The sequence below is a fragment of the Equus quagga genome, chromosome 6 (genome assembly GCF_021613505.1).
Source record: "Equus quagga isolate Etosha38 chromosome 6, UCLA_HA_Equagga_1.0, whole genome shotgun sequence".
Lineage (NCBI taxonomy): Eukaryota > Metazoa > Chordata > Mammalia > Perissodactyla > Equidae > Equus > Equus quagga.
In genome coordinates, this window is record NC_060272.1 from 73,838,137 (window position 1) to 74,126,494 (window position 288,358).

The following is a 288,358-nucleotide window of genomic DNA, read 5'->3' on the forward strand; positions in this document are numbered from 1 at the left end:
ATAATTCAGATGACATTATAGGTTGATTTACCTGTTGAACTACATCATAAAAGTACAGAGAAACACCTCAAGTTTTCTCCAAGATGGAGCTTCTAGGGCATAACCCATTCAATTGAAAGTGTTTCCAATTAAATAAAATGCACCCAAGAGGTGAGTCTCCAGGGATGCTTGGGGCATTCCCCATGGCAGTAAAGCAGGTGTCCGACTGACAGCAGCTGGAGAAAGGGTGCAGAGCCTGACTGCAGGGATCTATATAGTTATAAGATTTAGTCAAGTCCTGCTCAGCCCTGGCACTTAGTCCCTGAGCCAGCACAAGGCAAGCCAGGGAAGCAGGAGCCAAAGGCCTGGAACTGGCTTGGGGCTGGGGCTCCCAGTGCTGGGGTTGAGAGTTAAGTCCCTGGCAAAATGGTGTCAAGTTTATAATTTTACAGAAGGTCCAGGTTCTGCTCTGGTCCAGCCTGAGCTTAACCTCCACTTGGTGACAACAGAGGAGGTAACGAACAAAACAGACAAAGAAAGGAAAAGTGAGATCAGGCCTCGCCCTCACGGCCTCTTCCCAAGGGTTATTAAGATGAGGGTCACACAACAGTTCCTGTGCCGGAGCACAGAAAATGAGCAGGACAGTTCACAGAATAAATCACAGGTCTCCTATCCTCATAACTGACTCAGTAAGCACCTAAAATACTCAACAAGTCAACCGCCAAGAGAGGGCACCCCACTTAAGGTTGCTGGGGGGATCAGGCCAGGAAACCAGAATTGGGGGAGCTCCCAGGGGTGGAGCCTTTGACACTTTAAAGATTCCTTTGTTTCTCAGTTGCAAAGCTCAAAAGGAGCCCCAAATGGCCACTGTAACTTCAAGAGAGATGAAAGAAAAGGGTCCATTACCTTGAAGTCCCCCATGAACCTAGGGCAGTGTCCTCCTGTGGGATTCCTATAGCAAGGGGTGATGGGGTCATCCCCCTGCATTGCATCCCTTGTATACCTTCCCTATTATGCATGGCAATATATGCCTGGCAGAATGGTCCCAGAGATAAAAGAATAAAGAAGAACAGTGAAGAATTTTCTGCCAGTCTTGGGGACATTCTAGCCAATTGCGTCTTGGAGCCATTCTCCAAAGAAGGGGTTCCCATACTCAACCAAAGGTTAGAGTTTGGTACTTTCCTTGAACAGAGTCCCAGATGGGGCTTTCCCATGGTTCAGAGTATGGGCAGGAGCCATAGGGAGAGATCCCAATCCAGCCTTCGGAAAAGAAACCTGCCACGGGAGTCTTGGAGACTGGCGACCATCCTAATGACTTAAGTAGTTGACCCGCACCCATGTAAAATTTATATATTAGAGATAGAGTTAAGAAGGAATGGATTAATTCATTCTTCATCACCCTCAGCTTAAGGTACTGATTCTCTTCAGGCTGAATGCCACAGTTTGCCCCATAGAGTAGCCATGGGCAGCAAATGTGGACTCATACAGCTGTCCGAGAAGGTTCCTGATGGAGAAGTGAACTTAGATCCATCCTTGAAAAAGAGGAAGGCACAAGGAAGAAGAGTGCACTTACCAGAACTTCAGCTCACAAGCTGGTGAAGCAAGATCCCCGAACGGGCCACCAGAAGAAATGATGTGGGCTCGGTGAGTCGAGGAGTTGAAAGAAAGATTTCTAAGACTCTCAAGGTCTGGTAGCAGCGCTCCTTTATTCAGAGAATAGCGTGGAGTAGCATGGGGACAGGACCCATGGGCAGTGAAGAGCTGCAATGGGGTGAGGGCAGGGCTAAACTTATAAGGCATAGGTATGTGAGTTATTTCTTTACAAGACAAAGGAAAGATTATGTAAAAAAAGTCATTAAAATGGTATCAGTGCAGGTGGGGTCTGGTTATTGGGTGGTCTTATAACTTTAGATAAGAATGAGATCAGATCAGGTCAGGATGTCCTACGCTTCCCGGAGGGAGGATGATGTAGATATGTAGATCCGTATGTAGGCCAGGACGCCTTGGGCTTCTCTCCCTGGGGCAGCCTTGATCCTCATCACCAGTACATAGTTATATATTCCAGCTGTGGGTTCTTCTAGTTGTGGCATGTGGGCTGCCGCCTCAGCATGGCCTGACGAGCTGTGCCATGTCTGCACCCAGGATCCAAACCCGTGAAACCCTGGGCCACTGAAGCAGAGTGCGCAAACCCAACCACTTGGGCACAGGGCCGGCCCTCACCTGCCTTTTCTACAAGGCCCTGCACGGTCTGGCTTTACCTTTCTCTCGACTTTACCCCATCCTCTTTTTCTTCTAATTCCACAATCATCAAGTACACTGGCTTCCTCTCAGTCCCTGGGACACTCTCTACTTTTCTGGTTAGCAGTGGTGGTGAGTTTTTTGTTTTTGGCTCAGGGCCTTTGCATAAACTCTTTCTTCTGTCCAGGGATAATTTCCCTTCCACTTTCTGCTGACTTCATCTCATCTTTCGAGTCTTATCTCAAATACCACCTTCCCAGAAAAGCCCAGCAGACAGATGGTCTGGTAGAGCAACGTGGGCAGATTAGGCCAAGAGTCAGCAGATTGCCTTCTCTAAAGGAAGCCAGTCAGTATCTTAAATTTACTGTCTGCTTGGTAAAGTAGTACTTCCTTGTATTTGTTTCTATTCATCAATTCACTGAGCACCCTGGGGGCCAGCAGTAATTGGCAGAGAAGCTTTATGGGGTCAGCCCAGGTCCTTTCAACTGCCAGGGCCGGGCAGTGCTTGGTTGGTCCTTCCATGCTCTGCCTTCTCTCATTGACAATGTCAGTCCTGCCCCATGTCTTAAGTCAGGTTTCCTAGAAGCAGAGCTGAGATGGGGATTCTCGTACAAGTGGTAAATTGGGAGCGGGTTCTCAGGAGGAATCTGTCGGGAGGTGAGGGAAGTAGGAAAGGAAAGAGGAACAAAGAAAAGATGCTATTTCAGCTGAATAACCTCCGCCTGAACATCACACTTGGGAAAATGAATGGCACCACATTTGTCCCTATTTGAAGCAGGGGCTCTGGACTTTCGTATCCCTGTATCAGTCAGTCATTGTGCTGAGGACACCTTGACCACGGTGGGGTACAGGTAATCTCGCAGACATTGAGGGGGCTCCCATCTGCACTGTTGTGAGCCGTTAGCAGCCAACACTCAGCAGTCTGGTGCATCCTCTGGGTGGGGAAGCAAAAGCTCAAGATCACCTTAGGGCGGAGTCTCTTGGCCTTGGCCCTATTCACATTTTGGGCTGGATAATTCTTTCTTGTGGGAGGCTGTGCTGTGCATTGTGGAGTGCTTATCAGCACCCCTGGCCTCTTCCCACCAGTAGTAGCAGTAGTAGCACCCCCCCCCCCCCACCCCTAGTCTCTAGACATTGCCAGATGTCCCCGGGCAGGCAAAATTGCCCTCCCATCCCCAACCATCCCAGTCTTCTGTGGTATAGTGGGGAGCCTAAGCTTCTCCGAATATGACTTGCTAAACTAAGACTGGGTTAAGCCAGGATGAAAAAAAAGGATCAATGAACCTGATGGCTATTTAAGAAACAGCGTTAACAGAGTTAAATGACTGAGTGGACACGGGGGTTGAGGAAGAGGCTGACAGCCAGCTTTCTGGCTTCAGCAAATGCAAAGACAGGGCAAGAAGAGCAAGTTTGGAGGAGGAAAGGACGAGGGAAAATTTGAACACATTGAGTCGGACGCACTGCGTGCGGCTCCCCCATGGACACGTGGGGAAGGCACTCATATATCCAGGTCTAGGCTGGGCTGGTTGCTCAATGCGGGAGTCATCCCCAGCGAAGTCAAGGGCACAACGAAGGCTGCCTGGGGAGAAGATGCTTGGTGAGAAAAGAAGCGGGCTGAGGGCAGAGCCGTAGGAAGCTTCACATTTCCGGGTAGACGGAGTATGAGATGGTCTCAAAGGAGACTAAGAAGGTACAGCCAGAGGGGTAGGAGGAGAATGAAGCCGTAAACCATGGAGAGAAGTAGGAGAAACTATTCTAAAACGGAAGATACAGTCCCGTGGCCTGTCCCTAGGCGCCACTCCCCAAGGATGCTAGGGCTTTGTGAGTTAACGCCAGAGCACAGTTGAGTAAAGTGGCGCAGGCAAAATGTCAGCCCGTGTGTGCTCCATCCACCTAAACGAACCCCCACTTAAGACAAAACACCCCACTTGAATGAACAGATTTCATAAGGTGAGTGGTGTACGTACCACACAGACGGCCCATATAGCAAACAAATCTCCTGTCACGAGATTCCAGGGCCCGCCAGCACGGTGGAAGCAACAGTGATCTGGGAGTTGCACCTTTGTGTCTAAGCTCTTGCTATATGTCCCCCTGGTGAGTCATTTTCATTTCCAGGATTTGGTTTGTTCATCTTAAAAATATGGGCTTGGATGGAGTAACCTCCTAGTGTCCTTTTCTACCCTAACGTTCCAAGGTTCTCTTCAAATCTACTAACATTTATTACATAAATCTGTTCATGAAAGTTCCATTGTATTGTACGTGCATCAGAACAGCGATGTGTAAGTCCTATAGTGCACCAGAATAACCCAGGGAGCTCGTGACAGTACACACGACTGCACAGAAGATACTGTTGTTTTCTAGAAGCTCCACCAGCCCTTGTGGTCTAGTGGTTAAGATTTGGCGCTCTCACCGCCACAGCCCAGGTTCGTTTCCCAGTCAGGGAACCACACCACCCATCTGTCAGTTGTCATTCTGTGGCGACTGTGTGTTGCTGTGATGCTGAAAGCTATGCCACCAGGATTTCAAATACCACCATGGGGGACAGGTTTCAGCAGAGCTTCCAGACGAAGACAGACTAGGAAGAAGGACCTGGCCACCCACTTCTGGAAAATGGGCCATGAAAACCCTGGGAACAGCAGTGGAGCATTGTCTGATACAGAACCTGGAAGGTGAGAGGGTGGTGCAAAAATACTGGGCAGGGTGGGGCCAGCCCGGTGGCGCAGCAGTTAAGTTCACACGTTCTGCTTCTCGGCGGCCCGGGGTTCGCCAGTTCGGATCCCAGGTGTGGACATGGCACCGCTTGGCAAAAGCCATGCTGTGGCAGGCATCCCACGTATAAAGTAGAGGAAGATGGGCATGGATGTTAGCTCAGGGCCAGTCTTCCTCAGCAAAAAGAGGACATTACGCTCGGTAAAATAAGCCAGTTACAAAAGGACAAATTTTGTCTGATCCCACTTACATGAGATATCTAGAATAGTTAAATTCACAGAGACAGAAAGGAAAATGGAGAGGCTGGGGGAAGCTGGGAGTGGGCTGCTGCTTAATGTGGACAGAGTTTCGTTTTGCAAGATGAATAGCATTCCAGAGATTGGTTGTCTAACAATGTGAATGTACTTAACACTACTGAACTGTACACTTAAACTGGTTTAAATGATTTTAAAAAGAACCCTATGATATTCATAGAGAAAAAAAGTTATTTGACAAAATAAAAGTATAGTAACTGGTCTATAAATACAAATTGGCAGATTTTCATATTTCCTAAAGTCAGCTACACTCTTAGAGTAATTAGTGGTAGTATAATATTTAAATTTGGGGGCTTCCTATGATACGTTTTTTCTATAATCTTTTTTTTTTTTTGGTGAGGAAGATTGGCCCTGAGCTCACATCTGTGCCAATCTTCCTCCATTTTGTATATAGGATGCTGCCAAAGTGTGGCTTGATGCGTGGTGTGGGCCCACGCCTGCAATCCAAACCTGGGAACCCCAGGCCACTGAATCAGAGTACACTGAACCCAACCACTATGCCACTGGGCAGGCCACTGTTCTATAACCAATTTTAAAAGACAATTGCTAGATTAGAAATTTAGAAGGAAATATTGATCCTTGGGAGAGGCACTTTCATTCTTAGAATCCTCTGCTGCCCTAAGATGAGGATTTCTCCTGCAGGCAGTGTTCCCAGCCAGGCCTTGCCCACACAGACCCTCCAGACAACTTTGCACTTTTCAATACTGGGTTGGCTACTGGGTATTTCCAAATGGAGTTCCCAATTCCAGGATGAATAACACTTTTTCAGAAAGCCAACTTGGTAGTGGAGGCACCTCCCTGTCAGGAGGGGTTAAGGAGGGACGGGTTCCTCAGACAGAGAAGAACACTTACTCTTTCTAGTTTCTTTAATGCACAATTTGACTTCATTGAAAAGCAAAACTTCCATACATATTCATTCATTCGTTCAACAAATATTTATTGAATACCATCTTTACACAAGTCACCAGAAGATAACTATGAAAAATGAGGACAGTGGGGCTAGCCTGGCGGTGCAGCAGTTAAATTGGCACACTTCGTTTCACCAGCCCAGATCCTGGGTGTAGACCTATGCACTGCTCATCAAGCCATGCTGCGGCAGGCGTCCTACATATAAAATAGAGGAAGATGGGCACAGATGTTAGCTCAGGGCCAGTCTTCCTCAGCAAAAAGAGGAGGATTGGCGGCAGATGTTAGCTCAGGGCTAATCTTCCTCAGGAAAAAAAAATGAGGACAGAGGTTTTTCTAAGACTGTTTTATGGAGGTTTAATTTACATACAGTAAAATTCACCCTTTTAGGTTTTCAGTTCTATGAGTTTGACAAATGTGTATAACCACCACTACAATTAGGATACAGAATATTTCCATCACCCCAAAAAGTTCTCTTGTGCCCCTTTGGAGTCAACCCCTCCTTCGCCCTCAGCCCCGGGCAGGCACTAGTCTGATTTTTGTCCCTACAGTTCTGCCTTTTCCAAATGTCAAATAAATGAAACCATATGAATATAGCTTTTGTGTCCGACTTCTTTCCCTGAGCATAATGCTTTTCAGATTCAGCCATGTTGTTGCACGGATCAGTAATTCATTCCTTTTTATTATTCCGTTGTGTGGATGTACCACAATTTATGTATCCATTCACTAGTTGATGAATATTCTGGTTGTTTACAGTTTGCAGCATTATGAATAAAGCTGCTACAAACATTTGCATGTGGTCTTTGTGTGGACATAAGCTTTTGTTTCTCTTGGATTAATACTGGGAGTGGGATTGCTGCGTCATTTGGAGAGTATATGTTTAAATTAGTAAGAAACTGCCCAACTGTTTTGTAAAATGGCTGTACCCTTTTGCATTCCTACCAACAATATAGATAAGTTCCAGTTGTTCTGCATTCTTGCCAGCCAGCCAAAGCTTTTTGCAAATATCAGCATCTTAATTATTTCAAACCCGCACTCATCACGACCATTATATCATCAGCAACGACTGGTTATATCTTTAAACTTCCCACTCTATAAGCTGAGGCTCAGAAACATGCACTGCTTGGTTGTTTCCACAATGCATATTTTTCTTTATAAAACAGTAATATAAAAATACTTTAATGATCTCATTAGGTTTAAGAAATTACAGCAAGGCAGAGTTAGCCCATTGCAAAATAGACATCGACAACGGAATAGCCCACGCTTCGTGTTAGAAGAGAACTTGAAGGCCCTGCCTCCACCCCATCTCCCACTGGATCCTTGAATCTTGCCGTGTTCCTGGCAAGGGGTCACCCAGGTTCTGCCATAATCACTTCTCTTTCGGAGATCTCACTTCCTCTTGAGGTAGCGTATTAATCAGGAGTTTGTTACCAAAAGATACAGTCACCAGGAATTGTGTCAGCTGCGGACAGTCACTCTCACTTCAGCGTTCTTCAGCTCGTTGGTCTTTGTTTGGGTTTAGGAGCCGACATAATTCCAACCCCAGCTCTCAGGTCTCCTGAAGGATCTCCTCTCTCCCAGACTAAACACCACTAGTTCTTTGGAGGCTCCTCACACAGCAGGATTTTGAGTGCCTTCTGCCCCCCCCCCCCCCCCCCTCTAATAGGCACAGCTATACCTAATCTTGTTCCGAACGGAGAGCTGCGAACTGAGCCCAGAGCTCGATGGGTCTAGCAAACATGGAGTAGATTCTGATGCAGTCTGAGGTCCCACCAGCTTTTCTGACAGAGGTCTCTGCCACCTCACACGGAATCCACTGCCTGTCATCATCTGTGCAGCAGCGGAATCACGTTTTGGGAGACTCAAGAGAAAGACCTTACACATTCTCATTTTGGATTTTCCTGCTGTTCCAATTTGCTAGGACTCTAGGTGACCCTGATATTATAATCAATTATGTTCTCAACTTTGTGTCGCCTCCAGCTTTGGTAAGCAGCTCTACAGTATCTCTGTTGAGCAAGGAGTGTTTATGGAGCACCTTCTGCATTCTATTCACTGGGCCAGGCACTGGGAATACAAAGATGGATCAAAGGGGGCCTCTCTCCAGAGGGGCTCACAGACCACAGGAGATGCGGCTTGTTTACTACAGCGAAAGCTTCTCCTAGGAGTCCATGGGTGCAGCCATCAGGACACCGTGGTTTCTATCTTCTAGCCAGTTACTGACCCATCCGCTTGTACCAGCATCCAGCCCAGATGTCTCCACTTTGCCCACGTGGCTGGCCTGAGGAAGCTCCAAGAACATCTAGAAATCTAGACACGCTGTGTCTGTGCATCACCATCGAGCCAGGGCTCCGGGGGGTCAGAGGGATGAGATCAGTGCGCTATGAATTGTATTTAGGAAGTGCCCAGCCCACATTCTCACCACATCCCCACTGTCCTTGTCCCAGTTTCCCTAATCTCAAAATGTTGCATCAACTGATTCACGTGGACATAAAGGTTACTGAAAAGATAAAATAGTATGAAGTAGATAATGAGCTCGTGGAGTGGCCCAGCTTACACAAACAGGTAAACAGTAAGAGTGTAAGCAATGAAGGAATACCCCACACAGGGAAACTGTGTTTTAGGGTCTAAGCCTTATTCTCATGTGGTGCAATTTGGGCAGTGTCTGAGGGGCAGCCGGAAATATGGAGCTGGAACTGGACCTCTTAATAGGTTGTGCTTGGGCCCCGGAGACTGACGGTAGAGCTGAGTTTTTGCAGGAGGAGGAGAGGAGAGAAGAGGCCCAGAAAGCACGTCAGCACTGGCGCCCGCACAGAAGGCAAAGACTGCTTTGGGCACTCAAACTCCGGGTGGGAGAAAGGCGAACCGCTGAGGTGTGCGTTTTTAGAGCCATTTCATCGTACCCATGGAGCATTTGCAGTTCTCCGGTCTGGATTTTGCTCCCGCCTGCCCCGCCCCCAATGCGGCAAAGGCGTTGGAGACTTCTTTTACATCAAGAAATCAAGATGGCACCAAGACGGGAGAGTTTCACTGCTGACAGCTGTGGTCCCAGGGAGCAAACCTTTGGAAAAGAGTTGTTTCCTCAGGAAACTCCTCAGCAGCCTCCTCTTCCAGAAAACCCAGCTCCTCTCTACCCCCCGCTCCAGAAAGGTTTCCTATAGTGCCCAGGAAACACACTTTTTACCCAGAACGTGACAACCAATCGGTTTCAAGGACAAAGTTTGAACCGTGGGTGCGGGGCGGAGGGGGTCACGCTGTTTTGTTTTTTCCTCATTTCCACTGGAAGAGCCCCGCCCCGGCCCCATCAGTGAGAGCAGAGGGAAGGGCGCAGCCTCTGATTTTCCCTGCGGCCAAGGCTCCGTGAACTCTTCTCGCTTCTGTTGTTTACTCGCTTCTCCCAGCGTTTTTGTTCAGCCCGGGGAGGCTGCGCCGCGGCTCCTCAGATGTTATTTATCTTTTCCTGCGAGGGACTTGTGACAGTCCAGGGTGTTGTGTATCCTGTGAGATTGTTTATCACCCAGCCCATGCCGTGGCCGGAGCAGCCTCCTCGCCAGCACTTCACGTCCCGAAGCCCGGGACTACGTGAGCGAGGGAAGGGCGGGGAGGTGACACTCGGGCGCTGGGGTGAACCCGCGTCCTCTGGAGCCTGCGGCCACGTGTCCTCGGGCGGAGGCTCTGACCCCGGGGCGCCCAGGTGAAATGCACCAGACGGCCGCGCACTGCTCCCGCGCCCCCGCCTGCTCCGAAGTCTCCTCCGAGGCCACCAGCTCCGACTGTCGTCCCGGCGGCGGCGGGGAGGGGGCGAGTCGGAGGTGCAGCGCCCCCCAGCCGGTCCCCACCCTGGCCTTGGCGCCACCGTGGCGGGGCGCGGATCGGGGCGCACGGTGCGCCCGCTGTCCCGAGTCCCCGGCGCGCGCGTCAGCCCTGCGGGGCGCGGAGCTCTCCAGGGACCTCCTACGTGCCAGGCCGCCCGCGAGTCAGCGAGTCCCGGGCGCTCGCACCGCGTGGGACCTCGCTCGGCCCGGGTTCCCGGGAGGAGCGGGCTTGGCACCGGGGTGGCGATGAGGGGTGGGAGACTTTGGGTTCTGAACGTGACCCAGGCCGGTGGAGGATTTGAAATTAGCCCGTAGGGTGGCTTTGGGGTGAGGCTTGTCTTTAACCTTCTTTCCTTTTTTTTCTTTGCATTTCTATCTTTTTTCCTTTCCTTTCCTTTTCCTTTTTGTCTTTGGGACGTCTTAGAGGGCTAGGTCTCTCTTGTCCCCTGCAGGAGTGCGCCCGGGAGCGACGGCAGGACGGAAGGGGCAGTGCCCCGCCTCCAGCAGCCCGACTGTCCCGACGCCACACACGCACGCACACGCACGCACACTCACACACTTACGGGGAAAGATCAAACGCGCACGGCGGCCCGAGGTCTGTTTTCTCAGGCGTCCTTCCCCATCACCACATTGTTAGCGGGACAATGGGCTCCTGTGTCAGTCTTGTTGGCACCAGTTTTGTACGATGCAGGAAACAGCATTTCCTCTCGGCGCTGGAAAATTAACTTGGATCGTGCTTTTCCCTTTTTATTGAGAATCCGCACACACCCCGGGAAACCCGAGCTCCCGGAGAGGCGAAGGAGCGGCAGCAATAGACATCCCGACGTCCTGCCCCGGTCCGCCCCTTCCCGCTCGGCTCGCGGCCGGTCTCTGCCCAAGGAGGAAACTCCGAGGAACAATGAGATGGCGCTGCTGTCTCCGCGGCGACCCTCCCGCTGGGGCCGTCGGGACCCGCGCTGCCCAGCCTCACAGTTCTCGCGGAAGGCGACTTGGCAGAGGGGTTCCCAGCTGCCCAGAGACCTCCACCTCTGGAGGTGCTAGGATCTGCACCCAGCGGTCCACGCCTGGGCCGTGGGAGGAGTTGCCTAGGTGGCCCCCAAATGTACACATCTGAACACTTGTTAGGCCCACAAAACTACTAGCCAATGTTGTTAGCACTTCTATTTTGGTCTGCATCTCACTCTGCCCTGGATTATAGTGTTCCTTGTCTCTTGGAACAGCACTAGACTGCAAAATCACGAAGGCCGGGAGGAGTCCTCTTGGTCTGCGTTCATCACTGTAAATTTTCCCTAAATATATAGACATTTGTGCCTCTCCTAGCTACCCCTACCACCATCTCCTATTGTTCACATTTGTAGGCTGGGAATACTAACAGCTTGACTGCTGAACGTACGCATAGAATTTATATGTATATGGAATTCACCCGGTATTTTCTATACATCACACATGTGTACACATGTACACACACTCATACAACACATGTATGCAATACGTGTTTAGTAACTGCAGTACCACTACCACCCGGCTCTCCTCTACCCTGCCCTCGAGGAGGGTCTGGAGAGAACGAAATGGAAACTCCACTTCAAGTCTATTATGGGTACACCTCTCCTTTTCACTGATCTTCTTTTACAACAAATTCTTCAAACGGTATATGTAAATTTAATTTTTGAAAATATTTCCCGTCAAATGTTATACTCAATTTTTTAATAGACTTTATATTTTAGAGCAGTTTTAAGTTCACAACAAAATTGAGCAGAAAGCACAGAGCTTTCTCATGTGTCCCCTGTCCCCAACATGCACAGCCTCCCGTATTAGCAACATTCCTACTAGAGTGGCACATTTGTTAAGATCAGTGAACCTACATTGACACGTCATAATCATAGTTTACATTAGGGTTCACTCTTGGTGTTGTAAATTCTGTGCGTTTGGATAAATGTATAACGACAAGTATCCACCACTATAGTATTATATAGAGTAGTTTCACCACCCTAAATATCCTGTTCCATGTATTCATCCCTTTAAACCCTCAATTTTTGAATTTATCATCATGCTCAATCATGTTAAGATCAAAATAGAGGATGTTGAGAAAGCGCTTTGAGGACTTTCTATCCTATAGGAGTAGGATATAAATCGGAGTTACTGGAATCATCGATCTGTTGTTGGCACTGGTTCCTAACACTCAGATTTAGATCTGCTTTTTTCCTGACCACCCACGTCCATCCCTTCCTCCCCCTCCAGCTGCAGGAGTTAATGGTCTGTAAAACAATACTTAAATATTTAAATCCTCTAGGGAAGCACTAAAAGGAACCCTTTGGGACTCTTTGTAATGTGAAAATCATCCCCTAATTGCTTCGCTCCCAGGTGCTCTGTCCTTAATCTGGTTGCCCAACTGAGCTGAGGCCAGCAGGGCTAAAAGCCAAGGCTGCTGAATGCTGCTTCGGTGAATGGTTGATCATGTTCTATTTTTGGTTTACGTGTTATTTTATTTATAAACTTAGAAAATAGGTTCTAGTTTGTGGTCTGTAGGAATAAATTTGGGGAGAAATTGGTGGAGCAATCTTGAAGAAGGTATAAATTGGGTGCATCCTAATTGCTCAACAAATACATTTTAATAATGGAAAAGTTGGCTGGCTCCTACGCTGAGCCAAGATGAGGTACGACTTATGAGAGCAGAGTGTGCAAAACCCTGTGGTACTGGGAGTTTACTTCTTAGCAGGGTCTTTGTGGTTTTGCAGAAAACTTACTGCCCCAAGAGCCTTGTTGTCTGGGCTTTTTTCGATAGAGTGTGCAACTCTGATTTGAACCTATTGTAGCTGTTATTTATCTTTTTATATACGTGTTCCAACCAGAGTGTGAGCCCTGTAGAGGATTGCCTTGAAGCCGCAAACCCATCACTGTTTCCGGCACCTAGAAACAGATCAATAAATGTCTGATGATGATAATGGGAATAAGCTAATGACCCATGTGAAATGAATGCAGAGGTCAAAAGTCATGAGGTAGCAAATTAAATGATGTCTAATGCCCTCCAGTGGCAGTTTTCCAATGGCATTCCATGGATGTGCTTCAAGGGAGCAGTGGAGAAGGATCTTCTACTAGAGTGATTTTCTATTTGAGGTCCTGCTGCTCAGGACGATTTTGTGAACATCTGTCGCAGAAAAATGATAGCAACAGGCCAAGGCAGATTGCTATCCCAAATCTGTTCATGGAGGGAGATATTCAAGATTGAACTTTTCCTGTTACCAACCCTTAAAAAAAGTAATTTCTGAACTTGCTCTATGAACTAGAATGAAAACTTTTCAGAAAAGAAGTGCTCAGACCTAGGAGAAAATGATGGAAGGTTTTAATCCTCTGTTCTCTTCAGTAGAAATCGTTGCCTGTACCCACAGCTCCAGATTCCTAAGGCTCCATCTGTCCACACACCCTTTTGGCTTTTCCATCTCACTTTGTTCCTGATAGTGGAGAGGCAGGTTATCCCCCACAGTCTTCCCACAAAAGGATTAGCCCTAATTTAAGCTAAACAAGTCAGAGGCTTATTGAGTCATGTAGCTTCTCTGATGACCTAGAAGGAGTTCAGGGCTCCTGAGCAGCTGACAAATGCAGAATGGTTGCACTTCAACTTGCCGTCTCAAGGACTATTCACGTTGGCTTAACTTGTGTAGGTTGCTGCAGATGAATCTTTTATTTTCTTCATGGATTGCTGAAACATCAGTAAAGCTGGTCCTTGTCTCCATCAAATAAAAGTTTGTATGAAAGAAATTCATTCAGGGAGTTAACAGTCTGCCCTCTCTTACCGCTTGAGGTGTGCCACCTCTGCCCTCCAGCCCCACTTTGTTCTGGGGCTTCTGATCTGGTCGTTCCCCGCCCTCTTCCCCCAAGTTCCTGCCCTGGTTTCCTGCCTGTAATATTCTCCTTCTAGGACTGTTGCCTAGAGATGTTCTCAGAAGAAAAGGTCCCTTTTCTGGAACTCTGGTCCTGAGGCTAGGCCCTCATTGAGGGCCCTATCAGGACAGCCGTTGTCTACTGCCTTCCTGGGAAGTATGTCTACCCAGATTTCTGCAGTGCTCTGCCCACATTTTCAGGCGTCTTTTTACTTCATTTCAGGCTCCTTTCCCCATTGCTGATTAATTTCCTGGATTTGGACTAAAGAGTATGGTAGTCTGTAGACGCCCCTCTGACACCAACATCCTCAGCAGGGTCAACTCTCCCAGCATCTGTTCCCCTCCTTTCTAGGGCTTTGCTCTTCAGCTTATTGTAAGTATCTGACCATTTCCCCGCTGGACCCAAAGACAGCTCAAAACCTGTCTGAAAGGAGGCAGGTTCAAATTTTTAAAAAATCAGCAGAGGGTGCTAGTTATGGTGCCTGAAAGCACAGAAACAGGTGAATCACAAGACTTGAAATATCCAGTGCCGTTTGCAATGACCTTGCAGGTTTTAGTCTGCGAGTCCAGATTCCAAGTCTGCTTATGCCTCCCGGGTATTCTGCTCACGTTTTAAACCAGCTGCCACAGGGCAAGTGGTGGTCCCTGAGATTTTCAAACGGCTAGATTCTCCAAGAGGTACGATTTACTGTGTCCAAGAGTTCCTCAGCCTTTAATAGCCCCGGGACTTTAATGAATTGTGCATCTAAAATAAAGAAGCCTATAATATAAGAACTCTTAGTGTAGTAAACATTCTTTTAAAATCTTAAACATGAATATTAAAGATCAATATGTCAACCTCCTATTGGCAATGGCTTGTAATATTTTAACCTTTAATTTCTAAATGGGTCCATCCTGTCCTGAGTAGTTTAGGATCTGTAAGTTAATTTAAACTTATTTCATTACTTAAAAAAAAGGAATTTCATTCATTAATTAAATAAAATATCTGGATGAAAGATGGCAATAAATAAAATTCAGTGACTTTGTCACCAATCTTTAGCTGTGTTCAGTCCCTGGTCCTATGTATATTTGAGTTGAAAACTCTTTTTTAACCCACCTCAAACCTTTCTGCCTTGAATTCACTCTCCCACCAGGCTCTTTCCTCTGTTAACTCTGGGTTCAGCATAATGGCAAGGGTGTCCTTCACCACTGCAGATGGAGACTTTTTTTATCAGTCACCTCCTCTGCCTCTCTCTTGCCCTCTTTGCTTCCCTCCCAAGGGCCCCGAATGAAGAAGGAGAGAAGGTGAAATGGCTGCGCAGCCCGGCAACGTGGGCACCAGGGCTGTCTTCTTTCTAATCAGAGGAGTTTACGTTTTGGCCACCTTTCTTAACTAGGTTCTGACATTTGAAGCTAGAGTTCTTGTTCGGTATCAGATACGCTGGCACAACCCTCTGCTCGTGCGCACACACTCACACATGCACACACGTATCACCCCACAAAGGGCACACCAATCCACAGGCTTGACTCAGCCAACAAGACTTAGTCTCCTGAAAATTTGAATCATGACGAGATACAGGCAGAGGAGATTGACCAATGACTCACTTTAGTGGAAGCCTTACTGAGCAGCTACACAGGCGGAGCGTGGCGTTCTGCACCTGTATGCCTTTTCCTTCCTGCACCCTGAGGAGGTGTGTGCTGTCTTTATCCCTGTTTTACAAATGGGGAACCTGAGTCTTGGAGCAGTTAGGTCACTTGCCAGGATCACACAGCTGGTCAGTTCAGAGGTGGGATCCAAAGCTTCCTCACTTCCCAGAGGGCAAGAGAGGGAAGATCTAGGCTCCCCTTTCTGAAGCCACTGATCCACTTTTCTTGGATCCCACCAGATCCACTTCCTCTGCCACTTTCTTCACCGGACCAAGTGGCTTTGGTCTCCAGTTGGGTTGTGGAGCGCTATCCCTTCAGAGTGCGGTGGAGGATCTGAGGCATGCTCAGTGTCTCCGGAACTCAAAATTCTTTTACATTCTCCAAACTTTACAGATGAAAACGTTAAGACAAATTTAGGAAAGGAGTTTATGAAATGAAGGAGGCTCAGTAAAGAAAATTCTCGAGATGAATGAGGTGAGCAACTGTTGCTAACACAATTGGAATTGGTACGAAAAAGATTATGAATCAAGATCACTCACTTTTACAGTAGGTGTAGTCTAAAAATAGTGAAGAGTTAACTTTTTAATACCCACAAATTAATGAATCAAAAAGCTAGAGGTTCACTTTGTTTTAATAAATTAAAAACCCCTTTTTTAATTGACTTTATTTTTTAGAGCAGTTTTAGGTTCGCAGCAAAATTGAGTGGAAATTATAGAGAGTTCTCATATACTCCCAAAACTCCCCCACGCACACACACAGCCTCCCCCACTATCAACATCCCCCACCAGAGTGGTACTCTCGTTACAATTGATGAACCTACATTGACACGTCGGAATCACCCAAATTCCGTAGTTCACAATAGGGTCCACTCTTAGTGTTGCACAGTCTATGGGTTTGGACAAATGGATAATGATATGTAGCCACCATTATGGTACCAGACAGAGTAGTTTCACTGCCCCCAACATCTTCTGTGCTCCACTATTCATCCCTCCCTCCCCCTAACCCTTGGTAACCACTGATCTTTTTACTGTCTCCATAGTTTTGCCTTTTCCAGATTGTCATAGAGTTTGGACCATACAGTGTGTAGCCTCTTCAGATTGGTCTCTCTGACTTGGTAAAGTTTGACTCTTTAAACCATCAAAGGAGTCTCTTCATATCAAGTTCTTTGTATTTTGTCTCTAATGCTTGCTCTGATTGCTTTCTTCTGCCCTCTGATGGCTGGCACACATACCCACGTCACTCTTAGTGTTGCTGGGACATTACCTCAAGAGCACTGAGATGGTGCAGCTTTCTATCTTTAATTATATAAAGTACAGTGGGACATTCATAATCAATCAAAACACACTCTTGCCTCCACTTACCAACCAAGGGTGACATGGACCCACTAGGAGGCATGTGGAATGTATGTCAGGGGGCCAGGTACAGCAAACACACTACTGCCATTTAAGAATGATAAATATCTTGTAAAAATAGTTAGTTCTACCTAAGATGCAAATCGAACCTGTACTGAAAAACACTGTCTACACTCTCTAGACTCATTCAGTTTGAAAGCATTTTATTAATGCTATTATACCCAAAGGAAAACTACTATAAAATTTTTATTTTCTGGGGCTGGCCCCGTGGCCAAGTTGTTAAGTTCGTGCACTCCGCTTTGGCGGCCCAGGGTTTCACTGGTTCGGATCCCGGGCACGGACCTGGCACCACTCATCAGGCCATACTGAGGCGGTGTCCCACATTTCACAACCAGAAGGACCTACAACTAGAATATACAATTATGTACCGGGTGGCTTCGGGGAGAAGAAGAAGAAAAGGAAAAAAAAAAATAAAAACAAACAAAAAAAGAACTTTAAAAAATTTTTATTTTATTTTATTAGATCTCGGCCTCAAAGATTCAAAGTAATTCTCCACCACAAAACTAATGGACATTACCTTAAGGTATCTTAAGACTTCATGATTCAGTAGAATTTAAAGGTGTCCAGGGGGTCCAGAGCCTCTCTCTCCATGGAGCTGGGGAAACAGGGGTTGTTCGGCTTATATAGACAGTGGTGCCCCAGGCCATCCTGGAGTTCTTGGGGGAGGACCATGAATAACACGTTAAAATTAAAACACTAAGTTCAACCATGATGATGGTGATCATAATAGCAGTTACCATTGATTGAGTGCTTACTATGTGCTAATCACTGTGCCATTCATTTGCAGATTATCTCATATAATTCTCACAATGAGGTAAGACTCTTATACTAGGATTATCCCCATTTTACAGAGGAGTAAACTGGAGATTGGAGAGGTTAAGTAATTTGCACCACGCAGAGACGGATGTGGTTTTGTGAGGCCAGTTGTGTATGCAATTTTAAAGGCCCCCTTTAAGAAAAGGGATACAAATGCACAAAAAAACAATCTAGTGTAGGCCTTAGGAGAGGGGTCCAGAGGCTGAAGTTTCCCACGTAATTCGCCTCTGACCCAAGACCACTGCGCTAGGAAAGGAGCGAGCCTGAGCTGAGTCCAGGCAGGCTGGCACAAACATCATGATTTTAACCTCTGTTCTGTGCTTCTAGTCAGATGAACACATAATTTTATGCTAAAATTTTATGCCATCTCAGACTAACTTATTGTGTAGATAGGTGGAGAAAGGTATCCAAGTTATGAGAAACATTTGATACAAAATTTTTAAATAGAGAGAAAGGTTCCATTAATATGGTATTTTCTGCAAATTTCTACTCAAAACTTCAGTCCAATTCCTGAGCAGCAGAGTTCCACAAAAACATGGTTTATAAACTTTTGACCTAAACTATTTAAGAGAAAAGACCTCCTACTTGGTTTGTAAAGATTTTGGAGGACGAAAGACTCACAGCAGGCACACATTCGTTTGTCGAATGAATTGTCTGCCCAATTTAGAAGTCATTTTTATGCCCTAATTTAATGCTGTGTCCACCTCCTGGTAGCATCTCTTTGGGATGGAGGACGCATCAGTGTCCTCCTGATAATAATTTTCTGACATGCTACTGCTTAAAACACATGAAGATAAAAATGCCATATTGTGTTTGACCCATGATCTGCCCAGCTCAACATCTGATGAATGTCAGGGCAAAGGGCTAGTTTGTGAGAGCTCATGCCAGTTACTCTTTATGGTGTTGACTTCAGGAGATGGGGAATGTGCCCAGGGCGATGGGCCCCACAGCAGGTCAGCACAGGACAAAGAATTTGGGCTTGAGTTCTTGCTCTACCACTTACTTGTGTGTGATCTTGTGCAAATCACTTAACTGCTCTTAGACTCTTATTTTCTTTATCTGTAAATTGTGCCTGTAGAGTTCCTCTTTTGGGGTCAAATACATAAATGATTGTTCTCATTGTTATCCCTAACATCCTTTGATATCAAAATACCTTTGAAAATATGCCCGTACAACCTTTCAGGGTAAGGCGTCCCATGTATTTACCCTCAATACAGAGTCTTGATGTTTTCTCTGACAGACAGAGCTATCCCTGCGGTGGCCTGGACTGAGCTGGGCTCCCTCAGCTGCTTTTCTCATCGCTGAGGGTCAGACTCTGAAGAGTTTGGGGTGGGAGAGTTGGTGTCACAGGACACACACTGTTGGTTGGAGCATGCCTTGTGCCCTCCTCCCTCAATCATGCAATCCATTTTTATAACTTTTTATGTTCCTGTTCAAGATAATGCTCATAGTTTTTATAGCTTGATTTGGGATTAAGATATTGAGAGCGGGAAAAGTCTGAGTTGCTCAGCAGCATGAACTCTGAGAGAAATAGTCCGCCAGCCTTTATCCTGCCAGATTAACCTTGGTCATAAAATTTCCACCTTCAAGTTTCATGGTGGAGACATGATGGGAAAAGTCCGTGTTCAGACCAACTACACTCTTCACAGCGTTAAGAATTTGAATCATGTCCCTATCATCTTCTTTCTAGCCTGAGGAATCTGCATTGTCTCAGCACATCTTCACGGGCCAATAGTGCTAGCTAGTTGACTAGCTACCCTTCTGTACAGCGCTGGCTACATAATTCGTGGGGCCGAGTGCAAAACGAAAATGCAGAGCCCCTTTTCCAAAAGTCATGAAGAATATTTCAAGACTGCTATGGCAGAGCACTAAACCAAGAATGGGCCCTTCCGGGCATGGGGCCCTGTGCAGTGGCTGGATGCGCCCCGGGAGCCGGTCCCACTTTTAGGGACTGTCTTTGGATGCCTATGCCTTTTTAGGGGCTTATCAACAGAATTACTCATGATTATATTTCAAGTAAAAAAATCATGTTTTTTTTTTAACAACAATAAATCCATATTTTCTGTGCTGCGTTGTTTTTTTAAAAAATTCAAATATATTTTCTGGTATTTTGTCTTTCTGAGCCAATTGATTGCAACTTTTTAAAAAATCAGAATACGTATTTTTCTATCCTCTTAGTCAATTTACAATGGAATACTCTCTAAATTATTTCTAATAATCCATATCCTTTAACATATGGATACCGAAATTAGACACAACATTCAGATGTACCATGACGACTGACAAGGGTTCAAGACAGTAGAGTCGATCAATCAAGGTGGTTGCAACATCAACATGTCTGATTTTTCTTTCTTCAATTTGCTGATATTTCATTTAGAATTTCTGGATCTACTGCTCATGAGTAGAATCAGTTATAGCCGTAATTCTTACATTGTTCTTGTTTGGTTTTGGAATCGAGGTTATGGTGACCTCATCAAACAAACAGGACGGATTTCACTCCTCTTCTCCAGATCAGCTTTACGAGATAGAGATGGTCTGTTCTTGAAGATTTATTAAAATGTACCTGGAAGACTATGTGATAGCACATATTTTGAGGAGGGGGTGGGAGGGAGATGCTCTTCTAGACAGCCTTCAGTCTCCTGAACGATTATTGATCTATTTGAGTTTTTCCTAATTTTTCTTGAGTCAAACAGCTTTAGTTTTTTACAATTTTTTTATTAAAAATAAAGCAGAAAGAGGGGCCAGCCTGGTGGCAAAGTGGTTAAGTCTGCAGTCTCCACTTTGGTGGCCCCAGGTTTGTGGGCTTGGGTCCCAAGTGCAGACCTACACCACTCGACAGGCATGCTGTGGTGGTGACCCATGTATAACGTGGAGGAAGACTGGCACAGATGTTAGCTTGGGGACAATCTTCCTCAGAAAAAAATAATAAAAAATAAAGTAGGAAGAAATAACAATAATTCAAATTTCTATCACAGTTTTTAATATTTTGATATATATGCTCAATGTTTTTTGAGGAGAAAAAAATCCCTGTGTTAATTTCATCAGGATAATATATGTATAACAATGAAAGTTTTTTTTAAAGTTACTCCAGGGGCTGGCCCTGAGGCCGAGTGGTTAAGTTTGCACACCCTGCTTCGGCGGCCCAGGGTTTCGCTGGTTCGGATCCTGGGCATGGACACAGCACTGCTCATCAGGCCATGCTGAGGTGGTGTCCCACATGCCACAACTGGAAGGACCCACAACTAAAATACACAACTATGTACTGGAGGGGGTTGGGGAGAAAAAGGAAAAATAAAATCTTTAAAAAAAAAATAATAAAGTTACTCCAAACCTCATTACTAAGAAATAACCATCATTAACCAGATCAATATTTATTCCAGATAATTTTCAATGCATTCATACAGATAAAATACAGATAGAAAGATGGATGGATGATGGATGGATGAATGGATATTTATAAATGCTATTTTTAGATAGATAAATAGACAGGAATATTTATTAATACTGTTTGTTTTACTTGAATTTATTCAAAGAAAAAACAAATTAAAGTAAAACTGAATTATAGATGAATGGGAGAGATTAATTTCTTTGAGTTTTCTCAAAGGTTAACAAGAGAAGTTTTTAAAAATTAAGGTATTAGATCCACAGGTTTTTAAAAAAATTACATTGTTAAAAATTTTAGATAGCACCAACTGACCCCCTGCCATGAAAGCAGAGGACAACAGTATTTACTTCAGCCCCTTCTCTTCCCCTCCTGATCTCTGCTCCAGTTCACGGCATCTACATTATAGGAAGTACCATGGCTCCGGAGTTGTTCAGGGTACGTATATATAAAGATAGACAGATAGATAGATAGATAGATAGATATGTCTCCAAGTAGATTTAGTGTTTATCTTAAATCCCTCGTCTATGGTTTCCTCATTCCTGAGTCCTTATATTTGATTAATTTTTTTTTAATTGACTGGATTTTGTGGTCAAGTCATGTTGCTTTTCCATGCAGAGCCATGGCATTATATCTTTCATGTTGGAGAAGTGTCTGCCTCTGCCTTTCTACTTGAGTGACATCCTGCTTGGTCTGATGTCTTTTTCCCTAGAACCCTGAAGGCGGTGCCCTGTTGTCTTCTACCCCTGCAGGCTGTGAGGGAGAAGTCTGTGGCCACTTTAATTTTTCCCCTTTATAAGTAATTTGCTTTTCTTCCTGAATACCTACTAAGTTCTTTCTTAATCCTTAAAGTTCAATACTTTAATTACAATATGTCTCCTTGCTATTGTCCTGTATTAAATTTTCCTGGAATACTATTTATTCTTTTGATCTGCAAAGTCAGTTCTTTATTTTACGGACTTTTTCTTACATAGTTTAAATAAATATTCTCTTTAATTTGTAGAGTCTTTACTTTAAGGACATCAGTTATCTTAAGTTGGAATAATTGAATCTTTTTTCCATTTCTATTAGTCTCATTAGTTGCTTTAATATCTTTGTCTTCTTCGTATATGTTATTTCAAATCTCTCAAGACTTTCCATTATGTTAGTAATTAGCTTTTCAGTGGCATCAGTCTGTTCCTTCTGTTCCTAATTTATACATATCTATTATGTGATGATGTTGTTTGGATATCCAATTGGTTTCCTTATGTCTGCAAATTCTTTTTAAATTTCATTTTGTTGTTGCAAGATATTAGGATGAGCTAGATTATGCTACGGTAATTAATTAACTCAACTTCTCAGTGACTTATCACATTTCGGTTTATTTCTTTCTCATGCAAAGTCAGCTGATGGCTGAAAGCTTTTCAGGGTGGTCCCTTTCCAAGACAGAAGCCAGAGCCCAGGATATTTGCATCTTGAAGCTGTGCCACGGGCTTCTAAGTTATCATGGCAGGAGAAATGACAGTATAGAACTCACACCTGCTGACCTGGAGTTGTCTGGAATTGACTTGGAATTATTACATGCCACTTACATTTATTGCTAGGATGTACACTTTTTCCCCCAGAACTAGTCTGGGAAGTATGAACTGCAAGAAAGGCAAAGAAATGCAAAACTCCGGTGTGCCCAAGAAGAAGAAAATGACGTAAGATTTGGTGAGCCCACAGCATCATCTCTGCCACATTTACCATATCATCCTTGAGTTCTTGTTTTACTGAATTCATGGGTTTAAAAAAAACTCTAGTCTCATAAAGGCAGTTAATGTGCAAAAAAATTATTCTTCTTTAGTGTAAAGAGTGGGAAGAGTTTTCTTCTTTTATCCGAGTTTTCTTTGGTTAAGTTCTTGCCCGTCTTGTGCTCTTCCCCCAGTCTGCTGGTCTGTTTCCTTCCTCCTTCCCTCCTTCCTCTTTCCTTCCCTCTCTTACAGAGTATTTGCATAGTTGTCATGCTGGGCTTTTTTCATCTTAAGCGATTCCGTCCAGACCCTCTCTTTTCTCGGCTGCGTTGTGGGGAACTTTCTTACTCTTTTTCCACTGCACCTAAAAACCATTTTTCTCCTTCAAGTTACCGTTTGTGGCTTGAGCGTTTCATATTATTTTTTTCTAACGGGAATGAGGGGATAGTGGGAAGGGAAGAGTTTGAGTTTATCTGTAGTGCTAAGAAGTATTTGCTAGGCTATGTGAGCCTTTTCTCTCTTCTGAGATTGGTTAAAATGCTCCCACCAGGATTCACAATGCCTGGGAGAGGATATTCTGGGAATTGGGACTGTTTCTTGCAATATGCTCACTTGTTTCTCTATGGCTGCTATTTGTCAGACAGAAGAGGAAAAAGACAAAGACACCCACGTAGCTGCTCCTCTCCACTGGGTATTCATAGTTGCTATTAGTAAGAATTCTTAGAATTTCTCTGCTCACTAATATGGTTTTGGGTGGAGAAGTGAGATTAGATGTCTAGCCTTGCTGTGCTTCTCCGCTCTGCTCCAGAAGGTCCTGTCTCTCCTTGGCTACTAACACTTGAAGTGTATTTCATTAAGCTGTAATTCCATCCTTTCCTGTTGGCTGCTAATGCATATTTTGGGGATGGTTCTCATGAATTTTCTCTTTAGATATTAAGGGAAGGAAATTCTTTGATATAAGTCCCATCTGTCATTTTAACCTAGACATCTCTTCAGCTCAATTTTGTAATTTTTTTCTATAAGTAATTGTCACATTCGTCTGTTTTCAAAATGATTTTCATACTTCGGTTCAGAGTTTTCTTAGGATTTTTGAAAACTCTGGACTGTATCTGTAGACTGAGCCCCTTTGTATGGCTCTTTTGTCATTACTAATATTGTTTATTTTTGTCTCCTCTCTCCTTTTTTTCCTTATCAGTCCTGCTAAAGGATTGTTTAAGTTTTGGTTTCAAAGTCACAACAACAGTAGAAATTCTATAAAAGTTTAGAACGTGTTGCCCATCCATAGTGAACTTTCAACAAAGGTGTGAACATTAGAAAATTAATATTTAAATTGTATGTTATTGACTAGAAGATAAAATTGTAGTTTTTAGAATTAAGAAAGCAATCGGGGGGCTGGCCCCGTGGCCGAGTGGTTGGGTTTGCGATCCACTGCGGTGGTCCAGGGTTTCACCGGTTCAGATCCTGGGCGCTGACACGGCACTGCTCGTCAGGCCATGCTGAGGCGGCAGCCCCTATGCCACAACTAGAAGGACCCACAACTAAGAATATACAACTGTGTACCCAGGGGGCTTTGGGGAGAAAAAGGAAAAAAATAAAATCTTAAAAAAAAAAAAGGAAAGAAAGCAATCAGGTAGGAGTAGGTTATTAGTCAGCTCAGGCTGCCATAACAAAGTACGACAGACTGGGTGGCTTACACACCAGAAATTTACTTTCTCACAATTCTGGAGGCTGTAAGCTCAGGATCGAGGTTGCGGCAGGGTTGGTTTCTTCCTCTCTCCTTGGCTTGCTGATGATCGTCTTCTCTCCCAGGGTCTTCACACGGTTTCCTTCTGTAGCTGTGTCCAAATTTCCTCCTCTTAAGGACACCGGTCATATTGAATTAGGGCCCACTCTAAGGACCTCATTTATCTTTAATTACTTCTTTAAAGACCCTATCTCTAAATATAGTCACATTCTAAGACAGGTTAAGAAATTCAAAAATATAGGGGCTCAAAAAAAAAAGATATGTCATTTTTTCTCTTGAAACAATCTAGAAGAAGTAGGTGGCAAAGGCATTCTTCCATGTCATCCAGAGACCCAAGTCCCTCTTGGTTATTGCTCCACCATTTTCTAGAGAATTGCTCTCATTTAATGCCTTGGGACGCATTCAATGAATGCTTGTGGAATAAATGAATGAATGACATGGTGTGTCTTGGGACAATGATGGGGCTAGCAGAAAGGAAGTACGAATCTTGATAGGAATAAATAAGCAGAAAATATGATTAAATATTTATGTCTGACCAGATTTGAGGAGGCCTTGAAAGCCAAAAGGGACTCACAGGGTACTGGAACCAAAAGGGATGAAACAAATCCAACTCATTCATCTTATACAAATGAGGAAACTGAGGCTCAAGGAAGGGAATTAATTTACGCACACAGCTAATAAGTCATGCCATCCAGGACTCTAATTTAGTTCTGATTCCAAGTTAAATTCACTGCTCTTCCTACCATAACAGGCAGAATATGGATAGTCTGCAATTTTTTACATGGAAAGTGACCTGATGTATGCCATGTTGTAGGAAGGTCAATTTTTATGGCTCTTATGTGTCATTAATCAATGACCATCCATACACTCGCTGTGGCTGACATTGATTTTGCTCACACTAAGATAATTTGTCTCCCTCTTAGTTGCTAACAGACCCCCCATCATGGTCAGGTTGGTGGGAGGGGAAGGGAGATCCTTTGTTCTAGGAGACAGAGTGCCCAGTCCAGTGTGTGTGTATGTGTGCCCATGTGTGTGTGTGTGTGCACATGTGTGCATGGGTGGGGGGAGTATGTGTTAATTAATCCTGGCTGGCCTAAGCCAGTCACGTTAACTTCATTCCCCTTTGCCAGAGATTGGTCTGAGGGTTGTCATGTGACCCAGTTGACATGTGTCTAGTTCTGGCCAATGAGATGTAAAGGGGATTCTGCTGGGTACCTCTTGGGAGTTTTCTTCCAGTCTGCCCCACTCCGTGCCTTGGCTGTAGTTGTACAAGTCACCTGGTGACCATGAGGTGACATCAGAGATGGCAGAGCGGAAAGACTGAGATAGCCTCCCTGGGTGCTTTGTAACATTGTGGATTGCCGCATAAACCTGGAAGTGCCCTGCCCAGACTCCTTACTATGTGAGAGAATTCAGTTTTATCTCTATTGCTTGTCCCTTTTAGTCAATTATTATTTTATTTGCAACCAAAAGCATGCCTAACTGGTATATTCATCAAATTTGCCTTTTAAACAAGCATTTAAATGCCTAAAAACATCCTCTTGCAGTTCTCTACAGTTTCGCAACAAGAAAGTACAAGATAGAAATTCAGAACCGTATATTTGAGAGGCGTGTGAGGGAGAGAGGGGTCTGGGTGACCGGAGTGCTCAGGAAGGCCTTCATGGTGCATAAGGCACCGGGCCAGGACTTGTGCAGTGTGCGGGAGCTGAACAGGCAGACGGAAATTGTCAGGGCACATCACGCACAGGTGGACGGTCCCACCATAAGCAAATGGTGACAACTCCTGCCGGTACGTTAGAGGGCCTGGGTCCCAGGCCACATTTAAACTCCTGCCTGAGTGTTACAGTCTCTCGGATGCCACAGGAAGTCTGCTCTTCCAGTCTCCCAGCACGCCCTGAGGGTGATCGATGACCAGCCAGGCACGTATTGAGGTAGGAAGCTCTGCAGCAGAACGGCACATTAACAGTCCTCTTTCACCCCAGCGCTAGGCTGTGGGGGTGCCCTTTACTCCTCACTCGGTGAGTTTCCTGTCTTCCTAATACACCTCCCTCCTGAGGCTGAGAAATCTTCATCTCCTTCTTTTGCGGTCAGTCATAATTTTGGTGTCAGGGGACTAGCCCAACAATCTGGGCTTCACGGCCCTAGAGGGTTCTCTTAAATTAATGGCCCTCCTGGTGGCCTGTTGCAAACTTTCCAATTTCTAGGTGTGGCCAGGCTCCTCAAATCACCTAACACTTTTAATGATGACAAATACCATATATGACCAAACAGTAAAACCATCTTTTGAAGTGACACTCCATCTACAAGGCCTGACACTGTGGCTATAGAAGAAAACCCGGTCTTGCAGGAACGTACCACTGTCTCAGTTATGTTGCCTCAGTTGGATACGTCACGTAACATTTTGGGGGCTTCATTTTCCTCATTGAAGGGATGAGTCATTGGGGCTTTCCCAAACTGAATTCATATTTTAAGTGGTTGTCAATTATACTTGCTGTTCTTCTAGATACTGAAATTACAGGAGTCCTGCTTTTTCCTTCTCCACCACCATTTTTAAAGTGGGAGAGCATTCTAAGTCCAGAGAACAAAATCCGCAAAGGTAAAATCAAGCGGCCCTTGCCCAGCTATGCAGGAGGAACAACCCTATGATTATGTCATCAGCCTGCTGTGGAGAGTAAGAGACTAGGGCCCAGATGGGTTAAGTGGCTTGCTCAAGGTCATATATCCAACAAGAGGCAGAGAACCTCTGGCAGGCCAGCCCTAGAAGCTGTGCACACACGCGCTTTCCTGGTGGAGGCTCTTTGCTCTCTGCTTTGTTTTATGTTGCCTTCTGGGTGCAGGTGACCCTCTGCCCAAAGGTGGTGATCTTGACCTGAATGAGACTTGAGCTGACCCACAGGCAAATCCTTTCTTCCTTCTACTGATTTATCAGATCATCCCACACTGATCCAGTGGATGAAGCAATGGGTCTTTGGGGACCAGCTCTCTCCTTGTCTAATAAGCTTTGTATTAAGAGACTGGAAGGGCTGTGGGGACTGCCAGGGGGAGTCCAACCTAAAGCCAGAGGAGGTCATTCAGACTCAGTGGGCAAAGCATGTCGCCGCTCTGCCTGTTTCCTTATGGTAAGATCAGGTGGTTGGACCAGATCATCTATGAGGTTCATTTATACCCTAATATTTCAAGATGTTATGTTTTATCTTCACCAGTTTTCTGGAATCTTTCTTTTTCCAACCATTGGAACTTCTTAAGTTTTAGCAAAAATGGCCAATTGTCTCACAATATTGTCTTCCTGTTCCTAAAATCGCCTAGGATGGTTGCCATCACAATTTTGTTTTGTTTTGTTTTAAAAAAAATAGTTTTTAAGGTCCTTTTTAATAATATCATTAGCTGATTAAGCATGGATTTCTATCCTTTCACCCTAAGTTTCATTTTCTTTACTTAATGATCACCATCCACAATTTGTAAATAAATATGATGGACAAGAAAAAGGATTTTCAAAGCTTGTGCATTTCCCTCCTCTCTATCATATAGACAGTATTTTCCTTGATTCTACTTTTAAAGAATTTTCCTATTTTCTTTCTTCTTTTTCATTCTTGATCTGGTTTCTACTTGTCTGTGCTACTTCTTAACAGAGCAGTACTTTTGAAATCAAGTAGATTTTTCGAACCGTAAGCTGTTCCCCTTATGACTGCTTTACACCTAGTCATACCTCTTCACCAGTGGACGCTGGATTTACTGAAAACTCAGGGAAAGGACACATGTCCTCACGTCCATCAGTGAAACCAAAGCTCTGGTCCCCAGGGAAGATTCACTGTCCCCTTTCTCTCAGGCTTCACTTTTTTCCTCGGCTCAAATCCTAAAATTTACTTTGGTCTGATAGTTTGCATTTTCAATTTCAGAGTAGGAAAGAAAAATGTGTTTTATTAAGAAAACATTTTAAACATATATATAAGAAGAAAGAAATATATATAAATTATATATCCATGACCCAGTTTCAACATTATCAACATGTGGTCTATCTTGTTTCATTTTTACTCCTCTTAGATAATTTTGAAGCAAATCTCAGATATTGTTTCACTTCATCTGTGGTTACCTCAGTATGTGAAGAAAGGGAATTTTATTTAAATAATAAACTATTATTTGTCTCAGTTTTAAATTTCAGCAAGAAAAAACATGCTAATATTTTACCTGATGTTTTGGACACTGTTATGTCTGAAAAACAAGATTTGTTTGTCGTATCTTGACATTCACATCTTTCTCTTATTCTGATAAACGGAAGTTGTACTCCAAAATACAGAAACAGTGATTCTGATATTTTATACAGGTGTTCTGAGGACATTTTTATCATAAAATTATAGAAACAAAGTTATTTAGCAGTCTAAAACTTATTGGACAGCAGCTTATGATATTGTGCCTCTCAGGTAATAATTAGAAGCAATGTTCTCAGTTTAGCAAGAACTTGATTTCATCGAATGTTATTTTCTCTAGAGAAAAAACCTAAAGCCACTTATACTCAATTCTTCCCTGCACGGTAGGGTTAGGTGAGCTTGGGGATCTAATTTTCTTACAAATGGCAGATTTGCCAGATTTTGCATCTGATGATAGCTTAGAAAGCTACAGGGCCACATTTCTGCCTCCTGGCTGACTCTGGTTTGGATGGGCATGTGGTCTAGGGCAGAAAGCGGCTGGGCTCCTCCGTGACTTCTGCTACTGCTGCTGCTGCTGATACGCACGAAAAGTCGGTCTGGGAGGAGTCTGGAAGAGGCGCAGGAAGGAAAGGGATGGTCTTCCACTGAAGCCGCCAGCAGACCTGCCCTGAGGCTATGTCTGGAGTTAGGGGGACTTTTGAAGAAGTAAGGCTGAAGGTGGAGAACTCTGCTGGTGACCCCTATATACTGAGAGGTAGAAATTAAATTCACGGCTTTTAATAAACTTCCTAGTGTCATAGCCCAGCCATTACACAAAACTAAGACTTGAGATATATATATATTGATATATATTTTTTTCTGTCCAGCATTAGAGTACAGCAATCTGATGAATTTCTACTTCCTTAAAATGTTGGACCTGAGCCAGACTGTCACTTCATACCCTGCCTTGGCTCAAGCAGGAAAATAAAGTAGATTGCTTTCAGTTGCCCACTCCCCTCAACCTGGCTGAAACCAAGCCTTCCCCTCCCCTCCCAGCAGCCTCCCCAGCCTGGCAATGCTCAGCTATCCTAGAGTCCTCAGAACCTTGGAGTTCTCTTGGTGTCTTCCCTCTCCCTCACTTCTACCCCAAAGTTAATTTCTCTCTCCATCCCTTCTCTGAACTACTAACCAGAGCCAGCCTGCGCCCTTGCTCTCTCTGTCCCATCATTGTTCCAGTCCTATATTCTCGCCTCTTAATAGTTTCTTTCTTCATAAATTTATTTCTTAATAGTTTATTCCTGTCCTTGCAGTCTCACTCCCCTTTCATGCCTGATACGCTAGTCTAACTCTCCTAAAACCCTCCCTTCCAGTACTGGCAGGATTAGACACATTCAAATTTATCTACCAACTAGTGAAGTTCCCTCAACCTCACCTCCTTGAACTTAATCTCCCTCTTCCTGAGCACCTTCCATCCTCTCCCAGCCCCTCCTCCACACACTTTTCCCCCATAGCTGCTGGTTTTACAAGCTTTTCCTTGTCAGATTGCTGTCTTCTCTCTGCTGACACAAATCTCTTACTACCTTCAAAACCATTTCCCAATTTAGTAATTAATAGTTCCTTTTAATACGCATAACTGTATCTTGTTCGTGCTTTTAATTACAGTAGAATTGTGTCCTAATGTTTCATGTAAGTCTGGCCTTCTCAAATAAACTGTAAGGTTTTCTAGGGCGATAATTCTATCTTTTATGCTACTATTTCCAACAAGACTGGCACAGGATTGTGTATGGGGTATGTGCACAAAAAAATATTTACTGAATGAAAGAATACACTTTCTGGATTATGCACCCTGATGTGAATCTTTTCCTTCTGATGGCTCAGCCAGGTCACTGTTGGACCAAGCTGGTTCAAGTTTCAAGTGAAGCAAGAATATTGGGGGAGGGTGGGGGGTGGGGGCGGGGAGGAGGTGTCTGCATGTGCACGTGTGTGTGTGTGTGTGTGCGTGTGTGGTGTGTGTGTATGCATGAAAGGGCCTTGGAGGGAGGAGAGAAATGGGTACTGAGTGCGTGTGTGTGTGCCTAACTGACTAAAAAATATTCCAGTGTCAAAGTAAACATTTTGGAATTATTTATAATGATGAAATTGAAATTTCCAGCAGTAAGACAATATTTTGTAGCTATGATATATGTATAGTAATTATAAAGAAACATGGAAAATAAAAGCACTCTTTATGAAAAAGACTAACATGAAATATAACAAAGTGATCACGGTGGCAATGTTGAGATGATAGAATTAGGCTTCATCCTCCAGGCCTCTCCCCATCTTTTCATCTGTCTAAAATGTTCTATAACTAAAAGCATGTATTAAAAAAGGTATAATTTGTTTTTTAAATAAGAGAAAAAGTCAATAGTTGACAGTTATATGCTGAGATAAAATTAACCTTTGGCAAAGTTGTTAGTTATAATGATTAGATGACCATTATCCTGATTTCCTCAGCCAACTACTTTTATTCTGTTTTGTCTTTTCTTCTGCTCCAATCTTCTCTAATTATCTCAGTCTGGACTTTTTTTTTTTTTTAAACTTTCCTAGAATACCTTGAATAAAACCTACCTATCGTCTTACCTCTTACTGGGGCCATCAATTATTCCTGAATATTGACGTGGTAGATGTTAACTAGTTCATATGCAACCTCCCTTGGTGAACATACATCTAGAGATAACGACACAAAGGAATACTTCAGTTTACTGAACCTCCACAGATCTCTTCATTCATTCATTCAGCTCTGTCCTAGTCAATGATTTTGATGATGATCCGGAACACACATTTATCGTATTTGTGGATAATCCGAAGCAGGAGATATATAGTAAATGCACTGAATGGCAGAATTGGAGATCAGAAAGATTTCCAAAGGCCAGAAAGATGGATTAAATCCAATAAGAGTTTTGATAAGAGTGTGTATAAGGGTCTGCAATTTGAGATGTCAAAAGCTGCGGCTGTACAAGCACAGCCAGGTCACAGCTCCTGTGAAAGAGCCGCAGGGGTTTCAACCAAGAGTGAGCTCTGTAAGAGTCCAGGGTGTGAAGTAGCCAACAGAAAAGGCTCCTTTGATCTTCCCATTGCAGTAGTTGCTTTAACAGAAGTATAGTATCTATGTCATGGCCCCTGGGGAGTAGAGGAGGTGCAGGGCTAACTAGGAGCTAGAGCTGGGACATGCAGCCTCACAAAGAAGCTGAAACCTTGAATAAATCAAAATGAGATAAGCAGCAGCAGTGCCAACCTATGTGAAGAACAGGTACTCAGGAACAGAGTGAAGCATGTGGAGCAGAAAGGAGAGCAGCGAGGACATTCACCGCCAGAAGCCCCTAAGGAACTCCATCAGAACCTATCAGCATGTGACAAATCAAACCGTAAGTGTGCCTGCCTGGTGAACTCAGCAGAGCCCGCTACATGAGCTTTGTGAGTACCTGCCTCTTAGACCAAGGAGCCTGCACTTTCAAGTGGATATGTATTGGGAGGTGTTTTTTTCATACAACACAGAAGGGTTTTATAAGACCCACTTGTTCATTGTAGCCAGCCATACATATTTATGCTATGCAGTGTGTAGCCAAGGAGTCTATTTTTTCTTTGCTCTGAGGCTCCCTGACCCATGTGGGGCTGAAATTCCCAATTGAGCCCCAGTAACTGCAAGGTGAGCGGCTCCACATTTGGTCCCCCATGGGAAGATGAGGCCCTGGGTTCCCTTCTGTCTCTAACACTGATGTTCCCACACTATTATCCCATCGAATATTAAAGCTGTTGGTTTTACTAACAGTGTGCCTCTGAATAGGGACTAGAAAGAATCCTCAAGAGAGTGTTTGCAGCTGATAACAGGAGAGAGTGTCTGGTTTTGAGGGAGATGAAATGTGCTTTTGTATGTGAGCAGGAAGCAACAGATAGTCTACTTCAATAGCTTTTTATACCCACCAGGCATGTTGAAATTGATCTTTTCCATCACTATTATCTATAAAACCTCTTTCGTTAGTGATTTAGTTAGAAGAATGCTGTAGCCCATTCTCATTCAAAGGGATTATCTCTTTTCGGAGGGAGGGTTGAGAGCCATACCTTTACGCCCCTAGCATTTTAGCTTAGATATTCATGTATCTAATGCTAAAATTTATCTAAGCTAAAATGAAATCACGAACAAAACCTTGTGACAACTTGCAGCATCTTGAGTTCTTTGTGAGGAGGCTAGTGCAGCTAACAAAAGAAGCAGAAAAGACACTGCTGACTACAATTAAAAGCCTGCAACTTCTTAAAAGCATACTTGGGGAATTTGTGGAGGACCACTCGATACAGAATGATTTTGGTGTAAATTAAGTTCGATTTGACCACGATTCTTTTAACCTTAACTAACTGAGTAATCTATTAGCATCGTGGACTGGCGTCTTAGACTATGAAGATTGTTTCAGCTGTCCAATAATACCTGTTCTGGCTTCACAAATAAACTCCGAATCAATTAATTTCTTGCAGCAGGTAAGTGGAATGCTGTCTGTGTGTTTTAAAAAATCAAATAGCATTTGAAAAGTTGCATTAAACTTTTGTGGGTTTTACTATGGACCACTTTCTCCCAGAACCAGCTAAGTGTCTCTCCTGAGAAGCCCCCCTGAGTTGTCCGGACTGACCAACTCTTCTCTGGGCCAACGGGGTCTCAAGCCCCCTCCAGCACTGTGATCCTTGCACTGTATCGTCATGGCCTCTTTACTCCCGTCAAGTTCCTCCCCAGTTTCTGAGCCCCTTAGAAGGCGGAGATCTCGTCCCATCACAGTGTTTTTGGCTCTAACACGTCTGTCTGTCTCCTGTGAGGCGCTACAGACGCGCAACGCTGAGAGCTGCTCCTTGGGAGAAACCGTGGGAGAGACAGGTAGTCTGAAGTGAGGCAAAGGGACACCGTGGCTCTCGGGTGTATCCCAGACTGTGACGGGCTGCCGGACCAGTTTCGAGAAGGATCTGCTGTCAGCCTCCAGCCCTGCGATCCCTATGTGCTAACTGTTCACGGAATGATCCTGTGGTTTTGGAGGAATCAGGCTTGAGGGAGGCAGAGAAAAGGAGCCAGGCGGAATGGTAAGGAGCACTGGAAAAATAGAAAGGGCTGACGAAGCTGACGGGCGAGCAAGGGCTGCGCGGTCTTCCTTTCTTCCGAACCACAAGGGACTGTGGTTCAGGCGCCCCGGCGCCAGGTGCGCGGACGCGCGCTTCCAGCGTGGGGCGGCCGGTGGCGGGGACCTGTCCTTGCTCTGCCACCCAAAGGTGTGGCAACTTCGGGTTGCCCAACTTTCCTAGGCGGGGAAGTAGTCCTTCAGGAAGTCTCTCGCCCCGTTTAGGAACCATCACAGTTCCTTTTATCTTGCCCATCTGGCAGGTTCCAATAGAACTATTTTTCAAGCCAGCGATATTTACAGAGACAAGACGAGGCTGCTCCGTGGAGCCTAGGACGATTTCAGCTGTTAAGGTAATGAAGACAATTGAAGAACAAAGTGGAATTAGTGTCATCGCAAATGCTCCAGCGCCTCAAGTTAATTTCACCGGGTTTTGTTTGAAGAGCCGCAGAAGTACTCCTCTTGCGTAGCAAGCTGCCACCAGAAAGATTTTTTTCGAGCATTTAGGAAATAGAGTTCAAGTGCTCGGTCCTTACAAGCTGCAGGAGCAATTTCATACTTCAGGTTTTAAAAAGGTATCGTGATGTTATTGCCTGTTTTGCTTCTAGGAAGCGAAGAGTTTAGGAAATGACTTGGGCGGGTGCATCTATGCTGCCGAAAAAGACTCATACGCACTCCCCAGGGACCTGAGCGGGTTCACTGTCTTCCCGAAGGTGCCAAGCAAGCGTCCGGTCCCCTCGGGCACTCCCGGTCCAGTCCACTGTGCCGAGGGTCTCCGGCGCCATCCTAGACGTCTGGGGACAGTCAGAGGGGTCGGGGGCGATTGGACAGCGCGGGAAGAGCAAGGAAGGGGAGGGAGCCTGACTGCGCCTCACTCCTCCGTGCCAAGGACACCGTCGCGGAGGCGCGGCTAGCATCCCGTGGATCGGACTTTCCGCCCCGGGCAGTGGAGCTCCAGCCTCGTCCCCTTCCCAGCTTCGGGCGGCCCCCAGGGCTGAGTAAACCGGGCGGAGGGAGCCTGCAAGGATTTCCTGCGCGCTAAGGGAAGGAGGAGGGGACCGGGGCAGGAGAGCCGGGAGCAAGGACCCTGAACCTGCCGGGGCCGCGCTCCCGGGCCGCGTCGCCAGTCTTCCGACGCGCGCTCTGCCCCCAGCCACCCGCCCTCGGCGGCCCCCGCCCCTCTCCGGAGCTGTAGGGAATCTGGTCCCGGAGGAAGAGGGTAGGTGGGGAGGCGGATGAGGGGTGGGGGACCCCTTGACGTCACTGGAAGGAGGTGCCAGGGTAGGAAGTGGGCCGGGGAAAGGTTATAAATCGCCCCCGCCCTCGGCTCCTCTTAATCGAGGTCCGCTGGAGGCTCGGAGCGCGCCGGGCAGACAGTCCTCGCGGCTCCTCCCCGGCGGCGGCGGCGGCGGCGGCTCGGAGCGGGCTCCGGGACTGGGGCACGGCAGCCAGAGGACTCCAGGCTGTGAGGATTACCCGGGGAAGTGGTTGTCTCCCTGGCTGGAGCCGCGGAGAGGGGCGCTCGGGGCATAAGGCCGGAGCGTGGAGCCGGTGGCGGAACGCGAGAAGACAGGCTCGGGCGGCTGGGTCGTTGGCCCGCGAGGAGCGCGGGCACCGGGTGAGCAGGCCGCGTCGTGCTCACCATGATCAGGGGCTGGGACGCCGGGGTCCTGCTGTGCGCGCTGCTCGGCGGTCTGCTTCTCACAGGTGAGGCGCTGCCGGGGCCCGGGGCTGGGATGGGGCGACCGAGGGACACAATCTGTGGGGCTGGGACCGGGTGCAAGCGGGGAGGTGAGGCTGCAGCCGCGAGAAGCAAGCCTCGGCGGGAACCTGGGACACTAGTTGCAGTGGGCACGCCTGGGACGATGGCGCCCCTTCTCCTCTGGGCAGTGTGGGCGCCTCGGAGAGAGCTGGCGGGGGCCCGCGGGCGTCGCTGCCCTGAACGGCTGCTGGAGCAGCGCTCGGGTCCCCGCTGGGGCTGCCCCTTTGCGGCTGAAGTCGCTGATCCTCTGCCTGGCTCCCGGGTCCGGTTTCCCAGCCGAGGCTCCGGGCTCGGGGAGCGCCGCGCACCTGGACCTGCCTGACATCAAGAGCCTGCTCCCAGGCGGCGTGGCGCGGGTTCGTGGGGCCCTCCGGAGCCGGGCTCAGCGGCTCCTAGACCGCCGGCGAGGCTGCCTGGGGGCTGGGCTGAGGCCCGGGCGTTGGTGATGTTGGGCACTGGCCACGACGTCGCGCCTCGAGGGGGAAAGAGGAGAGCCACCTTGGAGGGGGTCGCGTGCCTGCTAGGAGCAGAGAGATCCCAGGAGGTGGCAAACGCTGGTATCCTTCGACGCACTTCGGGGCCCCCGAGCCCGACTGTCCCCAGGAACATTCCACGAGCGTCCACGCCTCCCGGTCGCTCGTCGACTGCGGGGCCCGAGCGCGCTCCGCGCAGCCTCCCGGGTGGGGCCTCTGCCGCCGGTCCAGCCCAGGTCGCCGACCTTAGTGAACCTGAGCGACGAGGGCAGCCGAGGGCCCAAATACTGTTAAGTTTCGGAATCACGAGCCTAGCCTTTAAATTCTAAGAGAAGAACGGGTGGACGACTTAGATGAAAGATGCAGCTTGAGGAATCGGTGAGGTCCGCCCCTTTGCCGGGCATAAGAGAAACAGGCTGCGGGAACCCTCTGCAGCCAGGAGGTTACACCCACCCTGAGGGTGAAGGCCGCCCGATCCAGGCGTCAAAGCCCAAGGGGATTTAGGAGAGCGTCCTCGCCGTCTCTGCCCAGCGGGGCTGAGTGGCCAAGGCCTCTGGTTCAGGCCCCCTGGGCACAGAGAGTCAGATTTCCGAGCGCCTTTATTTTAAGCATTGTGGAGAAAGGGTAAAATATGAAATAAAACTCAGTAAAGTAAGTTATCGCACTGATTCCCGGGAAGGAAAGTCAGTAGGGTTGAGTCTATTAGAGGGGGAAAAAAAAGCTTGTTAAACCCAAAAAGCAGTAACAGTGAAATATTCTTTCTCAGTGTCAATTTTTGAATAACTAGTAATAGTTCCAGTTAGATTGGTAAAACTGTTAGACGACGAGGCAAGGCAAAATTGTAATGTCCGAGAACTCGATATATGTTGGGAAAGTTGCTAAAATATGTTAAACGGAGTATTGTATTTTCTATTTCAAAAATACATATTTTTTTGTTTTGAAATGTCGCTTATATTGAAATATGATTGCTTAGACCATTTAAATAATTTGCTGAAGTCCATCCATTATGTAAAGGTAAATCGAAGTAAAATTACTGTGAATCCAAAAAATGGAGGGAAAGTTTGTTTGATTGGATTTTCTTCTTCACATATATGTCTTCATCTTTGTTTCACAAACAGGGTTGACTAGTTTAGGATAATTCTGTTTGTGATTAGGAGCTCCGCGAAGTCTTCAGACACGTGAGTGAGAGCCGCTTGTGATTGCTCTTAGATTTCATTTTACTTAAATGAGGCAGAAATCTTGGAGCTCTTTTGTGACCTTTAAAAACTTACATATGCGTTATAGAAAGAAAGCAAGACACAACACTGGCAGGGTGAGAAGCCTTTTACCTCCGGCTTTAGGGGATGTTCTGTCAGCGGTTGGGTTTTGTAATTGCCTTTGCAAGCCACAGGCTTCTCCAGCCGATTAGCAGACGTCTCACAGTAAAACAATCAGCCACCGACCTTCTAAACTGCCTCAGGGCTTTCAAACTGAACCGAGCAGCTGCATCTCTGGGGAGTGGTGTCCAGACAGAGGCTGAGTTTCTGTCGCGTGGATTTGTCAGGAGTCCACTCCTCGTGGGCGCTCATCATGGGCAGGGTGTGCTCACCTTCAGGTGCTATATATAGCCTTTGAATATTTATCAGTTATTAATATTGTGTCTCTGTGTGCGCACTGAAGTATAAATAACCAAAGGTTCAGTAAAACAAAAAGATAATGCATTTCTCCCTAAAGAGTATATTTACCTTCTTCCAAATATCCTGGGGAAATAAAAAGATGCCAGTAATTCAGATCCTTTCAAGTGCAGTCTCTTCCTCTAGAAAGGATACCAGTCCTCTTTTCTCCAGCTCAAAGTCCCATTTTCTTACTTTTAAGGCACCATGCCCTTGATTAAAGCCACAGAAACTTTTTTTCTGCCCCCATTTTTCTTGTGTTTTTGAGCAGCCAACATTTACAACTTGCTATAACTGGAAATACTTCACTTATGAATTCTGTGAAGGAAGTCTACATTCATAAAATAAAGTTAAATCAAGATGTACATGAAAATAATACCCATTTCCAAATTGAATGTAAGAAATCTTTCATAATAAAGCTAATTTTACATAATAATTTTTGATTTTGTTGTTTTCTCCAAGGTTTACGAAGTCATACTTTTTGGGGTTTGTTTTTCCAAATTGCATATTTGAAATGTTGGTTCTTTAACACTTTTGGCAGCCCATGTAGTTTTCCTACTGATGGATCGTGTTGCAGATGAACTGTATGTAGCTACCTACTCGAGTTCCTCAATATTTTCACCTTGTTTATTTAGTATTATTTTAAATTTTTTCCTTCCCTGTTGAAAATTCTATAACAGGCTATCGTTTCTTTTCTCGATATCACTAAGTGGATGTTTTGTTTTCATATGTAAAATTCAGAAGTTAAGAGATGTTTATTTCTAAGGTCCTTTCCGACTCTAAAATTCAATGAATGATTCCCAGAAGTAGACTGAGTACAGTGTCTGTCTCTTTTCTCTCCCTCCCCTATCTACATTTGCATATAGAATGGATGATAAACCCTGTGATGCTGGAGCTGAGGCTGTAAGGATGAACTGAGTTTCTCTGCTATCAGTGATCACACTGTATTTTCTTTTTCACTGGTAGAATGCACCTGACAAACCAATTAACTTGGTCTTTAGTGGGTTGCAGGAGCTAGGCTGTTAGTAGATGCCCAAAGGGCCGGCCCTGTGGCCGAGTGGTTAAGTTCCCACGCCCCGCTTGGGTTTTGCTGGTTCAGATCCTGGGCGCAGACGTGGCACCACTCGTCAGGCCATGTTGAGGCGGTGTCCCACATGCCACAACTAGAAGGACTCACAACTAGGATATACAACTATGTACCAGGGCACTTTGGGGGGAAGAAGAAGAAAAGAAGATCAGCAACAGACGGTAGCTCAGGTGCCAATCTTTAAGGAAAAAAAAGATGCCCAAGCCAGTAGTCATCATTATCCAGGGCGGCTGTTGTTGTTTTTTGAAGAAGATTAGCCCTGAGCTAACATCAGCTGCCAATCCTCCTCTTTTTGCTGAGGAAGACTGGCCCTGAGCTAACATCCGTGCCCGTCTTCCTCTACTTTATATGTGGGACGCCTGCCACAGCATGGCTTGACAAGCAGTGCATAGGTCCGCACCCGGGATCCAAAATCGGCAAACCCCGGGCCGCCAAAGCAGAGCTTCCGAACTTAACGGATGCACCACCAGGGTGGCCTCGCAGGGCTTTTTTTTAACTAGCAGAATACGTAACTCTATGAAGTAGACTCTACTTCATAACTCTCATTCTATTAACTCTGTTAAGGAAATCAGTCATTCTAAACCCAATTGTGTTTCTTGATTTATTAATGCTCAGTTATTTGATCAAAAAATAACTTCATTCTAAAAGAGTTTCAGATTTCAACAAGGATACTAAACCTCTTATTTAAAATGGAACCTATTTTATGTCTTTTTAGAACAAACCAAATAATCACTTTGTTCTCCTTACCAAAAACTATTGAGACATTCTAAATCTGCTTTGAATGTATACAATATAGAAGTTGAAAATGGTATTTTGCATAAAATGGTTTTATATTGACAAAAAAATGCAATGTCCTTGAGGAAGGTTATCCAACCCATTGCAAAGTTTTGGCTGATGTTTACTCTGGTTTGGGAAGTTCTACAAAGCAAGAACTAATAACAGAGTCAGTAGCTTCTGTAGTGTTTTAGATAGATGTGAGTGGGCATAAGAATGGAGAGAAAGTGGGAGAGAAGCTCTGTCAGCACAAGGGTGTTAAATGCAAAGCTTGCTGGTGTTAGTCAGGTTCTTGGTTCAGTTGCACGGTCAAGAGTTTGTTGGATATCAAGTAAATATAATTTTTTCAGAATATTTGTTATTGGGGATAGGGGAGGAAGGACATTTGAAATAATAACAGAACTTGCTTTTTTTAAGTAAAAATATATTATTAGGAATGGCTAAAAGCATTAACAGCACCTGTTGCATTTGGTTTAAACAATTTAATTGAACAGTCCATTCTCTTCCATTGGCCTTAGTATACTGGTGGGGCTCATAAGAAATGACAAGATTTGCCAGATGCTTTCCAGGATCATTGTTGATTCCTCACACACTTGGGTGCCTTGGAAATTGCATGCTGCTGATTAAATTACTGGATTCTATACCAGACTGAGGGAGGGGAAGGAAATGGGAGGAATGGGGTAATTGAGGGAGAGCTTGAAAGGAACGTCTCGGGCTTAGCATCTGGGCCTGCAGGGGGGTTTCATTAAGGAAGTGGTTCCATTGAGTCTGCTGAAGATAGCGGACTAGGTTTCCTGCATTGCTGCTGGGGCGGACGTGGGGGGATGTCAAGAATTCCTGGGGATTTCCCATCAGTCTTGGTGAAGCTGGATGCCTCAGAGTCATTGCTGGTTATTGCTCCTCCCCTTGATTTTGAGCTCCTTGAGAGATTTGATCTTGTCTCACAGACACATACATTGTGAGCGCTAGATGGAACCTCATAGATCCATTCTGCTCATTTCAGAGATGAGAAAATCTGCCCAGAGCAGTTTAGTGATTTTTTCCAAGGTCAACAGCTGGCTAGTGGCAGACCCAGGAACAGAACCTGATGTTCATACTACAGATAACATTTCTTCTTCATTTTTATATTTCCTCTACCACAGAGTAGAGATGTTTAAATATTTGTTGAATGACATTATTATAGTGCTAACATTTCTTTTTAAACTCTGGCATCTTTTTTTAATATGAAATTTTCTTCCATTTTCTTGAAGCCCATAAGGGGTTTAAATTAAGAATATAAAAATTATGGCTGCTCAGTATTGCCCTGAGAGATTCGGTGAAAAGATTCATTTTTCCTGTGAGCAGTCAGAATCCTTCTTTGGAACTACCGTGGCTTACATAGCTGTGGCTTACGTACCAGCTTCATCTTTCACCATTTCCCTCCAAACACCCTGTGTCCCAACCACACAAACTACCCCGGTCAAAGAAATTACTCACCACTCTCTCGTACTTCATCATTCCATGTTCATGCTGTTTGTCTGCCTGCAAGATCCTTTTCCTCCCTCAGCATCTCCGCCCCACTGCCTTTAAAATCCAGCTCAGAAACCACCATCTCCACGAGCTCTCCTGATAGCCCCAGACAGAATTAGCAGTTTCTTCCACTCCTGTGCATACCCTCCTATATATAGCCTCTCTGTGTGCCCCTCCTCCAGTTCCTTTCATCTTGCATTGCTAGTATTCTGTTTACGAGTCTGTGCCTTCGCTCTCTGAGGAGGAGAGACCATGGCTTAGCTGTCCTGAGGTCCTGGCACCAGCTGTAGTACCTGGCATGGAGGCACTCAGTAAGTGTTAGAACAAATGAATGATGCTGCCACACTATCATTTCAAGGAAGAAAGTCCTCAGGGCCAGACATGAATTTATTCCAGTGTATTAATGTACTCCTACCTGTCCATTTGGCCTCGGTTACAGAGTCTTCCTTAGAGGGACGATAGGTCATGTTTGTCCTCCACAGTGAGTGACTAAGAGGCAGGAAATCCACTGTGATCCTCAGCTCTCTGAGACACCCATCTCCTCTCATCTCCTCCTGTTTTGTCCTGATGCTTCACTGGGGCCTCTCAGGCAGCAAAGCCAGGCTTCGGTCTGTGCAGAAGTCCTGTCTTGGCCTCTGTTGGTGAGGTGGCAAGTACTTCAGTTTTACTCTGCAGTGTCTTATACAGTTTTTAGAGACAACAGCGCTCTCGGATTTTATGGTTTGACTTACTTGTCCTTTCATAGACTCAACCTGAGTCCTTGGGTTATGGCACCTCATGCAAACCTGAATGACAGAGACCTGGCCACACTCAGAATCAAGGCTTTGTTTCTTTTTTTTTTTTAAGGATTGGCACCTGGGCTAACAACTGTTGCCAATCTTTTTTTTTTTTTTTCTGCTTTGTCTCCCCAAACCCCTCCCGTACACAGTTGTATATCTTAGTCGCCGGTCCTTCTAGTTGTGGGATGTGGAACGCCGCCTCAACGTGGCCCGACAAGCAGTGCCATGTCGGCGCCCAGGATCCAAACCCTGGCCCGCCGCATCGGAGTGCACCAACTTAACCACTTGGCCACGGAGCCGGCCCCAAGGCTTTGTTTCAATAGGAGCCTTTGTATGCCAGGCTAGTCTGCCTGATAGCCTCTTTTGTAGGATGGGTTCTTCCTGACAGGACCACCCTACTAGGCAGGAGACGTGTTCTGAAAAATCTGAATCCCACGGTTTGGGCTTAAGTTGGTGCCTCCCTTCCCCTCCTCCCACCCCCACCCCCACACTTTGCACATGCCCAGAACATAGTCAAAACCTGCTTCTCAAAGTGTGGCCCATGGTCCAGCATCCCCTGGAAACCTAATGAATCAGACCCTATGTTTTAATAAAGTCCCCACATATTTTGTTAATTAAAAATTAAGAAACACTGATTTTAGTAAAGGATTCTTAGCTCTGGCGACAGGGTCTAAATCCTCTTCACCAACATCCTGTGATGACCTTTGACCTGTGTGACTAAGGGACTAGACCTGGGCCAGCCAGGAGCCTCTTCTGGCTCCCACATTGTTCTCATGCCCTGTCTTCTGCAGGGACACCTGTGTCCTACTTCCAGGATCTTTTCACAAAATCTTAGACTTTGTAAACGGAGGTTGTGGTCTTGAAGAACACCATGGTTAACCAAATCAGAGGTGGGAAGATCAAGGTATTAGAAAACAGGGAGTTGGTAAAAAGTGGTTAAAGTGCCATTAAATAGATATGCATTAACCGTAAATAAAGTTTTATAAGGCATTTGCTTCCAAAACAAAATTACTTGGTGGTAAAGACCAGCGGAGGTAAGCGCCCTCTCCAGAAGGAACCTTTGTTCTCAAGGAGGCATCACCGTCTCCTTGTGTTGTGCTACGGCTGATAAATTCTTTGTGCTTCTTACTGGCTTGAAATTTAATGTTTTGCACTAACATTCTTCCTTGTCTCATTATTGCAAATGTTGGCAAAGGCTTTTGTCTTTTCACAGATTATCACAGTGCTGACCGGCACTTTTTCTCAGCCTGTTCTTCTCTCCTTCTATTTAAGGGGTGGAGTGTGAATGGATTTCCTTTCACAGACCCACCCATGTGGTCCACACAAGCAAAGCTGTAACAATGATCAGATCCTTTTGTTAAAAGAGGCCTGAAGTGAACCTTGTATAAATGAAAGCCCTGGCTTTTATTATATACAAATATGAAACCGCTTAAACTCAAGGCCACCTTTAGCAAAACCCTGATTAGTAATTAGTCTGCCAACTGAGTTCTGTGAAATTCTTTACTTCTCTCTAGGGCCATGGTCCCTAGCCTTGGCTCTACATTAGAATCACCTGGGGAGCTTTTAAAACTCCTCTTGCCCTGGCTGCTGCCCTGACCAATTTAGTCACACTCTTTTGAGTGGGACTCAGGCATGAGTAATTTTAAAGCTCCTGGGTGATTCCAATGTGTAGCCAAGGTTAAGACGTCATATTTTATCCCACATCCAAATCACCTGACGACCTTGCTATGCTACAGAGTCTGGGCCCCACCCCAGAGGTTCTGATTCCCTGGGTCTGGCGTGGGGCCAAGAATTTGCATTTCTAATGAGCTCCCAGGTGATGCTGATGCACCTGATCCAGAGACCACAGTTAGAGAGCTTCTGCCTTGGGGCTGGTTTGAGAGGCCTGGCCACCTGGGAGGCCCCTGCCCAGATTCCAGTCTGTAAAAGGCACTAAATCATCACTAGACATATAACAAGGTAGAGGAAACTGTATTTATGAGAATTCCTGCCAGGAAGAGGACTTGGTCCTAGAGTGCGGCAGAACAAATACTAGGATAAAGTGCTTGGGGTGTGTGACCTCAATAGATGTGGCAAAATTACCTTCTGAGGAAAGTAAGTCTGTTTTGCCATGTGAGGTATGTGAGTTAGGAACCAGAACTGAATTGCTGGTCAAGACAATAGAGCTAAGAGCAGTCCTCCTTCTCTGCCTTACACCACAGAGTGCTCTGCCTTTCCTCTATATAAACATTGGCAAATGTCTACAGAATCCTTTTGAAAGGTCCCCAACTATTGACTTGTCCTGGGCACCCACATGCCTTGGTTCCTGCTCCCCTCCAATGTGCCCCACACAATGCTCTCTGAAGCCTCACCATGATTTGCCCCTAACTGAGCCTCTGCATCTGCATTTCCTTTGCTGAGATCAGCATCCCCAACCTGGGTGGCCAAATTCTACCTGTTGGAGCAGTATGGTTCTGCTGACTTTTGTGATATGCCAGGGGTCTGTCCTCCTTGGTGGGAAAAGTTGCTGCTTGCTGGAGACAGAGCTGGCCTCTCGTTGTGTAGAACCACGATGTTGGGACCCTTCTTGTGAAACACCAAGAATTCAAGCTTTTTCTCCTTCCCTGAGAGCCTCTAGGGGTACCTATAGGGCACTGAAGGCCTAATATTACGTGAGCTCCACTTGGACGCTTTTATTTTCAGATACAGAAAGAACGTATCCTTTGCCCACTACTGAATCACTGCTTGTGCAGGGCTGAGTCAGCATAGCATTTGTATCTGTCATCTATTGCTACATAACAGGCTGCCCCCAAACTCAGTGGCCTCCAACACTAATTCATTATGTCTCATGAGTCCTGGGTTAGAAATCTGGGCTGGGTCCAGCTAGGTGGTTTTTCTTCCGGTCTCACCTGGGTCGCTCATGCAGCTGTAGTCACCTGGCATTTCAACAGAAACCTTGGTGCTGGCTGTCACTGGGCCTCGCCCCACACACTGTCTTTTGCCATTCAGTTGTCTAGCCCTGGTTTCCTTACGTGGAGGCAGGGGTGGTCCAAGAGGGCGACGGTGAAAGCCTCAAGGCCTTCTGAAGCCTGGGCTTTGGAACTCCTACAAAACCACTTCTGCCACATTCGATTGGTCAAAGCGGATCTTAACGCAGAGTCGAGGCATGGGGAAACAGGCTCCTCTCCTGATAAGAGGAGCTGCACAAAATCGTGGCCATATTTTTCAATCTGCCACGCCATATTTAGCACTTAGCCTTTTCTTTTCAGTCAAGATGTTAGGCTGGAGTTTGGCCAAGAAAATAGTAGTGACTAATGCCTTCGCCCTTCTAAACAGTACCTGGGAATGAGCAAGTGGTCCAATGGAAGAGCTTTCTATTTGTAAATCTTTTGATTAGGGCACTCAGGCCATGACTAATGCGGGATGCCATGTCGGGGGTGGGGGTAGGGGGCTAGCCTCCTCCGACAGCAGCAAGGGAGGACCGCTCACCCGCACATTCCAAATGCAAGCTGCCCTGCAGGTCTTGGGGCTTGTATCATAGGCTCTCTGAGCACCTTCTTCTGGAGGATGTGTCCTTTGGGGGAGGGAGAAAGGAGGAAACTGACCCCTGTGGATTGTTGGGCACTTTGATTTACATATATCATTTTACTCAGTCGCAGGAGGTAGGTAGAGTACTCTTAAACATGAGGGAACTGAGGCTTAGGTAAATTAAATACTTTTCCCGAGATCACAGAAATAGTAAGTAAAGCTGGAATTATTTCAATGTGATTGTCAGACTCCAAACCTCGCTCCTCTTACCACAACTTACAGCCTAGATGAAAAGGGGAGAAAGAAAAGAGCATCGATGAGAGGGTGTTGGTCTTTCCCTTCTTTCTAAACCATTCTATCCTTGGGGTTTTGCCATTTCCAAAGAATGTGAGAAGCCCCTGCTATTCCAGCTTAAAGTGGCCTTGGCAGATTCCACTGCTGCGTGTGATAGACACCATTAAAGTCTCCATTAAGACAGAATTTTAATCATGTGGGTTTTCTTATCATGGGTATTCAAGGACCTTCCAAAAAGTTCAAGTCAGAAAAAGCCATTAAAAACATGATTTTATATGGGCTTCCAAACTGCTCTCCTATATGTGGCTTTACAGATTACATAGGAGGATGTATGAGGCCAGTGCTTTTGATTCTGGAAAAGCTCTCATCAGGCAGGTCCTCTGAAAAAGCCAGGAATACCCTCTGCCAAGATTGTTTCCAGGAATCAAATATCTACTTCTCTGTGCACCTTTTAGATCCCAGAAACCTCAAAGACTCGGAGCTTTTTCTTAACGGAACTGGAGTACAGGGAAGGATGTGGATGTATGTTTCAGCCGGAAGGCAGATGCTATGTGAATTGAGGGAGGGGGAGCACTGAATATGTCCCCAGGGGACGTGGAGGATGTTCGTTCTGAGCGCCTCCTAAGCACAGGTGCTGTATATGTCAGCTCAGGTGAACCTCTTCATAACCATCCAACATGCACGCTCAACTGTTTTACCAACTGATACCCTGAGGCTCAGGGAAACTTGGTGATTTGCTGAGGGTCGTAAACTTACAGAGTATCCAGGCCAGGATTCAAACCGAGGTCTTTCTGACTTTGAAATCAGTGCTGTTTGTACTAACATTTACCCAACATATCTTGAATGATAAACTCTAGGAATTAAGAAAAACCAAAAAGTTTCATTTTCAGGGTTTAGAATAAAAAGCTATTATATCTGTGCAGAAAAAGACAACCGTCCAAGAACATTTTCCTAGAGGGAGTTCCTTTTCAGTCTGGGATGGCCACAGCTATAGGCTTTGGTTTCCCTTTTTCTAAAGCAACTTTCCAAACTACCATATAGCAGTGTTAACTACACTGTCATGTACGTTATATCCCCAGATGATTTCCCTTTTTGATTGGAGGTCCTTGTACCACGATCACAAATGGAAGCGTTTCTTTAAGCCCTGTTGCTCCTTCTGTCTCTTCCTCCTCCTTAGATCATTCCTTTCAGATATTCAAACCTACCAGAAGTCAGGAAAGAGAAAAAAGCAGTTGACTTCTTCTTCCTTCATCCATTACTTGGAGAGGGGCAGTTTTCAACACCAGCATATGACCATGTTGATCCGAATCGGAGAAAAATCCTATCCTCCTACCTATTGAGGAGTTTTACCTTTGTTCCAAGGAAATAGTGGAAAGTGTGGTCAAATGGAAATATGCTTTGAAGACAGTTACAAGGAGTGGTGATATATATTCTGCTTGAGTTTTATGATTGTTTTCTTTTTCTAAATTGGCATTAGAGAAACCAAAAAAATACATGTAAACAGATGGAAAGGCAGGATATATTAGAGGGGATTGCAAACAAAAATTCTAAAAAGCAATATAAACTCTTGTTACATCATTTTATTTATGATTAAAGGGATTGTTTTCTTTAAGGAAAACACTGTTTAACTCTCTTTTCCACTAAACGTCTCCTGACGGATCAGATTTTTGTTCTCTGTTGTTGTTTGGAAATTTATATAGCTTCAGAATCTTCTCCCTAGGGAATTCTGCTAGAAGTAGAGAAAAAAGAAAGGAAAAAAGCATGGGAATTGAGTAATTGTATTGCCCTTGAATGGACTTTGTGTACTATAGCTTCTTGAGGGTTAGGAAATATTTGACACACATTGTTGATATGCAGATTAAAAGTGTTCCTGCCACTCACTCCCCATCCCATTTCCTGTCCTCAAAACTGGTAAATGAAAAATACCCTATGCAAAGTATTTGCCACACAAACTCACTTAGAAATTCAGGACACTAACATGAATGCTAATTTTCAGGAATTTCTATTTCACTTTAGCTTTTTTAGACTGACTTGAACCTTAGTGATTCTATATCTAAGTATATCTTTTTAGAAATAGTAAAATCCTAAAATGTAGACATAGAGTTGTTTTTTATTTTAACTGTGCTTTACAGGCCAAGCAGATGGGCATGGGATTGCCTTGCTAGAGTAATTCACTCATCTTTTTGGGAGAATGTTAAGTATAAACGTGGGAGTAGAAATTTCTTTTGAGAAATATGTTTTCTTACAGTGTTTTGGAATGTATATTTCCTGCCATAATTTCATGAGGAAAAACATGGATCATATTGAATTTAATTCTCCCGATGCCAATTTCATAACTGGTCATCATTCTAGGTTTATGTCCAACTTCCACTGTGAGTTCAGGCACGCATAGAAGACTTTTATTTTAGAACATTTTAATATATTCCCTTAAAAAAGTGCTCAAGCAGTTATCATCAGTTAACCCATTATATTAATGCCCGCTCTCTCTTTTTTTTAAAGATGCAGGAAAGCTTGGTCAAATGATAAAGGTGTTTTATCTCAGGAACTTGGGGCTTTTTTTGTTTTTTTAGGTATGTGATTTTTTGGTGAGGAAGATTGGCCCTGAGCTAACATGAGTTGCCAATCTTCCTCTTTTTTTTTTCCTCCCCAAAGCTCCAGTACATAGCTGTATATCCTAGTTGTAAGTCCTTCCAGCTCCTCTTTGTGGGATGCTGCCACAGCATGGCTTGATGAGGGGGTGTTAGGTCCATGCCCACGAACCAAACCCACAAACCCTGGGCAGTCAAAGCGAAGCACACCAACTTAACCGTACGTCACCAGCAGGCCCCCGTAACCCATGATATTTTATCTCAAGATATAAAGATGGTTGTATTCATTGTACTAGGCATTGACCATTGAGAAAGTGTCTTATTTTGTGAAGTTCACTGTGAATTTACTGAATTGAGTCATACTGAAGTGAATCAGAATGTGACTCCCTATACTCAAAAATGTGCTATTCAAAAACAAGATCTACAGTCTTGAGGTGATCTCTATTTGTTGTCTGTAGATAATCTTCTATGCTTCTTGGTATTCACCTAATCTACTTCTAGATGACTCATGTCCTAAGAGGCTGCTCAGGGCTGAAAGCTCTTTAAGAGGAGGAACTTGGTTTTGATCCATCTTCGCAGCTGTGATTCTGGTTCAGTGCCTGCCACATAGTAGTCAGTCAATAAATGCTGGCTGAACTGACTGAGACTGTATCCTAGCCATTCCGCTGGGTCTCACAGGCTTTTGTAGGAGTTGTGGTTCCACACTGGTTCATTTCTAAGAATCTGTGTGTGAGCATGGGTGGAGAAGGCTGGCTAAAATGTGTCTAAGTGCTGGCAATAATTCTCCCTACACATCTGTAATGTTCTGTTCCTTCCATTTGGGCCATCCTCTGGTTCCAGTGACCCTTTTCTTGTCCTTAGCTGAGCTGGCCATATTTTCCTGAGGTGATTCTAGACTCAGAATTCAGAATGAAGATCTAAGCTGCCCAGCCACTAGAGAAATGGTTCCCAAGAGATTTTCCCTTTAGATGAGCCCTTCTGCTGGAGTACTCTTAGCTGGTCAAGGTTCAGCACAAACAGCACAGAAGAGACAGTTGATTGAGATCCTTAATTTCTAGGTACACCAACACAGCCTAAAGATACTAGGGAAGCTTACTGTTGCTGCCATTGTTTTTACCATCTGGGATAAGGACATTTGAGTGGGAAAACTATTTCCTATTGGCTATGGACCATCCACAGTGTTGGCTAGGAAGAAGAGAGAAAAGGAAGGCCAAGTTAAGTCCTGGCTGATGTATCACATCTGATCACTTTCTTTTCTTTTATTCCCCTCATTGCTGCATCCCCATCCCAGAACTCTTCCATGATTTCAAAATATGACTTCAAAAAGCACAATGTGACCTGGGTGGCATATCTTCTAGAGAATGTTCTGTTGTGGCTTTTTTTCCATGGCTAGTGAAGTCACATAAATCCCACACTAAAAAAAAAAAAACCTCAAACCAGAGCACTGGAAGAAGATAATAGGGCTTTCTCCTCTCAGCAGAGAGGTCAAAGGAAGCAGAGTTGTAGAAGCAAGAGAATTAAGGGCAGTTGGTAAAATAAAACAAAGTTTAAAAAGTAAAGATGACCTTTAGAGGGTTTGAAGCTTTGGAAGCCTTTGAAGGAGAGAAAAAGAGAGCCTGGTGTTTCCTTGAGCAAACACGCACTCATTCTTCAGGTTTTACCTTCAACGTTATTCTTCTGAGAAAACGTCCCTCACTCTGGGCTGGGTTAGCTTCCCCCGCATCTGGTCCTTCCCCATGATAACACACAAATATAATGTAATTTTATATTTATATGAAAAGTCATTTATAAGTATAAAACTGCATGTATCTATATATACTTTGTTGTTCAGCTTAAGTTATAAACACTTTAAAGAAAGCAGTCTTGTTTATTATTGTATCCTTCTCTTAGTATATGTTTAAAATACTAAAGAGAAGAATAAATGGTGAGGTTAAAGACTGGAGAAATCAGCAAGGTGAAGGGGGTGAGAGGAAGGGGTCATATCGGGAATGCAGTAGGGAAAAACCCAGGGTTGGCTGGCAGTGAAAGGGAGATAAGAAACGTAGATAACTGAGGGAAAAGAGTTCCCAGACTCCTGGAATCATGGATGGGTGTCCAAGCCTTCACCCAGGGCATCAACCTCATCCAGGGAGGTGGTGGTTGAACTTTGTGGGGACAGCTCTGGTATTGGGGACCTTACTACCTCTCTACAGAGTTCTTCCTTCTGGTTTCATGTTACTTCTACTTAGTGGTTTTAGTCTTGTCCTCCAGAATGAGCTGATTCATGATCTATTTTAAAGCCTCTTAGGCTGATAGCCAACTGGTAACAGAAGTTGGTGTTTTGTTTTTTCTCCCATCAGAGATGTGATATTTTGGATGATATCAAAAAGCCTAATTCTGGAAACAAATTTCTAGATAGATTAATGAAAGTATATAAGTAAAAAGCTCTGAGAATTAAAACCAGCATTCTCCAGGTTTGGGGTACAAATGACTTTAAAAAACATTCAGTAAATTATTTCTTTAAAAATTGGGATACTCGGGTGGAAGCATACTGCTTTTAATGGGTTACTTTCCCTTCCAGACCCTTGACTCTCAGCAAAATTTATAGAACATTAATTTAATCTGAGATAAGATTTTTTTAAAGTTTGTAAAATCTTAGGAAGGCACAGCTTCCTAATTTCCTTAATTTACTATGTAAATTAAGCGAGTCTGAAGAAAACATGAAAATTAAAGGAACCCAGAATTAAAAAGAACAGTTCAGTCAACATGCCCATCCCATTGTTTAAGCAGGATTAGTCTCCAAAACATGTGTAATGAAAAGCAATTGTATGTCAAATTGTTTAATTTAGAAGGAAACTGACTTTGACAACAGAGACACAATGGTCAAGAATAGTGTTTAATGAGTCTTAGAAAATATGCTAACATAGCTTTCAAAAACTCAATTCCCTTATGATGGATAACTTTATTGCACACTCTTGGCCATTTAAATCTCAAAGGTCAGAGGGTTTGTATATATTATTGGTTACAAAGACAGAGATCTCTCAAGTTTCCTCTTAGTGAGTGAATTTATAAAGCACCTTCTTTATAGACAGTCTAAAGTACTCCAGAAAAATGTTTTCCGTGGAGTTTAGACTTCATAAACTGTAAGAGAGTAAGCTTAAAATTAATGTAAGCACTTCATCATACTCAGCCTTCCAGTCTCATTTTATTTCTCCTCTATTTTTATATGCAAATGATACTTTGTCTTTATTTGTAATGGATTATAAGGTTGAAGAATATATGAAAAGAACAGACCAAATATTGGGTTAGCTATAATAATGTTTTCTGCTTTTTCTTGTATGAATAGCTAGCATGTTAAGGTGCATGTCTGCTATCTGTCTGCTATCTGCTTGCTAGCCTTTCTTCTTCTTCTTTTTTTTTTTTTTTTGCAGAGGAAGATTCACCCTGAGCTAACATCTTTGCCAGTCTTCCTCTATTTTGTATGTGAGCTGCCGCCACAGCATGGCCAGTGATGAGTGGTGTAGGTCTGCGTCCGGGAACCAAACCTGGGCCACTGAAGCAGAGTGTGCCAAACTTAACCACTAGGCCATGGGGCTGCCCTCTTCTTTTTCATTTTTTTTATACAAAAATTTTAAGAAATTATTTTGGATTCAAAATTAAAACTTCAGCATGATACATTTTTTTATGATTACTTAGTAGCATCACAACATACAGCTCCATGATGTATTCATTTTTTTCCAGAAAGAACTGTGTGTGAATCTGAAGATTATCTATGTTACATGACAGGTTATAGGCAGTGGCTAAACTAAAATGTAAAAGTTCTCATTCTCATGCTTTAACATATGGCAAGCTCCTACCTTGAACTGATAAATATCTCCCAGATCTTTTCTGTGGTGCTTTTCTTCCTAAGGGAACCCACAGGGATCCACGCAAATAGCATGAAGATGAGATCTGGAGAGCTGCTGTCATTGTCTCCAGAGATGCCTGGAACTTTGGTATTGAAGAGTAATGGACACAGAGTATTTGGTAAAGGATTTGGTGGTAGACCAAATTGTAAACCAAATGCCACGTTAAATAGGGAAAACTTTAGATTTTAAATTGTGGCTCACATACATACTGAACTATGCTTCCAGACTAATAATTTTTTATTTTAAAAGAATATGGAGGGTACCTTTGGCAGAACTGAAACTTGTAATCCTAAACAATTTAGAGCAGTTTGAGCGTTTTATTAGTATTACTACTATTCCTAATAATGCAATTCTATCCAAATGCTCTTTCAGCTGTACGCATTCTCACACTGACTTGATACTTGATTCTTATATAGCAAATGATTCTAAAGAGGGTGCATCAATTGATGAAAGATTAACAACCACCACCAAAAATCAATTACTTCCATTAAGCCAAGTGTCGTATATTTAATCCTGCATGTATTGCATGTGTTTTTATTGAAATTGTACCTCTACTGAGCAATCTTTTTTCCAGGTGTTGCTAACCTGAAAATTAATATATTCTGGCCTGAAATAACTTGTGAATTGACATAAACTAACACTACTGGTGATTATGATCCATTGTATGTAAGAGGACATCAGGTTCAGTTTCCCCACAGTCCTCTGAACAGTAACATTGGATAACAACATAGGCCAGTGGGGAGTATAGTCCCCACTGTAAATACATACAAAAATGGAATGTATTGCCTGCTATTGAGAGAGAAACCAACATGTGTCCAGGCCCTGCCTACCGGACAAAACCTTCCTCTGTGCATTTTTAGGGTGTGAAGACCATTTGTTCTGTTCATCTCCCTTTGTATAACTGACCAGATGAAGGTCTGCCAGGCTTTTCTGCGAAATACTTTATGAGCTGTGTCTCGTGCCCTGTCAACCAGAGCTTGACCCTTGCTCCAGGCAGCTCAGATAACTTCCATGACATTGTACGGTAAATTGAAGTGACGGGTTGTTAGACAGCTCTGTGGAGGTGGTTTCTGAACCTATTCAATAAAGAACAGCGGTATGGGAGTAAAGCATTTTTTGGGACAAGGTAACTTGTTGGTTGGCAGGAGATTTCTCACTGACCAACCTTAATTAACTCTGATGTCACATGAAAAGGAGCTGTGCATGGGTACAGGTCATTGGGAGGGTAGGCTCCTGATGGTAGCCTAGTGACAGGCCTAATGATAAATGAATGTGCCCTGTTAAACCATGACCCTCTGAGAAGGCAGTGTCGAGTAAAAAGCTCAGAGAGGTACACTGAAGACATGCCCCCTCGTAAACATTGACAGTAGGAATGTCGATGGTATTAGAGTACTTTTCTCTTGGTAAACATCTTAAACCATACAGATTTTTTCTTTTAAATGGCTTTTATAAAGTTTAAGGGACAATGAGTCAAATCAAAAGCCCATGCATGGGTGGAACAAAGACTGTCCAAGTTCTGAATATTTTAGACATCAGCCACTTCAGTGGCTAATAGTGTGGTGTCCTCTGTGCCACGTGCTGCTAAAGCTATTTATGGGTTTTGTTGAGCAACAATTAAAATGTGAATTGTAAGACAGCTTTAAAACAAGCAAATCATAGTAGAGATATAATCAAATGAATATATCTATAGGGTAGTGCCAATGCTAAATGCTGAAATTAAACATTTAAATCATTTTTTCACTGTTTTTTACACCTGAATTCAAAACATAAAACTTATATAGATGAGTATTTTAAATTTTCTATGAAGGCACGGAGATCAGAGCCTTCACATTTCAAATCTAATGATTTGGAAATTACTTAGAACAGCAAAAACTCTAAAGCAAGAAGCCGGTGAATTCCTTTTGTGGGTCTGTGTGGTGAAACAGTGCGTTCAATAGAATGTAAAGACGTAAAGGGAAATAGCAGGTTCCTGGGACAGCAGCTTTCCACAAATTAAATGTATTGTTACCAGACAGCAGCTACCTAAACATTCAGCCTTTTGTGGACCCTGAGATCACGAGCACAATCACCCTAATCTAAAATATCCTGTGTGTCCATCTAAAGTCGCAAATAATCTTATCTCTATAAGGGATTAGTCAGCAGTGAGGCAGAGCTTCATGCTATTGCCGAATACAAGTCAATTTCTAAATCCCAGCCTGGAAAGAGCTTTCCGTATGTCTAAGAGAATGAACAGTGCAATTAAAACATACACATCAAAAACCTCCTTCATTTCTATAGCTACCTCCCCACCACACGTAAGACAAACTTGACGTTTTCACGGAGAGAAAAGTGTATGCACACGTGTAGGTAGGTATGTATAGGTGCATGTATTTATGGAAACATCTTTCATTTCTTTAGGTTCTTCCTTGACTTAAGGCCAACTGTTTTGGAGAAAAAAATAACATCTTAAAAACTAAGATCATGGCTAATTGTGGGGCTCAAGTTATGCTGCTGCCATACAAATTCCCACACCTTTCCCATCTTCAGTTTAGTCTGTTGGTAGATGGAATGTGAACCCTCTGATCTTTCTCCATCATGCTAGAAGTGAGAGAAAAATGCACATTATCACGCCCTCCATCAGAGCATGGTGCCTGTAAGTTTAGCTAGTGGTGTAGTCTTCACTTAAGGCAGTTCTAATCAGTGCATTCAGTTATAATGCACACTACATAGTATCTGATAAATTCTGTAACACAGGCATGACACAGAGGTTGAGACCAAGATTTAACTTTTTATTAAGTATGAGAGCCCTGTAGGAATTAGCATGTCAAACAAAAATCTTGGTGGTTTCTAGAAATTTGGTTCATCTGCAATTGCATTCTTAACCTTTCTCCCACCCTTGCCACCAACAAAAAAGATTCTACGAGATTTAGTCTATGAGACGTAAGCTTTTAATAACCTACATCTTAAGGAAAGAATATCTTCTTTTATTATGAATTATGTTCAATTAACCTCACACAACCTTGGCAAAAGCTCACAGTCTTAAAATCAAATTTTAGAAATATGATACTTGGGGATTTATATTTAGATAAAGAGGTCATTTATCATGTAGGATTATGTACTATTGAAAACATGGTATGCAAAATCAAAGACAGATGCATATCATTTGACATAAATCTAGTATACAAAGCTATGTGTTAAAACAAATAAATTAGAAATCAATGATTTTAATATAAAAGGAAACACCAATAGATTTCTTCAGAGAGCTCTAGTGACATAATTTTCAATGTGACTCAGTTTGCTAAAATTCTAATTTAAATAGTTAAAATTTGAAACATGCAATTAGAAGTGATTTTAAATGAGCATTAAATTAAATTTGAAATATTGTAATTTGGGGGAACAGTGATGTGTTTTGCAATGTTTATAAAACTTTTAATATATAAATAGTGATGTTATTGAACATTAAGGAAAAATTATTTCTCTAAAATCATCCTATCCTAAACCTTTTAGCTGGAAAAACAACTAGTATAAAATCTAACACTGATGGGTCATATGTGGCAACAATGTTCAAAATAGCTCAATATTCTAGGGCTTCAACTTAACTCTGTGATTACTTTAGTCACGTTGGTTTTTTTCATAGCAGCTTTATTGAGATAAAATTCACATACCATAAAACTCACCACTTTAAATGATATAATTCAGTGGTTTTTTAATATACTCTCAGAGTTGTGCAACCATTACCACGATCTAATTTTATAACGTTTTTCATCACCCCAGAAAGAAACCCCATGCCCATCATCAGCCCCTCTCCATTCCCCTCTCCCCCAGCCCCCAGCAACCACTAATCTACTTTCTGTCTCTCTGGATTTGCCTGTTCCGGATATTTCATGTAAATGGAATCATAAAATATGTGGCCTTTTGTGACTGGCTCCTTTTACTTAGTGTAATGTTTTTGTTTTTTGAACAACAGATGTTTATTTCTCATAGTTCTAGAAGCTAGAAGTCCCAGCGCAAGGTGTCAGCAGGTTTGGTTTCTTCTGAGGCCTCTCTCTGTGGCTTGTAGACAGCTGCCTTCTTGCTGTGCCCTCATATGGCTTTGTTCTGTGCCAGCATGTTTTCAATGCTACAGGTTCATGCCATGTTGTAGCATGGATCAGTACTTCATTCCTGTTTATTGCCAAATATTCCATTGTATGAATATACTACATTTTGTTTAGCTATTCACCATTGATGGACATTTGGGTTGTTTCTACTTTTTTGGCTATTCTAAGTGATGCTGCTATAGACATTTGTGTACAAGTTTTTATGTGGACATGTGTTTTCAGTTCACCTGGGAAGATACTTAGGAGTGGAATTGCTAGGTCGTATGTTTAACCATTTGAGGAAGTGCCATACTATTTTCCAAAGTGATTGCACCATTTTACAATCCTACCAGCAATATGTGAGGGCTCCAATTTCTCCACATCCTCACCAACACTTGTTATTGTCTGTCTTTTTGATCTGAGCTATCCTAGTAGATGTAAATTGGTATCTCACTGTGGTTTCAATTTGCATTTTCCTGATGACTAATTAATGTCTAGCATCTTTTCATGTGCTTATTGGTCATTTATAAATCTTTGGGAAAATATCTATTCAGATCCTTCATCCATTTTGAAATTAGGTTGTCTTTTTATTAGCCATAAATATTTTTTAAATGTGATTTCTAACTTGTACATTGGTATCAATTATTGTGATCTCAGGATCATAGAACTTTTAGGCTGGAAGAGATTGTAAAAGTCCAAGTCCAGCCCCCTCTGTTGGCAGATGAAGAATCTGAAGCTTAAAGTGACAAGCCAATGGCCATAACAGAGCTAGCTAGTAGCAGAGCTAGGGAGATTAATGATTCTAAATAAAAAGTGAAAAAACATAGGCGTTTCATGATTTATATTTGAATAAGGCCCATTTCTTACAGAGAATAACCCTTTGATTTCAATAAAGTAGAGGCAAAGCAGTAGCATCTGAAAGGAAGAGGAGCTAATGAGGGACTTGACTTGAAGTTGTATACAGGTAGTAAGGACACTGTTTTTACTTAGATCAATACAAATACCAGTTTTCTACAGATACTTTTAGTCAGACTTTACATAAGAGTCTTCCTTCAGTCTTCAAAGTGATGGGCAGGGCTGTCTTGTTCATGATGACCTATAGTGGGAGCTCACTCTTTTAGTGTCATGCACGGTAGCTTTGAAAAAAGAGCCTCAATCATTTGGGCTTTGGATTTTGTTGCAAAATAAAGTCACACTTTACTTGGAATTTTACTCACTTTCCCATTGAAGTCAAAGAAAGCATTCCACTTTGCCTCATGAAATGAAGGTGGGGAATGGAGAGTGGCATTTTAGAACAGTCTGCGCATGGGCTTTCTACCAGAGGTTTGGCATGTGGAGAGAAGGGATTTTTGTCAAAGAATCCTAAAGTTCTATTCTCTTTATAGCTACCAGATAATACAGAACAGACAAACAATGAGTAAAATATTCAGACAAGAAGAATACAAAGTGTCAGTGTTCACATAAGTCCGTGTACACATACTGGTTTTTTGATGCTATTAGCCCACACTGCTTGATCGTACAGTTTTTCTAATAAAGAAGCATGTGATAAAGCCCATTTCCATGGTCTGCCACAAGTTTTTTGTTTTGTTTTATTTAAATAATAATTTTCCTGATATAAGGAGATCTCTTTGCCCCTCATGATTATATTTGCAGTTGACTTTGATGAAAACAGTAGTTCACAGACCACCTAGTTCACTGAGAGGACAATAATTCTTTTAAACCAGACTTCTGGGCTACTATGACAAACAGTGGAAAGTTTTGATCCCCATCTGAGCTTCACAATGGGGGAATCATTGTTAAATTATAGCACTCCACCCTTGGCAATGAAGTATCCTGTGGATTGTTTCTAAATGGGCATTGTGACTCTGAGTTACTTAGTGAGAAGAGCAAGCTGAGTTGCACATGGTGTGAAGATGTGCATGTATATGGATATGTACATATTTATATCTTTATGTATATTACTATTGAGATGGACAAAGTGTGTGACATGCAATAGATACTCAAAAAATGTTAGTTAAATCTTCATTACTCAAGTAGGTGTATGGCCATTAAACTGCTTCAAAGAAGTGTTTTAAGGCCTGATGTAATTTCAAAGCATTTGAGGAATAAATATTTCACTTTCCTTTTTCCTTACTAGTTTTCCTGTTAAACTGTAGTCTTGGTACCTCCATTAATTTTTATGAGATTCTAGTTTCTTATGAAGAGAAGAATGGTGATGTACTCAAAGTGGCCAGTTACTTGGAAATACAATTTCCTTATAACTTCTCCTCTCTTTTTGTTTTAATCAACCACTTTTATCTAACTTCCTCATTCCAAGTGCAACATTCATTGATGTCAGCGGAGACAAATTATATAGCAAAATGTTCTCTCAGCATTTTCCCCCTAAACTTTCCAATAACCCCATTTTTTTCTCAGGGTCTTATTTAACCACTCCTTTTTGTTGTCATCTTTTAGTTGGAGGATGGAATGTCCAATGCAGAGAGGAACGTGCAGATGGCACATCCTTTGAGGAATCTTCTCTATGTAACATTTCTCTCAGCTGTGATTTGGGTAGTTCTTTGAAGTCAAAGGTTCTCTCTGATGAGGGTCAGGAGTACTGGTATTCTAGGGTGCTGATAAAGAAAGATTCATACAATTTGGTAACCAAAATAGCAGGCAGTGGGATTCACCTCATATGAAAAGGGAGGCTTCTTCCCCATGGCCTCTCCTGGATGAGAAAGCTCATCACCTCCACACAAACCACAGAGATACCTACAAGGAATGCCAGAATTTTCCACAGGAAGCTTTGCTGGATCTTTTCCAGCACATGAACAATTGCTCAATTAAATCCCTAGAGTTCCATGCCATAGAAAAGGGCAGAAACTATTCTGGCCTGGAAATTTTTCAGGGCAGGTGTTATCAATTGCTAGCTGTGGCTGTAGAAAAACCTCGTGCTCCCATGGATCACTGATTTTGAGCTACATGTTGCCTCAGGAAACTCATAAAGGTGAGCTAAGTACAAAATTCTTCCCTAGGTACCTGAATGGGTTGACTTGTTCTATGGGGTTATTTGATAGACCAATTCATCTATATGAAACAGTAATTTTCATTTAAATTAGTCAATATTGAGCCATTTTTTCTAGTAATAATTTGATACTAGGACCTTCTGTATATAGAAGTTACTTTATGGGGCCAGCCTGGTGGCCCAGTGGTTAAGTGCACACGTTTGGCTTTGGCAGCCCGCGATTCATTGGTTTGAATTCTGGGTGTGGACCTAGCTACTGCTTGTCAAGCCATGCTGTGGCAGGCGTCCCACATGAAAAAGAGGAAGATGGGCACAGATGTTAGCTCAGGGCTGGTCTTCCTTAGCAAAAAGAGGAGGATTAGCAGCAGATGTTAGCTCAGGGCTAATCTTCCTCAAAAAAAAAAAAGTGACCTTAAAAGTACTAATTTATATCTCCAGCAATACTAGAAAAGCAGATAATGTTAATTTAATATCTTTGCAACTACACACCCAGCAAAAACTCTCTGAGAGAAGTGGGAGGAAGTGATTCTGCTGTCAGTGACAGTGGGCATCTGTCACATATCAGACATCATGCCCACACCTAGAGGACACAGCATTAAATCCTCACACCACATCTGTGAGGCAGATCGTGCGTTTTCCAGTTCTACACATGAGGATACCAAGAAGCAGCAATTAATGCCGAGGCCATACAGTTAGTAAATGGAGAAATTAAGCTTTCAAGGCAGATTTTTAAGTGAGTCTAGTTTTCTCTGAGATCTTAGGACCCGAGAGAAACACTAGAGAGCACTGCTAGACTTAACTGGAATTGACACATAGATCTCATCTCACAGATCTGTGAGCTGACGTTAAAACCTAGAGCACCATTCAGCTCAATCTTCTACCTTGAATTCCACTGCATAAACCTGTTTCTTTCAGAAAAAATATTCTCTAAGATTGGCTCCAAATACTTAACTCTTCTCCTTCCAAGAATATCTTCCCTCCCTCCCTTAACCCTTATCCCTGCTAATCCTGGGCCCCTGATCTCCTGCTTTGGCCTGACATTGCAGCTGCCTCAACAGGAAGTGGCGGGGGGGGGGGGGGGGGGGGGGAGGGAAGGGATTCTTGGAGGGGGAGGAGTAGGGGATGGGGGGAAGAAGGAGGCAGGAGAGATCTTTATTGCTATTTATTCTGATTAGTCAGTGAAGGCTTCAGGACAGGATCAACCTCTCCTGAACCAAAGGCTCAAAGAATCATGGGACTGGGAATGTCAGAAATGGAAAGTCAGAGATCCAAAGTCATCTAGTCTAATCTCTCATTTTCCAGATGAGAGAACTGAGATCTGGAGAGAGAGGTGACTTGGCCAGGGTCACGTCACTAGTCACTAGGATATATAATATTATTGTGCTGCATGGAGATATATAGACTTTAAAGCACCGCTGAACAGCTTATTTCATTGTCTCACAACAATCCCCATGACATATGCTTGTCAAGTGTCACGTAGGAGTGGATGGTTCCCTTTTTTCTGTTCCATTATAGAGGGAACTTGGAGATGATGTGAAACAAACCAAATGGCTTCTAAAACTGATTTTGATTCTATAATTAGTTTTCCAAATGAGGAAACTAGTTCAGAAAGAGAAATGACTGGCCCAAAATATAGCTTACCTAATGACTGAGTTATGTCTAGAACCCAAGAAAATTTCTATCCTTTGTATTCAGAAAACAGATCAGACAGGCCTGAATGACGAGATGACTTACAATGGTAGAAAGTTCAGTATTAGAAATATATTTTGTATGAGATTTAATACTGAGAGTTATCAATGTTGCTATATATTCTTAACATGGTTGCATTTTGAACCATGTATGAATCTATTAATGTTCTAAAATGATGGGCTTTTGGATATTATTTAGACCACTTGATATAATAGGATATATAATATTTGTAAGCAAGGCTTGGGCTGGAAAAAAATTGTGAATTAAGAGAAATGTGTATTAGATGTACCTTTTTGTATATGCAAGTAAGTTAAAGATGAAAGTTACCTTTATGGAAAGATACACCTTTTTTGAAAAAAAAAGATGAGAGAGCAATTTGCAAATAATGCATTTCAAAAATTTGTTTTCCAGGATCTAGTTCAGGTTCAAAATTAAAAGGTCCTGAACTGAGTTTAAAAGGCACGCAGCACGTCATGCAAGCAGGCCAGACGCTGTATCTGAAATGCAGGTCAGTGACTGTTGGTTTGGGGATAATCTGGTTGCCTTTCCTAAGGGAAAGCATTCCCTGGCCAAGTGGGAAAGTCTCCTCTTGGAGGAGAAAGGCAGTGACCTCAGCTGTCTCTCGTGATCTGCTGGGGGAAATCACAAAGGGGGAACAGAACAGATGCCCCAAACATTTTGCATCTTTATTCTGAGTTGTTTAAAAGCTTTTCTAAATGTGTTGCTTTTCTGTAAAGAAGAAGATGACTACACTTAAGAAAGGACCTCAGATTAGAGCTTCCTAATGAAATGAATACTTAGGAACTGGCCCCAGCCCTAATTCTGTTTTCTTTTCTTATCTGTGATTGCAGGGGGGAAGCAGCCCATTCCTGGTCTTTGCCTGAAACGGTGACTAAGGAAAGCAAAAGGCTGAGCATAAGTAAGTCTGCCTGTGGAAGGAACGGCAAACAGTTCTGCAGCACTTTGACCTTGACGACGGCTCAGGCAAATCACACTGGCTTCTACAGCTGCAAATATCTGTCTATGCCTGCTTCAAAGAAGAAGAAAACAGAGTCTAGAATCTATATATTTATTAATGGTAAGACTCATTTTCTAAATTCTGTTTGCTATAGCTTTGCGGTGGGTCATAAATCCACCCTGATCCACTGGAAAGGGGGCTTTCCTAGTGAGTATGAAAGAAATGGGCCAGGGAAGAGATTCTACCCTAGTTGCGGAATCTTTTAGAATGCATTTTCAATGTGTTTCTTGAGTGTCAATTTCAACTAGAATTTTCAAGGAGCAGTCAGTCAATTGTATGCTCTCTGAAGGGAGAGATTCTGGTCTATTTTGTTCAGCACTGTATCCATAGTTCCTATAATAGTATCTGGCACATAGTTGGATGAATAAATGAAAGACAAGATTTTAGTTCTATTTCTTAATTATTGAGAAGCCCAAAATAGAATACAAGATTTTTTGGCCTTTAACACAACTGTATTCTCTTATATGTTGGAATTGTAAAATATTGTTTTTTCTACTAAATTCATAAATGTAATGTTTCTAATGTCTCTTGAATGTTACAAAATTGGTTCTAGTTGATGATGTATTATTTCATGTTCATTAAGCAAGTATTAGAATGATATAAGAGCTGGCATGTGCCATTATATAGTGGAAAGGGCAATAGGTAAAAATGAGTCATTTTTTGGTAATAATTTTTATGGTCCTATTTTTCCCACCTTAGAGAATGAACGAGTGAAGTAATATTGAGAGGGAAGAAATGCAAAATCCTTAAAGAAATATAAACTGACAATAGAAGGGATCCCTGAGGAAGAATAAGGAAGATGGCCTGTCATTTTTTTCTGCCTTGATTACTTGTAGCCCATTTTCAAAACCTGTTGAGAGGGATTAAAAAGAAAAAGAGGCTCTAGAGAACAGAAAATGAAATTAGTAGGCACCTCAGGTACAAAGTCAAGTTAAAAAACAAAACAAGACAACCAACCATCAGTATCAGTAGCCTAAATACACATTGTGGGTCTCCCTCCTGGGGAGTTAAAGAAGTGGGTCTTTGTATTGGAGGCAGTACCATAGAATTACGTTTTGGGGGGATTCTTGTTGAATTTTTGAAATAAGGCAACTAGACAATGTTTTTCCCAAGCATAATATGTGTAATCATCCGGATTCAGGATTAGTCTTAGGAGACAGCAGAACAGTTGTATGATGCTGGCAGTGACATCTTCCTATCAGCCTGATTTTGACTGAGCCACTCTTCTGTCCCTCTTCCTCCAAACTCTTTTTACATTTTGCACTTTCCCAGGGGGGTAGATAACTGAAGGAGGAAACAACTTTCCAGCTGGTTGCCATCATAGGAATGCAATCAGCCCACTTAAAAATGAGAGGAGGAAGTAGGCCAAGGATCTTTGCTTGGCGAAGTCAGCCCACTTCTACAGAAGGGAAGAAAGGGTGGCAGCAGGAAATGAGGCAGGGTGCAAAAGGTGCAGAATGAAGAAGGGGAACTTTCAGAGGGGTACTTTTGCAGCTTAGGGAGAAAGCAGGCGCAAACTTGATAGTGGTGGAAAAAATTATGTACTCAGTCATCTGTTCTCTTTTTCGAGTTCCACATAGTAGGTTATGTTCTTTCTGACACTTGTAGAGGAAAGAAAACTTTTTATTCCTGTCTCTCTGAGGGGTGGGGGAAAATTCATTCATACTAAAATTCTCATAAAACTTTCTCCTATGGGTTTATCAGAGTCTAATTTGCTAATCCAATACTTTAATGAGTAAAAGAAGACCATCTCTTTTTTTTCTCTAGAAAATAACTTTCAGTTATTTTCACCTTTAACTCCTACACTATTCAAGAGATCTCATGGGTTTATAGAGCCAGCAGGTAGGGAGCGCGGAACTCATCTTTTTCAATCCTCTTTTATAACAGAAGGGAAACTTAGCTATTTAGAATGATTTCCATTTTGACTATACAACAGAGTAGATCTGGCAAATAACCATTACTTGGGGTGTCAAATCACTTGTTAATCTAAGCCCCATGAGGGCAAGGTCCATGTCTGTTTAAATTACTTTTGTCTGCAGTGTCCCTCCCTAGTACAGTGCCTGGCACATAGTGAGAATTCAGTAATATTTGTTGAGTGAATATATGAAGCAATTAACACAGGCTGTGTGGAATACTATATTGAAATTGGCATTGAGGATAAATTCCAGGCTAAGTGGGAAAGAATGCCATGTTTGATTATTGATGTCTGTTATGAGATTGGGAGGGGGAGTAGTGGCCATTATGTCGTGTATTTATCATGTCTGCTCTTCTGTAGTAGTCCAAAGACATTAGCATAAAGTTACAAGTCCCATGTCTCAAAACTTACCAACACACAATTTGGTTGGACATTAGGAAACTGTCAATTTCAAAGACCGTGTTTTTGGAGAGGGGAAGATTGTGAAGTGCATTAGTTGTGTTTCATAGGACATTACTATGGAATATATATAAGTACTGTAAATATTATATGAGTTCATTGGGAAAAAATATTATAATGATACTGCTATTTTTAATTAGCCCTAATACTAGAAGCTACGTGAGGCAATAATAGTAGCCATAGAAGAGCACCTGAAGCCTCTTTGTTAATTAATTTAATTAGCAAAGATTTAGGGGACACTTGCTCTGTGCCTGTAACTCTACTACTCTGTATAGTAACACCGATTTTGTCTCTTTCCTGGCAAAGTGATTTTGGTCTCATAAACACACTGTACTGAAGTCCAAGGTAGCTGTGATGTCTAATTCTTTAAAAAATGTAACTTTTCCAAATATCCTTACATTTTACGCATTTCCTATCTTCTTATTTTGTTCTCTTTCTGAGAAAATTTGTCTTATGCTTCCATTTTTATTGAATACCTACTACATTACAGGTTTAATTTCATTCAGGGCACAAAACTCATCCCTGACTCAAGATTGTCTTTGGGATTAACAAAGCTCCGACCAGTTCCTAATACACAGCTGTGATTACTCACTAGATATTAACTGGTTATTGCTTGTTTATTATTGTTAAATATTTACTTTAGAGCACATTATTCTATTTGGAGTACTTTTGCCCCTGATAAGCACCTACAGCTGTGTTGGCATTTCATTTTGGTTTTCTATAAAGATGAGAAACACTGTTAGACACATCTTTTGAAAAGGCATAGATTTGTAGCTGATAGGGTTCCGAGAAAAAGACACAGGGCTACAACTTTATCTACATAACACCAAATCCAGCATGTAGATTATAAATAAATATGACTTAGACATTATCGATTGCCTGCTGTGTAATAGGCACAGTTCCCACCTGAGCACTAGTTTGGACATAACATCTGATATGCAGTGTACAGAAAAATCAATATCACCACTTTATCATTACAGCTTGTATAAATCCACCAAACCTCTGACATAATGTACTATATTAATTTAATTACTCAAGTAATTATACTTTACTTGACTTAAATACTGAATTGTCTGGTAAATTAAAATTTCCTTTAATATAACTTCTAACATTTGTAGTTTCTTTTCATTTAAACAAATGGTTTTGTTTACATTATGCCATTTAATTCTCACAACGGTCCTGTGAAGTATTCTTCTCTTCATTCTACAGTGAAGGATCTAAGATCCGCTTCACATGGAGCCTACGTGGGGAGCAAGGGAAAAGTGTTAGCACCACAGTAAGGTGGCCAGATTTTTCCCTTCAGAGTCCCAGTGGCAGGGGGGGATCAGGGCGGGCAAGACTGAGGCAGGAAGACCAGGTAGGGGCTGCTGTGTGCACTGAGGCAGGAGAGCTGGCGGCCCAGGTCACTGTGGTACCCGCGGGGAAGGAAAGAAATGGACGGGCTGGAGGGATTCAGGCAGCTTTGGAGAGTGTGTGGATCAGGTGGGTGAGGGAAAGGGAGGAGTCAAAGCGACACTCGGAATTCTGGAGGGGCAGCTGGGCAATGTTCTCCAGGTCTCCCGGAGCCAAGTAGAGCTTTGTCTCACTAAACTACACTGATGTGAAGACCATCAGCATCTTCTCCTGATGCACCCTTGGCTTGGTCTCAACAAACGGCTGTTGAATGAGAGTAGCTGAAAAATACTCATATACATTTTTAAGAATTGCTCTTGTGAAAGTGAATGGAAAGCCTAGTAATTATAGCTACAAAATTCTGGGTCATAAAGAAAAACAAATTGTAAAGCACTCCTTAATGCTTTGCTAATTACAAAACAAAAAGATTTCTAGATGAATAGTAACATTATGGCTGCTGAGGTGGTATTCGTCTCCTTTGCAGAGAAAAAGGAATGCCTCTGCACTTCTTTTCTGACCCTCTGGTATACACAAGAAATTGGCTCCAGCTCAGCCTTTTCTAAAAGTTAGAAGGGTTCATTGAAATTACGATTGTAATATATGAGTTGTGACTGTAAAGGAAGAAAACTGAGCAGAAGAGTTTTTAATGGCATCTCCAGAGTATTTAATACTTTGTCAGTGACTCCAATTTAGTTAGGAAGACCATGAATTTAGCATGTTGAGTTCCTCACACTGTGAAGTCAGCCTATACCCCTCCCCTCTCTAGGCCCAAGCCTTTCAGGGGTATTTAAGTATAATATCTTCTCTTGAAAAATTATAATTGAAAAGGGGGAAGAAATGGAGGGGTGTGTGCGTTATGGTTGGGTGGATATCTTCTACTTCTTCCCTGTTAAAGAAATTTATCTCTTTTCTTCTGCTTCTCTTTACTTGATTTTTCTCTCTGAGTCTATTAAAGCAAATAGGTTGGAGCATTTTCATAACAGATTTTTCCTCCATTGCTTCTCCTATATATATAAAATGTATGAGATTTGCATAACAGTTTAATTCCAGGTAGAAAAATTTTCAGACACACTGGGTATATATTTGAAAAGTAGTAGAAATTCTAACAACCCAGATATTCCGGGAGAGAATAATCATTAAGGCTTCACATGAACTAGAGAAAACTCTACCTGGCTATGGGACCTGGAACAAGTAAAACTACCAACGGCCCAGGTATTCGGAGAAGGATTCAATATACTCATTTGTACAGCACTTCAGATTTTCCTGAAGAGCTTTGACATAATTATCTCTGCGATAAACCAAGTTGGTATTATTTCTTCCATTTTGTATATGAGAAAATATCCTCAGTGACCTGCATCAAATAGACAGAGCTAATAAAATGATAAGCCAGGATGAGGATCCAGGTCAGATCCTTAGGTTAGGGCTATCTCCACTTCATTAGAGTTTCAGCTATTGCTTCAACCTATGAATTAGTTGTTATTTTGATCTTTGAGAATATAGATTATATGGTTATTAAATTTTTCTAAATTCAATCTATTTCTTTTGAGGAATGATAGATTAAGCAAGTTGCAGAGTGTCTTTCTGAGCAATAGACCTTAGAGAAACAAATCCTGATCCCAAAGAGCTTTGTGTTGTCGCCTCTTGGGGACAGAGCTTGTCTGGGCATCATCCGCATAAACACTGTTTCACTGCTGCATTCTGGCTCACACAGTAGGAGAAAGAGACACAATCCTATTGACTCAGTTGAGCAGGGCTTTTAAAAATGTGCATTCCAATCCATTAATGGACTGTGGAATCAAATTAGTGGGTTGTAATCAGCATTAGGGAAAAAAAAAGCAGAACAGAATGGAAAATATCCCAGCACATTCCAAAGTGTAGGGGTAAAGTGTTTAGTGAAACTTTTTTTTTTTACTTCAAATGACCTTCTGTAATAAACTTTAACTCCAAATAATAAATTTAATAAATAATAAAATTAACTCCAAATAAACTTTGGTTTCCATCTTATACACATACGCCCACATTCATACATTACACCCACATATATGTAAAATACATATGAATGTATGTGTGTTTAATGGGCTGATGCGAAATGTATTTCTCATTGTAGAACTCAGTACAATAAATTTAGAAGTTTTAAACTCGTGAAAGTTTAAACAGGTAAACTTATTAAAGTTCTAACAGGTTTCGACAGGGCAGGACATATCTATACTTTTTATTTGGGAAAACACCACCATTCGTAAGCACCACGGTGTTTTTTGCACACCACTACTAAAACAGGCATGGAGAGAACCTGCTAGGGGGATAACTGCTCTCCTCTACTTGAGGTGGCTGCACCGCTGCCATGTGGTTTTGTGCAATACACATGTCACATTCCTGAAATGGGGTTTCCCACAAATAGGTCTGACCCAGGAGGTGCCGTCAGCAAATGGAGTCTGTCTGCAGATGTAGACTACACACCTGTCACGTACAAGGCCTTATTGTTTGTTCTGTGGAGGCACAAAGAGCAAAGCTATGGGATCTTATGATTTTTGGACTCCCCTGGTCACTTTCTAGCACCATGACTTACAATAGATTTGTGAGGTTTTAAAAATGCACAGGTTTAACTTTTTTAAAGAATAACTATTAGTTCAAAAGCGGGTCTTTCCAGGAAGTGAAGAGGACTCCTCCAATAGTTCTTACTGAGGCCTCCCATCAGTGTTCCACAGAGCCCAGACATTCTGTTCCAACGCTGCCCTCCACTGGATTTCCACCCAGGTCTGATGCACTGTGGGGCACACACAAGATGCCTGGTTGACACTGCTTAGCTGGGTGATGGCTGAGCAGTTGGCGTCTGCTGCCCAATTTGCCATACTAGAATGTTAAGTCCAATCAGCACAGCCATTATAACAAGCAGAGACATTGATGAAAAGAGTAGCAATCTGAAGATTTACTCACAGAACCTTGCAGCTCCCACTTTTTCCCTCACGGTGATAACAACATATGTAAGGTGGGAATGCACAAAAGATGTCAGCCCTCCAACCTAAACTGAAAGGGGGTCTTGATGCTTTCAATTGCATCAGTTGGCTGCCTTGTCAGATACGCCACATCCATGCAGGTCAGAACTACAATGGGCAGAGAGAGCATCACAAGGCTGAACAGACTTTCAAAGCTTCTAAAAACATTTCAGTGGAATCACTATCATATTTTTGTGAGAGAAATTTTAAAGAAAAATATTTACTCAATTCATCAAAATTCTCCTCTGAGGGAAAACAGGCTAAAACAATTTACATTTTGTAGGAAGAAAAAAATTAAGAAACCAACTAAAAAAACCCTCTTAGCCACATTAGATGGCTGAATTCTTTAGGTCTGGATTTCTTAGCAAACTTAGGACATTATCTGCTATTGCTCTGTTAATGTCTAGAGTCTTCTCCAGTTTTCAACATGTACTCATTCACCCTTTCCCCTGCCCATCCAAAGAGCTTTTTTCACACCTCCCTTCTTCACCTCTATCCCTGATGCGTGGCTCCTTCTACTTATTTTCTGAAACTTGTCCTTATTGGTAAGAATTGGTTTCCAAAGTTTTGGTCTCAAGATTGTCTAAGATTCCTACCCTAGTAGCCACCTGAGCCCACAGTCGATGAGAAGAACACTTACTAGTCACCTTGCATCACCAGGAAGCTGCGAATGCAGACAGGTTGGGTGATGGATCATGTTTGCTATTCTTCTCACATCATTGCCTGATGTATTTGCTTAGGAGACAGATGAACACGTTGAGGTGAACAAAGTTTGGACTCTCAGCCTCTGGACTACACGTCTGGAAACCCAGGTGGGTTTCCTAAAATGGAAGCAGTCTGAGGCTGACGTGCATTTGCAGAGCTCTACTTCAAATGACCTTCTGTAAAGAATTCCTAGGAATTTCCTGGCCTGTTTCTGCATACGGCTTCATCAAAAATCTAGTACAAGGTCAAGTTTTGCTGGATTTTTTTTTTCAATTTTGCTGAAGTTGTGAAAAAGAGGAAACAAATATATCCAGGATTTAAAATACACAGTGACGACATTGTTGATTGGACTCACAGATTCTTCCTTGGGAAACAGACCCCTCTACAGCCTGGCTCTGTGCTTCCTCTAGGGCTGAAGCATGAAGCAGATTATCCATTCTATCCATCACTGGGGGACAGCTGATTAGGACCACATGGCGAGAATTTAGAGAAGAGTAACTTAACTCTTATCCATTCTTCTTTCCAGCTACATGAAAATTTGATGGAAGACATTCTTGATATCTTTAAGCCCCGCCATTTCATATTTCCCTTCTAGAAGCATTTTTGTCATTAGACACCAAGAGACTTTGACTATAGGAAACACTTACATGTGATTGGGACAGAAGCCACTTGTGTTGGTGAATTTGTTGGCAGTCAGGAACACTGCATCTTCTTTCCTTAGCCCCTGCCTCAAACCTTCACCTAGGTGAACCAAATGTTCACCTAGCATGTTTGTATGAATTTCATTCTCAGCACTTGACGGTACCTGCCAAATAAATGTTCAGGCCATTCCTTCAGGAACAGCATTTCGTGTCACTCCCAGAAAATTTTGGCATGCCAGCTCTCTAGAGCCACATTACTAAGCTTTGTGAGCAACAACACAATTGTATATCACCAGGCATTGAGTACAACTATATAAATAATCAGAATGAACATAGTCTTGAATGAGCCATTTGGACACAACATAAGACTTTGAAAACTTAATGATTAAGGTAGAATTATGAAATTTCAAGATGGCAGTGAAGTCTAAAGGCAATAAAATTGGCCATATCCTCTCATTCTCCCCCTACAATAAAGAACTGTGAAAAATAGTACATAAAAACTTTATGGTTTTAAGGATTTAAAAAAATCTCCTTCAAGTAATCTTTTAAGAAAAATGAACAAGGGACTTTTTCAGGAGAAATCCCCTTAAGCTGCAAAGGCTTTAAGTTTCTGACATTTCATAACTCTCTTTTTAACAATGACAATGAAATGCCTGCCCTGCCTGGAGATGAAGAGGTGATCTGTTTTGATCTTTATGGTCCTTGCAGTTCTGATACCCTTAAGTTTTCCTTTACTGTTTAAAATATTCATTGTTCTGTCATCCGATGCATCTTTGCTGGGTTAAGTTGGCAGTCATTTGACTAACTGTGCTATTCAAAATCGGTGACTTAACTAAAGCAACAAGCACCCCTCCCTTCCTTCCTTCTTTAAGTATGAATTACTAGGGGCCAGCCCTGTGGCTGAGTGGTTAAGTTCATGTACTGGTTTGGATCCTGGGTGCAGGCCTAGCACCGCTCATCAAGCCATGCTGAGGTGGTGTCCCATGTAGCAGAGCCAGAAGGACCTACATCTGGAATATACAACTGTCTACTGGGGGGCTTTGGGGAGAAGAAGAAGGAGGAAAAAAAGATTGGCAACAGATGTTAGCTCAGGGCCAATCTTTAAAAAAAAAATCAATTAATAAGCTATAGTTGGAAAAACACAATCTGGGGTTCACAGTGGGTTCAAATCCTTGTTCTGATACATGCTAGGTCTTTGACAAATTCTTTAATAAGAATAACTAACGTTTAACATTTAGGTCTCACTCTGTGCTGGACGCAATTCTAAGCACTTTGTGTATGTTGACGATTTCATTCTCACAACAACCCTAGGAAGTAGCGCTATCATTGTCATCTCCATTTCACAGAAAGGTTAAGTAATTTGCCCTATAACTATATGTAAGGGTATGTATAGGTCATGTAACTAGTACACAGTAAAGAAAGCAACAAAGTTCTTGTCCTTAACCACCTCTCATAGTCAGGAGTTCATACACATAAAACACTCAGTTTCAGTGTGTAGCGTGTAGCATGCACTGTCTTTACTATTACTGCTACTACTGTTGTTAGGACATCATCTTCTGAGCCTCGGTTTCCTCATCTGTAAAGTAAGAAGAGTATTACTTCCTGGGGTTGTTAGGAGATTAAGTGAGATAATATACACAGTACTGTGCCTACACTTAGGAGGATGAATCAGTAGTAATTACTATGTGTGAAAGGCACTGTGATGAGCAAAGCAGGAAGTACAAAGATGATATCCTCAACTTTTAAGGGGCCCACACTTTGGTAGGGTAAATAAAGTAGGTTACAACTAACCATATGGCAAAGCACTATGGGAAAAGAGCAGTAAGAGGAACACAGATGGGATGCTTTACCTGGGACATTCGAATCTCTTCCTTCTCCTCCCCCTAGCTCTTTTAACCAGCTTACTCTTACTCATTTGTCAGGTATCAGGTTAAACATCACCCCTCCTGGGAACCTCTCCAGGCTGCCCTAAACTGGGTTTGGTGCTTCTACTGACCTACTCCTTTCACACAGGACTCACCTCGCACAAACTCTGTGACGACCAGGGCTCACTCTACCTTGCTTACCATGATAGCTCGAGCACCCAGCACAGGATCTGGTGCCCAGGAGGTGCTCAGGAAATGTTTGCTAAATGAAAGACAGAAACACGGGATTTTTAATTTCTATTAGTCTTTCCTGACCTCCTGGACTTTGCTGAGGAAATTGAGGGCACACTGGGTAAATGAACCAAATCTGGGGGTAAAAACTCACATGTCATGCGGCAGAATCATGATCCAAAAAATTTCCAACAGACTAGAACAGTGAACTGGGATTAATAAAATACGACTTGACAGGAATAAGTGTAAAGGACTGTATTTGGCCTACAAACCCCAGCAACTACCCTAGGACTGTACGGGGGAGGCCATGGCTGAGACAGCACATGTGAGAAAGATGTCAGGCTTTTCGTTGACTCCACATATGCCAAGAAACTGAATCCAATCTTGGACTGCATTAATAAATATATAGTGTTCAGAATAAAGTTGGTGCCAGTCTTACTTGTTTAGTTTACACTTCAGGAGAGACAATGAAAACAGGAATTCCAAGCAAATTACTTAACCCCTCTAAACTTCATTTTCATCATCTGTAAAATGGGTACCTGACTCATAGGGTTTTGAGTATTAAATAATTTGATGATTTCATTATTTTCATTGGCAAGGAACAACTGAAGGAACTGAAATGTTTAATCTAAAAAAGTAAAGAATTGGGTGGGAAAATAGGAGACACAAGTGTGAGAGTGTCCTTCAAAGTTTTCTTCTGTGAGAAGAGATTAAGCTTCATCTTTATAATCCCAGATGGCAGAACTACTATCTACGAAAGAAAGAAGTCAAGACAAGCAGATTAACATCTGCTGCCAACCCTCCTCTTTTTGCTGAGGAAGACTGGCCCTGAGCTAACATCCGTGCCTGTCTTCATCTACTTTCTATGTGGGACGCCTGCCACAGCACGGCTTGCCAAGCAGTGCCATGTCCGCACCTGGGATCAGAACTGGTGAACCCAGGGCCGCAGAAGCAGAACGTGCGAACTTAACCACTGCGCCACTGGGCCAGCCCCAGGAAATACTTTCTAACATTTGGCTCAGGTTCATTACATATATCACCTCATTTCATCCTAACAACCCAATGGGATAAATTCTGTTACCGGTTTTCTTTTACAAAAAAGCTGGAGAAATTCAATACCATGTTCAAGGTTGCATACTTTGTAAGTTACGAAGGCAAGCTTTGGATTCAGCTCTGGTTGACTCCAAAGCCTCTGCTCTTTCCCACATGGCCTTGGTTGGGCTTCCACCCCAACTTCCCTGGAGCTTTGTGTGCAGTACAAAATGGAGTAGGAGGGAGGGGGGATGCAGTGCAGGGTCGTAAACTGGAAGTTTTAATGCCAGATTCAGTCAACATACCTTTTGATTGGCAGGCATAGTGTTTTTGGCTGCCAACATTTAATAGTTGGAGTAGTTCACATAAAAATCTGATTTCCTACTTATCTTAAATAACTGGTAACTCTAGCCACACTGGCCCATATTCCCACTTGGCAACAACTGACTGCATCAAGCAGTGAATGCCCCTTTCAGACATAGCCCCCACATTCTCAACTGCCACCACTCTTACTGTCTTGCATCCTGCTACTCTGTTCACTTGCCTTCCTTGCTCAGCCCCCAGAGGGATGTCGGTGTGCTATGCCCAGTGTGAACATTTCAAGTGAATGCATAACAAATCATAAGTTTGGGAATAGGAAAGTGCCTGTTGCATTTTCCGCATGAAGAAGCTGAGCCCCAGAGAGTCCCATAGTGCACAGGTTGTCAGTACAGGACCTTAGCAGAACCCTGGCTCCTGATTCCCCACTGCAAATGACTGTGGAGGGAATGTTCTCCTAAGGGGAAGTACTGAGGCTGCTCTCCAGGAGAACCTGTGTCCTGGCTGGAGAGGAGGGTGACCAAGCACCCCCTGCACTTGAGGATGACTGTGCCCTGAGAAGGAATTTCATCCCTAGTCTCCACAAAACAAGACTTTCTCTGTTTTGGCTGCTTGTGGTTCTGAGGTGGTCATCACAGAGACCTCCAAAGAGTCCCCAGCACCTCACAGCAGAGAGAGAGAAGCAGAGGGTCCAGTGACTTAAGCTTGATTTTAATAGTGAGAATTACTTGTTGGTCTGTTGTTTCATAATTGTAAGCTCTGTCAGAAGATCCCATGTTACCTCTGTCTCTTTGCCACTATTTCTCTCATTGGTGTGTTTAAAGGTATACTTGTCACTCCTGAGTCATTCAGGAGAGTCAGGCCCCAATTTTGGCATGGTGGAGAGAGAATAGTCTAGGACTGGGAAACCTGAATTCAGTTTTGGCTCAGCTATTAATATTATTTCTGTGCTTGGGGGAAGGTCTCTCCTTCTCTCTGGGCCTCAGTTTCCTCTTCTGTAACATGAGAGGCAGTGTTAGGGTATCTTAAGTTCCTTAACAGTTTTACAATTTTATGATTCAGAGGCAGAGCTGAGAATAATGGGACTTGGAACATGGCCAAAAATCTTGGCAGTAGAAGAAAGAGTTATACTAGTCCATCAGAGTTCCTTGATTTTTCCTTTCCTTTCTCCTTCATTTCTGTTTTCCTTCCTTCCATCCATCCTTCTATCCTTCTTTCCTTTCTTTCTTCCATCCATCCATCCTTCCATCCTTCTATCCTTCTTCCCTTCCCTCCCTCTCTTCCTTCTTCCCTTCCTTCCTATCTTTCTCTTTCTTTTTCTTTCCCTTCTTTTCTTTTGAGATGATTCAATTGATCAAGATGAAGATCTGACTGAAGTCATTCATTTGGTGAACACAGAAATCAACCAAACAGCATTGTGTGAATACCCAGTGAGCAAGGTTCTAGGGAGCAGGGAAAGCCCGAGACCTTCTTTGCCTTCCTTGATCTTATAGTCTAGTTAAGCTTACCATCTACCCAGCACCCCACTCTTATTTAGATCTTCAACTAACTTTAGATCTTAGCTGTAAATTTTTAAAAATGATGTCCCTACTCTCCTTTAAGGCAGAATTTAGTATTTACTTTTTCCTCTAATCAATATGAAAGTCTCTGTGTGGGAGGATGTGTGTGTTGTCCATGCAGCTACACTATTAGGGACCTTGAGTTCACGGACTGTGCTTTATGCACAGTGCTGGGTAAATAATACATCCAAATTTCACTTTTTTTTCTTGTTTCATCTGATATCTTGTCCATAAACATTAGTTGACTGTGTGCCATGTGCCCAGCCTGTGCTGGACACTGGGTTGAGATGACTGATTACCCTGATCGCCTGCTGCTAGCCACTCACATTTCAAGGAACAAATTCATAGAAGATGGAAAAGGAAGGAGAGAGGGTAGACCATCATCTCTGTTCGCTTCTCTCCTTTCTAACTCTTGTCCTTTTCTCTTCTCTTGCTATCCGATCTGCTGTTATAAGTGGGCCAATGGGGCTTCAAAGTGAGATAAGGCAAAAGTACATGTCTCTCTTCTGAAGAAAGGTAAGTAGTTGGGAAATAGCTTTTTTAGAAAGAGGCATTTCTTATTTTGTACCACACAAATAATATATTTTTAATTTTTTACTGTAGCATGACATCTTGAGTCTGAAACACAATGAACTTTATTCATCTTCTTTTAATAGAAATATTTGTGTAAGGTATCTGTCTAGATGGCAGAAACTGGCAACTGATATTCCTAGGTCAGCCATAGTGGGATTTTTCTCACTTTTGAATCTGGAGACTAGTCCACTAATTGCTAATGGCAACAGTGGGTATATTTTTAGGGTCAGTGGTAAGTTAGCTGAGGTTTTATGATATTCGTATGGATAATCAGGATAACTCATGAGAAAATGCTTGACTGTATACTTTGTGTGGACTATAGTACTCAGATACGTCAGTCAAGTAACTTCCCATCTAAATGAAGGCAGAGATGTTTCACTATGCTCCCTGCTGACCTGGGGCTGCCAAGGGGAACTGAAGGACATATTTACAATCAGGGTGACTTTGTCACAGGGAAAATTCCATTTTCTGTGGGTGGCCCACCAAGATGCAAAGGGGAGTGGTTGGAAAAAGTTTGCAAGGACCCATAAAGCGAGCAGCTTGCACTGGATGATCTCCAGGAACTATTCTAGCTCTGAAAACAGTGGGTCACCATTTCTAAGAAAGAGCCCAAAAAAGGTTTTTGAGATAGAATTCACGTATCATACAATTCACCCATTTAAAGTATACAAATTAATAGCTTTTAGCATATTTACAAATATATGCAACCATTACCACAGTCAGTTTTAGAAAATTTCATGATCTCAAAAAAATCCCCATACCCTTTAGCTATCACACTTTAACTATTACCCTTTATCCTTTCTTATGTCCCAGCCCTAAGCTAATCTACTTTCTGCCCCTATAGACTTGCCTATTCTGGATATTTCATATAGTATGGTTATAATTATTATATCTTTCTGATGGATTGACCCTATTAGTATTATAAAATGTCCCTCTTTATCTCTAGTAACATTTCTTGTTTTCCAAGTCTATTTTATCTAATATTAGTATAGCCACCTCGGCTTTCTTTTTGCTGCTTCAAAGCTCTGTTTTGAATTTTCAAAGGCTTTGATGGGCAGTGTAGGTCAGTGAAGAAATTGCCCCTTTTCCTTTTTTTCTTTTGCTTATATTTCAAGCGAAATATTTCACCAATCAACTCTTCTTGAGCTCTCGGTATTGTCCACAGCACAAAGACCTGTGAGATGTGCAAACTCTTGCGTCTACACAGAGTGCTCTTCATGGGATTGGTTAATTAGTTTCTCATCCTCTTCACTCTATCCTCAATAAGTTACAATCACATCCTTGTTTAAAATAGGAATCCTCATGACCAGGGCTTAGAGGTAAGGGAAAGGATGTCAGGAAAAAGTTTATAAAAGTCATACAAATAAACAAGTTCTTGGAAACAAGATGTTTACTCTTGAACCTCTCTTCAAGTCAGAAAAGCTCCCTGAATTCTTTGGGTCATTTGCGTGCTCTGAACCCAGTAGCACAACTCCCAAGTTATGCCAGTGAGGAAGGGAGTGGAATGAGGATGGCATGCTGAGGCCTCTCTGTATGTGCGCCTTAATGTGCCAGGGCCATTATAGATTTCAAAAGGAACAAACACGTTTAAAAAATAGATGTACTACCATTCTGAGCAAGGGTCCCTGTTTGATCTTTCCCTGTGTCCGAGCCCACTTGTTGTCCTGAAGGATGACTGCCCAGATACTCCCAGTGGATGAGAAAACCTCATATTCTGTGCCAGTTTCCTGTCACTGCTTTGTGCTCTAAGAGTTCAGAGAGGGGAGGGTGGTGTGACCTCTACCTAGCTATGTGTTGGCATGAGTCCCTGGTGACAGTGTGTCTCCACCGCCAGAACACCAGCAATCTTTGGAGCAGCTTTTCCTCACTCTTTCAATGACCAGCCAATTTGATCTCAGGAAACCACTCTGCAGTGCTGGCTGGGTTTGGAAGTCATTTTTAATTTTGTGACAAAGACAAATGTGTCCTATGGGAGTAGTAAGTGGTTTTACGGGTGATATTAATGGAACCGTGACCTCTTCTGTATCTATGGTCCTACAAAACAAAAAATGTTTGTATTATAATGTGTCAGGCAAGTTCATTCTTAGCCCTTCCTTGAAGCAAATTGCAGAGGAAATATACTATTAATAAGCTCAGAGAATATAGTTGGTGTGTGTGTGTGTGTATCTACAATCATAAGGTCATTTGCAAACAGTGGCTTTATAATGCCACTATTAACTGTGATACAAATGATGGGTCTTGAATTATGTTGGGATGGACACAAATCATGGAAGTTCTGACATGTTTGAACAGAACTGCAGTGGGCCCAGTGCTGAAATTGGTGTTGGCTTTGAAAGGACAGTAGCTGTATTAAAGTTCAAGTGTTGGGGGATTCAAAGTGACAGGGAAAGAAGAAATTCAAGGCACATTGAGTTAACCTTTTCTATTTTCATTTGGGATTGCCGGTCATTAGCCTAGAAATGGCTACACTGATGTTTACAATTTCCTGCAGGAACTTTTATGCCAGTGTCCTTTGTTGAAAATGGTTGCTTAAGGAGACAGTAAATTAAGTTTGAAGGATTTACAGTTTAGTTACATGAATTAAACCATTTCCTGGTGTTTGTGTTTACCTTGGGACTCACAAAGGAGACAAAAATATAGACTCACAGGAGGAAGGAAAGGAATGATCAAATCCCAATAGTCCCTGCCTGAATGTTTAGCTCAGCAACTTTATTTAGGGAGGAATTTTGTGCTGATAAGTGAATCTTTGACTGTGTGTAATTAACTTTACCTCTCTGCTTATGCTACTGCACCCATGGGCTTTCCTAATAGACACTGTTAACTGTGATAGTTAAATGTCTCATTCTATCATATCGGACAAAATTAAAGTAAATCAAATGCAAAATTAATAGTTTTCCTCAAGTAAAAATGGCTGGTGCTTTATAATTTGATACTTAAATTCAATAGTTAAAAATGTTATTACAAAATAATACATGATTATTCTAGAAAATCTGACAAATACAGAGGAAGATAAATAAGAAAATAACAACAACCCATAAAGCTACTACCCAAAGATAATCATGAACATTTCAGTGTATTCATTTCATCTTTTTTCTATGCCATTAAATGAATATATATTTATACTTTTTATAGTTAAGATCATGAGTATAATTTATGATTTTCATATATTATAACCCCCTTTCTCCGTAAGTTCAAATCTCTCAGAAGAGTAAGAAAAGTAACAGCTAACGCATATGTAGTACTAACCATCTGCCAGGCACCATTCTAAGCACTTTTCATATATTAATTCATTTAACCCTTTGAAGTAGATTTTACAAATGAGGCACAGGGGGTAAAATGATTTGCCCAAGGTCTCACAACCAGTAAGGGGCAGAGCCAGAACTCAGACCGAGGTTGTGAAATGTGCACTCTTAACCTCCATGATCCATCACCTCCATCTGACTCGAAGCCATGCAGTGGCCCTGCCCCAAAGCCTCCCCTCACAGCCCTGCCCCTTGGTTATCATCTTCTCAGAATTCCTCTAAAACTAGACAGTGAGACATGGCACATAGTTTCCCCCACGAATGTGTGAAAATCAGCCTCGGTCTCTGAAAAACAATTGCCACCTACAGCCCTGCCAATGGAGGGGCTCTACTTCACTAGGAGGAGGCTGGAGATCCAGCCCTATGGGTGGTACAGGGAGAGGAGCCCTGAATTGGACATCAGGAAAAACTGGCCTCCAGGCCTGGCTCTGCTCACATCTAGACAACTCACTTCACCTATTTATACTTCTGTTTTCTCATCTATGAAACAACCATGTCAGATAGCCCTTCATTCATTCGTTCGTTCATTCATTCATTCAATACATGTTAGACAGAGATGAATATGATCAGTTTTCTCTCCTCTCGGAATTCATCATCCAATGTGTAGCCAGAGAAGTAAGCTGCTAGTTCAGTCTACGGTGTTATAAGGGTTGCAACAAGAGAATGCTAGAGATGTTGGAAAAGCCCCTAAGGCAGGCGGGGCAGAGAAGGGTATAAGCAAGGGGCTGGCCTAGCAAGGATTCCGAGGACAAGTCAGAATTATTTAGGTTTCTAGGGTCATAACACATGGGCTGTGGTGATAGGGTCTTTCTAGGGCCCTCTCTAATATCTGTCAAACTATCCCATCTTCAGCAGGCTAGAACAGTGTCACTTTTTGGGGGATTAAAACTACAGAAATTTATTATTTCACATTCTAGAAACTAGAAGTCTGAAATCAGGTGTTGGCAGGGCCATGTTACCTCTGAAACCTGTAGGGGAATCCTCCCCCGCCTCTTCCTCCCTCGGGGTGGTTGCTGGGGATCTCTGGCTTCCCTTAACTTGTAACTGCATCACTCCAATCTCTACCTTTGTCTTCACATGGCTTTTCCCCTGTGTGTGTCTTCATATAGCTGTCTCCTTTTAGGGACACCAGTCATATCAGATTAGGGCCCACCATACTTAACTGAAGTAATTACATTGGCAAGGGCCCTATTTGACCGAAATGGGGTCCCATTCTGAAGTACTGGGGGTTAGGACTTCAACATATAAACTTGAGGGGGGGACACATTTCAACCCATAACAATTTCCACAGCCCCCATTTAGTCTAGGCAACCACTGCCTACTTCCTGCTCTTGTTTCCTTCCAATTCATTCTCCACTCAGCATCTAGAATGAAATTCCTAAACTACAGCAAGCAGGTAGAGTCTTAATTAGTTCTTTCAGGTCCAGATGAAGAGCGTTAACACGAGACTTCTTTCTCTCGAGGCATATAAGGCTGGAGCCAAGGGGGGACGATGAGAACACAATAACTCCTGAAGAGATTGTTGCCTGAGGATGTCAGTAGATTCCTGAGGACAAGGGAATGGTAGACTGAGATGTTTCTAAAAGGATCTCATGCTCATTCTGGTCCACAGAGGAATTACAGGGACACGGAACAGGTGGCTTGAATCCTTCTGGCCTCTGAGACTGGCCAAATGCCATACTTTTAAAGGGTGGTATCTTGGTGATTATTTAATGCCTTTTCCAGACCTCTCTGCATACACTTGCACATCCTTTGCTTTTAGTAGATATGCAGTGCGTACTAAAGAAACAGACCAAATATGCATATGAAATAAATGCAGTATTCTCCACTGTTTCTCCAGCCTTTCCCCTCCTCCTAAGGAGCTCAGACCTTCTTATTCATTATTAGTCTGCCTGGAAAGGTCTAGAAAACCTTCAGAAGTCAGGCTTCTGTCATTCAAATGCTACTGTTCTCTCCAACTTGACACCTCTGCATCACCTCTGTCTGCTGTCATCTGTGCTCCAAAGGCAGTTGATCAATGCACCTACCCTCTTTGACTTCTTACAAAGGCTCTGGAGGGTGCTTCCTGAGGCTACTTAGCATAGCTGTGGTAAGCAGTTTATGCAGAATATTCTCCTTTCTCTCTAACTGCACTTTTATGACTTCCCCCCCTCCCACCACAGTGATCTAAACACTGCCCCCCTCCCCATATCACAATTGCATATTAGGGCATCAGGGCAATCTGATCAAAGGCCAGGACCTGAATAAGGAAGTAGGTTTTATTAAAGAAGCATTCTTTTTCTGGGCAGAAACACAGAGGGCCAATTCAGAGACAAGAATGTGAATTTATGGATTACCTAAGGGGAGAATGATGTGACTGTGGCCGTGTCCATATTGCCTCCCCAGCTACAGTGTCTAGATTTTGGTAATAAAATCACTTATATATGTATTTTTTCATTTTTTTCTCATTCAGATACAGGTAGACCTTTCTTAGAGATGCACAGTGAAATACCTGAAATTATATATATGACTGAAGGAAGGGAGATCGTCATTCCCTGCCGGGTCACATCACCTAACATCACTGTTACTTTAAAAAAGGTAAAACTGAGCAATGCTACTCTCAGAATACTTTTACTCCAAATGAGTATAATGAACTTTTAGTCATTTTTATTCTCTAGAATAATTTTCTTACAGACATTTAGGCTTCTCAGCAGACTTTTCTGTAACTTCCTTTTACCATAAAGTGTAAGTGCTAAAAGTTATACACATGCATGTATTTAAATGGAATAAAATGATAATGTCTTAAGCATAATCTATGTGAATAACAAAAGAAGTAAAACCATGAAAAGTTTTATATATTGCCATAAATCCAAATGTCTGCAAATATAAGAAAAACCAATTCTATTGCTTATACTAATTAATAACTTGTTAGAGAGTGGTTAATCCAGATTTTTGCTAAAGACAGAACTGTCAGGCAGGGTGCCTGATTCACCAGGCATTTAAGAGCTCTTGCTTAATGCATATGGAACTACCACATTTGGTTTGAGTTGGGAAGTTCCAGGTAACAGAAAGCTTATCTCCTGCTGGGCATCCAAACTTAGCCTCTTAGGAAAAGAAAAGGAGGAAAGAAAGCTATAAATGAGATTTTTCTTTATATTATATTGCAAATTGTGCATGTGGAAAGGGAAAAATTTAAGGTAGAATCTAATAAAGACAAAAACTAAAATGTGATGTTCCAGCTAATTCATCAGCAATAAGAGTTTAGGAGGATGCTAAGACTAAGAATTGGATAAAAACTCCCAAAATGGAAAACTGTGGTGAATCCTAAGAGCTTACAGCTTTAAGAGGGAAAGTTAGGGATGTCTCAAGGCAGCACCCAGCAGTGCCCAGCACATAGTAGGTCCTCAGGAAGTGTTCACTGTTGGTGGTAGTCAAGTTGGAAAAGTTTAGAGTGATTTTCAGTATCACCTATTGGCCCTGAATCCTAAAATGTGATGGAGGTGTCTCCTGTCTTCTTCCCTTGCATTCCTTTTCCTACATTGTTGATTTGATTTAAGCCCTCAATATAGTCCATCAGTGACAGGTTTGGGCTTCCATTATATCTGTGTATCATGGCCAGGAAACATAAAATTCATTGTATGTCAGAGGTGGAAACATCATAGATGTCTAACTCAATTGGAAGAAGGAAAAAACCGAGGTTCCCAGGGAGTTAGGGACTTCCCAGGCCATACTGGGCATTGGCACTGATCTCTTGACTTCTCCTTTGGTGCTCTTGCCACCCTTTGCTAATGGTGTAGTTTGCGGAGGAGGAAGACCAGGGTGGTTAAGAGCAGAGCCCAGTGCCACACTGCCTGGACTACCACCCTACCACTTACCTGCTGGACAAACTGGCGAGCTATCAAACCCCTCTCTGCCTCAGCTTCCTCATTTGGGAGAGGGGAGTGGTTACAGTAGCTCCCACCTCACCTGGTTGTTAGGAAGGCTAAATGAGGTGAAATATGGAAAGCACTTAGAACGGCGCCTGGCATAAGGTAAGCCCTATTCAAGTGTTAGCTATTACTATATTTATCTAACAGCTTACTATCCAATACTTGATTTATTACCAAATGATGTTTTATATAATAAATGTTTTATATAATAGCATGGCATTACTCCGAGATGATAATTGCTATATAATTCCTATGAAACAACTTCTCTGTTTCACGCAAGCCCCTTGCCTTTTTGCCCTAATGCAGATGGCTTGTCTGTTGTAAGGGAACATTTCCAAATTCCCACATGTAAAAAAATTGGGGGGAATACTTATTTTCTCTGTTTTCTACCTAAGATCCATAATACAACAACAACAACAAAAGACAGAGAAGCATAAAGAGCTAACAGGGATTTTGGTTTGCCATGTATATACTGAAAATATTCTAACCTATTACTTATGTATGCCAACATGAATATAAAATCTTTCCCTTCCATTTCTCTTTGTGTCCCTTTTCTTCTGATTTGCTGTCCCCTCTCTCTCCTTTTCCCATGCCTAACTTGGTGGAGCCATTGTTAGCTGGAGATAGGCCCTCCGTAGAGTACTGCCCGTCTGTGTGCCTCTGTGTGACATGTGCAGCACCACCACAGCTGAGCACCTCTATAGACTTTTGCTCCTGTACTGTCAGCTAGAAATAGAGTTACCTTATCAATGGAATACTGCTAGTGGCGGCAATGTATAGATTAGAGAAACATTTTAGAGGAAATTTTAATATATTTTTAAGTTGTGCTGAGCAAGTCTATCACAAACCTTTCTTTTAGATTAAGCACATGCTTGTTTTCACATATTTTTAAAGCAACATAGATTTCAATTCCTGACTTAAATTTTTCTTAATTTTTCCCTTAATAGTTTGCATCAAATTAAAAGGTTCTTTTTCCCCCACCGAATGCAGAGTTTATAGATAGAATCCTGATTTATTAAAACATGAAATGCATCCTTCAATTGCTTTCGGTTCTTCATAAACAGGAGGCAATTCATTTCAAACCCAAGTAACACTCTGGTAGCATATGTCAGGACAGACCTATTCACTGGGAGAGGGCACTGGTGACTTTTGCAATGGAAATTTCTACCATAGGATCACAAATTCCCACCAGATTAGCTCCTTCAACAAGCAATATAAATAAATGCTAAACGGATAGATAGAGTGATGTAAGGTACGCTTTTTAAAAGAAGATAGAAAAGATATGACACCTCTTTATGGCAGTTTGGCCTTTGCTTTATAATCTGTTGTGGGAAGGTAATCTGAGTTTTTTTCCTTCTCCAATTAGGGATAAGTAATAGTGGTAGTCAGAGTGTACTGCCTCTGAAATTGGGCTGGCAATCTGGCATCAGGGGAGTTTGGCTAGGCTGTTCTATGAAAGCAATGACCCTTTATAAAGTCTAATCCCGAGGTAGACTGTTTATATTGCAGTCTTTAAAAATTAAGTCCTTGGTGTCCAGAAGAAGGCATAAGGAGCAAATCAAATCATGGATTCTTTTCTTCTGTTTGGACTCTCTGCGTTTGGGAATACTTCTAAGAATCTGAGAGCACTTTATTCATAACAGTATCTTTGGCCTCCACATCTGTTTGTGGCTGTCTTCACTGTCAGTGGCCTCAGCTTCTGGGAATTTCCCTTCCAGAGACAGAGTTGATACCCTCAGCCTTCTCAGAATGATAACCCCAGTGAGTGCCAAGTTAATGCTACGCATCTGGGAGGACCTGGAGTTATTTATAGTCCTTTTAAGACATCCACCTCTTTAGTAAATCACAGGAGGACGAGTTATGGCTTGTTAAAAGCTCCAGATGGTGAGACTCAAGAGGATAACTTGGCAGCCCCAGTAGAACAAATACTAATTGGTTTCTCTATCGAGTATCAGGCCAGTTTATGACCAAGATTCCCAGAGGCCAAAGAAATACGGGGTCCCACTACAAGTCTGACATGACAACTAGGTCTAGCCTAGGCAGGCAGAGCTTATTGCTAAGACTGATAATAAATTACCATAATTACTATAATTTATTATAATAAATGTATATCTTCCTACATGCAAAGAAAACTGAAGAACCAATTATAACAAACTTGAGTTTTTACCTGTACTATTTTCATTTTAGATGAAAATTATGTTTTCACAAACTATTAGTGAAACAGTATCGCCACAGTGCTAATAGGATTTTGTTAAAGCATGTTTCTTCCTTTTCAGTTTCCACTTGATACTCTGATCCCTGATGGAAAAAGAATAATCTGGGACAGTAGGAAGGGTTTTATAATATCAAATGCAACATACAAAGAAATAGGGCTTCTGACCTGTGAAACAACAGTCAACGGACATTTGTTCAAGACAAACTATCTCACATATCGAGAAAGTAAGTGATGTTCCAAAGGCATGAACATAAGCTGGAATGCTCAAGGGTTTATCTGCTTAATGAAACCCTGACTTTTAAAAAATGTTATTTCTTATGCTTGCAGCCAATACAATCACAGATGTCCAAATCCGCACACCAAGCCCCGTCAAGTTACTCAGAGGCCATACTCTCACCCTCAACTGCACTGCTACCACGCCCTTAAACACGAGAGTTCAAATGACCTGGAGTTACCCTGGTGAAGTGAGTGACCAATTTTTCTATTTCTTCTGTAGGACAGTATTTATTTTTAACAAGTGAAATGCCACTGAGTTTTTGAGGTGAGAAAAATCAGAATATTCTCACTCCCGTGGCAGTTTGAATCAACAAAGAAGCTTTGGGTTTGGTCTGGGTGCTTTCCTTGCCTGACATCTCACAAGTATGATATGCGTTGATACATTCTTTTGATGTCTGGAGGTTTTGTTTTGAAGTGTATAGGCTGGTATTTCTATTGCATGATTCTGGGTGGAAACAGGGATTGTTTCATCCTTGGAAACTATTCTCTAGGATTTAGAGATGAGAAAGAAATTTATCACTAAATGCCAGGCAGGGACTATCTTTTGTAACAACAACAACAAAAAGTTGTTGTCAGCACATTAATTTAAGATACTGGGAGACAGTCAGGCACCTGATTGGAGCATGTTTGGAAAAGATATTACGACTCAGCCATCCAATGTTCCATTTGTTTAGCGACAAAGGAGTAATTCTGTCCTTCAGAAAAATGAGAAGAATGAAGACTAAGTTGAGTTCCCTTCTTCAAATTAAATATCTTTGCAAACAATAATTATTTTAAAAGTGCATAGATGGGGAATCTATGATAAACTGTTAGGAAACTTTTGACAGTCGTTCCAGCCCCCATTTCTTGTGTGTCAGTATGATTTATGTGGCATATCCCAAAGTACAATCATTTGTTATGTCATTCAGATTGCCCAGTCACAAAGTTAACTTATGATTGAATTGTGTTTGAAGGACTGATGCATCAGCTCCAAGCTATTGTTTTTCATCAACATTTCTTGCCATGGAAATAGAATAACTTAGCAACAAAAAGGTGTAACAAGTGCCCTGTAGGGACACATTAAGGACTCATCAGTCGTAAAGTATTTTCTAGAAAGTGGCATTGTTTCATTTAAATAGAAATGTTATGGCATAGCAATATATTCTGAGTTTTGATAGAAATCAAATATTCTCAATAAACGCCAAGAGGGAAAAAACTTTTATCCTGTTAGTGTTGCTACTATGAGTAAGAGTATGATAATATATCTGTTGAATGCCAGTAGCCTTCTAAAATGGTACTGTCCAAAAGAACTTTCTGTGATGGAAATATTCTTTATCTCTGCTGTCCAATATAGTAACCACTAGCCACATATGGCTAATGAGCACTTGGAATGTGGCTAGTGTGACTAAGGAACTGAATTTTTCATTTTGTTTAATTTTAATTTAAATAGCCACACGTGGCTGATGGCTACAGTAGTAAACAAAGCAGTTCTAAATTCAGGATCAGTTGTTTTCCAAGGCAGAAGAAATACCAATTGTTACTCAAACTTGGGAAGCAAAGAATTCTCAAAGGGAGAAGAGAGACGTAATACCTACATAAACAGAGTTGCTGGAAATTCCTCAGTCTGTTATTTAGGGGACTGATTCTCTGATTTTTTATGGTGATGATTGACATTTTCTCTCTGGTTACTGCTGAGAATGAAGAAAATGGCCTAAACGTGTGTCTGTTCCAACAGAGCAATAAAAGGATAGGTGAGTGGAAGTTTATTAAATATGGCACAGAGGAGAGCTAAGTTCAAGACCCGAGGATCAGTTCTGGACCGCTTCCAAAGTCTTTTTTTCATGCCTCCTCATGGGGAAGGACTGAGAGAAGGAAATAACATATTATGTGTTATAAAATGTAATGCTAAAAAAAAGGAGGAAGGAACAATTAAAGGAAAAGGCAATGTGATCTCATCTTCTCAAAACCAGGGGCAGGTCATTGTGGCCAGTTTCCATTGCTAGGCCTTGAGGCCTGCTCTCGCAGCTCTTCGCCTCCCCTGAGGCAAACATGAGACAACACCCCAACCCCTACTCAAGTGTTAGCTAAACCTGTCTATGGCTCTGCATGTCCCCAGATCCATTTAAGTGCTATTTAGGAGAAATTGGCAAGCATTGCTCAAATAGTGAAATAATGAAACTAAGATTATTACCCTTAGTAGGTATAGCCAGGACTCATTATTTTTTCCTTCATTTCTAACAAGGAAGCAAAAGAAAACTCACATGGTGATTTTTTAAGAGAAACACTGTCATTGAGCCAGATACTAAAGATAATTATTGTCTGAGTTTGTGTGAGATATCTATGCCTAGAGAACAGGTTACTGTTTAGAGACGTATGTGCTAGAGGAAAGGCGCCAGATTTATACTCGAAAGACCTGAGTTCCCAGCCTGCTTTGGCCAGTGTTTCTGATGCTTCAGTTTCTTCATCTGTAAAAGGGCAATAATCCTGCCGATCTCACTGGTTGTTGTGAGAAACAATTGAGAGAATGTATGTCAAAGTCTGCTCGAAGAAAATGAAGTGCTAAACAAATGCTCCTATGGCTCGTATTTGAAACACATCTAGACAGAGATGTAGTTTCCAAACAGATGGTTGCTCTAGGTGGGTTTGCTTCTAAATAATTGAGAATAAAATATTGATCTCAGTATTAATCTGAGAAATGCTGTAACTTTAACCACAAACAATTACTACTTCTACATTTGTTATACACTTTCTTTCTAGACAAATAAGAGAGCCTCTATAAGGCAACGAATTGACCAACGCAATTCCCATAACAACGTATTCTACAGTGTTCTAATTATTGACAAAGTGCAGAACAAAGACAAAGGACTTTATACTTGTCATGTAAAGAGTGGCCCATCATTCAAATCTGTTAACACCTCAGTGCATATATATGGTAAGCAACTCGTGCTCTGCTTTCTAATCATTATGGATTTGGGGAGTTGTATAAGAAAAGTAAATTTTCTTTTGGCCAAGAGGTACACTGTCATGAATGAATACAATTTTGTCACCCTCCTGCCCCTGCCACAAAGCAAATCACATTAAGTGCTCTTTAAATTTAATAGTTTTGAATTGGACAGAGACTCTTTTCCTTACAAGTGTATTGTGGTTAATAATTCAATCATATTATAATCTATATGAAATTCCTTATTTAGTGTCCCATGTAAACAAAACAGAAAAATATGATCAGTTTTACCTTTATTTCCTGGAGGAAATTTCTCAGGTACTATTATGATTTAGAGAAATAAAAATATGGTATGGTAAATTATTTAGAATTGATGCTATTTTATACCTGGTTTTACTCTTATTTTACAAATCCTAATATTGTTGCTTACTTCCCATAGGCAAATTCTGTAAGGAAAATACTTAAACCTCTTTAGAATCCTTAAAAACCTCACTTATTTCTACTGTTAAAAAAAAAACAGTGTGAGGAGCAGAATCTATGGAACAATTCTATCAATGGCCTTTGATATTCTTTTGACTTTCTCCAGTTCATTTTTTCTCCCAAATTAGTTGTTTCAGGGTGCCTGGAGCTACCGTCTCCCATCATACTCATATTGGCCAGGTAGATTTTTAGAAGGATCTTTTTACTTTTTTGTTGTTGTGATATGGATATTTACGGTGTTTCACTTTCTGTTGCTCTGCCACTGTTTTTATGTCCCTGGGACCTGAAACCATTTAATTTGAAAGTATTTCACTAGTTAGAGTACTTTTAAATTATTTTATTCATCATTCAATATTTGGGCTCATTGAGAGGTTTGATTATAATTCAGCTGTTTATTTTTTATTTTTTAAAGATTGGTACCTGAGCTGACATCTGTTGCCAATCTTCTTTTTTTTCTCTTTCCCTTCTTCTCCCCAGAGCCCCTCAGTACATAGTTGTATATTCTAGTTGTAGGTCCTTCTGGTTGTGCTATGTGGGACACCACCTCAGCATACCTTGATGAGTAGTGCTAGGTCTGCACCCAGGATCCAAACTGGCAAACCCTGGGCTGCTAAAGCAGAGCGCACCAACTTAACCACTTGGCCATGGGGCGGACTCCATAATTCAGCTGTTTATTTATTCATTGGTTGCACCCTCCTTTAGTGAGGCAGTAATTGGGCTTTTTGTTTTTGTGTTTATTTTGTTTACATAAATATAGTCTTTTCTAATTTATTTATCACTTCTCCTTTCAAAGATAAAGCATTCATCACTGTGAAACACCGAAAACAGCAGGTGCTGGAAACTGTAGCTGGCAAGCGGTCTTACCGGCTATCTATGAAAGTGAAGGCATTTCCCTCACCAGAAGTTGTATGGTAAGACCATAATTATTTTCATATCAGTTTAAGATATGCTTTCTAAGTAGGAAGATGCAGGAGCTCAATGACTTGAATTCCTGAAAAAATATTGAGATAAGTTCCCCAGACAGCAGTAGAGAGCTAAGAACTATGTTGACTTCTGGGCTGGGAGTGGAGTAGGTAGAAAGGGCTGGAGGGGAAGGGAACTAATGTAACAGGATGGAGCAAGGGCTTAGGGTTTTTTGAGTGCTCATTTACTCACTGTGACTGAATTTCTGCATCTCTAAACCTTCCTATGATGTCAACATCCTTTGAATGGGATATTTTGGGCAATGACTAGGAAGCATCTTGAATATGTAACATGCTCTATTAACTCTGAAGAAGTGGGCCCTTGTAATGAGGATAATAATTCTTTTATTATCTGAAAATAATTCTTTTATATACAGCTGGGTTGAAAGTTCCAATCTTGTTTTAAAATTAAACAAACATTAACAGAGACAAGACTTATTTAGTGGCAGCAGTAGATGAATGGACCTACTTGAACTAATTAAATTTTTTTTGGCTCAAAGTTTGCATAATCAGAAATTCCTTAAGCAGGTTTTTTTTTTAATGCTAGTACAACACCTGATGTAAAACAATGTAATCTGTTTATAATCTGCAGTTATTTTGTTAAATCACTTTTAAATGCCAGCATCTCTGGCTCAAGCCATTGCATTTTAAACAAAGAGTACAGTACAAAACTGATTAGGAAAACAACCCACACAATATAGAAGTGGTGCCATTTTAGGATCTCTTGAACCAGAGCTTATTTTGCTTTCAATATCATATGAGTGTAGTGTTTGTTTTCAGGTTCCTCAAATAGTTCATAGGGAATTAAACAGAAGATTTAACTCTGTGCTATGCCCCTTCACACCATCGCAGTAGAAAAGAGATTTTGTGTTTCATAATATCTAAAAAGTTTAATAGTAAACTTCCTATGAGTGTACATTATTCCTTAACAGAAATTTCATCACTCTAGGAGGTACATTCCATCTTTCAGTGTCTGAAAGTATCCCCATCTATTAAACTGGGCTAATTTCTTCAATAACTAAAGTAGCAAGGACCTAAAACAAACAAACAAATCCATTTTTGAAAATACTGATTTGTTAATAGGAAATAATTTAAATACTAAGGTGATATTTGTAATCACAAAAGAGAGCATACTTATTTTCACTGCTGTGGAACTGAGACCCACTAATAATGAGAATTTGTTTGCAGAACTATGTAACATATGCATGAATATGAACTAATACCATCCCCAATAGTACACCCTTATGCAGAAAACAATCAACTCCTAACAGATTAAAAAACGCTCATTTAAAGAACTGTGCAATTTAATGAAATCATAAAATTTTAGAATTAAAAGAGATCTGTGAGAAACTCTAGAAAATTTGGGGAAACTGAGGTTCAAATGGATAAGTCAGGTGCATAGCACATAGTGGCAGAACCAGGTCAAGCGTTCAGGCCTCCTGACTCTCAGTTCTGTATGCAATTGCATGATATCTAGGCATTGATTCTATTTTAAAGTTAAAATTTTTCTTTTAAGTTTATACCTTTTGTTTGTGAGTTTTCTGCCTTAACTATTCTTCTTCAGGGAAAAAATCTTGATAATCTTGATTTCACTATAGCTTATGAAAGGGACAACTGGTGTGACCATTTATACAACTAATAAGAACTCCACATGAGACCACAATAGGAAAGTCTATTTTTATTTTTATCTGGAGAAGTGATCTAGTTGATCTGACCTACAATGGCTCTTGTATTGCTGATGAAGCCTCATGGAAAACTCTGAAAAACATCTCAGATGGAATCAGCCAGTGCTTCTGAGTTAAAACTTAAGTCACAATGGCCACCAGTATCCCTGTGGGTACATTAGAGCATCACTTTTCTTTCTTCCTTCAGCTTACTTCTTCCTCTTAGCTGATAAATATGAAGTGTTTCCCAATCTAAAAATCACACCTGGCTTTACTAAAAAATTAGTGTCTAAATTTTTTACATGAATGTTGAGGACCAAAGGCTTGAAATGTATAAACTTGACCTCACAAATTTTAATGACAGTTTTAAAGTGACATCTGAGAGAAGGTGTGAAATGACTTACTCATCATACTCTTAACCACAGGTTAAAAGATGGGTTACTTGCGACTGAGAAATCTGCTCGCTATTTGGTTCATGGCTATTCATTAATTATCAAAGACGTAACTGCAGAAGACGCAGGGGATTATACAATCTTGCTGGGCATAAAGCAGTCAAATATGTTTAAAAACCTCACCGCAACTCTAATTGTAAATGGTAAGTTTACTCTACATACTTCCTTCTGGTTCTGGTAGGGGTAAAATTAGTGAAAATTTGTAAATCAAAAGTCAGGATAACAACATCAAAGAAAACAAAATTTTAAATATTTTAAAAACCACTTACACCTCCATCATAACTATTCATGTCTGCTTATCTTTCATAAGTAACATGATTTTTTATAATTGTAATCATAATGTACATACCATGGAATCAATGTAATGTTCTTAAAACACTTCTTTTTTAAAAAAAATTGGCATTATAATGACAAATATGAGGGTTTATTTGTTTTTTTTTTCATATTTTTACTTCCCTTATATCAAAATCAGTGAGAACGTGGTCCTTCATGTTGTGGTCCAGGAGAAAGTCATTAGAACAGCTCTTGACCTCTGTCGTGTTCTTCCTCTCCTTTCCAGTGAAACCCCAGATTTACGAAAAGGCTGTGTCATCGCTTCCAGACCCAACTCTCTACCCACTGGGCAGCAGACAAATCCTGACCTGTACCATTTATGGTATCCCTCAACCTGCAGTCAAGTGGTTCTGGCATCCCTGTAACCACAATCATTCCAAAGCAAGGTAGGGACAGTTAGTTTCTTGAATAACTTTTAAATACTTTTTGACACGTGGACTCAAGATTCTTTAATGGACACAGATGGGAGTTTGCGCATGGGATGTGCAGTATATTTAGGGCAGAGGCTTTCCCTGCCTTGAGAACAGGTCGGCAATATCTTTTCTTTTTTCTTACCCATTTCTAGCCATTTCATAATTTTTCTCTCCAGTTTATAAGTTGTAGGAGCACAGGGACAGAATTAAGATTACCCTGTGAGCCATTATTTGGACCTCAGGTTGGAACTCGTCACTCGTTTTCCAATTGAGGATCCCCAGACTGTGGCTACACCACTCCATCAGTTACACTGGTCTTCCCATCTCTCACTTTATACACGCTAGATATGATATGAGGTCTTCCCAACACTGACGATCACTACCTTTCATAGGCTTTGCTCCTGCTTTTCCATCTGTCTGAAATGTACTTCCACCCATTTTCTGCCTCCTAAGAAGTCCTTCTTTATCCTCCAAGGCTCAGCTCTTAGGTCACCTTCTCTGCAGACCCTCCCCACTGCCTCATTCAGACTCCTTTCTCCCTCCTCAGTACGAACAGCACTTTGTTTACACCATTGTTACATCACTAGGTGTGCACACATTTTTCTTTTCTCTAGGCTGTGAGCTGATTGAGAGCCTGACACAGTGGTTGGCATACAGTAGATGCTCACTGTGTATCTGCTGAATGAATACGTCCCTACCCTCTGTTAACTGTGCAGTGTTTCCTTGCATCCTGTTGATGACTGGGCCCTGTTTGCCTTTTTCCCATTTTTGTTTAGTCTAGAGGAATGATACTAATGATAGTTCATGGGAGCTAATTTGAAGAACAGGAATAGAATTGATAGGTGTCACAATAAGATATTGAGACTGCCCAAGAATTATCATTACGCCAAATATTTTCTGTATTGGTTTTAACTCCACTTGCAGAGAGTTTGGGAGAATTGCTATTTAAAAAAACAAAAACCAAAACAAATTAGCTTGATAAAAAGTAACCAAGACATAATTCTAGCATAAACAGAAGTGGCTATTTGGTTTTTTAGATTCTTCCTGCAATTTCAACTCTTCTTCATCTTGTGTTTTAACCTTTGTTTAAAGCATATTATTCTGATAGTGCAAGTTACTGGGGAGTTATGGAATTCCTGAGAAGTAGCTGTTTCCAAAGATATCTAATTTCTCACCTAAGTGTCATTTTCTAAGAATAGAAAAATGGAAAACTTACAAATCTTGAATACCTTCTTTACTATTGTGGATATTTAACCCAAAAGAAAGTGAGATCTACTGAGATTTTATATTATTTAGCTATTTTGGGGGTAGGCATCCATATTAATGGACCCATCCCTTTAAAGCCTTGATATTTGTGCTACCCTAACATGTAAATATATTAAAAATAACTAAATAACTTAAGCTATTAGATTTGGATAAAAGTGTAGAGTTGAATTTTTACAGAGTAACATGGCCTTTGATAGATATTTTTAATTTTTGTTTTGACAATAGCAAATCTAAAATTTCAATTCCATCTAGGATCAGAGCTAGTAACTATCTTAGAAAATAACAATTATGAGTGATAGAACATAATATAAAGTTATATTTGAATAATGCTAACCAAATATTATTAGGGGAATGAAGTCAGCTGAAGTGAAACTTTGTAAACATTAGCCTTCTTTTTCCGAGTTCTTTGTGGTATATAGAGTCCTTCTGTCATGTTATGAAGTAACCTTCCAAGGCCTGTTAAGATGTCTTATCCACTCTTGGAATTCTCTCAAGACTCAGAGCACTGCCTTAAATCTTCAATAAATGCTTACTAACCATCTGACTTATTCTTTGCTAAAGGTGTTCATTTTCTTTTTTTTTTCACCAATCACAAGACAGATCAGAAATGAAAGATTTCTTTTCTTTTTTAATGAATGCTTCATTAAAAAATATATGTTGTTGCTTGAAATTATCTGCTTAAACTGTGCATATCCATAAGAAGTTCTCATTTTTTTAGTCAGCAGACTGATTGAGTAGCTTACCTCTGTCGGGCCCAGATTTGGTGCTTGGTGGTTTATCAGAACATTTAACATGGAAGTATTTCAGAAAGATATATGGGACATTTGTGCACTAGGAAACAAATGGAATAACTCTATTTCACCCTGTCGGAGAGATAATAGTTAAAACTGACAGATAAATGAAGCCCTCTTTAATAAATTTTTCAAATATGTCTTTATGTAAATGTTCTATGTACTTAGATTATCACTTGGATTCAGTGGTAGACAGGAATTTTAGTTAGTGACATTTGAATAAAGGATGTTCTATTGTAAGAATTTTTAAAATCTTATTTTGAGTTACATAGTAATATATTTGCATAGTGCTATCTGTGCATGATTGTCAAAACAGATTAGGTGATTAATATATAGACATTATTCCTGAATAATTCTTGCTATTTGAAATTTAGGCTCTAGTTAAAGGACATATCTATATATGGATACAACCAAAGTATTAGTTTAGTTCTGAGGTTAGAATGTGTTTAAGTAGCTCAGAATTATTAATTGGTTTGATTTGGCCAGCTGGTTAATGTACCTAAATTAAAGAGGTTCAGAAAACTCTAATTGTATGGCTTTCTGGAGTCCAGTAAATATATAAATATGTTTTAAAACAATCAAAACTGCTGCTAAACTACTTTATCTTTATGGATATTAAGAGCGACAAATGAATTTAACAAAAATTTCCTCCTTTTAAAAAAAAATTGTGGTAAACTGCTGAGCTACGTTTTAACTGAATAACATTGTGGTTTTTGATTCACCTAGAATTTGTTCTTCTAAAACATAAGGAAGAACAGAGACGGGGAAAAAGCGTGGTTACTTTTAACCTCATATACCTAATGAGCTGAGAAGAAATATAGCAGAATCTTTACCCCTTTTACTTTTCTGCATATTTGGTTGGTAGAGTGGTAGGAGAGCTAGAATATTTCTTTTGAATTCTTAATAACATTAAAATAAATTATTAGCACTGAATGAGGTAGAATTTTGGATTTTTCTCATCCTCAGCAACTGGCAGAGACTTCTAAATAGATACTCCTAAACTGCTCCACGTTAGCGTGGGCATACACCTAGGGGAGCATGCATAAGGCTGTTAAGCTTATAGTACCTTCCACATGTGTGCAGTTTACAGTTTCTGTTCGTATAAAATAAGGATCATTATACACACTTCATAGAGAGAATATGAGGATCAAATGAAGTAAGGTATTTGGGAAAGATACAGAGTGCCATAGAAATGTAAGGTTGTAATTATTGCTTGCATTGGGGTAAACTTCTCTAAATAAGGCTCCAAAACTTTTAAGGAACTTGAAAAGAATTTTCTGCCTACTATAGAGCTAGTTTCACAACAGTGAGAATTTTTACCTAACATTTCTGAGAAATGAACACAAATTGTGGAAAGTAAAATGTGATTTTGCTGTGCTTTAGAAATAGGAATTTAGTAGGTCTGGGCTGTAGAACTCAGGAAAAGATAATTTATGACTTTTCAGAAGAATAAAATAAAGGAAATATAGACGAGTTAGGCAAAAATAGAAGTAAGAATAAACAAAAGTGTGTAATGGGGGAATAAAGCAAGTCTCCCAGTTTGTGTAGCCTGTCCCATTCATTTGTTTCCCATCATAGGAGGAAGTGATTCTGATCTGTGGGTTTGCTAAGGCTGGGGTGGGGCAGATTGGGACCTAGGAAGGCTGACTCTTGCTTGGTGAGTCCACATTAGACTTCTAGAACTTCACCTCCCCTCTGGATTTTGAAGAACTAAGTGGTCTCCTAACAGCCCAGGTCGCAAGGTAGTCTTGATCTCCTAGTCCTTGATGGGCTTTGCCACAGTGCTGGCACAGTCTCATAGGAAATATTGTCTGCATAAGGCTGCCCACTTTAAGGCAGCTGGTCTCTAAAGGAACAAGTAACACTATTGGACTGGAGGGAAGAGGCCCCTCTTTGGGGAGTGGAAAGGATGGATTTGAGGAGCCCAGGAGGGAATGGGGAAAGGACAGTGCTGGCATAATCTGTTTGTACTTCAGATCACCAGTCACATTTTCTCAGGAAGACTCTAAGATGTTGGAAGACTGCTTTTACTCATGCATACTTGAATATCAAAGAGCCCCTCAGGTAACTGCCTGGAGAATTTTATGCCTGAACAGGTCATCTACTCCCCACAAACAGGAGGGTAGTGAGTGGGCTTGTTCTGGGTCATCCTTCTTGAGAGTCTCCATTAACTCAGATCACCTTTCCCATTAGCGTCCAGAGTCTACCTGGTTGTTTCTGAGGTTGTCTTTTCTTCTTTTTAAAACTAAGACCTGTTTTTACAAGGTTGATTGTGTTTGGGTCTTTCCTATAGGGAGGTTTAAGGCCTGCAGCCTTTGATTACTGTAGTTTTGTTTTTAGAGCATACATTTTTTAAATCATAGGCTGCTTTAATTCTCTCTCCCCATCTAACTATCACAAATTATAATTTCAAGGTAATAAATAACGCTGCTTGATTATAATAGATAAAGTTGCAACACATACTATGTTATTGTCCTTTAATGGAAAAGAAGTTAGGTATATTGGGTTCTTTGTGAAACTCTCATTTTCTTCATTGGTTATCTGTGAAGACCAAGACAAAGACGTAGAGAGAAACGTCTACTTACATTACGTTAACATTGCTCACATCTTACAAATGCATTTTGTGTATCATCAATATTCAATCTAATTATACTGTCAACCATCTTCTTATCACATAAATGTTTATTGGGCACCAACCATGTGCAAAACATAAAGGCACACCATTTGTCTTTAGCATTTATGTTTTAATTCTATAAGATTGAACATAGTTGGTTATTACTTATTCTATCTATATATGTATCAGTAGAAGGTCTATTCCACAATCTCACGGATAGATACCTGGGAATCAAGGAAATGGGTTCTATTCTTGGCACAGTCCCTGCCTTCTCTGTGACCTTGGCCAGTTATGTAATCTGTGCTTCAATTTCCCCTCCTGGAAATGGTAAGAGCCGTGCTTCCCCTTTCCTATAACACACAGCTATTGAGTGAAATGAGAAAATCTCTTAAAATTATGGTTTCTTCTTTCAAAAAAGCTTTAAATAATTTCCTCATTGTTGCACATGGCTTCTTATAAATTATAAAGCAATTTGACCTGAGGATTAACTCTGAGGATCAGTGCCAAATTAACAGAAAAAATCAACTATAGAAAAGTAGACTGGTTCTAAGAAAAGTCTTACATGTAGTTATGTATTCTGTGGTACAGAACTGACTCAGTAATTATAACATTAATAAATTACTCATTAAGAAAAAATGCAGCAGCTCCTCCACCATTCATGTCAAACCATATTTTCTTCAGTGCCAACCTGGACTACCTTTGCCAGTCTTACTTCAGCCTATACAAATGAATTATCATTCTTTGCCCCGTTAGCCCTGAAAGCATGCTTGCTTTGTTTAGTCCTTTGCCAGTGAGCCCCTTCAGAATGTGAAAAATGTAGCTGGATTCTCAACTCATGTAAGGTGGAGGGGGTAGCATATTCTTTATTACTTTTTAGCTAAAATGATAGGTTTTCTAAGAAAGACCGAGTAGACATACATGGAATCTTAAAGAACTGCTTCCAAACTCTAAAGTAAGGCAGATCTGGAGCCTCAAATAATTACACGCTTTAGAAGTTTAATAGAAAATAATATTCCCTGCCACACAATTTGATGTTCCATTTCTGCAACACTCTGCATCTGCCCCAGCAGCAGAGGACTGTGGGGAGTCTAGAGAAAGCTGAGCACTCCAGGACTAAGTGTGGTTTGCTGGGTTTGTGTGCGTGTGTGTGTTGGCGGAGGGGTGGGGGTGGGGGGGTGGCCTACAAAATAAGGGAAAGCAGAGGCATCTATGAAGTCTGAGAAGAGCTTGCCTAATTGCATCTCTCTATTGTTTACGTCAGCAAATTGGCAAAGAAAGGAAGGCCTGAATCATTAGGGATGTGTTAGGCATAGATCATTTGGGAGAAACATAGTTTTGTGCATCAGTGGGGTATGTAAAATTAACAAGACAAAAACAAAACAATTGTTAATGGTAGTTAATTAGAAATGTACTCAAGGACCCAAATTTAATTGACTGCCAGCATGAATGTCTATTATTTTTATGCTGAAACAGTTTTATGTCCCATATTCTATTTTCTATCTACAAAATGAAAGTTTGAACAATTTAAACATTAAAAAAGTCAACGTTTCCTGGGGGCTAAATGTAGGTCAGAAGTCAGAGGGAAGCTGTAATTTAAGACCTCATCTTTTGGAAATATTATCACATACTACATGTTTTAATGTTTACCACACTCCTCTTAAGTATACATACAATTTGTATCCATGTGTCTCTTGACATATATTCTGTGCAGTGTGTGTACAGATATGCAGACTCAAACCAGGCATGCTACAGAGAATTTTAATTTGCCACCCAAAACCTTGAATAAAAATGGAGACTTTAAAGAAGACCACTTCACCAAAGACCACTTTAGCAGGACTTTGAGCTTCAACAAATAACCGAATAAATCTGGTCATCTTACATAGCATACTTTCATCACAAGCCAAAAGCGAATGTGCACTTACTAATGAGAAACTTGCTCTCTGTTATACAATTACTGGATGAGGAAGTGCATGCTGCCCAGTGTGAATGTTCAGACAACAGCCCTTATTAATATTTCATACCAAGTCCTGAGAACAGAGCACAAGTTCATTTGCCAAATGCCTCTTTGCCACTTTTCTATGCCTTATGAGATTTTCCTCTTTTTCCCACTCTTCATAAAGTAAGTCTGATGAATAATCGTTTCTAATGAATTAACTGTCTCCTGTAATTGCTATCAAACATTTCATTACGTGTTTAAATTAAACCAAAAGGCTGAGTCATAGGAAGTCTATGCTGGATGGTTTTTATAGGGATCTTTTGAGCAAAATTCAGTGTAGCTTCCCAGGAATAGGAATAACAGAAGAAGGTAGTGACACACGATTTGGGAAGATTCCTTAAGAAGACTGGCAGAACCTCCCAAATTTTATTTGGCCATAGTCACAGATTTTTAAAAATTAAATGAGCATTTTCATTACTGAATCTAGAAATTAATGTCCTGACGCAAGATCCTTAGGTTATACGTAAATACGACAAATCACTCAAACATGCACCTATTCTTGGAAATCTCCATTTCAGTTATATCTCCATTGACTTGGTAGACTGTTTCTTGAAATATGGACTCTAGTCTGTGGTTTTAATATAACTTCACTGCTCTTTTAGGTGAAAAAGTAGAACTTGGGAATTGAGAAGATGGAAAGGGTGTGATGGATTTACACTATGGCCCAGGTAGTGCCTTATAGTGAGCTCCAAGTCACTAGACCTTGTTTCTTCCTACTTTCTCTAGAAGCCTCATAGGAGGTTTTATCACTTTGAATGCAATTGTCTACTTAATGATAACAGCTGTAATAGATTTAATCAATGAGCCCTTTCCAGTGCCAAAGTTGTGTCCATCCCTTTACGTACATTATGCCTAATCTGGACAACAGTTCTACATAATGCACATAATTTCCCCATAAGGAAACTGAAGCTCAGAAAGTTATTTCTCAGGTGTTTTTGGATCATGGAATAAAAGAGGTTGGCATTTCAGAAGGTTACTTTTCATTGGTGTCCACAAGACTCCTCAAAGTGGATCCCTGTGGGTTCCCAGAGGAAGGAGCATAAATCCTTGAGGGGATAGGTTTGGCCTACCCTATTGGGTTTATTCTTGTCACCAGTGATCCCACAAAGTCCACCTGTTGAGTTAGAGTTCTTGAGTTAGAATTGAACTGAGATTGGGAGAGGAAAGGAGGAGGTTAGCACAATCGGGAGAATTTGACTCAAATTTCACAATTTCTTTAGAAACAAGTGATGACCTGCACATGGTTCGGGCCCAAACCTGCAGGTGGGAGTAGACCCTTTGAGGTGGTATAAACCCCAATGGGATGAGCAGGTCTAAATAAGACCAAGCTCAGGAGGATGTCAAGTCAAACAGCTAATTGGCACTTTCCCCTAAGAGTACGGTCCCTCTCTGTGACTTTCTCATCATGCAGGGGTATTTGATTCTCTTGCAGGAAGTCTCATTCTCTCATTTATTGTTTGGGATTAATTTTCTGGATCAGCATTCAGTAAGCACTCAGTCCTCAGTGGGCCTCACAGAGCCCGTAGATGTTTAGGCAAGAGACACACGAGATTAATCAAAGTAGATGAAGGAGAGGTCAAAAGAAAATAAAGGAGAAAGCATAAGTGCTTACAGTTGATGAGCAGATGAAATGGGGACATGCAGCCTGCAAATTTTAGCCTCAGCATGCCTTGATTTAGTCACTTTGAATGATTAATTCACTTAGAATTTAGAAACTTGAGAGATAAAAAAGAGCTTGTTTTACAGATGAGAAACTGAGGCTCAAAGATAAATAATTATCCTTTACCTCACAGCTAGTTAATGGCAAGCCCAGGAGTAGGCCCAAGTCTCTGGTTTCCTGTTTATTCTTATTTCCACCATAACATTATATTGAGTCTCCATGGGAGGTGCTCATAATCTGGTTGAATAAATGAACCAACATGGTTTCAATGGATGCTGGATGAGTACTGCAGTTTAGGGGAAGCATCATGGAGGAAGTAAGATCTGAGTCCCGTAGATGATGGTAGGTATTGCACTGCTAAATGGAAAGGGAGAGGGACACAGAGGTAATAGAGTGACATGGGGATAGGAATGGATTAAGGAGTTGGAGAGAACATGCTCGAAGAGTAATTTGGCTGGCTTATTGGATTTGGGTTGAAAAAAAAAAAGAAAACCAAAATTTGGAAAGATAGTTTTGGACCTGACATGGAATTTCTTGAATGGGGGCTAAATAGTTGAGCCAGTCAGTCATTCTGCTTCAGCTCACCTTCCCTGGCTAATGCCTAGGTATTCTGCTATCTATTGACCACAGGCACATGCTGTCACTGTTATAGATGGACAGACTTTCACAAACTCATTGTTGGTGGTCTTCTTCCTGTGGCATGTCTTCAGCATGTGTTATGTGCATTGTATCCATGAAACTCTGCCTTCTGTGTCTGAAGATCAAGGCCTTAGAATCCAAGAACTTGGATTTCTACTCAGGCTTTTTAAAAAGTTATATGGGTACATATTATCCCATTTTATTAGGCCTGTAATGTTCCACATGCCTTGTCCTCATTATTGAAAATTATGTGATATGATAACTGATTACTACCTTATCGAGAAATCCTCTCTTGTGAGTGTGAAAAAGTCTTTGGATAAGTAAGGTAAGAAAAACAAAACTGGGTATTTAGAGACTACTTAGAGCCAAATAGAAGATTATGGTTAGAAGACTGTATGGCTTAGCATTTCTATTTTTATTTTCTTTATAGATGAAATTTATTAAGAACTTATCAATAGGATGTTAATTGCCTCATATGTGCTTTATATGTATTATCTCATTTAATTATTATAGAACTTCTATGAGGTAGATACTATGATTATTACCATTTTCTAGATGAGGCACAGAGAGTTCAAGTACCTTGCAAGGAAACCAGTTCTGGTTGACATGTCGGAGATTCTAAATGAGTGGCCTTCTAGCACATCACCAACCAGGCACTTCACTTGTCACTACTAGGATTGGTTCTTTAAGAACTACTTAGACATTAAAAGGAGTCATTTCAAAAGCTCATGATCCATAAAGCAAATATGTCTTGAGAAGCCTGGGTTATGACACCAAGGGCCAATTTTTTTTAAACGATAGTTTTCCTGTTACTGATTTTTTTTTAAGATTTGCCCTGAGCTAACATCTGTTGCCAATCTCCACCTCTTTTTTTTTCTCCCCCCCAAAGCCCCAGTACATAGTTGTATATTCTAGTTGTAAGCCCTTCTAGTTCTTCTATGTGAGTCGCTGCCACAACATGGCTACTGACAGACGAGTGGTATGGTTCCGTGCCTGAGAACTGAACCTGGGCTGCTGAGTTGGGGCATCCTGAATTTTAACCACTAGGCCATCAGGGTTGGGTTCTTGAGCCAATTTGAAAAGGGGTTAGGATTCAAAAAGGCAATACAGTTTAGAGTTTAAGGACATGGGCTCTGGAGCCTGAATCCTGGCTCTGCCACCTATTACCATCTACCAGCTGTGTGATTCTGGGCAAAAGAAACCACCTCTCAGGATCTGAGTTCCCTGATCTGTACCATAAAGATAACAGCACCAACATCACAAGGTTGTTTGGGGGAATTAAATGAGATAATATACATGAAGTACTTAGCCCAGTGGCTAGTGCCTTGCAAGTGCTAAGTTTGTTGCTGAAAGTATTTTTCAGTATTTTTAGGTTGCTCTGGGACTGCCCACGGCAAAGCAACTTCCTTCTGAAGTGGTATCATATACATACTGATATCCTGTGGAAGCTAATGATGATCTGACAAAATAATCCATGCTCTTAGGAAAATCTTCTCCCAGGAAACATAGTTACATCTTTGGACAGGTTTTCTGACTATGGTGATTTACTCCAAAGAAATTAAGATGGGACTGGAATTGGTAGAATTTTCAGATTATTTGGGAAATTAGAGGAGTTATCCTGGATCTACTCGAGTTGTGAATTCTACCTCAGCTATTCGAATGCTCATTGACCTAAATCTTGTCCAGCCTATAGTAGCATATGGGCTCTTGACATTTTACTGGTTTGTGCTCAATTGTATTCTGATATTTTTCCATGTATTTGACTTGTCTCTTCAATAAACGTATATATTCCTTAATAACAGAAGGAACTAAATGTGGTACTTCTTTCAGAGGACATGATTTTACTTCTTAAATGGAATATATGTGAACAAATTATTTTTTATTTGAATAAAATGAGGCTAGTAATTATGGCCAATATTTCTGCCTACACTTGAAGAAAGAAGAAGACCATTGCTGGTTAGTTTTCTATTTTCTATTAGACCAGAAGATGCTCCTTCACCTGTCAGCATCATTGCCTAAGCTGAAATTGTCCATGACTGTCATTCTGTCAGATACCGATAATGCGGTGATGAGTTTATCCAGGTCCCAGGCAGATCCTCTGTCTTCATCAATACTCCTCATGGTGAACAGATAGGCACAGATGGTGGTGACATAGTGCTTAGTTGAGGGGGTATGTGTGAGGTCATTTGAGGGTCAGAAGTGCCCCTTTTTTCAGCACGTTTGAGGTAAGTGATAGATGGCAGGGTTGACACCTGACATGAGGTTGAGTCCACATCTAGTCAGGCCATTATCAGGATTCATTCTTCTCACCAGGCAGTCAACTAAGCAAGACACACATGTGCTCTTCTACTGTTACCAGGTGCTTGGGCCAGGCACTGAGGTTATAATGATGAATAAGACATAGTCTCTGCTCTTAAGTAGCTCTCAATCTAGTCAGATAATAAAATGACAATAACATTAATGATCTATCTACTGTGTGCCACGCACTGTGCTAAGCATGCTACACAAATTAACTCATTTATTATCACCGTAACGTTTGCTGATGCAAAAGGATCTTCTTTAAATTATTTTCCTTCTGTTTGTTTTTCAACCCCTATAATAAAACTAGTAAGATACTGCAATATGGGATAACTCCTTTTGAGCTGGCAATTTTAAGAACACATCCATTCCCAAAGAATTCAAGGTGGTTCACAAAAAGCACAATAAATAATTGAGCAAATCTGGATGAAAGGAGAAAGTGAGGTAAGACTAGTGTGGAGGTATGGCTCATGTGCTTTACTTGCTAGTTGTCAAGAGAGAGAAAGAGAAATGAAATAGATATTTGCAAGATCAAGGGCCCATATGATAAAAACAAACTGAGATCTGAGAAAAGTGATTTCTTCTCTCATGTTCTGAGATGTAGTAGACAAACTCCTCATCCCCGTTCTATAAAGTGAGTGTCACAAGACTGGTAATTATAATATTCCCTCACTGTTGACCAGTGGCACAATACCAAACCAGAATTTATTAAAAGTGATTTTGTGGGCTAATATGACCCAACAATTTCATAACTATTCAAGGGATTGAAAAGACTGCAAGTCTTCTGAGCAATTTTCTATGACTATCATTCTCATAATTGGGCTTTTGCTACCCAGGGTTATATAACTAGAAAGTTATAAAATCATGATTTGAACTCAGGTCTGACTACCTCTAGAATCTACATTCCTTATGCTAAACTGAGATTCCCTACCCCACCCCCGAAAGCTTTCTGGGTGTTTCAATATTGACCACTATATAATATGTAATCTGCTTGCTTCCTTTTCATGAGAACAAAATGTAACAATAGCTTGAAATATTCTTCATTGAGTGATTTGGAGTTAATACCTTAAGATTCTTTGAATATATTAGAGTAAAGGATATTATTTGCAGCCACTCTTAACATTTCCCTAAAGATTTCTTAGTTACCAAATCACCTTTCCTCAGCTGACCAGTCTTTCATTAAGAAGAAAAATGAGTGTACAAAAGAGGTCTTCTCTTTGAGGCCCATACCTGGGTGTAACCAAGTAAGTATCCACCCTTTTAGCCTCCCAGTCACCCTGGTGTGGGGTTATAAGGATTCCCTGGTCTTGGCTCAGATTCCGTAAAAGAGCGAGAGAGTCCGAGTCAAGGGTAGGGGGAGTATTGGAGCTCCTAGTGGAAGCAAGCAGGAAAGAGAGGAGGAAGGAAAGCAGAGGCTGGGAAGGCAGGCCTTGTTCTGAGTGTGAATGGACCACCGGGCCCTCAAGAGCAGGAAGCAGTGCAGGCCAAGACGCTCACGGAAAAGCTCTTATCTAAACAGAGGTGGCCAGGACGCTGGATCACCTCCACCATTGTCCACGGAGCTGACCCAAAGCCTTCAATCTCTGAAAACTCTTCTCCACTCCTCCCTCTCCATTCAGACAAGAAGTAATTTTCAGTATGGCCTCCAAGGCGTCACAAGGTCTCTTACTGCGCAAGAAACTCACTCCTCCAGCATCCCTTCAGCCTGACCCTGTGACCACCCCAAAGGCCGAGGCCCTTTTCCTGGAGCAAAAGGAGCAGGAACCATTCTGTCTAAACATTCCTTCCAACTCTGCTTGCATCCTCTCTCATTTGTTTTAAGAAAATGTGAGAGGAGGGGAAAAGATAGTGTTTGCAGATTCTATTAATCTGATGGTTCAGACACGCTATCACTAATGTTTTGACACAACACCCACAGTAGCAGAAGAAAGTTTACATCAGGCCCATCTACAGGATGGCGCACCACAGTGGGGAACCAGCCCTGGTCATGCCCTCTGGCAAGGTTCCAGGTGGTCTTTGTTTTCTTTTCTATTTTTTTAAAAGACATTTTACAGCCTTGACTTCTTCTTTATTACTGCTCTACCTCTTTGTTTCCTAACTTGAAATGATTCCATATTCTTTACAAACAGATTCTAATCACAGTTAGCACGTGCAGTCAAATCCCATTAAACAGATAAGCAGAGTCCACACAAGAAGTCTTCAAATTTCATCATCCAAAAAAGAAAAAGGAGTGAGAGGGAGATTATTCTCTGTCTTGCAATGTGGTAGAACTTTCTAGAGTATCTATCCCAATCAAATGTGCTTTAATTATAAATTAATATATGCATACATTCCTAGGCAATGGCTCAGGCTCAAATAGACAGCCACTGGGTGTTGGGGTACTCAGCTCGTCACTGCGCAGCCCCCCTGCCCCAGAGGCCCTCTTTAAAATTGGCGGCCTGCTATAAAGGTGTTGAAGTTTGTAATAAAACAGGCCAGCTTCATCCCAGAACAGGTCCAGGAATCACACAGACCAAAGTAAGTTAGCAGGGAAAGAAAAGGATTGTGATAAAAGTTGGATTTTTATTTTGTGGCAATATTTTTAAAAATGATAAAATTTATCAGCCAGTAGAAAGCCCATGGTTCCCATAATTTTAACATCAAAACATTTTTATGACCAAAACTAACCAGAATTTATGTCAAAAAAGTAATTATAAGGGGCTGGCCCAGTGGCATAGTGGTTAAGTTCACACGCTCTGCTTTGGCAGCTTGGGGTTCATGGGTTCAGATCCCAGGCAGGGACCTAAACACTGCTTGTCAAGCCAGGGCTGTGATGGCATCCCACACACAAAATAGAGGAAGATTGGCACAGATGTTAGCTCAGGGCCAATCTTCCTCACCAAAATAATAATAATAATAATAATAATTATACAGTATTCCTCTGCCTCTTCCTCTTTACCAAAGGAACACGTGCTTCTTCTCTCTCTTAAAAGCTAATGTTTCATTTCTCTTGGTGTCTGACTTTGTAGCAGTTTTATTCCAAGGACTCCCAGAGTTTTCCTCTCTTAATGTGTCTCTGAGCCAGGTGTACCCTGTGAAGCATAGTGGTAGAAGTTTGGGGAGGTTCCTTGGGAACAGAATTCATCCCATGTGATGGATTGAGCTTTGGTGTGGTAGAAACATTTTGGAATATCTGGATTCTAATCCCAGGTCTGCTACTTTCTGTGATCTGAGCAAGGCATTTGATTTTCCTGGGTCTCAGTTTCCTTATTGAAAAGGGGAATCAGAACACTTGTTTCATTGGGTGACTGTGAGAGTTAGTTGAGCTTAAAAGTGTATGACTCCTGGCCCGGCCTGGCACCTTAGCAGCAACTCAGTAACAACTCCTTTCCCTTCAGTCAGCCAAGAGTCAGAATTTAGTAGAACAGAGCTTTTGAAAGAAAGATCAGCTTAATATCATTTATTTTAAGGTGACAGGGTGTCCTAAAAATGATTCATCTTAAGACTCAGGCTGTAGAGTAGACTTTCTAGAATTGGGGTGGTTATTAAACTTGCTGGAAATAATTTATGAAATGAAAATTTTATGCTAGATTACTACAGGAGTCTTGGGTACCATAATAGGCACCAAACAGATGGGCAGTTTCTAGAAAGGCTAAATGAAGGGTTGAACCATCTCACCCAGTTCTTCAGAGCCTACTGTTTTCTCACACGAAAAAGCCATTTCAAAGAAAACATACTAACCATCAGTGCCTAAAGCTCACCCAGCTGGATTCTCCCTACTAATTCCACCAGATGCAAAAATCCATCCTCTAAGGAAAGGAAATGGCCAGTTTGCATTTTAGATAGGGGGAGCGGAAAGGCAGGAGGAATGAAGAAAGTCAGAAAATCAGAGTTGTTCAAAGCCAGCACTTAAGAAAAAGCAAAGGTGAACACAAAAGGGTGCCTTTGGCTGCACACCGTGCATTGTATTTCCTGTGCTGAATTTGCCAAGGTGAATGGGAACTGGGTTCAGAAACTGTGGATGATAAAGTGAGTTCTAATATAAACCGTAATTGCAGACCAGGCACACACTGAGCACTCAATACACTTTGGTTATGTACGATGAGAGTTGTTTGCCAAATTCTGGAGAGAAGCTGTTATGTAAAAAGGGCTAAAAAAGACATTAAATCCCCAACACAGTGATGGTATTTGTGTAGTGAATACTTGAGAAGCCTTTTCTTACTAAGCATAATAATTTTGTGTTTTATGATGGTAGTACATAGATATTATGTTACGTATGGTATGAGGGTTGAATGCATAGATTCTGGAATGAGCCAGAACTGAGTACAAATTCTGCCTCTGCTACTCACTAGCTGTTCAGCCTTGGGTAATTTACTTAACCCATCTAATCCCCAATTTCATTATCCATTAAATGGGGGATAATAGTACCTACTTTGTAGGATGTTGTACAGATTAATGAGATAGTGTAAATGAATCACTTAGCGCAGTGCCTAGTGCATAGAAGATAGAATCTTTATTATAGCAGAATACAATATTGCATAGTGTGTATTATAATTATTATAGCCTTTGTCTAGTTAGTTTGCCTGTTGGGACCAGCAGTCAATATTGTCAAGATGATAGGTTTGACTCCAGTGTTGGCTTTGCCTTTTTCTGTGTCCCAGACTGCCTTCATCTGTCTTTGGTCACAGAGGAGCTAAATATTTATGAGTGTGAAGGGAACAGGGCAAATCCATCACCACTACAGGAAAATCTACCCAAAGCATGTAGGTCAGTAATGGCATCTCCATCTATGGAGGGTGGTGTTCTCCCATTAGGTGAGAGAAGAAACCTGGTAACTTAGACCAGATGGGAGAGTCTCACAGATGGTTCCTACTTGGAATTAAACAGACTGATGTGTCACATGTAGGGTCTCAGCTCCATGTGTTGGAGGCATAACTGCCTGATTTCTTTTAATTTATTTATATCAATCTCTAGTCCAAAACTAATTTGTTTCAACTCCAGGGCAATAGACAGCAATGACATGGAGTACACTCTTACCCCGGAAATTTTTTTTTCCTCTCAATGGTTATAAATACCTCCATGCTATTGTACTTGGCATGTTGTATGCAAATAGAGGTAGGAGTCCTAAAGCTCATTAGGAAAGGGACAGAGGCTTGGAGCATAGAGAGGACAGCATGGAGCTGAAGCTGATAACAGTGGCCTTGTCCAGAATAGTGCATGGGAGCTTTCTTATCTGCCTTTGGCAGGAGGTGCTGTGGACTTCCTGTGCGAAATCAGGAGTGAACGCTGCTTTCCTCTTGTTGTTCAGCTTCCTCCCCCCTCAAGACGGTTCCCAGCACAGTGATTATCTCTGCATCTTCAAACATGGCACAATCTACTTCCTTAAGAGCTTGATGTATTCTTAAGGCTTAGGCAAATTCCCCTCCCCCTAAATCTCTTTTCAAGTGCTGTTATATAGTCAGGCTCCTAAATGACATTCTATTTTTACGGTTCCAATTACAAAGAAGGAAAAATAACAGTCCCCAAATTAGAAAAGAGCCACAGTATCTGTCGTTTTCATTTGGAGGGCCTTGCAGTAAGTCTAGCCTATAGTTTCCATACTAGGGCTTGTGCCATCAGTAAGCGCCCTTAGAGTTATGGGGGTGGGGGTTAGAGGTTGCCAGCCCCGTGTGAACTCGGATGGCAGACTGCATTTCCCTTGGGAAATGCCTAGACTTGTTTTACTCTAACGTATTTCTTTGCACTTCCTGAAGACCAAGCATATGAAATTAAGATCTTTGTCTAAGACCTCCCTTATCTTTTTCACTTCTCTGGGGAAAAAAAGAATGAAATTAAAGGTTTCTCTTCCAGATACAAGAGAACTTCAGCTGTTTGATGTCACAATACCAAGTATACGTGCACATGTCTAATATAGGTGTACACGTGTACATGGTGTAAACATATGGAATAAATCCCCACATACATGTGAGGTATATATATATATTATATATAGTCATATATTTCTGAGTGTGTATGGAAGATGTATGGTCAAATAGTAGTTCAAGGTATAGATGTTATAGTCTAGAAAATGGAGAATACTAATAATGAAAAATAGGGCAAAGTGACTTTTATATGATTTTCACACTTCATCAATAAAATATTTTACATAAAGGAGAAAGTGATTTTTCTTTGGTTCGATTTCCTCTACTAATCAATAAGAGTTAAAATGTTCACTTATTTTACCTGATGATTACAGGAATAGCTAGGAGAAATAGCAGAAATTCCTAAGGAATGATCAGTCCTTATTAGTTCTTTTTTATTTTAAATTTTATAATCTAACTATAAACACCAACACTTTAATCTGATATATGGACCAGGTACTAACACCACCATGGAATTATACTAATTCTCTTAGGTGTAATAATGGCGTTGCTGTTATATTAGAAAATGTGTGTATTTTTTAAGAGAGACACACTGAAATACGTAGGGGTAAAATGACATGATGTCCGAGATTTGCTTTAAAAAACATCACAAAAGGAAAAAATAAGAAGAAATAAGGGATGGATGAAATAAATGTAGCAAAATCTTGACAGTTGTTAAATCTGGGTAATGAGTACATGGGGATTTATCACACTATGTCTCTGCTTATCAGTGTGTTTAAAAATGATACTTAAAACAAATGAAAACTCTTACTAGAAACAACATGTCAGTACCTCATGCTTGTGTGTATGTTTACAAATGTTTAAGGAGTGCCAATTACATAATAGGCCCTTGCTTAACCGTGAGGACAGAATGAATAAGTCGATGGGCCCTGTCCCCCTGTAGCTGCCAGCCCAGTGAGGCCTCAGAAGATTTACATGGAAACTCAGAAGGTGGTGAGTGCTCCGGGGGAGGACGTTATGGGGCAGTGCACCCCCGGAGGGGAGCCTGACCCAGCCGACGTTATAGTTTACGTCTAGAGACCTTTCTCAGCTCAAGGACCAGAGAGGAATGATCACAGAACTTTCTTCTGATCATCACAATCCTTTCCACCTTACCTTTTTCCTCACTTCTTTTATCCTCTCATTTTCATCTCACATAAGTCACTGCTGCCCTTGGCTACTTAAGTTAAGATCAACCTCTCATTCTTTGTGGAAACTGGGCTTTAAAGTTCCTCCCAGGTTGAAAATCTCCAGAATTTGACCAAGACATGTACAAATTAGAGCCCAGCAAGTTTTCTGCTCACCACAAATTCTAGTCCGGAAGGTAAGAATACAAAATGATTCCATGAAATGCTCCCAGAGCAAGCAATCATAAAAATAACCACTTTCCTGCACTTAAGGACTCACTCTTCGGGCTGGGAGGTAGGAGGAAAGCTGCATCTACAAGGGGGATATAGAAATAAACATCATCAGCACTTAAGGTAATCACGAAGCAGAAGAGACGGCCAAGGGTGGCTGCAGGCACTCAAGCCCGGCTCCCATGGGCATCCATCTCTCCTCACCTTCCCAGGCTGGCAGAGAAATGCGAACCTTGGAGCCCACAGATATCTTTTTGAGGTACCTAAAATATCTCTTTGTATATTTGCATTGTGTACCAAATATAGCCATATTTAAATCTCAAAAGGCTGCTTTAAAGGAATCAGTATTCATTTTGTCACAAATAGTAGAAAGCAAATCACCTGCATTGTAATACATGTGGTATAGTGCTCAGCTCTGGGCAGGTCACTACCTATTGGGGCAGGGCGTGAAAATATAAATTACAGTACAAATTAAGGTGCACTTGCTATAGGCTTATGGAGTGGTTCAGACCATCAGAGCTGTGAGGTTCACAGTGATCAGATAAGCCACTTAGAGAAGATCAGGTCACAGGGTGGTGAGGGGGTGTCTAGTCAGTGGTGACTGTGTGAGTGAAGGTGAAGGGATCAGGGTGCACATGGCATACACTCTGTGATACGCTCAGAAGAATTCCTTACTTTTCTCTGGCGTCTTTAATTTACATAACTTCTCCAAGTAAAACTTTAAGTCATTTAATGCTTGTACAATGCTGTGAGATTAATAAGGCAGGTATATTTTATTCTGGTTTTTCAGAAAAGAAAACTTCTCATACAGCTAGGTGAAGTCAGGGTGAGACTAGGACTCAGGTCGGCTGGCCCCTGTTTCAGTGCTCTTTAAACCAACCAAACCAAAGCACGGTGTGACTAGGACAAAAGGTTTCTGTAGGGGTAAGGTTGGAAAAGCAGGAAGGGAATGGACTGTGGATAGCCTTGATGTCAGACAAGGAAGCCTGGCTTTCTTCACTGCAGTTGAAGCTTTTGGAGCAAAAAGGATTCCATTAAAAATACAACATTCAGGGGCTGGCCTGGCGGCAGCTTTGTAAGCTGTTGGAGCGGGAAGCCAGCTGGCAGCCAGGTCAGTTAGATACCACTGCACTGCCCAGGTCACAGTGGTCTCAAGTGTCCTTTTTGTTGTTTGGGTTTTTTATTCATATAGAATCTAGGAAACATAAAACATAATAAATGATCAATAAATATTTACACCAATGATTTGAGTACCAAACCATATGAAAACAGAAGCCTACTTATAGAGAACATGCTAACTTCCAAATGTAGGTCAAAAACTCTCTTTAAAATGCTATTCTACTAGCTAGTTAAAAATAATAAGAGAGACTTCGTGGACTTTTAGAAACAAAAAAGATCTTAAAAGATAAACAACTTCAACACCCTTATTTTATAATTAAACACTTGAGGCTTGAGAAGTTAAAGAGCTTGCCACAATACCCCAAAACTTGAAAAGAAATACACTGAATTTAGTAACTGCTCCATGATGTGTGTTTCCATACACACTTAATTAACCCTGGAAAAAATTAGCTGTATAATGGAACATTCTGATCAAAAGTCAGCCTTTTATAGATGTGAAATGCTAGTATTTCCTTGAGGTTTCTATTCATTAACATAACTTTATATTTTTTTCTGTGTTTGCATGTTTCCTCCACTAGGAACTAATTAAAATCTAGGTATCAAATTTTCTTATTTATGCATTTTTATTTAATATTTAACATTTAGAACAGGAAGAACATATGGAGATACACTGGTGTGTTTTTTTCAGATCAAGCAAAATATATTTGCTATTTTTAAGTTTTGAGTATGGATGTTGGGAAAAAAAATCTAAGGAAAAGAAGAAAATGTGTGACTTTGTTATCTGAGGTCTTATCCAATGACTTTGATTTCACCTGTCACCATGGGCTGTACCATGCTGCAAAGCAACATAGTGATGACTTACTTTTTTTTAAAATAGGTATGACTTTTGCTCCAAAAATGAAGAGTCCTTTATCCTGGATCCTGACAGCAACATAGGAAACAGAATTGAGAGCATCACTCAGCGCACAGCAATAATAGAAGGAAAGAATAAGGTATTGTTTATAAAAATAAGCACTGGGATATTTATTCTAAAAACACACACTCAGCTCTCATTCTGGGTTTATTAGAACCAGAAGTAATTCAAATGCTCAAACAGAAATTTAGAGAAAAGAAAGACAATATCTGAGATACGTCTTCATGGAGAGATGTACTGAGAGTACTCAAACTGCTATATTCTCCAACTGACTACCAGTTCCAAAGTAATGAGTACTTGGTCCTAAAGGAAGAGGTGGAGCTGCCTCTTGAACATCAAACTGGTCCACATCAGTGGTTCTCAACCCTAGCGGCACGTTAGAACACTCTACCAATTATTATCACATTTGAATCTCTAGGGCAGAGCCCAGGGTTCATAAAAGGTCCCTGGGAGATTCTAGCATGTAACTAGGACTGAGAATCATTGACATACATAGAGTGGGATGTCAATAAGCAAAAGCTAGTATAAGACTTCAGCTTAAAACTGAATATTTCCATTTCACAAAAGATCTTGTTTTTCCCTCTGTCCCTCTGTCTTTGCAAGAGCAAAGCCTAAGTTGGGGTATACAGACACACACAGTATATCAAGATTCCCTGACCTAAGAAAGACAAATCAAAACCAGAATGAGATATCACCTCACTCCTGTTAGAATGAATATTATCAAAAAGATAAGACTTGTGTCTTGGCAAGGATGTGGAGAAAAGGGAACTGTTGTCCGCTGTCAGTGGGAATGCAAATTGGTGTGCCACTATGGAAAACAGTATGGAAGTTCCTCAAAAAGTTACAAGTAGAATGATGGATGAATGGATAAAGAATGTGGTACATATACACACAATGGAATATTATTCAGCCATAAAAAAGAATGAAACCTGCCATTTGTGGCAACATTGATGGACCTTGAGGGCATTATGCTAAGTGAAATAAGTCAGAGAAAGACAAATATCATATGATCTCACTTACATGTGGAATCCAAAACAAACAAACAAATAAAAACCAAGCTCATAGACAACAGAGAACAGACTGGTGGTTGCCAGAGGTGGGAAGATAGGGGATGGGTGAAGGCAGTCAAAAGGTACAAGCTTTCAGTTAGAAAATAAATAAGTCATGGGGATGTAATGCACAGCATCGTGACTATAGTTAGCAATACTGTACTGAATATTTGAAAGTTGCTAAGAGAAGAGATCTTAAGATCACACAAGAAAAAACATTTTCACAAGAAAAAACATTTTTTTAACTATGTATGGTGATGATTTTGCAATATATACAAATATTTAACCATTATGTTGTACACATGAACCTAATATAATCTTATATGTCAATTATATCTGAATTAAAAAAGAGAGAGAGAGAGAGAGAGTCTTTTAACCAAAAGGAACATTCCCTGCCCTAATCAAGGTCTGGCAGGCATCTTTTCTGCCATTCTTGCACCATTCATTCTCTATTCCCCTAACCGCCACTGAACCTCAGCAATAGCTGGCATCTTGTGATCCAGGTAAATCCCAGTGGATCTCAGACCTGGTGGCTTTTTTTTCTGTCGAATTAGTGAAAAATACACTTTAAAAATCTGGTATTATCAGGCACAGAAGTAGTGATGCTTTAAAAAGGAAAAAAAAATCAAATAACCCCTTGCTGAAATGTCTATTTATACATGCATATCTTGATTTGGAGTAGTCTGTTTATATGGATGCCATCTGCTTGAGTGTGGTTATGTTTGTGTTATCTATTTATTCAGCTGTACTCTTTCCATTTGAAGGTGACAAAGTAGATGGCATCACTCCCTATGTAGGGGTGGGGGAAGGGTAAAAGGGGTAAAGGGAGGGGCACATTTTTACGGTGACAGATGGCAACTAGACTTTTGGTGGTGAACATGATGTAGTCTATACACAAGCTGAAATATAATGATGTACATCTGAAATTTATATAATGTTATAAACCAATGTTACCTCAATAAAAAAAATAATAGCAACAAATAATGTCTGAATTCATTATATAAAACTTTTTGACATACGCTAATGTCAACATCATTCTTTGTCAGGCCAGAGTGGTTATCTCTATTTTAAAGATAAGAAAAACTGGGGTAATAAGATGATTAGCTCAAAACCACACAGCTTAAAAGTGGCAAATGAGAAACTGAAACCAAAGTCTTCCTATTCCAAAACCCAGTGACCTGCCAACTAACCCAAGGCAGAAATTAGTTACAATGGCAATGGCTCGCATGGTAACATCAACAAGCACTTGTCACGGACTGAGGAGAAGTGTTCTAACCACAGCACTAGCTGTGGGTGGTTTATAAGTCTGTTTCTCTAATACAAATGAACAGTAGTTAAAACATTCCATGATGTGTAGCTCTCGATGAGAAAGCAGTTTAAACGAAATACTTAGAAAAGAGGAAATTCTATAACCTTGAAAGTGTAATTTGGGTCACACTCTATTTTTTAAAAAGGAAATTGCCTCAGAGTAGAAAGCAAGCTAGTTGTCACAAAGTACTAGAAAATCTCAAGATGCCATTGATTGTGTCAATTCACCTTTGCCTTTTCCTGACCATAGCAAGTGGATACACTGATAACTGCTAGATATTAAAACAAGAATTTATGAGCCTAATTTCAGTGGTATCCTCCAGTCTTATTTTAGTATTCTAGCCACAAAAATATACAATAGAAAAAACAAAAGGAAAATGGAAAAGCTAGGTGAGGTTGCTGATGCGCCTGAACCAGGAAGTAGCAACCTGACTCCACATTAGAAGCCCTGTGAAAACAGTGGGAGTGCAGTGACGAAACCTGGGTGAGATAAAGGAACTTGCCTGATTTTTTCCATGTGGCCTTGAAAATTTATTGTCTTGCAGTTCTGTAGTTCTGCAGAGCTTTTAAGTATAGATCTCCAGACACAGTTGGCAGTTGTGCCGTCCAACCTGCGGTCAGGAGCGAGGGGGTGAAGCTCCGCCACTTTCTATGGGGCATAACCATATGCAAATCAGTCTACCTCTCTGAACTTGATTTCTTGCCTCCTAAAAATGGAGATAATAATATTTGTCCTACTTGGTTTGCCTGTTGTTATAAAGATGATTGTCATATATAACCTAATGCAATTCCCCAAATTGATTGTGATCATATACAATGAAGACTATTTGTTAAACAATTTGTTTGCATTAAAAAATTTTTACTACTTTTCCTAAACAAAGTTGACATATATATAGCATATTCGATTAGCAGCTGTAATGTAACACATTAGACTTATTATTAATTTTATGTTAATAATTGACATGAATTAATTACATGTTCTAAATTTAGAAGAATTTACTACTTTTACTTTTAGCTTCTATTGATGTATCTTTTTATATATGTGAAAAAAATTATCTTTCATATGATGATGACAAATAGAAGTTTTGCTATTTCAGAATTATTTACACTGGTCTTTCCTTTACAATTAAAACTGCTTTTATTTTCTGTACGTTTTTAAAAAGTAAAGTCCCAACTTAGATAATAATGATCCTTGACCTGCAGTCATTCAGTTAGCATGCCCAACAATACTACTCCACGGATCAGCAGAATGGAGGGCCTGCTGGAGCACTTGCTGGATTTCAGAGACTTGCTTTTTTTTTCTGTTTGTTTTGGTTTGTTTTTTGTTTAACTCAAGGAAGGGTGCAGAGGAATATAAAATTCAGTTTCCTTATTGCAAGTTTTGGCCTAGATTTGTGAAAAGTGAGTCATCAACTGGAGTTGCTAATAGCAAATGTGGTGTCTTAGTATTGTTTAAATGGGGTTGCCAGACTATTAGGTTTGTAGATACGGAATAGGAAGTAGAAGGAACCCTGTGTTGGAAAAAACACACAGGAAATACGTATTACAACATTAATTCTGCAAGGCTGGAGAATTGTGGCAATTTTAATGTTGTAGGAACATTTCCCTTGAAATTGTTTTGAGGTTACATTGAGAAATGTGTATATTGTATGAGGCAAATCCATGAAAGAAACATTAATATCACAAAATTACAGAATGTGTTTCATTGCCCACACACTTCCCAATTTTTTCTCTCACAATCTATTTTCCCATCACTTGGCTCAAATGTGCCACCCAAGCCTAATTTTATATTCTTCTATGACCTTTACATATCTACTTTTATTTCTCTCTGAAACACTTAAAAGGAAACTATATTAGAAATATCCCAAGATTAAAATGACTGTTCTATATATAGATTTTTTAAAAACTAGTGCTGGAAATTAGGCTGAATTACACATCATCCCATCTATTCTATTCCATGAGGTTCAAACCACATTGTAGTACTGAATTACAAATACTTAGTGAAAGGGAAGGAAGGAAGGAGCATGAATAACTTCCAAACTTACTGTATCTGATGACAGTTTTCATCAGTGTTCCTGGGTCATACAAAAGAATCCAGAGACTGGGCTTTAAGGGTCTATTTCTAGTATCTAAATCCTGAGGTCCTGGCAGGGCAAGCAGAGGCACCCCCAAAATGTGAGTTCAGAGGTTAAAAAAAAATTGTGGCAAATGAAAACTAATTATATAACTAGTATAAGCAGATATCCTTGAGAATTTCTTTTGGGGTACCTTATAAAACAAATGATTATAATTTCAAACACGTTACAACTCAAATTATTGATACTCTCCCTATTAAAGTATTAAGTTGATATTTGGTGTTCCAACTGTTATGCTATTTTCATTTTTTTCCCCTTTGAAATAGTAGTATCTGGTTATGAGCACTCCGGAATGGATTTGTCCCTTTAACTTAGAAGACTCCCACGTTGAGACTTACTGTCCTGTGAGAAGTTGTCTTCTGTCCAAACTATACTCACCTACAACTCACACTTGAGCTCCTTTTTTCCTGAATTGAAGTTTATACTTCAGTTGTCAAATATCTTTTGTTTGTCATGGAAATATGTTTTAATTTATAATTTAAAAATATATTCTCTGGAAAAAGAGAAGCACTCTAGAACTCAGATAATTTTTAATAACGTTGATCATAGGATATGTTTCATCTTATTTTTAAAATTTTTTCTTTAATCACAACTTTTTCATTCATCAATCATATTTTCAAACCATATAACACTGTATCAGGTGAAAAGAAGCTTGCAGCTTTGGAAAACACTAAAAAAGAAACTAGTATTTCTGTTCATAGTAGCATTTGGCTTATGTGACCTCTGCTGATTAAAGGAGATAATCTCAAGGAAAAACCCCAATTCAAAGAGTAGACAGAACTCTACCAATAGATCTGTGTCAATAAATTTAAAGAGTTTTAAGAAAGAAGCAGTTGCCTGTAGAGATTAAGAGCAGAGGCACTGGAGTGAGACAAACCTGGGCACAAGTTCTGTCCAAGTCTGTCTGTGATACTGTGTGTCTTTGAGGGAGTCATTTAACCTCTGTAACCTCAGTTGCCTCTTCTGTAGAACAGGGTAATACACCCACTTCATAGGGCTATAGGGAGGATTAAATGAGATAAGGCCTTGCACACTGGCACGGAGCAAGGGCTACATAAATGTGCCGAGAAACAAAGGAACAATGTAAACTCCCATCAATGTCATTTTCTAGTTCAATTTTAATTGAAGCTTTGGAGAAGTGAGTTCTGGGGCAGGCTTGACTATGAGTAAGGTGTCAGCTTTGGAAGGGGTCATTCAGGCAAAATAGGAGAGGCTCAAATGCATTCGTATCTCCATGGTTCATCATGTGACCTGGATTCATTTCTCTCATAGGTACCTCAATTTTATTCTCTGATTATATGAAAATTCTGAGCGATTTGACTGTTGGAGTTGTGTAAAATGGCTACGGCCATTCCCAGATTACCTGCACAGGTCTTAAATATGGCAAATGTGTACATCTGAATTGACTTTCCCTTGCCATGAAACCCAGTTTTTGTTCTCAGTTGCTTTGAGTTCAGTGAAATCAAAATAATTGTAATAGAAACCCAAACACAACTTCCAGATTTAGGTAATTGCTGTCCATAATTTCAGACATTCTCAAGCCAAACAGAAATGGGTTTTTCACTTATTTATTGCACAACAATAACTCCAAGAATCTAAATAGGATCCTGCTGAGGCCCATAAGGGTAAACATTTGAGAGCTAACTTTATAAGACAAGCAGTGCTTTATAAGGCAAGCGGTGAGAGAGGGGCTGTGAAGCCTCTGTGTGCATCCCCTGCATCTGAACCTGCTGTGCGCCGCTGCAACGCATGGAGCCCGAGTTTCCCAAGACAAAATAAAGGAGTTCAGAGTCTTACTTGATGATCTCTATTGTCCTTCCAGCTGCCACCAACTAACACTTCCTTCCACAGTGCCATCTCCAAACTTCTCTTCTCACTACCTCCATTTTCTTCCATGACTGTTAAGTGGTGGTCACAGTAATTAAAAGGAAACAGTTATCTAGAATTTTTTTATTTCCCACCTCTTAGAAAGATTAATAATCAAAATAGGGAAAGGGACACCTGAGCTCTCTTTCATAGTCTTCTCCACTGGTTATTTGCCAGCAAGTTCATGTGAATGTTTCTCTGCAAAAGAGAGAATAGTATATATTTGATCTTCAAGTAGGGAAATTCTTCTCTATCACTTTAAAGGAATCCTTCAAGGTTAAGAATAGAGATTGTGTTATATTCATATCTTTCTTCCTTACAACATCTGGGCAATGCCTTGATAAACACTGAATAAATGTCTGTTGAATTGAATAAAAATTGCTATATACTGCAGACGCTTTCATTTCCAATAGTTTTAATAAGACATAGAGGATATATGGGTAGATGTAATTAAACGGATTCAACAAACAGAAAAGGAAACATCATATAATAGTCACTATACCATAGTGAAAATTACAGAGAATTTGGAGCAATGAACTTGCTGGCTAAAAAAGCTAGGAGTATATTTTTTAGTCTTCCTGATCTGTAGATTAAAGACAGAAATACCTTAATTTATTGAAGGAAATATGAGAACCAGGTAAAGGGGCTAGCACACTACTTAGAAACTCAGAAAAATGTTAGGACCCTTTGTAGAATTTATGTTCACCATCTTAGAAAGTGCACTGTCACATTTCAGCCTATATATTACTTTAGCGTGTAAGTCATGTGGTCTAATTCTGCCTCAGCTAGGACACCCCGTTAGTCTGGAAGCATCAGCAGAGCCTCTACAATTTCAAAGCCTGTGACCAGTTATTTGTGTCCTAGGAGATAGGCTGCAACAATTTACAAGTAACTGGATGAAATTTTTTTTTTAATTTTAAATATGAAAACTTACTAGCATTCTCATTTTTTTCATATATAGTATGCATGACTTTTTTTCAAGGTTGGATTAAATTTTAAAACTCTCAATAGTTTGTTTCATATTACTAATTTTTATGTTTAAAAGAAGACAGCAATGCAAGTCTGTAAACTGTATACATTTGTGTTTCATTCCTTTTTGAGACATCACAGTTTGGAAAGTGCTTTCAAGGTCACACAAATTTAACTACTGGTGTTTCTTTTGGGGCAAATTTGTCAAATAGCACTAAAATCTAGGAAACAATATCGTTGTATTAATTCATAACTTATATCTTCATTTTCTAGATTAGGAATTGACAAACTGAGAAATGAAGTAGTTTACAAACACACACGACATTCTTAGTGAGCTTTCCAGCCTCTAGTCTCCTTCAGCACCATCAGGGCTACAATGCCATATTCTTTGAGCACATAAAAGAAATAGTTCAGCCAACCTTTCTCTTCCGTTCTTGCTCACTTAACATGCCCATTACAGAATCAAAGAGCAAAGAAGGCTTCTGTTACCAAATGGGCTCCATGATCTTAGGTCATCCAAACAGAAGGGTGGCTTTGGCCTCACCTGTTCCTCTCATTGACGTGAAACTGACCACCTCATGGAGTAGAACGTGCAGTCCCGCATTCGTATTCAGGTCTGTAATTGTTACGCCAGCAGCACGAGATAAATAAGCCTGAAACCCTCATACGAGTCGGATGTAATAGCCCCCGGTCTCCTGAGGACCTGCTTTCCTGTTATTTTTCCATTCTTGCTGCGGCTCGGCAAGGGGAGAGCCTTCTGGTAACCACCACTCATGCAACACTATGTTGAATGAACGGAATAGATGAATCATTTCAACCCTCAGAAGTATCTTAGGGATATTCAAATAATTTTTTGTCCTATTTCTAGCTAAAGTGTCCTTTTCTTTTGCAGACGGCTAGCACCCTGGTTGTGGCTGACTCTAGGATTTCTGGAATCTACAGTTGCATGGCTTCCAATAAAGTAGGGACTGTGGAAAGAAACATGAACTTTTATGTCACAGGTAAGCCACACATCCTCAACTCACAAAGACAGCCCAGTGACCTCAGTCTCTTTTCAAATCTTGTATGCTTTTAGCGCACTTATAGCTTAAGTGATTTTTATTTAAAAAAAAACAAAACAAAAACATTCCATAGAATTGTTAAACTTTAAGTGCCTTCACCTTTCTCTTAGTAGTATTCTACAACATCATTGGTTCTCCTAAAGAGCTATTTCCTGGAATTCTCTTTTAGAGCTATTTGTGTATGTCTCCTTCCCAGGCTGGACTGTGAATCTGGGATCTTGTCATGTTCATCTTTGAACTCCCTTCAGTATCTTGCACAGGGTCTGGCACATAGCAGTTGTTCAATAATAATCAAAGAAACCAATTATAATACATGTGATGACATTTTGTTTTTAAACTAAGAAGCTAATTGTTTCATAACTTGAGTTTTTGAGAATGAGGCTCTCCTATAGAAATCTGAAACTGAGCTTTGCTGACAATAATTAATATGCTATATTTTTGGTAGCATTTAAGCATTTTTAGCCTTAAATATGACGGCCTCCGCAGATCTTAAAACTTCCAAGGCACACAAGTGGCACTCCCTATGTCCCTCCATGGGTACAGGAAGGAAGTAAGTAGCTCAAAGTATAAAAACAATTGCCTGGCTCCATACACCCCCCCCCCCCCCCCAATTTTCTGAGGAAACCTGGGCAGTTTTCCAGCTCTCTGGAAACACTGCACTGCATGGGGCAGGCCGCAGCAGTTGCCTAGAGTTCTCCAGAAGGAAATAGGTAGGTCTGATTTCATGAGATGTATGGGTCGTCACATCACAGGGAGCCTTCCGGCAAGTGAACCAACCCTCAGAGAAGCTGTGCAAGGGGGGATATCCTTGAGTAGGTTCCCACAGAATGTCAGAGCTGGAAGAGATGTTAGAGGCTATTCAACATTGCAGCCCCTGATTTTTCCAGATGAGGAAATGGCATTTAGAGAGTAAAGAGGAACACAGAAGAGCCGCTCTAGACCAAGTCAGTCCCTGTCTTCTCACATTCGAAACATGGAAGGGAAATCATTTTTGCATCCATTCTAAGTAGGAAAAGTCCTTTATTTAGAATATTCAGATACAATTTCACACATATCAGTTCTCTAATTAATCTCAGAAGATTTGGAGTAATTAAGAACAAAGGTTTGTATTGTACTTTATAGTTGGTTGGAAACAAGTTACCATGCAAATCCACAGACACTGTATAAATGATTTAGAGTACAAAAGATTGAGCAATTCCTGTTCAGTTCTGAACATCACTCAAGTTTGTCCAAGTTTAATGAGCACTAACTATGAAACAGTACAGTTCAACTCTGTGCTGAGCACTTGAAGGGATATCAGTGGACTCTTGTCTTTCTAAGAAGACAGTTTTAACAGCAAGTAAACAAAGAAAAAGTGTTAAGTTATATATATCCTCGTATCAAAAGGTATGTGCAGAAGTAAAGTGACAGACAAATTCACCATTAACCCAACGCTGTCCAATAGAAATACAATGTAATCCACATATGTAAGTTAAAATTTTTTGTAACCTCATTTTTAAAAAGTAAAAAGAAAAAAGTGAAATTAATTTTATTTAACCCAATTTATCTGAAATGTTATCATTTCAACATGTAATCCATATTATTAAAAATATTACACTGCTTCAGTTTTTAAAATTTAAATTAACTGAAGTAAAATAAAATTAATTGAATAAAATTCAGTTCTTCACTAGCCATGTTTTAAATGCTCAATAGTCACATATGGCTAGTGGGTACTGTATTGGACAGTGTAGCTCTGAGCCTGACAGAACATAGCAGGATTTGAGGTGATCCTGGACTTGAGCTGGTCCTGAGGGAGGGTAGAATTTGAATAGGTAGAAAGAAGAGGACAGTCTTGCCCTGACATTTTCAGAGCCAAGACAAAAGTACCAGTGGAGGCTCACAAACTATACACCTAACCACTCATAAGTTCTAAATTAAGCGAACAAGCTATTAAATATGTTTTAGCCTCCTGTGGACAAATATACCTTCATGAAAGGTCAAGTACAAATTTAGAATTCTGGGACTACTCAGAGTTCTACAGCAGAATATAGCAGTGCCTGGAGGTGCAGAAGGAACTGACCCCTGGCTCACCCATCTTCTCTTTGCACTTCTGGCTCTGTCCCACACAGGAAGGGGCCACACACCCAGTGTATGGTCTCCCCAGTCCACACTTCCAAACTCTGTCCACACTCCTCACAGTCTCCCCTGGGACAGGGACAGAGCATATAGCCAGAACAAAGCCATCTAAAGGCACAGGACAAGGACCCCTCTTGCCTGGGTTGAAAGGCAGGACTGGAAGAGGATGTACTAAGAGTAGAGGGGAACTTCATGCTCATTTCTCATTGTTCAGGGTCTCCAAGAAAGGTTAATTGATGCCCAGCATTAATTGCAGCATCAGCATCCAGCCTATCTATCTCACCACGTTCTTCATTGCTGCATCATATACCTATGCATGGTAATGTTGCTGAAAGGGCTCCAGCTGATAAAGCTGATCACCTATTAAATTCAGACAGAAATTCCCTCCCATCTCCCACATTATACAATTTATAACCATGGAATGCTTGAAACCTTTTCTAGATCCCAAGGCTTGTCCAAAGAAAGAGGTGATGAGATTTCAATTTGAACATACCTACTTGAAGCTCACAACATTTTTCCTCTAGAAATTCAAGAGCTTTAATCTCACAACTGAGCACAAATTCAGCCAATCAAGACCTCATTGCCTGGAATATAATTTCTCTTAATGCTTTTCTACCAGTCCTGAAAAATTCTAGTTTGGATTGGTGATAATAGATTAATTTGCTTATATTCATTATTTTAAAATGAATTATTGTCTTTTCTTTCTCAACTCTTTGTCACGAGATTTATTCTCACTAGAGATGAGACTAAATACTTTTAGGATGTTGCACCTTACATATCTATTTTCCAAAACATGAATGTATATTTGTTCAATGTTTATACTTGACCTAGTGCAGACAATGCTTTAAAAGATCTGTCTAAAATTTAACTGCTCTGCATCAAAAGATCTAGATTTGGTTCGTTATTGATTCTCATTTTAATCATGTTGCCCCTTCCTTAAAATACAATAATAACTTAGAGTTCCCTTCCAAACTGATGAACACCAGTTAGCTGTGGCCATTAGAATCCTCTATTGCTTCCACTCTAAACTTTGCCATTTACTTGTACATAGAATCTACTTGAAACAAGCAAAACTTCCTACTAATCACTCACTCTCTTTTTAGAGAATGTTATTTCTATTCTTCAGGAGAAGTACAGCCTTCGTTATTTCTACCTGTCAAATGAGATGCCATTCATCCTTTTAATTTCTATGCTTGTCTCTTTCATGAACTCAATTCATGTTTGATCCAATCAAGTCAAACGTCTACCCCCAAATATGCACCTTTATAAATAGGTTACTCTTTCATCTAACTCTAGCAAGGGTTGACTCTTCTTCATGACACCTCATAAGATGCCCTGGAGGTGATATGTGTTTGATGGATGAGTGTTGATTGGTGCTGATGATGATTGCGCTGAATCTGCAACACATACTTAAGTGTGGGAAGATTTCTTGTTTTCACTTTGAGAGTTAGAAGGCAATTCTTTCTTGGGTCTGTTTTTGTACTCAGGCTAAAAAAAAAAAAACAACATGAATTAAGGGGAAAAATCCCTCTGGATTCATTAACTAGTTCAGGACATTTTATTTATCAGTTCCATGCATCAAAAGAGAATACCAAAGAGGTTATCCTGAGAAATAGATAATCATTTCTAAAAGGCTATCTGATAACATAACCAAATTAGCTTCAGTAACAGTGTCCCCCATATGAGAAACCGACCTCAAAACCTATTTGGTTCTTTTCTTTTCCTATGTGTGTGTTTTTGCTGTTTTGCTGGCACTCAGCATGACTATGGGTGTGTTAGCAATTACTGAGGGTGAAACAGGAACAGCACTGCCTTATCTCCCTGGTTTCCCAATGTCACTAAATGCATTTTATTTTGAGATTCCTGGTGGTGCTTGGCAAAGATAAACAAAATCTTCCATCAGGAAACCTGTGAGCTATTTCCACAGGAAGTTTCAAATCACTAAAGTAAATAGAAACTCTCTACATGATCTCAGTGGTGTTACTTGGGCTTGCTTGGGTTCTAACTACCAGGATGAGACCTTATAAATGGAAAGTCTGTGGTCTTTTAAGAAATGATTTGATTGCAACCAGTGCACAATACTTCTGTTCTAGTATCTGTGTAAAAGTTGATGGCTAGTGTTTTACTCCCCATACTTGGAAAATGTCCCACTTATAAAAAGATGCTGAATTAGAGGGGCTATTTCTGACACCTTATTGTTATGTTAAAAATGACTGTCAGCTGCTTCTGCATCTTCTGGCACATTCTTAGATTTTGATTTTAAAAGCAGGAAAACCTGGTCTCCTCTCTTTCCAACCACTGACAGCTTCATAAGCCACTGTTACCCCCGGCTCCCAGGTTTCAAATGAATACTTTGGCATTTCTTCAGACGTGACACTTTATAATAAAGCCAAAGCCCAGAAAAATCAGAAAAACAAGCAAAGTGAGATTTAGGAAAGAGTTGATATGATATCTAAATTTGGACTATTGTCCCCTTAAGGTTTAAAGGTTTCTTTATAGCTTTGTGTGTAAAGGATAATAATAATAATAGCATAACATAGTGCTTTTCATCTTCAAAGTACTTTGTAAAATGTTGGCCCAAATTCTTTGCTCAAATACAGATATGCCACTAGTAACAAGCAATGGGAGGGTTTTGACAGCAGGTCGGTTCAGGGCCAGTAACCAATGATTTTTTAAAATCCTTTGGTGAAATGGTCCAAAATGAGACTGAGGAACTCTCAGCACAAAAGCTAAATGATGTTCCAGGGTAAGAAAGCTGAGGAGGAGAGCTCATGAGGAGAGGCACTCAGAAAATGGAGATGAAGCTTAGCTGGGAATTGACATTGGAGAAAATGGCTTCTAATGACACAGTCACTTTCAGAAAATGTTTAATATGTTTTTGAGAGTAAATTTGATTTTTAAAATTACTCTCTGCCACATTGCCACCACTTTGGAATCTGGCAACTCTTCCAGATTAGTTGTCTGCATTTTCAGAAGAAATATTTGCTCTTTTATGTCTGACAACAACCACCACAATGGGGACCTGAACAAGTAACCTGGCTCTTCTCTGCCCTACTGTGCCAGCAGAGAGCAGGGAAAGTCATGGAGCAGCAGCAGGAGGAGGACAGAGCAATCCAATTGTAGGAAACTGGGGAAGTCGGTTGTTTTTTTACCTGAAAAGTTTAGGATTAAAGTGGTGTTGACAGGCATGACTGAAGTCTCCTAGCATGTACCTGGGACTTCCTATTATCACCTGTTTACAATGTATTTTGGATAAGTTAACTATAAAGGTATCTTTGGGTTTTGGTACAAATTGCTCTTATATCACTTCACTAGTTTGCCCAGTTACCAGTAGGGGTTCTGTACGTGATAAAGAAATGGAAACGTGGTTATGATCCCAAGTTGTAAAAAAATATTCCATTGTGAAAGCAACTTTGGGCAAAGAAGGAAAATGTACCATCTTAATAACGGTCTTGTTTTGCATTTCCTGCCTCCCTTCTGATAGAATGAACTTAGTTGGTTCCTACCTGCTATGTTTGATCAGTTCTCTTAAAATAAAAAAGATAATACTCCTTTTAATGCTGATGCTGGGAGAATTTGTGTAGGAACATCTCTTAAGATGTTTGAATATCTCTTGAGGAGATGTTGTCTCCATATGAGACACTGATTTTTCTACGAACTGAAGTTCTTTACTCTTATTTTATAGATGTGCCCAATGGATTTCATGTTAACTTGGAAAAAATGCCTACGGAAGGAGAGGACCTGAAACTGTCTTGCACGGTTAACAAGTTCTTATACAGAGACATTACTTGGATTTTGCTGCGGACAGTTAATAACCGAACAATGCACCACAGTATTAGCAAGCAAAAAATGGCCATCACCAAAGAGTACTCCATTACTCTTCATCTAATCATCAAGAATGTTTCCCTGGAAGATTCAGGCACCTATGCCTGCAGAGCCAGGAACATATATACAGGGGAAGAAATCCTTCAGAAGAAAGAAGTTACAATTAGAGGTGAGCACTGCAACAAAAAGGCTGTTTTCTCTCGGATCTCCAAATTTAAAAGCACAAGGAATGATTGTACCACACAAAGTAATGTAAAACATTAAAGGACTCATTAAAAAGTAACAGTTGTCTCATATCATCTTGATTTATTGTCACTGTTGCTAACTTTCCGGCTCAGAGGAGATGCTCCTCCCAAAATGAGTTTGGAGATGATAGGAGTAATAATGAGACCCCAAAGTCCCAGCTCTGGGCTCCCCATTCAGGCTGAGGGGTCTGCCCTCTGGGGCCGACTTGGTGCACGTTTGGATTTGGAGGATCCCTGCAGTGCATTCTCTGTGTGTTTTGCTCTTTGCTGTCTTCTCCTGCCTGATAAACAACAACTTGGGACTGATTCTTTCCTTCCACTTTGATGCCAACCTCTTTTTATTTTTAAGTTTTGAAGCTGCACAAACTGACTAATTTAAACAGATGCTGGTTTCTGCCAAAGATGGACATGAATAAATTAATTTTCCAGCTCAGAATGAGTACAGTTGAATTTGAGACTCTGTCGGACCTCTGCCTGGTTTTATTTTGTATTATTTCATCTGTTCTTGATTTGTAAATAGCACCTGGATAGCAAGTTATAATGCTTATTTATTTGAAAATGCTTTTTTTTTTTTTTAGCTTAAGCACATTAATCTTAAATTGGAGCTTCTAAAATGAGCCCAGGGGTGCAAGATACAGGTGTAATATTGAGGTATTAAAGCTGTATCACAGTATGAATTATGAAAGTCCACCCAAGTCAAGCCCACTTCCCTCCTCTCATGCAATTCAGGTAGCCAGTACACTAGTTCAGAGAAGGGTTTCATCCTCACTGCCTCTGAGTGGACTAGACAGCTATGACAGTGCCTGAAAGAAAGTGGATCATGCCATCATTTTAAATATTTTTGTCCCCTGGCTATTCTTTTAAAGAACTTTATCCTGTTTAATTGATGGCATTCAAAGGTGTACCACAATCAGTTTATCAAGGAAATAAAGGCTATTGTGACCAGAGGTTTAATGCATTCTTCTAAATGTAATTCTAAAATTTGTCCATTACAAAAATTCCACTTTTGGGGCTGGCCCCATGGTGTAGTGGTTAAGTTCAGCATGCTCCACTTTGGTGACCTGGGTTCACAGGTTTGGATCCCAGGTACCGACCTACACCACTGGTCAGCCATGGTGCAGTGGCAACCCACATACAAAGTAGAGGAAGACTGGCACCAATGTTAGCTCAGGGAAAATCTTCCTCAAGCAAAAAAAGAGGAATATTGGCAACAGATGTTAGTTCAGGAGGCAACTTCCTTGGCAAAAATATAAACAAACAAAAAGTCCACTTTCTCCATATGCAAATGTTAATAGGATATTTTACGGGGATTAAGAAATGGCAAAACTACAGAAGCAAAATTTAGGATCATTTAAAAATATACATCATTTTTAAATCAAGAGAGATTGTAATCTCTTGTTTTAACCTTGCATTTGAGGGGAAAGTGACTTTTTCACCAGTTTAATTATTTTGTTGTTTTCATTTATGATTGATCATTATATGTGACTTGCATGAACTATTGGAAAACAAACTATAATGACCAAAATAGCCATGGCTGAGAACACAGTGGCTGGGCAGTTCAATAGGGGGTGAAAATATGACAACTTTTCAGGCTTGGGAACTCACCAGACTGTTTCCTCCTTTAGGTCAGACTCTGTCCCACGGCTAAACTTGTCTTTCACGTGGGAATTGCTTTTGTCAAGTGTGAAAGAGTAAACAATAGCATTTCCCCAGAATGCCAGTTTTATGGAGCCCCAAATGCTCTGAAAACAATTAGTAACCTGGAAGTTGTCAGCGCAAAGGAAAGAATAATCAATTGTATCTTGAAATTTTACCTATGGCTCTTTTGCCTGGGTCTTTGTTCATTATAAGTCAGTGTGTTCCTTCAGGAAACAATGTCTTAGTACCACAGAACTTAGGGGCCTCAATTTTCACTAAAGCTGAAAAAGCAAATGGAATGATTTAGGAGTTGCTTTTGAAAAAATGGTGAAGTGGACATGCAGAATCTGTCATTTCCTTCTCCTTAAAATTGCAATGTAATTTTTGTGGGGAGGGGAGGGGTGTTATTATTTACAGGAGATGATTTTCAGTATTTCCAAGAGAAAAATTTAAGAATTACATAGAGTAATGAATTATTCACTGTGTAATTAATCCTTCCAGAGAGTTTAAAAAGAAAAAACAGTTGAGTGGCTTTTGTTTTTTATTAGTTACTCTTTTGAGTGTGGAGTAAGGGGAGGATAATGGGAAAAATAGAAAAAAGAGCATTAATATGGAGAATGATTGCGATGGAGTAGAGGGCATGAGGCTGGTTCCTCAGTCCTCATTCCAAATGGAGAAGAGACACTGTGTATTTATGGGACCTAGCAAGTCTCTGGGCCATAACACTGAAAAGTAAAAGAACCTGGTGGTGAGCTATCTTTGGCTACTGACAACCAGCAGAAATATTCTGTTAATTCTGATTTTCTCAGTTTGAAGGGATCAGCTCCACTTTGCTAAATTTTGGAAAGTAGCTACCTATTTCCATCAAATAACTTAGGTTTAAAAAATATGGGTTCAATGTACCTTTCTTATTTAAAATGTCAAAATAGATTACTATAAAGTATAAAGTGGGAATTGATAAAATGATTCCTTGATCAATTGGTCATTTTGAAACTAGCCAAAAATGAGACTCTTCACGTAGGAGAACATTTTTTCAGAAATGGGTACAAAGAAAGAAATCATAATACTGTATGTTTCAGACATGTTTATATGAACTTTGTATTTAATTGAGTGTCTTATGTTTATTCTGCAGCCTTTTTGCTGCTTCTCTTGTCTGAAGTTTTGTGTAGTACAGATAGGGGCTTTGGGCTTCATGATATTTATGTTAAAATAAAATGTTCTCTTTTATATAAGTATTGTTTTCCAATACACCTGTGAGGGAAGCCAAATCTTGTATTGATGATGTTACAGTTTGTAGCTATGAAAATAATTTGGGTGTTGCAGGCCCTATATTCAGACTTCCTTTTTATAATAAGGCCTATGGGCAATGACAGATTATTTTATCATATTTAGTGCATAGAATAGTAAATGTGCTATGGGAAGCTACTAAAAGTATAACTCAGTGAACTGGGTCTGAGTTTTAAATGAGGAAGTTGGCTTGCCACTGTAAAAGATACTAAATAGTAATATGATACTGTTCTTTATTATCTCGTCATGTTTCACTGGTATGTTTGGGGTCTTTACCATGTAAAAATGTCAAAATTGTAATGATCAAGCATGTAAAAGTTATCAAAATTGAAGATTTTGATACATGGCTGCATTTTCTATTAGTTAGAGCTATTTGACAGATTGTACAACATGCAAACACAGAAATATTAAAATGGTTCTGCCTGGGGGTAAAGATAGACAAGGAAAGATACACTGAAACAGGCAAAAGGATCATTGCTATCATCTATCCACACTGTTTGAAGAGTTTATAAATCAGAGTACTTCCTTCAACACTCTTTTTTGCCTTCAGATTTTACTTTGTATGAAATGAGAAAAGACTAATGATAAGCTATAGAAATCCAAGTTTAATGAGAAATCTGTTTCTCCTAACAGATAGTAACTGCCATGTTATACTAAGTCAACATGTTATAAAAAGTTATGTGATAATATACTCTTTAACCTGAGATTTCTAAATTGCTTTAATGAATGCTAATCCTGAGAGTTTCCCTGAAGGAATAAAAAGAGAAAGGTTTTGGGACTGTGTCATCTCTTAGAGCATGGTAATCACTCCTAAGCTGCTTTCACAGTTTTAGTACAATAAGATGAGGACATCAAAAACGGTCAGAGAAAGCTCATACTGTATAATTGAAACCAGTGATGCAGAATGTGTAAGTTATGCCAAAACTCTTTTGATTCTGTTCCAGGATTTGCAACAAGGGGGGAAAAGGATGATTTGGGAGGGTGGGAAAGACATTAGGAGTTGTCTTTATTCCTTTACCTTGGAAGCTTGAGCTACCAATCCAGCACCGGCCTAACTAGAATGTATACACATCAGCAGGACTGACTACTTCAATTAAATAGAGACACTGTACTCACTGGGGGCCTGGGGTACTGCTGTTCCTATGTGGGATTTTAATGTTGTAATGTATTGCATCCTAATGTATTAAATTCATTTTGTTGTACTATATTGGTTGGCATTTTATTAAAATAAATTGTATTGTATCATATTTGTATGTTTTAAGAGAAAATAATATAAAATACAATATTTGTACTATTATATAGTGCAAAAACTATAAATCTGTGCCTCTGCCTCTTGAATTAATCTTTTGGTCACTTGCATTTGGGAAGGGAATGGAGGAAGGAAATAATCAATAAAGCATTCAAAGTTCAAGAAATTCTCCTGTTTGGTCTGCTGCCTTACAATTTAGATTACTGACAGCTGAGTAACACAAATATGCTCACCCTCACAAACACATCAATAAAAATACATACAAAATTATATTAGCTCATCACTATAATACTATATAATTATGTAAAAATTCATTACAAGCCTATACCCAAAATCATGTTTTCACTTAGAGTTCTTAAAATATTGTGCAAAATCATTAGGTTCTTTTGAGAGAAGTAAAGGTTCTCTCAAAAAAAGGAAGGAAACTAGTTGGCCAGGCAAAAACCTTGATATTGAAACTTAAAAATATAGGATTTAGTTCTTGATTTTACTCCGTGTCCTAACAAATTTCAATTTCTTGTAGCAACTTAATAAAGAAGAAGCAGTAGGTTAGCCATAGAGGAGAGACTTAGGGAACAAGATACAAATAAGACCTTATAACTGAGCCTTGCTGTTTCTATATATATTTAAAACGTTGATATGCATATACAATAAAAGAAGAAAATTGATGAGTAATAACAATTCCCTTTCTTTATTCACTAGATCAGGAAGCACCTTACCTCCTGCGAAACCTCAGTGATCACACAGTGCCTATCAGCAGCTCTACCACTTTAGACTGTCACGCTAACGGCGTCCCAGAGCCTCAGATAACCTGGTTTAAAAACAACCACAAAATACAACAAGAACCTGGTAAGAGATCTTTTTCCCTTGTGTTTACTGTTTCTCATTATCCCCTTCTTCCCTTAACACTCCTATCACCTCCTTCCGGTACATCTAGAACCACTTGCCGATAGAGCTGCGAAAAATTGGGCTCTGGTTCATGCTTATATCAACTTCACATGAGGAATATTTGAGCCAGTTCTTATGCAGACCATATTCCTGACCCTATAGAAAGATCCTTATGGAATCTGCCTTACAGAGTGCATTCAGAAAGAAATGGTAAGAGCCACTTAGAAAATGTTTCGGTTCACCTTGACAGCAGGGAAAGTGAAGAGTTAGTTCCTTAGCTTGAGGGTATAGCAGAGCTTTGAATATCTGGCATACATGAAGTTCAGAGTAGATTTATAGTCTTTTTAATTCACCTACACCAATTTTATCAATTTGGTAGAAAGAAGAATATTTTAAAAGATATTTTATAATACTTGTAAAAAATTCTAAACTAATGGTTATGTGTTCATTTCCTTTCCACAGAAAATATATTTAAAAACAGATAGGCTTAAATCAGCCAGCCCCAATGGTCTAGTGGTTAAGATCCAGCACTCTCACCACGGCGACCCCAGTGCATTTCCTGCTCAGGGAACCACACCACCATCTGTTGGTTGTCATACTGTCATGGCTGTGTGTTGCTGTGATGCTGAAAGCTGTATCACTGGTAGTTCGAATACCAGCAGGGTCACCCATGGTGGACAGGTTTCAGCTTCCAGACTAAGACAGACTAGGAAGAAGGACCTGGCCACCCCTTTCTGAAAAAATTGCCCATGAAAACCCTGTGAATAGCAGTAGAGCATTGTCTGATGTAGCGCTGGAGAGTGAAAGGATGGCGCAAAAAAACTGGGCAGGGTTCCGCTCTGCCATACACAGGGTTGCTACGAGTCAGAGTTGACTCAATAGCATCAACAACAAAAACTGAAATCATTAAGTATAAGCACTATCTATTGCCTGCCTCATAATTCCATGGTTAAATAAGATTAAAATGAACTTATTTATAATTTTGATTAATAATTACATTTATATTAAAAATAAAATTGCCATTTATTTGTAATATCCCAACAACCTAAATGAAATAACTGGCAGTATGGAGTGGTCTTTAAATGTAAGTCCTGTACTCAAAATCAAAATGAAATCTCCATTTGAGTTTGATGCACAGAAAGGGGTTGTGGTATAACATCTCCAATTTCAAGATATTTACAAATGTCTTAGGACTTACACTCAGCAGGTCCAAAACTGATCACATCACATCATTTTTCTCCGTAAAGCAGTACCTCCTCTTGTACTGACATCATATACTTCATCATCCAAACTAGAAGGTAATGACCTCTCCTTCACCCTATTCCTCTAATCAATCCCCAGGCTAAGCAGGTTATACCGACTACACACTAAATATTTCTCAAAACCTTCTTTTCCTCTGCTTTCCTATTGTCATTCTCTTGGTTCAGATGTTCACTATGCAGCCCCTGAACATCTGCAGCAGTCTCCTAACTGGTCTCCCTACCTCTCTTTTCTCTCTTTGCATCTGTTTCCCACACAGCTATATAAAATGCAGCTGGGAACATGTCACTTCCCTGTTTCAAGTCTTCCATTGGCTCTCCATCACACAGGACCGAGTTCAAGCACAGAGAAGGCGTTCAACGACTGGCTCTGCCTACTCCTACAACTCTATGCTCACCTCCCCTGCTTTGAACTTTATATTCTAGCAATTTCCAAACTCTTATAGATCATCACACACGTTATGCTGTTTCAACCTCCTATGCTTTTTTTTATTCTTGTGTCCCCTCTGCCTGGAGTACTTTCCCTTCATCTAATGCCTACCCATCCCTTAAGACCAAGATCAAGAGTGTTCTCCCTCCAGAAAACCTTACTCAACTTCTGCGAAGAGGAGGCAGGTCCTCTATGAGTCTTTATTATTTATGAATGTTTCTATTCTCTCTCACGGAGTTGTTTTCTGATCATCAGTTTATATGTGTCTGTATTATCTATGCATATTGCTTCCACTCTTACTATATAGTATCATCAGTTTATGTGTATGCTGTCTTACCACGTGTGTATCAACATACGCCATCATCCTGAAGGCAAACAGTGTATCCTTGTCTTATTTGTATCCTTCTTACTTGTCTTTTTATCCTCAGACCTGGAATAGTGCTTGGCAATCAATAAATGTTTCATGAATGAATGAATGAATGAATGAATGAATGAATGTTTTTCAGAAAATCTTATTCTACCCTTAGCAAGTTCACTTGGTAGCACAAATGCCTAGACTTGGGGGTACGGGCTCTATCACAGACTTTTTAAAGGTAAAGGGACCTTTGGAATATCTTCAGGCCCATTTGTGGAACATAAAATTTAGACCCAAAGAGGTAAAATGATTTGCCCAAGATGACACACTATTAAGATGGGTAGTTTCATAGAAAACTAATTCTTTGAGATATTCTACCAAAATAAAAGGATAAATGAATACACGAATAAATAAATAGCTTGTGAAACAACACCTGTAATATCCTCCCATTAGAGATTCAGAGTTCACATTAGTATATCAAAGGCCCAAGGAAGTGCTGTACTACATAAATCAGGTAAACTATGCTTTTAAGCTCTGTATTACCCAAACTTACTTATATTTTAAGCAAATACAAAATACATTTTAAGAAGTGTTAATGTAAGATGTTGGGTGGTTCTTTGAAAGAAGTAAATTTGACAAGTTCAGTTTTCATACTTTGAATGTGAGTTAAAGTATTAGAGTTGACCCAATTTTGAAAGCTCATGACCATTCTGGAACTAGAGCATAGACAAAGCAAGAGAATGTGCCAAGGCAGTTACTACACACAGAAAAAGGTTATGAGGTGTTAGGGAGAGTTTGAGTCCTAACATTGCCCTCATGGGTCAGAGAATTTGGGCAACTCACTTATCCTTATTCTCTGAGCCTCTATTTCCTTATTTATAAAACTGGGATAATACTGACCACAGGGATGTAGTGAGGTTTAACTGAGTTAACATAACTAAAGTGACCCATAGTGATGGCTTAGTCAGTGCCACCTTCTCATCAATCTCGTTTATACAAAAATTGGCCAATGAGTTGTCAGAATTCGTTGGAAGGTGTCAGAGGGTTAATTAATGTCAGCTCAAATGTCAAACAACTCTACATCTAATAAATCTTCCTCCCAGCTTTCTTTGATGTTCTGAGGGCCAAAAGAAGAATATCTAAAAAGAATCTTATGTAAATTCTTTATAAATCTTTATCATTCTAATATGCTATTAGCATTTATTGAGTTCAACTGCACTGAGTTGTCAATTTTATCTCTTTTCCCTTTATTCATTCTTTAAAACTACTATAGCCTTTTGGAAAGGAATTTCTTAATTTTTTTGAGATACTCTTTTACATGTATACAGTATTTATAAAATTTCATAAGTAAGATTGCCATTTGATGCAGCAAATTCAGCAGCCAATGCAATATGCTCTTTGACTAGGACCCTTATGTCCATGCATATAGACATCTTCAAAAATACCAATTCTTTTATGGTATATCTTTTTATAAACCTATGAGTACAGATTACAGGTACCCAAAGCAATAAACCTTGACTCACTGGTTGTTCCAAAGCCTAAATGGAAAAACATCAAGATGACAGCCTGAAAAAGACTGAAAACTAGTTCATCATATACTAAGCCTTTGGAAAGCTAGACAGTTTTAAAACCCTGAGAATAAACTGTACATCCTTTAGAGACTTGAGATGCATCTCTTATATGAAGCCTGGCAACTCAAAAAGAATTTATATTCTGAGAGTATTTTAGTGACCTTGGATCATTGATAGGATCCAGCCCATTATCACTGTTATTTGTTAAATGACAACTTACTCTATTCCAAAGAAAATGTGAGAGAGGAAGCAGGGCACACACAAGAGTTCACGATCTAGACAAGTGGCCGTAAAACACCTGCTGAAAGAACATAGTGGAGTAGAATTTTTTTCCTTCCTTTTCATTTCCTTTCAGGAAAACCTTTCAGTAGGGCACAGTCATTCCATAGAAGAAATGCAATTTCAAGAAAGTGTTATGAAAGCTGAGTAGTAAATTCTTGGGCCAAAGGGCATCAAGCAGGAACAAAAGGGATCCTAAGCACGCAGGCACAGGAAAGCATGAGCACAGGGGGCATGAGGCAATCTCCACTACAGCAACTCAAATGAGAAGAAAATGGGCATCCTGGAAACCACGCTGCCTGACAACCCCCAGAACAGGCTCCCTGCTGCCAGCCACACAACCCCTAGCTTTTCAGGGCCTCAACTGCCCGGCCCCACCCTACTAACTGATTCGCTCCCACTACCCCTGACCTCTGTACTCTCCTCTTCTCCCCTCAGCCTCTGGGCCATAGAGGCGCCTTCACTAGGGATCCTCCTTTCACATTCCAGTGCACAGTGACTCTTCCCTTTCTCCGATGTCCAGGTTTATTTACAATTCATGTCACAGAGTGCATCACCTCGTTGTTCTCGTTTTATCTGTGCTTATTTTTAAAACCTTTGAAGATAGATATAATGTCTTAATGTCTTCTCTATTAAAAACAGTAATAGATTTACTGAGCCTTCACAGGTACTAAGGCACTGTGTTAGGAATTTTACAAATATGTCATTTACTTTTCACAACTATCACCTGAGGTAGGTACTGTTATTAAATGCTTTCCATAGATGTATTTTAACTTAACAAGCACACATTACGTGCCCAGTACTGTTCTAAATACTTTACTAATATTAATTTGTTTAGTGCCCTAAGAATTCTATGAAGTTTGCTAAATTATGATGCCTGTTTTACAGACCAAAAGATGAGGAAGCAGAGACATAGACAGGAGAAATAACTGGCTCCAGGTCAGAGTTAGAAGGTAGCAGACCAAAGTTCAAACCAGAAGACGACTCCTGAGCCTGTGCTCCCACACTCAACATGTGGAGCCGAACATCAGTCCTCACCAGAGTACAAATAGGCAGTGGTTGTAAATGACCTCATGGGCATTAACAAGCACGTATTTAAAACAATGAATAGTTTCTCATTTCCAACCCTTGAAGATTAAGCTTCCTAAAGACTATAGTTTATTTTAAAAATTTACTTATTAAAAATACTTAAAGCATATTAAAAATATTTAAAGCATTTTTTAAAAAGTAGACAATCCATGTATAAAGTTAAAAGTTATTCTGAACACAAATCCAGTTACTTACACGTTTTGAAAGATCCAGAATTCATTGCATATTAGCCCAACACTCTTTTACTCATTCAACAAACATTTATAAGGCACTACTTTGTGTTTGGTGCTGTGCTAGGCTCTGCGAATAGAGCAGTGAACAAGAAAACTAAAATCTGAATAACAAAATATCTAAAGTAATTAATTTGTATACGTGTTTAAATGAATACAGCTTCTTCAAGCAGCACCATGTGTGTCCTAACTTATTCACTATCATCACATCAACTGGGCACCAGAGTTAATGAGTCTAAAAATGGAATGACGCAAATTAATAAACATGACAAGTAGAAAATATTATGGCTCAATCAGGACTAAAATATCTTTAATGCAGTAGATAATTGAAAAAATACTTTTCCTTTGTGCTTAAATGCTGCACATACAACAGGTTCTAAATCATTAATGTTAGCTGAATACACAGAATGGAAGAGCAATAAAGAGGAAATAAGAGAAAATATGTGAGAAGTAATAAAGGTGGCAGAACATCCAAATCAGAACCGAGTAACGAAGCTACGAGCAACTATTAGAAGGGACTGAGAGGTGCAAAGTGTTGAAAGGAGAAGGTAATTTGACGCATATTTACTTTGAAGAGACAAGTGAAAATGGACTAGCTGAAGTAAGTATAATATAAAGGGCCAGACATTAACAAAAAACGTAATGTGAAAGGACCAATACCAAAAAAGCACCAGACAAGAGCTCTCCGCTGGAGACGAAGTCTATTTGACAGTGGCTACTTTGAGTACAGTTTGATTCTTAGGGGTACGCAGACAGCAAAGCTCCTTTAAGAAACAGTCATTTCTGTTGGGCTAAAAATTTAAAGGGTTTGCACCCAGACTTGAAACAATGGTATGAAGTCACCTTGGAGAATGTATGACTCCCCCGAGCATCTTCATTACTTCTCCAGTCACCCACCCAAAGGACTAGCAGCTCCTCCAAAATGATCAAAAAGTCACCTTTCTACCTGACCCTCTTCCCAGATTCTCCAATGAGGTCCTAAAAATGTTTCAAGCTGTGACAGGTGGCAACTTACTTCATGGTGGCACTGTGAGGCATCAAGATAAGTTTGCAAAGCAGATATGGCAGAAGGTTCATCTAGCTTAGTTTTACTCTGATGTAAGCTCAAACCATCTCACAAATGATTGTGCAGAGAAAAACGGGGGTTCTGAAAAAGTCATTGAAATGCTGAAAAAAGTAACAAGCTCTCCTCTGAAAATATTTAAGAGAACAGAAGGCAATGTTAATCTGAGATGTATTTAGTAAAGCCTGCTTGAACCGAGAAACTATCATCAAACTATTACTTAAACTAAATTTCTATGACAGAAAAACATTTTCAGAATATTTTCAGATTAAGGCAGTAGGATTAGAACAAGGAGTTTAGAAAGAATAAATTCTGTCTTAAATAGAGTGAGGATGGAACAGGAGAGAACCACCCTAACCCACTGATTAATATTCCTTCCTAAATGGGATCTTGGTCACTGGGACCACTTATATAATGACCTGAAAGGGACATCTTTCCTGTCACCACTATATCACCGACACCAAATATCTGCACCCATAAGTGCATATTCAGATCAAGGTGACCTACTGTCCTAGTACCTGGAGGGACAGAATTAAATGTGAAGTGTAAAGTGGTTTTCATAGATCTGGGAAAGATCTTAAGGAAAAGTAGAAGAGAGATATAAATGAGGATGTTAATGCCTAGTGATGATAAACTATCTGTCACCCTCAGGCTATAAGAATCAGCAGCTTTGCTTGATTTCTTAGTAATAATAAAATTTAGAAATGTCAATAACTTTTTGCAAAACTTGAGTAGTAATTACCTTTTCTTTCTCATGAAACTTACTCTATGGTGCATAAAGAATTAAGAAGTATTGCAGTGGGGCCAGCCCAGTGGCAGAGCGGTTAAGTGCGCATGTTCTGCTTCGGTGGCCCAGGGTTCACCGGTTCGGATCCCAGGTGTGGACATGGCACCGCTTGGCACGCCATGCTGTGGTAGGCATCCCACATATAAAGTAGAGGAAGATGGGCATGGATGTTAGCTCAGGGCCAGTCTTGCTCAGCAAAAAGAGGATTGGCAGCAGTTTGCTCAGGGATAATCTTCCTCAAAAAAAAAAAAAATAAAAAGAAGTATTGCAGAAAAGAAATATGTCCAAGGGGCTGGCCTGGTGGCATAGTTGTGGGTTCATGCACTCTGCTTCGGTGGCCCGGGGTTCTCGGGTTTGGATCCTGGGCATGGACCTACACACCGCTTGTCAAGCACGCTGCACACTGTGGTGGCATCCTGTATACAAAATAGAGGAAGGTTGGCACAGATGTTAGCTCAGGGACAATCTCCCTCAAGCAAAAAGAGGAAGATTGGTAACAGATGTTAGCTCAGGGCCAATCTTCCTCACCAAAATAAATAAATAAGTAAATAAATAAATAAAAAAAAAGAACTGTGTCCAAGATTCCCAGGTGCACAAAGGGCAGTGCGTGGGAAGGCAAGTTGGCTGTTCCATTTATCACCTGCACTGAGCCAGTCAATCTGCTGATGTGATTGGCTAAGCAGCTATTCTCATCGTTCCTTTCTCTTCAATATGTGCCTTTAAGGTAAGGGTGTCCATGTACCCAGACCCAGAAGGGCCAAGCTTCACTGGTAGATATACCAGTAGCGCTTCTCCTCTGCCAGAATCTTCAAACAAGTTCTCAAGGTTTAGTTGTACCTCTGACAAGAATATAAGCATGAGGGACATCCTGAACATGTTATAGAATCAAGGCTCAGTTCTTTTTTAAGGATAAATTTCCATTTAGAAGTTGAAGAGAAAGGAATGGAATTAAGGAAGGAGTGTAGTCAGATTTACAGCAGGGAAAACATTTAATTGGTTGGAGCTGCCAGAGTTCAGAGCTACAAGCCCAACCCCAGACAAAAGAAGGGGCCTGACTTTAACCACAGCCCCTAAGGTGTGAAAAAATGAAGAATGTTACTTTATGCACTTTCTACTGCTCTGCAATTACTTGTTAATGATTGGCTAGTTCAAGGAGACTGAAAAGTACAGCTGTAGACTTCTACGGTTTACATCCAGAAAAGTAAAGTAACCCATGAGGAGAGTCCCATTTTGTATTGGAAATCAATAGAAATTATTTATGGAGAGTCAATCTTGACCCCTAAAATATCTCTATTGTCAAGTTCCAGCTTATTTAGGTCTTGCACATACATACATACACACATACATACATAGCATCATATTATCTCCTAATGCTTTGCCCAAAGAAAATTTCTTGGATGTATTTTCCAGTATAGCATCTTCATCCCCATTCAGCCCAGAGAAGCCTCCTGAAAGCTAGAGCCAACTGAGGATCACACATTAGGCAGCACAAATCCATTCATATAAATAGCAGGGCCCTCTGCTAGTTGTTTAAGTTTGGTCGTGTGCCTTTTTAAAAGTCCCCTTGAATTTTCATATGAAAAATTCAGAATGTAAGAAATGGGAAAGAACTTGCAAATGTGGGCATCGCTTTAGAAAGCGCCTCTCCCTCTTTTTTTTATTGTGGCAAAAAACACATAACACAAATTTTACCATTTTAACCATTTTAAAGTGCACAATTTAGTGATGCTAAGTATATTCACAATGTTGTGAAACCATCACCACTGGCTAGTTTCAGAACCTTTTCATCACCTCAAACGGAAACCTCATACCCATTAAAGCTTCTCCTTTTTGACTGTGAATTAACCTCCTCTTCTGATTCTTTTTGTGACCCCTGCAACACACGGAACTGTAGTTTGAGCACGGCCAAGATGAGCAGCTTGTTTTGCCTGAAGAGCAGTTGATGCTTGAGGGACCAGTGGCAGAGAAAAGAAATGAGGGGAAAAAAAAAAACAAAGACGAGAGAAATAAAGAAATATGGGACTATGATGGAGAAGGAGGGAGGGCAGACTCTCTCAGCAGTCATCCCAGAGATCTCAGGACTATATCCTGTCCAAAGTCACTAACCCCCCAACTAAGAGCAACTGTCCAGGCTCTTAGAGTGGGAGGGGTTCTCAATCCCCAATCTACAATTTGCTGCTTACAATGAAGACTGGGTGACTAAAGAAGGAAAACTTACACACTACCTTAGCTAAGTTTGCTCCTCTATCCCTTAGCAAAATAATCAGATGAGGTTTTTCTATTTTTTTTTAGAATTTGTAAGTCCAGAATTTGTATGGAAACCTCTCCTCCCCCCAAGTACAAACTTGACAGAGTTTAATCAGGACCTAAAATGACACACAGCGATGCAGCTGGGGTCACTGCTATGCCCAACTCAATTAAGGAAAATATGCAAACAAATATATTCTCAGCTAACCTATTCAGTGAACTCAGCCCATCACTTACATGACTGTAAATCACTGCTGAAAAAGTCAAATCAAGAAAGGTCATTCCTCCTCGCTCCCATATTCAAGTGGTAAACTTGATTTTTGCATAATCTCCTGCTACTAAGGACCATTAAACAGCTCAAGTAGCCATCTCATTCACTCCATCATAATTAAGCTGACCATCACTGAAAAATAAAATAGAACACAGAGAACATACTATATATGAAGCCCCCCCCCCCAACACACACACTGTAGGGGCCCAGGCTTTTGATGGGATGGGTTTTGGTTTGTCCTTTTATTGTTTTAATCCAAAATTGTAAATTTGTTAAGTATAAATCTACTTTTCTTGCTTCAAAAATATTTTATCATTCTATACATAGTCAACATTATTGTAAAGTTTTGCAAATGTTTAAGTATTTGGATCTATACAGTTTTTAAATGTTCATTTGGTGGCTCTTTGCTGATGTTAAAGAGGCCTACAATTTCATTTTTAAAACTACCGTTATTTATTTTAATTAAATAAGTAGTACATGATTATATTTTCATTGTAAAAGATCACATAGTATGGAAATAGAATAAGCTATAAAAATTTCCGTTATGGAGAATTAACATGTGCTAACAGTTTGATGTATATTTTGTCAACAACATTTCCAATTTTTACCTATATACGTGCATATATACAAATGTGGAGCATGTGTATATATATGTGGGGCAAATGTGAGGTGAATGATAAATGGGATTCAGTCATTCAGTCATTCAACAGCTATTCACTGAGAGCCAACTCTGTGCCAGGAATATATTAGATGCTGGGAATGAGCCAGGGACCTTGAATTTACTTTCTAATGGAAAAGTACAGGTAATAAATTTAACAAACAAAACTATAAGCATGTAGCATACAGTCAGATAGCGATAACTGCTACGATGAACAAAACAAGATAATGGATTACAGAGAGTGACAGTAGTGTGGTTATATGGGAAAGCTAGCATCTCTAAGATAAATTTGAGTTGAGATCATACTATGTGTTTTATGACTTGCTTTTATCACAATATATCTGGGAGGTCTTTCTATGTCAGTACCTATTATTCTGCCTCATTCTTTTTAGCAGCCATACACTATATTATGGTATGTATTCTTGTAATTTATTTAGCTATTCTGCTGCTGATGGAAAAACACTTTCTTGACTTTAACATCTTATGCAGTGCAATACTATTTCTCTGTCTTAAAACGGTCATAGAAATCCTACTTCACTACACGCAGGAAGGCCACTTTAAGGGAATGGCTATATCCCGCACTACAAATGCATCCAACCTCATGGTGGGGCTATGGAAAATCTGAACACACCACAAGAATTTATTGGGGGAGGGATCAATGCACGTATGTGTATGTGTGTGTGCATGCACGTGTGTGTGTTTACAATTTATAGATATACATAGTTGATGGCTAACGTCTTACAGCCAATAACCAGAGAGTTAGCACCACTTGACATACTTTTTGAGTGCTTGAATCATCTTGAAATACTTCATTAGAACAACAACAAAGTACACAATGAAAGGGCACAAAAATGCTTTTCATTTTTATAAGTTTAGAAATACATGTGCTTTTGGCACAGTTTCAAGGTGCTCACTTCAACCATGACCCCTTCAAGTGAATCAGTTTACAATTTCTTGAAAGCTTTTGGAAACTATTCTGTTATCATAATCCAATTTTGTAAGTTAAACTAGGGAAGCAATAGACATTATCCCAAATGAAAGGACCTTTGTTTTTGGCTTTTCCCTTACTCAGTGGTTATATAGAGAGGAATATTATACAGCTTTTTTCACCACTGTCCTCAATCTTATTCTTTTCTAAGAGCTCCTCTTCTTTCTCTGTCTTTTTCATGGCTAAAGAGCAAATAGACTCATCAGGGATCACATTACCCATCAGATCTCCTTTAGATCATATGTTTTAAACATCTCATAATTCACTTCCAACTTAACACATTACTATAAGGCTGCTTTTCATTATGCCTCAGATTATTCCACACTTCATCAACTTCTTTGTTCTCACATCCACAAGGCTTTGCCATGAGGCTTCACCTTAGGGTAAAATTCTCAATAGAGAAGGAAGAAGCCACATGGTAACCATTTGAAAATACTGGAATCATTCATCTTTTTAGTGACATTTAATGAGTCCATTACCCTTCACTTCCCAATTTTGTCAGACTTTGCAGTTTACTAAACTTGGATTTCTCGCACCCAGACATAGTTTTCCAAACCTCCAAAGTCTGACTGGATATATAAAATCTCCCTTGTGTTCTTTGTGGGAAGTCAATCAGACATCCTGTCTCTAGTTTCCTTGGGTTGCCTTAGCCATCTTGAATCTATATTTTGGTTCTTCTGGTCCTTAGTTCAGATTCAGCTCTTAGCTAATCAATTCCTTTAAGAGCTACCAATATAAAAGTATGATTATTTACTATGTACCTAGCTACCATTTATTGAAAACATATCATGCTAATTTCAAAGAATTTATCATTTAGCTGGAGAGCCAAGACTATCATGACAATAGCAAACAAAATTTACTTTTTATTTTACTAAATCTGACAAACATATATTAATTACCTACCATGAGCCAGATATTTTACTATATTCTAGAGAAAGTAAAAATTAGCTAAACTTAGTCCTTACCTTTGAAAAAGTTACACATAATAGGTACAAAGTCAATTCATAAGCATGCAACATGAATGGTATAAAATTCCACCGGATACAAATTAGCACATCCAATTTGTGTGATCAGGGGAGGCTTTATAGAGAAGATGTCATTTGAATTGGACTTTGATGGGTGAAGACGAGAGTTTTGATGATGCCGATTAATTTGGCCAAATTGGATGGACATAATGTTCTCTAAGTCAGGAGTACAGATGCTCAACTATGCAAAAAAAACAAGCCACTGGTCAGACTACTAGGCCAATTTAGGAAAGCAACAAGTCAGATTTTTGTGTAAGGATCAGGAGGCAAACACACGGTGTGCATTTATTTAATCAAATAGGTGAAACCAAAAGCTGTACAGATTTATTTACTCAGTGGTGAATTGGATTAAAGTTCTATTCTATGCTCTTTCATGGGCAATACGGTATTTATATATAAAATGCCAAGATTGGGGCTGGCCTGGTGGCACAGTAGTTAAGTTCCCACGTTCTGCTTCAGCGGCCCAGGATTCACCAGTTTGGATCCTGGGTGCGGATGTGTGCACTGCTTGTCAAGCCATGCTGTGGTAGGCGTCCCACATATAAAGTAGAGGAAGATGGGCATGGATGTTAGCTCAGGGCCAGTCTTCCTCAGCAAAAAAGAGGAGGATTGGCAGCAGATGTTAGCTCAGGGCTAATCTTCCTCAAAAAAATAAGTAAATCAAATAAATCAATTAAAATGCCAAGATTGTCCTTCACCTTCTGGTATCATGGGAAGAAATAAAATTATTTACAAAGTCTCTTGAAAATACTAAAAACTGAAGGGGTCGGACATACTGTATGCCTAAAATTTAGACTGCATCTCATGGATAAATATATAGACCAATATTATCACAAACTCTGATCCACAACCCTCATCAGCAACCAACACAATAGGCAATTCGAGTCCTTATACTGAGACTCATCATCAGATTCCTTGGAGTACATTACAAGTTCCTGCAAAAACAACTCAGTGTAAAGTTTTACTTGACCCTTTGGGACTAATGTTTTAGCAGATCTATGAAACTACCTGAGTTTACATTTCTAAGCTCTAGGAACTGGAGCTCTTTGAATCTTGAGATAATAACATTAAATGACAAACAATTTTACAGACTCTGAGGAGAGAGGTCTTAAGTCCATACTACCACATAGGGAGTTAGCATTAACTTCATAATATTCAGCAAACATTGCAAAGCCTCCTCCCTTCCTCACCCTCTAAATTCCATTTTCCATTGTCTTGGTTTATGTGGACATTTCCTCAGTTACTGAGTGTCTGCTGTCTGTTGGCATAGCATTAGACACTGAGGACTCAGTAATGAATAAGGCAGAGTAACCGCTCTCCAAGAGCCCACAGTGAAGTGGGCAAGTGAGAAAGTAAGCAAATTTACTACAAACTGGTATGTGCCAGAGTAGAAGCATGCACAAGGTGATATGAAAGTAACAGAGAAGGGGCTGAAGAGCATCAGAAGATGCTTTCCAGAGCAGCTAATCCCTGAGCTGAATATTAATAACAAGTTAATCAAGTGGCCAGATCAAGAAAGTAACATGTGCAAAGTCACTGAGGCTTATCATGAACTGCCAATAGATGAGTATGGCTCATACCAAGGATATATTTAGGGATATAGCAGGGACAGAAACTGGAAAGAGAGGCAGGAGTCAGATCATGAAGGTCTTTACTTAATAAAAACATAATAGTGTATCCCCATGTACATCCTCTAGGTCAGACTTATGTCTAATCTACCGAACATACACCTTTTTATTGGCCCTTACAGCAAATTTATATAAGTTGATTTGGTTGCCAACATTTAAAATCATGAAAAATCCAAATTTCTGTCTTCTCTTTAAAACCCAGAAGACAGGGTACAGCCCCATGGCGTAGTGGTTAAGTTCGGTGTGCTTCGCTTTGCAGTCCAGGTTCATGGGTTCAGATCCCGGGTGCAGACCTACACCACTCATTAGCCATGCTTTGGCAGCGACTCACATAAAAAGTGAAGGAAGACTGGCACAGATGTTAGCTCAGGGACAATCTTCCTCAAGCAAAAGATGAGGAAGATTGGCAACAGATGTTAGCTCAGGGCTAATCTTCCTCAAACATAAAAAGCGGAAGGTGGGCAACAGACCTTAGCTTAGGCCTAATCTGCCTCAGCAAAAAAAACCCCCAAAACTCAGAAAACAGCACTGGACTCAAATTCCCAAATTCCAATTAGTTACAGCTAAATTAATGCTTCCACCTTCACATGAGAGACAGGCCTTCTATGCTCTATAGATGGTCTCCCTCCCATGATCTCATCCCCAACTCATTTATGTTATGTGCCTGGCCCCTGAAGACATCTACATTTGCAAATCCTGCTCTGTGCCATGTTGGTCCAATCTGATACAGCTTCTTATAGTAAAGGGAAGTAAATCATAAGTTTCCATGGAAATCGTTATCTTCTTAGTGGTTGGAAATTACTTAGGTGGTCCCTCTAGAAGTAAGCTGGCCTACAATTAAATTATCTCAGCAACACAAAGAAGAGCATCATGTTTCTAAGTGAGTTCTATCTGTTAGTTCTAATGACTAACACCCAAAGGGGAAAGAAAAAATTCATATAGAATGACTCTTCAAAGAACTCAATTCCATTTTTCATAACAACAAAACTTACACATATCTAGGAATAAATATAACTAAAAAAAGCAAAATGTTTAAAGAGAAAAATCATAAAACTATTAAATGACATAAAAGAAGACCTAAATAACTCAACGATGTTTGATATTCTTGGATGAGAATATATATTACTAAGTTGAACCATTTTTGAGCCATTTTTGTAGGTCAAAATATTGGCAATTTCATTTGTTTTGATCTAAAAATAAATATGACAATTTCCCTCACAATATTATATAAATTCAGTGGAATTTTCATCAACATCCAAACAGTGCTTTTTACAAAATTTGACAAACTAAACCTGAAATTCATATTAAAGTATAAAGAGCCAAGACAATTTTGAAGAAGAAGGGATCACACCCTACCACATATCAGGATGTATTATCAAGCAATCACAACTTGTGTGAGATAGATAAATAGGTCATTGTAAATGGGTTGAGAGCCTAAAAACAAAACCACAAATACACGGAAACTTCGTATCCAATAGAGCCGGGGCCACAACTCAGTAGGAAAAAGACAGAGTTTTCGGTAAATGATGCTGGTTAATTGGTTAATTATATGGTAAAGATTAGATTCTTACCTCACACCATGCACAATCCTTCCCCAAAAGAAAATCCAGATGGATTAAAGACCTAAATGAGAAAAGGCAAAACTCTAAATATATCTTTGAAACAGATTTTTTTACTTTTAGAAGAAAGTATATATAAGGGGAATGACATCGGAGTAGGAAAAGATTTTTTTTAAACAAGTAAAGAAAAGCACAAAGGATAATGAAAAAATTGATAAATTTGACTACATTAGAATTTTAAAAGCTTTTGTCTTAAAAATTCAGCATAAACAAAATTTAAACTTTTAAAAGACTGTTCATAGAATGAGAGAAGACTTGCAATATATTTAACCATGAAAGGATCAGTATCCACAACATATAAAGAACTCTAAAATCATTGAGAAAAAGACAAATAGGCTAATAGAAAAATGGGCAAAGCACATGAATGAGCAATTCACAGGAAAAAAGGCCTGAGTGGCCAAAAAAATAGAAAAAAGATGTTCTGCCTAACTAGCAATCAGAGAGAGACAGATTAAAACCACTGTGAATATCATTTCATACCCATCATTTTGCCATCAATTAAAACACCTGATAACCCCAGGTATTGGTAAGTACATGGGGGAAAGAGAATTCTTACTCATTGATAATTAAAGTGTAAATTGGCATAGTTTCAAATACAATTTTGTAATAGTAGAATTGAAAATAGGTATCCTATAACCCAGCACAAGGAGATGTGTGCATAACAGTGTACACATAGCTGTGTTAGATGTGCATTGTAGCCTTTTTTGTAATCGCAAAAATGTGAAAACTACCTAACTATCCTGTAGTAGAGAAGTGGATTTTTTTCATCTGTGGCTTTTTTATGCAATGGAATATTATACATCAGTTAAGAATGAACTCCATACATGTGTATCAACAAGGATAAATATTAAAATATTGTTGAATAGGAAAAAAACAAGTTGTAAAAGGATACATACTGTATGACACCATTTATTTAGAATTTTTCAACCCATAAAACAATATTATATATTCTACAGATATATACCTATGTAGAAAAAGGACAAAAACATGCACAAGAAGGATGCGTGCCAACTTCAGGATAGCGGTACCTCTGGAGAGAGAGGCAGAAGGAAGGGAAAAAGTATAAATTTTATTCATATTAAAAGAGAGAGAGGTTTAAAGCAAATATGGCAAAATGTTGACATCTGATTATCTTAATGGTGGGTACATGGGTTATATTTTATTTAGCACTTTTTAAATGTTTGAAATTAATTGCAATGAAAAAATTAAACTAAAAAGAAAGCCCTTTTTAAGAGGTGAGATCCTCAGGAGAACAGAACCTATACTATAGGAATCAGGTCAGATAAGTGAGTACGACCAGGTTAAGGCATTAAAGAAACTAGAGAAGATGACTACGAGTAAATATGGACGGAAGATTTGAGGAATGGGAAAAATTTATAAGGGTAGTAACTGGCCAATTTTTGTGAGAAGGGAAATAAATAGCAAGAGCAAAGAATGAGAAAGGGCCTGATGAGGTTTGTGAGTGGTTTGTATGATGGTGACGCATCAGTGTCTTTGTGCCATTTGTTACAGTGCAATAGGAGGACAAGTCAGAAAGAAGAGCTTTGTCTGTTGTTTTTGGACAGCCTCTCACGTCATCTCCTCTCCTCCATGTGATGGAAAAAGGAAACCGTGCCAGATGATGCTAGCTCATCAGCATCCTTGGCGCTATCCTCTCACCTCCACAATTGTACATCTGCCTCCTTGGATGAAATCCAAGTTCTTTGACTTTTTCTGTTCACAGTGTTAGCCTTAAATTGGGATTTGAGTGATAGACCATAGGTTGAGGTTCAGGTCGGCTGCAATGGAGATGATTGTGAGTTGCAAGATAGCTGTTATTATAAATGTTCTTTGTCCCTGACCACTCACTATCTAGCTATACTACTGTCTGTGATTGAAAACTGTAAGATATAGTATAAATGGCAAAGCTTCAAAGCTTTCATTAAATTATCTCAATTGATCCTCACAGTTATACCACTAAATAGGCAGAGTAGGTATTATTCTCATTTTACAGGTGGGGAAACAGCCCTAAAGAGATTAAATGATTTAGTCAAGGTTATGGGGGAGAGCTCTCATTTTTTTCCTATTATCTGGGCCTAGATTATTGGAACCATCCTGGACTCATCTCTGTCTATTCCTGTATCTAATAAAGCACTAGTTCCTGAGGCTGTTTCTACAAAGTGTCTGTTTCCATTTCTTCCTCTCTACTTCCTTTCCCACCATCCAGATTTGGATCCTCATCATTCCTTACCTGCATTACAACTCGTGAGCTGGACTTCCAGATGCCACTTTTTCCTCATTCCAGGCCATCCTGCATTCTCCTTCTAGACTAAACTTCCTTAAACATTGCTTTCATTATGTCATTTCCCTGCTCAAAAATCGTTGTGACCCTTTCCTTCTACACTGAATGGAAACTCTTTAGCCAGATTTCAAAGCTCTCCTTAATCTGAACTCACCTTTTCCAGTCAACTACTCAAAACAGGTGCTTTGAAAATGGAAATGGCTAACAAACACATGAAAGGATGTTCAAAGAAACACAAATTAAAACAACAATCATTTCCATCTATCAAATCAGCAAAGTTTGGTGTTTTGTATTTTTCAGATGATACTGCTCAGAACTGGCAGGACAATGATAAAACCTCTTATCCTTTGCTAGCAAAAGTGTTAAAGGGTAGAATCTTTTTGGAAGGCAATTTGGTTATATGAATCAAGAGCTTTTGACCTAAAAACTGTTTCTGGAAATCTACCTAAAGGAAATAGTCTGAAATACAGAAAAATCTTTACGCCTAAAGATGTTAACTGGACTGCTATTTATAGTTACAAGCAATTAGATATAATCTAATGCCAATCAATAGGGTACAGGTACATAATGAATGGTTCTATTAAAAGTATCTAAGAACATGGGGGAATACTTATACTATGACATCAAAGAGTGGGGGGAAGTGAGTACATAAAGTTGTATAATCATTAGGAGAAATCTCATGTCATTTCACTACTGAATTTTTTTTCTTTCTCTCCCAGCACGCTATTTCACACCTTTTTCTCTCTTTTCAAACCCCCCCCAATTCCCTTCTCTTCCTCAATTTAAACAGATGAGCACCTCTTATTTACTTACTCCATCACCAAATTGTCCAATTTACCTGTCCCTTTATACTCTACCATCCTTCCTGTTGAAATGAATTAACTACCCCTACTTCTATATAAGGCCAACTTGGCCAATGAATTCCATCCCTCCTCACTTGTGGCATTATTCCTTCCATCCCTTGCATAATCAGTTTCTCTCTCTCTCTCCTGGGTTATTCCTATCAGTACATAAACATGATGTAAAATTTCACATTTCAAAAAAGAATTCATTCCTTGACTTCATGTTGTTCTACCTCTAAAGTAACCTCCTCACCATCTCTACTTCACCACCTCCTGTTTTCTCTTTAAGTGACAGTTATCATGCGTTTACTCCCACATATCACTGAAATGGCTCACTGTCAAATTCAGTAGTCAGTTATCTCCCTTCATCTTAGTCTCTCAGCAGTATTGAACATAGCTGACCATTCTGTCCTTTGTGAACTCTTTCCTTGGACCCTAGGAACCATGGTCTCCTGGTTTACTTGTCACCTCTTGGGCTATTCCCTCCTAATCTCTAGGTTGCTGCCTCCTCTTCCTCTTCCTCAAAGTTCCCAGTGCTTAGCCTTCAGACTTGCTGTCTTCCCTATCCTGAATCACTTCCTATGAGGTTAGTTTCCATTCTTATGGCTTTACATGCCTTCTATATGTTGATTCCACATAGCTGTCTCTAATCCTGATCTCCTCCCTGAGCTCCCAGTGAAACTTCCTCTTGGATGTGCAGTGGGCACCTCAAACTTAATGTGTGTGAAACAGATCTCCTGACTTTTTCCCCTCAAACCTGCTCCCCAACAGGAAAGGTATCATTACTTTCCTAGTTATTCAAACCATTAACTTTGAAGTCAAACTGCTATGACTTTTTCACATACCACATGCTAATCCATAAGCAAGCTGATTGGTTTTGTCTTCAAAAATATCCCCCAAGCCACCAATGTTTACCATTTCCAACATAGTCACTCTAGGATAAAGCCACCATATCTCCTACTGGACAACTTCAAGAGCTAGCTAACTGCTCTCCCTGTTTCCACCCTTGTCCCCATACAGTCTTGTAATCTCCAACGGCTTTCTTCTGTGCTTAGAATAAAATCCTAAATCCTTACCCACCCCCGTGGGGTCATACGGGATGTGGGCCCTGCCTAGCTCTCCTCTCTCCTGCTTGCTTACTACACTCTAGGCATAATGGTCTTTCCACTGTTCCTTAAACAAGCTCATTCCTGCTACACAGATTTTATATTTGCTACTCTCTATGCCTAAAAAGCCCTTTTCCAGATCTTCAGATGGCTCATTCTTTCCCAGCTTTCAGGTCTCTGCTCAGACATCACCTCCTCAGAGAATCTTCTCTAAACACCCTACTAAAACAGCTTCTTCACCCTCCTTAACCCAGGATCCTCTTAACTTAGTTAATTTTCTTCATAGATTTTATTGCTACTTGAAATTACATAATTTATTTGTAATTCTCCAAAACTATAATTTAAGCCCTTTGTTACAAGGATTTACTTGCCTTGCTTATTATTGTATCACTAACCTCTAGAATAGTGTCTAGTGCATGATAGGAGCTACAAAATATTTATTATATGAATGAGCAAACTGTGTAAAAAAGTCCACTTTAAAAAGACTAGAAGAAAAATATCTGGGAGGTAAGATTGTAGGTTGGTTGGTTGGTTTACATTTTCTTCATGTTTTCCAATATTTCTCGAATTTTCTATATTGAATATATCTTTTATAATCGGGGGAATAAAAACCATTTAAACTAACAAAATATAGCCTATTGTCTTGTCAGGCCCATTTTATCATGATTCCAGAACAAGTGCTCAATGAACATTCATTTCAGCATCCTGCCTTTCCTCGGGCCTTCCTTTCTCCCCTCACCTCTGATACTCCTTTAAACCTCAACTCAAGGCCCACCTCCTCAATGCTGCCTTCCCTGAGTATTCCTATCCTTACTGATCTCCCTCCTTGCCCCAGACTTTGCATTTAATTGGTTATGCTGTGCCACATTTATTCATTCTCATTCATTAAACATTTTCTGTTTGCTGGTGTATGAGTGTATATGTGTGAGAGAGAATATATGTATATGTGTGTCTGGTATTAGTTAATTTTCCCCCCAGCAGATACCATGTCTCAGCCTGCAACCCCCAAAGTCTCTAACAGAGACTAACGGCAGAGTAAGTACTCAATAAATACTTGAAGTACTTGGTGTTAAAGTGTCTGGGTCTTGAAGCCAGGGTCCCAAAAATTCATGGAGCTCCTTCCATGTCACCATGCCCCGTAGTAATACCTCAGCTTGTATTTACTGAGTATCACTATGTGCTGTGCACTTGCCATTCATTTTCACACTTATTGAGTAGGAACTCAATAAATTTCTATCTTAAGATTGAGGAACCTGAAACTTGGAAAGATTAAGTAACTTGCCTAAAGTGACTAAACCTGAAGTGATAAGGCCTAGATTAAAACAGCCCAGGTTCTTTGCCATTATGACAAATGAAACACGATTTTCTTTGACCCATCTGCCACAAATATAATGTGCTCTCAAACTGCATGCTCTTGGTCAAGTTACTTAACCTCACCAAATCTCAGTTTCCACATGCATAAAATGGAGACAATGATACCTTACAGGGTAGTTGTAAATGTCAAGATATGAATAGTGAGTGTCTCGTGTCGTGCCTAGCGCATAGCAGGCATTGAGTAAATGATAGTTATTATTATTAGATTTGCTACCTCCTTGATATTTGCTCTTTAAAGTTGGGTATGGCAGCCCCATCTCATTTCTTTCCACACAGTGAACGGCCTTGGTCAGATCCACATCTCCAAAGCTGGGGATCAGAGCTCTGCTGTGGTGGGAAGGTGCTATTAAAAAGCCTGGACCAGAGAAAACAAATAAGCAGCCCTGCCCCAGGTTAACGAGAGCTCGGATTTCCTTGTCTGAATGCATAATGATAGGAAGAGGGTTGTGTTACAGAAGTAGCTGTTTTTGTTTGTCGTCCAGGCCCACTAATCTAAACATCTCTCACTCTCAGGAATTATTTTAGGACCAGGAAGCAGCACGCTGTTTATTGAAAGAGTCACAGAAGAGGATGAAGGCATCTATCACTGCAAAGCCACCAACCAGAAGGGGTCTGTGGAAAGTTCAGCATACCTCACTGTTCAAGGTAAACAGCTGCTTCAGAAAGCAACAAGAAACTCTTCAGACATCTATTTCCCTGTTTGTTTAACTTTCCACCTCCCCGTCTCCTGCTGCTGCTCCAGTCTGTTCCTTTCCCTGACCTCCTTTTCCCCCCCCTCCCCGCCCCGTCCCTCTGAGAAGGGACTGTCTGGTCCCACCTGGCAAGGCAGAAGGTGAAGACACTGGCTGGCCACCCTTGAGAGCCCGCCATCTGAACAGAGTCTCTGTAAGGGAAGTAGCTCCTGGAAGAGAGGAAAGCCAGCTGCTGCCAGAGGTATGACATTGACCCACAGAGAATGGCTGGAGTGCCCACACCTGTGAGAAAGAAATCCAAAAAGGAAGAAGACGGGTTGTAGATGGGTGAAAGAAACCCATGCACTGGAAATTGTTCATTCTTTTTCCTTTTCCAGTTCCCATGAGTTAGACATATGCTGCTCTTCCATCTGTTTTCATAAGCTGAGTTTTAACACAAAGTAGGCTGCAAAATACTATCAGAGAGAAGCAACGCATAACAAACAGATCACATTTAAGAAAAATATTCCAAGTGCTTCCTCTTCATAGGCCTCAGATACTTCACTGAGCAGCAAAATCCAAAGAAGTCTAATCCTACCCTGGACTATGGCCATGTAGTTTCCATCTAGAAAAGGGTTTAGATCTCATTTCAATTCCCCAAGGCCAAGAATCATCTAAAACATAACATTTACAGCATCATAAAATATCAAATTGGCACCTCTTAGATGTAAATATCTATGGCACATTGAAGTTTTACATGAAAAGATGGAATCTGTTCAGTAGCCTATTTCCAAATGCTCCCCAATAGACTTAGAATATGTAAGTACCTCTTGGGGAGGAAACAGGGAGAAGGCAATATACATCAGCTCTTCTGCCCTAGAAACTTACATTGCTAAAGACTGTAACTGAGAATTCAGACTCCTTTAAAAGAGAAAATCATCTCCATTTCTTTTACAAGGAGATGATTTTAGAGAGTCTCCTGAAAAATTTGAAACTATCCTACCACCAATTTATACTTTCAGAAAAAGTCAGAAGTAGCATTCCCCAAACATTTTAGGTAATGATGCTATTTGTCTCCCAAATAATCCCTGTTTTAAAGTATTCTTTCAATTCTTCTGCTTACACACGAAGAAAATTTATTAAGTGTGCACCCCTCTTTAACACCTCCTTCTTCAAAGGATTGTTAATTTATCTTTGAACAAGGCTTACAAATCAGGCCAGGAAGAGACCTAGATCTGAGAGAGGAGCAGCAGCAGAGAGCAAGGAGGACCCCCTAATCCTCAGTCCAGAGGTATTTTCCCCCCATATGCTCACAACAACCCTGTAAGACACATAGAGCAGTTATTATGAAACTCCAAAGAGGACAGAAATGACTAACCTAAATCCTATAGCCAGGGAATGGCAGCCCTGCAGTGAACTGGCTCTCTTCTTAGATTCACTCCAGCCCAGCACATGGCTGTCTTCCCTGGCCATGTGTCTATTCCCACGCTTCTGTACTAAGGAATGTGAGTCAGCATTGACTGGGCACCTGATGGCTTGGGAGAAGCCATTGACTGAAGCAGAGATATTTATGCAAGTATGTAGGTCTTCCCAAAGACTCCACTTCCTTTCCCTTCTCCTTTTCTGCCAGGGTGACCTGGGTTTCCTAGAAGCCACACTGCTTTACGGTACCTGTGAGTTTCTTCTGCCCATAGCCATGACCACCATCCTTCTATTTGCCATAAGTCTGCTCTCCAGGAGGCCTGCTGTTATCCTTTTGTTGTCCAGGGCCAGAGCAGTGGCACTGTGGAGCCTCCCAAGCTGGAATGGAGCCAGGACTCTGACCATCAGTGAGCCTGACTCACGACATAATGCCAAGTGTGGCCTTTGTTCATGATGTTCAAAGACAGCCCGGAATGTCTTTTGTCCAGGCTCCCTCTCTGCTTCAGCCAAATCCTCCTTATCCTCTGAGGCCAGTTTAGATGCTTTCTACCCTGCAGTGTCTTCCAGAATGAACAGCTGAGTCAGATACTCATTCTCTTCTCTGCTCTTTTCCACCATGGTTCTTGTATCTTTAGTCAGTACTTATTTTATTCTGCCTTTTATTATTACTTAGGCATTGATATTCTTCTCTTTCCTACTGAACTGTAAGCTTTTTTATGAACTGTGTCTGACATATCTTTGTATCACATCCCCAGGCCCAGCACTTAGCAGGAGACTAATATTTACTTAGTACATTTATGTGCAGGCACTGTACTAGACTTTTGACATACTTAATCCCATTAACTTCATAAGAATCCAAAGAAATAAGTAATATTATCTTCAGTCTACAGACGGGAAGATGGAGACTCAAAGAGGTTAAATAACTTGCCCAAAGACACACAACGAGTACGTGGTGAGGCTGAGACTTGAGTCCATGTCTTTGTAAACTGCCAAAGGTTTCCACTCTTCCTCCATTCTTCTCATTCCTGAAGTGCCTTAGGAACTTGTCTGCAAAGCCTTAGCATAAAATTGAGGTTTTAGACTCTTTCAGTTATCCTGTTATTTGGTCTTCTCTCTACCTCCTTCTAGAGTCCTTTTCCCACTAACATTATGCTCTTTTCTGAAAAGTCAGACAAAGTTAAGAATACTGCTGTCACTGATAATTTCTAGAAGTTTCCATCAGCCTATATTATTTGCTCTTGAGGAAAGGGGAGATAATTTTCACTTAAATTGCCCAATCAGCTGCCATTGCATAATTTCTGACCTCTATCATCTTTTGACCTCATCTCTTAGCCTCCCAGCCTACCTACTTCTCCTCTCACCTTCTTCCAATCCATTCCCCAATCTAGAGTGATCTTTGTAAACAACTAATCTTATGATGTTACTTCCCTGCTTCAAATCTGGCAGTGGTTCCTGATTGCCTATTATCCTCATCCTGGCATACAAGGTCCTCCACAGGCTCTTTCTCCAGCCTCATCTCTTATCCTTCCCCACTCACTCCAGCCCTCCAGCCATACTAAATCTATTTGTGATTCCCTGAAGACACTGTGCTCCTCCTAACCTTCTGCCTTTACACATTGTTTTCCTTTTATTATGAAAAACCTTCCTTACCAACTTGTTCTTCTCCCAGACAACCCTACTCATCCTTTAAAATTCATTTTTTCTCTTGGGTCACTTTCTCTACACCTTACCTCCTGTCTCACCATCATTTTTCTCTCTGTGCTCCCATAGTACTTGACATGTACCTTTAATGCAATGCTTACCATTATTTATTATTCATTTTTCTATCCCAGAGCACTCAATAAATGTTTGTTGGATTAATCATCTTAGAAAACTACCATTGACTGTCTGAAATAAGAAATATATTGATATATTATTTAGGGCAATAGAGATATGCCAAATTCAATTAGTTGTTAGGTCAATAACTTATTTATTTGCCCAGGAGTATGCAGGATATGAAAGTGTAAGCCATGATCCCTAACCTCAGTGTGCTTTGAAAACCTAGTTGGAAGAAGATTAAGGTGCACATGAAACAATTCGAAAGATCAATAAACATTTTGAGCTCCTCCTAAGGGTAAAGTAGAAACACCAGTTTGTATAAAACAGACTACACAATGCTGCTAATAAGTGCTAAAGGAGCTCATAGAGACAAAAAAGGATATGGAGAGTGACTTGATCTCTAAAAGAGGATTTGTAGGATGTTGGATTGGCAAGGTGAACAAGGTAGGAAAGGACAGCAAGTTATAAGGCAACTTTGGACCTTATCTACATGGACATCTCCCTTGCAACAACAAAATCTAAGTTATTCTAACTATTTCCTATTGGCTGGTCCCTTGACTTTTCTGAGAAATTGGTCCTTCTGACTCATGACCTCTTTTCCCTCATGTAGCATTAATTTTCAATATCACTTAGAGAAATGGTATAATTTGCAAGGTGGCTGCAGACATCTTTTATATATATGGCTCCTTCTCTTTACCCATTATTGCTCCCAACAGCCATGCTTTTTAAGTTCTTGTGTCTGCTTTTTATAGTTTTTCTGCCTTCTTCTCCCTTGCTCTCTTGTAATTTTTTTTTCTGCTCTCAGAATGACAGCCGTATCCAACCTCTCTGCTTAAAAATTGTGTTGAGCTGAGAAAACAGATTACCTGATCTGCAATCATCAGATCATACCTGAAATACTGTACCCATTTATAAGCCAAGCATAAATAAATGGAGCCATATCCTAATAGGGTAATGATAAAATAGTGCGGGGAAATGAAGATGTTTAGTCTAAAAAAGAGACAACTTGGGTTGACATGATTGGTTTCTTCAAATATTTAAGGAGCTTTCAGACTGAGGAGACATTTAACTTTTATTCTTTGACAGACCAGAAAATATAACTAGACCCAAGGAAGGGAGGTGGTGGTAAAGTTTCAAGGAGGCAGGTTTCGGATCCACATAAGGATATAATTTTGAATAGGAAGAAGTTTTGAAAGTTGATATTATGTGGATCTTATGAGTTAGATGCAGTATCTTGAAGGGACGTACTTTGGGTTCATTGAATAAAAATCTGATTCTTGGATGCTGTTCAGAATAGTTGAATGCAGTACCTGCTCAGTAATTTTATCAGTGAAATTGGATTCTTGCTCTAGAGTCTAAATCATTATTCTTCTCATTCTGGTGGCTGTGAAACATTCCCAATTTAGACTTAATTTTCTAATATATGCATATAGACCCTTCACACCAACCTATCTTGTCAAGTTGAGTTTAGGAAATGAAATCAGGCAAATGAGTTGTGTCTATGGCTATGTTTAACAGATTTAAAGAGGTTCATGAATTAGCCAGGAAGGAAACTGTCTGCTCTTTTTATTTCCTTTGAAAAAGGATTCTTATAGTCACAGATAAAACAATGTGTTATTTTTGTATCTGAAAGGATGAGTGGCCTGGGGAGTCCAAGTGTAGCTTCTTTAAATAAGCACAGGTCTTGTTTGGTTTGGACTGCGTGCGCAAGCACGGGAGCACAGGGGAGCTCTCAGAGGGGAAGTTCTAATATTAAAACAACAGCAACAAAACTGTTACTAACCAAATTATTTCTGAAGTTAACATAGCACTCAATAGCCCATGGAACTCAATTGGGACTGTTACAATGAAAGTGCGGCACATTTTCATCTAAGGACTTAAGGTAAACTATACTTTATAATTATTATTGCAAGTAATAACCACATATATAAAAATACATTCTTAGAACAGATTTAGGCCTTGCTATTGAAATGCTATTTTAATAGCATTTCTAATTTCACAGGAGGAAACAACTTGAAGAATAATTACCATTTGAAACATTTTTTTGAGGATGACTGATGGATACAAAAAATCATGGGAAGCACAGAAGGACTGCCTCAGGGTCCTGCAGTCTAAAGACTTGAATTGGCATTATAGATGTCGTCTATAAATTCTGTGCCACAATAATTGCAAATTAACACATTTCAGGAAAGGACTCATACAGCAGGAAGTATAGACTATGTTCTTTGATAAAATTCCAAGAGTAAAACCTGGAAAGCTCGAAACGGAATTGTCTTGAGTATCCAGCCACTCTTTTTTATCGCCCTTAGCCAGCTTGCAGTTTTCATTTCTCCTTTCTGACTCTCCTCTGATCCATGACTGTCCTCTACTCTAGCTCCTCTCTTCCTGAATCCTGCCCCCAAACTCACTCCCATGGCTATTCTGGTACTAAGAAGGATGTGATAAACTAATTCACATGAAGATGTTGGAGCCTGATGCTACTCCTCTCATGGGTGTTGGCAATTCAGAAAAGTTTCCCAAGGAGAGAAGAGTTCTCAAAACAGACAGATGAACTTGCTGTTCACTAGTTTCACACAGGAGGGCTGGGGACAGGATAGACATGCCTTTGTACTTCAAATCTAAACAATGACATCTGGCCTTGATCAAGAATTCAAAAAATGGTGATAGAATTCAGTTAGGGTGATATGACATTTTTGAAGATAATTCTTGGGGTAAAATAATTTAAACTCAAAAAAGATTCATCTTAATTCCTCCTGTGGAAACTAGGCTGGTAAAAAATTGCAGGGGGTCAAAAAAGTGGGTTTTAGGCTTAGTGAACTTGCTGTTAGGCTCTGTGAAGGCCTGGGACTATGTAATTATAATATCATATGCTTATTGAACACACAGTGCACTGTTTTAACATAACATGCATTAGCCTACTTAACTTTCCCAATAATTCAGTGAGGATTTTTTCTACTTACAAGTGAGAATCTGAGGCACAGAGAGCTTTAGGACTTTGTCCAGGGTTACAAAGCTAGGAAGTGGCAGAGCTGAGAACTGGATCCATGTTTAACCCTTCTGCTCTCCTGCCTCTCAACCCTAAGGCAGAAAGCCCAGTGGTCAAGAGGACCCACTCTGAAGTGAGGAGCATCAGTGCTCATGAGCTGTGTAACCTTGGGCAAATTACTTACCTACCTGGTGCTTCAGTTTGCTCACTCGCAAAATGGATGTTAATAATGGTATACAACTTTACAGGGTTGTTGTAAGGATTAACACATTTAAAACAGTATCTGGCATATAATAGCAACTTTAAATGTTAGCTAACATTATTGTTTGTTAACATAAACCAAATTCCATTTCAACAAAACTTTTTGTATTATAGTTTTCCTAGACTTAATCAGTGTCACCCAAATTGTGTTCCAAACCACAAAATTCCTGTTTGACCTAAGGGTTTAACTTGCTATAATAAAAATATGTTACAGGACTGATGTCACATAATAGCAATTTTAAATACCTTTACCAAAAATTACTCTTTCAAATGTACTTCAAATTTAATCTGAATACAGTATTTCTATACATCACTGTCCTTAACAGGGGTTCCAAGTGGTAAACATAGATTCCTAAAAGGCTTCATAAACAGTATGAAGGCCAATTTTAATATTCCAATAAGTCTTAGAGAAATCATATAATAAGGTTAACTGGTGACTGGATTTTAGACAGAATAAGGTAGTGCTACTTGACTGGTCCATGAGGAGAGTCAGCTCTAGGTGTCTCTGATTAATTTAATTTTCATCCACATACAAACATTTATTAAGACATCCTCGGGGCCAGTGCTAGAGATGCAAAATTAACAAGAAACATACCCCTCTCTTGAAGTCCTAACAGTTTAGTGGGCAATAAACCCACATAAACAGTTACCTCAAATTAATGACAGGACCAGAGAATAACATCTAAGCCACCCTGCAGAGTGTCAGGTAAATTTCTCAGGGAAAGTGATGACTCAGTTGTCTGCAGAGAATGATCGGTATTTGGGTCGAAGTCTGATTGGTTTTAGAAAGAAAAGACAAATTGTGATGTATGCAATATGTTTGAATGAAAAAAAATTCTCTTGTACTTGAAGTCCAAAAAGTGATAAGGAAAAAAAGGAAAGGGGAGAGAGAGTAGGGAGGGAAGGCTTCAAAATAATTGCTCACACTAGGTTTACGTATTTCGCCTGTGAGGTCGAGTGCTGTTGTCATCTCCACATTGTAACGATGAGGAAGCTGGGGCACTGAGTCCTTGGTCTAAGACAATGTTGGTTGTAGGGTCACATGAAGGCTTCCTGCGCTTTCCTCATGAAACTTGTGCTCACTCTCTGAAGTCAAGGCAGGCCCTGGGGCCAGGAGCCCTGGTCTTTTCCTTGGTGATCTTCCCCAACATCTTAGGAAGCACCACCCAGGTATACTGCATGAACTGAGTTGTCTGGCTCTGCTGCTTGTTGATTCAAGCAGTCTGGTGCCACACAATGCCACATGTCAGGGTGCGATGCTGCCATACCACAAAGCCCAGGCCCTGTACACCCTGCCATCCCCATCAGAAAGGCTCAAGGCAGGGCAGCAGGACACTGCACAGCTGCACAGTCTCCAGACAAGGCACACCACCCATCGGAACTCAGTCCATCCCCTGGGTGGCACCTTCCTTCCTGTCCCAAGAAGAATGGTATGAAGCCTGGGAGGGTAATTGACATGGAACACTCTGTGCAACAGGGGCAACAATCTGTAATAAAAGGTACAATTACCTGAACTCTTCAAATTGGCCACATTCTTGTCAGGATCCCATATAAAAATAACCTTGTACCATGTCCTAATGCTGGCCTTTCACACACATCATATAAGAGTGAGTCTCTGAGGCCCAGTGCTAACTCCTCATTATTGTCAAATCCTACCCACGTTTCCGCTGGCCTCCTTTCCCCTGCAATGTGCAGCTGGACTATTTCAGGCACTGAGCTCATCAGCTGTCACCAGCCAGTCGAAGCTGGGTCTAGTCAGGCCAGTGTGTAGATGTTTGACCTCTGAGAAAACATCCAAGAGCTGTATAGAATGAGATGCTGCTGACTTAAATCAGTCTACCCAGCATAAGAATATCCTAACAGTTACTTTTAAAATAAAGATAGAGATCAAGCTATCAAATAAGATAGAGATAGAGCATAGCTACTACATTGTATCTTGTAAAATTCTTGTTTTAGTTTTCAGTAAGCAGTGATAGAATATTAAATAGATCTTTCCCTTCTAATAAATGTTTATCTTGAAGATGTTTTTTAATGAGTTGATTCTTTAAATGTGTAAGTGCACACAAACACATTTGATCCCACTGAAAGGAATTTTGCCTGAGTAAGGACTGTGGAATGACTTTGGGGGTCAACTTCCTGCCCCATGGAATGCAGTGAGAAAGTTCTCACAATGGGAGGGAGTCTCTCCCGAGCATTCCATGCAGGAGGCATCTGCAGAGGTTTTATACAGACAGCGCCATGTCTCAAAATGCGATCAACGTCTCCAACAGCCAGAGGCCACTGTGCCCTTTGCAGGTCCCAACCAGATTCCACAAAACTTATTTGCAGCATAAGCAAAGAAGCGTGTGTGTGAATATAGCAAGGCAACATTAGAATTCTCACTATAGTGGAAGAAATCCAAACTCATATTTACTCAAGTTTACAATATTCCCATCGAGAGGATGTGTACTAAGAGAAAGGTTATCATACTTTGAAACTTCTTCGAGGAAGTTGTTTTCAATCAATCTCATGAGGTTCAGGGAAACTTAACCACAAGCTGACACAGCAGCAAATGAAGCTAAATTCATTCATTCACTTGACCAATATTTTCAGCATGCCAGGTACTCTTCCAAACACCAGAGATATAGCAATGAACATGAGAAACACAATTCTACATTCTGCTGCTTCACTCAGAACTTTGAACATACCCATCAGTCCAGACTGAAGGCCAGACTGAGCTCTAGACCATGTCCTTTCACTTACCACTATATAGCAGCACCCAGAACAGAGCCTGGGACACAGGCGGTATCCCGTATGTTTACTGGATTAATACACACAACCAGGAATTTGACTCTGAACCCTTTGAAAGTTTCATGAAATTCTTCGGAGACAAATAAAGCAAAACATAATTTATCCTTTAATTCACTGAATGGGGATATAAAGATGAATAAGATGTGGCCTCAGCCCTCAGGAAGCTTACATTCTGGTGGAGAAACTGCAAAGGCCAAAGCATAAAGGTTCAGAAGGGCTGGTATACTTAAGAAACTACAAGTATTTTGATGTGACTGGAGCAAGCGGGAGGACAGCAGGAGATGAAGCTGAAGAGATAGGCAACGCTGGGCATAAGGGACCTCAGGATATGGATTTTTATCTCTACAGTGACTAGGGGTGGGGGCAATGATAGAATTTAGGGAGAGGTGTAACAGGATTAAATATATGACTTGGCAAGATCACTCTAGCTACAGAGTGGAGGAGAGACTGAAGGGAGCCCAGCCTGGTTAGGAAGGTAATGCAGTAGTCCAGGTAAGATCTGATGACCTTGATTAAGGCAGTGATAGTGGGGTAGGTCAGGAGGTGAAAATTTCATGAGCCATGGAAGCAGAACAGGCAGGACTTTGTGATAGACTGGATAGAGAGAAATCATCAGTTTCCCCTCTAGATTAAAAGGGATACACTGTGGCAGGGACTATGGCCTACAGGAAGTGTATGTACTTGGTGGCTAATGGTTAAGAGAGAAGAAAGAAGAGGTTCAGGTTTCTAGCATGTGTGTTTGCAATTATTCAGGGCAGAGAGCCTACACTGGCTCCACTGCCTGCAGCATTTAGTTTAAACTCTCCACACAGACGCTCAGCATTCTCTATGGTCTGGTCCTGTCCTCTATCTTGCATTATACTGCCATCAGTGCCCTAGCCTTCCCAAGTCTGGGTCTTTACTCATACTGTTCCCTCTGCCTATAATGCCCTCCCCTGCCTTCATCTCTGTAGGTCAAAATCCATTTCAAATGTTACTTCTTCCAAAAAGCATTAGATTCCCTCAACCTCCGAAACTCTTTTTATCTAATTTCTTTGCATTTGCCTTCCATCTCTTGGTTAGGCTGTGACTGAGCTCCTTGAGAGTGACAACTTTCCCTTCCTGCTCATCTTCCTATCTCTTCCAGCCTCCAGCTTTGCCTATAGCAGGACTCAATATGTCTTTATTGAATTGAAACAAAGAACCCCACAACATGAAGTACTCATCTATGAAATGGGGATATTATTGCCACCGACTTCACAGGGTGGGAGTGAGGGCTTGGCACATAATAAGTGCTTGATAAATGATATCATTCACATCATCATTTCTAAAAAGAGTAAGTTTCGATTGTTCTCTGCCTAATGTAATACTAAGCCTCTGTCTCCTTTTAATGAAGTTAAAGGATAAGGGCCTTACTTTAGAATTTCTGGGAAACTGTCCACTGGAATCAATAAGCAGGGAACTACTGTTCTGGCCCACTGGGGCATTCCTTTCCAAATCCCAAAGAGTTTCGTCTCTGGAGGCTTCTCTCGAATACTTTGGGTCTTTTCTTTTTGGTCATGGAGGAACAGAGCTCAGCTTTTGATCTCTGTGATTCTGGGAAATGAAGTGATTGGGAAGAATCCCACTCCAGCAGTCATCTCTTCTCATCTCAGCCCCTGCAGGCTGACTGCTGCAAAGGTCAGAAATAGAGCCCCAGGTGTGGAGAGCGGGATGTGGGTGGTTTGGCCTGGCTGTTCCAAAAGGAGTGAGCAGGCAATTGTGACAGTCCTTGAGTTTTATTTTTATTTTTTAAATCTACTTTGAAGAATTTTGTGAGTCCCAAAGGAGCCCTTTTATGTCATTTCTTTCTTTTTTCTTTAGAATTTCCTCTAAAATCCATTAGGGAGATTTAACATATTCCAGATTTAGGACTTTAATGGGCTTTTGTTCCCGCCTTAATTTTTTCCCATTTTTAAATTTCTCTTCTGATTTTTAATTAGCTATTTCTGGGATTACAAAGTTTGCAAACTTAAGAGCAAAATTTCTGTTGACAGTCTTTTAATTTACGTGTGATTTACTGTGATAATATTGTGGACCCTGCCTGACTCAGAAGGTAAGAAAGGATCTGTCCCAGAGACGAATTCTTGTGCCAGCAACCGCGGTCACCATGATGAGCCATGTAGGGGCACTGGACCGCTTTTATAAAACCACAAAGACCTTAAGTTTGAGAATTGCTTTTTAGCACCATCTTGGTGTTTTTCTCTCTCCAGGAACCTCGGACAAGTCTAATCTGGAGCTAATCACTCTGACGTGTACGTGTGTGGCTGCAACCCTCTTCTGGCTCCTATTAACTCTCTTTATCCGAAAACTAAAAAGGGTAAGATCATTTCAGATGAAGTTCTATGCTCCAATTTACATAATATTCTCAAAGCCCTGTCTGATGTCTAGAGCGGGCACTAAGCAAATGTTACACCCTCTTCTTCCCCTTTTCTCTTGTTCCTGTCTCTGACCTGGTGAACACTGAAAATGAATCATTCGAATGTCTCTCAACCACAAAGTGGGATATTCAAAAGAAAAGCTAGAGCAATGGACAGATTAATATTTCCAAGGGACAGAACGGATAATTTTGATATAAAATATGTAATAGGGGGCCAACCCCGTGGCTGAGTGATTAAGTTCGTGACCTCCACTTTGGCGGTCCGGGGTTTCACTGGTTCGGATCTTGGGCGCGTACATGGCACCACTTGTCAGGCCATGCTGAGGCGGCGTCCCACATAGCACAACCAGAGGCACTCACAACTAGAATATACAACTAGGTACTAGGGGGCTTTGGGGAGAATAAGAAGGAAGAAAAAAAATGTAATAAAGTCTTTAAGTTAAATTCAGCATGGGACCTGTGAAGCCTTCATTTTCTTAACCTCACTCTCCACTAAGAAACAAAAAGGAAAAAGCAAAATAAAGACCCACCTCTGACTTATCGCTCATAACATTATGGAAGCACAAAGAAGTGCACTGCTGTTCCATACTCTTTGAGCCCCACAATACAGTTAAATTCTTTGGAGTGTGAGGTTCAGGTTGGAAGTCAAGACATCAGATTTCTATAATTACGCCTGCAGCACAACCTGCTTCTTTGAAGTTCAGTGGGGAGTCAACACTCACTCACTCACTCATTCATGCCTCAAATATCTCCTGTGTGCCTGCTCCATGCAGAGTGCAAGGCCTTGTGTAAGGCTCTCTGATGACAGTGGAGCAAACACTGACGTGCAGTCTGTGGAGGAGACTGTCTTTAATCAACGACATAGACAAACGTAAAACTGCAACTAGAGTCAGCTGACCAAAAGATGTGTAAGGGAGTTGGTCAGGCAAAGAAGGGAGGGAAAAGTGTTGCAGGGAGAGAGAAGAGCAGGTAGGAGGCTGGGGCAGGGCAGAGGGAACACCATGAGAACGAGAGACTGACAGAAGCCCGTGTGGCTGCAGTGGTGGGAAGAAGGTGTGAGGTGAGGCAGGAGAGTAGAGGAGAGGAAAGGCTGCACCACTTGACCAGGCAGGGCCTTGTAGGCTATGATAAGGAATTGAGTTTGTATTCTAGAAGCAACAGGAGGCCTTGGGTGGAGGGGGTTGTTAAGCAAAGGTAGGCGATTCTAATTGTGAAAGATTTGTGTCTGGAAAGCTTATTTTGGCTGCTGTGAGGACAACGGACCAGAGGGGGCAAGAATGAATAGAGAAGACCCTAGCAGAAGACTTTATAGCAGTCCAAGTAAGAAATGATGGTAGCTTAGTCTAAATGATTAGAGTCAAGAGATATTTAGGAGGTAAAATCAACAGGACTTGAAAAGTGCCAAGAAGGCCTCCTCAACTTCTAGAGCTTTATTGGCCCTTAGCAATGTGTCAGATCTCGTGGGAAGCTCTTTATGTAATATCTCAGTTAATCCTTCCAAAAGCACAAGGAGGTGGATATATTATTATTCCCATTTTATAGAGAGGGAAACTGAAGCTCAAAGAGGTAAAGTAAGTTGCCCAAAGTCACAAAAATAGAGCTGGAGCTGAGTTTTGAACCCAGGTTGTTTGATCTTAGACTTGATATTCAAAACCAATTATAGTGTTGGTATGAGAGGCAAGGCTAGCAGCCATCCTCTATGGCAAATACGTAACATCAGGCTTTTGCTATAATGAGTGACTGGTTTTTAGACACGACAATTAAGGCCACTGCTTTAGAAGGAAACGAAAGTCAAACAATAGCATTTTGAAAGGGGAGATACATCATATATGGAAACAGATCTAACAAAAGCAAAACTTGCCAAATCTGTACGGGAGGTACAAAGGCTATAGGAGTTCAAAGGAGGAGAGGGGGAGAAAAAACTTCAGAGAAGGCAAACTTTAGAGACAGACTTTGAAGGTTGTGGCTGGAAGGAAAGAAGCAGAAAAACACAGCGCACCCTACTCCTTCCCACTCCTCAGAATAGGGCAGGAGTCTGGTTATTTTGCATATACGAACATAGTGGAAATAAAACTGGAAAGGTAAATTGAGAATAAAATGAAGAGGTTCCTTGTATTTCAAAAAATCTATGAAATTTTGATGTCAATAATAAAGGATGAGAGCAAGAGATTATCATCTTAATAACAGAGTGCCTATGAAATTTAAAAAGTGGTTGTGGAGGAAAAGAGGAACAAAGCATCAAAAAATATTACCAGGGGGCCGGCCCAGTGGCGCAGCGGTTAAGTTCGCACGTTCCGCTTCTTGGCGGTCCAGGGTTCGCCAGTTCGGATCCCGGACGCGGACATGGCACCGCTCGGCAAAAAGTCATGCTGTGGGAGTTGTCCCATATAGAGGAAGATGGGCATGGATGTTAGCTCAGGGCCAATCTTCCTCAGCAAAAAGAGGAGGATTGGCAGTAGTTAGCTCAGGGCTAATCTTCCTCATAAAAAAAAATATTACCATGTGCTTTCTCTAACCACAATGTAAATTCCTCATTGATAAAGACTGTATTTTATCTTTTTATCCCCTGCTGCATGGCCCAGTGTGATAATTATAACTAACATTTATTGATGTTTACTATATACAAGGCCCTGTTCTAATAGCTTACATGGATTATTTCATTTAATATTCACAACAACTCTATGAGATAAGTACCATTATTAGCACTATTTTATGGATAAGGAAACTAGGCTTAGAAAGATTAAGCAACTTGCCCAAAGTTATGTGCTGGTCAGAAGCTGAGCTTCAAATCCAGGCAGTGAGCCTCAACACCCGGGCTCTGAAGCACTGAGCTGTGCAAGTTCATGCCAAGCACCTAGTAGCTGCTCAGTGTTGTCAACTGAAAGAATAAATATTTGTCCACTAAGATTCTACTATCGTATTCTCCTCAAAGCTCTTAAGGTTTGTTTAGTGTTTCCTCTCATCTTCCTTATTGAGATAAACCACAAAATTGTGTAGATGTCACATGGGGAGATTGTCTTCCATTGCCTGCTCCCTTGCCTCCACTAACACCTCTGCCAACCTCCCCTCACATCCTGCAGAACCTAGGATGTCCCTTGCTAGGCTTCAGCTCTCCTATGCTCTTTGAGGATTTCAGATTATTTCTCATGGACTTGGCTATATTGGACACTGAAAAGTTTAGTCATAAAGCCTACTCCAGCAGTGTCTCTAATGAACACCCAGCACCCTGGTATAGGAATCTATAGACGCACATGAGTGTCTGACAGGCCAGGTCCTTAGAGTCTAATACCACTGGCAAATGCAGTTTGTGACAAACGTGCTCCATATCTGTTTTCTACTCTTTGTGGAGGCCAGGCAAATCCTTCTGCTTTGAGTTCTTTGTCACACATTTTAGTGATAATTTCTGTGAGAAGGAGACTGATTGTAAGTGATGGATGAGGTGAGCTGTGACAGCCCAGAACAGGGTGAGTAAGAGCTGAAGAATGTGGATGGGTGTGAAATGGTGTTTTTGGAGAGGTTGTCTTCTCTACTGAACTCTGATTCTCTTTAAGGAAAGGCCTTGAAAGGAAGGGCCCCAAAACTCATTTAAATGAAGTTTACATAACTTCTAGGCAAGAGTTATCAAAACCTACCTTATATGGGCAAGCATACTTCTTTTCTGTTCTCTCACAGAAACGTAGTCATGAAATCTACAATTAATTAACAGGAAATCCACCCACTGATATAAATCTAAGACACTAAATGTAAATCTAGTTATCTACGATCTGAAATAAAGGGTATTTTCGGGGCTTGATGTGCATTACCAAGATGAGACACTTGAAGGCAGATGCCATCTTACTTACTTGACATCCTACCAATGGTCCAACGAACTCGGAGCATGGCTTTAAGTCTTATAACCTATTTACTCCCTGGCCTTTGAAATAATCAAACTCTATTTCTTACTGAAGGCTAATCTTAATTCTAATCTCACTAATGGACCCTCCATTCTTTTCAAGTAGCTGCAGCAACTAAGAGGCCAGGCCTTTTGAGTATATTTAAACACTTCACATGAACTGTGCCTCTCCACTGTCCCAGGGATCTTGGGCTTACTTTGCCACCTCTGGCCTTTCTTGCAAATGTGGAAAAGTCACATCATAGACCCCACTGCTGGCCCATCTGTCATGTATATTCCTGCTTGTACAGAATGGCCACAGAATGTTATTTTTAGTCATTGGAACGATTTTACAAAAATGCTATACATTTTTTAGAGAAGGACTTTCATGATAATTGTTTAGCAAGCAATAAGGTCTCTGGAGAATCTGAGTGCATTTTATCTGAGATAGGATGGTGGAGCTAGTACTACAGAATTTTAGTGTGGGAATAATAAGGGGTTGTTTAATGGAAATTGCACGCTCAAGTGTGATGTGCATATGTGTATATGGTGAGGTACTTTCTGTACCCAACTACACTGTTTTAACCAAATGAACCAAAATAGCAGCAGATGTTGCCAGGTATTGTTTTAAATTGGATAGCTGGTGTTTTTAAAGTTGTTTCCTTTTGGTGACTTGAGATCTCTTTATTTTTCAGTCTTCTTCTGAAATAAAGACTGACTACCTATCAATTATAATGGACCCAGATGAAGTTCCCCTGGATGAGCAGTGTGAGCGGCTCCCTTATGATGCCAGCAAGTGGGAGTTTGCCCGGGAGAGACTTAAACTGGGTAATGTATTTGTTCAACAGATTCCTAAGTCCATACAGAGCACCTAATACAAGCAAACACTGTGCTTTGAGAGGCGCAACAGTAAACTGGGCTGGGGACTCCGCCCTCCAGCTGCTCACACACTAGCAGCGGAGACGGACACGGAGGTAAATTATCCTAAGAGAATGCTGAGACAACAGGACGAGGGGACAAGGGTGCACCTGCTCATTCTTCCAACAGTTACCAAGCACCTTCTCTGAGCAGCAGGCACCCATCTAAGCTCCGGGGATGTAAAGGTGTTTGAGTCTCTTCCCTCAAAGGGTGAAGGAGACAATCACAAGAGTAGGGAAGGGAAGGGAGGGGATCAGTTTCATCAGGAGGCTTACAAGTATAGACACTCCTAAATAATGAAACTTTTGAGGAGTTAGAAATTTATAACCCAGAACACAATCCAGGATAGCGAGGAATAGTGAAATCAAACTTTTGGTGAAAGAGTTGGTGCTCTTCAAGGCTGTGGATCAAAAAACCCCTCTGTGCAAATCCACAAGTTACATACTTTGAATTTCCCTGGGTGTTTGGAATGTCTAGACAGAGAAGAAAGTCCTAAGGGGTCATTTAAGTTTCCTTTTTGAAGAGCAAGGACTATTGTTTTCCAGGTAACACAGATGTTGTAAACACTAGGCAGTTGTGCTTTCCCTCAGCTTAGTGCACCAGTTCCTCCAGCTCAGACATCACAATGCAAATCCATCTCCAGCCCGTGGTGCTACAAAACAATAGGAGCCTCAATTACGCTTGCCCAGAATATTTGGATCGTGGCTTCTAAAAGTTTTCCACTCACTCCCATGTGTACGCCAGAATCATTAGTAGTTGGAACTAGGAAAAGAGATCATGGATCCAGTGTTTCTGGAGCTTGTCACTCGCAGTGTAAAGTTTCTGCTGTTCCAAAATCCAGCTGCATTGCCTCCACTTTCCCCACACACAGACTACATTGGGGTGGGGGTGTGAGGGGAGAAATGGCTTTTCTTGTTCTCTTGGGCCTTGAAATGATTCCACTTACATTTCTTCCTACATGAAAAAGAATACTTGGCCCCAAGAGTATGTTCTGCTTGGCTTGGGGAAGAAAACTGGAAATCAGTAAAAAGCTGGAAAGACACGCGAAAGCCAGCCATGGCTGTTGACAGAAAAAAAACATCGACTAAATTTAGAGTAGTTAAGGGCAGGTGGCACACAAGATGAGTTCCTTCTGCGAGTCTAAATTATATGGCAGCTAGCCCAGCCCCTCAGTAACCTTGGCAGGGAACATGGGATAATTTTCCCATAAGCATAAGCCATTCTCAGGCCATGTTGCTTTCCAGGGTTATTAGTCACAATCAAACATGCTTCTTCCAGTACAGGATACATGAGCTTTCTGTCCCATTTCTTCATTCCTTGGCCTATTATCACTGTGATCCATATCACATCGAGGGAGATTGCTAACCCTTTTAGCAGAATTCCTCTGGGGGCCTATGGGTTTAGATAATCTCATTTCAGGAGATTCTCCTTGTTGAAGATCTTTCTTATGGTTCTTGTTCTTCCTGGAGTTGCCAGATGCTATGATTTGACTAATGTACATGTGAGTGTCTCTGATGGGTGAGAGAAAGTGTCGAGTCAGCTAACTCTTTTAATGCAGAGCATGGCTGCAAGGGCCAGAGGAATGCTCCTCCTTCTAACGTGGGAGCAAAGAGGCCCAAGATTTTTTTTCAGCCAAATAAATGACAGAAAGTATTCTGAAATAATGTCTGGCAAGTGAAAGTAACCAAGATTGTGTCTGGATGCATGGAGAGAAAAAGCTGGTTTTATGGGCAGAGTTATAGTGGGGTTATAAATGTAAAGAAATATACAGACTAAGCTGCATCTGATTTCAGCTGTACGTACTCTGTTGGTTACTATTAGCAGACCTGGTGGGAGAAGTGAGAATGTATAGGAACTGATAGATTGATACAGTCGGAGCTTGGGTCAAAGGTGTTGCTACCACTGAAATTCCTGGAATCCAGGAACTAAAGAAACCTGTTTTGTTAGTGATTCCTCACTAAACCTAGGAGAGAATTCAGCTCCTATAAATTTATCACAGGAGTTGGGATAATTTCTCACACTGCATCTTTCAATTGGAAAATAAAGTCAGAATTACCTAATATGGGAAACACAGGGAGTCTGGAATTTGGCAAGTGGATGGTACCTAGGCAAGTGCTGCCTCTTGTAAGACCAGCCTTGGATGCCAGAGAGGGGCTCAGCTCTATGCTGCTGTGCACTCTCCCCAGAGTGTCCCAGGGACCCTGGCCAGCCAAGGACATTCTTGGAGGAGATTCTAGTATCCTTTTAGTGTATGACAATGACCTAGCACTTTTCCAAGCTTGTTAGCGGCATGTAGGTAACACCAAAGAGGATTTTAAGGGAAAAGAAAGATCAGGCAAAGTCAAGTCCGGTGTGACTGGGCTCCCCTGAAACTGGAAACACAGGTCTGCAGAAGGATTCCAATGCATCAGATGACTAAAGAGCCTGTAATAGCTTCATACTATTTTATGAGGCAGCAGTCAGATTCCAAAAGAATAAATGCAAAGACTGGGGGAAGCCAACTGAGCATGAGCTTATCCTCACTGATAGAAGCAAAGCCCCCAAACACTTGTTAAAATAAAGTGTGTTGTGACAGCTAAGAAGGGAATGTGTGGGGGCTGAAGGTGTGGAAAGGAAAAGGATACCACCTGCCCCAAAGAAGCAAGAGTCTTCGGACTATGTGGAAAGGGGCCCCAGGATGGAGACTATCGTAGTATTTCTCAGGCTTAGGACACTTTTCACATTAGATAGAAGAAGGCACTGCAGAAGAGAAACATTGTTCTTTTATCCTAAAAAAGCAAGGAATAAGCCTCCATCAAAAATGTACCAATTTATACAACTCTGGAGAAGGTATCTGCTAGTGCGCTTTCCATACAGGATTTCAATATCCAGCACTTTCAGGGACCAGCCAAGGCTCTTTTATTTAAACTAAGAGTTCCCATTCTGGTGTATCTCTTGTACAATTTTATCTGAAGAAGGAAGCAGAGCCTACATCCCTGCACAAGGTGCCTGCTCTGGGAGGAATGGTCTTTATCAGTCACCACAGGTGTCTGTTTGACCTGAGGAAAAGTATGTAATTTCACCAGTGCTCCCCTCCCAATGCAGAGTGCATCCCTCTGAGATAGATGCAAAGAGGCTCTTATAATTATATTAGTAACTGAACTTTTCCCATGCCCTAACGGGATGCCTAGAGTGGCCGGAGTGCAAGATCCTAAGCAGAGGCAGGGTGAAGACATCTTTGTTACTGGATAGTTGTGCATAAAAATATAAATGTTCTAATATGATGAGGAGGTAGGAAAGCTTCATTACAAACATTACAAGAATCTTAGAAAAAAAAACCTGTCCTTTGGGGAAAGGGACTGGAGTATGAGGAAGGAAAGAAGGTAGGTTGGATAACTAACTGAAGGCATGTTATCAGAACAGTCTGAGAAGGAGAATTTGGTTGGGAGAGGAGGTGTTGTGTTAAATTAACACTCTACTAGATCACCAGTTTATTATAAAAGGATGTAACTCAGGAACAGCCAGATGGAAGAGATGCATAGGGTAAAGTATGGGGAAAGGGCATGGGGCTTCCAATGCCCCTAGGAGCGTGCCATTCTCCCCAAATCTCCACGTGTTCACCAGCCCGGAAGCTCTCTTAACCCTGTCCTTACCGGTTTTTGTTGAGGCTTCATTACATATTCATGACTGATTAAGTCATTAGCCATTGGCAACCGATTCAACCTCTAACCCCTCTCCCATCCTCAGAAGTCAGGAGTGGAACTAAAAGTCCCAACCCTCTAATCACGTGGTTGGTTCTCCTGGCAACCAGCCCCCATCCTTAGGTGGGGGTCTAAAAGTCACCTTATTAAAACAACAGAAACACCTTTATGGCTCTCATCACTTAGGAACTTCCAAAGGTTTTAGGAGCTCTACTGCCAGAAACAGCATGAAGACTAAATATGTATTTCTTATTTTAAATCACAATATCACAGAGGCTGAGGAAAGAAGCATGTTAACAATCATTATAGCATAACATAATGGGTACCATGAAAGAAACCACGTTTTGTTATTGCATTTGGCAACCACCTCTCTGTGGTCTAAACAAATTAGACCAGTGGCTGACAGGCTCATGTGCTGAACCATGAAGATTTGTAATCACCATGTAAAGACATACTAGAAATACTAGGAATATTTTCTTTGGCAAGGAAGTCTGAGAAATGATTTAGTGATTATTTTTTAGCTATGAAGCACTATCATAACTAATAGCAGTAACCACCATTCTCTCTCTCTCCCTTTCTGCTGAAAACAGATCAGAAGAAATGAACTTAAGTGGCAAGAAAAGGGGCTTAGGTTAAACACAGGGAAATCTTCTTGGTATTAATGTCAATAAACAGTTGAAGAGACCCCTGAGGATTTAGTAGCCTCTCCCTGCAGGCGGACTTCGTGAAGAGGAAACTGGCCACCTACCTGCACTTAGCCTAGCTGTAAAGGATGAGGGCACCTCAGAAGCACAGTAAAGAGTTGGAAGGAAGATACTCCAGAAATGTGTCCCTTACTTTGACTCTTTTGGGGTCAGTTCTTTGGAGATTCCGTTAAAAGCTACATGCCTCACACACACACATAGGAAAAAAGGCACTTCCTTCCTGAAAAAGACAAACTCACCCTGTTGGCTTGGCAAACAAACCAATGTGTTCTTTTCATTTTAGGCAAATCACTTGGAAGAGGGGCCTTTGGAAAAGTGGTTCAAGCATCTGCATTTGGCATTAAGAAATCACCCACATGCCGGACCGTGGCTGTAAAAATGCTGAAAGGTATGGATGCTGTAGTTTGGCTTTCAACTGACCCATCACATTCCCTAAATATTGATACACGTTGGATATGGCCTAGGAACACATACAAGCTATTTCTGCTCTAGCCACGTAACTTTCTTCTACTGCTGGAAGCCCCTTTACTTCAGGAGTTTTATAGATAAGGCTGGCAAGAGCTCAGAATAAACCTTGTAAATGAAACAATCCAGCATTGTCCACGGGAAAACAATTTCTATCACCTCAGAGATCTTTCTCCTATCACATCTCAGACTCTAGACTACCAGGGACTTTAGCCCACTGTATCCATGGGTACAAAATTTTGGAACCATCCACCATGACATTACAGTGGAAACTTAGCTGTACATTATAAATCCCAAAGGCTTAGCAGGGGCTTTATCTAACTACACAGCGAAACTATGAAGCTAGAACGATTGAGTTAATCAGAACTCTAACCTATTTTATACCGGCAAATCCAAACCATAAAACATTTCCTCTTTATAAATTAAAAAAAAAATCAAATTATCTTTCTAGTGTCGAAAGATACCACCACTCTGTGAAGCAGTGGGAGGTAGAGCCAAATCACCCAGTGGTTTATGACCACCACCGCAAGACAGACTGAAAGTGAAAACTGCGTAAACCAAACATCTCAAAGACTCATAGGTCCTTTAAAGTGACGAAAGTACTTCTTGTCCTCATTTGTGATGTAATTTTCATGTTACTTCAATGTGTTTTAAGATTCCAAAACCAAAAAGAAACAGGATTGAAAACCCAAAGGGCAATTTTCAGTTTTCCAAAGTCTCCAAGATACTGCCAGGGGATTTTAAGGCATAGGAAGCTAGGCCCCCAACTAAGCAGGTACGTAGCAAAGGCTCCAAGAGAAAGAGCCATTTGCTTAGAGAGGCTTTATAGCTCTTCATTTTCTTCCAGTATTGACACCATCATTGCAACAGTTGATGTAATGATATTTTCCACCTCAAAATACAAAGAACCTGACAGTTCTACTCTGAAAGTAGCCAGAAAAGGAGTTTTGCATCTACAAGTCGGGACTTTTGTTCAAGGTGGACTAAACAGATGATGGCAGGCAATTTTGTGAGAATACCTGCATTCCAGCACCCCACCCCACACCCCCCACCCCAGACTGTGAAGAGAAGAGGCATCAACATGTCATCTATGTAAGAAAGCACCAGACTAGGTACTTTAGGATATTAGGTTGAACCACACGAAATTGCCATTTTTGTTATTTTTCTCTCTACAGCCTTGTGAGGTAGATATTACTATCCCAGTTTGCAGACGAAGAAACATGGCCCAAAAAGGTTAAACAGCCTCTGCAAGGCCACACAGCTCACCTGTGCAAAAGCACAGGTCTGAGTGCAAGTCTTCCAGCTCTGAGTGCAGTGCTTTCTCCCACACCCCAGTGCCACAGAAGACAGGCTGAAAAGACCCAGCCTTCTGGAAGTGGCCAATTGCTCCAAAAGCCTCCAAATGATCCTGGCCTGTGTTCTGGAGGCAATCTAGTATCCAACCTTGAGATAAATCAAAACTAAATCTGAAAGCATCTGCTTCCTCAGCTTGTCCCACTTCCCTCCTTACTACCACACACTGCCTCTAGGAGAGGCAAGTCTGCCGTCCATCATTTTGGGTCCCAGATAACACCTGTGGCCCTGCACATAAATGGAACAATCTAAGCAAAAGAGCCTGGTTTTTCCTCTGTGCTAAAGAGGCATAAACGCCTGGAGGGATTGATGAGCTTCAGCGGGGAAATTCTGATTTGAGATTTTTTAAAGGCCCAGAGAATCTATTCTGTGTAATACAGAAATAGTGTGTGTGATATCTTAATAAGAGATATCTTTTTTTTTTTAAGCCATCAGCCTTGATTGAAAAAGACTGCCAAATCATCCACTAAAAAACCATTTTCATTCAGCTTTCTTTTTTAAATCGGTTGGCCATCTGTTTCTAGGAGAAATTGAAAAGGCAGAATGTCAAACAAAGGTCATGACTCAGAAGCTCTTTCAAAGTGCCCTTGAGCAAATCCTTTAACCTTTTTGGGCCTTATGCCCACGTCTGAGATGAGAAGAGTAATCATGTTGTTTATTTATCTAACAGATATTTGTTGAGCATCTACTGTGAGCCAATCCCAACCCCACTGGGAGGCTTCTAGAGTTTATCTGGTTGTTATTAAAAAATAATTTGTGCTTATGAAATACCATGTCAGTAACTACCACAATGTTAAATGTACAACTTTAACCACTTCCAGGACTGTCCTACAGAAATACTTGCACATATGTACAAAGATTACACACGGGCTGTCTATTACAGCATTATTTGTAATGGCAAAAAAAGTGTAGACAGTCAATGTCAGGAATGCCATTAATCAACTAAAAAGGATGGAAAAAGTCTCTGACATATTAAAAAGGGAGGGGAAGCGCATTTTAAAAAGTACATATACATGTGCCCATTTATATAAACCAAAAAAAGGCTTTTGATTGGGTATATATATTCATAAATGCAAAGAAAAAGGTCTGAAACACCAAACGATCAACAGTGGTTACTTCTAGGAAGGTAAGTGGGTGGGAGGGGCTTTCACTTTTTACTCTCTATATATTATATTGTTGGAATATTTTACAGCAAGATTCTATGACTTTTTTTATTTCTAAAAATAATTTAAAATTTGTAAATGCTTAGAAATTGACCAGTAAGGACAAACAAACAGGACAAGTTTAATTCAGGCTTTAGACTCTGCTAATTCTTAGACTGATTTTGTTTATCTCTGAGAATGAAGTTGAAGTGAGATGCTTATGGATCCTCACAACTTGAGATAACCCTGAGGACTCCAGGGAGGAAAAGGTTATAGGGAGAAAATAACACATTGCAAAGATGTTTACAGAAGTGGCCACTCTGCTCTTACAGGCCCCTTGGGGCTCCTTCTTTGTAACTCCTCAAAGAGAGGAAAGTGAGAAAAAGAGGTGAGGTGTGGGTGCATCCCCTGGCTGAAAAGTTCTTGTTGCGCCTTGTTCTGAAAGAAAGGAAGCCTTTGGAAGATGCTTTCACGAGGTGCCCAGCTCTGAGTCAGCGCATTGTTGAACAGGACTAGGTCCACCAAGAGGAAATGTCCAGTGACTAACCCCATCACTGCTCTGGGGCTTACTGTAGTCAAAAGGATGTTGGCTCAGGAGGGTGGGAGTAATAAAAAAGTGTGAAGACTCACCCTTTCTGAAGAACGTTGGGAGGTTAATGAAGCAACTGGCTGAGCATTGACAAACATGGAGGGCAGGAATGCTGCCACCAGCAGAAAGAGAGCCATTGTCCTGTCACCCTGACTCTTCCTTGCTTCTCACACAGAGGGGGCTACGGCCAGTGAATACAAAGCTCTGATGACTGAGCTCAAGATCTTGACTCACATTGGCCATCACCTGAACGTAGTCAACCTGCTGGGAGCCTGCACCAAGCAAGGAGGTAATTGGAAGTGGGGCCACTCTATCTCCCAGTTCACATGCTAAGAGCGGAGTTCTCTGACAGACAGCTTTCTCCCACCCCCGTTTCTCCTCACCTCCTGGAAAATGCCCTCTCAATAGACTCAGACGAAACAGTTTGTCCATTTACGGAAGGGTGCTTCCATTCTAGAAATACCTTCCCTGGACAGTTAACTTAAAGGTTCTGAAAAGGGCTCCCTTTTAGATCTCCTTGCACACAATGAGGTCAAGTGAAGGGCGTTTTTGTCTCAGGATGACTTAGAAGGAGTGTGACAGAGCTAAGGTAAAAGAAGCTTGAGTCTTATTTGAAGATTCACCTAAAGGAATGAATCACTGCTGGTGGGATGCCAGGAGGAGGAGATATGGGGAACAACCAAGGTCCCCAGGCCTCCCCAGCCCGTAGTTTCTTTCTCCACCCACTGCCACTCCCAGCAGGTAGGTCTTCCCCGACCACCCTTCAGCTCTACGACCTTTAGTGAGCTCAGAAAACATTTATATGCACAGGCCCTTTCCCTTCATACAAGCCTCACCCACTGGGGCAAACGTCAGGGACAGGGCTATGCTATGGATTAGGGCTCTGACATGTTCTCGAAGACTTCTCTAGCCTCCCTATGGCAAGGTTAGTGCTTGGGTGTAGATGTCTGACCACTGCTTGAGCCAGAAAGAAAGGTGCAAAGGGCCTGTGCATATAAATGTTTTCTGAGCTCAGCAAAGGTAGTAGAGCTGAAGGGTGGTCGCAGAAGACCTTCCTGTTGGGAGCGGCAGCGGGAGGAGAAAGAAGCTACCGGCTGGGGGGGCCTGGGGATCCAGACGCAGCCTGCCTGCTTCTCCATTACCCCCGAGTATTGATAAGTGATAAGCTCTTTCCCAAATTCTCTGCCTCAGCAACCTTATTCTGTTTGCCTCAACTTTGCCCCGTAAAACTGGCCAGGGCTAATCGCAAACCCCACCTCCGTCCGCGCCTCCGAGCTGCCCGTCCATGGCTTCAGGCTGGAAGCCCACCCCGAGGGCGAGGCTTGGTGTACCCCAGGCAGGCGCCCAAGATCCTCCCAGTCCTCCGCGCTGGTGGGGAGACCCACAACGGCTGGAAGCAGCTTCCTGTTCTGTAACCCTGAGGGAAGAGCACGTGCTGTCAGGGTGTCCAATACACATTTTTAAACCCAGGAAAGCCCTGTTAGACAGAGAAAAACCATTCTACCGAGAAGAGCTTGGCCTCTGCGCGCCTCGTAGCGGAATCAGGGCACTAGGGTCCCCCGCACGACAAATCCGCGCAGCCCCAGTGCGCTCCTTCCCAGGATGCCCTGGTGCAGCAGTCCGCGGAAGCGGCTCTGGGCTCACGCCCACTTTGACCCGGAACTGGAAGTTGTTCTTCCGCTGCAGGCCTTGGCCTCGCCCCGGCGTGTGGTGGGAGTGCTGGGCAGGCGATGTGGCAGGTGAGGGGACTCAGTGCAGCAGAAGAGGCCTTTAGAGCACCCCATGGGACCCACAGTGCAGCTTGGTTTTCCTTCCTTCCCAGCCTTCATGCTTCTTGTTGACCAGGGGTCGGCAACCCCCGCCAGCCAGCCTGTGAACTTAAAATGGTTTGACGTTTTAAATAGTTGGGGGGAAAAAATCAAAAGAAGTAGAATATTTCATGGCATGTGAAAATTACATGAAATTCAAATTTCTGTGTTCATAGTTTTATTGGTGCGTAGCCACTCATTTGGTTGTGGTGTTGTCTGTGCCTCCTGTCATGCTACAAATGCACAATTGAGTAGTTGTATGGCCTCCAAAGCCTGAAATATTTACTGTCTGGTCCTTTACAAAAAACTTTGCTGACCCCTGCCTTAGACCTTCTTACAAGCCCGAAGGCAAGCTGTTCAGACGCTCGCAGGCAGCCTGCTGCTGGGGAGAGACAGCCCAGACCAAACCAGCCTGTTCTTTGCACGGGGAGGGAGGAGCTGCTTAACAGTCCTGGGACTCAGGCCTGCCTGGTAGTGTAGCGGTTAAGTTCACCCGCTCCACTTCAGTGGCCAGGTTTCCCTGCTTCAGATCCTGGGCACCAACCTACACACTGCCCAGCAAGCCATGCTGTGGCGGTGTCCTGCATGGAGAACCAGGGCTTGCAACTAGGATATACAACTATGTACTGGGGCTTTGGGGAGAAAAAAATAGAGGAAGATTGGCAACAGATGTTAGCGCAGGGCCAATCTTCAAAAAAACCCACAAACAATCCTGGGATTGGTGTGACAGTGTCCCGAGGCCCCTCTGCTAGCCTAGGTCTGGCTAACAGGTGGAGAGGGTGGCTGGCAGTGACAGGCTTTTGGCTGGCTTTTGCCCACCCCACTTCCTGGAGGTTCTTTTTCTCTTTCAACTTCTGCTCTTTTTCTTCCTTCTGCTTCTCCCCCAATTACCCACCCCTAATTGTCTCCTATTCTTTTTCTATTTTTTAAACCCCTTCTTGCCTTAACTTGAAAAAGAAATCTGTCATCCCTAGGCACTGCTAATATAAAGACAGGCTGGCTGGAGGTTTCTCAGGCAGACTGAAGGCTGGCTAATGGTTGACTGGCTTGGTGTGGCTGAGCATATGCTGTTTTGGCTGCAGGGCCTCTGATGGTGATTGTTGAATATTGCAAATATGGAAATCTATCCAACTACCTCAAGAGCAAACGAGACTCATTCTTTCTCAACAAGGTAAGGAACTTAAGGTTTGGGGTTTGGAGGTTTTTAAAGACAGCAAAGAGTTTCCATTTAGGCTATAGCAGCATAAAGCAAGAGAAACCTAGATTTTTCCATTAAAGAATAAGCTTAAAACTCAATCTCAGCTGCTTTTTCCTCCTTTTTAATTTTTTCCATCCACGCTGATATATCACATTGTTTGGGGAGATAGCACAGAGAACATTTGGTTCCAGTGTATACAGTGATAATTAGGGGTTAAAATTTACTAGCCTAAATACCTATCAAATAATTTTGATAATTTTATTTCTCTCTCTCTTTCCATATATACACAGACATGCACAGGTCATGTACTCATTTCTTAAAAGAAAATGATAGCAAGTATAATTGTCTCCATTTATTAGATTACAGAAGTTAAGGACTCAACCAACTGAGTGACTTTACAGTCAACAATAAACCAGTGATGGGGCCAGAGGAATAATTTTCTTCCCTTCCTCCTGCTCTTTCACCCACTTCATCACACCCTCGCGATCCACGTCAACCCTACACACACTGAACCAGCCTTACCCACTAAAATAAAGCTGTGTAATAAAAGGAACATGGGGCTCCAAGACCTGAAAGCAAATGAAGCTTAAAAGAGATTATTGAGTAGCGGAGAAAGAGTTTAGTAAAACTTTGCCAGTGTGACCTATCCCACCAAGGTTGTGTCCTTTACTGGGCTAGAGGAGCTTAGGGGACAATGATTCAACATTATTAACCAATAATCTGCAATGTTGGTACATCCACATAGTGTGGTGGTTAAGCACTCAGACTCCAGAGTCAGACTTCTGGGTTTAAATTCTCTTTCTACCACTCATGGAATTTGGGACCTTGGGCAAGTTACTCAGTCTCTCTAAGTTTCAGTTCCCTCATTTATTAAATGGCAGTAATAATAGAACTCAACTCATGGGATTGTTGAGAGAATGAAATGCAGTTAAGCTCTCAATAAATGTTAACTATCATCATCATCATTATTGACCCATCGAGATAGAAAAATCAGTTGAGTCTAACCTAGTGACACTAATCTGTATGATCTATGTGGTGGCAAAGTGTCTGACATCCAAGAATGATGCCCATCTCTGTCATGTGGGCAAGCTTCTTTGTGTGGCACACAATTAAGAACCACTGGACAGCTGGCCCATTCTCTCATCTCTCAAACTTTGATCCAACCAGAGACATGTCTTCTTCCAGACTGCCAACATACATGCAAGAACATATTTCCCCCAGTTTTAAACCATGTCCTCTAATAATTAGAATCTTGAAGCTGAAAGGGATCTTTGTGATCAGCTAGTTTATACTCTCACATTATAGATGTGCCCAGAAAAGTCAAGTGATTGGCTTGAGGATACACACCTACCAAGAGGTGATGTTAGGGGGAGAAAGAACCCAGCTCTCTTGACTCCCTTTCCAGTGCTTTTTACATGCACCACACTGGATAAGGAGCGGGGGAAACATAAGAAAAAGTGGAAAGTGGTGCCTTGGGCTGAGAGCAGTGCAAATTCCCTTCAGTCCTGAAATCCTGGACTGGCTTCAGGAAGAAGTAAGCCAGCAGAATACCCCAGGGATCTGGGCAGGATGGAACGTTTGGGTTTGTGCGTCCTTTGTTTTGAAGAGTTTGCTTCCTTCTCTGGCTATATTTAATGATTTGCCTCCCTGTTGGTGGAGCTTAGTGTTTTCGTGGAAAACACATGGCTGTATTTCGTATTTGGAACCTAAAGGAATATAAAGAGAAGATGAAGGAAGAGCCAAAAAGGCTAAATAGAAATGGGATATTTCATTTTCCAAATAAATTCACCAGGATCTTTAAATATTACTTGTAATAAATTCACTGGATTCTGCCAGAGCCCCAAAAGTTCAGTAAATGAACCTTTATTTAACAGAGGTAATTACCAATAAGCAAAGCTAAATATACCATTGATTGGGAGTCAGGAAGGGTGAGGGAGCTCGAGTTATGGTCCTTGGAGATGTGCCCCAGGCTGTGACTTCTGGGAGGGTCAGGAAGAAAGCTGCCCAGGGAGCATTTTCACCCAGCTGAGCCATGAGTGGGCCTGTCGAGCACTTTTCTCCCCCACCCCCTTGCCAGCATTCTCTCCCTGCTGCCTTCTGTCCTGGGAAGGGTCTCGTGAAAAATAAAATGCCACTTCCCAAATGAGCAGAATCAAATCCAACTGCTGCAGGGAGACATGATAACAAACAGTTATGTTCTTTACCTGCTCTCAGGTAGCTCACCTGGGGTGGCAGTGGGTGTTCACTCTGAGGCCTGCCTCCCCTCCTGCAGCACAGGAAGGTCTCTTTTCAGGGGGCAGGACCCTGGTACCCTCCACACTTTCAGAGTTTGCTGGGCTGACCCTCCTGAAACTCCCTCCTCTGTCCTCTGCTTGCTCCCACTGTGCCCCCTAGTGGAGGGATCACTCCTACTTTGTGACATTTCTACGAAAAGCCAAGAAAGGATGGGGAGCCTGGTGAATCCTAGCACTGCCATACTATGCAGGTGGATCAAAGGACACCACTGAACACCAGTCCCTTTCAGCCCCTGTTTCAGTATTGCCATCTAGCAGAGTCAACCCTCGGTACACAGTCCAGTCATGAAGCCACTGGCAGTACTAAGTTTCTACTGTCACAGTTATTAGATGAATTACTAAAGGCGATAAAAATCTTTTCTGGTTCCACACAAACGGCCAGAACCAACAACTCCTTACCTATGAGTCAAAGCATAGTAGGATGATAAAGCTTTTTAGATGAGGAAAATGAAACCCAGAAAAGTAAGGCGATTTGTCCAAGATCAATGGTCAATGGAAGAGCCATATTACAAATCCAGGCTTGGATGTCCAATCCAGGATGAAAGGCCTTTTCTACCCTTCTTAGGATCAAACTGTATCTTTGTTTTGGAGGGGAGAAAAAGAAATGTTCATGTTCCCTCTTTCCCCAAGGAAACCAGAGAAATTGATAACTACAGCCTTCTCTTATTATTCATCATAGGGATTACAAGTGAAGCCTCAAGGTCACTGGGGATCCAGTTCTATCATTCATATCCTCTTTCACAAGATGGTGTGTAGCATGGAAAAGTGGTTAAGGGCACAGACTGAAGTTGGCCAAACCTGGGTTCAAGCTTTGCCATTTAGCAGCTGCATGTGACTGATTTCTTCACTTCTCCAAACCTATTTCTTCATGTATAAGCAACAACTACTTCATAAAACTGTTGGAAAGATTAATTGAGAAAATGTACCTAAGATTCTTAATATACTGGCTCATATAGAGTATGCTCTCAGTAAATACCAGCTGCTATTAATGTTCCTTTATCCTACCTAAGATGCTGTCTAGAAGCCCAGTCAAGAGCAGAATAGACTTAACCCCAGGAGTAGCCAGGCGCCTGGCTGCCGTGGGGCCCTTGCTACTAAACTTACTGTGCATTTTATGGAATGACATTCTCCCAGCTCAGGCAATTGACGCCTGAAAGACTAGTTTCCCCCTTGCTGTTGTGGAGCTCCCTTTCATCTGTGTTCTTCTTGGTCTGTTCAAAGGATGCAGCATTACACATGGAGCTGAAGAAAGAAAACATGGAGCCAGACCTGGAACAAGGCAAGAAACAAAGACTAGATAGTGTCACCAGCAGTGAGAGCTTTGCAAGCTCCGGGTTTCAGGAAGATAAAAGTCTGAGTGATGTTGAGGAAGAGGAGGGTAGGTATTAATTCCTTCCTGTCCTACAGTCTGAGATATTTTTACAACATACTGTGCATCTCTGAAATTTTTTTCTTATTTATCACCCTAATAAACATCCGTGGGAGACTCGAAGGGTAATGTCCTGAGGAGATAAGATTTGAATTAAGATTATTTACAGAGTTACTAATTTTGACAGGGAACCGTACAGTTGTCTCCCTTCAGGCCTTTTTGTCTTAACGGATCATCCGCCTCCCTCCGTGCTTGGGTGAAATGGGCTGGAGGCCTGGAAAAATCTCTGATATTCATGTTGAATCTCAAATGCTCTTGAAAATGAACTCTGATCTACTTGTTGGTTTGTTTTATGTTTTGCTAACATTGTTCCAATAAACTGGGATTTGGTGGAATAGCAAGAACCGTTACAAACAGTTAGGGTTTTAATGCTTTCCAGACTCTGACGATTTCTGCAAGCAGCCCATCACTATGGAGGATCTGATTTCTTACAGTTTTCAAGTGGCCAGAGGCATGGAGTTTCTGTCTTCCAGAAAGGTCAGCCTTGCTCTCGACTGCTCCTCTTTGCCAAGCCTGGACATGTGGGCATTCACATGAACAAACACACACCTTTGCTATAAATCCACTTTTTCTAGTATTTATTTGTACTTCTGTCCTTAAATGTAGAGTAAACATCACAACAAATGCCTTAATTTGTCCTCATATGAGTGAGGAGTTTTGAGAAGAATGAGTCCTGGATACCAGTGGGTAGAACTTAATTCTAGGGGGAACCTCACCAGGTTTCCAACAGACAAATCTGACAACCATTCTCCACACTGCCCTCTGGCACATCTTCAGAACTGGTCAGAATCTCAGAAGACACGACTTCACAGGAGGTCTTCTGTTAACACGCACATGTGGAGCCCTCCCACAAAACTGCAGCTTGCCCATGATCTGATCTCAGCAGCTTAGGATAAAAGGTTGTGGGAAGTTTTGCTCCCTGGTGGAACTCAGTTGCCAGTTTCACTTACCAGAATGCTGTCCTGCAAAAGAGTAGCAAAGTAGGTTCAGGGCATTTCTTGCCTTTTGGGCCTCACGGGGCCTATATTTGTAAAGAAGTGCTTCATGGCCATGGTGACTCCATGTGCACTGGGAGTCGCTTCCTTCATGTAAAGGAAGCATGTGAAGTGGATCCTCGAATTAAGAAGAATAATGACACTGAGAAGGCACAGGAAGTTAGTTGGTTACATTAAGGAAACACATTGATTATGCAACTGTTTTATTATAGTGCATTCATCGGGACCTGGCAGCGCGAAATATTCTTTTATCTGAGAACAATGTGGTGAAGATTTGCGATTTTGGCCTTGCCCGGGATATTTATAAGAACCCCGATTATGTGAGAAAAGGAGATGTAAGTCAGTCTGATGTTTATTTGACTCGTTTATACCCTATCCTTTTTAAATCACAGACCGAAGCCCTTGCTAAATATTTACACTTTTTCAGCAGTGGTCCCTGAAAACCATTGTGTGCTTTCTGTGAAGACAAGCAGTCTAGATGGGCTGTGTTCCAGAGAGCCCTTGCGTGAGGCTCAGAAAAGCCACTGTCTCCTGATTCTGTTCTTCCCTGGTTCCTGGCTTGGTACTTGTCATTTGGGCAGTGCTGCCTGAGATTGTTAACCTGAGAATTGTTTAGTGGAGCCCTGGTGAAACCAAATCATCACCTCCCTTTGACTCCTGTGGGAGTTCCCTGTACCACTGGAAAGAACAGCCTGGACTCTTTCCCTCAAATAATTGATTCAGCAGGTGTATGTATCTCAGGAAAGGGTGGGGGAGGGTATTAGTATTATCTCACTAGAGAGAAAATTGTTTACCTCCCATGTCTGCCTTCCATGCCTAGCGTCTCCCTGCCGGCTCACACTGGCTTCTCTTCTCTGCTTGTTTTTGGACATGGTGTTTTCATTTTTGTGGGTGACCTCCCATGTCCTCTCTTTTCCGGCCCATACCCTGAGGGCTTAAGCCTCTGTTTGAGCCCTGACCAATACTCTGCAGTAGTGGTTCTCAAACTTTAGTGAGCGTACAGATCACCTGGAGGGTTTATTAAACTACAGGTCGCTGGGCCCCACCCCCAGAGATTTTGATTCAGCAACTGGTGGGTGGGGCCTGGGAATTTGCCTTTCTAGCAAGTTTCTAGGTGCTGCTGACATAGCTGGTCCCAGCACTGTACTATGAGAACTACTGTTCCATAGTCCCTTTTTTTAACAGGAAAAAAAAAAACAACAACAAACTTTCCTCAGGAGCCCTGATTTGTAAAGATGGCATCTACCTATGTCAGTCTGTCCTTTTCTGTCCATCTATGTCTCTCTTTCAGCCTCTCCCTGCCCCTCCCACTCCTATTTTTCTCTTTGTCTCTCCGTTATCCCATACTTCCTGTCAATTCCCGTCCATCTAAAGTGGCAAGGCCTAACTCACTGGGACTCCTGCTATCTAGAAGAAAAGGACATTTTGTCTGCATGCTTGAAAGCCAGCCATTTGGTCTCCTAAATACTGTCTTATCGCTTTCCTTCTTTTCACTGCTTTTGCCCACTCCCCATAATTCAATGACTTTTAAAATCCTGTCTTTTTGTATAAGGATAACTTTCAAAATCCTCCTTCTTAAGAAAAATTCCTGGAAATCATCGATTTTCAGGATGCCTTCTAATTCAGATCACTCTTCCAGGTCCCTGTGGAGTGCAAGCTTTTTTGGGGAGGATTTCTTACAGGGTCATAGAGTTAGGACTTGCTGGACACATATGAGGGGCTTACTAAATATTTATTGCCTTCATAGGAATTGGTATAGCACACAGCTCTCTTTTAGTGTAACACTGCATGCCATGAGAGTTTTCTCCATGTTACAAAACTGTGGCTGCTCTAGGAAATGATTTATGGGCCAAGTGGTATCTAGGAGGTGACCTCATGGACACTTGGGTTGAATGTGCTTTGTTTTCATGTCCTTCTGCTCAAGGCCCCCTTGCCCTTTTCTAGACTCGACTTCCTCTGAAATGGATGGCTCCTGAATCTATCTTTGACAAAATCTACAGCACCAAGAGTGATGTGTGGTCTTATGGAGTTCTGCTATGGGAAATCTTCTCCTTAGGTAAATTTGGGGGAAGGAAGACATCAAATAGCCCAGAACCAAATGTCTGCATCCTCTGCTGAGTGTCCTTTAGATAGATACAACCTTTAAATCAGCACCTAAAAGAATTAAAAATCCTTAAAGAGGCATGGGTCCATGAAGAATCTCAGATGAGAAATAGGGCATGTATGTGTGCCCTGACCTTTACAGTACATTCTTACAGACGGTTTATATGAACATGAACAAGGTCAGACTAGTATAAAATCAGAAGTCAGGCTTATCTTCAGCCAATCTGGCTGCTCCTTTCTCTGTCCTTTGCTCCCTTCATCTAATTCCTCACACACCCCAATTCTTAATGTTCATCCCTCTTCCCTCCCTGCATCAGCCCACCCCCTTGGAATTTCTTAGGAAAGGCCCCAACCAGCACAGCTCAACCAGTGTTAGAAATAGGAAGCCTTTCTGTTGCCTCTGATCTGAGCACAGCTCGTCATGGACACTAGTTTAAGCCAGATGAACAATAGGAACACTGGTTATATTTATTCTGCTTCCAATAACATCCACTGTGGGTGGCTAGAAACCTTGTTCAATGCCCCAAGCACACAGATGTGCACAGAGCCCACATCTGCTTGCAGACGCATATTGATGCTCTGAGGCCTCCCAATTGTGGGGTCTAGCCAAGAGTCTTTTGAACTTTGCCAAAAATTTGACTTTCAGAGCAAATAAAAGTCACCCAGTAACATCCCTGGTTTCCTGTAATGTGTGAAAATCATTCCCCTGCTTTCGATGACAGGCACCTGTTGCTTCCAGTCTTTGAAAGCAGCTTGGCGGCCACAGTGGCCTCACAGTGACACACTGCCAGCACTGCACGCCTCCCAGCTGCTTCCTACCAGCAGTAATCATTAGAAAGTTCAGACAAACAAATACTAAGATAGACTAGGTTTGAGGTCTGGAAAAGAGCAGATTTGGAGACCTTGCTTACCCCTACCCCCCAGCCAAGAATCCTCCTAAAATGAAAGGTTACGTTGATATCCTGGACAGTAAAACTGGCAAAAGGCAAAGTCTAGGCCCCTCTGGCACCCTCTAGTCCACAGACTTCTACCTACGGGCAACCCTACCGACACCATTCAGCCTAGTTCTGGAGCTCAAGGTCCCCCTTTTCCCTCAGGCCCATCATAGCAACTGGTCCTCTGTGCCATGAGAAGTTTGCAAGAAAGTAGTGAATTAAAATCATCCTTGCTGAGATGTGAAGATCCACAAGTAAACTATTCCAAGTCTACCAGCTTTTTAAAAAGAAGTTCATTAACCCAAGGAATGAGTCTCTAAATGACGGGATTTCTTTAGAGTTCCTTGTGGGGAGAGGGAAGTGACTCTTCAGGTGACACTCTTTCTCCTGACCAAACAGACTAGCCCTAGGGATGACCCGTGGGCTCAGCCACCCAGCATCAGGGGACCAAGCATGTGTCACTAGCAAGATTTGCTGAGCTTCTCTGTGGGTTGTGCTGTACAGTGAGATTGATTCCAATCAGTGGAAATTTATTACAAAAATGTCAGTTTAACAGGAGGAAACAAACACTGAATTGCCCCATCATGGTCTGTTGTACCCCGAAGCTATAATGTGCCCTTTGTTTTCTCACGTTGCCTCGTACAGGTGGGTCTCCATACCCAGGAGTACAAATGGATGAGGACTTCTGCAGTCGCCTGAAGGAAGGCATGAGGATGAGGGCTCCCGAATACGCAACTCCTGAAATGTGAGCTCTTGGCTTCCTCCATCCCCATCTGACAGCTCTCTTCCTACCAGGACACCTCAGAAAGGGGATGTTTTGTTGATTTTTGGAATCCCAGTCCTGGAAGATGCAAAGAGTCCTCCTTTTCTTCATGGATGCCCCTGCTTAGCCCCTGTTGGCCCCAGATGTGCTGGGAGTATTTTCCAGAAGTGGGGCACACTGTCCTTGATCCATCCCTAACTATTTCCTCTCTTGACCACTGACCTCAAGGCCTCAATCTGGGAACTGAAGTTAGAAGTTCAGTTTCTAGGTATGAATCCAGGCAAACCTAACAGACTACCCGGGAACTGAATACAAGACCTGGTCGTCACTCATTTGGTGGCAGCCAAATGAGCTAAGCAGCCACAGGGACAGAGGGCTAGAAGCCACTGTTGACTAGTCCTCCATCCACACTAAAGACCAATAAGGGGGTTGGTTTGGAATGCAGGGGGAGAGGTATAGGAGAGGAAAGGGGGAAATTCCTGACTGTAGTCGTTATACTCCACAGAAGGCTACGTGGGCAATGGGCCTTCTTTAGACTCATTTTAGGAATCACCTCGGCAGCTGCCTGGAACTTCTTCTTGAGTTGGCTTCCTGCTGCGTGGTCCTGTGACTCTAGAAAGATGACAGTCTCTGTGTGAAGGCTTTCTCCATTGTACAAATGCTTGCTTGCCTCTCTTGGAGACTCTTTTTTCCTGAGGCTTTCTGGATGTTTTGCACTTGGAGGCCTGAGCAGGAATGTGATGACATTTGCAGTTTTTTTGAGCTGCTGACAAGGATGTAGGCCTCCCCGAGGCGGCACCACCTTTCCTGAACTGGCAGGCGGCCCTCTCCATCCCACTCACACAATGGGGTCCTGTCAGAAGCCCTAGGATGGCCTTTGGGTAGGACTCAGAGGGAACAAAGGAAGTGTGGGCTTGGCCAAAGTGCAAGGTTGCTGTCTCTTTCCTTCATCATCTGGAGACAAGGCTAGGTCAGATCCAGGCCTAGGACGAGGACAAGGACAGGGGACTCAGGTCTGTGAAGGCAGGGCTGGGGAGCAGGCTGAGGGCAGAGTGGGTGAGGGGACCTGTTCTTGTCAGTGTCCTTATCAGCAAAGTGCAGGGAGTTTGAGTCAAGGCCCCTTTCTGAGAGCTGGGGACAGAGCTAGATTAGTCCCCAGGACTGCGTTTGGGCTGGAGAGTGTTGAGGCATTGAGGGGTTTTAATTGCTTGGCCAGAGGGGCAAACACCAGGAGATTGGGTTTAAAATGAGATACTTTGCACTTTACGGTTTTCAAAGTGTTTCCCCCACACAGTCTCATTTGAAGTTCCCGGCAACCTTGAGGAGCAGGCAAGCAGGTATTATTTTCTGAATTTCTGAATTAGTAATAAAACTAAGCCTCTGAGAAGTACAGTGACTTGTCTTCCGTCAGCTAAGTAGCAGTGGAGACAGATTTAGGAGCTGGTCCTTTGTACTCATCACCCTAGATCTCAGGGCTGTTAAATTGAGAATAGACCCCACAATCCGCAGAGTAAGTATCTCTCTAATATACTCACTCATGCTTTGAATTAAATATACTCTTCCACTTTTCGTATAACCTGAAAATCACAAGAGTAAGTTCTCAATTACAGTAATAATTGTAGTTGTTATTAAATAACAGCATTTAGTAATATTTATTAACTGAATAGTTTAGTGCTTATTAAGTGCCAGTTTTAAGCACTTTTAACATGCATTAATTTACCTAGTGCTCATAACAACCCTATAAAGAAGGTACTATTATCATCTCCATTTTACAGATGAGAAAACCAAGGCACAGAACATCGAAGTGACTTGGCACATTCCCAATATGTTAAGCAAACCCAGTCTGAGTCCAGAGTCCACAACACCACCCCACATACCTGCAGCGTATGTTTCCAATTCTTATCCAGATTCTGGTCCAAAATAACTCTAGAGGTACAAAATCATATCACTTTGGACTAAAAACTCTCTTGGGCTTTATCAGACCTTCAAGTCTTTACATAACCTCTCCCAGGGAGCACTTGTACCCCACACAGCCTGTAGAGAAAAGGAGGGTTCCTCGCTTCTGGGGAGGAATTATTTTAGAAATTATGAGACATAAGAAGCACCTTTGTGAAATGTTTGTTCAGAAGGCCAGAATTCAAACCTTCAGCCATTCTCAAGCATCTGAAAGTTGATAGAGTAATTTCCTCCGTGTCTGCCCCAACAGTGGGGAGGCCTGGGTGAGGAGGAAGCACAGCTCTTGGAACTGGGATTCTCTGACCTGAACTGGGCCTCATGTCGGGTGCACTTACGAGGATGGGTGATGCTTAGAAAGGAAGCTCTTCCACGGGCTCTCACCTGCCGCTTGTTTCAGGAAGGGTTGCTGGGTTGGGTGCAACTGGTGTCTCTACTTTATTAAACCTATTTACTTAGTGACATAAAACTGTTCAATGTTGAGTCGTTGGTTCCTCACCCAGAGCCTGTTTAATCAGATGTCTTTCAATAAGGGAATAAGGAATGAATGTTTTGATTTTTTCTTTGCCTTTGGTGTTTGCTGAAGTGAGTTGCATTGAATTTTAGTCAAGAGGAGTGGAAACTAGAAATCAGAAACCAAGAATCAAAAATTAAAAACAGCAAGTAGTTGTAGGTGGTCCCTTTGCTAGTTTCAGCAGAGAGAAATCAGGGTGAGTCCTGCTCACGGTCCCTGCATCTCCCCAACTGTTGCTTGCTCCACAGTGAAATGATGCTGGTTGACACAAGCCTGGGGCCTCTGCTTGACTGAATACTCCCTACCCTCAGGGCTCCTTTAGTTTGCCTGGCTCAAGCCTTTCTTGCGTTGGCTACCTTTTATAGATTATTTATGTATATATTTAATGTTCTTCCAGCACCCTCCGAGAATCTGTTTATTGCTAGAGATAAAGGAGCCGTGGACGCTTGGGCTTGACTGTGGTAAGGGGGAAGCAGTCCATCCTCCACCACAGCCAGTGCACTTTGGGGTGAGAGACCTCAGACTTTTGTCTAGTGACTACTTTGTCTCTGTAGTATACATTTTTCCACCTATCTCAATAAATTAGTAAAATGTGTAAACTTATCTTAAAACGAGACCCAAATCAGATTGTGCAGACTGTCTGTTTTATGCTCACTTCAGGTCTTTGGCCACCAGCAGGCTGGCCCAGGCCGCCTGAATGGAGCGGGTGCCTTGAGTCCTGCTGGTCAGAGACAGTTAGGGACCTGGGGCACTGCAGCCCCTATCCTGTGTCTCCCAGAGAGCGGGGACAACAGCCCAGAGTTAGAGAGTTAGAGTTCCCTTCCTCACTCCCAGGCTCCTCGGTGTCTGTAAATTGAGCCCTAGTGCAGTGGACCTGACATTGGCCCACACAGCACACCCACCAAAGGGCACTCACAGCTCTTAGAATCCCACATCCCCTGCAAGTTAGGTAAAATAGGTACGGTGGATGAAATACAGGGGTGAGAGGGAACCAGAATCATCTTCTCAGAAGAGTCTTGACCCATAGGTTTGGAAAAGGTAGGAGAATTTGTGGTTCAGATATGTGATCTTTATGAGCTCCTGTCCCTTAATCAAAGACTTAGGATATCTACTTGCTGGGTACTTGTCAGAAAGTAGAACTTCAATTCCACTACCCAGCTATTAAGAGAGCTTGCTTTTGAAGATCGCTGCCCATGGAGTGTGTCTGAAGACCCCATGGTGCCACCATTCCCCTGGGTGCCTAGAATTTTTATCCTTGGGTTAGATCAGAACCCTGGGTCACACACACCTGGACCACACTATTTTACCTTTCAGAATTGTTTTTACCGTATGGTATTTTTTTTTTTTTTGCTGTTAAGGCTTTGGCCAACATTGAAAGACCATACACAAGACAGTCCCATAAAGTCACTGTTGCCTGGATGGGGATGATGTTATTGAGAGGTGTCTGGGAGAACTTCCTTTCAGATTTCAGTTCCAGGAATAGCCACACTTCTTCTGAGTAACTGGTTCTTAACTCTTGGCTTATGTGTATCATACACTTGGTTATTCCTTCTTTTCACCAGCTGCCTGGAAGCTTAGAGCATTGCCTCTATCAATACTCAGAATCATGATATAAATTTTGTTTATTAACTTTCACCTCTTTTCTTATCTTTATTTTACCTTCCTCATAATCTTCTCTCTTTTTTTTAACCTTCCTATATTTTTACTGTCTTTGCCACCTCATATACTTTGAAACAAAATAGGGATATACTTAATAGACACTTGGAGCTGTTGGTGCAGCCTGAAAGCGCACATCTGAGAAGTGGCAGAGGCCGGTTGGGCACTGGAGTTTCTCAGGCTTTTCCTAGCAACACCCTAGCAACAAGTAGTGTCTGCAGAATTCATGGAAGGAGCAGTGCTCTCTCTCCCCAGAGGCCAATCTGACTTCCTTCAGCAAATATTTATTGAGTGATTATATGCCAGGCCCTGGGCTAGGTGAGGAACATGGAGATGAGGTCCCTGCCCCCATAGTGCTTACAACCGCATTCGGACCAGTTCCAAATTCGAGCCCATTCAGATTTTGATTCAACTTGATCAACGTCCTCTCTAGCCCAGATGATCTTATGATAGAAGAGATTACTTACGGTAAACATCTCTTGAGGAGAGCAAAGAACCAAAATAGAATAAATCCTTAAGCAGCGTGTGTACAGACCTCTGGCAAGCATTTTGCAGTCAGAAGGGCGGAACAGACCTGCGCTCCCTGCAGACGTGACCAAGAGAGGAGCCCACTACCTTGACATCCAAAATGTCAGAGGAGAAGAATCACAGAGGAACCCTATTGACATTTAAATCCCAGGACAAGATTTGTTTTCTGTAATATTAAGACAAACATTTTCATATCCAGAAGCTCAGCCTGTACTTTTGCCTTGAGTGGTGAAGGCCAGTATGTAATGGCAGCTGTGAAATGCTGAGGGAGAAAAGAATCAGCCACATGCAAGAAACTGGCACACAGCCCAAGGAACTGCTCACACTCTGTGTGGACTTCCACCTTGTGGAAGTGACATGGGTTGTGTGCACAGTGGCTTCTCCGCCAGTCTCCGCTGCCAAGCTCAATAATGGAACTGTGAAGACTTGGAAATACCACGTGCTAATTAAGAAGCCCACGCCAACCTTCATTACAGCCCGAGAATGTAATAAGTACTGTGTTAACTTTTTACCTTTAAGGACGTTGTCCTGCTTTGACAGTGAGTGGGGGAGTACTACACATCATATCTAACTGCAAGTGAATAGTGGTGTTTCCTCTCCAAAAACCTCGGCTCTGTTCACAGAAGAACTCACACTTTCCATTCTGCAGACACCACAGGCACTCCAAAGAACTTGGGTCGTGATGGGCTCCGGAGGGTTGTTTTGTTAGTCTCCCTTGCAGATGGGTTTTCTACTACCAGCAGTACCTGGCCCAGACAGCCTTTTATGTGTTGGTGCTGCATACCCAAATCTAAGAATGAAGGCAAATAGCACATACTATACAAAAAGCATCATCTTTATATGTATGACAACACCCATCACATTGCGGGTAGGTAAGGCAATCCCTGTAATTACTACTGCTCTCCAGCTATTTCTATTGTGCTTTCACCAACAGCTATCAGATCATGTTGGACTGCTGGCACAAAGACCCAAAAGAAAGGCCAAGATTTGCAGAACTTGTGGAAAAACTAGGCGATTTGCTTCAAGCAAATGTACAACAGGTAAAGCTAAATTTATCTAGAATATCAGTAGGCCAAATGCCTTTGAATGTAAGTCAAGGGGGTGTTTTATTTGCCTATTGTTATTTTAATTGTTATTCATAGCTGAGATCAGCAGTGAGAAAAAAATGTGTGTGTGTGTATGTATATGTATGATATGTATGCAGAATTATCTCCCTAAAACACAACCAAGATTGTGGAAATGACATAGTTGAAGCTGACATAATGTTTCACAGAAATTGGTAGAGGTAGAAATTCTGCAATTATAGCTCCATCATTGGTGTTTTAGGATGGTAAAGATTATATCCCACTAAATGCCATACTGACAAGAAATAGTGGGTTTACATACTCAACTCCTGCCTTCTCTGAGGACTTCTTCAAGGAAGATATTTCTGCTCCGAAGTTTAATTCAGCAAGTTCTGATAATGTCAGGTAAGATTTCTTTCTTTCTCCAACTTTATATTATAAAATTTTCAAACATACAAAAAAAAGCCCACCTCTTAAATTCAACCATAGTCAACATTTGGCTGTTTTGTCCGTATACTCTCTATGTGTGTGTGTGTGTATTTTTATTTTTCCCGGACCATTTGAAAGAGAACTTAAGGAATTATTACAGTTTACCCCTAAATACTTTGATATACTTCTTATAGGAAGGACATCCTCCTGTGTAATCACACCAAAATTGTCAACCAAAGAAACTAAGTCCTTATTATTAAATATCCACACTTCCATAATTTTCCCCAGATGTCTTTAATACCATTTTTAAAACAAGCAGGATCCAGGGGCCAGCCCTGTGGCCCAGTGGTTGAGTTCGCACCCTGCGCTTCGGTGGCCAAGGGTTTCACCGGTTCGGATCCTTGTCGCAGACATGGCAGAGCTCGTCAGGCTGAGGAGGCGTCCCACATAGCACAGCTAGAAGGACCCACAACTAGAATACACAACTATGTATTGAGGAGCTTTGGGGAGAAGAAGGAAAAATTTAAAAAACCGAAAAACAAGCAGGATCCAATCAAGCATAGCACGCTGCATTTTCTTTAGTTTCTTTAGTCTATGTTATTCTAGAATAATTCCTCCATCCTTTTTTTTCAATGACATTGACTTTTTTCATGAGATCTTAGATAAAATGAAACAAACTGGATGTTTTTCTTACCTGACAAACTGACATATCTCTCATTACTGCAGAGGAAACTGGAGAAGGGGTTAGGGAAGAAATATCTATTGAGTGTCTCCACTGGGCACTGGGTGGGGGTCAGCACTTTAATATTAATGGTCACACGTGTATCACACATCAGTACTAACGGTTATATGTGTATCACACACATCATTACTCATGGTTACACGTTTCACACACGTTCGGTACTAATGCTTACACAGACATATGCTGTGTGTCTTCTGACACTGTGCTAGGCTCTTTGCACACATCAACCTCTTTAATCAAAACATCCTACGAAGTAAATATTATTCCTGTTATACAAATGGAGACATTAAGCCTCCGTGGAGGATAACTGCCAAAATTGTGTGCCTAGAAAGTGGCAGAATCAATAAGAGTTTCTAAGCCAGGTGTTCTGACACTCCCTCCCTGTTCTCATACAGTCAGGGCTCCGTTTTTTAGGACTTTTAGACTATCCTTCAAGCATCTTCATCTGGAGGAGTCACAACCCTAGGGCTTTGACTTCAGTTTAGCCAAACTTGTCAGATGGCCGGGGGTGGCATGGGGAGGAGCTGCCACAGTCTGCAAAGACTGATAGCGGTCTATGATAGGCCTAGGAGTAGCCCACTGGCCGGCGCAGACCTATGGTAATGGGTTACAGGTCCCTAGCACTGCTCATACGTCACAACCAGCCCAAGAGGCTGAAACGCATGAGTCATCCATTTTTTAAAGATGAGAAAACTGGTTTGGACTAAATAAATTAGCAGGGTCTGATTGGGTCAGAGATGGGGGAGGGAAGTGTCAAAGTTTTTTGAGCCCTTCCAGTGTGTGGCTTAGCCTTAGGCCCAATAGGGAGCTTCCCTAAGAAATTGGGCCTTGCAGATGGTGACAAGTATCAGACTGAGAAAATCAATATGTGAACTTGCCTTATGAGTAACCATATGGTAGATAGCTCTGATGGTCCTTCCTAATTGTCAACGAAAGGTCAGTAGGTAGTTATGGGGAAATCACACAAATACTACCCATTCTTCCAATCTGTAATCACAGAACAGAATATGCAAGACTAGCCCTAGTACTTGACTATGCCATTAAATCAGCTGTGTGACCTTAACAGGTTATTCTACTTGTCTTCTCATATCCTTTTAGAAGTAGGCAGCTATTCATGATAAGGTCATATCGCTTCTCTGGGCATCATTTCTCTCCTTTGTAATGTATGGTGTTTAGACCAGATGATGACTCAGATCTCTTCTAGGCCTGACATTTTCTGATTCCACAAGGGACCAGAGGCCTAACCACTCCTGAGTTTTTCAAGGATCCCTCTGGGGTTTTGCTTAAAACTATGCAATGTGGATTAACCACATGGGAGGAAGTAGCCTCCCTGTCAGGATTCCTGGGAGAGCACAGCAGGAGCATTTCAGCTTCAGAAGGAGGGAGATGATTCCTTCTGATGCTTTCGTTCATCATAGGTGGGATACAGTGCCCATGGTCTCCTGATTAATCAAAGCTGGATGCATTTTCCTGTCTTGATTATTCTTTCTGCCTTGTCATTAGATACGTAAATGCTTTCAATTTCATGAGCTTGGAAAGAATCAAAACCTTTGAAGAACTTTCACCAGATGCCCCTTCCATGCTTGATGTAAGTAATGGAATAAGCCTACTCAGTGCACCCTGGCAGGATTCTTTGCCAGACGCCATTCAAACACAACTCCAGTATTCTGGTGACTCTTGGTCAATGGGGGGCCAGTAATTGGTGGTGACTGAAATGACAGTTTCTGGGGGACTAACCACAAGGCTTAGCTATACAGAGCTAATTTGAAAGTAGATAATTCCATAGTTTGAAGATGGCCCAGAATTCACTCCACAGGTCCACATCTTTGCCTGGTCGTAATTTAGTCTCTTAGGAAATCTCACTGTGTGTTTCTAAGCTTCTTGACTATCAATGATGGAAACTTGCTTTCAGAGTAACAGAGGAACTCAAAGCTGTGTAAGTGGCTTGGCCTTCATGATGTAACAGAGAGCTCTCTCTTAAGAGCAGCCTTAGAAATCCTGGAAGAAGTCTACCTAGGCCTTATGCTCCTTGCCACTAAGGTTCTAGAGGCTGAACAGCCATGTTCCTACCCAGCCACAATGGGAGAAACAATCAAGTACTGCCTGGCAAACAAGAGGCCTCAACCAGCTTGTCTCTTTAAAGATCTGGGGTTGAGAGAATAAAGAGAGGAGGGGAGAGCTGGGCAAGAGTGCATCTCTGGTGTCACAGACCCTCACACTCAAAATGTAATCTCCAGGCAAGCACTGTTGCTGCTAAGTGGGCTAGACGTGCCAAATCTCAGGACCCACCCATGCTCAGTGAGTCAGACTCTTCATTGTCACAAGATCCCCAGGAAATTCATGTGCAATTTAAATTTGAAAAGTGCTGGTGCTGCCCGTGTCTCATAAATGGCCTGGAAAACCAACTGCAGTGTGAAGGTGATGACGGAACAGTGTGGCCTTGAGACATAGCACTTGTTAGTGCCATCGAGTCAACTCCGATTCCTAGTGACCCTGTGGACAGCAGAGCGGAACCCTGCCTGGTCTTTTTGCGCCGTCCGCTCACCTTCTGGCGCTACATCAGACAGTGCTCCGCTGCTACTCACAGGGTTTTCATGGCCAGTTTTTCAGAAGTGGGTGCCAGGTCCTTCTTCCTAGTTTGTCTTTGTCTGGAAGCTCTGCTGAAACCTGTCCCCCATGGGTGACCCAGCTGGTATTTGAAATCCCAGTGGCACAGCTTTCAGCCTCACAGCAACATGCAATATGACAACCGACAGATGGGTGATAAAGAGGAAAAGATGATTTAAACATTTAGAAACATTACAAATAAGCTCGAGAATACAACAGTAAAGTAGCTGAAATTTGGTTTTGCTGCTTAGTTACACTGGTTTCTTAAGTCCAAGAAAATGATACTGGGCAGAACATGGAAGATTTCTCTCAACCTTAACCCTCCCCACCCTAATACAGTGGGGACTGTGACAGCTGCTTTGCTTGCTTGGGCTTGTTTACTGATAATTCAGGGCACGAACACAGCCCAGTGAGAGATCAAAGGGTGGTAGGAACGTAGTGCAGGATCCACTTACTAGAAATGCTGTGTTAACAGGGTAACGAGGAGTCTGCATAAAACTCAAAACTAAAGATGAATCAGTGACGAAATAGAATTGCTGGAAACCATGACCAAAGAGGGCCTGAAAATTCCATAGAACCTTCAAGAAAAAAATTAAACCATGTGTTTATAATTTCTCAGAATTTTTGCATATCGTGGCCACCAAATAACAGCATACATAGCCAGTCGTCCCCTGCTAAAATTAGTTTTAATATATTTATGAAATAATTTGCATAAAAGTTTACTATGAAAAATGTTCACCTGTTACCTGCAGTTTTCCCTTTTGCTTAAATTTATTTTATTCACCTTCAGGAAGAAGGGCCTCAAAGTCACTGGAAAAAGGCATTTCTTACAACTGACAAAGTTTAGACTTGCCAATATGGAGAAAATGCTTTGTCTTAAAAGGTGGGGATTGTGGAAAGTGAGGACAGAGCCCAGCGTGACTTCAGATGTGCGTCCCGTTAGCATCCCCCAGACTTGGTGTGAACCCCTCCGGGTCAAGAAGGGTAACCTTTTTCCTTCTTCCCCGCCAGGATTACCAGGTGGACAGTAGCACTCTGCTGGCCTCCCCGCTGCTGAAGCGCTTCACCTGGACCGAGAGCAAACCCAAGGCCTCACTAAAGATTGAGTAAGGAAGCTGGGTCTCTTCCTTGATCAGTCGGTAGAGCTGGGTGAAGGAAGATGCTGGCGAAGACGGTTAATGAGGATATTGGAGGGCTACTTGCCCTCCTCAATTATAATGTTCAGGCATTGCAGAAAAGCACTTTTTTCCCCAGAAGGGCAAGAAAGAGGGCATAAAATTAGATACATGAGCATCAAGCTCTGGGACTGAAGACTAGGGTTTAAGATGAGAAACCAGGCAGAAAATTCCAGCAAAGACAGGCTGTCGAAACACATGAAGCTGCAGATGAAAAGAGCCTGATATGCGCCTCTGTGAACAGTGTGGAGACGTGCTTATGGGGTGGGCAGAGAATGCTCACCCATTATTATGCCCCGGGCTGGCAGCGTTTGTACATGAAGGGCGACAGTGCTATTTTCCAGTCCTCAGACATGCCATCCTGAGAACCCTGCCCTTCCAAATGAAGGCTTCCTGTTTGATCCTGGCACTCCTCCCTCCAAAGTGGTCTAAACAACTGCTGTCAGAATTACTTAGGCTCTTGCCTTATACCCCGCTGGCCCTGCGCCTCACTTCAGCTTCTCTATACCGGTCTCTACCTAGGAATAGGGCTGGACAGGGAAAGGCTGGGCCTGTCAGGCATTGCTTCTTTTCCTGGTTCAAATCTCTGCCCCTGTCTCACCCAAAGGCAGAAGCTGCTCCTCTTTCATCTAAACCAGGGGTCAGCAGACTTTTTCTTAAAGGGCCAGGTAGTAAACAACTACTCAACTCTGCCATCGTGGTATGAAAGCAGCCATCAACAATATATAAGCAAGGAGATGCAGCTGTGTTCCAATAAACTCTATTTACAAAAACAGGTGGCTGCGGCCAATGAGCACATGAAAAGATGCTTAACGTCATTAGTCATCAGGGAAATGCAAATCAAAACCACAATGAGCTACCACTTCATACCCACTAGGATGGCTAGAATCAAAAAGTCAGTGTACTGCTGGTGGGAATGTAAAATGGTGCAGCCACTTTGAAAAACAGTTCTTCAAAGGGTTAAACAGAGCTACTCTGTATTCCACTCCTTAGGTATATTCCCAACAGAAACGAAAACTTATGTCACTAAAATGTGTTCACAGATGTTGATAGCAGCATTATTTATAACAACCAAAAGTAGAAACAACTCAGATGTCCATCAATTGATAGTGTATGATTCCATTTAGATGAAATGCCCAGAACAGGCAAATCCACAGAGACAGTAGAGGAGTGGTCAGCTAGGGCTGGGGGTGGGAGGTGCAGGGGAGAGGAGTGACTGGGTATACTAATGGGTGTGGGTTTGAGGGGGATGATGAAAATGTTCTAAAATTGACTGTGGTAATGGTTGCACCATCTGTGAATATACTAAAAACCACTGACCCGTACACTTTAAATAGGTGAATTGTATAGTATGTAAATTATGCCTCAATAAAACTGTCATTTAAAAAAAAACCAAAGAGGTGGCCAGCCCATGGCTATAGTTTGCTGAGCCTGATCTAAATCAAAGGATGGCAACAAATGCCTCTAAGTGATATGGTCAGCACAAGTTATCAACCACGAGTAAACTCAAAGGGTAGGAGCATTTCCAGGCAAACATCTGCATATTTATTTCCTTTTAACATTGAGTCGAGTCCCCTCGGAGTGTAGCAGCCTAGAGGACCCTGACGAGGAATGAGTAGATAAGGGGAAAAAGCAGAATACCATGCTCTTTTGTTTCCTAGTTTGGAGCGCTTCAGAAAATGGGTGGCTACTTTTACCTAGATCTTTGTGGAAGAAAGGAAAACTTTAAATTGTGTCCTGTACTCTGAGACTGAAAATATACAACATGGAGCAAATGCTTGCTGTGCTAGTCCAGAAGCAATCTAAGTAATGTGGTGCACAAGGTTTTCTCATTTTCGTCCCCGCTGTTAAAGAAACATATCAAACAAATGTGAAGGGACAAGAGCAGCTTTTTTTCTTCCTCCTGTATCTGTCTTAGGCTGGATGTAACACAGAACCCAGAAGCAAGTTCTTCACCTTCAAGCCAGCCTGCCAGAGATATACAGGCCCACAACTTGATAGACAACTGTGCTAACCTTTTTGTATCAAGCTCTATTAGTTTCTTGACCCTGGTGGCTTAAAGCAAGCAGAATTTATGCTCTTGCAGTTCCAGAGGCCAGCAGTCCAAAATTAAGGTGTAGGCCGGGCTGCGCATCCTCTGGAGACTCGGGGGAGAATCTGCTCCCTGCGTCTTTCAGCTTCTGGTGTCTCTAGGCACTCCTTGGCTCGTGGCCACATTTCTCCACTCCACCTTCACATCACCTCCTCTTGTATCCAGTTGTGAATCACCCTCTGCCTCTCTTATATCTGTGATTGGATTTAGGGCCCACCTCGATAATTCAGGCTAAGCTCCTCCTCTGAACATCCTTAGCTTAATCAAATCTCTTGCCACGTAAGGTAATATTCAATCTTTTGCCATGTAAGGTGCTATTCACAGGTCCCAGGGATTTGACATGAATATGTTTTGGGAGTGGAGCATTTTTCAGCCTCCCACAGTAGCTAACTGGTCCAAGAGTAGGGGAGGGCCGTACCCAAGTCTTGGAGTTATTTGCCACCTGGAATTATGGATTTGCATGATCTAATCACACAGTCCACCCTCAGCCAGTGGAATGCCTCTTTCTTCCCAGTGACACCCAGCTGGTAGGAGAGAGGCAGTGTGCATCCAGAACAAAGAGGATCTGACCTGAGATTGAGATGGCACTCAATAACCATTAACCCTACGACACTTAGGAATAGAAGACCCACTAAGAGAGGGGACTCTAGTGTTTGTTCTCAAGAAACCAATTTCGTACTTTTGATTTTTTGTTTTTTTCTTCCGTTAGCCTGAGAGTAACCAGTAAAAGCAAGGAGTCGGGGCTTTCTGACCTCGCCAGGCCTACCTTCTGCCATTCCAGCTGTGGGCACCTCAACAGCAAGCGCAGATTCACCTACGACAACTCGGAGCTGGAGAAGATCTCGTGCTGCTCTCCTCCCCCAGACTACAACTCGGTGGTCTTGTATTCCACTCCACCTGTCTAAAGCTTGACATACTGCCATGTTTCTAGAACCACATGTATTTATACCCCCAGAAAACTAGCTTTTGCCAGTATTATGCATATATAAATCTACACCCTTACCTTTCCACAGGAGCCAGCTGCTTTTTTGATTTTTAATAGTGCTGTTTTTTTCTTTTGACTAACAAGAATGTAACCCCAGATAAGCATAGCAATAGAGACAAGTGAAGAACACCACCGCTTAACCCTCACGATGCTCAGTGTGCTAGAAACCCTTTCCAAGCCCGCTGACTGACCGCCTCCACCCCCGAGGCCTCAGGGCAGCGGGACTGGATGATTCAGGAGATACACTGACCATGCCATGCAGCCTGCACTCCACTGGGCCGGGAGGCAGCAAGCCCTCTGCTGACCTAAGCAATGTCTCCCGGGTCCTCTAGCAGACATGACATGTAAGGAGGAGAAGGAAAGAAGGGAGGAAGGAAGAGAAGAGAGAACAAACAGGACAAGGCATGAGAAGGAAGAATTTGAGCTGTTCCATCCGGGAAGGGCATAGGAGAGGACTCCCACCACTGCCGCTTCAGGGGCTCCTGAAACCCGGACCTAACTGCTTCCGCGTTGGAGAACCCAGCCACAGAGCAGACAGGACAGGGGGATGAGGGGACATTTTCTGGATTCTGGCAGGCAAGAAAAGGACATATTTTTTAGAACTACAAAGCAAATTTTAAAACTTTAGCTATGGGACTGGTTCTATGTGCGTTCCCATACATGACTCATTTTTTATTTCTAGCACTGAGAGTGGTGCTCAGGTCTAAGCCCACACTGCTGGCCCCTCCAGCAAGATGCACTGAAAACCCACCCTGAGCGCAGCTGGCTCCAGGGCTTGATGGCCTTACACGTAGCATACCGCCCATAGTAAGCTAACTGGAATGAGTGTGGCCTGTTAGGGTTATCTGCTGGGCTTTAAGCCACATTCTCAAAAATAATGTCAGATTCTATTTTGAGTATTCATGTATAGTCAAGACACTTTAACTCATTTTTTTGTATTAACCTGTTTTGTGCAGTTAGTTATAAAAGGAAGCTGAGGAGAATGAAAATGCTGTCTTGTGGAGGGTTTTCTCTATAACAGAACTAGGATAGATGGAATTAAAAAAAGATATGGCAGGGTGAAAACCCCATCTCTATACCAACCAGCCAACTCACTGACATAGTTGGGCCCTGAAGGATAGGAAGTCAATCATGTTTCCTTTTTATTTAATGGGGATTCCGCTATCTCATGATGGTCTCCTGGAAAGATGTGGAAGAGCATTAACCAATGTCTATTAAGCACTTTATGCTCCTTGAGAAAAAAAGTGATATGTAACTTATGCAAGATATTTCTAGAATTGGGACTCAGGATATTAGTTAATGAGCCATCAATAGGAGAAAAGCCTCTTTTCATCTGCTCTGGACCTTGCCTTGGGTCGGAGGATGATGAAATAGGGAGACAGGGTACAAAAGGGTGCCTACTCTTCAGGGTCTAAAGACCCTCTATCTCTCAACTGGCTCTGTTTGATTTAGGATGTATGCACCTTCTGAAGCCAGTCAAAGCTGGACAGGCAACAGTGAATTGCTGCTTCTGGTAGAGAAGAGTGTGCTTCCCTTTATGCAAGTAACTTAACTCTAGAACCTGAAATGTAACGGAGGGATCTTTGCTTCCTTCCCTGTGTCACATTCTTGTTTCAAGATTCTTTGTATGAAGAGATGGGAGAGTCGGCACATCCCAAGTGACAGTTGGTGCTCCAGTGGTGGCTCTGCTCAAGGAGCCTTGGGCCAGCAGAGGAGTGAGACAGGCCTCTCACCACGAGCCAGGTCCCAAACAAAACCAGGCCAGGGCCCAAAGAGTGGACAAGCTTTGTTCTTCTTCTTTAAAAGCACCTGTGACAACTGGCAATAATAAAAATCAAGTAACCAAAAGGAGCTTAAACATAGGGAAAGTGCGAGAAGACCTCAATAAATTCTCTCATGTTTTCAAATCAGATAAGGACCCAGTGATTAGTGGAAACAAAAACCTTAGCTATACGTATCATGTCTTGAATTCAATAATCTAACTCTTAATCATTAAGAGACCTTAGCAATACCATCTTTCCAAAAGAAATCTATTAGAACTATGTTAATTCAGCTTCTTCAGACTCAGGTTTGTAGTCTACATGAGCCCATCAGTCAAAAAATGGTTCCATCTGGAGTCTTAACATGAAAAGAAAAATGGAAGCTTGCAGTAATAAGTGTATTTAGTTGAAAAGTCCTTGCCACAGACTTGTTCATTAAAACAGTACTGAAAATTAAAACACTAACTGATGGTATTATTAGAACCATTTGTCATTTGTGACAAAAATGGTTGGCACCAACAGTTGAAGAACCAAGCACTTCCTTTTGGGATGTGTGAGATGACAGCAGGGGTAGGATGGGACTGAAACTATATGCAAGTCTCTAGTTAGTCTAAGAAATGATCTTCATACCTTAGTTTTAGCCCATGGAACAAATTTCTCTAAATCCTGAAAAACGTTCCTTAGGTCTTCCAGCTACGCCTTGTTTCCCAGCTCATAAGACTGTCAAACGTGAAACAGATACTTGCCAGCCCCTTTTAATTGATTAAAGGAGGAGCGCACCTTTGACTGACAGTGGTAGTCACTATATGTATATATATGTGTGTGTGTGTGTGTGTTGTGCATAACTATTTAAGGAAACTGGAATTTTAAGTTACTTTTATACAAACCAAGAATATATGCTGCAGATATAAGTAAGATATAATTTGGTCCTACATCTCTAGTCACTATGAATGTATTTTGTATGCTATCTTCATATAATAAAATTAACTTCCAAAAACATCTATATATTTTCTCCCTGACTTGCTTTTATAAATGAAAAAAGGGGTCATAGGTTTCCCTGGGTCCCTGGGGGTGGGGGCCTGGTGTTTTGGGAGATCTCATTAAATACCTACCACTGAACACAGCTCAAGAAAAATAAAGCCAGCCCTGCTGAAGCGAGGGCAGAGTGCTTCCTATCAATACTACAAACGGCTGATCTAAACAATCGAGACACTGCCAGTGGCAAACGAAAACAAAACCAAACTACGCAGATGGCCCAGAAAACTAAACACTAACATGAATAATATCACAAGTAAAACGTGCAGACCGAGTGTGCGAGCTGACTGCAGATGAAAGCGCCTTCAACTAAAAAAGAGGCAGGCTTTCCCAAACACTCATTTTCAGCTAATAAACAATTACCATAATTACAGGGTGTGTGTGTGTGTGTGTGTGTGTGTGTGTGTGTGTGTGTGTGTGTGTGTGTGTGTGTGTGTGTGTGTTAGAGGTTGTGTGCAGGAAACCATACAAAATAATTAGGCAAAAGCCTAAGACACAAGAGCTTCCCTAAGAAAAGTTCACTTGGCTAAAATACCCTTCAATTTTGTTTTGTGCAGTACATCCTAGGAAGAGAAACAGTTCAGATAATCAGTAATTGACACACAATAAGTGACCCAGATTGTCTTAGGAAGTGGTCATACCATCACCTTCCTTCTAACATCATGAGAAAACTAGACTGCAGAGACAATGAAAGGGAAAATAGGCCTACTTTTTTTGGGACAAAGGCCAGAAAAAAGGGCAAATGATGAGTCTCAGTAAATCTGTGGTTAACTGAAGAGGGCAAGAGGCATTTTATCTTCAAGAATCTGAAACCCTTTAAAAATATTACTGGTTTTCATAACATAAAAGTCACTCATGTAGACGAATGATTTGAAGAATGCTCAAAGAACTGGGGTCACATCATAGTTTAGAAATTTTCTCATGACTCTGGAAACTTAACAGGACATTTGGGAATTGATTTTTTTCTCTCCTCCAGCAGAAGGATGGCCCAGTAAGGTTTACTGGACTCCTTGTTGTTAAACATATTACCAGACTTTTGGATTTCACAGGCCAGGAAATTTTCCAAAAATATCCTGGGTCCCAACACAGGATGACTAGCCTTCTATCTTTTAAACTAAGGACATTTAAGGGAGAAAACAAAACAAACCAAAAAAACCAACTAGATGCCACTAATGTTCTATTTCTTGATCCTGGTGTGGTACATAGGTGTGTACACTTTGTGATAATTCATTGAGCCATATACACTTACTTGCAACCTTGTGTGTGTATGTGTGTGCTATTCTTCAATAAAAGATTATTAAAAGGAAAAAACCCTATGATTTACTACCACAACTTTTCATAGAAGAAAAACCCATCTTAAAAAAAGTAAAGGGTTAATCTCAGTCTAAAATATATTAAGTCAACTTTATGTACCAGCAACTATTCTAAGAGTTTTGGAGGAATAAACTCATTTAGTTTTCAAAGCAATCCAGTGTGATAGGTACTGTCAGCATACCCTTCACATCAATGGGAAAACAGAATCAAGAGAACCTCAAAATCTCATCATCCCATCCACCCATTCACCAGCATCTGGACCCAAATACACTGCCTTTCCTGCTAGGTGGCCACCTCAGAACACTGGTGCACTTGATCCATTCCCCTCACCTACTCAAGGACGCCGCTACAGCACTTCACCTCACCCCCATCCATTTCTCCCCTTCCTACTGGATCATTAAAACATGCTATTATCTCTCCCATCTTACAAAAAAAACCTTTCATCCCTATTTTCCCCTCCAGCTACCCCCCCACTTCTCCATTCATCTTTACAGCAAAATCCCTTGAAAGAGCTGGTTATCTTCCTTGTTTCCAATTCTCTCCTCCCAGGCACTCTTAAACCCACTCCAGCCTCGCTTTCCTCTCACACTCACTAAACTGCTCTTGATAAGGTTATCAGTGACCTACCTCCACATTGCTAAATCCAGTGGCCAATTTTCAGTCTCAGTCTTTCTTGACTCATCTACAACTTGACCCTTATTCCCGAAAACACATTCTTTACTTTGATTCCATCACACATTTTTCTTCCTATGTCACTGGTCATTTCTGTCTCTCTTACTAGTGTTCTCTTTTCTCTGACCTTTGTTTTAGTTACCCCAGGGCTCTGCCCTTGGACCTTTTCCTAGTCTATACTAACCCTCTTCATGATCTCAACCAAACTCAGGGCTGTAAGTGACATCTATATGATAATTACTTGCAAATTACATACACAGACCAGAGCTCTCCCCTAAACTCCAAACTCATATGATGCAAGTGCTAAATCGACATCTCCTCTTGATGCTGTGGCAGATTGTATTTTCCAAAAATAGCTGCCACAGTATCTCCCATTCCACATGACCTTGCCACTTCCCCATCAAATTCCTTTCTCCTAGAATCAGAGCTGACTTTGTGACTCACTTGTAATAAACAGAATGTGGCAGAAGTGACACTGCTTGACTCCACAGCCAGGTCAGAAAAGACCATGCACTTTCCACCTGAGTCTCTTGGTACACTCATTCTCCAAAAGCTCCCAGCAAAGACCCAGTCACCATGCTTGGAGAAGCCTATGCCACGTGGAGAGCCCATGTGTAGGTGCTTCCATTGACTGTGCCCGGCCTTCAAGTCATTCAGTTTAGGTGCGAGATCAGATGATTTCAGCCCCCAGCCACTGGAATTTTCTCAGCTGAGGCCCCAAACATAATGGAATAGAGATAAGCCATCCAGGATGTGCCCTGTCCAAATTCCTGGTCCATAGCATCCCCGAGGATAACAAACTGGTGGTTGTTTTATGCCAATAAGTTTGGAGCTGCTTGTTACAAAACAATAAAGAATAACCAGAACAAATGTGCACTAAACATCTCAAACTTAACAGGCCCCAGACAAAATTCCCAATTGTCTTTTTACATTTCCCTGTCCTGCTCACCCTTTCACGCCCTCAAAAAGCCTTTGTGCCTGCTACAGTATTTTTCAATTCAGTAGAATCCTCCGTCCTGTTAGCAGCGGGCCAAAATCTTAACATTCATTTTGACTTCCCTCTGCCTTTCTTACTCCACAGCCTCTAAGTCAGGACATCCTCTGGCTCTACCTACAATATATTCAGAATCCAATCACTTCACACCACCTCTACTGCTATCACCCCAGTCCAAATCCTCATCATCCTTCACTTGAAACACTGCAGGAGCTTCCTAACTAGTAGCCAAAGCGACCCTCTTTAAACTTAGGATCATGTTATTCTTCTGCTCAGAATCCTCCTGCAGCTTCCCCCTTTGAATGGGACTCAAAGCCAACATGATCTTAAAATGGTCTACAAGATGCTGCCCCTACCCCATTACCTTTCTGCTTTCACTTCCTACTCACTCTACTCTAGCCACAAGGCCTCCTTGCCATTCCTCAAACGCGCCTGGCACATTCCTTGACCTGGAATTCTTTTCCCTCAGATATCTGCATGGCAGGCTCTTTCACTTCAAGTCGTTGCTCAAATATCACCTTCTCAGTGAGACCTACTACCCAGATCATCCCATTGGAAATTCTATCACCACCACATACTCCCCACATCTAGAGTTGCAAGAGGAAACACACGATGGCCAATTACATTTTAATTTCAGATAAACAATTTTTTAACATAAATATGTCCCATGCAATACTTGCAACATACTTATGCTAAAAAAGTTATACATTGTTTATCTGAAATTCAGATTCAACTTTGGGTTCTATACTTTTATTTGCTAAATCTGGCAGCCCTACCCACATCCTTTACTCCATTTTCTTTCCATAACCATTATTATGTCTTAACGTACTAGACACGTTGTCTTCTTTCTGCCAGAACGGGAGCTCTGTAAGGACCAAAATCTTTGTTTGTTGTGGTCAGAGTTGTTCTACTGGTTCCTAGAATAATGCCTGAAATATAACAGGCATTCAATAAATATTTAATGAATAAGTAAATCCCAATTCATTCCACTGTGGCACTGAGTGGGTAAGCGGTTTACCCAAGATCAAACAGCTCTAAGTGGTAGACCCAGGTAGTCTTGTTCTGGTGAGCTGGTTTCTTAACCACTGTGCATACTGTTTTTAATAAATTTTAAGGATGTGTTTTAAAATTCTCTTTCCTCATTGCCCCTCCACCATGTATATAGAAGGATATTTTACAGATGTGTCCCCAACTGTGCACTTGCTAAAAGTGGAGGGAAAAAACCACTGTTTTTGACCAGTCAGAGCAAAGGAGATGAAAACAACAAAGCCATTGTATCTCCATTTGCCAGAGTCTATCAGATGTAACATTGGCCTCGCTGTAACAGTATTTTTAATATTTTCTCCTAAGAAATTTAAACCTAAAAGATCCCCAAATACATCCTCCATTCTAGACAGACTAATTTCCCTTCTTCCCCATGAACTGACAATGGTCATTTTGATTGGCATATGAATCCATGTATTTTTAAGATTCTTCTAAACAAAAGATCTTCTACGCTTATTCTCTCCTTTCTCTGAATTTCTAAAAGCAACTCAGCAGTTCCTTCAGCTGAAAATAGTCCCTCTTTCCTCCAGTTTCCCTTCACCTATGCCTCAAGTCCTTTATTACCTTCTATTCTGTACGGTAGTTTTTTCAACTTTTCATTTCAAATGTACATTAAAAAAATCATAATAAACAGTACCCATATTCAACAAATGTTAACATTTTGCCATATTTTCTTTATCTATCCTGATGTTCTTTTTTTTTTATTATTTAAAGATTGGCACCTGAGCTAACAACTGTTGCTAATCTGTTTTTTTTTTTTTTCTGCTTTTTCTCCCCCAATCCCCATGGTACATAGTTGTACATCTTAGTTGCAGGTCCTTCTAGTTGTGGCATGTGGGATGCAGCCTCAACGTGGCCTGATGAGTGGTGCCATGTCCGTGCCCAGGATCCGAACCGGCAAAACCCTGGGCCGCCCAAGCAGAGCGCATGAACTCAACCACTTGGCCACGAGGTCGGCCCCGTGATGTTCTGAATAATGTTTCTGGAGAATCTGGGAGGAGGGGCACCTTTCACCTATCTAGTACATTAACTAAGTACTAAATCGAAGACTAGCTAGCTTTCCATTAGTCCCTATCCACTCACATAAGTACGTCTTCTTTCCTCATCTACACTGTAAGCCATGTATTCTACAGAAATGTTTGAGAATAACTACACATTTTGTAAATAACAAGCACTCATATCTGCACTTTAGTGCTTAGAACAGATTCAAGCAGGCATTTAACAGCTATTTGGTAAATTAATGAATAAATCTGCCACAATTTCATCCCAAGACCAAACATTCTTCCAAAACATGTAGGACACAGTCAGTCTTTTAAAGCCCGATCATAAGAAAACATTATCTTGTTAAATGAACTGGTAACAAAAAAAGACAAACTTCTCTCTGTAATTCTTTATTAAAAATACTGCTGTACACATAGAGACTGAAAACAGGATTAAAGATGAATAACCCATATTGGGATCACAACATTAGAACTTAACATAGTGGTGCTTTTTAGGGAAGTTGTTGACATCCAAATCACAGAACCAAGGTCAAAAGCAAAACACAAAGGTACCCTCAAAAATATTTACAATGAAGTAAATACACTAACAGAATTTAAAATAGGTACAAAAAATTGAAATGACCAACACATTATTACATGATTTCACAGGTTGTCTTTTCTGTGCTTTTATCTGTCATAACAGGAAGGAATGGGAAGTTTTTATCCTTAATTTGACTATTCTCAGATATTAAAATCTTCCTATGAATTAAAAAGACTTTTAGACAACCTCTTAAATGGAATTACACTATGGAAAAGAGGGCTCCCCCAAAAAACACCTATGCAGAAATAAGAGTTCTATTGAAAACCATTCCCAATAAAAACTAAATGAAAAATAAATATAAAACAAAGCTTAAAAAAAATACGTATTACCTGACACCAACTGTTTTCTGGCTGACAATATTTACTCATGAAAACATATCAGCTGTCTACCTTTTATATTCAGACCAAGTCCTGAGGTTACTAGGGGCTGAAGCAAACTATGCACACATTCTTGGGTTTGTGATTTCAGCCTGCCTTGCAGAGGGAAGTTTGCTGGTCTCCACAGAATGAGAAATTCAAGCCCTATTTTACCCCTGCCCTTCCTTAGCTTTCACAAAACATTGGTCCACAAATTAAATTTTCAAAAAGTTCCCAGACCCCAAAACTAAAATAGATGATCCCCTTTATTTTCAAAGAAAACAATATTGGAAAAAATCTCCAGCCCGCTTATAAATTAAGCATTTCATATTTCTTCTAGAATACAAGTAGTTCTTTTTTGTACAAAAGAATTACAATATGATTTGTCAAAAAACATATAAAAAGACAGCTGCTCTTCCTCAAATACATGAGCTAATGATAAAAGACTTTTGCATGTTAATGTCTCCAAGTTCTTGTTCCTTTTACATAAAAAAGAACATTACGATGGCAAATGTTAATTATCCTTTGTATATTGAACATTATGTTCTTTTAAAATCCATCCAGATCAAATGCAATAATTGATTTTCTTTTTAACTCAACAACTGATGCTACCAAACGTGGACTCAAAATACACTTGTTAAAATGTGTAAAGTGTGTCTCTGGTCTTCAAAGCTTTCAGGTGAAGAGAGGTGCTTTTTCTTGATGCAAATCTCAAGGCAGAGAAAATCATTTTAAAGCTTATAAAAAGTGGACAGAGAAATATTAAAAACTTCTCTGAAAACTACAAATATGAATAATTATTAAAACTGAAGACTGTAACATCAGTTGCAAGTGCTTGGAAGTCTCTTCTTGACCTTCTGAGTTCCCACATCTTCTTCAGAGTCGCGTGGTGAGCACCCAGTGCTAGTAAAACATTCAGTGCTGGGAAAGGAGATATTGTCTTCAGGACTGTTTTTACGAAAGAAAATTCCTATGTATTTGGCAGTCTTCAGTATCAAAGTATAGGTATTTCATTTACTAGAAATTCCATGAATACCCAAGTTTGGCGACAACTGCACGTCCAAATATTAAGAAAGTTAAGAGAAGGAAAATTCCCAACTTTTGAGATTGACTTATTCAGGAATATCCCACATAGTTAAGTTATTATCAAAAGTACTATTACTTTGGGCTAAGCAGTGACTGCAAAGGCACAGCAGATTGTTATCCCTCCAGATTCAGGCTGTAAAACTTCAGAAAGCTCTTGATGCCAGACCACTGCTGTGTTTAGTTCATCTTCTGAACAGTGTCTCTGTGTCTGTATCCAGTGTAAAGTACCATAATAAAGCTGTGGTTCAAAGAACAGAACTTTATACAAAAAAGCAAACTGGAAATAACCTAAAGCAATATACTCCTGAACTTCAGGCCTTTAACACAATTTCTTAATTTTTTTTCTATTAAAAAAATGCATAAGTGTAAATGTAACTGACTAGCAGGGAAACACGTTTTTTAAAAAAGGCTCTGGTTGAATTTTGGAGCAAAGAGCTCTATGTGCTCCTTCAGTTATTGTTTATCCATTCTTACTCAGAAAAGATTTAAATCAACTAATAGGGGAATTCATATCCAACAATTCACTGATATTTCTCTTTGTGTGTTCTTAAAAACAAAACAAAACAAAACAAATCTCAATTTGAATTAACAGTGGGTGGCATACAGAGCTTGCATACAATACTCTTGTAAGAATTATGCACTATACTGCACTTCTATAAAATTATTTACCTGGTCCATCATGTTATCTAGGGCGACCCATCCCCAAAAGAGCAAATTCTGCAACCCTCAGTGACATAAATGTTGCCCAGCATTGTTTCCCAAAAATGTCCTTGCAAATAGTTTCCCTTAATAAGTATACAATGTGGCAAAAGTTTAAAGATCAGAAAAAAGTCTTTTTAAAAAATTAAAATTAGTGCATATACAAGTGGAAAAAACAAAAGCTGGAACATCATTCATCTAATGATGCTCCTTAATCTAAAATAAATTCTTCACAGATATGGCCCCAATGGCAGCCACAGCTCTAGGCTAAGTGAAACATTCTTCCTTTCAAGTAACAGTGTACCTGACTGAAGTGCAAGCAGCTTTGCTCATCTCCTGTTTGTTTCCCAAATGTGAAATGAGATGATGAAAACAGTTCAGCTGTAGTGCAATTTGCTATTGGTTAATTCCTCAGCCATGTCCTGCGTGCTTTGTGAGCAACTACTACAACTGACCATTTGCAGCTGCAATCAGTTCTTGAAAAGTATTCTCAAAGCAGCGCTTCAAGTCACTATAAGTCACCACAAGTACACTCTTCTCATCTCTGGAAATGAGGCTTATTTTTTCTGGCACACCAGCATCTAACTGAAACAGAGAGATACACAACATATGAAGTTCATATCATGAATAAAATCATCTATTTTAGGACAACATTTGCAACAATGATAAATGAAATATTTAAAAAATTTCTGTCACATTCCCTTCTAGATATACACAAATATTTTACACCACTTTTACTAATCGGTATGCACACACTTTTCAACTCAGACCTTTTTCAAACACTGCCCTATGTCTCTATCTTTTCTACTTAACACTTGTTTGCATTACGTTCCATGCAGTTGATAATCCATAATTTAATTATTCTCTGATATCTTCCAATTTTTTCTTGTATCATGAATTACAGTGCAACGAACATATGCATCTACTTATTTTTTTTCTTCTATAAGAATTACTTCCTTAGGAGAAATACTTAATAAATAATGAATTAAAAAGTATGAGTAATTTTATAGCTTCATACATATAGTCAAATTGATTTCCAAAGACTATCAGACACCATTGACTTACGAGTTGTCCATTTTACCAGCAACTCCATATCAGATGAGTGCCTTGCTACTTTAATTTACTAATGTTTTAATGAGATCTTTATAAAGCATAAATACTAATCCTGAGTTCATCAAATAACTTCTTATGGTTTTCACTTTATTTCTATTAGTTTTCAATGTATATTGTTCCTTCCTTTTTCATTAGTTCATTCATTAAAATATATTTAATTCTGACGGCTCAAACTTTCAAATCATTTTACCAGTTAATTGCTGTCATCATTTCTATCAAAAAAACCTATGTAAAGTTTTAATTTTTATACCATGAATATGACCATCCATCCCTTTTAATTATTACACTCTTTCCAAACTTACAAAATTGTCGCACTCAGATTTAGGATAAATTTTATTTACTACTAGTTATTTTATGAAATGAAATAGAATTTTCTTCAAATTTTCAATTGTTCTAATATTCATTAAATAATCTTCCCTTAAGACATCTATCCATGGCTTATTCTATGGGATGTACTTGTCAGTGTTTATACTACTTCTACATATTTTTAATTACTATTACTGGCACTTTGATTCTATGCATACTATTTTCGAAAATCTGATAGAATTATTCCCCACTCACTGCTCTCAAGAAAAAATGTTTTCCCCTTAAGGGAAAAGGGCAAATGAATATATAAATCATACTGGATTAGTTCAATGGTACATACAATTTCATTCTGTCTCTCTAAAGAGTTTTAAGGAAATTCAAACAAGGCAAAGCAGTGCTTAAAAATAAACCACTACAACATTTTCCCTGAAGGATCAGCACACGGTACGTTAACAGTTCTAAATCATGTGCCATACTAGTGTTTTCTCCTCTAGTACTTATAATTTAAGGACAGTTTAGAGTGGGAGTCAGTAAATGTTTAAAAAGGGCCAGATAGTGAATCTTTCAAATTGCAGGGTCACACACAGTTCCTAACACATATTTTTCTTACTTTTTGTTTCTACAATCTTTTAAAAATGTAACAACTATTCTTAGTTTGCAGACTGTACAAAAACGGGCCTTAGAATGAATCTGGCCCATGGGCCACGGTTTGCCGAACTCTGATTGAGATATAAACCTGTACAAAGGCTAGGATTTACTTCTGGAGACCCATTCTAAGTTCTGCAATTCCAAGTAGTTCATAAGGAAAATGCATCCCTTCCTTCTTTTGTAAATTGTGTCTCTACTAGCTCTTTCAAATCACAAAGCTCTGGGGCCAGCCTAGTGGCAGAGCGGTAGGGTTTGCACACGCCGCTTCGGCAGCCCAGGGTTCACAGGTTTCAATCCTGGGCGTGGATCTATGCATGGCTTATCAGGTCATGCTGTGGTGGCATCCCACATACAAAATAGAGGAAGACTGCCACAGATGTTAGCTTAGGGACAATCTTCCTCAAGCAAAAAGAGGAAGATTGACAACAGATGTTAGCTCAAGGCCAATCTTCCTCACCAAAAAGACAAAACAAAAAAAAATCCACCAAAAACAAAGAAAATGAAGCAACACAAAACACAAAGCTCGTCTCTCAAATTTATAACATGTCTCTTATCTACTTAATTCATCTAATGAAATAATGTCTCATGTGTAACGGCTGGGCCTACTGATGTTACCATTACTGTGCTTTCACTATCCTGACACTTGTTCAGTATATCCGTAATTAGCAGTAAATGAACTCATAACATGTAGGGCATTCAATATAACTCACAATGACTTAGAAGAAAGAAATTCCAACTTTTAAAAAATATTTAAGCACAAAACTATTTTTCTGTTTCTCCTATGCATTATTTATTTGGTATAGCAAAATAACATGTAAATAAAACACTGTATAATGGACAGAGACGAGGCAGTCATTTTGTGACATTTTATCATAACAAAAAGATCCACAATGAAAAATTCTGTAATTATTCATGTAGGTGTTAAAAGAAGTCCTCCTATTCTAGAAATTGTTATTAAGTAGATACATATAATAATAATTAATGTCCTGTAGACTAGAAAATAAAGTCTCAGTATTTGTAGAAGATGCAACTCTACACATTGTAGATAGCATTATGTAAAAATCCAGATACAAATTACCTTGTTAAGACAAGAAATGATATGACTGAGGTCAATCCAAGGAGCACCTGCTTCTGTCACCTGATGAAAAAGATGATCCCTAAAGAGTTTCAACAGATAACGGTCTCCAGTCTCCGACCAGGTGGGATCCTTCTGAAACCTGGGGGAAGGTAATATTTTACCTCAATAACTCATGCTATACACCACACGGCCATGTGTTTATTCTTCAGACTCAAAACTAGTTTAATTTGTCTTCTCCAATAAATAAGAAAGGGGTTTTTTTTGCGTGTAGCTTTTTTTCCTTTTAGATCCTCCAAAAGACATAGGGAGGATAAAAAATTTGTTTTTTCAAATTTTATGTCTAGATTGCCCATAGATTTTTTAAAAATCATCTCAGCATGAAAGTTTATGAATACCAGTTTTCAACTCTCAAGGGCAATCAAACTTTACACACTCCTATGTTATAATCACATCTTTATTTAGGCCCCTACCAGTAGATAAAATGGGGAAGAAAGAAAATGTCTTTAGATATTTTTGAAAATATGTTGAAAGAGATGATCCTTTCCCTCCTCCCACCATAAGGTTACAGAGGAGAGACATGGTCAGATACATGTTGTACTTTACTGGTGAGTTTAAAACAGAAAAATGTAATAAGCCAGCGAGAGAAAGATAATCTGTGTATGACTCCACTCATATGAGGAATTTAAAATTATGGACTAAGAACAGTTTAGTGGATACCAGGGGAAAGGTGGGGTGGGGGGTGGGCACAAAGGGTGAAGTGGTGCACCTACAACATGACTGACAAACATCAATGTACAACTGAAATTTCACAAGATTGTAACCTATCAATAACTCAATTAAAAAAAAATGTTTAGGAACAAAAAGGGGGGAGATTTTGGTTTCCTACCATCAGGCGATGATGTGAAAGCGAGCTGCAAAGAATTGGAGAACTGACCCAAAGACCACTGTTAGTTTTCACTGACCTTTGGAACTTACAGTCTAGTGAGGAAAACAGACACCAAATAACCAAAGAACGTTGTAATTGCATATTTAGATAATGCTATTAAGAAAAAGGGATACAGTATAGAACAGAAACACGAATTCATCTGGGAAGGCAAGGAAGGTCTTCCAGAGGCATTAACGAAAGCTCTTCCCAGAGGAAGAGTGCTCCTTAGTCAAAGGCATCTGTATTTGCAAAAGACAGCAAGGAGCACTTAAGAAACTTAAGAAAAGTCAGTGTGGCTGGATGGGGTTGGGGGAGAAAAGAAGAGAAAACAAGAGAATACAAGGGGAGGGACAGAGAGTCGGGGCAAGGAGGGGAAGAGAAAAGACAAGAACAGAGTGAGAGAAGGCAAGAGAAGGGGAAGAAAATTAAAAGAAAAAAGAGGCAGATCTGAAGCAAGGATAAGAAGGGAGAGACCAGACTATGCAGCCTTAGGACATGCTAAAAAAATTAGGTCAGTATTCTAAGAACGGGGGAGGGGGAAAGCCCATCACATGGTTTAAACACAATCATATATGTACTTGGCAAAGGTCACTCCAATGATTTCCAATTAAAATGCTGATTAAACACACCCATTTCTCTCTGTTCCCTTTCAAAATCCCACCAAACTGACAACAAACATCTAAAAAAGGGTACAAACATCTAAGGACAAAGGAATCAGAAGCAAAATAGCAGACAAAAAATATTCACATGAATTTGGCAGGTGGAAAGCAGAGAGATAAGTGCTATCATTGAGCAGACCTGAATTCTAATGCGATAGGGGGGGTGAAAAGGGGAAGCCACAAGGAGCAAGCCATGCCAGTGAGGCTCAGGAACTGAAGTCACTAGGTACTACTAAAGGTGCAGGTGTGGACTGACTGAAGCAGGAAATAACAGAGTTGATGAAAGCTTCTATAAACAGCAAACAGACAGCCCACCTCTCATCCCCAGTGCCACTTCCCTTGGCAGAAATCTGCCAAAAAGGGTACCAGAACTCCTTCTAGACAGAGGCAACAGAGACGCTCCGGCTTCACGGACCCCAGGCAAAGCAAGACAAACGGAGCTGAGGAGTGCTGGGGGAGACTATTCAACCAACCCTTTCCTTCTACTTGGCTCCCCAAAGCTTGCCTATGGGTTTACACTACAGATAGAAGCTTGGAAGATTCTTTTCTGGAGATGCTGACCTGCCCCAAAGAAATACTGACATTTGGGAGTCTACCAAAACCAAAAATCATACATAACAATATCACACTGTTTATCCCACATTCTACAATCCCTGCCCGCACAAAGAGCTTCCCATTAGCTTTTTAGGACCTCATTTTTTTTTTTAAAGATTTTACTTATTTTTTTCTTTTTCTCCCCAAAGCCCCCCAGTACATAGCTGTATATTCTTCGTTGTGGGTCATTCTAGTTGTGGCATGTGGGACGCCGCCTCAGCATGGCTAGGTGAGCAGTGCCATGTCCACACCCAGGATTCGAACCAAGGAAACACTGGGCCGCCTGCAGTGGAGCGCGTGAACTTAACCACTTGGCCACGGGGCCAGCCCCGAGGACCTCATTTTTTTTAAAAAAGATTTTATTTTTCCTTTTCCTCCCCAAAGCCCCCCAGTACATAGTTGTATATTTTCAGTTGTGGGTCCTTCTAGTTGTGGCACATGGGACACCACCGCAGCATGGCCTGACAAGCAGTGCCATGTCTGCGCCCAGGATCTGGACCTGGTGAATCCATGGGCTGCTGAAGGACAGCATGCAAACTTAACCACTCAGCCACGGGGCTGGCCCCATGACCTCATTTTTAATATGAATGGATAGCCAAGGATCAGAAATCCTTTGGAGAATAAAACAAAACAAAACAAGCGAAGACAACTCATTTCCTACAAGATATTGCAGAGAATGAAACAGAACATCAAACAAAACACCCTAACCAAAAATTTGTAATTGACAGCCTGAGAGAAACAAGAATTAGATGCTGTAAGACAAATCACTTAGAGAGAAGAAAGTTCTTGAAAATTAAAAATACGACAGCAGAAATTTTAAAACTCAGAGAAGGATTAGACAGAAACCTTTAATTTTAGAAAAAATAAGTTGAAATAACTGCCTAGGAAGTAGAACAAAAAGATACAATACAGAAAATAGAAGAGAATATTAAAAAATCAATTGTAAAAGTCTAACACTTGAGCAATGGGAACTCCAGAAAGAGAGAAGAAAAGAAGTTATCAAAGAAGCAATGAAGACAACTTCCAGAACTGACAGACAGAAGCTTCCAAGATGAAAAGGGCCCACCTGCTGATTCATCAGAATGAACCAAAAAGACCAAGGCACATCACTGTGAATTGTGAACATCAATGACAAAGCAAGGACGCTAACAGCAGGAGGAGGAGGAAATTTGGAAAGAAAATGGCTTCGAATCTGTCTGGAAGTTAAAAGACAAGGGAGCAATGCTTCAAATTCTGAAAGAAACTATCACTACCAGAGCTACTAGCTAACATAATCACTCAAGAGAAATTAAAAGTATAGAAATTAGAAAGGAGGAGATATTGCTGTATTATTTGAAGATATGACTATATACCTGGGAAATCCAAGAGAATCTATTGAAAAAGTATCTGAACACTAAGGTATCAGGGTACAAAATGTACAGAAGTCAGTAATTTTCATGTAGACTGATTACAAGCAGTCTAAGAAGATAGACGGGACAAATTCCAATTTATAATAGCAGCAAGAAAAAATATCTAAGAATAAACCAGTGTGCTATAACTATATAAATAGCAACTTAAACACTGAAGAATACTAAAGTAAACATCAACAAGTACAATGACATACCATTATCTTGGTTAAGATAACATCTAAAAACACAAACGCTCCTTAAGTTTATTAATAAATATAACATGCTATCTTCTCAATAAAAATACCATCAGGTTTACCAATTTGCTTTGTTTTTTAACTAAACGAGCTGATTCTAGAATTTATACAGAAAATCAAACAGTTTTAAGAAAACAACAAAAACAACACATAACAAAATGGAGATAAGAAAGAACACTACTAGATTTTAAAATGTCAATTATTAAAACAGTGTAAAAGAGGTGCTGCCTTACACCAGTGGGGAAAAGCTAGACTACTCAATGAATTGTATTTGGGCCACTGGGTAGTCTTCTAGGGGGAAAAAAAGTTGGATTCATGCCTTAAATCCTATATAAATCCCAAATATAGAAAAAGTTTTAATATGAAAAAAGTGAAACTGTAAGTATTCTAGAAGAAACAATAGGATAGTTCCATCAAAATCTTAGAGTAGAAAAGGATTTTCTAACTTTTTAACTATGACCAATCCAAAAGCATAAAAGAAGTTTGATCAGTTAGACATTACACATGTAAATGTCTGCAAGGCAAAAAATTAAGCAGAGTCCAAAGAAAAATGACAAATTAAAAAGAAAATGATCACAAAGGGTAAATTCTCTGTAGCTCATATACATTAAAAGGAAAGACAATCCAAATGAAAATAAAAATGGGCAAAGGATATGAACAGACAGAAAAGAAAGCAGAAATGAATCAAAAACATAAAAAAGATGGGCAACATGCTCATTAAGTGAATGCTCACTAAAATAAAACTGCACTGAGATTCTACCAGGTTAACAAAAATCCCAAAGTTTGAAGAAAGTATCATTGGTGAAAGACTTTCATGCATCGTACATTGGTAAACCCTTCAGTAATAGCTCTCAAATGAGAGTGACATAGCCACTGACCTAACCACTACACCTGGATCTATAGTTACGCACACACAAAATTAACTCTGCATAAGTCAGTCCCTGCAGCACTGTTCATACTACCAAAAAAGTGAGAACAACTCAAATGCCCACTGACAGGATGAACTACAGGGCCAAAAATTATAAGGGAAGCACAGCATAGTGGTTAAGAACAGACTCTGGAATCCTACTGTCTGGACTCGAATCCTGACCCATACGCTTACTAATTGTGTGACTTTGGACAAGGTATTTAATCTCTCTATTCCTCACTTTCATTGTTGAATAGGAATACTAATAGTACCTGCATCATTGGGTTGTCATGAGGATTAAATTAGTTCATATTTGTAAACTATTGAGAATAGTGTTTGGCATACACTAAACATATCTAAACAGAAAGATATCCAAAATACATTGTTATGAGAAAAAAAGCAATATACAGAACACTGTGCATGACTTACAATTTGTATATATTAAAAAGTGGATGGGGGATATAAATACATAGTTGTACCTTGGAAAGTATGTACAAGAAACTAATACAATAAAGACTGGTGGGAGGAACTGGAGAGATTGGGGATGTCAGGTATGAAGGACAGATTTTATTTTTTTCACTGCAAACCCTTTTCTACTTTTAAAAAAATTGGTTCATATAACACATTCAAGAGATTTAATTAATGAAATAATTTTCTGGGGACAATCTAGAATTTTATACCCAATCATACTACCAAATTAGAATAAAGATATTTTCAGACTTGCAAAGACTCAAAAAACTCACCTTTCTCAGGAAGCTACAGGAGAATGTGCTCCATTAAATCAAAAGAATAAACCAAGGAAAAAAGCAAGAAACAGGGTATTCAACACAAAGAGAGAGACAATGAGAACTCCCAGGAAAACAGTGAAGGGAAACTCTAGTTCTAAATTGTGAGTGTGAGCAGGCTTAAAACACAACCAGCCCAGATAGAAACAGAAGGACAGAGGCTCCAGGGGTAATTTCTCTAAGGAGGAGAAAAAAGAAGTAACTGATACGTTACCTACTTTTGAACCTATGGAAAGGTGTTTTGTAGCTCTTGCAGAGAGTTTGGAATGAACTGGTGGTATATATTTTTTTCATTTGCTTAGATTCCCATATACAATTATTAACTCCAGGAAAACAAAAATCAAAAACAAAATACAAAAGAAAGGAAATATAGTCATGATTTACCATGTGGTGCAGCTATGAACAACATTTACCTTTATAGTTGTTATAATAATGTCAACACTGAATAAAGAATAAACTCAAAAATTACAGGTTAAGTAGTGGAACGTGAATGTGTGTGTGTGTTGTTAAGCAAAGGGAGTAAGAAAGATAAAGCCTCATCTTTCACAGGACAAAGTCATTAGCTGAGTTAAATATTGAAAAAAATCAAGAAACAGCACTCTAAGCACATATTTTTAAATAAAGAGATAAATGCCAGAAGAAATAACTACAAGTTTTTTATAAATGGCTCAACATCTAGCCATGTTCTCTTCATTTGGAAAAATTATTAGGGAAAATACCAACTGAGTCTCTTAACTTTGAAGAAAGGTAAGTGAACTTGAATTTTGTGGTCAAAAAAATCCCCCAAGCAATGATAATTATCTGTCACCTATCTCTATTAAACAGAGGTAACATTCCTGAAATGTAACTTACACTGTAATTGCAATAGCTGCAATACTGTTCTACCTGTCTGACAGTTATGTAGGACAAATATCAACTTTGCTTCTTTCTTGAACATATGAACTTCAATTTACAAACGAGGCAGAACTAAATGACAATGTACGATGGTGATTCCTTTCCACTCTCACTGATATGACAGCTATAAATAGCATACTTTAATAGAAGATAAGAGGCATGCAATAATCAGAGATTTCTGAAGTCTCTAATCTCACCAAGCTGAACTGACCAGGCCAAAAAGGAGACAGGGTAGAGGCAGTACTGACAGTCATAACATGTTCCCTCCTGTGCAAACCACAACAGAGATTTCTAACACCACGTGTTTTCTCTATGTGTCTGTGTGAAATCGCTGACAACTGTGCCCAGGCTGTGTTAAAAACAGCAACCTAATGGCTAACAACAGGCTTAAGGTCACTTCACATGAGGATTTTTCTCTTTTTCCAAATAAAACCAGTAAGAATAAGGTATACTCATTCTTGTTACACAAAATAGTGCCCTTGATGGAAAACATATTGTAAAATACTGTAAATCCTTACTCCGGCCTCTCATTGATTGTTCCCAATTTTGCTAGAAGCCTAAACAGTCTTCCATTTTGAACCTCCTACAAAACATTTTAAAAAGAGAGAGAATATTAATGTTCCAGCTAACTGAATATAAAAGCAAAAGTTTACAAAACTGGTGTCCTGCACCAATATTACCTTTAAACAATAAATCCTAATATCCCACCTTTTGGTTATACTTTTAAATACAACACGTCCGTTTCATTGAGTAGTAATACTCAAGAAGATTATGCAGCTGGCCATTTTTAAGAATTGTTAAAGTAACACATGAAAAAAAAAATCAAGATTGTGTTCCATGACTGGAGCAAAGTCAAGAACAAAAAGAAGAAAACAAATGCCCAGAAGACATAAGAAATTAAAATACTGAACGTTAAGTTTGGACAAAAATATCTGCAAACAATCTTAGCCAATTATGTAATATATTCAGCACAATAATTACTATGTTTTATATCCATACAGACGCAAGTGTGCAAATACTCTTTACCTTTGCAAGGTCTTCTTCTATAACATCATTTCTCATTTGAGCAGCATCCAATTGAGTATAAAATCGAGCACCGATCATGGGCATGATGTCATTTACACTTCGCATCCTGTTTTGGTCAGTCAACAAATACCTAACCAAAATAAAGGAGAATCACTTGAATGCCAAACATGCAATTTAAAAAACAACAAAACCCACAAGCAGAAAGCTATCGCTGCTGCCATCATATTAGTGTACGCAATTTTGAAAACATTTTCTCATGCAAGTCAAGTTCATTTTTAAAGCTTAATAATTGTATTTCTTTTTAAGAGTCAATGGAGAAACTGTAAACATGTCTCTTTCTCTACATTTTTACTACTATGAAAATGAGAAAGGAAAGTTGAGTAGGGTTACACTTACCATTTCCATTCTCAAACCTTTCTTTACAATAGTGGGAGATAAAGATTGGTACAAACTTTTTTGAAGGGGTGAAATAGAGGGTGATTGCAGATGGGGAGATTTTTCCATTACTCTTCAAAAATACATATTTTTTTTTTTGAGGAAGATTAGCCCTGAGCTAACTACTGCCAGTCCTCCTCTTTTTGCTGAGGAAGCCTGGCCCTGAGCTAACATCTGTGCCCATCTTCCTCTACTTTATATGTGGGATGCCTACCACAGCATGGCGTGCCAAGCGGTGCCATGTCCGCACACGGGATCTGAACCGGCGAACCCTGGGCTGCCGAGAAGCAGAACGTGCGAACTTAACCGCTGCGCCACCACGCCGGCCCCTCAAAAATAATTTTTGAAACTGGATCTTAATTTTGATAAATCAAACAAGCCTTGGCTTTTTAGGAAGGTGTCCTCTGCTCTGTGACTTCATTTATCCCTGAGAAATCTTTATGCACTAACACACATCAGAAGAGACCAATTCAATTTCTTCCATCATTATAACTAAGGCAGAAAAATACTACATGTTTCAAAGGGTTATCTGCTAGAATACAATGATTATTAATCACCTATTATTGCTTATTCTCATAGGTAAGCCACTTCCTAACCATTCTTACTGAAGCAGCCTCCCCCTCTTCCACTCTTCCCTACTTACAATTCTATCTTATTTTCTTCATAGGACTTAGCAATATCTGCAAACATCTTACTTGTTTACATGTTTATTAACTCCTCCCCAGTAGGGTGGAAACTCCAGAAGATGGGGAATTTTGTTCACTTTGTTCAAAGTATCTTCAGCTTCTGACATACAGGAGGCCTTCTTTTTTAAATTAACAAATGGTTATACTCATGTGGATAATCTATGTCTTAGCTATTCATCTGTAATTACTGATATATTTATATCTAACTACTGAAAGTTAGTATAAGCTACGTGACTTTGGCAAATTACTTCTCTATGCCTCAGTCTTGTCATCTCTAAAATGAAGCTAATAATGGTACCTAATTCTTAGTTTTTGGGAGAATTAAACAAATTAATTCACATCAATTAGTTTGCAAGTGCCCAATATATGGTTATTGCTCTATATATTTTAGTTATTGGTTAGTATAAAAGTATGACTTTAATTCATTCATTATTAAGGAAAATTTCAAACATTTATAAAAGTAGAAAGAAGGGCAGTGTAATGAATCCCCATGTACCCATCACCCAGTTTCAATAATTATTAACATACCGCAAATTTATTATATTTATATCCTTTACTTCCACTTTTTAAAAAGAAAAATTTGAAGATTATAATCTGAGATTATCTGAGACATCCTAGGTGTTGCAAACTAAGGCTAGGAATCACTGTTGTGATAATATATGAAACAAATATTTTCATTTAAAAGATAAATCATCTTATTTGATTAATAGGAACCAGGCAAACACTGGCTTCCAGTGCTCTGTCACAAGCAGGACACTTATGCCAATGTAACAAAGCACAGGTGGCAGCCCCATCCTCCATCCCTCAATTCCATACCCCAGGACTAGTCCAAAAAGAAACTGGATCATCCGGGGCTACACAGAAAGATCAGGAACAGCTGGAAGCTAAAAGAGACTGAAAAGGATCAATAAGCTCTAATTACTTCTAGAACATAATAGGAAAAATTTCAAGAGACTTCCTAGCATCTGTCCTCTAGAATAACTTATAACAAGGGCCACGGTTGTCCATCCTCTAGAATTCTCTGGTATTTGATGTATCTTAGGAAGAAGTCCTTCTGTGGTGATTGTAGTCCACAGTGGGTTTCTCCTAAGCCAAATTCATCTGAAATCTATACCCAAGGGTTCCCTGGAGTCTGAAGATACTGGAGTAGAAGCATAGGGACCTTTCATACATGCTTTCTGCAATGAGAGTTTTGGCCACAGAGTACATAATTGGATTGCACTTGAAGTTTATTTATGAGAGCTTTCACAAAAACACAGATCTCTCTAGAGCAGCACTGTCTAAGAGAACTTTCTGAGATGATGGAAATGTTCTATGTCGATGCTGTCCAATATATTAGTTAAAAGCTACATGTGGCTTTTGAGCTCTTGAAATGTGGCTACTGCAACTGAAGAACTGAATTTTTAATTTGAATTTTAATTAATTTGAATTTAAAAGGTCATATGTAGCTAGTGGATACCAATGCAGCTTTAGTGGGTGCCCTTTGGCCAAATGTTTAAAACATCACTAACTAATTTAAGAATACTAGTTTATGAATTTATTCCAAGAAATATATACTTAGCAATAAAAATAAAGAAATCAAAAGTTACTTGTATTTTGCTAGATTTTAAACAGTGAGAACTAAAGTAAACAGAATCACTGTCAAAAGCTCTGTCTCCTCATAAGATCATTCTATGCATTTAATCATATATTAAAACTTACAAAATCAGATTCTTCAGGTCAGAGGAGTAGTTGATTGTCACCAGTTCCATGGCTTTCTGTAAATTCTCTCGCTGAATTCCTGCCAAAGAGTTGCAAGCCAAAGCCAACACAACTTTTCCTAATGATATCAGATCTGCTTGCTGACATGAAAGAATAAATATAACTTTAATTTTTATTTTATAGATACAAATTTAATACCCTGACACTACTGCCCGAATGGAAAAAGCACCTTTACAAGGAAGCCGCCAAGCTTAGCACAGGTTCTCAAGTACTGGTACTCATCAGAATCACCTGGGAGTTTATTAAAAGGATGATTTCGGAGCCTCTCCACCAGAGATTCTCATTCAGTAGGTCTGGGAACAGGCCCAACCTTTTTAAAGCACCCAGGTAATCCTAATGAAGGTAGTTCTGGGGCTATACTTTAAAAAACATTATTCCAAGCAATCCACATGCCAACTACAGAACTACTGCTTTAAAGTTAAAAAAAAAAAATTTTATTTAAATTGAGCTGATATTCTTACCATTACAAGAAATTTAAGGCTGGTTACTACACACTTGCTTTACTATGATAATTATAATTTACAATATGCATTTGTCTCATTTTCCATGATGCCCAAAATACAGTGGGAGTTTGAAGAATTATTTGAAGAAAAGCTATTCCATTACAAGCACAACATGAGCATTACCTGATTTTAGAGTATATTCTCTAGAACACCGCAAAATGCTGCAAACCTCAATGACATCCATCTGTAGTGGTTTACAATTTTTACTCACACTATAACAGATCTTTGAGCTCTGTAACCACCTGGTTTCCTACCTTTGTTTTAAGATTGACCACTCTGAGGCTTTCCTTTTAAAAGGATTTTCAAAAGACAGCTGGCTGAATTGAGGTAAGCTCTCTATTACCCATTATAATTCTAGGAAACAAGAATGGTCACCCAAGGGGTCCTGCTTGGCAGGTATCATATGCCTAGGAGAATGAAGTAGCTCAGAGTTAAACGAAATCATTGGAAGTAATTTCTGTGGAACACTTCTTTAAATCTTCAAAATCTGAGACCTCCTCTGAATTACTGCATACATATTCATTGCGAATACTGGTTTAGTATAAGAATTATACAAACCTAGCTCTACGTTAAAATCAACCAAAAACTAAGAGAAAAATCACCAAGTAGTCATCCCCTCATCCCAATTCTGGTGTTCTTAGTTTGGGGTAAGATCTAGGTATTGGTACTTTTCAAAGCTTCCACAAGAGATTCTGATACGCAGCCAGGGTTGAGAAACACTGGTTTTGTGGAATGTCTATAAAGGGTATAATTGTGAAATCAGGTGTGTATTTCAAGGCAATCACTAATGAAAGTTCAGCACTGTACGGCTATCCTCAACAACATTCTAACCAAATAATAAAGAATAAGAGGAAGTCAAACTCCACTACAAAAATAACATTAAATAAAGTTCAAATTTAAAAATCTCTCCAAAGCTAGCATTTGTGAATCTGACACTGTGAACGGGAGATCCTATAATCAGTGTAAAAACGGATTAGATAAACAAACTACTCTGAATCTATCAGGACAAGAGATGCCACAGATTCACGCCTGAGAACTTTTCAAACTTTCCTTAGTGGTACAGAGTTAGGCCCAGAACAGCAGGAGGGAAGGGGGCAGGGAAGGCGCACTATTACTGCTGCCATCCTTTCTGTTCTTTGGAGGACACGGCCATGAAAGAACTCAAGGAGTCCCCTGGATCACTCTCAAGATCAAGTAAAACATTTCAAGTTACATTCATGAAACCATAAAAATGTTGGTCAAGAGAAATCAGCGCATGTAAATGCTAACTGTAAATTTCTCTAAGTGTTTAAATCCAATGTGGTCAGCAAAGCACACCGAACTAAGGTTATTATTTCCCAAGTATTTGAGCAGTATGTACCAACACACAGCCTCCCAACAATTAGGACTAGAATTTTCAGTTTAGCTCCGCCCTGAATTGATGCTGTAACTAAACCTCCCACCTAGAACATTCCACTATTCCCTATTATGAGACAGGAAAACAAAAGTCCAAGAAAGGTGAAGGACTGGATGGGTTTAAAAAATAAGAAAATATAATTTTGAGTATATATCCCACCACCTCTCTAAAGCTGACACAAGGCAGGAATACCTACTTTTAGAAATAAAGTATACATGTCACATAATCCAGATTAAATTAAAACTGTTTTTTTTTTTAAGATAAAAGAGGTTAACGAAGTCCTGCTTAATAGAGTTTAACATCATAAAAACTCAGTAATTCTCCTTTCCTTATTTCCCAGCTAAATTATTTTCCATTTGTTATTTTGCTTCTTACCTCCATCTGGTTTTTCCCCCCATTTGTTGAATTCTGGAGGTTTTCCCCCCACCTCATTTTCAGTTTCTTCCTGATTCTTGATTTCTTGATTTTTCTGATTCTATCTATGGCTCTACTTATGTCCATTTCTACTGAAAGTCAGTCTCTATTCACGTGTCTGAAACAGACTATGAAAAATAGACTACAAGAAACAATGCACTCCTTTCTCATGTACCCTCTTCTCTGTAAAATCACAATCCCCCTTCTGGGACTATCTTTAATTTTCTCCTTTATCTTACTATAAGCTATATGAAAAATCATCCACATATATATTCTACCCCAAAAAAAAGGAAGGAAAGAAAGAAAAGAAAACCTGCTATATCCTTTACTACTGAAAAACAAAGGGACGGTGACAATTGGTTGAACGTAGCCTGAGTTTATGAATGACAGTGGTTCCTAACTCACCAATCAGTTGCCCCAAATGCTTATTTAAAAGTTGTTTGTTTGGAATTCCAGGATTATTTTTTCTTATGAAGAGCCGTTTTTCAAGGGAACTACACAACACATTACATAACTAAAATAATGTAGATTTGCAAAGAAAAAAATGGAAAATACTGCTGTTATACTCACAAGAAAATAAAATCAAATTAGTCTTATTTTATACTAGTAATTTAAAAAAAAAGGAATTCTATTCAGAATAGAGAAGAATGAGGAGATACTGTAAGGCTGTACTTGTAAAAAACAAAACTGTAAGGTGTTTTGTTTTTTAATGCAGACATGAGGTTTCCAGATAATTACAGCAGAAGCTGATGACACTGGTTCTAAATAATGTCTAATTTCTCTTCAAACATTTCATAGCATTTTCCTGGATATATAAACATCACTAGTATTTTAGTCAATAATCAGTCACTTTTAGAAGACGAAGATTGTGAAGAAAAATTTTCAGAGCCAATTAGGTAAAGTATAAGACAGAAGATAAGAAGGAAAGTAGCTAAAAAGCAAGCACCCTAGATAAAAAAGCAGCTAGCTGCTGTTAGGGAAAAAAGTAGTCCAATTCTTCCATGTGGTGCCCACTAGATGGTGCTACCAACCAGGACAGCTTGGCTGCTGCTGAGGTTAGGTAGGCACAAGCAGAGGGAAGGAAGATGAGAAACGTCTGCAAACAACAGGATGTGCTGAGTGGCCCTAAGTCTCGGGCACTGCACTGTCTGTGGTTCAGTGGCAAAAGAAGAGGTTTATGCACGAATTAGAATACTAAATACAAGTTAGACTCTACTTCTCATTCCTTTTTGTTCTGAAATTTTGTCTTATAATAAATAAAGTAAATGAAAATCTTCTTTCAAAGATTTAAACAAAAGAAGTTGAAATGAGAAGGGCAATGGGAGGAAAAGGTATTCTTGTTTCTCCATGTAACTAAGAGATTCTGCCTCATATCAAACCTAAGTTCATAAACATTCATAAACATTCAGAAACACCAAAAATTTCTTACACAAAAAAATGACAGTTGCATATCCTCCAAAAAATGTGAAGCATTGAAATACAAACTGAATGATCCTTTAAATAGCTACATTACCTGCAAAGAGTACTCGAGGAAAAAGCAACTACACTTTAACCCTCTCTGAGATAGGTTCTTATTCTCCCATACCATACATTAATCAAGGAATAAGAAATAGCTATGAACATATGAGGGCTGAATCCACACTATTATTATGAAATCAGACTAGAACCAAAGTCTAGAATGTACAAGAAGTGAGTGATAGACTTTGATCAAGCAAAAGAAAAAAATTATTTAGAAAATGACAATACAACAATATTCCTCTGAAAATATTTTTTAAACTTTCAGATTGGTAGTTGGGACAACTGTTTGAAAAGTAAAGATAACTGGTGTGTTTTTTAATGCATGAAAGAAGTGGAAAAAAAGAAAAAATGTCATTTAATATAATTCATTCAGCTGACCAATCTGTTTTAATCTATGCTGAGGACAAACTTCCTAATCATATAAAGACATTTTCATTTGAACAACTAGAGTGTCTGATACTGTCATTAATTCCGTATATTTCAACCTATAAGGGCTCTACACTAAATACGTCACAGTGATTAAAAAATACATGTTCAAAGTTTGCATGGAGCCCACCCCCAGAATAAATTGAAATCTAGACTCAAAACCCTGAAACACTTTAAAATAAACAAGAATTTGTCTTAAAAAAAAGCCAAGCCTTAAGTTATTAAGTAAGCATCCACGTTAATTCTTACTCACCTGATATTGAGCCATTAATGCCAATGGATTATTATTCTGACTGTTATCAAACGTTAAAACATCAAAAACTCCAACACAGTTTACTCTCAACCTTTAAAGACCAGAGAATTTAAAGAAAATAATTAAAATGACATTTTTAAAATTATATACTAGTGGAAATTTAACATTTCCTATAATATTAGGAAGGATCTCAGAATACTATCTAGTCTAACCTCCTGTCCTAACCCTACATAACCTCTACGAACTACCATTTTAGAGATGAGGAAATTAAGGCTTACAGCTATCAAGCGATAGGCCTATGGTTATAAAAATGAGGTAAAGCCAGGACTGTAGCTCACATCTTTTGACTACTAGGCCAGTGGTCTTTTCACCACACCAAGGTGCTTCTTTACGTTATTCATGGAAAGAATAAAACTGCTCCTTTACTAGTTGTCAATGAAAAGTTAGTTAGCTCTCTAACACTTGCTGAAGATGTACTAGGCACCATTCAAAGCATTTTACTTGTATTAAATCATTCAATGCTCTCAATAATCTTACGAGACAGGTACCTCATAAATGTCGAAAATGGAATGATAATAGTACCTGTCTCATAAGGTTGTTGAACACAGAGAAGTTAAGTAACTGGCTCAGGGTCACATAAACAGTAACTAACAGGGTCCAGATATGAATGCAAGTAACCTGGTACTAGATCTGGAGTTCTTTATGCTATGCTGCCCAAAACAATTCTCAAAATTACAGCCATTCAAATAAAACTCTGGTGAAGACAAGTTTGTGTTACTTAACTTCATCAGTGGTTCTCAGAGCATGAGACCCAATCAGCAGCAACAGCACCACCTAGGAACTTGTTAGAAATGAAAATTCTCAGGACCCACTCCAGATGTGCTGAATGAGAAACTCTGGGGGTGGAGCCCACCAATCTGTGCTCACTAAACCCTCCAGGTGACTGTGACTCATGCTAAAATTTGAGAACCACTCTTGTACACAGAAAAGTTGTATTCATATGACTTCTACATCCCCTAACCCTAAACATACATACCTCTCCAACCCTTACAAGATTCTTGATTAGCAACCAGGCATTTTATTAAGAATTCAACATTTTTTTAAAAACTTACAAATGAACTCAAAGTCACAGCAGTTCTTCTGGATGGAATATATGAAAAGGCAGAATTAAAACAAATCATCATGCTTTGTTTACTAAGCTGTCATAGATTACATGCTCAATAAAGAAGTCAAAACACAAAATGCTAGTACCTTGTTTTGCCAGTTATCAGAATCTTTGTTGGGTCCATAACTCGACATGCCAAACCTGCTGTATGAATGGTACGCAATGCAGAACTCAGTTGGACAATATATGCCCAAATAAGAGATTCTGGCAATAATCCAGCATGCTGTCTGGGCAATGGTCCATCGTGTTGACCTATAAAGCAAATAAATAAAAAAAAATGAGATCCTCATTTAAGAAATCGACTAAAACACTAAACCAGTCAAATCAAAATTAAGAAAAAAATTCATGCATATTCATGGCACAACTTGTCAATTTATATATACAATTTTAGTCTACTAGTAAGAATTTGAGACAAACCTAAAATTTCCTATTTATGAGATTATCCCTTTATATTATTAGCAGCAGCAGAGCTCTCAATGAAGTGCTCTTTTCTGTGATCATTATAATTACTGAATAAAGAAAAACTATTTAAAGTTAGAATTTATATTCAATTGTGAACCAAATAAATTCAAATTCTGATTAGAAACAGGAATGTAGGGATTATCATTTTACTTAAAATGCGGGCAATCCTAGCCTACATTATTGTTCAGGCACGTGAGAACTGTTCAGTCTGTGGCTGGAGGAAAATACAAATCTCTTCTGTCATTTATGTTGAATGTTTGCTTATTCTCCTTTGCTGCTCAGCCGCCTCTATTAAACCACATCAGTTACATAGGATGATATCAAACTCACAAAAACATAAATCTAAAACACTAAATGTCACTTACATGTAATGATAAAACACAAAAATAATCTGGTCTACTATGAAAAGTAATCATTTTTATTCTATCAGCTCTTGTAAGTGCTTCTTGATACCATTTTCTGGATCACTGTTAATCCTTAAATCAGGAGAAAAGAAGCCATATAAATTTAATCCAGATTTTGTAATTATTTCAGGTATTACGACCTTATAAATGCCAATGTTCATATGGCTGTAAACAAACCTTTTGTGAATGAGGTATAAAAGCAACACAATTAAATGGTTAATTGTTGAGATAATAAATAGCAAACAGGTACCTATGGCTTATGATAAAATTTCTAGGGAAAAGCAAATACAAAATTCAAAAACTGCTCTCTCTCACTTTAGAGAGAACTGAAGAAAACACAATCTAGAAAACAGTGTTAATGACTCAAAAAGTGGCTCTAGTGATAAATGCCGAGAAAAGATTAAAGATGACTATGAAGAATTTAAATAAAACTATTTAATAAAGGTGGTAATAAGGAAAAGAAATATTTACAGCAAACACAGTGCTTAATGTGTGCCAGCTTCTGTCTAGTTACTTTAACCAAATTATCTAATTTTAAACCTCTTATTACAATATGGTATAGTATTATTGTTATTCTCATTTTCTAAATTAGCATATTTCTTATATATGTGATTTTTTTGGTTTGTACTAAATTAATAAATTAATAGTATAAGAAAATATTAAACTTCCATCTATGTCTTTACAAGTTTATACAAACACAGGCCTTTTTCTTCTTTTTTTAATATTCACATTGGGAAAACAGACGATTGCCTTATATTAGAAGTTGCCATAAATTAAAGAATATATGCTAAGTTTAGGGAAGTTACTACCATTTAAACAATACCTTCAACTATTAGAAAAAGGACTGATTTCTGTGAAAATGTAAACATAATATTTCAAATAATCAGTCAACCGAAAACAGAATAATTAAGATAAAAAAAAAAATGGAGGGCCCAGCCCTGTGGCTAAGTGATTAAAGCTTTGTGTGCTCCACTTTGGCAGCCCAGGTTCACAGGTTCGGGTCCTGGGTGTGGACCTACTCCACTCACCAGTAATGCTGTGGTGGTGGCGTCCCATATGTAAAATGGAGGAAGACTGGCACAGATGTTAGCACAGGGCTAATCTTCCTCAAGCCAAAAAAAAGGAAGACTGGCAATGGATGTTAGCCCAGGGCGAATCTTCCTCAGAAAAAAAAAAAGGTAAAGGAGTGCTGTAAATGAGTGGTTCTCAGTAGGGGTCAATTTTACCCCTTAGGACATGTGACACTGTCTAGAGAGATTTTTGGCGTTACAATTGGGGGGGGGGGGGTTGCTACTGGTATCTAGTGGGTAGAGGACAGGGATGCTGCTAAACACCCTGCAATGAAATGCGCAGGACAGCCCCTACAAAAATAATTATCCAGCACCAAGTGTCAACAGTGCTGAGGTCTAAAAACCCAGCTATAAATTAAAACCAACAGTCATTTCACAGGTGTTATTACTAAAATAAACTTGAACAACTACAGCTATATTCATCTATAGGAAAAGTTATACCACATCCCCTTCAACAAAATTATGTATGTGTCTACAGATGACATGGCAAAAGGAAAAAAAATGACCACACTATATGCCCAGATTTTCAATGTGAAACAGCCATGTAACCACAGCTTTCTTCTTTCAACTGTCAGAAAGCAAAGTTACAAGTAAACAGAAGTAATATATTTTTACCCATAATTAGTCCTTAAAGAAGTCACAATCCAAAAGATACTATAATGTGGACTCAAATCTTCCTCCCTCTTTAATTTCTCTCAGTACGTATTCAAGAAAATCTTTAAAAAATTAAAAACCATAGTAAAGAACACAAGGCATCTTTCCTGGCCCCAAAGAAGAAAATGATACACACATTTTCCTTCCCCAAATACATAAATTAATCAACAGACATCTCAAAATGTATTTACTTTTATTCTGCAACCACTTATCCTTTAATAAACATTCACTAGAAGATAATTAAAATATTGTGGTTCTTTGCAATATTTGAACTATAAAACAATTATTTAAGTAAATATCAGAAAGGGGCAAAAAAAAGGGGAATATTCCCTGTTTAGGTAAGTTACCTGCAAATTTAGTCTGAAGAACAATTCCTTAAGTAACATGGAATCTTACCTTTAAACAAAAGCATTTATTTAAGGAAATAATTTCATAAATGATAATATAATCACATTGGACTATGAGGGAGTCATTAAATTATATTCAGAAAATATAAAAATTAGGGGGAAAATACTTATAATAAGCAAAAGATGCAATGTGATATAAAAATGGTAAGAAAATTAAAAAAACAATGCAAACGGATACCAAACAAAACAAAATACCAAGCCTGGAAAGAAATATACCAAGAGATTCATAATGGTCATACTTTGGGTGGTGAAGATAGAGGGATTATTTTTCAATTTACTGAATTTTCCAAACCATCTTTATTCAGAAATGATCCTATTTTTAAAAGAAAAAAAATTTAAGAGGAAAAAACTTTTATCATATTCTCAGTTATTTAAATTTCAGATATCTACCTGAGTCTTTCAGAACCCATCTTCATCACAGTCTATACACCTAATACATTATTCCCTAACTTGTTACAGATTGACTCCACTTCTTTCTTTCTTTCTAAAATGCAATAGGGTCTTTAAGCTGAAGGATTACAGGGATAAATTCACATGTATTTTAAAATACAAAACTACTCTTCTACAGAGCAAAGGCATTTGTCAAAATACAGCGTGCTTGTATCTTTTTCTTACCCCACTTTCTCTTTGTGAAATAGGCATCAGCATTAGGGTCATTAAAATGTCTGCTCATCATAGTTTCTCCTCCAGCATGGAAATCATATGCAAACACAAGAGCTTAAAGTAAAACACAAACACTCATTACTGCAATCTGGCTTCAAATAATGAAGCCCACCAGGGGACATGAACAGACATTTCTCCAAAGAAGATATACGGATGGCCAATAGGCACATGAAAAGATGGTCATCATCACTGATCATTAGGGAAATGCAAATCAAAACTACACTAAGCTATCACCTTACACCCGCTAGAATGGCAAAAATAACCAAAACAAGAGTAACAAATGTCAGAGAGGTTGTGGAGAAAAAGGAACCCTCATACACTGCTGGTGGGAATGCAAACTGGTGCAGCCACTATGGAAAACAGTATGGAGATTTCTCAAAAAATTAAAAACAGAAATACCATATGACCCAGCCATCCCACTACTGGGTATCTATCCAAAGAGCTTGAAATCAGCAATTCCAAAAGTCCCATGCACCCCTATGTTCATTGCAGCATTATTCACAATAGCCAAGACATGGAAGCAACTTAAATGCCCATCAACTGATGAGTGGATAAAGAAGATATGGTGTATATATATACACATACATACACATACACAATGGAATACTACTCAGCCATAAAAAGGATAAAATTGTCCCATTTACAACAACATGGATGGACCTTGAGGGTATGTTAAGTGAGGTAAACCAGATAGAGAAAGACAATCTCTGTATGACTCCACTCATATGTGGAAGTTAAAGACGTAGACAAAGAGAACAGATTAGTGGTTATCAGGGGAAAGGGGTGGGCACAAAGGGTGAAATGGTGCACCTACAACACGACTGACAAACAATAATGTACAACTGAAATTTCACAAGGTGGTAAACTATCATAATCTCAATAAAAAGTTAAAAAAAAAATGAAGCCCACAAGCAGAAACACAATTACAAATTACTCACAAGGCTCTGCAAATGCTTTAGTGGTAAATACTTCACGCAAGGTTACAATATTTGAGTGCTGAATTTTTTTCCACATATCGACCAACACCATGCACTTTGTGTTAACAAGACGAAAACCTGAAAAAAGAAGAATTTTTCTACTAACCTGTAAATGAAATCTCCCCATCACTCCATCATAAATGTGAAGAAAAAGCTGTCACACATCACTTTATGAGGTACTAATTTCCAAATGAAATAATAAATTTATTTACTGTCCTTTAATATATAAATATATAATATATAAATATATTTAAATAAATAAACACACTCAGGAAGGTTTGAATTTAACCTCAATAACATGCTTCTGAAAGAGGATAACTTATCTTCCTTACCATGTATCCTCCGAAGGCAGTATGGCAGATCATCTTTGCTATTAACAGCTTTGTAGCAAGATGTAATGTATCCAAAATTACTTGATTTCTGTATCCGGTTGGGTGGTGGCAGTGGTTCTAGAGGGAACAGGCTATGGTAGCTGTCAACTTCAGTAGGGACTGCTAGAGTAATTCACAAGAAGATGACTTTAACTTGCAGACAATTCATAAATCTCTCAGAGTAATAAAGAATCAAAACACATTTTTGCATTCTATAACAGTGTCAACATTCATAACAATTCTATGAAACAGTTTCCACTATCAATAAAAATAGGCATTATAAAACCATCAAAGAACAACTTCATTTCATTTGCTCAAAAATATTTCTTTTGTAGTATAACTTTTTTGTTTCTCAGCTTATTAGAAACAATTTGTATTATCACTTGGAGATATTAAACATTTCTAATTCTGATGCTGAATAAAAATCAAGTTTTACCTCTTTAAGCATTTTATTTTGTACAAAATATATTTAGACAATGGTGTTAAGCATATGAATTGTTTTTTGAAGCATAAAGAAATTCAAAACAAATAACCTTAAATTTGAGAGTATGTATATGTAATACGTCTGTGTGTATATGTATGTACAAATATGGCAATCTGTATCAAAACTCTCAAACCATTCAGTGGAATAGCATAGCTTTAATCTCTAGCAAAATATAAAAGAAAAAAACCTGAAACAACTCTACCACCATGCCTGCCATGTTCTTCAAAGAAAGAAAAATTATGTTTGAGCTTATATAATGCATTGGGATTTGCTCATGATACTTTGTTAGGCATTAAAAACTGCTTATCTTGAATCCCAATTTGTTGTTTCTTACAAAGACTAGAAAGTTATAGACTAAAACGTGTTCAGTGGTTGGTTTCTCTATAGAATACAGGCAATTTATTTTCCCTTCTTTATTGCTCCCTATTTTCTAGAACGTGTCAGTTTCATGATCCAAAAAGACAAGCAGTTTTTTAATGCTTCAAATACAATCAATTACATTTTCCAATCAGATAGCTTCCATTCTATTAAATGTCTTCAATGACTTGGGAATGTTCACGATATTTTAAGTGAAAAGCAGATAAGTGAACATGCAGAATATGCATAGAAAACCATCTAGAAAGAAATAGAGCAAAACTTTAACAGTGGTAAGTAACCTCTGAGTGGGAGGATTTTTACTCTCTCCTTTACATTATCCTGTATTTGCCAATTTTTTTACAATAAATACGTTTAACACTATTTTTAAAAGATGGCAGTAAATCTCAAAACAAAACCCTCACAAAAATAACTGATAATTTTTGACCTATAACTGTTAGGAAACACAGGTGAAATCCTATTAAGAAAACTCTAATTCCAGAAGACAGGTTCAAAATGATCCCTCTCCCTTTGCCAAAAACATACACTCATTATCTCTTAGTTCTTGAAACAATTCTATGAGCTAGGATTCCCTATTTCATAAATAAGGAAGATAAGGATTATACATCTAGAGAGGGAGCTGTGATGCAAACCCAGGGCTCTGATTCCATACTCTTGTACTCAACTCCTAGATGGCAATTTCGGCCATAGTGCAAAACAAATATGGACTCAAGGTAACTTTTAAACCAAGGCCAAGTGGCATGTTCTATTGAAATAAAAGCAGTATAAGGGAAGTATACACACAAGTGAATATGGCTGTAACTTCTGCTCATTTATTATTTTTTATTTGAACAATCAGTGTAATTTCCACTAAGAAAAAAATGGTAAATAAATTTTGTTTCCTAGCTATTTCACAAGGAGCATTTAATAAGGCAAGTAATTATTTTCAAATTAGTAAAAATGTATTAAGTACATACTACGTATTAGTGAACACATATTAGTGAAATACGGGTTGCTATCAAAAGGCTTAAAGAAAAACAAAGGATAGAGATTTACATAAAACCTAATATACTACAAGGCAAAATGGCTATTAAAAAAGTACAAGTGACCACAGCACTGGTTCTTAAACTTCAGCGCCCTTCAGTGTCACCTAGCGGCTTGTTAAAACAGTTTAGGCCCTCTGCTCAGTTTCTGATTCAGGAGGTCTAAAGTAGGGCCCAAGGATTTACAGTTCCAACAAATTCCCAAGTGATAATAAAAAGATGCTGCTGTGTCAAGGGACCACACTTTGAACACCAATACACATGGAAATACAGAGAAGGGAGCCATTCCCAAGGATATTATGAAAGATCTCACAGAAGATTTGGCATATTTCTACAAAATGAAGGATGAGACTGCTTTTAATGAGCTAAAACAAGTGGAAGGAGTGCTTTATGGTGAGGGAGTAAACAGAATAACAAAAAATAACATTTGAATGTGTACACTGGGTTCAGGATCAGTGAAATCTCACCCGCCAGGAGAATAGGATATACCACAGCAAAGGCGCATAGTGCAGATAAAGCTGAGAGAGAAAAATTTGATTTCTGCCTGCAATACCTTCCCTTTTTTTTTTTTTCTTTCTTTTTTGAGGAAGATTAGCCCTGAGCTAACTGCTGCCAATCCTCCTGTTTTTGCTGAGAAAGACTGGCCCTGAGCTAACATCCATGCCCATCTTCCGCTACTTTATATATGGGATGCCTGCCACAGCATGGCTTGTCAAGCGGTGCCATGTCCGCACCTGGGATCCGAACCGGCAAACCCTGGGCTGCCGAGAAGCAGAACGTACGAACTTAACCACTGTGCCACCGGGACAGCCCCAATCTCTTACCATTATAATGAATGAGTGAAAAAATACAAACGCCCTTTCAATGTTCCTAAAAGAAATAGGCAGTCTCTTTGATAAATCTTCTCCATGGTCATCAAACAAAAATATGAACTAATATGGGATTAGATCAAAGGGAAATATAAATGCTATACTAAAGACTTGAAATTTACTATGCCAAACAGTGGTACTCATAGCATCAGCGTGACAAACAGATTGAGGGACAAAATCAATTAAAAAAAATCTTATGCTCTTAACCTCTTTATCCCTGTGTCTACTTTCAGACAAGACACGCTGAAATCTATACATTGAAGGAAAAAAAACCACTTCAGCAGAAAACTAAGCATTATCTAAAGGACCCCTCCAGTGTCTGATTCTGACTCTGTGGAAGGAATGTCACCCTCTGTGAACTGCAGGGAACTGGCAGCACTACAAAACAATTCTTGTCTACACACACGTACGTTCTGCTCTACCTGGTGGAGCGTCAACTGACCTCCCTCCACCCCTGTAGAAAAGCCAGTTTGCACATTCATTTCAACATTCCTGATCTAGAATATGTCTTATAACATGTGAGTGGCTCCCTCATGACTTAAATAAAATCTTTAATAGGTACTCATTTTTATATCTGTTCATCACAATTTTAACTTTTTTCAGAAAGTCGTCTTTTAATACTACATTCCAAGTCTACCCTGAAATAATCATACATGGCCTAATATTAATGTTAAAAAACAAATGTTTCCACTAATAGATAGGAATACTCATTGTTACTCTGCTCTTTGTTTCTAGTTCAATTTAACAAATGCACAAAATTAAGTATAAATAAAGGGATTAGAGATGCCTCAATCACTGTTAGGCATCAAAACTCAAAGTAAAGAAAATCAAGTTGGAAGATTATAGATAGAGCTGTGTTTTTTAGTTTAGCCCCAATTTTTAGTCTAGGGCCCAACTCTACCAAATAATATTAAAAAGTAATGATAAGAAAACTTTAGTTTCTTTCCCCTATTCAACCCTTTTGCCCCCTCAAAAATCAAACACAATGATAGGTTGGAAGTAAGATTTTGAATGTCTGAGATTCACTATGGTAAATCTACAGCAGCTTCTCGATCTCAGCACTGATATATTGGATCCAATAATGCTTTGCTGTTGGGGACTGTCCTGTGCATTGTAGGGTGTTTAGCAGCACCTCTGGCCTCTATGCGCTAGTAGCCAGCAGCACTTCGCTGCCAGTATGACACACAAAAATGTTCCAGACATTGCCAAATGACCCATGAAGGGTAAAATCATTCCTGGTTAAGTACCACTGATCTATAGGAAATAAATTATGATTTCAGAGTTGAGAAGTACTAATTTGATTGAAGTATGAAGTATGGAATGGAAAAAGGAAAGAAAAAAGCCAGCAAGACCAAAGATTAATAAACAAGTCAACACGAGATGAAGGTTAATAATAAACATAAGACAAAAAAGATCAGAGCTAGAGCAATGACAGAAAAAACCATTTATTAAACCTTGTTTAAACACCAGTGCAGAAAATTGGATTCATCATAATCTTTAGTTTGTGACATTCAAATCACTGGTTCATGTCTATGCATGCCCTGCTTTTATTTAGTTAATTATTCTTAATAATGTAATAAGGATCTGCAAACTCAGCACACAAAAGCTCAGACCTTGACTCTACCAATCTATAGCATATACAGTCATGTGCCGCATAACGATGTTTCAGTGGGTGTTAAATAATTAAGGAAAAATTCAACCTGAATACTTCAAAGGTTATGACAGATAAGTTCCCTGTTCATCTAAACTGGAAAAATCAGTCTTAAGACATAAGAGCCAGACATATTCCTCTTAATTCTTTAGCAATCAAGAAGCTATATAGTGGACTATGCTCAACTCTTGATTACAACCAGGTGTTGTGAGATTCTCTCTATGGCAAATGTATTCCTACTGTATTATTTACAAAGTTTTGCTAAATTATATCATATTTCGTTTTGCTATATACAGCAGTAAGCTAGGGAAAGAGATTTCAATGCTGAGAAACACTGTGGTACAGTCAGAAAAACTGAGGTTTAAGGCCTGACTCAGGCAGCCATTTACTAGACAGTAGTCTTAAAGGCAAGTTACTTAACCTGCCTGTCAACTTCAGTTTTCCTCATGTGTAAAACGGAGATAATATTAGTATCTATGTCACAGAATTTTTGTGATGAAGAAGACATGTAAAGCATGTAATTAGCACACTGTCTCGCACACTGTAGTCTCAAAAATAATAATTACCCTTCAGTACCTAGAGTTCATCAAGTTTCAGAAGACAGTAATATTCTAGTGCTCAAGTGAGGTAAATCACCAAGAATCACCATAAAACTATCAAATTTTTTTGATGAACCAGAATATTGTCACATGTAGAATAATTTTAAATGAACTAAATGATCAGTGGTATCTTGAAACTCTTCTTAAGTAGATTTCAAATAAATACATTCATATAATAGTAATTAGATAGGTTAAGGCATAAAAACACGTATGACTACTTAAGAATTATAATACCCTTTCAAAGGAAGGATGAATCAACTTGCATTTTACCTGGCATATCTGCTTGATCAATTTGAGCCATTGTTATTAAATGTCTGTTAATCAGCTCCTATGAAGAGAAAACAAGTATACTTACATCTAAACACAGCTTCTGACATCTGGATTTTTCTATTGCAAGTAAATAGCATAAGTATGAATGTTTTTGGTATGTGCACTTTCAAATGTTATTATCATGAAAAAACATTTCTAATAATGGTAAAACATCTAAATTCTAGTCCTAGATAGACCTGCCCAAAACTAAGGTTGGGTTTTAGCACATAACCCAAAGCATATAACTAACTCTGTGGCTGAAAACTCAAGGTCTACTCTAAGCTCATCAATGATTCACTCTACAAACACTATAGTGCTACAACTTACTTCTGTGAAACAAAAATATTTTTAAGCCTCTAAGTGTAAAATGAAATTCCACAAACCAAATAATACCTAGCAGTTTACGAAAAAACAAACAAAAAACACACCTAAGTTATTTTGAAAACCTACTTTATAGAAAATATTAAGCTCTCTTAAAATGAGGTTTATTTTGGGGCCAAACTTCTTATTCCCAACCTACAGGTATTGGCCAAAAGTTGTCTGAAGGTTAGAAACCATTTAAATCATTTATTTATATACTTCAAAGACATCTTGAATGCACAGGATATGAAGTGCAGAAAGACTGCTCATTTAAATATCTATTCTATGTTTTATATCCTAACTCATAATTACTTGCAATTTGCTTGAATAAGGTTTCCTTAAATAAACATACAGTTAGAACTCAAATTCTAAATTTTATTTGCTTTAGTACAGCACAGTAAATAATATGATCTGAAAAGAGCCCTGGTTCTTTCTCCAGTTCTTTGCTAAAGCACAAGAGACATTAAGTATTTCCACTATGAATTCTGAAAGTGTACCTGTCGGAGCTCATCAGCCATGAAGAAGGAAGGTGCATTTGCTTTTGGTTGCATATAAGCAACGTGAGGTGCAGTTGGAGGATAAATATGATAGTTTGGAAATACCTAAAAAGGTAGGGAAGGGGAAAATGTAATGACAAATTTTTATCGTAGTTTTGATAAAGTTTTAATCTTTAAATGAGTAATAAATTCTTACATTTTTAATCTTTAAATGATAGTAAATTAAAACCTCAGAGGACAGCAGTTATCAGTATACTTTCTGAATAAATTCATTTAAAAAATAATCTCATATTGTAACAATCAATTTAAAATACCTAATGAGAAAGGAAATATTTCTTCAGATATAGCAAAATTTAAGTTCCAAAGAGAGGCTCTTTGGAAAAAATGTTACACAAACAGTTTGTAAGTATTTTTTTAAAGCAACTGGAAGAAAGGAAGAAAGCAGATATTAAAGGTGTTTGGGTACAGTCAGATAATGAAGTAACACCGCCCTGGCCGCCCAAAGAACTGCCCACCTGAAGGGCTTTTTGCGGCCAACATAAACAAAGCCTTATCTCTAGACTTGTTGAACACTTCAAACTGCAACAGGAAAGAGGACCAACTTACTCTGGGTCAGCAGTTTAAGCCAAGAGAAGGGTGCAACAATATATTTATCTTCCAAGCAAACTACAACAAAGTTACTAAATCTGCTTCCAGCTTCTTGTTTTTCATTTTTCCACTTGGACTCTTCTCACCACCCTGCTTTCTTCTCTTTTTCCTCTGCCTCTCCTTCCCTACACTGTTCTATGACATAAAATCAAAGTACATTCTAAAATTCCTTTTCTTTTGTTTTATCTTTACATTTTAAAAGCTGAAACAAACATTTTTTTCTCTTTCAAAAATGAATTCAGCAGATTTCTGTCGCCCTCAGATGATTATTCTGCTCTGTAACTCAACTAGGAAGTGGTTTTGCAATACTTGTAAAGTTTCCTTTAACCTATATCTGCAGGAGAATAATACCTCCTTTTTCTTGCCTTGGTTTCCTTACATCAGATAGCATACTTTGGCTTAACTAGCTCAGGTTTACCATAAGCATATTTTTTAAGAGTGGTTTGAAGGGTAAAAACATTATAAAAATGCGCCATATATAATATCTACAAAAAGAGCTGATAGTTTTGTGACAAAAGAACCTCTTTCTACAAATACCATAAAATAAAATATAATAAAAATGTAAATAGTTATAAAATATAAGAAACAAAAAAAATTGTAAAAGATTAATGGAATTCTTACTTGAAAGAACCAAGGAAAGTCTCTACTCTACCTCAATTATTTGACCTTCTGTTCGGCAAGCTGTTCTGTGATAATTTTTGAAAGATCTCTGACCAAAAACAAAACAAAACAAAAAACTATTAGCTATTTTATTATTTTTTAAAAAGCATTTTACATGATTTACAAGTACTTCTATAAATGTTTTCACATTTATTTCTCCTAGGGTGGTTAGGTATTATTATCCCCACTTACAATTGGGGAAACAGTCTCAGAGGTACTAAGATTCAAGAGTCACAAAACGATGGCAGAACTGGGACTCTTAGAAATTAAAAATAAAAAAGGAATCTGTTGTCTTTCCACTCAAACCTTTTAGTAAAATATTAACTTCAATAAAAATAAATCATTAATTTAACTTGTGGGATCAAAATCTGCTTACTAAAATCCAAATATACTTTTCATCTAATCCTATCACCTATGATTATGTCAAACGTCTATAGTTTAGATTAGCTTTCATATTTTAATGGAATGTGGCTTTCTTATTCATGAGCTCTTCATCTACTACTTATTTTTCTATAGTTAAAAAAATAATTTTTGAACACGGACAAAATAATGAAGAGAAAAAGGTACAATTTACGGATCATGAGAATACTTCCCTTTCCCTCCTCTCGGCCCCCACAGTCCTTTGGGAGGTCTCTTCTCATCCATAATCAGGGGTCCCTAAGCCTCCTCCCTCCTAACCCAATGACTCACACTGGAAGCCTCTTATCACTACGTGTCCTCCACTATCCAGAAATCTAGCTATTGAATCACTGCCTCTCCTGAGACAAGAATTTATCATCAGTTTGCTTTCATTAAGTACTGATAAGAAATCAGCTACTTTCTCTGACTTCTTACTAGAAGTAAAACTACCTATACCTATATCCAAATGTCAGCAAACATCAAGTCCAGCTAGCACACGTACTAGGTAACCCCACAAGCAAAACATGTCGTAAACTACTAAACTAGAGTTTGCACATAACCTAATTTCAGATTAAAACCAGATTTGTCCATAACTAGAGTTATTATTAATGCAGAAACAGATTATTTTCAAAAGATAAGAAGAGATTAGAATTATCATCTAAATTAGAAAATTAAACATTCACTTTTTCCTATCACAGTGAAAAGATGCAATTAACCTCATTAATAAGAGGGAACTGTTCTAAGAGTCCTACCACTGCTCCTTGAACGCAGACATACCATTCCAGTCAAAGGCGCTGGGGTCGTGTCTGTGTAGAAGTAAGTCGTCCCACCGACAGTTTCCTTTTGGATCACCTGACCAGAAGACGGAGTCTGAGAGACAGGATTACTAACAGGTGTAGAGGCACTAGAAGGCACCATGTAATTTGCTGGATTTGGAGTGTGACTTCTTCTTCTGGGAGCAGGAGAAGTATGTGGAGTGATCTTGGGGGAATGAAGAGGGGAAGATCCAGCAGACAAGGACATTCCTGAAGAAGATGTAAAAACGTTTCTTAATGGAGCAAAAAATTGGTTTTAGAGAAAAAAATCTGGAAAATAAAATGCAAACATTCATTTGGAAGAAACATCACCTTTAGCAAATTCTTTAAGTGCAAAGATAGACAATTTTAGCTTGTTTTGTCTTAGAGGAAGCTCTGATTAAAGCAAATGTAAAGAAGTCTCTTTTCTCAAATGTAGTCATTTCCAAGTAAATTAGGAAATTTATTGCAAGAATAGTCTCCTCCATATCAAGGTTTACATAAGAAACTTCAATAATAAGAATCACCAATAACTTAATGAATTAGGTTAATGGGAAAATGAGAAATAACAAATGACAGGACTCTAGAAAATTATGCATTCTATAAAAACCTTTCTTTCATAAAAGGCATAATTCCTTTTTTGTTAAGAATCATTTAAAACTATGGCTATTAATACAAATACCAAAGTCTCATAAAATATTATAGTATTAAAAACAAACTATTTAACGAGATCTACCAGATTTCTTTTGGCCAAAATACAAAACAGAATGGTTTGAAAAAGCAAAAAAGAAAATAAGTCTAGTCTTAGCTGAAATACATGGCAGCTTAAACATATTCTTTTAATCAAGCAGTATACTGTTTTGATGCCTTTTGTTTTTAACTCTAAATAGGCACACACTAAAACAACTGAAAATTTCTGTAGATGCATACTTTTTAAAATTAGGCCAACTGATACCACTATGTTCTAGTGAAAGTTTTACCCACACACAACAAGTAAGAAACCATTATATGCAGAGAATTCTCTATCATGAATCTATTGTGAAGAAAGGGAAAGGACAATTGTCTTTAGCCTTCAGGAGATTCCGAGCTAACTGAGAAAACAAGACCAGGTCACATGTAAAAGACATATGACAACTTACAAAAACACTCAAATGTAAATATACTGTAAACTACATGCATAAATGCAGATGGATGCAAATTAATTCAAACCAGGCAGAGTTAACCAAAGGCTTAATGGAGGTGATCAGTTCTGAGCAGAGATTGAAGACGGTTTCTAGAGCTACAGTTAAACTGCCTGAAAAAATTGGCTTATCCACAAACTGTTTTCTGGCTATATGGGGAACAACTAAAAACCTTCACCTTCGAAGTAATATGTTATTTCACAATTCAAGGAAAAAAGTTATCAAAATGCCTCTGGTCACAGAAATACGATTAAGAGGGATATGAATTTCAATTTATAAGAATTCACAAAACATTAATATTGTTTTTTGAAAAGATGTAGGTGAACAAAAATAAGCTGAGAACTGAGATTACACTTATCTTTACTCTGGACAGCTCTTTGCACTTTCTTAAGAGCTTTGACATAATTATTTCATCTGGTTTCTAAGCAACTAAGTTTCCACTCCCAATTTAATACTCCTACTGCTATAACACAATGTCTACTGCAGTGACATTAAAACAGGCCAGGAAGTCTCAAGAATGTCTTAAATGTATCTAAGAGAACCTTTAAAAATCTAAAACCCCTTTAAAAAACAATTTATAAGGAAGCCAAACTACTATATTAAGATGTATGGATAATTTTTTAAAAAACTGTTCCAGAGTTCTCTGTGTTTTTTCTAACTCCATATTATACACTGATGCAAGTTAATCCATACAGCAAAAATTGGGAAGATGATTAAACTACTTTCAAAAGATATATACTCCCCACTTATCTAATATGAAATGCATTTAGTTTTCCTAAAGCTAGTCACTAAGCCTTTCGAAGATAAAACTGGCCAAGCCACCAAAGATGAGTAAATTTGTTTACTACCTTTTAAGTTAAGTAACAGCAACAAATATAGCTACCAGTTCTTAAGCACTTTCCATGTGTCACGCACTAATAAAAGTGCTTCACATACCTCAGTCTATTTAATCCGCACAACAATTCTATAAGATAGGTATATCATATTCACCTCACAGAGAAGGAAACATCCTAAAATTTTAAAACATTTATTGTAAAGAGAAATATAGGTTACTAAACAAAAGAATCAAGATTCAAACTCAGGTCTATTTGATTCCAAAGCCTAGCCAATAAGCTCCTAGTGCTCCTAGCCAATAAGCTATATTGTTGTCTATTTCCTAAGTCTTATACTAGAGAACTGAAACGGGATCCAATAAACTTAGTAGTATTAGTGTGACTGCTTAAGCCATGTGGGAAGGAGCAGGTGCAGCATGGGGTAAAGAAAGATTCTGACACCAAAGTAGGTATGTAAGTGAGACAAAAGGTAGAAACCCTCTTCAAGGTTAAATACATGGAGAAAGATTACCAAAAACAATCTGAGGTAAGTTAAGAAGGGAATTTATGTATGGTAGAATTTACAAGATGTAAGTAATAAGGCTTCCCTTAAGAATTTTTAATTTCGTGGCTATTCTAATACAAAGTTGCAGCACTGAAATCTGAGTTCATATATCTCAGGTCAGGCTGACTGGAATTATTTTAAAACACTCAAAGTAAAACATGTACAATAGTAAGTATCACCACCCACAAGGGTAACAGGATATTTAAATTGTACAGGAAGCTAAATACGAAATTAACCCCTAAATTTCAAACAACCCCAAATATCAAATGTAGTCACAAAAGGCACAGCTTTGTGCCACCACAATATTCTACAAACTAAGAACTGAGTAAAATATGCAGCTATCTGCTCAGAGAGAGATTGTGTACTTGTGTTGTGAAGACAATAACCACAACATACTTAATATTAACTGCCTACATACAATACTAAATTATAAACAGTATGAAGGAGTAGAACCACGCTACAGAAATGAGTAGTTAAAAATAAAGGTGAATTAAAATCAACAGATTCAATCTCATCTCTCTCACATGTAAATATTTCTTTGTAAGTTCTATCTTTCCACATATGGGGGGGTGATGCTAATTGTGGTTATTACAAAACCCTGCTATTAACTGGTACTCAATCACTAGAATACTTAAGTAAATACAGTAACACACTGAGGATACCATAAGAGACAATCTAGAAGAATGAAAATTTGTATTAAAAGCTGAATTAGAAATATTTCTTTTTGTATTTATTTTTGTATTACTTTTTGTCTTTTTATTCTTAGAACGACATTTCAGTGACATCATATACAATAAGTGCACTATAATTTCTTATTAAGTAAATATGAAAACTGAGATATTTAAGCCATATGTGATAAATTAATTGCTTTAGAACAATTGAAAAAAATCCTTCGTAAAAGTATTCAATTCAAATAAAGGTGAGGAACAATACAATAATGCTCCCTGGAGGAATTAACAAGAGCAATTAACAAAATAAAGAAATGAGACATAAAAAGTTTCAAGGCTAATTTATGGAGGCAAAATTACCAGTGTTTTGGGATGACAGGATTTGATCCAAGAAAACCAACAAAAAAGACTCTTGTAAATAATGACAGAATTCGTTAAAGTAAATGGTTACAATACTAACATATACCAAATAAACAGCCTCCCTAAACATAAACAACCAGTTAGGGCAATACCGTTTCTGGGAACTGAGAAATGTATCTGAGCCAACTCAGACACCTTCCCTCAACTCCCACCAATGCTACGAATACACGGAACTATCAGAGAAAATACAACACCCACATTTTAAAACATAGCTGAGATTAAAAAGAAAAAAACCCAAGAGAAAGAAACTACGGCAGAATTTAAACTTAAGAAGTTACATTGTGGGGAGTTAGGAGAATCGCAACCTAGGCCAGATATAGTCTCTACCAGTTGAGCTTTAAATATCCACATGGGCATATAAAATATGGCCTTCAGCCCATAAAATGTAGAGAATGGAACCTAAACCCCAGTGTAAAGCCAGGAGTCTGGAAAAGGCTGTACCATGAGTAAACGTAGGATGAGAAAATTTTTAACCCATCAGCCTACAGAGGCAAAGATAAACTTGTTGCGGATGAGATACAGAGGAAAGGAACGGGTTTGGGGTGGTGTCTTAAGAGAAATGGAAAACCCATAACTGTACCATGCATATATATATAGGAGACAAAATTCCAAGAAAACTTCATGTTACAAAAATCCCAGTGAGAAATTAACATAAAACTTGAATTGCAGTGGCAGTGGACACCTGGATGAAGAAAACACCAAGCATTCTGACGAACACTTCTACAACCCAGAACACAAAGGATCTTTCCCCAAAAAACAACTCCACTTAACTCCCAAAATGAGGATTAGTATGCACAATATACTTCAGAATTAGCACCCTGAGAAGAATGAATCACAGATAAAACGACTAAAATGATTAAGGACATGAAAGAAGTGACAAACATCTTGAAAAAACAGGACATTTGTTCTTCCCTTAAAGAGAAAACAACTCAACAGATGAGTTAAATAGCAAAGTAGACATAATCAAAGAAAGAAAAAGGTAAACTGGAGAAGGATTTGAGGAAACTAGCTGGAAATAAAACTTGGAAAACATGAAAGCGTGGTGAAGAGATACAAAAGGTAGAATGAGAAGGCAAATTTCCAGGAGAAAAAAGAATATTCAAAGAAAAATTTGTGATTTTTCAAGAAATAAACCATACAAATCCTCATTCAAGAAGTCCTGAGCAAGAGTTCTGAACAAAATAAGTAAAAATAAATCCCTTTCAATCAATTGGGTAAAACTGTAGTATGTCAAAGATAAAGAGAGGAATCTAAAAAGCTACCAGAAAAGAGAGAAACTATCTAAAAAAAGAACAATCACATTAACAGAAGACGGCATCAGCGACACTATACAATGAAATAATGTATTCAAAGTAAGGAGAGAAAATAATTGTCACCTTGAAGTTTATACACAACTTACAAATAAGGAGAACAATAAAGACATTTTTACGGTTTGTTACATCTCCTGCTGAAAGAACAATTAAATGATCAACTTCAGTACAGAGAAAACTCCTTTCCCAAAAGGCACAGACTATAAGAATGTGTAGGTAAATTAATAAATATTGAAGATTGATTAGTCTGAGATAGGTTAAAGCCAAAGTGTAATTAAAATTCTAGATAAGTATAACATTGAAAAAGGGCAGGAAGGACCAAAGTTATTAAAAATCTTTGAACTAATATCTTTACCTTCTTCCTCTTCAACAATTTCATACTCAGTAAAGCATGCATGGTAAAATTCTAGTGATGACCACTATATAATAAAACAGAAATGTAATATATGACATCCAATCTCTACCTCACATTATTACAAAAATTACCTCAAAACGGATCAAAAGCCTAAACGTAGGAGCTAATCTATAAAACTCTAAAAAGAAAACAAGCTCAAACCTTCATGACCTTCAACTAAGCAATGAGTTCTTAAGATATGACACCTAAAGCACACATAACCAAAGGGAAAAAAATTTAAATTGGACTTCGTCAAAATTTCAAATTTTTTCTACTTCACAAGAAACTATCAAAAAAGTAAAGAACAAATACACAGAACGGGAGAAAATATTTACAAATCATATATTCAATAAATGTCTAGTATGTAGAATATATAAAGAACAATTCAACAATAAAAAGAAATAACCAAATTTTAAAATGGGCAAAGTATTCAAATAGACATTTTTCCAAAGAAGATAAAAAGAAGCTCAACCTCATTAGTAATTAGGGACACGTAAATCAAAACCACAATAATAGCATTTCATATCCACTAGGATGACTATAATCCAAAACAAGGATATGGGGCTAGCCCCATTAGCACAGCAGTTAAGTGCACACATTCTGCTTCGGTGGCCCGGGGTTCACTGGTTTGGATCCCAGGTGCGGACATGGCACTGCTTGGCACACCATGCTGTGGTAGGCATCCCACATATAAAGTAGAGGAAGATGGGCACGGATGTTAGCTCAGGGCCAGTCTTCCTCAGCAAAAAGAGGAGGATTGGCGGCAGATGTTAGCTCAGGGTTAATCTTCCTCAAAAAAAAATAAACCAACAAAAACAAAACAAAACAAGGATAACAACAAGTGTTAGTGAGAAAAGGGAGAAATTGAAATCCTCATACATCCCTGGTAGAAATGCAAAATGATGCAGTCACTTTGGAAAATAGTTTGGCAGTTTCTCAAATTGTTAAACATAGAATTCTCATATGACCCAGTAATTCCACTCCTAAGCATGTTACCCAAGAGAACTGAAAACATATGTTCACACAAAAACTTATACATGAATGTTCATAGCAGCATTATGCATAATAGTCAAAAAGAAGAAACAACCCAAATGTCTAACAAACTGATAAATGGGTAAACAAAATGTAATCTATCCATACAACGGAATATTACTCACCTGTAAAAAGAAAATACTGATACATGCTATAACATGGATGAACCCTGAAAATATTATGTTAAGTAAAAGAAGCCAGACACAAAAAGGCTACATATTGTATGGCTCTATTTATATCAAATGTCCAGAACAAGCAAATCCATAAAGACATAAAGTAGATTAATGGTTTCCAGGGACCGGGGAGAGGGAAAATGAGGAATAACTACTAATATGTATAAAGTTTCTTTTGGGGGTGATGAATATGTAGAATTAGATAGCTATGATGGTTCCACAATCTTGTGAATATATTAAAAACCACTAAATTGTATAGTTTAAAAGGGTGAATTTTATGATGTGAACTATATCTCAGCAAAAAATAGCATCTGAATCATTGCTGGAGGTGAGGAGAGAAAGATCAAGAAAACTCCATTAATCCAATAGAAGTCCGGGCAACTAATAAATTGCGAAAAAATATCCACTTATGTTAATTAGCAATAAAAAGATAAACTATCTAGGCATAAACTTAACTAGAAATGTGAAGGAAAGGTTAAAATTCCACTGGCAGAAACAAAAGATAATTTGAACAAAAGAAAATAAATACCTGTACTTATTTGTCATAAGATGTCAATTCTACATTTAACTAATCTAAAAATATAATGCAATTTCAATAAAAATAGCAATAGAATTTTTTTAATTAGCCAAACCAATTATATCCATGTGGAAAAATAAACATTAAGAATAGCTAGGAAAATTATTAAAGAAAATCGAATACAGAGGAAGAACAGAGAAAAAGAACCAAGAACAAAAAAGTAAGAGGAAGAAGAAAAAGTATGGTATAAGACCATCAGCTATTAAAAAGTGATAAAAGCTTCAGCAACAAAAATGTTTGACAAAGGCTCACATGAATACAACAGAAAAGGTACAAAATTTGACCTCAAATACATATGAAAAAATAAGTATAAGATAAAGGTGGCATTTCACACTTTAGGGGAGGAGATGGACAAGAGTCAGATATGACAACCTACTAGTCGTCACTACACGATGGAATGAATAAAGATATAAGCAAACAGATGCTTATTTAATAAAACAAAAGCAACTCACTCTTTCATTTATTACACCTACATAAATTTCAGATAAATATTCAGATTGAATATTTAAGAGTTTAAAATAAAAAGTATCTCAAAGAATATTTTTAAAAATACAATGTTATGAAGACACAAAATGAAAAGGTCAAAAAGAAAATGTTAATTTAACTTCTTCAAAAAATAAATGCTTCGGGGCTGGCCCAGTAGCATAGTGGTTAAGTTTGTGTGCTCTACTTCAGCAGCCCCGGGGTTTGCAGCTTTGGATCCCAGGCACAGACCTAGACGCCACTCATCAAGCCACGCTATGGCAGCGTCTGACATACAAAATAGAGGAAGACTGGCACAGATGCTAGCTCAGTGACAATCTTCCTCAAGCAAAAAGGGGAAGATTGGCAATGGATGTTAGCTCAGGGCCAATCTTCCTCACCAAAAAACAAATTTCTACACAGCAACAAAAGGTATTGTCAACACTTTATAAAGGGCTAATCTGCTTAATACATAGTTCTTAAAATCATTAAGAAAATAAAAAGCAATCAATAGAAAATGGACAAATTACACAACTAGCCAATTCATAGAAAAAAAAATTAAACGCCTTAAACATAAAAAGATGCTCCTGTTCCCTGATAATTACAGAGATGCAAATTAAAACCAGTATATCAACGGCCTCTTCTCAGATTGGCATTGATTAAAAAGTTTATTTAGACAATTATTAATAGGGTGAGTGGCATATAAATACTGGCATACACTTTTGCTACAAACTGTTACAATCTGTTTTGGAAGACAATTTGGCAATACCTATCAACAAAAACTTCTTCATTGACATGATAATAGTAAACAATTCAAATGAAAAATAAAAGCTGTGAACTCCACAAAAGAGGATATTTTTGTCTTGCTCATCTTTGTGGCCCACAGGAGTCACTGAATAAATGCCTCATGAACAAACGTTAAGGTTACTTTTTAAATCCAGGAAAAAGCAAAAGTAATATTTTCTTTTCTCAGACAAGTTTTAAAAAGTTGTCCTCTCAGAAACAAATGCACCTGAGATGCCAGACTGAAATCATTCTAAATATGAAAACATTAGAAACATTTCTTTCAAAATCAGAAACAAGACAAAAATGTCAATTACGACTACTTCTATGCAATACCATACTAAAAGTCTTAACCAATGCAACAAAACAACAGAAAAAAAGTCTGCAAAGGAAGAGATAAAACTATTATTATTTTCAGGGAATTGTCCAAATAAGAAACCACAAAATATTATGAACAACAGAATTTATCAAAGTAACCAACATATAAAAGTCAACTACATATTTACACACTAGAAATAATTAATTCAAAAAATTTTACGTTTTAAAGATACCAATTATAATACTAACAAATACTATGAAATGTCTCAGAATATCTAAGAAAATATATTAAGACTCGAACACAGAAAATTATAAAAACTTTATGGAAAGACATTAAAGACCTGGAAAAAAGAAATGAGAGATAGCCCACGTTCATGGATAAGAAGATAATATTGCAATGATGATGGTTCTCTTCAATTCATCTAAAGATTCAACACAACTTCCCTGAAGACACCAGACTTCTTCATGTACCCACAAGTCTCCAAAGCTGCTTCCTCCTCTAGTACGTTAATCAACAACACTCTATGCCAACACCAAATTCTTTAAACCCCATCCTCAGAGTAAACTCCAATTCATTCTTCTGAAAAATCTTCTAACTCTATAAAAATTTTCTTGATACCGATATTTAAAAATTATTCCCATGATTTTGTGTTTTATCTTTTGCTGCAAGTACCACACAATTCAAATTGTCTCTCTGTAGGGAAGAACTGTGCCTTAACCTCTCTCACCTATACTCATAATGGCACAATGTCAGCACACAATAAATTTGTTGAAAAGAAAGAGATATAGAGGTGAAAGTTTCCTCTTTTTGGTATCAATAATCAAGATTCTAAATATAGCATTAGCTATGATGAGGAAATGGAGAATGCCATCATCAGAATTACCTGAGTATAAGAAGAAGTTGGGAAAAGAAAAGTAAATGTTCATGCTATCAAGTGGTATAGATGTCAGTCATCATATTTAAAAGCAAATGTGAAACAAGCCATAGCCATTGTGAAAGAGAGGAATTTGAAAGAATTTGTGGTGAAAGACATTCTTCTGAAAGAGCAGTCTGATTATTCTAGTATTACTCTTTCTAGGTAAATGTAGCCTAGGTAAAACCTAGGTTACACTAATGATTTTAACACAATTCCAATAACCAAACTAACTCTCAAATAATAAATTGTCATGTATAACTACATTGAAGAGAATAATTGAGATTAGAAATTAACAAAATATATCTCATATTGAACAGATGAACTTGCATTGAAGAAAAATAGAGGAAGCATTATCTTCTTAACAACAGGATCAATGTTTGGGGCTTCATCTAAGAGAAAATCATACTAAGGAATTTATATGATCACATCCAGAAATACAAAAAACGAAATTACTACTAAAAACACTTAATACTTTATTCATTTTTTTAACCAAGTTCCCCAATCACCTCCCTAAAATAAGGCAGCTATATCCCCAAAAACAGACACTTAAATTTATATTGCTAAATTCTAACACAGTCTTAAACTTGTTAAGAATCAATAAATTCTTTCACTTCACTGGTGATTTAAAGGGGGGGCATAAAAGATCAAGTCCAAACTTGAACTCAGAGCACTTTTCTCCCCCTACTTGTTCTTTCAGTGCTTTGGAGACAAGCCTCATTTCTTAGTCCATTTCTATCACTAGCTGTTCTTAGCAGGAGAAAGTGAGTTTAAGGAAAGTATTTAACTGTAATCATTTTAACAATTAAAAGTTTGGATGTCGTGGAGTTATTTGCAATTTGATGCAACCTGTCAGACAAATCCCCAACATACTCTAAGTAACTACATGGTATGCAGGACAGAGTTCTATCGAATAGAACTTTCTGAAATATAATGTTAAAGTTACAGAATAACATCAGAAATGCACTAAACTCTCCATATGATGTTGATGGTTACTCTATAAATAAAGCTGCTTTAAAATATAATCCTCAGTTCCTCAGTAAATTTAGTAACAAAAAATCCGTATTAGGGTCCCCACGACCACCCCTACGTTCAGAAATTCACGAGAACTTCTAAGACCTGGCATATAGTTGCACTCGTGGCTAAAATTTATCACAGCAATGTAGTAAGCATACACATCCATATCTTAAGGAAAAATACAAAAGTGGAGTCTAGAGGAATTCACGTGTAAGTTTCCTTACGCTCTCTTCCTCTCGTGAGAGATCACACAGCTTACTCTTCCTCCAGTAACATATGTGCAATCTATTTGCTCAGAGAAGCCCATTAGAAACTCAGTGCCCCAGGTTTTCACAGGGGGACTGGTCACATAGGCATCTTCATCCTCAGCACATACCAGAATTCCAAACTCCCAGAAGGAATGCAGATGTGCAGGATAAACCACATTGTTTGCACAGAGTCTTGGCACAGTAAACCACCCTTATCAGTTGGGGAACAATGAGAACATTCCCCAAATCTAAGTTCCCAGATGTTGGCCAAGGGCCAACCTTACAAGCAGGCTTTTTTAAGGATAGCAGGCTCATTTCTACACAGATACCTTGAATTGTCTCCAGGATAGTCGCCACTTTTTCATAGTTTTGCCCTATAGTAAAGTGAATATTGTTATAGAGAAACACAAGGACAAATGTCTTGTTTTTTTGTATCTAAACAAATGCCTCTGGGAAGGAGGAGGAGAAAAAAAGTAAGCCTTAAATAAGGGCAATGGATTTATGTTGACTCCACTACTTTTCGCCTACGTGCATTTAGAAAAAATTACATACATTAGTGACGTACAGTCCACGGCCAGGAAATACAGCAAAGAGAAATTAAATACAGTTCACATAAAAAGGAGCTGATCCTATGTGTTTGATCAGCTCCTATCTCTAAGTATTTGACCTATCTAAATATACACACTAACCAAATATATATGTCATGGCTTAAAATAAGATTTCTGCTACTAACATTAAATAGAAAAGACTTCATAATACCATCAGTTAAGTCATATTTTAGCTTCTAGCATACTAAAATTATAGAAGCCATTCAAAAAGTTTGCTTATTTAAATATTAGGAGTATATGAAACAAAACTTTATTCTTAGAAAATAACTGTTGGACTTTTAGAACAATCCTAAAAAGAATCATCTAGGCTTTGATTTGCTGTATGCTTCATAAAAATAGCTGCTTTCAATTTTAATAGCTTAAAAACAATTCACAGCTTTTGTTCCAGAAATTCTAGTTCTACAAAGTATCCTAAAGAAACAGTCCTAAATCTTGGAAGATATTTATAGCTAAGATAAATGTATATATGCACAGATCATATACATATATGCTGCTTTCTAAAACGTAACACTATGATTCAATTTTTTAATAGATAAAATAAGTCTTTAAAAACTGAATGGCAATTTGAAGGTTAGAGAAAACTGTCACTCAACTAAAATCTATTAAGGTGGTAAAAATGGTTTTCAGGGAAAACGGCTCATTATAAGTGATGCTCTATAATGTGCACTAAATTTTTACTCATGATTCAGTTACTTAATTCAGAAAAACTGTTTGAATACTTAATAACTTGACCTAAAATAAAATCAATTTCTTTTATGTTTACATTTTAAATAACCTTGAGTCTGAGTTTGTTTGCACAAAGATTAAAGTTATCTTCATTGCTTTATAAATAAAAGAATATATAAATTTCAAAATCTTAAATTTAGAAATCCTTAGTCAATATTTTTGCTTCATGATAATCACCTTATTGAGTCATCCTTAAATTCATAATTATCTTTCTAAAGATAATTAAGAATCTACTTATCTACTTACATTTAAAGATAAATAAGAATCTACCTCATGAACTTACCAATCATTTGAAGAGAATGTTTTACAATTTTCAATTTTTTTCTTCAGATTTTTTTTTTTTCCTCCCCAAAGCCCCCCGGTACATAGTTGTATATTCTTTGTTGTGGGTCCTTCTAGTTGTGGCATGTGGGACGCTGCCTCAGCGTGGTTTGATAAGCAGTGCCATGTCCGCGCCCAGGATTCGAACCAACGAAACACTGGGCTGCCTGGAGTGGAGCATGCGAACTTAACCACTCGGCCACGGGGCCAGCCCCACAATTTCCAATTTTTAAGCCTCTCTTTACAAATTAGACAATTGGGGCCCAACATAGCTCAATGATTTGTTTAATCTATAAACTCAGTGAAGATAGAAACGAAACTAGAATCTAGGCCCCTTAAGTGCTAACACAGCCCAGTGTAGCACTTTAATGCAGCTGAACTTAACCTAAATTCACATCACTAATGGTCATATAAAAATAATGCACCTAGAAGGAAAAGTTATAGTCTAAAGAGAAAATGTGATTACAGGCAGAAGAACTGTTAAATTTCAGAACATATAACATATTAAAGGAGAAGAGGATGGTATAACCAATTCAAAACACTTATCTGTTAAAGTTTCTGGAAGTCTACAATAAGCTTCAAAATTATACTGTCAGTTCTAAAGGTTTAGGTACTATGAAAAGAAACAAGGCACTATGAAGCTATGTATAACTGCTACAGATAAGAGTGATTCAGAAGATCCTTGAATTTAAAGACTGGATTAGGGGCTGGGTCCGTGGCCAAGTGGTTAAGTTCGTGTACCCGACTTGGCGGCCCAGGGTTTCACTGGTTCAGATCCCGGTGCAGATCTAGCACAGCTCATCAAGCCATGCTGAGGTGGCATCCATATAGCAGAGCCAGAAGGACCTACAACTATATACTGGGAGGCTTTGGGGAGAAGAAGGGAAAAAAAAAAAAGATTGGCAACAGATGTTAGCTCAGGTGCCAATCTTTAAAAAAAAAAAAAGACTGGATTAGAATTTAGCGTTTCTGAAGAATCCTAGCAATATGGATGATTGGATTATTTTATTAAAGATTTTTTCAAATTTATACATGTAGTAATAGTATTTTTCCCCCAAAGAGGCTGTTATTAAACTGATGGGATGTCTTTGATAGCCAGCCCTGGTGTTCTAGTAGTTAAGATTTGGTGCTCTCACCGCCATGGCCTGAGTTTGTTTCCTGGTCAGGGAACTACACTACCTGTCTGTCAATTATCACACTGTGGTGGCTGTGTGTTACTGTGATGCTGAAAGCTGTGCCACCAGTATTTCAAATACCAGCAGGGTCATCCATGGTGGACAGGTTTCAGCAGAGCTTCCAGATGAAGACAGAGTAGGAAGAAACACCTGACCACTCACTTCCAAAAATCTGGCCATGAAAACCCTGTGAATGGCAGTGGAGCATTGCCTGATGTAGTGCCAAAGGTGAGGACGGCACACAAAGACTGGCTAGGGTTCTGCTCTGCTGTACACAGGCTTGCTAGGAGTCAGAATTGACTAGAGGGGCCGGCCCAGCAGCACAGCAGTTAAGTTCACATGTTCCACTTTGCTGGCCCAGGATTCGCCGGTTCAGATCACAGCCATGCTGTGGTAGGCGTCCCACATAAAATAGAGGAAGATGGCCGTGGATGTTAGCCAGCAAAATGAGGAGGACTGGCGGCAGATGTTAGCTCAGGGCTAATCTTCCTCAAAAAAAAGAAAAAAAAAAAAAAAGAATTGACTAGACAGCATTAACGGCAACAACAAATGCATTTTTTGATAGATGGCAACTTAGAATGCAGGAATATGATAAATCTTGATTTTAGTTTTGGTCACTTTTCTGCCCAACAAGGGAACTAATGGCAATAATCCTTCAAGACTCTGCCATCAAGTAAAGAAAGTCAATACAGTCATGCATTGCTTAAGGATGGGGATGCATTCTGAAAAATATGTCATTAGTCAATCTCGTCGTTAGGTGAACATCATAGTATGTACTTACACAAACTTAGATAGTAGAGGCTACTACACACCTAGACTACATGGCACTAATCTTCTGGGACCACTGTCGTATATGCAGTCCATCTTTGAAACGTCATTATGCAGTACATGACTGTATTTTATTAAATTTTAATTTGAGAATATTTTACCATCCCTTTTAAGCCACAAACTGAAGTAAAACAAGAAAATTTTAAAAACTGGACACAAAGATATAACTGAGATAACCATCATACAGGTATGTGTGTATTTTAAATGTGGATCTAATCTTCAGATTGTACAAAACAAACCAGCATCCAAAAAGCAACAGAATTAGGAAGTAAAAGGTAACGTAATACTAGCCTATACTTCTTTCCACACAACAATTTCATCATTGGATCAAATTCAGCTTTGCAAATAATTATCAAAACTGGCTAAAATGTTCTTAACCAAAAGTACCATGCTTAAGGTCCTAATAATCATGCAACTAATGAACCTAAAGTTGAATTGTATAAAAGCTCGCTTGTCTAAAGCCCAATTTTCCAAACTCTGATATGATGGATGATCATTTGTACTTCTAGCCTGAACATTAAAGATATTTAATAATCAGCTTGAATATTGGCTAGGGAAAATTCTCATTATTCCCATATATTTTACATCATATTAACTTTCAAATAATTAAAATAAAGTTAATATATTTATAACCCTTTAACTCTCAAACCACAAAATTTTATGTGTTACTACACAGATGTACCTTTGGGTAAAGTATTCCTTATGTCATGACACACTCTGTTTTTAAAAGCTTCCAAAAAGACAATCCACAGTATTCCTGCATAATTTATTATGGCCTAAAACATTAGGATAAGAAAATTTTTCTTTCTGTAGCTTAAATCCCTCATGTTTCAGATAAAAAAGTCATTTAATTAAACATTATAATTATTCTCATTTACTTGACAATGGATACAAAAAGTACTGTAACTTTTTAAGCTAAAACTTGTTAATTATCAAAAGCATATTACAATATTAGCCATAAGGGAAAATATAAATTATTCATGATCTAGTAAAATATAAACTAATCAAATTAAGTTCAATTTAATCCGAACAGTTTCAAGCCACAAACGCAAACTACCTTTTCAAAGATGAAATAACCCAAATGCCAAAAGGTTTACTTGAGAGAAATGTTTACAACCCCATGTGAAAAAAGGGTAACTTGGATTCATGACTAGACTGGAAAGTTCCTATGCTGCTCTCTCAGAGGCATACTAATTCTTGCTGGCAACAAATTGCAGTAAATAGCTATACTTTAAAGAATTGTTTCATGAAGTGTGGTGGTAAAATGAAAACAGAGAGTCAATAAGAATACCGATGTTAATTGCCAGAACTGATTCCTTCACAAACCCTGTTTTCACAACAGCAACCCCTTATGATTAGGGGAATTAAAAGTTGCTGAACTCAACAATCCCTTCGGTTAAACAAACAGACCCCTCATAGAGCTGTCCAACGCTGCCCAAACTATCCATCCTTTAGTCGGATCAGTCAGTTTCATGAATTGTAGGATTTATCTTCAAGTCCAGTGCTGACTCAGAGGGTAGCTTGTTCCCTAGAGAAAACAACCAACAAAAATCAGAACAGCTACTGCTCATAAGCTCTTTCAACACCCAAGTGGAAAGGACAACTTATTGGGTCCAAAAAAATAGTTCAACTTCCTTTCAACTACAGAAGTAGCCAATAAACTGAAGGCATTTATATGCCACAGGTAGTTCTTGGTTAAAGCTTTCACTCAGTTATAGCAAGAAATGTTAAACAGCTAAAAGAGCTTACAGGAAAAGCTATCACACAAGCCATAGGGGTTTCTCACTCAAGAAGAAATTCGCAGGGAATATAAATGGAAAGTATTCCAAGGGCCAAAGCTGCTGTTTTGTCTTCTTTTAATCTTTAAAAAGCTGCTTTCCGTGTGTGTGTGTGTGTGTGTGTGTGTGTGTGTGTGTGTGTGTGTAGTGGAGGGGAATTAAATATCTCCACCTAGAAATAGTTTACATGTCTAGGGTAGCTTTGCTTAATGACACATAAAAAACTAGTGAAGTGTTACATAATTCCTTAAATGCAAGGTCATCATTTACTAGTCAGAGAAAATATTCTGAATCAAAAGATAAAAAGTAATATGTTTCATTTCAAGACCTACAATAGTGAATTGCCTTCCCTATTATGTATTTTTAAAACCAAAAAATCAGCATGCACAACCTTTGAGCTTCAAGATATACCATAACAAAACAAGACCTTCCCATTTCATGAGTTAGGGGTTTTGTCTACAATAATACATCATTATGGAAAATGGAGGAAAAAAACTTAGTAAGACAGGCAACCAACAAGCCCAAGCTAATTTCAGAAGATTGAAATGGTGTTTCGTCCTTTCACATAAATTGGGTTAAAAAGTTTTTATACAACAAACATGCTACTCAAGACTGCCTACAGAAAGAATCGTGGACCCAATACAACTTTTCACTTTCTAAAATTTGTTAATTCTATTATTTACTGAAGTGTGCAAAAAATTTCTAATCAAAAATTTTCCCTTGTCACTTCCAAATTGTAACATGGAAAATTCTCATTTCTCGACCAAGAATCTAGGTGCCTGAGTGCTGAGATTTATGGAGGACAAAACTAGAAGTAGACTACGCTCTGTCTTGAAAATTGTGCTCTGTCTTGAAAATTGTACTCGTTAGAATATAAGCATCTGACACTTTGATAATTTGTAGCGGTTTTTGGTCTGGTTTGGTTTTAAAGCCTTACTGATTCCTCACTTTCCCAGCCTTTCTCAGAGAAAGGAGAGTTAAGCCCTAATGAGTGAAGACACCCATGTAATGAATGACATCTGTTGTTTACTATCCTTGGGAGAATTCGCAAAATAGTCACTCAAATTATGTTCTGTATTCTATGGTTCAGATGAGGAATCTCAGTTGAGAAAAGCTGCAACCCTCCCAGCTTCCTTAACCCGTGTACTGGTAAGCTCCCTCCTATCGAGAAACAGGCCTTCTGTGCCAGCGGTTTTCAAACTGTATTAAATAGAACCCTAGGCTTCCAGAATGCTTCAGAGTTCTGCAAATTGTTGATTTGATTTTCTATCTACTTTTTCACTATTAAATTAATAATAAAATCACAAATGCCGGTCCAAATTAGTATGCAATCCCTTTTTAACATACTAGAGATCATCACTAACATACTTAATTTCTGTTGGGTTAGGACATTTTCATGGAGACCTCAGAATAAAGCCTCTTTGTCCTGTTACCCCTGTGTACATACGTGGATTTTCTGTTAGGAAAGTAGTGACTCTATTATATTCTTTACTTACATGCACATGTACTCAGATAAAATTGAACAAATGAGTGCACAACTTATTCATGTGAATCATGCTTTTCATGTTGCTATATTATAGAAAATATAGAAAAGGAAATTGAGAAATATAAGATTATTATCCTTCACCCATCAATTTCAAGCTATTGTGTTCAACAAAATACCACACAGACCTTATTCTCACTGAATAACTTATGAGTAAATTTAATAAACCTGATCCTGTAAATGCCAATTTTATCTCCTTTTTATTATTTTGAGGAAGATTAGCCCTGAGCTAACATCTGCCGCCAATCCTCCTCTTTTGGCTGAGGAAGACTGGCCCTGAGCTAACATCCGTGCCCATCTTCCTCCACTTTATATGTGGGACGCCTGCCACAGCATGGCTTGACAAGCAGTGTCATGTCCGCACCCGGGATCCGAACCGGCGAACCCTGGGCTGCCAAAGCAGAACATGCACACTCAACCGCTGCACCACCAGGCCGGCCCTCCTTTTTATAATTTAGACTTTGGGATTGTATATAGACTGTGTAAGAGTTCTGCTGCTCTAAAAAAGTGTTTGAAAACCACTGTTGTAAGCTCTAAGTTTTGTATTCCTGGTTCACAAGTCCCCTAGGGGCAGAAATGGTAATTAAGTCATAATTCTTTGATGCCTGCTGAGTTGCAAGGTTCTGCTACACAGACACTCCAAACCATCTTTCCAGTCTTAATCTCCTACTAGTCTCACATTCTGACAACTCTCAAAAAACAATGTGCCAAACTCTGGGGTGCTAATGGCAAATAAAGCTGGCAAAGAGGTGCCAGGTATTCTAAATACATGAAAAATTTATCTCAGTGATACTTTTCATTAATTTTTCCACGTTCCTGAGTCATCTAACCTTCTTCACTTGCCTAGCAATTTTAATTTTAAAACAAAATTCTACTCTTCTGATAGTTCAGAGATGGTGGCTCTCCATATCAGACAAATGGTAGACTTCAAAAATATTTCTTTGAAAGGATAAATGAAAAGAAACTCTACATAACAAAAGCAGAGACTAAGAAGCCTAAGGCAGAGAAACAGAAGTATCCATATGAGCTAATTAGTGATAGTTTAAACTGTCATGTGGAATCAATGCACACTGATAGCAACATATAGTTTTGTTTCAAAAAAACAAAACAAAGTGCTAGTTGGTAGAAAACCCTGCTCTACCCTAGCCCCTGCAAGGGAACTCTGTGGACTTCTCCACAATCAGCACTGAAGAGAAACGCCCATTCCAGCAGGGCCCTGCTCCAGCAGAAGCCTCCTTCGAGCCTAAGGCTCAGTACCACACCTGAGATTTTCTTCACCTCTGTTCAGTCTTTACCGAACTCAGAATGAATTACTTCATGAAAGTTCACTGACCGAGTGAGAACATTTCTATATTACGATGTTAAAATGGTTAAAACATAAAAAAAATAAACTTCATAGATTCTCAACTGTCTGTGTTAAAATGTTTAAAAAAATCCTAGCTATCCTTTAAAACCCATGTCAAATATTTCCTTTTCCATGAACATTTCTTTCCTGGACACCGTCATTCCAATCAGATAAAATCTCACCTTTCTTCAAATTTTCTGGCATTTTGAACTTTTTTCTTCTCTAGAAGTAATGCAGAATCTCCTGTGAAATTTTTAAAAATACACCAAAGGCCAATGCTCCAAAGGTGGAGTTTTTGATTTCACAGGTCTTAGAAGAGACCAGGGGAAGCCATGGTTTCAAAGCCCCACAGGTGATTCTAGCCTGTAACTTATATACGAACACTTACCGGAACCACTGCATGAGACCAGGCACTGAGCAAGGTTCTAGGATTCAAGAAATAAGATCTAGTCCTGATCTTAACAAGTTCACATTCTATCATTAAGTCCATTAAACTGCTTAAACATTTTAAATTTTAATATTTACTCTAGGTCTCCTTGTATGATCACAATAATGGATAAAATGGGGGAAAAAAGCCTCTGGAAACATTTAACTTTAGTGGAGGAAATAAATATGTATAAAACATACAGACAAAATTAAAATAACATTATGAGATACTCAAAACACGAGAGAAAGCACAGAAATGGGAGATATCTATAATAACTAGAGAAGCAGAGATAACTTTCAGGAAACAAAGGCATTTGACCTAACCAATGAAAAACAGGCAAGATCTCAAAAAAACTGAAGAGCCTTCCAGGTAGAGTGAGGCCAAAGCAAAGGCACAGAGATGAGAACACAGCTGACCATGTTCAAATACGCATTCGCAAATAGGTTATGTATTTCCTAAACACAGTAAGTCCTCCGGGAGGTAGAGCTAAAGAGACTAGGCTTATTTAATCAGAAAAGAAAGCTGGTAGACTTTTAATAGTAATCTTCAATTATTTTAATTCTAAAAATATTCACTGAGCCATGGTTCCTGCCGCAAGGGAGCTTATATTCCAATAGGTGTAAAGAGGACCACTCCTCCTAATTTAAACAAAAATAAAACTTCACATTGTAGTAAGTTCTAAAAAGAAAATAAACAGTAGTCAAAGGCCTTTCTTTGTAAGTGACATTTCAGCTGACACCTAAGAGAAGAAAAGGAACCAGCCATGGAAAGAATAGGTGGAACAATACATGCAAAGAACATGAGCCAGAAAGGAGCCTGACATATTTGAGGAAGACCAATATAGCTGGAACTGAATACACAATGGAAAGAGTGCAAGGGGGAGATTAGAGAGGCAAACAAGACACAGATTATGTAGGCCATACATAGTAAGGGGCTTGGATTTTATTCTAACGACAATTAAAAAGCCATGATCTGATTTATATTTAAGATTACTTCTGCTTTTATATGGAAAACGAACCAGAGGGATACACCAATTAGGCTATTTAAACAGTACAAAAAGCAGCAATGATGGCTTGGTCTAGGATGGAAGCAGTATATATGAGAGACATAATATGAAGGCTGAATTGACAGAATTCCTAATAGACTAGTCGTGAAGAGTGAAGAGAGCAAAGATGAGTCTTAAGCTTCTTGCTCAAGCATCAGGTGATGACAGGTTTACTCAACTTCATAAAGGCCCAGACAAGAAAAAGCCTTAACTCAGCAAATGGAATGCAGAATAAAATGAAGAACTCCTAAATCCTGAAACAAACTGAGGTAACCAAGGGAAGTGGCACATATTCTTCTAATGTAACTAAGAGATTTTCATATGGCTTAGATAGCTTAAGAGGGAACTGAAGTTGGGAAAATGAATTAAGCAGTTTAGGATTCTTACTACCTATAATTTGTTTTTTAATATATGGAAATTATACATTCACATGTACAAAGACAACAGCTCCATAAAAATCACACCAAAATTTTTAAAAAATGAAAAATTTTAAGACAATATATTAACATTTTCTTTTAATTATAAACATATGGAACTGAAAGTACCTGAAGAGGGGAAAAAGTCCTGCTCCACCTCACTGTAACAAGACTAATGCTGCTCCACTGCCCCAAACCTCCTAAAGCACTAGTTCTTAACAAGGAAGGACATCAGAATTATCAGAAAGGCTTTCTGAAAATAGACATGTGCAGAACTAGAGGGAAAAGGAAGGGAAGATCTGGGTGAGAAACTGGAATGCCAGGGTTAGGACAGGTCCTGGTCTTTCAGTGTGAGAGTGTGTGTGTGTGTGTGTATGTGTGTGTATTTTACATATATAAAAATTTTATATACAAATATAATATAAATATATATAAATTATAAAAATATATATTAAAATAGAAACATTTTTGTGTGTGTGTGTATATATATATAAAATATTTCTATTGTTTTTAAAGCACACTGAGAAATGCTGATGCACAGTCTTGGTTAACCTTTAAAAGATTAACACTAAACCAAGCTAATTTTCACACAATTTTAATTAGTCACTACTTCTAGTATTAATGTTTCAAGCCATGAGATAAATCCACTACAGTCAGAAATATTTCATGAAGACAGCAATAGTACTTTGTCTTATTGTATATTAGTCCTCAAAATCAAAATTATTAAAGTGGCAAAACAAAAATATTATTACATTACAAAAAGATTACATTATTATGTTTAAAATAGGTCTTTCTTTTTTTGGGGGGGTACAGGTTCCCCACTGATTTTAGTTTAGACATATTATTACTTTATGATAAATCCGAGACTAAACATCCACTTTAACGTTTCTCCAAGCAATTCCCCCACGGGGTACTAACATTAATTTCCTATGAATATAGGTACATACAAAATTATCTCCAGGAGTTAAGTATAAGAAACAAAACCCCTCAATAAAACTTAAATTTCTCAAAATTTAAAAAACTGGAGATGTATTAACATTTATTTTACCAAGTCATTTTATTTAATGCAACAAAACTAAAAATTTCTCTGGAAATAAATTACTTTTCTTACAATTTTTAAATTACAAATATATTCTTTTTATACAAATAAAGATGGAAAACTCAGAGGTCTCTCATCAGATTAGACAGATTAGAAAGATTATAAACCTGATTTTTGCCAGTGAAACTATGAAAACCTACTTCATCTCTACCCTAACCTCTATGACATCCTGAATAGCTATAAATCTTCCTCAAGGAACAGATAAAGTGTCCAACAAAGAAAATTAATTTGCGACATATAAAATGTACACAAACCATACAATATACTTTTCCTCCAAAAGAAAGAAGTCACAACTCCAAGAAGACTGTCATAATTCAAGAATAAGATGGTCATAATTTATATGGAATATTAAGAAACAAGGCAATTGAGCAAATCACAAAAATCCTTGCTTCTCTGTGGAAGACACTAAAATTCATAACTAATTTTTAAATAATACTATGTGAAGTAACTAAAAGATAAATAATAAAATGGAATATAAGCATTTAACGCAGAAGAAACTACAGAACTGTATATCAAACAAGAAAACAAAACTCTACCCTATTTCTAGTGTTTTTTATTCAAATTGTTTTAAGATTTAATTTCATTATTAATAATTTAGGAAAAGGTATATGAGGTTATTAACAGAATTTTTCTCATTGTTTTAGGAATTACTAAAAGCAACCATCCAAAGTTACTATCTATGATTCTTTCAATTATATCAATACATTTGCCTTTACTTGAAATTACTCATTTAAGATTCTCATTTTCTAGTTTAACAATACGCATGCTGACGTGTTAATCTGCTCAAAAAGAAAAAGATAAAATAGTATTCTAATCGTTAAATTCAGGTACAAGTTTTGGACCAGGCCTAACCTAAAAACTCATTCTGTAGAAATGATAGGGAAGAGGTACACTCACAGACTATTATTTAAATGAGACATGATTTCATCCATAGATCTTACATATAAACATGTTATTTTCCCGTTAAGAGACAGCAGCTTTTACCCAACACGATAAAAGGCAGCATTTGAAACAAATTTTGTAGATAAAGGTTATTCATGCCAGAACTGAAATTCAATTAATACAAATTAAATACCTAACCTATTTACTCTGCTTCTTAATACATATATGTCTAAATTTGTAGATGCTGTTTGTTTTTATGCCTATGGAAATTAAACTCTCAATGAAGTACGCATTGCATAGATTTCTTTTTAGTTGAAGGCAGTAGAGCTTCACATCCTATATGCAAATCTATACCACGCAGAGGGGAACAGAATCAATTTATCAGCTACCATTGAAACAACGCTTATTGTAAGATGTGACAGAACGATTTTCTATTCTTGAAGTCTCCAAAATCTAGATTCACGGTAAACTGAACCTTGGTTTCAAGGACCCTCCAGTATTTGTGGTATACCTCACTCTAGTCTTACTCTGCCAGCCTTCAATGTCTACCTTCAACCTTCTTACATACTGCATCTTGTTTTTAAAGCCTCCATCAAAAAAAAAAAGTGAACTAAAAATTATAAGAATAAGACCATGAAGATATCACAAATATTCTTTTTCATTCTTTTAAAGAAGTATAAAGAACCAGCATTAGTTTTACTTTCAGGAAAACACTAAAAAAAAGTGCAAAATGTTTATCTAACTACTGAATTACAGTAACATTTCAATGATAAAAACTGTATTTAATTAAAAGTACAAATATTTTCTCTTTCCATTACATTACACAATAAAAATGACAAGTTTCAGCACACTCCAAAATGCTTTCTCCACTTTTTTTTTTTAATGTAAATAACCTCGGACAGAAGCCATGTGGATCTGGCCAAAATAAACGCAACTCAGTTTCCATCTCTGGTTTCCCTCAATGTCTAGAGAATTTCCCAACTGATTTACATAATCATAGTTCATTTTGGCTGAATATCTGTCTGTGATAAAAGGTATTTGGACTTCCTGGATATTAGAAACACTGTACACGTTAATAAAACTATTAAGTACCCTAAAGCTTCACAAAATTGATTTAATCTCATTGACCAAATTTAGGCAAGTACTGTGAGCTCATATTATTAATTTGATTTGAGTTTTATTAACCACATACTCTTATGTAACATTTGATAGAGATCACAGCCTGCACAACTATTTTGTGTTCCATATCTACACACACTAATCTTTCTTTTGGCCTACCTTCAGCCTTACTGCCATCAATAGCCTCGTTTCCATATGAGTTTTCATTAATTAAATCAACAAATATTAGAATATTAACAGTATAAATTACAGTGCCCAAACCCCTAAAAATGTGAATAACTTGTCCACGCTTTTAAAGATTTTATTTTTCCTTTTTTTCCCCAAAGCCCCCAGGGACATAGTTGTATATTTTTAGTTGTGGGTATTTCTAGTTGTGGCAGGTGGGACGCTGCCTCAGCGTGGCTTGATGAGCAGTGCTACATCCACGCTCAGGATCTGAACTGGCGAAACCCTGGGACTCCGAAGCAGAGCTCACGAACCCAACCACTCAGCCATGGGGCTGGCCTCTGTCCCTATTTTTAAAAACCATTGTTAGGATTTAAATTACAATTTTAAGAACTATACCCTCTGGCCTATATAGTAGGTAGGTAACTTTGATCACTACACTATTTGAAGATACAGAACAGTGACCTGCTAGCTGCCAAACCTGGCAAATGATCTAAGTGACAGAATCTTCCGTAGCCTCTGCAATGGCAGCAATCTTTTAAATCATAACACTTAGATTATTTAAATAAAGGGTCAGAGCAAAATGGGAGGAGAATTGGTGTTAGCTACCACATGTAACTTTTGGATCGAAAGAATCATTTTCTCTTTTCAAGTGATAGTAAATGTTTATGAGTAAATGGTATCTTTCATTCAGTGATAAATTGTGTTGTTTATAAACAAGAAACTTACTCCAAGACACGTGTCTGATTATAAAAATTATAGATATTCACAAAAAATAATGTAAGATTAATATTAGTTAACAATGTAATTTTAACTGGATTTCTTTCCAATGAATAAAAGCTAGTACCAAACTAAAAAATGAAAGTTTGACATCAAGAAAATGTTGTAACTGAATCAATAAACACTTCTCAAATTTCTCTAATATTAATAACAATTTAGTGATCTTTACATAAAAATTTTAAAACATACATATTAAAATGTAGAATGCAAATAAAAGATATTTGATTACCAGTTCTAGAACCATGGGGTTTAAATTTTTAAACAAAGTACTTACACTATTTATTCATTTTACAGGTATTCTGAAAAATTTATTTAGATGTATTAGAAGTAATTAATTTACATTATGTTTGTTCCATTAACATCACTAAGGTAGAAAAAATGCCTGTTGCCCATTATTAGTCAAATTGTATTTGCGATCTTGACTGAGCTTCAGTAACCCCTGTGACAACTAATCTGATAACTTAAGTTATCCAGAGCAGGGACAGGAACCAGAAAAGTAAAACTGGCCTCAGCCAAAGGATAATTTAAAGCCCATGTACCTTACTGACAAGCAACAATTCAAGTCCTTGACTCCAAGACTTTTTCTTATTTTTTTAAAAAAAAGTATTATAAAATACATTTGTGTTCTCAGCCCTCAGCAGATTAGGAGAAGAAGGGTTGTAAGAAGGAAGAGGAGAGAAGATAGCATGGAACGCTATGTAGAGCAGTGGTTCTAAAAATGGTGTCCCGGGAGAAGCAATCTATCAGCATCACCTGGAAATACGCTAGAAAAATAAGTGTCCCGGGAGAAGCAATCTATCAGCATCACCTGGAAATACGCTAGAAAAATAAGTTCTCTGACTCACCCAGACCTACAAAATCAGAAACTTTGGGAGGGGGACCCAGCAAGTGCTGGGTTTTAACAAGCACTCCAGATGATTCTGATGGACTCTCAAATTTGAGAACCACTGTCCTAAAGGTAGGATACTAACAGCACAACAGTCATCAATAAAAAGCCAGTAAGAACTCACTAAAATGGTTCAAATAAACTTGCCTGAGTATGTCCATTCAAGGCACTACATTTAGGCACTTTAACAGATTCAGAGAGCAAGAGAGAAAGGCTTCACCTTCAAGTAGTTATAATTAATATACTGCGGCAGGAGAACAATGGTAAGGGTAAAGAATCCAATTAATTATATAACATGGAAAAAAACTGCTCTACAAACTCTGATACCTAAAGAGTACCAAGTGTATCCTGGTTCCATACAATCATTGAGGCATATAAAGTTGATCATGAGTTATCAAAAAAAGGTTAGATTTTGTTTGAAGCAACAGAGTACTAAAAATTTTGGAAATCTTTCTAAGAAAAATTACTATAAGTATAAAGTTCTGACAATTAAAGCCATACAGCTTCTGATAGGCAAAAAATTCAAGTATGCTGGAAGTTTCGTTTCCCATGATGCTAGATAAATCAGTTACTACAGCTGCTTTGGTGATTTCTTTAAGATAGATACAAAAGATGCAAATAATATAATGCCCCAAAATGCATAAATATGAGATAACAAGGATCAACTGTTAAAATTCTGCATCCAAAGAAGACCTGGAAATGTAGCCGAGCTGCTTTAAAAATATATAACTCCAAATTTTGGTAGACAGCCATCACTGGAGAAACTTTCTGACAATTTCCAGGCTGTCCATACCAACTTCCTATTCATGCTCCTCCACACTTTCGCCCTTCCAGCTGACTAGAGAGATGCCTAGAAGCCACTTGACCTGGATCCTTAACTATGCAGAGGAGAACATCCCAGACAATCTGAACATCTGCCATGGACTTTTATAAAAGCAAGAAATAAATGTTTGTCATGTGAAACCATTACATTTTGGATCTATTTGTTTCAGCAGTTTAGGCTACCACCACATCACAGTGGGCACTAAGATTACTGTCCATAGTAACTATGGCTTAAAGACCAGTTTGGTGACTACAATTATATTAATATCCTATTGATCTGCACTGTCTTCTAAAAGGTACAAAACCCCTAAAGGGACTACTAGTTACTATTTACAGGAACACCAGTCTAAAATCTGGCACATCTAAAATACGGGAAGATGTTTACAAAATTATAAGAAAACTTCTCACTTCAGACATACCAATATGTAAGAGATCCTTGACTAAAAAATCCAAAACTAAACACTGTCACTATAAACATGCAGTCCACATCTGAGTTTTTGCTAGTATTCATGGTTAGGTTTTACCTGTGTCTGTACACAGGGGGTTTTAAGAGGGATTCATCTCTAATTCCTCTCCTTTGACTAACACCCTTCCTACATGCCCTTCTCTAGGGTAACTGCACATCTGAAAGGTAAAAAGAATAAGAAAAAAGATGATTTTCATATATGAATATGACGAGTCAAGCTGAGAAGAATCAGGGAAAATTCAAGAAACAGAAGAGGCTGCCACCACTCACTTCATTCCTACCGAATTAGAGGACCGCTCCTAACCAGACGTGTTACATCAAGCATGATAATTTTATCCACACTCTCTCACTGAGTACCTACAATGTCCCAGGCACCAATGAGTCAAACGGTAAAAGAAGAAATGATCCTTGGAACTCTCAACCTATCTGACTGAAAGGAAAAAAAAAAAGACTGACATCTAACTTTCCGCATCCAGCTAAGAATCAGGAATGCTCTTCGGCATTTTCTATTACATGCTCTCTCCACCTCTCAGTTCATTCAGAACCACTGCAACACTGATTCATCCCAGACTCTGATCTTATAATGCTAAAACAAAACTCTCCTCATCTCCACCTATGACACAAAGGTAAGCGTGGTGGGATATTCTATTTACACAGAGTATGTCAAGGAAGTCCAGATGCCTTTTTAAGTCCTTTTTAAGTCTACTACAAAAATCAAACTCGCCTTTTTGCTACCTCTCATCACAGTCTTCATTTCTATCTCCTTTTAGTGTACCTATCTCCTACAGATGATTGTGTCACAAAATAATAGAAGTTTAGATTAGAAAGACTTTTAAAACCATCTAAAATTATCTTCTCATAGAAATGAAGATGCTAAAACACAGGGATCAAAGGATGTGCCTTTCGGCACACAGCTACTTCAGTAGAACTGGTACCACATTCTAAAGGCAATCAAATCAATCCAATGAAAGCAGCCCAAGAGCTGCAGGAGACATTGATGCAGTTATAGATCACTGAACCTATAGTTGAAGGGAAGTCCTACCCACTCCCATCCAGCCCCTACCCCTTAGTTAAGGGACAAGTTAGCCAATACACAAGATTTAAACAAGCAGCCCACAATAGGAACTCTCAAATCTAACAGGACACATTAACCAGGGATTCCCCAACCAGTAGAACAGTATCTACCGGTAACTATTTAAGCCTTACCTGACAGGTCTCCAAGCCAGCTGCAGCAGCCACATCCCCCTCTGCGCCATTAACGTCTCGCCTCAGTTTCCTGAAATTCCCAACTGGGAAGGGAATATAGCTAGCAGGCACTCCTAACCCAGTTACGGTTCTACAGTTCTACTGTTAGTAATCTTCCCTGGGACATCACCATCTGTATCCATACACATGCAGACACAGAGCAGCCCCCATTAGGATGAGCTCAACAGTACAGGGCGATGAAAAGTCCCTTTTCACAAAAACCTTAGGAACCCCTGATCTTGACTATAAATTTTTATTTTATTTTTTAATGTAGAAAGCAATCCCCAATTAGAAAGCTTGGAAAGGTTTGAGTGATTCTGCTGAATATACCTGAAAAACAAAGTAGTTACAAAAAATGGAAACATGCAATTTAAAAATAACACAAATATTTTAACTGGTTTTAAGGATGTTTTAGCACCTCAAAACACACAGTGACTCTAGTTCTGATGCAGTTAAAACTTTCAACAGGCATATTTCTGTTCCTCATATGACTATTCAACTATATTCTCTTGAACATTTGCAGTTTTTAGAAGCTCTTCAAAGATGTTTATGAAATCATTAAAATTCACTGTACTTAAGAGATACCCATCAATTAAAAAAATTTTTTCCAAGACAAAAATGGAGCTTAGTTAAATGAATAAGCATTTACTAGGTACTCTCTATATGCCTAAATTTGTGCTAAATAAGAAATGACATGGTCCTTTCTTCTTAAGGAATTTGTAATATGCTTAAGAAATCTAGATTGATATTTAAAACAATTAGAAGAATATTTTAATGTTAAACTAGCTCTACTATTATTAAGAGTAACAATAATTTAGAGAAATCAGTTCAGACTGAAATATCAAAATAAATTCATGGTTGAATTACTTGACTGTCCCACAGAATCCATTTAACGGTAGACTTTAAAAAAATAATTACAAGGAAAACCTGTTTAGAGTTACATATATAAAACATGGTGATGTTTAAGAATTACTTTATAAATATTTTTTATAATTTTTATTTTCAGTAATTATACCACTTGGTAAAACATAAAATAATCTAAAATAATAGCTTACGGAGTTTTTATGCCTTGAGCGATTTTAATGTAGAGACTAAGATACACAGTAAAATTTTAAATATGAACTTAGATAGTCACCACAGCTTCAACCTATTAGCAGAGTTTCCTATTTTCCCAATGGTACATACACTCCTTCGCTGGATATCAGAGTAGTAATATGGCTAAGTAGACATACCTACGGTCTTAATTTTACCCACACTAGTGTTCCAGCCATTATGATTTACAAGAGTTGATGATTTTTGACACATACAATTTGTTAATTTTAACAGTATTTTCCCAGTTTTTCCACTCTCTTCTTTTTCAATCGTATAAACAGATTGGTTATATGGACCCACACATACATACAACTAGTCTAAAAAAGAAAATAACTGAAAAGACTATCATGTAGAAAAGATTTTGATTTATTTCATTCAACGCAAAGGGAAAAACCTAGAACTAGTGGATAAAAGACAGACAAAATAGAGTTAAGTTCAGCATAAGATATAGTTTTCTTTTTTATTCAAATGTTAAAATGTACACTGGACTGCCTTGATTAGCTAATGAGTTCCCTATTACTGTAAGTGACAAAGCTGAAGCTGGATGACAGCCTGTCAGGAATGTCGCCTCTAAACTGGCACAAGGCTAAACTATGTAAACCCCAAAGTTTCCACCTAGACCAACGACCAACATCAGATTACTGCACAAGCCAACTACTACACAACGGAACCGAATTAAGCCTCCATTTCTCCATCTATGATGTGAAACGCCACAGAGCTAATGAATCATAGGACATCTTTTAGCATAGAACTTTAAAAACAATCTCCTCACTCAAACCTTTCAACATTACAAGAATAAGTAACTCTACTTTTAAATAGTACACTATATATATAAAAAAGTTTAATATTTTAATATTTTTAAGAAGAATGATAGATAAATTTCCCCTTTCCCCTCATACTTTGCCTAAGCCAAAAAATAAAGAATATTAGCCAATTTTACCCATCGATTTGGCACCCTCAGGAATATATAAAAAAAGATTAAAGACTTCAAAAAACTGGATCTAAAAACATAGATTTTTTTAGATTTTTCTAAAATATTACAATAAAATTTCTAATAAATGAATACAATTATTCAATAATGATTAGTATAATAATTAAGTTCTTCTCCCCAAATCAATCATCTGAGATTTGTCATCATAACTTACAATAAAATATATCTAATAGTCCCAAAATCTGCAGCATACTCATCTTGAAGGAATGAATATTTGAAAATACTGAAAGTCACTATGGCTTTCTTTCTCATTTACAAATCAGTGATGGCATTTTCAAATTCAGGGACTCTCCTCTGCCCCTCCCAAGTGTCCACACACAATTAAGCAGAACAAGAGATGCCCAATTCTTAAGTTATAACTGCATTAAACCAGCAGATGACACACCAGAACACTACCCAGAAATGTATGCTCCTTTTGCTACCTCGCTTAAAAATCCCTTTCAGACTATGGTTAATACTGAGGTAATTAAACTTAAAGTATACCAAGACTTAGTTTACTAAGTCTACTATCAAATCAAAATACTCAAGAAAAATTCTGATTAAAAAAAATTCAGCAATTAGTTCTCATGATAAAACTATTTTTCATGGCATAAAAAATTAAACCACAAGTTAACATTTCATATACTTAGAGTAGGCATATTTTCACTTGTAAAGATCTATTCAAAAAATGTGTGCCATAGCGAAAACTACTAGAAAAATGTATCTTTATCTTTAGACTATGCACCACTTTAAAAGTATTCTTACTGTAGCATACTTTGGAAGTCAATTTTGCTAAGGGTGTGTTAAGTGGTTCTTAACTTATAGCTACTCAACTTTGCTTAAATATTTTTACATTTTTGGTCAGAATATATTCCAATATGTATTTTTCCAAATATAATAAAAGTGACATTATTCTAGTTTACATTTGAGTGCCAAACTAAGGTTTCAGATTTTTTAGAAAAACAGTAATTTGACATATTTTCAAGGGCAATAATTTCTGGAATATAAGTTGAAAAAAGAGAAAATGAAACTTTATAACTGAAAATTACCAATAGGTTACAACTACAGTAGACAAGAAGCATTAAAGATAAATTAAATCACCACCAAGGTAGGTAAATAACTCTATGACCTTTTTTATTCTACAACCTTAAAGTAGAAATGTCAAGAACCTTTCCTAGGCCTTGAAAAAAAATAACCTTTGTGGGTAAGAAATGATAGAAGACACAGAAGGGGTAAAACGGTTTTCTGAAAGCAAGGCAGACAATTTTTTTTCTTTGCTCATCTCCAAAGAATATTAAGCCATTAATTAAAAGGAGAAAACATGGAGAAATAATAAATGCAAAACCATTCATCATTCCAGTATTTTGGGAAAATATTTTAGCTTAAATGATTGTCATTTGAATGAACAATTTTTAAGTAATAGGTATAAAGAATTCAGGAATACATTTAATATCACATATTGGCCTATTTCCAATGGTTCCAGATAGTAATTACTTTCACTAATAGGAAGCAGAATGAATATTTTAATGTTAGAACTATGCAGAAGCATAAATAGTTTCTCAGTTAATTTAATTTTTAAATTAATTAATTTCACCCTAAATTTAGTTGTGATACCCAATTGGGACCAATGAAACACTTACCAACATACAGGAAAATACCCTACTGGCAAGCTTAAACAAATACCACAGCATTAATGGATTTTTTAAGTAAATGTTTTCAGGATCTAAAATTCCCTTTGGCGTTTTTAACTCCGTCAATACTTAAAAAACCTATTTTTTTTAAAATGGCAAGCTTGAACTAGTCTAGACAAATATGCAAACAAAATATTTACTTTTGAAAGACGGGAAGATGTGTCGTTAGCCCCAAATAAACTGGCGCTTAATTAAGAAAGCCGAAGTTTTCTGATTGGCATATGCATATCATTATTGTGGGTGCTTTATAAACACTGCTCAGAAGTTTGGACAATCTCCAAGAAATTTTAGATGTGTAATTGACATAGAGATTATGCTCATGTAAACAACTCGAACACACCTCAATGGGAGAAAAACCATAGTAGCATATTACTTACAAGTAAAACTTTTAGGCTACCAGGGATATTCAATTCTGACACTGCTCTCTAGGGAAGAAGGGAAAATGTTTACAAAAATTAACTGAACCTGAAAAGAGCCAAAGTCGAAGAAAAGGTAAGGGGACAAATGAGGCAGAGGTGGTTGTAAGGGAGGGGAAGAGGAGTGGGAAGGGGAGGGGATTGGGGGAAGGAGGCACTGATAAAATCCTTGGCAACACAAGGTTATTCAGCCTCTGCATACACTTGATACTCTATATGCTAAATCAGATGCTCTGTTCCATAGTTATTATTATCTTCTCTCATTCCTCTTCCAAAAAACGTCCTTGATTTTGACAGCAGTATCAAAACCCATGACTTATCTTACTAATTGGATTAAACTCTGGAGGCAGTACTAGTTCCAGGCTGATCTAGATAGCTCTTTTGGCTTCATTTAGTGTGTGTATATTTCATTTTGTTTCTGGTTTTTGAAATATTCAATACCAAGTGATGATTATTCAGTGCAGGTTCTTGAAACATAATCTGTGTGGGCAGCTCAAACATTTTACAGACACAAAGTAACCTGCTCAGCACTCGCTATGAATTCAGTGTAATTTCGCATACCTTACATTTCTAATTAAGGTACATATCCACAGGGATTACTGATGTTATCTAAGAAATTTTTCATATTTTATATTAAAATAAATGTTTATGTTATGGAGTAGAATGCAAAATTTGCATGAATTTTTAAAATAAAAGAGAGGGCTTCAAAGAAAACAGGGTTCTCAAAGAGTCCCTTTGAACTATGCCTCAAGACCCCTGGTTTGTTCAAACTCTTCTGCCATTATGGGTAAACTTGGAAGAAAGAGATTGAGAAGAACTGTTTTCCCTACTTCAATGACCCCTAACAGTTTACATTTCTTTCCCACTATTGTTTATAATACTGTATCCAATTTAAAATTACCACTACAAATTTATAATCAAACATCTGAAAGGCAATGCATCTAAACTTTTATTTAGAATGATATAGAATAAATTATTATTTTAGAAACTTAGTACAAAAGGAGAACTCTGAAACATATATATACATCAATATTCTATTTCTGGTGCTTTTACAGAAGTTTTTGAGTGAAACAGCATTATCGCTGACTTTAAAAAATAGAGAAATACTAAGGTCCAGATAGGTATTTTTTTCTAAATAACCATTTTCTCCTTTAAATTTATTTTTGTTCTTTTAAATATCTTTATATACAATTTTTGTTCATACTTAAATTTTTGCTTTATAATTTTCAACTACACATTTGGTCTATGGTACCAAAACCTACAAAACAAAACTTACAATGTGTTTAAATGTGAATCATTCAAGTATACAACTTCAGTTCTGACAGACTCACAGCAAACGGTGCTTACAGATTTGATATCTGGAACTCACTGGAAATAGTTACTCAGCTTACCTGGTGCTAATCCAGCAGCAGCAGGACTTCCCATGGATGGGTGAGAGAAAACTTGAGAGAAGGCAGACATATTTGACTGGGACACGTTACTCAGCCTGGAGGTTGATCCTCCTTTAGGAATAAACTCGCTTGCAGTAGGATTTGGTGTCTATTTAAAAATCAAATATAGTAAGTTAACACACTTTAAGCCCAAAAAAGACATTGAATCTACTAGGCATTACTCCACAGTGCTTTATTTACTGAGTAAAGTATTTTATTGAAAGGATTTACAGTGTTTTTTAGTTTTCTTATTTTGGGATGGTATAATTAAATTTCTTGCAGGAAATTTTTAATCAAATTTGAAGATAGTAATCATTTCACTGCAGAATTTAACCTCAGAAACATGTAAAATTTGCCTTTATTGTCAAATATGCATCATTACCAAACTATCCTAGCACATTTTAGAGAACTGGGAGGTTGAGACTACCTCAAAACTGAGCAACAAGTTTCAAATTTAATATCTCTAAACCACTTCTACCAGGATAAAGGTCAAAACTGTCTTTATTCCAAAATTAATCACTTCCTTTTTTGTAAGCACTTGAGACATTTCCCCAATAATATGGTACCATGTATTTAGGTAACAGAGTAAAGACAAGAAAAAACACTTAAAAACAAGGCAAATATGGGAGGAATCAAGATATAAGAAAAGCATAATAGAGGCCCCAATGCCTGCAAAGCATCACATGTACTTTGCTATATTAAAAATATTTTACTATGAGGTTATATGGAAAAAACATTTCTTCACAGTTGTACTATGCCAAACATTTTATATATTAACGTGGAATGGTACTTTTGGCTTTAAGAACTATTAGAACATTATGAGACTGTATATCAAATTCATAAATGGCCTATATTTTGTCCATGTTGAACACATGAATATCCTAAATATTTTTCTGAAATAGTGACCACTTTAAATTCCACATGCTTAAGTATAAAGATTCAATGACTGTTAACGATATCATTTGAATTCAACTTCCAAAAGGGTCAAATAAGGAGATAATTTATTATGTTCATACTTCAGCCCAAATTCTATGTATACATATAAACTAAGTTTTAAAACACACTGAATCATGATGCAAAATATTTAATCACTTAAAAGTATTTTAGCATTGATCATTGGGATGTAAAACTTAATTTCCATAGAAGGCAGAAAATAAGAAGGTGGACTAATTATTGTATAACTGAAGAACAACTATCCTACTTGATATGAACGACACTTTAAACTGCCAAGTTAGAGTTCAAAGTATTAGATTTGTAAGATAAGTCAACAGGCTAACGTAATCTTAAACTATAAAACAAATATTTTACCAGTTACAAGCCAGTTAAAATTAAATACAAAGTGACAGAATACAGAAGAAATGTTAATCTGGGCTTAATTAAAATATATTAGATATACAGAATTAACATCTTTTACTCCCACATTTGAGACATGAAATTCTGAAAAGAAAAACAATCAGGCCTCAGCCAAAATATACTTTCCAAAGAGAAAAAAATCCTCTTCTATCACTTTTATATATATATATACACTTTTTTTTAAACCTTCCAAATTTTGAAGTTTTCAAAAGTAGTGGCATGTTCTTTAAAAGTATGGTCAATTCCTTAATTGCTAGAGTAGAAAATAAGTCAGTGCATTTTACTGAGGTAGTAATAGCTAGTTGAAAGAGAACAAAGGCTACCAACAAGATCATTTCAGAGCTAAATCAGATTTAATCCTAAATCTATTTTAGACGATAAGAATCAAGATAAAAGTAATCAGGTATTTTGGTTAAAGAGTCCAAAATGCCTGGGAGAGATAGGGACTTCAGGATTACAAGATTACTAAGAGACAGCAAATTTAGACAAAGAAAATTATATATGCATACAAAGATCTTAGTAGCATATTCCTGAGAATTAGGCATTACCCAGTTTACATTTCACTTATATCCTACATTCACTGTGAATAACAGACCACCTGATTTCAAAGCTGAGTTTCTCTAAATTAAATCTATTCTAAATTAATTTGAAAGTCTACTTTTAAGGGATCCTATAAAGGAGAAAAAGGAAGGGAAAGTCTATTCTACTGTTCCCAAACAAACCATATATATAAAATGTCATTATAACAAATTATACAGGGCCTCCAAATTTATAATAGAAGTTATTAAAATTTAACTAAAAAATTTATACACTAAACTGCAACAAGCACAGATGCAAAAAACCTACCTAACAGTGAATTTTAATTAAAAAGTGAAAAGAAGGGCCTAAAACCCTCCCTCCTTCCTGTTTCCTGATTTAAGATGGCTGGGTGGTTCCCTTAAGTGAGCGGTTTCAGAGCTTGTTTTATTCAAATCTAAGTATTTGAGATTAGAGAAAAAGTAAAAAGATTTAAATGGCAAAACAAAGAATTACATAAGATTGAGGTATAAAACAAAATCTAGGAATGAGAGTAGAGCTACTATTATTAACAGATAATACAAATTCCTGTAGCCAGATTAGAAAACTACCAGAAATAGAGTAATAATGAAAAATTACTATAATAATGAGAATTCTTTCATGACAAAATTAGATGAAACAATAACTACAATAAAAAGATGCATTCTTAAAACTGCTTCAATATTACTAGTTTAAAATATAAATAAGAGTTTTATAAAGTAACAAAATAGCATAGGCACCCACATTTAACATATTAATAATAATTTTTTGAAAGATAAGACAAAATTGGTAACTAAAACTAATATCACATTAAAATGAAAAGTCATTCATCAGAAAATAAATAATTTCTTTAAGCTTTAGGAGATGAAGATTCTGTCTAGAAAGACAATTCAAGGACTTGGGTTATATAAATTGTCTAACTTCAACAACACTAAAGAGAACGAAATGAGAAAAGGAATAGTGAAAAAGCAAAAGTTTTATTATTTTTGCCCTATGATTTAGATAATCTCATCATAACTATCTAGATTTGTTCCTATATTATTAAATTTGTCTTTTTTAATATAGATAATTGTATTTCTATTCAAAATTTCTATTTCTACTCTAATTTGTATTTGTCTTTTAAATCCTATTCTTCATTCGTGTCTTCAACATTATAAATGCACATTTGAAAAAAAAATCAATGTTTATTCAAGTCAAATAAGAGATATTCACTTTGTGAAAATTTGTCAATAAAAATAGAATTTTAGGTTCTCATACACTTAAATTTACACTGCAACTTTCATGCCAAAAACAACCAAGTGCCTTTTATATAGTGAGTTCTCCAAATTGACATCATTCCCCAACATTTGGGTATGATTCCTACCTGTACTCTGGACAGAAATGTATTAGATCAAGAGTGCTGATCTTCAGCTGAAAAAGTACTGTTGTGATTATTATCGTTTTATTTTAAATGAAATAATAATTAATGTTTCAATCCAGACACCCCATCCAATCAAAATGAGAGAGTATTTCCTATCTACAAATGACCAATGAAGCTTTTTAAAAAAATGAAGTAATTTTCTGATGAGGTTTCTCACTCAGATTTAACACAATTTTATACTTTTCTACTATTATATGATTCCACGGAAACTTAAAGTAAAATTCGGTATTTAATACTCTGCTGGACTCCACTACAAACAGGATACTTACTATTTAAAACCACAATAAATTAGTCCCAAAATTAGGGGACTAATATTTAACAAATAGTGCAACAAAATAGTGAAGCCATTAAATATTTTTTAAAATTAGGTAAAAAGATAGGAAGAGAAAGATTGAATGAAATTAGAACACAAAATATCATGAAATATTTCATGCTACACATGTAAAACAGGTCTGTAAGAAAAAGAAAGTTGTCTTAAGGTGATGTATGAATGATCGAGAAACCACTAACATTCCTGAACATTGGTCAGGTTTTCTTTTTTTAATTGCATAGTAAACTCATAAAACCACAAAATACCTCCATGGTATAACTCCTTATAATGAGCTCAATTTGCTTTACCTGTCTTAATGGCTTCATAAGTTGTTATCAGTAATCTTTCCATTCTCTGAATGAAACATGACCTGGTGACTTTTTCTTAACAGCTTTATTTAGATATAAGCGACGTATAATAAACTGCACATATTTAAAACACAAACTTTGATAACTCGACATAGGTAGATGATCATGAAACCATTACTAAGTTAATGAATATTAATGAATATTATCCATCATGCCCAAGCTTCCATGAGACTCCTTTAAATCCCTCCTTCCCATTCCTCTCTGCTCCCCTATTTGGTCTCTAGGCAATCACTGATCCATTTTTCTATCATTATAAATTAGTCTGTATTTTCTAGAATTTAATACAAATGAATCTTACATACATATGTGTGTCCTGGTTTTTTGACTAGCTTCTTTCGCTTGGCTTCATTAAGATTCATCCATGTCATTGCCTCTATCAATATTTCCTTCATTATTTTACTGCTGATTAATATTTAATAATATCAACATACCCCAATTTGTTTATCCTTTCATCTGATGGACAAAGGTTGTTTCCAGTTTTTGGCTATTACAAACAAAGGTGCAATGAATATTCATGTATAAGTCCTTGTATGAACATGTTTTGTTACTCTTGGGTAAATACCTAGCAGTGAATGGCCTGGACATATGGTATGTGTATATACAACCTTTTCAAAAAATTGGTACGCTGTTTTCCAAAGTAGTTGTACTATTTTAATACGTCCATCAGTACTACGTGAAGAGATCAAATTACTCTACTCAGGAACAAGGGCTTTGGTCAGACTTTTACATTTTGGACATCTTAGTAGGTGTGTAGTAAAATCTCGTAATTATAATTTGCATTTCCCAAATGATTCACCATTCTATATCTTCTTTGGTGAAAGGTCTATTCACATTTTTTGACCATTTTTATTGGGTTTGCTTGTTTTCTGTTATAGAATTTTGACAGTTATGGATAGAAGTCCTTTGTCAGATACGTGATATACAAGCATTTTCTCCAGGACTATGATTTGTCTTTACATTTTCCTAATAGTATCTTTCAAAGAACAGAGGTTCTTAAGTTTTTATGAAGTCCAGTTTATCAAGTTTTTCTTTCATGGATCATGTATTTAGTGTTGTAGCTAAGAAATATTTGCCTAACCAATGGTCACAGATATTTTCTTCTGCAAGTTTTGTAGTTTCATGTTTTACATTTAGGTCTATGATCCACTCTGAGTTAATTTTTTTTTTTTTTTTAAAGATAAGCACCTGAGCTAACATCTGTTACCAACCCCCCCTCCCCTCCCCTTCCCCCTCCTTCTTCCCAAAGCCCTCCAGTACATAGTTGTATATATTCTAGCTGCAGGTCCTTCCGGTTGTGCTATGTGGGGCGCCATCTCAGCATGGCCTGATGAGCAGTGCCATGTCCATGCCCAGGATCCAAACCAGCAAAACCCTGGGCAGCCAAAGTAGAGCATGCAAACAATGACTCGGCCACGGGGCCAGCCCCTGAGTTTCACCTTTATATAGTGTGAGGTATAGGTCTAAACTAACATGTTTTGCACTCAACTATCCCAGCACTGTTTGCTAAAAAGATAATTCTTTCTCCACTGAATAGCCTTTGCTACTTTGTTAAAAATCAACTATGTATTAGGGAGTTAACTTCCGGACTCTGTAATCTGTTCCACCGATGCCAATCCATCTTCATGCCAACAGCACACTGTCTTGATTATTGTAGCTTTACAGTAACTCTCGAAGTCAGGTAATGTAAGTCTTGCATCTTTTTCTTGTTTGTTTTTTTTTTACTTTGGTTTGGTTTATAGGCCTTTTGCATATTCATAGTAAGACTGGAATAAGTTTGTCAATTTCTACTAAGCAGCCTGGTGAATTTTAATTGAGATTGCACTGAATCTATACATCAATTTTGGGAGAACTGACGTCTTCAGATTCATGAACATGATACACATCTCCATTTACTTAGGTCTTCTTTAATTCCTCTCAGGAATGTTCTAAAATTTTCCCCGTACAGGTCTTCAGATCTTTTGTCAGACTGATCCCTATTTTATATTTCTGATATTATCATAAACTGTGTAATTTTTAACATCTCAATTTATGAATGTTTGTTGCTAGTATACATGTACCAGTTTCCTGTGGCTGCTGGAACTAATTACCACAAACTTGATGGCTTAAAACAACAGAAATTTATTCTCTTACAGTTTCTGGAGGCCAGAAGTTCAAAATTAAGGTGGTTGCACTACCTCCAGAGGCACTGGAGCAGAAAGAATCCGTTCCATGCCTCTCTCCTAGCTTCTGGTGACTGCCAGCATTTTGGGGCATGCGTTGGCTTGTACTACATCACTTCCATTTCTGCCCTCCATCCTCACATCACTTTCTCCTTTGTGTGCAATCTCCCTCTGCCTCAATCTTAAAAGAACATTTGCCACTGGACTCAGGGCCCATCTGAATAATTCAGAATAATCTCATCTCAAGATCCTTAACTTAATTACATCTGGTAAAATTCACCAATTCCAGGGATTAGGACGTAAACATATTTTTTCAGGGGCCACCATTCATCACACTACAATAGAGAAATAAAACTGAGTTGGGTATGTTGATTTTGTATAATGCAACTTTACAGAACTCATTTGTTCTAACAGTTTTTTCTAAAGATTCTATCTTATTAGCTACAGATGACTTATATTTTAACTATAGATGACTACGTCTCTGTGAATAAAGACATCTTCCCTTATTTCTTGCCAACGTGTATGTCTTACTTCTTCATATGACACTAGAACCTTCAGTAAAATGCTAAACAGAAATGGTGAAAGCAGACATTCTGGCCTTAATTCTGATCTT

At 39.5% G+C, this 288,358-nt stretch overlaps 2 protein-coding genes across 10 annotated transcripts in view; one reads left to right on the plus strand and one right to left on the minus strand.

The window, feature by feature from the left end:
• The first annotated feature begins 35,085 nt into the window (after positions 1 to 35,085).
• Positions 35,086 to 206,840, plus strand: FLT1 (fms related receptor tyrosine kinase 1). 2 transcript variants are annotated; one of them, XM_046665096.1, is made up of 30 exons: positions 35,086 to 35,491; positions 61,259 to 61,355; positions 61,699 to 61,925; positions 81,303 to 81,427; positions 85,035 to 85,197; positions 85,301 to 85,437; positions 87,986 to 88,160; positions 89,443 to 89,560; positions 91,701 to 91,870; positions 92,287 to 92,446; positions 112,971 to 113,085; positions 121,226 to 121,334; positions 127,195 to 127,503; positions 132,456 to 132,602; positions 154,257 to 154,388; positions 165,923 to 166,029; positions 170,656 to 170,788; positions 175,546 to 175,650; positions 178,987 to 179,100; positions 181,702 to 181,790; positions 185,333 to 185,489; positions 185,920 to 186,017; positions 186,748 to 186,870; positions 188,480 to 188,591; positions 190,219 to 190,318; positions 195,922 to 196,027; positions 196,314 to 196,456; positions 198,726 to 198,810; positions 200,841 to 200,935; positions 203,806 to 206,840. In XM_046665096.1, exons 1-30 carry the CDS (start codon positions 35,428 to 35,430, stop codon positions 203,999 to 204,001), a joined length of 4,011 nt encoding a protein of 1,336 aa, XP_046521052.1. In that variant the 5' UTR covers positions 35,086 to 35,427; the 3' UTR covers positions 204,002 to 206,840. The 2 variants fall into 2 exon arrangements, with proteins under 2 accessions (XP_046521052.1, XP_046521054.1); XM_046665098.1 differs by having other exon boundaries at positions 154,269 to 154,388.
• Positions 206,841 to 212,275: 5,435 nt separating this feature from the next.
• Positions 212,276 to 288,358, minus strand: part of PAN3 (poly(A) specific ribonuclease subunit PAN3) — a 137,517-nt gene continuing 61,434 nt past the window's right edge. For 2 of the 8 annotated variants that reach the window (XM_046664634.1, XM_046664629.1), the window contains 16 exons: positions 281,542 to 281,689; positions 247,415 to 247,662; positions 246,231 to 246,287; positions 244,931 to 245,035; positions 244,035 to 244,092; positions 238,726 to 238,887; positions 238,355 to 238,471; positions 237,369 to 237,470; positions 233,843 to 234,008; positions 232,592 to 232,682; positions 228,022 to 228,161; positions 225,200 to 225,329; positions 224,692 to 224,756; positions 217,768 to 217,906; positions 215,078 to 215,207; positions 212,276 to 214,161 (listed from right to left, as the gene is read on the minus strand). In XM_046664634.1, coding sequence (XP_046520590.1) covers positions 214,106 to 214,161; positions 215,078 to 215,207; positions 217,768 to 217,906; positions 224,692 to 224,756; positions 225,200 to 225,329; positions 228,022 to 228,161; positions 232,592 to 232,682; positions 233,843 to 234,008; positions 237,369 to 237,470; positions 238,355 to 238,471; positions 238,726 to 238,887; positions 244,035 to 244,092; positions 244,931 to 245,035; positions 246,231 to 246,287; positions 247,415 to 247,662; positions 281,542 to 281,689 — 1,914 coding nt within the window. In that variant the 3' untranslated portion in view covers positions 212,276 to 214,105. Of the gene's footprint in view, positions 215,208 to 217,767; positions 217,907 to 224,691; positions 224,757 to 225,199; positions 225,330 to 227,136; positions 227,215 to 228,021; positions 228,162 to 232,591; positions 232,683 to 233,842; positions 234,009 to 237,368; positions 237,471 to 238,354; positions 238,472 to 238,725; positions 238,888 to 244,034; positions 244,093 to 244,930; positions 245,036 to 246,230; positions 246,288 to 247,414; positions 247,663 to 281,541; positions 281,690 to 288,358 lie in introns of those variants that run through there. The other 6 variants (XM_046664635.1, XM_046664631.1, XM_046664630.1 and 3 more) reach the window with 5 other exon arrangements.

Excerpts from the sequence above, each read along its gene's own strand:
- FLT1 (XM_046665096.1), top strand. The coding sequence starts at position 35,428 with ATGATCAGGGGCTGGGACGCCGGGGTCCTGCTGTGCGCGCTGCTCGGC. Across the intron at positions 175,651-178,986 it reads GGCTGTAAAAATGCTGAAAG|AGGGGGCTACGGCCAGTGAA; the intron begins GTATGGATGCTG and ends CTTCTCACACAG. Across the intron at positions 181,791-185,332 it reads ACTCATTCTTTCTCAACAAG|GATGCAGCATTACACATGGA; the intron begins GTAAGGAACTTA and ends GTCTGTTCAAAG.